Below are 282,984 nucleotides of genomic sequence, written 5' to 3'. Positions count from 1 at the left end.
ATTCCCTCCCAAGTGGCAATCTTTCAATTTTGCCTCAAAATGTTGTGTACCAAGAGAGGAACTCTGTGCAGCAAGCAGCTTCTCCCTTGGGTGGGGAACACCCCCCCCAACATGTCTATCTCACCCTACAATTCCCAGCTGTTTAGGATGGAGAACATTCCAAGATGCAAGGGGCCCCAACAAAGGAGGCTCTGGGGATTTTCCTTCATTCTCATACTCTTATTATTTCATATTGATCAGGGTGAAGATAAACTGGGGTCTCAAGGTTAACTGGTGCCCTGAAATTAAGATTTTAATAGACATCCTCAGACAGGATGCTCTTTGCTGCAGATAGCAAGTCATAGCCAGGGACAACCACAAAGCGCTCCCCAAGTCTCAGAAGGCTTAGTGAGATGCCATCCCGGCCTGCCTGGATCCAAAAAACATATAAGTATAATCTTTGTCTTAGCAACCCAAATACATGGAATAACAGAACCTCTATTTGGAGGTGGTAATGTACTTGGCCAACTACGTCTTCATTTTAACAACAACAACATTACTTTGATGTAATAAAGTGCTTTGCAGCTTACGAAATAACTCCACAAAATTAAAATTTTATTTGACAAGTCTCTCAACAGCCCTGTAAGCTAGCTGGGACAAAAATTATTAAACCTATTTTTCTTGTAAGGAAACTGAGTTCAGAGATTTGCTGCATGTTAATTTGCAAGCCTTGCCTACGTTCGATTAAAAATGTGACTTAACATGGGAGAATCTCATTGATACTTAACTTTCTGGAACATCTCACTTGCATAAAGGAAGCAGGTATATAACATACTCCCTCAGGATAAAAGACCTGCATGATGTTTATATGAGATATTTATGTAAAATTACATGAATAAAACAAGCCTGCAGCACATTAATCAGGTGCTCTCGAGCATTCTGCTGTGTGTGGTGGTGCAGAGTGTGTATGGAATTGGGAGCCGTGATGCTCATCAGCAAAACCCACATGTCAAGGTAGGAACAGCAGGTCTGAATGTCACCCTCTGGGTGACAGGTAACCCCAGCAGTCTCCCTGGTGATTGATGCAGAAGAATGGAATTCTTGGCTTGGCTTGGCAGAACCTCCTTTGGAGTGTTCAGGCTGTGGAAAAACAAATGTGAGCTTTTACCAATTAGCCATGGTTTCCAGGGCCAAGCCGGCAGTCCTGGTAGGGATGTCTCTGCCTGTGGACCAGTGTGCAGCTTAGCCAAGGTGGTGGCAGCAAGATTAATTGGCCCTTTGGTCTCAAAGCCTGCAGGAGGCAGAGGGAGGGAGAAAGAGGGGGCATGGGTGGCGGGGGGGGGGGGGGGAGGGGGGAGGAGGGAGGCAGAGGCCAGAGGGAAGAAGATGGGAAAAAAGGAGCGGAAAGAAAAGAAGAGGGGCTGACGGAGTGCACACTCATCTGTCTGCTATGACCTCACTTTATGTCTTCATGCTGGAGGGCGCTCAGGGGCGCAGGGGGAAATCAGCTGTCTCTGCTGAGAGCGCTGTGAGGCCAGGTGTCCAGGATGGGAGGGAATGAGGCAGAAGGTTGACATCTCAATTAGAGGAGGAGGGAGGTGGGACCAGGAGAGCCACTGCAGTGCCCTTGGCTGCTTGTAAGATTGTTGGGTGTGTTACAGTGGTCACAGAATAGCAGGCAGCCCAGACCTCACAGCCCTGAGCCCCCTGCCTCCATCTCCCCCAGTGCTCCAAGCAGACATGGCCCAGGGCCCAGGAGAGAGGCAGTGTGGTGTGACTGGGAAAAAAAAAAGCAAGAGCTTTTGATGTGAGCTTTCAGTGTCTGCTGGCCTTGGCCTGAATCCTTGTTTTCCCATTTACTTGCTGTGTGACCTTGAGCACATCCTTTAGCTTCTCTGAGCCTCAAATTCTCTGCCCATCAAATGGGCATTTTAGCTAATTTGCATTTTGTTATCAGTTTTACATGACAAAGATGCCAACTCAATAGCACCTGTCCTTTCTACTGAAACAGTTTCCTGGCCACCAAATGATCTTGCTTGCTTGCAGCATAGCACGGACTGCCTCCATGATGATCTTGTTTGTATGTTTGTTTACTTGTTTATTGTTTCTTTTCATCAGATAGACTATAAACCCCCCAAGGACAGGAACTTGCCCACCAGCTTTGTTTCTGTAGCTTAGACCCAGCACAGAGCCTGGCACACAATAGGCCCTCAATAAATATTAGAATAAATAAGAGACAGTCTGGGGGGGCGCCTGGGTGGCTCAGTTGGTTAAGCGACTGCCTTCGGCTCGGGTCATGATCCTGGAGTCCCGGGATCGAGTCCCGCATCGGGCTCCCTGCTCGGCAGGGAGTCTGCTTCTCCCTCTGACCCTCCTCCCTCTCATGCTCTCTGTCTCTCATTCTCTCTCTCTCAAATAAATAAAATCTTAAAAAAAAAAAAAGAGAGACAGTCTGGGGGACAAAGAGCATGAGGGAACTATTCGGGCTGTAAAAAATCTATACCTTGATTGTGGTGATAGTTACAGGACTATAGGCTTGTCAAAATTTATAGAACTGTATCTCTCAAAAGAGTGGATCTTACTATATGTAAATTATACCTCAATATCTGACCTTTGAAGAAGAGGCTATAGGAAGCAATGGATAAACAGAATTCAACTAATAAAGATTCGTGTTTACTGACATTCCTTATGTGTCAGGCTGATAGGGGGCCAGGTGCCTTTGCATTGGTTAACTCAGTAAATCTTTACAACAGCTCTGTCTAATGAAAGTCTGACTTTGTAGAGGGAGAAGTAGAGGCTCAGAATGGTTATGAGATTGGCCAAGATTGCAAAGCATGCTGGCAGCAGAAATAAAATCCAGGTCACATGATTCCAATGCCCAAGTCTCACCCAATGTGGTTCCTTCTGTCTCTCACACCTAAACCCTCATGCTGACATAGAAATAAAGAGCCTGTTTTCCTTATGGCAAAGTAACATATTATGCTGAGGTTGATCTCTTACACTTTAGCATGAATTAGCCAGTCAAAATCTTTTCTCAGTGAAACAGGGTATAGAGAGAATGGGCTTTTTGCTGGAGATCAGGAATGGGGTAGGATGGAGAATAGAGTTAATATAAACAAGTGTGCATTAGGGGATGGAAGTGTCAGATGGGACCAGATAAAAGGGAGCCAAAGGAGAGGGTCCTGAAGAGCAGTGAGAGGACAGGCTCTGGGGTTGGATGATCTAGGTTCAGATTTCAGTTCCACCAGTCACCTGTGCAACCTTGAGCAAGTCAGTTGACTTTTCTGTGCCTCAGGTTCCTGATCTGTAAAATGGGATTAATTATAATTCCCACCTCATAGGGTTGCTATATAGATTAAACCAGATAACATCTGTAAAGCACTTAGAATAGTGGCTGGCATAGTAAGTATTAAATAAGTGATAGCTAGTGCACCTAATCTTAATTAATTAAACATGGGTTTAAACCAAGATGGAAGTTTACTTCACTCTCACTTAACTCTTAATGAAGTTTAAGGGAGCCAGTCCAGGGCTGGTATGGAAGTGTTATGATTACATGGGACCCATGTAAAACTGATAACCATTCTGGGACCCAGAGTCTTTCTGTTTTGTTGTCCCATCATCCTGAGCATGTTGCCTCATGGCCCAGAATGGTTGCTCCTGTCCCAGTCATCATGTCCATATTCCAGCCAGCAAGAAGGAGAAAAAGAGAAAGGGCATACCCCTCTCTTTAAGGACATTTCCTGGAAGTTGCACACAACACCTCCACTTACCTCTCATTAGTCAGAACTTAGTCATGTGGCCACACCTAGCTACAGGTACCTATGCAACCAGTTAAAATTTGTGGGTTGTATTAATAAAGAGGAAAGGGAAAATTAACTTGGGGGCCAAGAGTGGCATCGTTTCTTCTACTATGGAAAAGTTCAGACAGATCAAGTTACCCAGCCCTCAAATCTCAGGACAGAAGCAAGAGTTTTCCTGGTCTCTTTAAGATTCTGGTTCCTCATTGGTCAAATGGGGCTACTACCCCTGCCTTTTCCCACCCTCCCACTGACCTGTGTCTTCCTTTAGGCATTTCTCCTCACAGAAACGGGCCCAGAAAAAGCAGCTCCCACCTGACAGAGCCTTGACCTCAAATGAACATGGGCAGTGAGCACCATAAGCAGCCGTGGTCAGTGTCCCAGGCCATCTGGCCAGCTCAGCAAGCTTGACATCTGGCCCTGGATGCAACAGAAAGGGGAGACAGAAAAGACACACTTTAAATATTTTTTTATTTTATTTTAAAAATATGCTTTTTTAAAATTTAAATTCAATTATTTAATATGTAGCGTATTATTAGTTTCAGAGGTAGAGTTCAGTGATTCATCAGTCTTATATAATTCTTAGTGCTCATTACATCACAGATATTTTTCATTTTGAAAAACCATACGAGTAACACTTTTATATGAAAATTTTAAATTGTAATGAAAAATAAAGCAGAAACCCTTTGATCCTAAACCCAGAGATAATAATCGTTAATATTTTGTATGTGTCTTTCAATCTTCTATTCATTCAGACTTTGTCCTTTTAATTATCAATTTGGGCTCACATCTTCATCCTCTTTTATAACCAGCATTTAAAATTCTGCAATATAAGACAATCCTCCCATGTTGATAAATTCATTTCCCCAGCATCATTTTTTAAAAAGATTTATTTATTTATTTGAGAGAGAGAGAGAGAGAGAGCGGGGAGGGGCAGAGGGAGAGACTCAAGCAGACTCCCAGCTGAGCATGGAGCCTGACACAGGCTTGATCTCATGACCCATGAGATCATGATCTGAGCCGAAAACAAGAGTCACCAAACCAACTGAGCCATCCAGGCGCCCCCAATGTCATTTTTAATGGCCAGCTTGATTGTTTCTCTTACAGAAAGGATACAGTTTACTAAGGATACACCAAAATTTGGCTTTGACCTTAATGTCTGATCAAAATATACCCTTCAGCTTCATCTTCAGCCTTGGTCTTTGAAAGACTGAATAGCTAGTTCAGACTTCATTGTCATTTCTGGGTTCCCTGGACATGTGTATGATCCAGGATTCTGTGACCATGTTACATAATCTTCACATCCAACAAGCATAATAACCTCTGTGATACACACATGGCATGTTATCTGGATTTACTGTTAAGAATCACTTTCAAGGGCGCCTGGGTGGCTCAGTTGGTTAAGCGACTGCCTTCGGCTCAGGTCATGATCCTGGAGTCCCGGGATCGAGTCCCGCATCGGGCTCCCTGCTCGGCGGGGAGTCTGCTTCTCCCTCTGATCCTCCCCCCTCTCATGTGCTCTCTCTCTCTCTCTCTCATTCTCGCTCTCTCAAATGATGAATAAATAAAATCTTAAAAAAAGAAAAAAAAAGAATCACTTTCAAATGTAGATAACCTTCTAAATGTAGCTTGTAATGAATATCTTCTCTCATGCTTTATTTGTTGAAATTCTATCAACCAGTTAAAGCTTAAATGTATATTTATTATTATAAGAGTAAAATGCTATATCACTCAGGATAGTTATAAATATTTTTCCTTTAGTGTACAGAAATAATTAAGAGTTTTCAAGTGTTAAAATATAGAAGGAAACATTGAAAACTAATACAAAATTTTTAAAAGATTTTATTTATTTATTTATTTATTTATTTATTTATTTATTTATTTATTTGTCAGAGAGAGAGAGAGAGAGCGTGTGCACGCATACAAGCAGGGGGAGTGGCAGGCAGAGGGAGAAGCAGGCTTCCTGCTGAGCAGGGAGCCCGATGTGGGGCTCTATCCCAGGACCCTGGGATCATGACCTGAGCCGAAGGCAGATGCTTAACTGACTGAACTACGCAGGTGTCCTGGAAACTAACGCAAATATTGAGAAGCATGTCAGCCAGATACTTTTAGAAAATACTTTTTGAGGCAACAACAATAAAACATTAAAATAATAATATGAAGCAGAATGATAGAAATAAGATTATATCAGAGTTCTGATCTTTGTAGAATTGTTTGGGATGCTAGCATTCAGTAACGCTAAACAAAATAATCTTTAAAAATGTCAGTTTTTTAGTTACTTTATTCTTTTTAGACCATAAGGCTTTAATAAAAAAGCCCAATTGTGAATATCTTTACGATTCATCTTGTAAAGATAAACTGGATGTCAATCAACCTCCCAGTTTCATGAGGAAGAAAATCTCTATCATATGTAACAATATCCATGGTGAATCATATTTGACCCAACATGGAAAAGAATATAAAGAGAAGAAAATATTATCGGAAAAAGTGAGGATCACGCTCCTCCACCATCATCAATCAAAAGGAAGCATTGATTTGTTAACACAAACGTGCATATTATATAGTCCAGGAGCAAGCCAGCCACTGCCGGGGCTAAGAGAGTGTTGTTCCTGTATCTGCCATGTTACATTGCTCAGCACCAACAATGCAATTCATTAACAATGAAATTATCATCAGGAATAATCTCAATTACAATTTTAGATGTATTCCTTTATCAAAAACATTTGCTCCATGAAGGTGATAGTAGACATTGGCCTAGACTTCAGCTGAATACTGATCTTAACACTTGGCCACCTGGCATTCAGCCAAAGTGTATATGAGTGCATCTCTAATTTTAGATTATTTCCAATTTCTCCCTATTATTAGCAACATTGCAATGTCCTAGCACAAACAACTCCGTGGGGCTCTGTGATTATTTCCTTGGCTGAAATCCTAGTAGGAGAGTGGCTGGGTCAAAAAGATTCCTATTGCCAAACTACCCTCCTAAAAGTTTGTACCAGCTTCCCTCCCACGAGAGGAGTGGAGTAGGGAGAGATTGTATCCTGGCTCCTCATCAGCTATGGCACTCACATTTGCAACCTCCCACAATGGTTGGCAGTTGGGTGGTTGAGACTAGCATCCCTCAGAGAGCTCCAAACCCTTCTGGGTCCCATCCTTGTGATTGCAGCTATAATTTGTTTTGTGTTTATCTTCTTTCTGGAATCGCGGTAGACAATTTAGGTACTTCTTGCATTTTAATCCTCACAATGATGATGCAAAGTAAATATTACTGGCCTAAATTTACAGATAAGGAAACTGAAGCTCAAGGGTTGGGTGGCCCTGCTCCAGGCCCTAATGGAAGTTTTCAGAGGCCTGGCCAAGGAATAGCCTGAAAGCCTTCTCTTGCAGGTAAATGAAACCCGTAAGGTCCAATCCCTGTTACTCCCAACTGTTCAACGTGGGGTGAGCTAGAGGGGCCCCCACGTCCTCCTGGGCTGCATCCATTTCCAGCCAGGGCTTGAAGGTGGAAGAAAGGCGAAAGGCAGTGCTTACGGAGCCCTCCTCTGCTTGGGGCTCAGCTCTGTGTTAGGTGCTTTACGTGCATTCGTGTCCATTGCTTCTTGGTCGCTGTTGTCAGAGCCTCTGCCTTCCCAGAGTGAGCTGTCCCTCTGCCTGGTGCACACGTGTGTGTGTGTGTGTGTGTGTGTAATAACAGACTCTAACAGCGCCAGGAGCAGGTCAAGATTGTTGGCCACTGAGTCCTCCATCACCCGCTCATCAGCAGGTGACAGCTGACCACTACGGGGAACGGGGTAAATAGTGATCACATGCCAGGGACTTGATATACGTGATCTCATATAGGTCTCAAACTGCCTGGTGAGATATCGTCCACATCTTACTGGAGCGGAGCCAGAGGCTTAGGAAAATGTTCCAGAGGTCACCGTTAGTAAATGGCGAAGGACCCAAATAGTCCAGGAGAGATGCACACCCAGACAGGAAAACATACTTCAATACATTTCTGTACCCTTATACGAGTCTGAAGCCTTGAGAAAGAAACAAGGAGCCTGCAGAACCCCACAGGATTCTGTGACATGAGCAGGCAGGGGGAGAATGCACTGTGCCTGAGTTGAGGGGGGCACGCGAGGGTAGACGGCCTGGGGAAGGTGCTGGGCACCGACCTTCTAGCCTGGGCTGTGTGGGTGGTGGCCGTGGAGTGTTGTCCTCTCCTGTGAGGACCTGCCCCTCCCTCCTTCTCTTTTCCACATCTGGAACTGGGGAGGTGAGACCTGAATGCCTAGAGCCGGTGAGGAAGGAGCTGGGCTGCTCTTCTCCCTGGCATCCGTCAGCAGAGACACACACAGCTCCTGGGGCATTGCTGCCAGATCCCAGAGTCACACGGATCGGGGTCCAATGTGACTCAGTCACTCTCCAGTTATGTGACCTTGAGCAAGTTACTTAGCCTCTCTGAGCCTCAGCTTAAGCCATAGAGTGTGGGCACAATAATCATTCTTTGTCAGCAGTTTTAAGATTGAGTGAGTAAAGTCTCCGCCCCATTGTCACCTCAGTCAGAAGCCAGCACCCGACTCACTGTCTCCAGTGCCCACCTGTACAGGGAGCCTGCCCTGGGCAGAATCTGGGGACTCCTGGAACTCCAAGTCCCCATCGGGGATGCGCCAGGATTCCCCCAAAGCCTTGTAGGCTACACACTCACTGAGCCTTCAGACCTTTGCACGGGCTGTGGCCCCACCTGGAACACACTTCCTGCCCCTCTGCCCGCCTTACTGTACTCATCCTTCAGGCCTCGCATAGCTGTCACTTTCTCCAGGAAACCTTCCCTAAGCCTCCAAGTCCGATCAACACCTGTCCTTTTACCACCATATCACACCAAGTTTGAACAGCTTGGTTGATTGTCCTCCGTTGGACCGTGAGCTGTGGAAGGGCAGAGACTAGGTACCCACAGTGCCCAGCATGGAAGCTGGCCTAGGGGTATATGTTCAGGACATGTGCATAGACTAGCAGAATAGAAAGGAGTCTGGGTGGAGAACCTGTGGGAGGCAGACCACTATTGATTATTTGAACCAGGGACCCCCAAGCAAGAAAGAAGAGGGCAGAACTTGAACTATCATGGTAGCAGGGACTCCATATTTTTCATTCTCTTGGGCAAGAGAAGATACATCTAGGGCTGCCCTGTGCAGTTGTTCAGGTTCTGCACTTTACAATTCCAGGGCATCGTTTTTCACACTTCGGTCAACATAGATTTGTATGGTTGTTGTGACATTTCTCCAGCAGATGGCAGTAAAGTATCTTAAGTTAAGAGCACTTTTTTTTTCTATTTGTGCAAATGCACTGTTTGGACTATCTGCGGCGCTGGGTGCATCTGTCTGCCAGCCCTCCAGTCTGCTGAGAAGTTGCCTGACACCCTGTTCCAGCCTTGTCCCACCTCCTCTTCAATTCACGGTTTTATAAACCACACCCAAGGCCTTAGTGTTGGCCTGAGAACTTAGGGGAAAGAAACATTAGAGTCAGAAATCCCCACCTGCATCCTCTGCTCCAAAGAAGGTACTGTTTGTGACTGGAAGCCCTGGGTTCAAGTCCCAGCTCCCGCGTCTCCTAGAGAGTGATCTTGGGCCAGTGACCTTGCAGTTCTGGGACCTCGTTTTCTCTTCTACAAAGAGTGCGGTAATATCCCTGCCCTTGAGGTTGTGAGGAACAAAGGCTACCCTGAACATGGCCGGGCCTCACTAGCTGTAAACACCTCTGCCCAGAAGTATCCTGCATTCATAAAATGCAGGACTCTCCCCAATGACCCTGGAAGGATCTGCTGCTCTATTGGGGCAGGGCTGTGCTGTGGACCACAGGCCTCCAGTTTTGTCACACATTCCTCCAGTCACCTTCTCCTCAGGGATCTCTCTCCTGGTCTCCACCACCACTCCATCCCCCTTCAGGGACTTTGGCCACTTCAGTCTCCACTCCAAATTCCTTAGTACAGTACAGTCAGTCAGCCAGTGAACAAATATTTATTGAGCATCTACTATGTGCTGGGCTCTGAGCCAGTCTCTACCTTCTACTCACTTACGGTCTCATGGGGGGCAATAAAATGAGCATAGTTGCCATCTTGTTTCTGAGTCATCAGGCCCTATCCCATTCCTCTGGGCCTCCAAGAAGAAAGAATCCTTGCTCATTCTCTCCCTTTCTAGTTCCTAGGCCACTTCATGACTGGACACTGTAGATATGACTTTGGCCCCAACCACGATAAATGGCCTCCAAGGTCCAGACCAAGAGAGGCTTAGCTGGGTCTTCTCTGCCCTGCTCATACTGGGGCAAGGTTGAGGAAGCAAACAAATTCACTCTGAGTTTCACTTCAATTTGGTTTGGTTGTGAAGAGACAAGAAACCCAAAGTAGCAATAGCTTAAATGAGACATATGCATTGCCCTCACATATGGATGAAGTCTAGAGGCAGGCAGTCCAGAGCTAACACGGTACAGTGTTAGGAAGGACTCAAGCTCTTCCCAGTACCCTGTTCTGTCATCTGTCAGGTGTAGTCCTCATCCTCATGGTGGAGGTGGCATTTTAGGGCTGGCAAAACCCTTTATGATATCAGGCCCCAGGCCCCCTCTATAACCTTTCCCACCATTCTTAGCATGCAGCTTCTACTTCATGGTCCAAAATGCCTTCTCAAGCTCCAGCCATCTAGTCAACATTCCACCAGTGGAAATTAGGAAAGACAACTGCCTAAGAACATTCCCTGGAAGTTATTCATGATATTTCCATTTATCTCCCATTGGTTAGAACTCAGTCACATGATCATATCTAGATGCAAAGAAGGCTAGGAAATGGTCTTTATTTCAGATGTGTCCAATTCCTAAAGGGGGAAAGAAGAAAACGGTTATTGAGAAACCCTAAGAATTCTCTAGCATTTCTTGCCTGTGAAGTACCATCTCCTGCCTACAGGAGGTGCCTCCACCAAGCAATCTCTGTGGCATAAATTAAGCAAGACAATAGCTCAATAACCATAAGATCACAGAGCAAGACTAATGCAAAGACAATAAGGATGTCATTTCCTCCCTGTGTGTAAGGAACCTTTGTATTTCGTTGTAATTATCATTGTTGACAACATTCAGTACTGCAAACCCCCCAGCTCTCAGCGGCTCAGTCCTGTTCCTGCAGGTTCAGCTTTGGCATCCCTTTCCTCACCCCTGAGACAAACCCTCCCAGGCATCCAGCACTGCCCCCTCAATCCCTTTCTAGGGTGGAATCTGGCTGAAGTGAAGGTGTGGGGAGCCATGAGGGGGAGGCCCTGTGACAGCGGCTATGCACAGGCAGGAGCAGTGGTGGTTGCCTTGGTGAGTTGGGCAGAGGTTTCTAGAATGCTGCTAAATGTGTTTTCCTGACCCGCCACCGCATTCTCTCTCTTGCTTAGCAGACACTTCTTTGGGGGCTGAGGCTCCTTGGTCCCACCTTGTTGTCTCCTCCCACCCTTTTGAAATACTCATTTGCCTGTTCATTACCTCTTCCTGTAAGAGGGGATCTCAAGCCCTCAGACACCCCAGGGAGAGGGGTGAGGGATCGGACGTTAACACGGTTTTCCCTGCATCTTCATGCCAGCCCTGCGCCTTAGGCACCTCATCCCCATTTGACAGATCAAACCTCTGAGCCCGAGGGCTGCTGGGCATCAGCACTGGCCAGCCAGCCCGCAGGTGGCAGCCCCGGGCCTGAAACCAGCTCTCTGACTCTCAAGCCACGGCATCTCCATGAGTTATATATCCCAGGTAGGGTTCCGATGGCGGAATTTTAAGCAGGCTGTCAGATGGCGGAGGAGACTGGGGACAAGAGTCCTGACTGTCTCCACCAGCTTTTCAGGGACATGTTTCAAGCAAGGAGAGGAAATACAACCCTGCCAGGAATGTTGGCAGTAAGCCCTGTACCTGGCCTGTGGCGTGGGTGGTCCCCGGACACACATTGCTGTGGTTCACCTCCGCCTTCTCCCTTTGCCCCTCTGGTCCCACTCCCCGGGGCAGCTGCCCCACGCCCTGATCCCTGATCTCCAGGGACATTGGCTCTGCCCGCTCTCCAGTCTCTCCAGGCGCAGAAAAATCCCCCCTCCACTCAGCAAAGGAGGCCACCTACCCCCTGCATTCAGCAACCTGCTCCTCCCCTGGCCTGTCATCCTCCCTCTCTACATCTCAGGCTGCTGGATCAGGGATGTGCCTGGAACTTTCCAGAAGGATCTAAAAAGGAGGGTGCCCTCTCCCCTCTGCCAGAGATATCTCTGCAGAGTCTGGCACCTGGAGGCCTGTCTGAGCAGCCTGTTTCCCTATCCACACAGTTCATGCAGCACCCCGGGGTGGGGGGGAGAGGCAGTGAGGGGGTAAAGGCCATCCCAGCCCACATCCTGGAAGCCAGACTTGGGGACCAGGAGCTGGATGTTCTTTTTTGTTTGTTTGTTTTGTTTGTTTGTTTGCTTTATTTTAAGATTTTATTTTTAAGTAATTTCTACACCCAACATGGGGCCCAAACTCACAACTCTGAGATCGAGTCCCATGCTCCACTGACAGAGCCAGCCCCAAGCCCTGGAAGTTCTGACAGTTTCTCTGCATACCCCTACTCGCACGGACAAACCCTCTCTCACTCATGCACACAAGCATGCATGTACTCAAAGAGTCACAGACACACGGAACACACACACATGCACACACATGCACGCACTATTAGTTTAAATTCCTCTAAGGCAGTACACTCTGAGCTCTGAAGGCAGACAGATACCAAGTTTGCTTTTGCACACTGTGTTGTAGTTTTTAAACAGTGGTTTCTCATCTTCAGGGGCAATCTATGAAATTGGAACCATACATGGGTGCAGTAAGTGAAAGTCTTCTTCCTCCCCACTGCTCCCAAGCTCTTGTTCCCCTCCCCGGGGATGGCGATTGTCACCACATCCCGTGTCTCCTTCCAGAGCTGGTCTGCAGGTGAGAGCCTCTATCTAAGGGTGCACACACACATGCACACGCACACACACGTGCACACGCACGCACACACGCACACGGTGGCCACGGGCACACGGCTGTGTGCTCTGCTTTATTTTCCGCTTGTCCAAGTGCATCACTCGGGCTATCAGCAGGGCTGGGTGCATCTGTCTACCAGCCCTCCAAGCTGCTAAGATGGCCAACACCCTCTCCCAGCCCGGTTGCTGTACCCGGTGATTGTTCATGTTCATGGACACACACAGCACCCCAACCTTTTCATTTTTTATTTTTATTTGTTTTAAAGATTTATTTATTTGAGAGAGAGAGCACCAGCAGGGGGAGGAGCAGAGAGAGAGGGAGAGATGCGGACTCCCGGCTGAGCAAGGAGCCCGTGGGGGCTCCATCCCACTGCTCCAAGATCACTACCCGAGTGGAAACCAAGAGTCAGACGCCCAGCCGACTGAGCCACCCAGGCACCCCTCACCTAGGCTTTGTAATGGGGGCAGGTGCACCATGATTTATCTGATGTGCCCTACTGGGTAAGCACGGATTGTTTTCAGCTGTTACCTACAGGTCTTTGTTTTTTTCTAAATATCGATTTATTTAAGTAATCTCTATACCCAATGTGGGGCTCAAACTCACAACCCTGAGATCAAGAGTCGCACGAGTCGCACGCTCTTCCAACTGAGCCCGCCAGGGGTGCTGTACCCTGTTACCTCCGGGGTACAGTTCTCTGTGAGTGCCTGCCCGCACACTTTAGCCCACGTGGGCGTGTGTGTCCTTCAGAACTGGGTATGAAGGAGGGACCCAGCCTCTTGTACCTCACTTCCTGAATCCATAGGTGACAACAATCAGCACAGCGACCTCACCATGTGGGGATAAAATGAAAATGTGCGTGCTGAGCGTCTAGCATAGCACCCAGCTCAGGGAGCCAAAAACGTTAGCTCCTGGGGGGAAAGCGTAGGAATGGGGTGAGGAGGGGCCGGGTGCCCCGCAGGGGGCTGCCCAGCGCCGCTCCTCAAGGCCACCAAGCTAGATGGCAGGGGCCTCAGCCTGGGAAGTCCCTGCCCTGGTGACTGGGGTCAGGGAGATTCATGCCCTGGGTGCCACAGGGAGGAGAAGCAGGGGGCAGGGAGCCCTGGGTGGGGGCCCAGCAGCTGCACTAGAGCCAGACGGAGGAGCAGGCCTGGCTTTCTTGCTGAGTCATTCCCACTGGAGCTTCGGAGGAGGGGGCAGGCCTGCTGAGAGAGAAAGGGAGAGAGAGAGAAAGACAGGGAGAGAGAGAGCCAGAGCTCTAGCATGGTGCAAGCGCTCAGCGCGCGCACACACACACACACACACACACACACACACACACACCCTCCCAGCTTAAGGAAAAGGAGCCCCTCCCAGCAGAGAGAGGCTTTGTTCCCCACAAGATATAAAAGCCAAGAAGACAAAGGAAAGGCAGCTCCCGAGGCCCCTGTTCCTCAGCTGCCATTTCTCCACCCCTCCCTCTGTCCTCACCCCATTTCCACCAGCCCTCTCCTGCATTCAACCCCGACCCTGCTCCCTAGGGCGACTAACCATCCTGGATGGCCCAGGACAAGGGACAGTCCCAAGGACAAGTTGGTCACCCTACTTGCTCATCACCATTTCCCCTCCTCATCCTGCACCTGCTCCCTGGCCCGTTACCTGTAAATCACGCCCTCACAGAAGATAGAAGCCTTCCTGCCTCTGATGTGGTGTTTTGATGTTAACAGATTTTTATGAGACTTGTCCCACACTGTGGGGGACAGAAATGAATGAAGCTGGAGCCCTGGGTCCAGAGGGGTGCACACAGGTGAGGTGAGGAGGCTAAGGATGGACTCCTTCCCCCAGAGCCGGCTGGGTGCTGGGCCCCTGGGGGGTAGGGGGGCTGCCTGTAAGTAGCAGGGTCTGGCTCAGAGGGCCTGCTTCCATTGAAAGTCATTTTTTGTCTTAGTACAAAAACCTCCAGACCCAACTGTTGTCTAATACCCGGCTCTACACCCTTCCAGACATATTCATGTGGACCTGGTTTCTGGAAAAGCCTGAATCTGACAGGATCCAAACAGGAAATGTGTTTGCTTTGTCTCTAACCACAGCCTTAAACATGCTTTGTCACATCTTTTCTGGCTCTGAACAATATTCCAGTCAGACTCCTAGTTTTCTGATCAGATTTCCTGTTGTTTTTTTATTATTAAAAACCCAGGTTAAAAAAAAAAAAAAAAAAACCCAGGTTAATCCAGTCCAATTTAAGAATTAAACATCATACACAAATCTAGGGTGATTCTTCTCCCCGGACCCCAGTGCCAAGCAAGGCTAACAGTGGGGGCTTCTCTTCCCTCAGAATGCTTTCACCTCCAGGGTTTGAGGTTGGGGTGTGATAAGGGGCTGGTGAGAGCTGGAGGGAGCCAGCCACCGGTCTTGTTTTCTTGGCCAACACTCCCTGGTGATCGGTGCTTCCTGGGGCAGGCTTCCAAGTGGGGTGTAGTAGAGTCCTCTGGGGAGAGCTTCTTCTGCCTAGACTCTTTCCAATATATCCAGTCAACTCTAGCCCCGGAGGCCCACCACTGGAATTCCTCCCCAGCTGCGCCCCCCACAGGAAACTCCTGTACCCTTGCTCGGCCACATGGAGACACGCAGTCCCTCTCCCCTGCCCCCCAGTCTGTCTTGCGTCTCCTACCCAGCTGCGGCTTGGGGTGCCAGTCCTCCACCACAGGCACCCCACTCCGGGAGTAATCTCTAGCAGCCTCCCTGCACTCCCAGAAGGTAGGAGGGAAACCGGAGCACTCCAGCCCTAGCCTGGGGTCATTTGACCAGAGCAGTCCCACAGAGCCCCAGGACCAGAAGCACCCCATGCTTGGCTGAATGCTCGCTGTCTTGAAATTCTTCATAATTTTTGAACCAGGAGCCACTCGTTTTCATTTTTCACTGGTCCTGAAGATTAGGTAGCTGGTCCCACCCGGGACTGAGTGCTCTGACCATCCTCATCCGCTGGTAGAAAGGAGGGAGCAGCAGAGACGCTGGTTGGAGTCGAAGGGCTGGTTCTGGAGCCTGTAGACGCCCCGGGGAGTGCCATACGTGGCAGAGATTTCCACCTCTCTTCCAAGTGAGGGACGCCCCACCACCCCGTTATCCTCCCATCCCCACCTTCAGGCTTCAATCATCATCGCCCAGGCAATAGGATCTGGGGTAATCAACATCCTGTTGGGCATATGAGCATCCTTCCACACTCCCCAGATCAGGAACTGAACAGATTCGGATTAAGTGCCTTTTTTTTTTTTTTTACAACAGTGAAATCATGTTGTATGTATTGTTTTATAACCTGCTTTTTTCACTTAACACCATATTGTAAATATGGAGAAAACATTCATCTACAATCTAAGCATCTGTTTTAAACATTGCTGTGCAACCAACCACCAAAAACCCAGTGGCTTAAATCAACCATGATTTATTGTTTCTCATTATTCTACAGGTTGCCCAGACAGTCCTCCTGACCATCCACAGGAAACACAGTCTAGAGAGAAAAACCAGTCCAGTGTTGGCTGAGCCCCCTTCTGCTTGGGTGACCTTGGCCAAATTACTGAACCTCAGGTTCTTCAGCCATAAATTGTTCTAGATGAGAACAGTAATATCTCCCTTACCTGAGATATTTCAAAGATCAAATGAGAACTATAACAAAAGGATCTACCATGTAGGGTCGTCATGAGGATTAAACAAGTTCACATGGCTCAAGTCTAACAGGTTAGCTACCATCATGTGCCTTGGCTAGGTTCGTGAGGGAATCGCCGGGGCAGGGAGGGAGCTGGTTGGTTCTCCAGCTCATCAGACCGTGAGACACAGAAGAAAGGGAAGATTTCTGGGAGCATCTGAAAGGATGAGGTGAACAGAGCTAAGAGTAGTAAGCATTGCTCAGCCAAAGAGGAAATGAAATCTGAGGGAAAGCATCCTGTGGCTGAAGCATAAAAACACTTGCGTGTTGGCCATATTTTCTTGCACACTAATAATATGCTGGTGATAAAGTCAGGAGTAAAATATACTAGAAAGCAGGTAGTGGCAGCCTCGAGGCACCAGACTCCACAAATGGGCGTCTTCTGCTTCTGTCCCTGCCTCCGTCACAGGAGCCCCTCTAGCTGCTTCAGGAAACAGAGAGTAGAATCAAGGATGCATCTCTGAAGGACAGGAGACGCAGTGCCAGGGAGCCAAAATCTAGACCCGGATCTTCTATGCCCAAATATCTTATTTCAGTGCTTTCATAGATTAAAAAATTATTTTATTTTATTTTACTTTTTTATTTGAGAGAGAGAGCATGAGCGGGAAGGGGAGGGGCAGAGAGAGGGGGAGGGGCAGAGAGAGAGGGAGACGCAGACTCCCTGCTGAACAGGGCACCTGACATGGGGCTCGATTCCAGGACCCCCAGATCATGACCTGAGCTGAAGGCAGACACTTAACCAACTGAGCCACCTAAGCTTCCCCCCAAATTGTACACTTTTTAAAAATTGAAGTAAAGTCGACATATAATGTTATATTCATTGCAGGTGTACAACACAGTGATTCAACAAGTCTATTCGTTATGCTGGGCTCATGACCAGCGTAGCTGCCACCTCTCACCAGACAGACTATCACAGTACTGTTGCCTATATTCCCAATACCTTCTATTCCCATGACTTACTCATTCCATAACTAGAAGCATGTATCTCCCACTCCCCTTTACCCATTTTGCTCATCTCCCCACCCCTCACTCTTCCTTCTGGCAATCATCAGTTTGTTCTATTTATGGGTCTGTTTCTGCTTTTTGTTCATTTGTTTATTCATTTGTTTTATTTTTTAGATTCCACAGATAAGTGAAATCATATACGACTTGTCTTTCCCTGTCTGATTTACTTCACCTAGCAGAATGCCTTCAAGTTTCCTCCAGTTTGTTGCAAATGGCAGGATTTCCTCATTTTTACATCTGAATAATATTCCAATGTGTGTGTGTGTACATGTGTATGTGTGTGAGTGTGAGTGTGTGTGTGCCACGATGTCTTTATCCATTCGTCAATGGACACTTAGGTTGTTTCCATGTCTTAGCTACCATAAACAATGCTGCTATGAACATGGGAGTGCAGATATCTTTTCAAGTTAGTGTTTTCATTTACTTTGGATATATTCCCAGAAGTGGAATTGCTGGATCATATGGTAGCTCTATTTTTAATTTTTTGAGGATCCTCCATACTGTTTTCCACAATGGCTGTACTAGTTTACTATCCTACCGACAATACACAAGGGTTCCCTTTTCTGTTGGAAGTTTTTTGATTACTGATTCAATCTCTTTACTCATTACCAGTCAATTCATGTTTTCTACTTCTTCTTGAGTCAGTTTTGATAGATTGTATGTCTAGGAATTTATCCATTTCATCTAAATTGCCTAGTTTGTTGGCATATATTTGCTCATAATATTCTCTTATCGTCCTTCTTTATTTCTGTAGGGTCAGTAGTAATGTCCCCAATTTTTTTTTATTTTAACAATTTAAGGGGCTCCTGGGTGGCTCAGGAGTTAAGCATCTGCCTTCAGCTCAGGTCATGATCTCAGGGTCCTGGGATCAAGTCACACATCGGGCTCCCTGCTCAGTGGGGAGTCTGCTTCTCCCTCTCCCTCTGCTTGCCGCTCCTCCTGCTTGTTCTCTCTCTCTTTCTCTCTGTCAAATAAATAAAATCTTTTAAAAAAAATGAAGGGGATTTAGAGTATAGAGATGAAGAGATTTTGGAGCGCCTGGGTGGCTCAGTCAGTTAAGCATCTGCCTTAGGCTCAGGTCATGATCCCAGGGTCCTGGGATCGAGCCCCACATCAGGCTCCCTGATCTGCGGAAAGTCTGCTTCTCCCTCTCCTCCCCTTTCATGCTCTCTCTCTCACTATCTCTGTCTCTCTCTCTCTCTCAAACAAATAAATAAGATCTTTAAAAAAATAATTTGAGTCTCCTCTCTCTCCCTCTGTTCAGTCTAGCTAAATAGTTGTCAATTTTGCTGATCTTTTTTAAGTACCAACTTTTGGTTTTGTTGATTCTTTGTTGTTTTTCTACTCTCTATTTCATTTATCTCCACTCCAATCTTTATTGTTTCCGTCTTTCTACTTTCTTTGCATTTAGTTTGCTCTTCTTTTTCTGGTTTCTTAAGTTGGAAGTACAGGTTATTGGTTAGGGATCTTTGTTCTTTTTTAGTGGAGGCATTTACATGTATAAATTTCCCTCTGAGCACTGCTTTCACCACATCAATTGTAGTAGTTGTATTTTCATTTTTATTCATCTCAAAAATATTTTTCAATTTCCCTTAAGATTTCTTATTTGACCCATTGGTTATTTAAGGTTGTATTGTTTAATTTCCATGTTTTTGAGTTTTCCAGATTTCTTTCTGTTATTGATTTCTAATTTTATTCCATTGTGGTCAGAGAGCATATTTTGCATAACTTCAATATTTTTAAACTTATTGAGACTTGTTTTGTGGCCTAACTTATGGTCTATACTGGAGAATGTTGCATGTGAACTTGAGAAGAATGTGCTGTTGTTGGGGGAAGTGTTCCATAGTTGTTTCTTAGGTCCAGTTCATTCACAGTGTTGTTCAAGTCTACTGTATCTTTGCTGATCTGTATCTAGTTGTTGTATCCATTATCAAAATTGGTATTATTGTCAAACTGTTTATTTCCTCCAATCTTGTCAGTTTTGCTTCATATATTTTGGGGACTCTGTTGCTGAGTGCATATATGTTTACAGTTTTTATACCTTCTTGATAGAGTGACCTTTTTATATAATTATTATTATATATTTTTATATATTATTTCTATTTTCATTATTATATAGTGTCATTCTTTGTCTCTTGTAACAATTTTGTCTTAAAGTCTATTTTTTCTGATATTAGTATAGCCACTCCCGCTCTCTTTGGTTACTTGTTTGTGTGGAATGTCTTTTTTCATCCTTTTAATTTGAACGTATTTGTGTTTTGGGATCTAAAGTGCATCTCTTGTGAGCTTATACTTGTATATTTCTTTTTAATTCATTCTTTCAGTCTCTGCCTTTTGATTGGAGAGTTTAATTCACTTATATTTGAAGTAACTGCTGAAAAGATAGGACATATTTCTATCACTTTGCTATTTGTCTTTTATATGCCTTATGCTATTTTTGTTTATTTTATCTATTACCATTTTTTGTGTTAAATAGATACTTATTTTCTAGTGTATCATTTTAATTCCTTTGTCATTTTTATTACTATATATTTTTGAGTTATTTTCAATATTGGTATTCTTGATTGTGTCCTACAGGTCTCTTAGGGTCTATTCATTTTTCTTTATTCTTTTTTTCTTTATTCTACCCAGACTGGATAATCTCAGTTGACCTATCTTTAGGTTTGCTGATTTCTTCTTTTGTCTGCTCAAATCTGCTGTTAAGCCTGTCTGGTGAATTTTTCATTTCAGTTATTGTACTTTTCAACTCCAGAATTCCTATTTGGTTCTTTATTATTATTTCCTTTTTCTCTTTTTTATAATTTCTATTTCTTTATTTGGCAAGACATCATTCTCATGGTTTCCTTTAACTCTTTGAGCATATTTTAACGGTTGACTTAAAATCTTTTTAAGGAAGTCCCACATCTGGGCTTCCTCAGCAACAATTTCTATTAATCACATCTTTTCTTGTCTATGAGCCATACTTTTTTGTTTCTTTTCATGCCTCATATTTTTTGTTGAAAACTAGACGTTTTGAATATTATAATGTGGCAGCCCTGGAAATTATGGTCTTTCTCTCTCCAAGGTTTGTTGTTGTTGCTTGTTGTAGAAATTGTTTGCCTAATGTCTTTTCTGAACTAATTTTGCAAAATCTGTATTTTTTGTTGTATGTGGCCACTGAAGTCTATTCCATTAGATTTGTGGTCAGCTACTGATTTGATAGAGATTTATTTAAACATCTGGAACAACAACAGAAAAAACATCTCCTAGTCTTTGAAGATGGATTGTGTATTTGTGTTGGGGTAATCCTTCAAAACTCAGCCAGGCAGTTTACAACTCTGTGTTACCCTTTACTTTCTGCTTGCATAGAGACAGAATGTCAACCAAAGGTGAGAGTTTAGTGCATACCATTACAGAAATAATAAGGAGTAAACTACAACTGCATGCTAAGACATGGATGGATCTTAAAAATACGTTGAGTAAGAGAAGCCCAATGTAAAGTATATAGAGACTCTGATTCCATTAATGTTCACTTCAAAAAACAGACCAAACCAAACTATACTGATTGCAGATGGTAAAAGTGTAAAGAAAAGGAAGACAAGATTACCATTAAGATCAGGACAGGGTTATCTCTAGATGGCGGTCTGATGAAGGAGGAAGGGGTATGACTGGGAAACAACACAGGGAAATGTCTGCTAATAATGTCCTATTTCTTGACTTGGGTAGTGGTTACAGAACTTTGCTTTATGATTATTCATTATAGTGCTCATTTATATTATGTATATATACATTTTTGTATGGGTATTGTATTTCATGAAATTAATAAAGACTATAAACCAAACAAAAAAAAGGGGCTTATTACTGAAACAGATGCCAATTCCCAGTGGAATGATACAACAGAGTTGATTTCAAGAGCCTGGCAATGGGGGTGCCTGGGTGGCTTAGTTGGTTAAGCATCCGCCTTCCACTCAGGTCATGATCTCAGGGTCCTGAGCCCCGCATCGGGTGCCCTGCTCAGTGGGGGGTCTGCTTCTCCCTCTACCCTTCCCCTCTATTAGTGATCTCTCTCTCTCAAATAAATGAATAAAAAATCTTTTTTTAAAATGTTATTTAAAAAGCCTGGCAATGAAGAGGGGGTCCTCTCTCTGTAGCCCAGAAAAAATCCAATAGGAAAGCCAAATCTCTGCCCTGTGAGGATCCACCTAGGGTGGGGGGGCTTTAGCCTTAATGTAATATCAACATGAAGACTCATGTATTCTTTTTTTTTTTTTAAGATTTTATTTATTTATTTGACAGAGAGAGAGACAGCGAGAGAGGGAACACAAGCAGGAGGAGTGGGAGAGGGAGGAGCAGGCTTCCCGCGGAGCCGGGAGCCCGATGCGGGGCTCGATCCCAGGACCCTGGGATCATGACCTGAGCCGAAGGCAGACGACTTAACGACTGAGCCACCCAGGTGCCCCAAGATTCAAGTACTCTTATCAACGTAACCCTGCAGGTCGTCAGCCAGACTCAAGACAGAATTGAGGTGAAGCTGCACAGGCTTCTAACACTCAGATCTGTCTGGTCATGCTCAAGGTTGTCTCAATTCTGTATGGGAGAACCCTCCCTTTCAAATGCCTTCAGACTTCCAGCACAACAGAGGTGCTTCCTTTGTTTTGTTTTTGTTTTGTTTTTTAAAGATTTTATTTATTAATTTGACAGAGAGAGACACAGCGAGAGAGAGGGAGTACAAGCAGGCGGAGTGGGAGAGGGAGAAGCAGGCTTCCCGCGGAGCAGGGAGCCCGATGTGGGGCTCGGTCCCAGGACCCTGGGATCATGACCTGAGCCGAAGGCAGACGCTTAACGACTGAGCCACCCAGGCGCCCCCAGAGGTGCTTCCTTTGTGATGTCATCAGCATCTGCCTCTGACCTGGCCCACTAGAAGTTTCTAATATTGATAATTGGTAGTGGCTGTTGGTGGTGGATGAAAGTGACCTCCCACCAGTCATGAATTTCCCCTCTTCCCAGAGAGAAGTACTAGTAAAAGAGGCTACTACAAGCTAAAGCATCTACCTGGTAGAGCATTGGTGAGTGGGGCTCTGGCCTGAGGCCAGGGGTAAGGTGGGGCAGGGAGGCCAGGCTGTGCCAGCAGAGGGGAGGCCTAAATTCTCTGCCACGGAGGGCCAAGTAGTTATTGGGCCCTGGCTTCTCCACTCTGGCCCCATCAATGAGGGGAATGCCAGTTTCCAATGAAGGGTCAGTGCTATGTTTCTGGACTTAAGCCTGAAGCCTTGTTCTATCTTGAAATCTACAACCTCATGTCTGGTTAGACGGAAGACACTGGAAAAATAATTTTCCACCCCAAAACATTGCTTCCCTACCTTCTGCACAGGAAATCAAATTCCCTCCAGTTCAGAAAAGCAGATTAGAGTGTGTGATAGAAACCCAAGCTCCAAAAATGGACTCACATTCTTGGAGAGCTTTGATTTGGCTCTTGGGGGGTTAGTGGATACCTTAGAGTATCTGGATTGTCATTTAAAGTATAAATAGTGATGTGGTTCTGCCTTAAAAATACTGTCCCTGTTAGTGGCATGAGTTTACATTCTGGGTCCTATAGCAAAATCTGTGGAGTCTCATACCCATCACCTCTGGTCCCACAGCCACCCTCCCCTGCTCACTCCCTAGCAGTCTTATCCAGCACTCAGCAGTCTTGACCCAGCACCAGGTCTGGGGTGATGGGGACTTTAGTGTAGCTGTCCTACATTGAAGCCTAAAACCAGTTGAGTCTAATGAAAAATAGGCAGTGAGCACATCTAGCTAGCTCTTTCTTGGGTCTCCCACCTTTCCCCTGTCATTTTGAGTTTTCCTGAACATCCCATCTGGGCAGTACAGAAAGGTCATGAACAGTTGTGTAGATTGTGTACAGTTGTGTTTGTTTTTTGCAATTACATTCAGTTCTGCAATGAACATCCTTGTGTATGTAGGTCTTTATGAGCTCAGGGGAATGTTTCTGATGAGATAATTTCTAGACAACAGTGGGGAGGTCCCAGGGCCACTGTGGGCCCATAATACTCTTGTGAGGGCTCTGCCCCTTCACTTGTTCACTAGGATAGTCGAGGACCTCAGGCAATTTCACTGATCGATAATCCAAATCAGTAAGACCTCACTAAGCTCTGGAATCTACCCCCCCCCCAGACACATCAGTGCCATTAAGAAGTATTTATTGAGTTAGGGCACTGTGCTAGATAATAGGAATCAAAAGAAAAAGGAGATACAATCTGACCAATAATCTAGTAGGGGACAAGGTAAATATCAATGAATCAAAATCTTTGCTTTCTGACTCTTGAAGAAAAGTATAATTTTGGATGGCTGAGTTTTCTGGACGCTGAAGCTCTCTACCCTTAAACATATATGTTTTATTTTATGTTAACCATTTTTGATCAGAAATACTTTCTAAATTAACATTGCTTTCATTTTAAAAGAAAACATTTGATCAGAATTAACCTTCTCTTAATGATTCAGCATGTTTCCAACATTACCCTGTAATACACTGACGTCCCCAGGCCTCTTGGAGTCACCCTGAACTAAATGACTCTGACTTTGTTTCATAGTTGTTCTATCTTCTCTTGCTCTTGACTTTTGCTTATTTCACTGTGCTTATTTATGAATCCTTTCTTCTTCCAGTGTGCCCCTGCTCATCTGCTGTGGGTTTGATAATCAGGAAACTAGGTTTATTAGTTAGGCTACTGGTTCAGCTGTTGTCACAGAGACCAAGGTGGTCAGCAGTCCAAGGCTCTTCTCCTCCAGGTCATCAGGTCATCATGAAACTCAGGTTCTCAATGTCTTGTTGATGGGGCAACCCTAGGGTGTTGTCCTTGCTAGCTTCATCAGAGCTGCCCCCACCCCATCCCCATGCCCATGATCCAATCTGCACAAGGGAAAGAGGAAGTGGGGAGTAAGCAGCTTCCTTTTAAGAATGTGGCCCAGTCGGGGCGCCTGGGCGGCTCAGTTGGTTAAGCGACTGCCTTCGGCTCAGGTCATGATCCTGGAGTCCTGGGATCGAGTCCCCCATCAGGCTCCCTGCTCGGCAGGGAGTCTGCTTCTCCCTCTGACCCTCTCATGCTCTCTCTGTTTCATTCTCTCTCTCAAATAAATAAATAAAATCTTTAAAAAAAAAAAAAAAAAAGAATGTGGCCCAGAAGTGAATGAAACACATCACTTTCACTCATATCCTATTGGCTAGAACTTAGTCCTGTAGTTGCTCCTGGCTGCAAGGGAGGCTGGGAAATGTAGTCTCTGGCAAAGTAGCTATGAATCCAGGTTTTAATTTTAGAAGCTCTACTGCTAAAAAGAAATGGGAAGGAAAGATCTAAGGGGACCCTTGACAGTCTCTGCCACACTGGATCTGTTGAAATTGTGTGTAGAGTAAATGTAGGTGGGCTCTCATTGAAGATACAAGGTGCTCTTCTGCAGAAAAATCACCGATTTTGACAGTTTGACAGTTCCATCTGTTTGGATTGCTCAGAGGCCTTTGGTTTCTTTGCAGTTGTTCTGGATTATGTTCCCAGACAAGACAGTGGAGGTTAACAAAACAGCCATAAAGACAACGGCCTAGCAGTCATTGTCTTTCACAGAGCTCCTACCTCAATCCACATAAGAGCAGGAAAAATGTTCTCAGCAGCCACAAGCTGGAAGCACCTTCCTTCAGAAGCCTCCCAAGTCCACAAAGCCTCAGCTATTCATTTCTATGCACCGTTACTGAGCACCTCCTACCAGCTTCACCCTCATCTAGGTGGTTGGTGTTCGGTTGGTTAGGACACTGGTTAGGACTCTGGGGTCATGTCTTCGATTGTATCACTGTAGAGCCCACCTGGCATTTTCATGGGTTCTTGTTCCTCCTCTTCTGTGTCTCCCTTTAGTGTACATCCCTGATGCCTCCTAGGTCTTGCCTCCAGGAGCGGGAGTGGGTTGGATGTTGTCTTATCAGTCTTATCCCTTGCTGCTGCTCAAAAACTTTCCATGGCTCCCTTTGGCCTACCTAGTGAAGTCCAACCTTCAGAGCCTTGTCTTTGAGGCCTTTGAAGACCTGTTTCCAGCTTTCCATTTTGGCCTCAGCTCCCCCCAGAGGGCATGGCCAAGGGTCAGGTTCATCTAGGGAGGCAGGCTGCACAGGGTCTGTGTGGATGGCACCATGGCAAAGGGTTTGGAGAGCTGCTGAAACCAGCTCTTGGTCTGGGCCAGAATACCCACAATGCAGTTTCCTCCCAGGACACTCAGTCGAGGATGCCTGGGAATTTCAGTGTTGGGTCTTCCCTCCACTTTATCTAGGTCTTTCCAGGAAGGGAGAGATTAACAATGACCGGCATCTTCTGTATGTGAAAAACTGAGTTAAGTACCTTCTATGCATTTTATATTCCCAGCCACCCTGTGAGGTAGGTACTATTATCAGACTCCTTTCATTTGCCTCAGGGCACCTGTTTTACAGATGAGGAAGTTAATCTCAGCCTGGGTAAGTGACTTGTACAAGACAAGGTCATACAGCTAGTAAGAGACGAACGTCCAGATCTGAACCAAGGTTCAACTGGGTCTGAAGACCATGTTTTTTCCACTTAACACAGGGCCTTTCTAAAGGAACAGCTATTAGCCCCATTACACAAGACCCTTAGTCCTTCCACCCTGTGGTCAGACACTAGTTCAGTAAGGAGGAAGCAGAGAAAAGAGACGACAAGCTGCTTCTGTTCAGGCTTTTGTCTCTCCCACCAGTACCCAGTACCATGACAATGGCAACAACCACTAATATTCACTGAGCATCTACTTTGTATACAGTATCTCATTTCATCCTCATAGCCATCCTCCAACATTATTATCATTTCCCTCATTTTACATATGCAAAGACTGAAGCTCAGAGAGGTTAAGCCCCATATTTAGAAGGCCCAGCTGGGATTCGAATCCAGGCAGCTGGAGTTCTTAAAGGTTGCTCTTGCATTTATCCCGCTGGGAAGCAACCCATGAAGACATAGCTCCCCTCCCCACAGCATCTCTTACCTTGTATTCAGCTGCTTCCTCTCCGGTCTTCTCATCTGATTGCTAACAACTCCTAATGATCAATATCTTACCCTTATAAAACCATGGACAGTCCCTTTTCAGCTCTCCTTACCCATTAGCTATTGTACTGAAAGTACAGGATGATGTCTATTAAATAAACGTGCCTGGGCCCCTGCCTGGGGAAGTGAGAGCGCGTTCACAGCTACCCCTTACTCTGCATACTGATCTTTGGTGGGGGGGGGTTCAAACACTGGTACCTGCCTCCAGGGCCCAAAGTAGCTGTCTTTAGCAGAATAGCCAGGACTTTGATGAAACTGGAGACATGCAGGGGACTGTGGCCCAGGCAAACTGGAAATGACCCAGCCCACTCCTTTGGGCTTCCCAGGCAGGGCTGTGGCCAATCTGTAGATCTCTTCTCTGCTGGGGAAGAAGGAGGGGGTACCAGCCATTGGGCACCAGGAGCCCATCCCAGGGCGGGGCAGAGCCCTGCTACCTTTGTGTGGTTGTGCATCTTTTCTTGCTTTGGCTGGCACCGGTGGGGAGATTCGGAAGGGGGACAAGCCTCAGAGGAGAGCTTGGGGTAGGGGTGAGGTTGTACGGTGAGCAGAGAACAGCAAGACAGCTGCCGAGGGCCAGGGCATCAGGGGGTGCTGGAGCGATTGCTGCAAGGGACCGGCAGCCTCGTGCGTTTGCGATGGTAATTTGCAGATGGTTCCTGGTAGCGACAGGGTCTCTGAGGCGGAGCCTGGGCCTTTGTATATGATAATCCGGCCCGGGTTCCCCGGTGGGTCAGAGCAGCCTTGGGGCGGAGCCAAGGTTGGCTCCAGCCGGGGAGGAGCCGGGATGCCGCTCCCGCGGTGATGCAGAGGGGAATTTGCTGACAGTCCCTTGCCAGGTGGGGCTGGTTTCACCAGGCCCGCGAGGAGGACCGGCTGGCTGTCTCCTCCCAGGTAAGGAGCGTGTTGCCTGTCACCGTATCCCGGCGGCCGGAGCACCCTGCCTGGGGCTGGGCCGTGACGCCCAGGGCGCAGATGTGGTGAGCACGCGGGTGGTATGAGCCAGGACTGATCAGGCCGGGGGAAGGGGCGCAGAATCCGGGTCCTGGACAGAGGAGGGGGTGGGGAGGGACTGCTGCTCTAGGCTTTCCGGGACCTCGGACTGGGAGGGGTGGGGGTGGGGGAGACTGCGCCACACTCCCTTGCCACGCTGGCTGGCTGGCTGCCGGCCTGGACCCAGGGAAGGGTGGAATGAGCTGCCCGCCAGGGAGGGCCGTGGCTTGGTCGAGCGTCTTCACTGGGTTGGGGGGAGGATGGGCGGGAGGCTCCCCACCCCCACCCCCACCCCCAACCCCACCCCAACCCCCGCCTGCCTGACAGCCAGGTGGGGTTGGCTCTCTGGACCACCCCCACCCAGGGGTTCCTCGGGGCTGTGCCGCCCACTCGCTGGGCTGGGCTGGGAGGGGTGTGCGCTCCCCCCCCCCCCCCGCAGTCTACTTCGCCGTTATGGGTTCTCACAGCGTCACTGCTGCCGGCTGCCGGGTGGGGGGTCTCATTCTGTGCTACTGGGCTGGGCTCCTGGGCCCCCAGGTTTAGAGGATGCCGCCTTTTCTTATATGCTTTCAAAGAAAGGTTCTTGCCTCCATCCCCCCCTTGGCCTTGAGAGAGAAACTTCGGATTTGGGTGATGGACCTGGGGAAACTGAGGCCCAAGCAGGGGTGCTGTGGCTTCACCAAGGTCACTTAGCAGGTCCCACAGAGCTGTCCTCCCAGGCACTGCCTTGACCATCTGATGCTCCCAGGAGAGGCAGGGGCCAATCTTGCTCTCTGGACCTCTGGTCCAATTTGGGGTGGACCACCCCACTGCAGGGCCCCCTTTCCCTATCCCTGAGAATGGAGGTTACAACTTCTGCATGGGCTCTAAGGTGTTATGGGTGTGAACACTGCAAGGATAAGAATTGTCTGGGGACAGGAGAAAATCGCTGGTGAAAAATGCTCATCTGAGCAGAGGGGACTGTGGGCCTCTACTAGCCTTATGGGTTCAGGGAGAGAGGGAGAGTTGGCTTCTGGGAGAGGAAGACCCGAGGGGGCAGCCCAGTTCCGGGCTTCAGTCTCTGATGAAAGCCTTGATGAAAGCCACCTGCAAGTTCCCAGGCCGCTGTGGGAAGGACAGGGGACGAGGAGATGGACTTTCTCCTTTGACAGCCTGTATCTCACTGGAGAAAGGCTGGGGAACCATGTTGGTAAGAAGGCCTTCTCTCGATGCCACCCTCTGTTCTGTGGCATCTCACCCTTGCTCTTTCCCTAACTCCTGTCCCCAGGGGAAATGGACTACTGTTGGGTCTGTGGCTCTTGGAGGTGAACTCTTCCCAAATTCACCTTATCCTCCTGTCTGAAGCAGATGCCTTTCTCTGGAGGGAAACTGAGGTAGGGAGAGAGCTATATTTTATTGGAGAGCTAGAGCCAGCCAGCGCCATGGTGCAGGCGAGGAGACTGAGGCACAGAGGGTATAGTGAGTTGCTCCAGGCCTCTCACCTACACACAGGTCTCTACTCCCTGGCCCACCACAGGGCTGTGGATGAGGCCCCTTCCTCTCTCTTCTCCGTGCACAGCCCCCAACCCTGGTAGGGTGAGGCCTTGAGTGCCTCCTGAAGGGTGGAGGGAGCTGTCAGCGAGAGGGGACAGCTCCAGCATTTTCTCCTTCTTTATGAGATGCTTTCAAGTTAGAAAGAAAGAAGCAGCTAGAAAAGGGGAGCCACATCACTCAGTTATCTTCCCATTGTGCTCCCACAGGGGACGCAGGGTTTCTGTGGGGCTCTCAGGGGCAAGTGCACCTCTCCCTCCTGCCCCTTGGGCCAGCAGTTGTGACCACAGCTGGGAGAGGACCCATGGGGCCAGTGACTTCATTTCCCTCTCTGACAGCATGGCCGGATGGCAGTTCCTGCCCAGCCCAGCCTTATTCTGAGTGAAAGGGAGTTAGCTTTTGCCTGGCGCATGAGGTGGGGCTCTTTGGACACACCCCCTGAACACAGAGACCCTGAAGCCGGACCCTGGTGATTCTGCAGCATGGCTTGGGCTGCCTGGGGATCACTAGTAACCACTGAGGTGACCTGTGGAAAGGGATGGGGTTCCCAGTAAACCAGATCAGAACTAGCTGCCCATGGACTGACAGAACAATGCTGGAGAGAGAGGAAGACCCGTCGTGTACCCAGCTTCTCTGCTGGGATGCCCTGAGGGTCTCCAGGAGGATGGCCACTGCCCCGTGGTTCTGGGAAGCTGGTGGTGTGTCCCTCCTGGCCCAGCAGAGGCGGGGTCAGGCTGCAGAGAGGCTCCTGGCTTGTGGGAGAGGAACCACTCGCGGAGGAGCATGGTTTCTGGTTCTGGACCAGAGCCCCTATTGGCTGGCACCCCTGCCCTTGGTTTTCCTACCTGACAGCTGGGCATGAAAACACCTTCCCCAGCTGGGTCAAAGGGCTTTGGAAACATGTCATACATTTATTACAGATGGGAAGTGTTATTCCTGGAGACTGTGGTGTAGATCGAAGCCTGTCCCCTGTGGCCAGTCTAGGGCACCCCTCGAAGGCTTGGAAGGCAGGCTGTCCCTCCCAACGCACCTCAGGGTGTGTTTTGGCCCTTGAGGGCTTCCATTCCCCTTGGTTGGCCGCCTGTGGTAGTTGCCAGGATTCCCTCCCCCACCCCCCCGCAGTAAAGAGTAAAGTACTGGTGACTGGGGGCACAGTGGACTTTACTGCCGGCCTGTATCCTTCCCACTGACTGTCACAGCCCAGGGACACTCTCTCTCCTCTGGTTCTTCCTGGGAAGCAGCTGGGGGAAGAACTGTGGAGATAATGGGCTAGAAAGTGCTGGGAGCTCTTTGCATACAGTGTCCAGGGCGCAGGAGTCCATGGGGCCTTCGGGGCCTTCAGGGCCTCGGGCAGGCTCACTCTGGGACCGGCTGTAATGAAAATGCTCTGAAGAAGTGAGATCAGCAGCTTGAAGGCTCCGGTTTGCCTGAGGCAGGGCCCCGTGTCCTCTCTGTCCTGGGAGAGCCGGGTTTTCCTGGGTTACTCACCCATCAGCATGGGTGGTGTGGACCGGACTCCCCATTCTTGTTATGACTTGGCTGGTGCAACTCATGCAAAATAGGGCTGCAGGGGGAGCTGGGATGAGAACCCGGGCAGCTCATGAGGCACCGTGGGTCCTTGTCAGAGAGCTGTCTAGACTGCTGTGGGCAAACTGAGACAGCTTTTGAGAAGAGCACCTATGGCCAGAACCCTGTGCCCCGTGTTTCTAGGGCAGGGAACGCAACCAAGCTGCCGTGTTACTTCCCAGCACCCTGCGGCTGCTGAAACATGCAGAAGCAGGGTTGGCGGGGGTGGGGGGAATGCCCGCGGTCACCCCCTGCCTCCTCCTGGTGATCCGGATTGTTCCAGGAGGGAACTGAAGCCTGGACCCGCTTGCAAAACCAGGATCCAAGTGTCCTGGGCTCCCATGGTCTGTCTTTCCCACCCTCCCACCCTGCTGTTCTGCACGAGCACTCTCAAGGCAAGATCAGCTGAGTCTTCTCAGAATTGTGCCCAGCCAGAGGGTCAGTGGCCTCAGGCCACGGGATCCTGTCAGAAGAGAAGGGCATCCTGAGGTCTTTGGAGATACAGATGGGCTAGGTGTGCCTGTGGCCACTTGGCTGAGGATGTGACCGTGTGCTGGGCTCTGATGTGGGGCCTCATCACCTCGGTGTCCGAGAGGCAATGACTGGACCGTAGGCTGGAAATGCTGCAGAAGGCAAATGAGCCCCGTGGGGACACCAGCTGGGCTGTGTTGGGGGGGGCATGGAGCATGAGGGACAAGTCATACACAGACACCTTGTCTGGGCGGCACTTGGGAGCTGAGTTTCCACCTGCTTCATTATCTGCTTCACTTTTATCTACGGGTCTCCTGTTCACAACCTGGTGAACAATCCCCGCTGCAGGGGACCAGCCAGAGGAGGAATGGCGAAGAGCAGAAAGGCGCGCATGCCTGTGTGTGCTTGGAACCGGGAGCCCCCGTCTTTCCACGCGCCCCCCCCTTACCTGCCCAGTGGCAGGCTGTCCAGGGTCTCTGGGCTGGCCGTTCTGGTGGCAGTGGCTGACCAACAGTGCCGATTGCTTCGGGCACTGTTTGAACTGAGCTGTTCCCTCCAAAAGAGCTGGCAGATGGCAAGGTCTTCTCAGAACCAGAGGGGGTGTGTGGGGCGTGGGGGACGGGCGTGGGGGATGTCTGTCCTTCAGTAGGACCAGAGCCCTTTTGGTCTGGGATCTCATGTGCCCAGACCTGCAAACTGGGCCAGGCTTTGGGGAGAGCCGCTCAGGCAGTGGAACTGAGTGACCAGTGCCACTGACTGACCTCACATTCCTTGTGATTCCTTTAATCCAGGGGAGGGGCAGAGCAGGTGGGAGTAGCCCACTTGATAGATGGGAACGCTGAGGCTCAGAGAGGTTTTAACAGGCACAACCACACGCACGCACGTAGGCACCAAAGCGGCCGAACCCAAAGCGGCTCCAGGGCTGTCTGACTCCCGTGGAGTGGGTCCCTTGTCCCCAGAGCACGGCTGACACATCCTCCGCTCACCTATCGCCGCTGCTGATGGTTTTGCTGAAGTGGCTTAAGACAAAAGGACTTGGAAGTGAAGGTCGTGCGTGTCTCCCCTTTCTCTCCACTCTGGGCCGGGTGCCCAGAGCCGGGCTCTGCTGAAGGACAGCAGGGAATATGGAAGGACAGGAGGGAATATGGAAGGACAGGATTCCCACCCCACCCTCACCCCAGGCCCTGGGGCGCACTGCAGGCTTGATCAGAGGGGCTGAGCTAGACAACGGGAGGAAATTCAGTGCAGGGGCCCTGGCTTCATGCTTCCGGGAGGGTCTCCCCAGCACCCTGGCCTGGGCACCTGCCTGGAATAGCTGGGGTGGAGGGGACAGGCAACAATGGCTGGGCTCGCAGCGCCACAAAGTGAAGGACTTGGAGGCGCCCGAGTCCCAGCACTCTCCTGTGGGTCTGGGTCAGAAGTCCAGGCCTGATCTGTCCCCAGAGACAGAGGGAGAGAGGTAGGGAGGGACAGGTTCCCTGACCTACGCCTATTCCAGGACCAGGGTGTCCCCGCGATTTGCCTGCTTATCAGGTGAGTCATCTTTGAGCCCATCTCTGACCTGTCACTTCTCACTGACTCCCAGAGCCTGCCATTGGAGGCTGAGCTTGGATTAAACCCGATTACCTTTTCCAGCCTGTCTTCTTGCTTCCTTCCGCTTCCCACACACTCGCCCTGGCTCAGAGGCTTTTCCTGCTTGCGATAGGGGTTGGATCAGATCACCTTGAAGATTTTACAAAATACACACCCTGGGCTTTTCTACCCTTCCTCCCCGCTCATGCTCACCCCTTAGCTCAGCTAAGAACCACCACTCTGGCACATCAAACGTGCCCAGGCTCTTTGACCCACCCCCTCCTCCCGGCCCAGTCCTTCTGTCATCCCCATCCTCATACGGTCAGATCCTCCCTGCCTTTCAAAGTCCAGCTCACATGTCACCTCCTCCATGGAGCCTTCCCTGGATCCCCACCAGAGGAGGTCTCATAGCCTTTAATGCACTTGTCCCATTAGCATCTGTCTCTTCTGCCAGACAGTGAGCTCATTATTCCATTTGTCAAGCGTTCATTGAGTACCAGTCCCACACATGCCCTCTGGTAACTCGTGAGGAGGGGGCAGGTAGGCAAGTCAACTGATCATGACAACAGCTGCAGAAATGCTAGATTAATGGCGGGACGAAGCACTAGGGGATGTTTTGGCAATGACATTCAAAGCTGAAAATGTACATCCTTTATGACCAACAGTTTCACATTTAGATATATAATTACCTTGAGAAATTCATGCGTGTGCGTGAGCAGACCGTTGCAAGGGTATCTAGGGCAGTAATGCTGGAAGCACAAATGAGGTCTCCACCTCAGTATCACGGTGTCTACAGTGATGGAACAGACAACTAAAAATGTGATCTTATGCAGCAGGTAAAACACATGGAATTGGGGAATTTTATGTTTTGTAGCTTAGACCTCAATAAACACACATGCTATCTGTATTAACATAAATAAATCTCAAACAGTATTGCAAGAATAGGAAATTGCAGAATAATACCATTCACGAACATCTAATTTCAGTGGAAATCACAAACAAAACAAAACTTGGGATTTATGGATACAAACATGTTGCAGTAGCTCCTAGATTCCCACTTGTGGTGGTCTTTGACGAGGGAAAGAAGGAGCTGGTGCTGGTGGATAGATGGAAGGACTTTTGGGGGTGGGGGGGTGGGTTAGCCCAGTGATGGGTATTAAAGAGGGCACGTATTGAATGGAGCACTGGGTGTTATACTCAAACAATGAGTCATGGAACACTACATCAAAAACTAACGATGTAATGTATGGTGATTAACATAACATAATAAAATAAAATTTTTTAAAAAAAGGAAGGCCTTGGGCGCCTGGGTGGCTCAGTTGGTTAAGCGACTGCCTTCGGCTCAGGTCATGATCCTGGAGTCCCTGGATCGAGTCCCGCATCGGGCTCCCTGCTCGGCGGGGAGTCTGCTTCTCCCTCTGATCCTCCTCCCTCTCATGCTCTCTCTCATTCTCTCTGTCTCAAATAAATAAATAAAATCTTAAAAAAAAAAAAAAGGAAGGCCTTTTAATTTGTCAGTAATGCTTCTTTTAACAAAAAAAGATCTGAGGCAAAAATGACAGAATGTTAACACGGGTTAATTCCATTGGTTTTATTCTTTTAATTTTTTTGTATTTAAAATTTTTCAAAATTATGGGGCGCCTGGATGGCTCAGTCGGTTAAGCATCTGCCTTCGGTTCAGCTCATGATCCTGGAGTCCTGGGATGGAGCTGCATCCAGCTTCCTGCTCAGCGGGGAGTCTGCTTCTCTCTCTTTCCCTCTGCCCCTCCCCTTGCTTGTGTGCTCTCTCTCTCAAATAAATAAATAAAATCTTTAAAAAAAGTTTTCAAGATTAGGGGCACCTGGCTGGCTCAGTCTGTGGAGCCTGCAACTCTTGATCTTGGGGTTGTGAGTTTGAGCCCCACATTGGGTGTAGAGATTACTTAAAAATAAAATCTTAAAAAAATTTTTTTTTCAAAATTAAAAAAAAAAAATGTAATCTTGAATGTCAGAGGAAAGGCGTCGACTTTTCCCAGGGAAGCCAGGAAAGATTCCAAGAGGAGGTGACAGCTGGGCGTTGAAGGCAGGGTGGGAGTTGTCGGGTGTTACTGGATGTGGGGGAATTGTGAAAAGGAGATGCAGGATGTTCAAGGCCAGGGCATATGTACTGGGGCTCTCTGCGCTTTTTAAATGTTTTCTGAATGCCCCCCCCTTGTTACCCTCCTCATCCCCGTCCTGATTCTCGCTCCTCTATCTCTGGGCTGTGCACATAGTCAGTAGACTACTGTTTGAACAGCATGTGTTATTGGATGATTTTTTAAGGTCTAAGTAATCTAATGGGGGTTGGGGGAGGAATGAGCCAAATATGTAAAATTGAACATTAAAATAGGGAAATAGCCACTGATACAGAAAAAAGAGAAAGAATTCTTGGAGGATACTGTGCTTGACCACATATAAATTCAGTTGAAAATCATCTGAAACAGATTTCTGAGAAGATATAAATCACCAGTTTGACCCCAGAAGAACTAACTAGAAAGCCTGAATGGACCAACAATCATGAGAGAAACTGAGTTTTCACAAAACTCCACCCCAAAAACCTGAGGTTTAGCCAACTTTGAATTTTTATAAAGCTTCAAGGAAAGGATGATTCTTTGTTTTTAAAAAAATATTTTACTTATTTATTTATTTATTTTAAAAGATTTTATTTATTTATTTGACAGAGAAAGAGAGAGCACAAGTAGGCAGAGTGGTAGGCAGAGGGAGAGAGAGAAGCAGGCTCTCTGCCGAGCTGGGAGCCAGACGCGGGGCTCGATCCCAGGACCCCAGGATCATGACCGAGCCGAAGGCAGCTGCTTAACCAACTGAGCCACCCAGGCGCCCCTTTACTTATTTATTTTGAGACAGAGAGAGCAGGGGAGGGACAGAGAGAGAGAGAGAGAGAGAGAGAATCCCAAGCGGACTCCATGCCCAGCCCTTGATTCGGTGCTCGATCCCATGACCCTGAGATCATGACCTGAGCTGAAATCAAGAGTTGGATGCTTAACTGACTGAGCCATTCAGGCACCTCTAATTACATGATTTTTAAGCTTTACCAACCATACCAGATCATAGAGAAGGAAAGATACCAAATTATTCTGTGAAGCCAGCGCAACACTGACAAAGAGCACCAAAAAAGAGAAGAATTACTGGAAAAGAATCTAATTTATGAATATTGGTGAAAATTCATAAATTAATAGCAGCAAATAGAATCACACAGCATTATGTTTAAAAAACGAATACACCACAAGCAAGTGGGACTATCTTGAGCAAAGTAATAGGTCAAAAGTGAAAAATCACATAAACAGCTCTATAAATGCTAAAAATGGCTTAAAGGCATTTAGTAAAGTTCAACATATGTCCCTGATTGTATCTCCTTTTTTAAAATGTTTTTATCATTTTATTTTATTTTCTTGCATCATGATAAGTATACCTTTTAATCCCCATCCCCTATTTCACCCATTCCCCCCCGCTAACCGTCAGTTTGTTCTCTATAGTTCAGAGTCTGTTTCTTGGTTTGTCTCTCTTTTTCCTTTGCTCGATTGTTTTGTTTCTTAAATTCCACATATGAGTGAGACCATATGGTATTTGTCTTTCTTTGACTTATTTTGCTTAGCATAATACTCTCTTAGCTCCATCCATGTCATTGCAAATGACAAGTTTTCATGCTTTCTTATGGCTGAGTAATATTCTATTGTCTATATACACCACCGCTTCTTTATCCATTCATCTATGGATGACACTTGGGCTGCTTGCATAGTTTGGTTATTGAAAATAATGCTGCTATAAACAACGGGGGGCATGTATCCCTTTGACTTAGTGTTTTTGTTTTTTTGTGGGTAAATAGCCAGTAATGCAATTACTGGGTTGTAGGGTAGTTCTATTGTTAATTTTTTAAAGAAGCTCTTTACTGTTTTCCATAGTGGCTGCACCAGTTTGCATTCCCACCAACAGTGCATGAGTGTTCCTTTTTCTCCACATCCTCGCCAACACTGTGTTGTTGATTTTAGCCATTTTGACAGGTGGGAGGTGATAGCTCATTGTAGTTTTGATTTGCATTTCCCTGATGATGAATGATACTGAGCGTCTTTTCATGTGTCTGTTGACCATCTGGATGTCTTCTTTGGAAAAATGTGTGTTCATGACTTCTCCCCATCCTTTAATTGGATTATTTGGTTTTGGGGTGTTGAGTTTTATAAGTTCTTTATATATTTTGGATACTAACCCTTTATCAGATATGTCGTTTACAAAAATCTTCTCCATTCAGTAGGCTGCCTTTTAGTTTTGTTTCCTTCACTGTGCAAAAACTTTTTATTTTTGATATAGTCGCAATAGTTGATTTTTGCTTTTATTTCCCTTGCCTCAGGAGACATATCTAGAAAAGTGTTGCTACAGCTGATGTCAGAGAAATTATTGCTTGTGCTCTCTTCTAGGATTTTTATGGTTTCAGGTCTCACATTTAGGTCTTTAATCCATTTAGAATTTATTTTTGTGTATGGTATAAGAAAGTGGTCCAGTTTCATTCTTTCACATGTTGTTGTCCAGTTTTCCCAACACCATTTGTTGACGAGACTGTCTTTTTCCCATTGTATATTCATTCCTCCTTTGTCGAAGATTAATTGACCTTATAATTTTGGGTTCATTTCTGGGTTTTCTGTTCTATTCCATTGATCTATGTATCTCTTTTTGTGCCAATACCATACTGTTTTGATTACTACTGCTTTGTGATATAACTTGAAATGATACCTCCAGCTTTGTTTTTCTTTTTCAAGATTGCTTTAACTACTCACGGTCTCAATTTTGACTTTAATAGGAATAGATGGATATTGCATAACATAATTTTATGCATGTTATATGTATGTGTGTGTACAGATACACACATACGAAGGAAAAATGACCACTCTTACCTTAAACAGTCTTTAACACTCCTCTAGAAGTACACTCCAATACAAATTTTGAAAATAGAAGTTATAAAAGGAGGCTAATTTATCCATGAAAGTTGTGGACGATAAGATTAACTACCTGGAGAAAAAAAGAACAAGGTCATCCACTGGAAAACTATGAGAAATAATAAAGGAATATAGGAAGATGACTGCTAATAAATATTAAAATGGTACTTATAACATATAAACTTTAGCCTCTTAGAAAATATAATGGAAGGAAACATTTACAATATCAATAAAGGCGCTAAACATAACTGGAAGTCAGTCTAACCGGAGGTGGCAAGAACTGGTCTCGCTACTGCTGTTCACTTCTGGTTCCCCAGCACTTAGAGGAGGGCCTGACAATGGTGATAAATATTTGTCAAATGGTGAAACTGGCTCACAGATCAAGGGAACAGAAATGTGTATCTATTTTTTTTATTTGATTTATTTATTTGACAGAGAGAGACACAGCGAGAGAGGGAACACAAGCAGGGGGAGTGGGAGAGGGAGAAGCAGGCTTCCCGTTGAGCAGGGAGCCCGATGTGGGGCTCGATCCCAGAACCCTGGGATCATGACCTGAGCCGAAGGCAGACGCTTAACAACTGAGCCCCCCAGGTGCCCCCAGAAACATGTATCTAGACAGAGACCCAAGCACATTTGAGAGGCAGTGGTGATCATAGTAATAGTGTTCCACTGCCCTTGCGTGGGGTGTCCCGCATCTGTGTGTTGGGACCAGTTGGTCTGTAGTGTTGTATATATTCAAGTCCTCTGTGTCCTTATTGATCTTCTGTCTGGGGGTTCTACCCATTATTGAAAGTGGCTTATTAAAACCCCCTCCTCTGTTGAGTTACTATTTCTCCCTTCAATTCTGTCTGCATCATATATTTGGGTGCTCTGCTGTTAGGTACACATATATTTATAATTATTATCTCTTCCTGGAGAATTGACCTTCTAATCGTTATATTCTATTCCATTATATTCTATATCCTTGCAGCAGTTTTGGACTTTGCATCTACTTTGTCTGGGGGCGGTGTGGCCACCCCTGCTCTCTTTTGGCTCTCATTTGCAAACAGTATCTTCTCCCACCCTGTTGCTTGCAGCCTATATGTGTCTTTACAGCTCGCTCGGGCGAGTCTCTTAGAGACAGCCCCTTACCCGAAATAACTCACTTAATCCTCACAATAGATGGTGCTATTGTTATTACCACTTTTAGATGAGGAAACCCAGGCACAGGAAGGTTAGGTAAATTCTCTTAGATCCAGTGAAGCTAGAATTTGAACCAGCACTTGACTTAGAGGTTGTGCTCTTTGTGTCCATCCTAGTACCTAGTTAAATTGAGATTTTGAATTTAGAGGGAGGGTGGTGGGGTGGAGGGAGGGAATAGATTATTCCTACATGACTTTGGGGCAACTCTCTAGCCCCTTGCGGGGAAAATAAAGCTGGGCCCTATTATACTTCTTACACCAAAATATATTCTAGAAAAAAAAGATTAAAACGAAGAAAGAAAACCTGAACAGTACTAGTGGAAAACAAGGGCAAATATTCTTAGGATGCTCTAGTAAGAAATACTTTTGACTACAGAAAAATATGAAATATCTGTAAGGCAAAGATGACATAAATAAAAATAAAAGAGACCTATGACAGTTTGCAATACACACGACAAAAAGTTGATTAATTTCCTTAGTTTAGAAAAACCTCTTAAAAATCAACATCACTTGGCATCAGGGAAATACAAATCAAAACCACAATGAGATACCATCTCACACCAGTCAGAATGGCTAAAATTAACCACTCAGGAAACAACAGATGTTGGTGAGGATGCGGAGAAAGGGGAACCCTCTTACACTGTTGGTGGGAATGCAAACTGGTGCAGCCACTCTGGAAAACTGTATGGAGGTTCCTCAAAAAGTTAAAAATAGAGCTACCCTACGACCCAGCAATTGCACTACTACGTATTTATCCAAAGAATACAAATGCAGTGATTTGAAGGGGCATGTGCACCCCAATGTTTATAGCAGCAATGTCCACAACAGCCAAACTGTGGAAAGAGTCCAGATGTCCACTGACAGGTGAATGGATAAAGAAGATGTGAGATATATATATATATATATAGGACTATTACCCAGCCATCAAAAAAAATGAAATCTTGCCATTTGCAACAACATGGATGGAGCTAGAGGGTATTATGCTAAGTGAAATAAGTCAGAGAAAGACAAATACCATATGATTTCACTCATATGTGGAATTTAAGAAAGAAAACAGATGAATATAGGGGAAGGGAAGGAAAAATAAAATAGGATAAAAACAGAGGGAGCCAAACATAAGAGATGCTGAACTCTAGGAAGCAAACTGAGGGTTGCTGGAGGGGAGAGAGGTAGGGGGGTGGGGTAACTGGGTGATGGGCATTAAGGAGGACACTGGTGTAATGAGCACTGGGTATTATATGCAATTGATGAATCTCTAAATTCTACCCCTGAAACTAATAATACACTGTATGTTAACTAAATTAAATTAAAAAAAAACGAAAACAAAGAAAGTGCTTTCAAAAAAAATCAGTAAGATGGGAAAGGACATAGGCAGTTCACAGAAAAATAAATGCCAAGGCCAATCAATCAATAAACATGAAAATAATGTCTGCCCTTTCTGATAATTACAGAGTCACACATCGAAACAAGATATCATTTTTCAACACTCGTATTGGCAAAGTTTAAAGATCTGATAAGGCACAGTGTTGCCGAGGGTGGAGGTGAGCAGGCACTCTCGTGCATGGCTGGGCAGTTCAAACTGGTTCATCCTCTCTGGAAGACAATTTGGAAACATCTGTCAGAATTTTAGACCCACCTAACCTTCGACTCCTTACTATTTTATCCTACAACTAACCTCACACATAGGCACAAAGATACATAATCAAAGATGGTTTTTTGCAGCCAAAAGGTAGAAACAACCTAAACACCCATCAACAGGAATAGACTCACCTGAATTACAGTGCATCTTTCAATGGAACACATGAGCTGCTACAAAAGTAAAGGGTCTGTGCTGGTAGGCAGAGATGTGTGCTGTGTGTTAACTAATGAAACAGAGTACTGGGAATATGTTCCGGGCTGGGTTTAGAATAAAGATGAAGGCATAGATATGTATTTGTCAATATTTGTGGGAAATTCTTTGAAGAAAAGTCACACAGGAAACGTGGCTGTGTTTGGGAGTGGGACAGAGGTTTGGGGAGCACAAGGGGACTTTTCACTGTGCCTTATTTTGAATGCTTTGATTTTTTTTCCCGATAAACATGTTCTTTTCAGAATTTGAAAAGAATAGTTAAGAAGAAAGCAGTTTGAAAGGGAGAATACTTTTTAAGTGCCTCGCCCTGAACTTTCTTTTTAAATTTCACAGTGGGCTCCCCTCCTCTTACATTTGTAATTTTCAATCTGGAAGGGCCAAAGAGATGTCTCCAGTCTTCATCTTGTCCCCAAGGAAATGAGGCCTAGAGAGGTTTCAGCAGCTGCCGGGGACCCCGGCTAGTCTTTCTGCAGAGACGGGGCTCCTATCACACTGTTTGCAGGAAAGGGACCAATGACCCCTTTATGCATATGATCAAAGCTTTCTCCTTAGTTGTGGCCCTTTTCTGAGACGTAGTCCAGCAAGTCTTATTTCGTATGCACCCACGTGGAGAACCTGTTAAAATGCACATCCCCAGGCACCTTCCTGGAGATTCTGATTCAGTGGGCGAGGGTAGGGCCCCTAAACCTACATTTTAGCAAGCTCTCCCCACCAAATGATGCTGAAGTCCTACTTGAAGTCCCCTTATGGATATGGGCCCCTCTGAGCTCCCCAGCTCAGCCCTGCTGGCAGTGTCTAGGCTGAAGCCCCGCCCCCCCATGTGGAAAATGAGGGCTTCCCAAGTCACCAGGAGGGAAGTGGCAGAGCAGACCTAGGTGCTTGGACTTTTATTTTTTATTTTATTTTATTTTAAGATTTTATTTATTTATTTGTCAAAGAGAGAGCGAGCACAAGCAGGGAGAGCGGGAGGCAGAGGGAGAGGGAGGCTCCCCACTGAGCAGCGAGCCTGATGCGGGACTCAATCCCAGGACCCTGAGATCATACCTGAGCGAGAGGCAGCCACCTAACCAACTGAGCCACCCAGGCACCCCAGTGCTTGGACTTTTAGTGCAGTGCTCCATCCATGGGCTCCCTCCCTTCAGGCTCATGCTCACCTAGGATGAAGGATGGCTCCCCAGCTCACCCACCCCAGGGATGGGCAGTTGGATGCAGAGATAGGGGGCAGACTGGGCGTCATCTGGGGTGCCCTCCCCCCATGAGAACTCCCCTGAGGCAGGCCTCCTGGCAAGATGCTGACAAGCATGTTGGGCTTATGCCGCTTGGCTGGGTGAGGCGCCGCAGGGAGCCTGGGCGATCTGAGAGGGCTTTGTTGTCCCTGTGCCACAGAACCTTGGAGGAGCCAACTTCATGGTCAGGAGCTGAGCAGGGACAAGGCTGGGCCACTCGGAAGCACCTGAGGACTGATCAAGAGGAGGGAGGGCCGTGACCACCCATCTGCCTGAGCCACACCTCACCTGCTGGTCCAGGTAGGTGCTCTTACCACCATCCCACCCAGCAGTGCTAAGACCCTAGCACCAGCTCTTCTGTCAGCCTTAGGAAGTGCGGCCACCCCATCGCCCGGGACCTGGGGCTCTCCAGCCACTGCGTGGTTGTAGGCTCTCCCTAAGCCCTCCTAAACCCACAACCTGATCGGGGGGGGGTGTGTGTGTGTGTGTGCAGGAAAGCCCGGTCCTCTCTCTAAAGGACACTGTCCCAGGTGACCTTGGCTCCCAAAGCCTGGGAAGGGGTCCAGAGACTACTCTGGCTCTGGTCACGGTGTCCCCTGCTCTGCAGAAATGACCCCAGGCTGAGCGGTTAGCTGGGTCCTGCGTGGCTCCTGCTCAGTGGAGCCCAGTCTGGGATCAGCCCAGGACACAGCCAGACAGGTCTCCCAAGAGTGCCCGGCCTCTCGACACTTTTTCTTCAGGAAGGGATCATGACCCATGGTATCTTCATCGACTCTTAGAGCTGGAAGGGATCTTAGTGATATATCCCACCTCAGTCTCTTTTTTACTTCTCAAACTTTACTTATATCAACGGTGCTGTTGACAATGTTGAGGAACCGGGTGTCATTTCATCAAAACAGCCTAGGACACCCTGGGGTCTCAGGCAGCCCTTCCTGGGTTCAGCTGCCTCTTCCCGGCCTGGCCTCAGCCAGTTCCTCCCCCTACCTTGCCTCTCCTTCCATCTACCCAGTGGCTCCTAGCAACTCATCTGCTTTGTGACAGGGACACTGGTAGTGATCAGACATCCCAAACCAGAAGGCGTTAAAGCCCAGTTAGCATCACAGTGAGGCTTTCTCCCCAGTTTAAGTAAGTTAATAAAATCAAGAAAGGATTGGGTAGTCGAGGCAGGCTCTCACAGTGATATCTCCATTTGAGAGTCTCTAAAATCTCTTTGCTGCCAAAGAAGAAGTTATCCTGTGTGGGCTGTTGGCCAAGAACATAGTGATTGTTGCCATTATCAACAAAAGATATAGTACTTTTCTGTGCAGATCAAAGTGCTTGATGTCCACATCTCCCTCCTAATTTCCTGGTCCAGCCTGAGAGATCCCTCCAGGGCAAGGAATCTTAGGCAGAGGCAGGATCTCACGTCCATCCCTCTGGCCATGCCCACTGCCCCCGCCTGAGCCGGACCCTTGGCCATCCCATTTCCATCATGTGAGAGGCAGCATCGAATTGTGCAAAACGCAGGCTCAGGAGCAAGGAGGGTTCAGGTCCCAGCTCCACCACCTACTGGCCTTGCCATCTCTCTGTACGTGTCTTTTCACCTGTAGAATGGGGATAGCAACAGTACCCCAGGGGGGCTGAGAAGATGAAAGCTAATATCTGTAAAGCACTTGGAACAACCTCCAGCACACGTTAGCTCCAGTCATGACAAAAGCCACCCTCTGCTTCCTGAAGCAGGGCAATCCTCTTGCTGCCCTCTCCAAAATCATCTGTGGCTCCCCATTGCCCATTCAGTGACTATGTCTATGAGGTCCTTTAAGGGCCTCAAAAGCAGAAGCTTTATAATTTTCCTTGCACATAATAAGCAAACAATAGCATTTGCTGAGAGAGAGGGTTTTCCATCCTCAAGGTGGGCGAACTGAGTCCCTAAGTAAGGGGCGTGCAGCCACAGACAGCCCCACAGCTGGGGGGCTTGATCCAGGCTCTTCTGCCTCCCCAACTATGCCCTGGATGCCGGGGGCTGGATCTGCCCACGGGGCAGGTTTGGTTTCCCTTGGATCTTCTGGGGCCTCAAAGGCAGGGGGCACCATTCGGACTCCGGCCTTCCAGGTGCACATCAGATTGAGGAGAGGACACCCCGCACAGGCCAGAGCAGGCTGTGGCCGCAGGTCTAACTCCCATTCTTGGATGAGTTCAGGCCTTGTCCTCGCTCATTACCGGGAGGCGGCCAGAACCTCTGCTCCCGAAGCTTGGCTGGGAAGCCCGTGGCCAGCAGAGACCACCCGTGGTCTGGCACCCTGGACAGAGAGCCCGGCCTGCTCCACACCCCGCACCTCCGCTGTTTCCCTAGCAGAAGAGAGGCCAGTGCCACGGAAGAGCAGGCACTGGGTTGGAGTAGGACAGACCCATGTCAAAACCAGGCTCCTCACCGGGCGGGAAGACCTTGGCCATGTCAGTTAGCTTCTCTGAGCCTCTTTTTCCATCTGTAAAATGGGAGAATAAAACCCATTCCATAGGTTGCTGAGAGGCCAGAATGGATCAACATGCCCAGGGCACCTGTCCAGTGCTTGCACAGGGTGGGTGCTCAGTGACTTGTGGTTATTCTGTTCCATCCGTCAGAGGCACTCTTCCAAGCTGCCCGGGGGGGGCAGCTGCCTCAGTCCTGCGAGTCTCTCGCTTTCCTTGGTTGAAAATTTCCTCGCTTGGCCTCCACTTCAAGATGAAGGGAAGTGGTGGTATCTTTGGCAAGGGAGGGGAGGAGGAACAGTCCAAATCTTCGCAGACTCCTGGCAGGGGCACGAGGCTCAGTGGGGAAGAAGCAGAGCTCTGTGAGACTTTCGCGGAGATTTTCCGCTCTGGTGCTGCCAAGCTCAGGAAGCCAGGAGTGGAGAGACAAGGAGGGAACACACCAGACCATGCTGCTTCACGCAGGGTGCTGGGTTCCTCTTTATTCATGCGACAGATGAATGCATTTGTTGGGATTCCAGGCACCAGGCGAAGCACTGGGATATTCGGCGACAAGACAGATGGACGTAGGCCCTGCCCTCGTGGGGCCTTCATTCGCAGGGGGGTGAGGGCAGACAGTGAACAGCATACTCTATGGATAAAATGTGATAGGGGATCAATGCAGGGGGAAAACAGAGAAGGAGAGGGGGACTGGGAGCGCCTGGGGAGTTTCCTTATTAAATAGGGTCATCGGGACAGGCCTCACCAAAAGGTGACATTTGAGACACCAATTGTCTGCTCCCCTCAGGACCCCCTGACAAGCCCATGAACTCAGAATCAGGGCCAGGTGCCTTTCATGAGATCCCCAGATAGGAGCTAAATCTAGAAACCCTTCTAGTCCCAGCCCAGGTAATGTCATGCCCTTCCTCTGAAGCCTTCAGTAGTTCCCTATTGCCTACACAATTAAGTACAAATCATTCATTCTGAGATTCGGGACCTTCCTGTTATCTCACCAGACCCTGCTCATGCCAGCTCTGCAGTCATGCCAGTCTACCTGCCATTTCTGGAATATTCCATTCTCTGCTTCCCTCCATCATTCCTCTGTCCCCTCTGCCCAAACTGCCCCTGTTGCCACTGGTTCCTGTTAGCCTGCCACCTCTCTGAAGCCTTCCCTGCCCCAGAGGAGCTGTGGTCACGGAGCCCCTTTCTCATTCCATGGCCCTTACTCGGCCTTGGGTGTGTGCACTGCTTTCCCTGTGTGATCTTTCCACGTGGCTGAAAGTGCTCTGGGCAGGGCTCAGGGCTTTTTCACCTCCAGCGGGTATAAGGCTCAGCAAACATGGGCTGAATTGAGTGTGGCCAAGCTCAGAGGCCCCCAGCAACACTAGGACAAGCTGGTGGAGCAGGGGTGGCCCACTCACAAAAAGAAGGCAGAAGGGGGAGGCCAGGGGCACCTGGGTGGTTCAGTTGGTTAAGCGTCTGCCTTCAGCTCAGGTCATGATCCCAGCGTCCCTGGGATGGAGCCCCGCATTGGGCTCCCTGCTCGGTGGGGAGTCTGCTTCTCCCTTTCCCTGTTTGCCGCTCCCCCTGCTTGTACTCTCTCTCCATCAAATAAATAAATAAAATCTTAAAAAAAAATAAGTGGGGGGCCACCAGGAAAGGAGAGAGGGAACGAAGACATGGGTGAGACAGGATGGAGGAACTAGAGAAGAAAGGGGACAGAGATCCCCACCGTGTTTTTTCCAGAGAGACAGACCATCAGAGACAGAAGGATGGGTTCTTTTTCCCCAGAAATAGCTATGACTCCCTTCAGCATCCCGGAGCAGTGCTTCCTTGTGTCTACCTAGAATACCTCTTGCTGCAGCTCGCGCTCATTTCCTTCGGTTCTATCCTCTGGACTCAGGGAGCTATATGAGCCCTCATTCAGCATGGATCACAGTGGCTTTCTTGACCCCCCCCCCCCCCCCATCCAAGAGGCAGGTGCAAGGTCCTAATGAGGCTGGCCCCTGGCCTGGGACTTCACACTCTAGTTGAGGAAGCCAGGACCCCTAGAGCTTCCCAGAGATTGTTTGGGGGCCAGAGTATGGGGGCCGCCCCACGTCATGGAGGCTGTGCCTCAGCCACTCTCCAGGGCTACCCTTCACCACAGTCAGATCTGTAACCAGAGAGCCCCCACTACCACAGCGCTGTGATTCTCAGGCCACTCTGCTCTGGGCCCTCTCTGTCCCCCAGGCCCTGTGAAGCCCCACGAGCCGCCCGCGGCCTCTGCCATCTGGTCCCGCCCATCGCTGGAGCTCTGGCCACCCCCCCACCTCTCTCCGACTCCCCTGGAGACAGCCAGCCTGGGGGACAGAGCTGGGTGTCCCTTCCATCTCTGCTGTCCCGAGGGGTGGCGTGGTTCCATCTGGGACCCAGACTCTCTCAGGGGAAAGCCTTTACATAATCCAAGCCCACCTCCCTCTCCTCCGGGAATGTCATGCCCTTGGCCTCCCTGTGGCCACAACTCCCAACTCCCCAACTCCAAGTCGGAAGCCCCATGTGCCCCCAAGCCTCGGTATGCGGCTGCCAATCTCCTCAGTGATGGTAGTTCCCATCTTGGAGCTGTGAGGATGGCAAGAGCTCATGCTGACAGGCTCTCCGCACTGCACCCAACAGTAAGCCCTCGGTCAGGGGGACTCCTGCCCTCCTGCCTTGGCTGACACCATCTCCAGGCAGCCTTTCCAGGTTGTTCAGGGCTCCTCCACTGGGCTCCCAGCACCCCTTCGCCAGGCCTCTGCAGCGCACCTCTGCAGACCTGTCATGGCTCCTTTGGGGGTCTGTGGACCCACTAGAATCTAGTGCTTGGACCATAAGCACCTTGAGTGCAAGGAACTGAGTCTGGCCCATTATTTTGCTGAATGAATGATTTCATGAGTGACAGGTAGGCAGCTGGGAGAGACAGACTGAGAGGATAGGATCGAGCCTGCCAGGGCTGACCTTTCCAGGGCCTGTCCTGAAAGACCAGGATGCCCACACTGAGGCCTGGGGGAGGGGGAGGAGGATGAAGACCACCCCCACCCCCTGTTCCATGGTCTAATGAAGTGATCTTCGAAGCGAGGCCCCATCCAGCAGAGTTGGCCTCACCTGGAACCTTCTGGACTCCAGCCAAGCCATATCAGAAGCCTGGGGAGGGGACAGCATTGGTGGTGGAACAGACCCTCCAAGTGATACTGATGCACTAGAGTTTGAGAACCACTCTCATGTGTCCCAGTGACTCAGATTCATAGGAGGTCAAGTCTCGGGGGTCTCTGCTCTGCAGAAGGCTTCCATGAAAGCTGTCCGGCTAGGACCCCAGGGCATAGCTCCTGCTGGCCTCACACCCCTGAGCTGGAGACCCCTTTGCTGACAGACCAGGTGCCGTGGAGAACACGGTCCCCGTAGTCCTCCCCTTTCCCAAGTGGCCCCAGACCAGAACAGGTGTTGCTCCAACCTGGGCTTGGTGCTAGTCCCTCCCCATGGCCATTGGCCAGCATCCCCTGTGGCAAAATTCAGGGCAGACTTCTGGAATGTTAGGGCTAAGAAAGACCCTGGAGATCATTAGCTGCATACATGTGCACGCACACACACACACACATGCACACACACACACGCAGCCCGGCAGATGATCAGATCTTATGGGAGAAGAGTCCCCGAGGTCAGGGCTGCCCGGTCCTCCTCTCTGGGTCGCGCCCTCCTCCAGCGCTTCTCCCACGGGGCCGCCTTGCAGCTCCGTCTGGCTTTGTTTTGTTTGAATCCATTAGGTATGCACAGTACAAAATTCAAAAAGCAAGAAAGAGAATATAACGAGACTCAGTCTTCCTTCCCCTGCTTCAGCTTCTAGTTTCCCTCCCCGAAGGCAAGCCACTTGTCAAGAGTTTCTCGGGTCTGCTTCCAGACACCAGGCAGGCATGCCAGAGGCAGCATTCTCCGTGCGCCGTCCATATCTCGCTTTCTTCGCTGAATAGAGCATCTGTTGCCCTTTACCCTGACGGCCTGCTTCCCTGCTTCTGGGGCGCTCACCGAGGCCAGGTCCGTCTGCTGTTGACCTCCCCCCCACCCCTCTGCTTCCTGGTCCAGTGCCAGCACTGAGCAGGTGCTCAGTTAGGCTGCTTCCAGCTACACCTTAGCGAACCAGCAGCTGGTGGGGGCTGCGTGGGCTGGGGCGCAGCCTCCTGGCTGCAGAGCCTTGGGTCTGTCTGTCTCGCCAGCACGTGGCTCCGTCCACCAGAGCCCGTCCTGGCAAGCGGAAGGAGCTGAGGGGGATGACACCCAACAGCGTCCTCCAGCCTGTGTGTTCCTGCTGCCGGCCCCTTCATCCCACTTTGACCGGGGCTGACTCAGGGACCGATCCGGCTGTCTCTCCCCTCCCGCACCCTCCCCTCTCGGCCGCTCAGGACTCCTGTGGGGAAATCCAGCCGGGAAGAGGCTGGGGAGAGAGCAGCACTCTGGCCCATGATGATGATGATAAATGACGGGCCCTTCGTCCAATCTTTGCTAGCTGAAGGCTCAGTCTTGCTTGTTACCATGGAGACGAGAATTATGGCAACATCGCAGGGTTGGACTGAAGCCTGCAGCTTTACCTGCTTGTGGTGGGAATGTGTTTGCTCCACGACACTCAGAAAAGAGATGTGCCACTTTTTTTTTTTTTTTTAAATCAAGACCGAACTGGCTGCTCAGCCCGAGATTTCACCATGCCCCCAATCTACTGATTGAGCTGAATTCCAGAGGGAGATGGAGGTGATCGGGGGCTGCCCAGCCCTGTGAGATTGGAAGCCAGGGAAATACTCTGCTTGTCTGTGGGAGGAGGGGCTTACGTTAGAGGGTTTGTAGGCCCCCCCTCCAGCCAAACAATCTAGGATGCAGATCGGGGGACCAAGTGAGGCCCACCACAGCCCACTGCCGGTCATTCCTTCTTTCTGCAAACATTTGTAAAGCACCAAGCTCTAACCAGCACAGCAGAGAAAATATTATGCAAATATAGCCATCACGGAGCATTGTATCCACTGGGGGAGTCAGCCATTTGGTATGTTATCTGGTAAATCAACATCAAATGTAGTAGGTACAAGCAAGGAACATAATAGTTAGCTGTATTGAGCCATTGCTATGTAGTAGGTACTGTTCTAAGTGAATTGGTTCATATAATCCTCACATCTACCCAATAAGATAGATGTTACAGATAAGAAAACTGAGGCACAGGGACACTAAGATACTTGCCCAAAGACATGGAGCTTGTAAATAGCAGAGACAGGATCAGGGTCCCTAGGGACCCATACCTAAATGTCACACTATGTCTGTCTGATAGTCTGAGGCATGGAATGTGGGGGCTTGACCTGGTCTGGAGTTCTTCCCTAAGGAAGCAAAAATCGAGCTGAGATTAACTAGAGGAGGAGTTAACTAGTGGGAGGGAGGAACACTCCAGGTAGAAGGACTAGCATATGTGGCCCTGTGGTGGCAAGAGAGAAGGTGGCATGCATGCTCCAGGCATTGAGGGAAAGATGGAGTCTAGGGGAGGAAAGAAGGGGAGAGCTGAGTAAGATGGAGCTGGAGTGATAGGCAGCCTTGCTGGCCAAGTTAAGAAGAGTGACAGCCCTTCCAGCTGATTCCCTCACAACCTGCAGGGCCACGCAGTCTCACCCTCTCCAGGAAGGTTCGCTGGACGCTCCAGACGGGGCTCGGTGCCCCTTTCATCTGAGTCTTGCTGCAGCAACAGAGCCTCTCACACACTGTGTTGTTTGCCTCTTAGCCACGGCCTTTCTTACTCCCTTCTAGATGGAGGTTTAAGGGAGAGACACATCTCATTCTCCCTAGCAGCCACTCCCCAGGAGAGAGCTCAGGAAAGGGTAATGGAGGGCTATGGGGATTGAGGGGAGGAAGGGGCTGCTGCTGATGGGGTGCTGGGGGAAGGCTGCCTGGAGGAAGCAGAGTTGAGCTGGGCCTGGCAGTGGAGGAAGCATTCTTCCTAGGGGAGGATCGGGAGGCCTTTCCACAAAGGAGAGGAATGGAGGAAGCAGAGAAAGCCAAGGCCTTTGAGGGGCCGAGGGGCCACCCATTTGCTGGGGCTGAGGCTTCTTGTCGGGACATGGGGGAGGGGTAAGACTGGAGGGGTCCCTGCGGCCAAGAGGGCCTCCCCCTGGAGCGGGCCAGGAGCCAGGAGCTCAGGTGTCAGAAGGAGCAGAGCCATGTGAAAGCCCAAACTAGACTCCTGGAGCCCTGAGTTCAAGTTCCTCCACCTGCAAGCCGGGGAATGGGGGCCCCCTGCAGCCTTTGGCATGATTGCCTCTCCCCACCCCCACCCCTACCACCCCCAGGCCAGCGAGGGGACATCAGTCCTCTGCCGAGAACTCCTTCCTCTCTTCAACATTGCTGGTGGGCAGAACACAGTCCGAGCCCGGGAGGATGCCGCCTCCTCCTTTCCACCTTATAAATCTAGGTGCAGTGCATTTCACTGGTGGAACCTGACTTGTAGTCAGAACCCCAGCTGCAAGGGAGTGCTGGACACGTCGTGTCTCGCTTTCTAGCTTGTAGAAGGCACGTCCGCTAGAACGAGGTGGAATGGATGCTGAAGGCCATCGACCACACCTAACAGACGATCTGATAGATTTGTTAACCCAGATGATGCGTTAAGAAACCTGGCGTGGTGCCCGGCACATAGAACTCTCTCAGAAGATGTTAGCTCTTCTCATCGGGCCGGGCCACTGGCGAGCGCGGCCTGCCCCTGCCCACAGGGAGAGCAGGGCAGAAGTGCATTACCCTGTGTAGTGCTGTGCACGGTGCTGAGGGTCCAGATGCTGCTCCCAGCTGCTGGCTGCCTTAGTGTGTTAGGGGACCTGATGGCAAGGTAGAACCCCAACCCACTCACCCCGTGCTAGGGCTTCAGGGGTGGCTGTGGGGGAAGACTGACCTCAGTGCTAGGAACAGGAATGCAAAGTCAACAAGCGACATTCATGGAGCTCACGGTTTCTACCAGAGTGTGCCTGTACTCTCTCCTTTGACTGTCAGAGCCGCCTTGGGGTAGGCAAAACAGACATGATTACGTCCATTTTTTTTAGTATTTTATTAAAGATTTTATTTATTAGAGAGAGAGAGCATGAGCAGCAGGGAGGGGCAGAGGCAGAGGGAGAACCGGACTCCACACTGAGCAGGGAACCCGATGCAGGACTCGATTCCAGGACCCTGGGGTCATGGCCTGAGCTGAAGGCCGACGCTTAACCAATTGAGCCACCCAGGCGCCCCTGATTATGTCCATTTTATGGAAGAGAAAACTGAGTAGGAGTGGGTTAAATTGCAGTTAATAGAGCCAGATCACAGCCATTTTCCTGACCCCAAATCATACATTCCCTCTACTCCATGCTGTGACTTGGGGAACAAGACCTGGTAACCCACAATGTGCTGGCGGGGCCGGGGGGGGGGCAGGGGGGGGCAAAATGAGTGACTCGTGCTATGCAAACATATGCAAATCACATTTTATTATTTCCTGCCCCCGAGTATGGCCCTGGGGGGCAGGACCATCTGTCTTTCACTGAGGCCTCCCGAATGCTGGTCATTGTGGGAGAACCACAAGGGGGGGGGGTTGCTGGCTGCCCTCAGGGGGACTTGTGGAGTTGTCAGGAGAACTGGCTGCTGGCGTCCATGGAAAAGCGCCAGACTACCAGGCAGTGATAGCAAGGGCGGCTGTATAAAGAGGTTGGGGACAGGGTGCAGACCAGGGGGCTCACTGGAGGCTTAGGAGGCTTTGGGAGTGGGATTTGAACTGGACCCCCGGGCTGTAAAGGCCCCAGCCAGCCCTGGGGTGGGGGAAGTGGCACAGCTCAGGGAGACACGGGGACAGGACAGACGGCAGGCGTACTGTCCCATGGAGTGGCCAGGCCAGTGACCTCAGGCACAGGGAGAACACAGGAGTTTGAGGATTCACGTGAAGAGGCCGTGTGGCCTCTGCAGGCCTCTAGCCCACCTTCCCCGGATTCCTACCAAGCCCAGGGGGAGGGGAGATCTCCTGAGAGCAGAATGCAAGGACCCGCGTCCTGAGCTGCCCTGAGCTGCCCCCTGCGGCGGGATTTAAGGGGCACTGAGCTACTGCCCTGTATGGCCACATCTCGTCATCCTCCTTCCTTTCAGGGGGAGTCAGAAAACCTTTTAGATCTGCAAGAATGCCTTATCTAGATGCAGATAATCCTGGGAACCCTAAGCCGGTGTCTCTCTATCTTGGCTGCACCTAAAAATGGACTGGACGTTCTCATTCTTAAAGTCTGGAGTGGGGCGTGAGTATCTGGACCTACGAAACACCTTCCCGGGAATTCTGGTGTCTCCCACGCCCTAGCCCCAGGCTGCGGAATCATCCATCCAAGCCTGAGAGCGCTGAATGGGGAGCCAGGAAACCCAGTTCTGAGGCCTGCTCCACCACTTTCCCCAGCCTTAGGCAATCTCTTAGCCTGCTGGCGACCATTTCTTCACGTGTAATGTTGGGCAAAAGCCCTTTCACTGTGACGATATGAGGAGACTGAGATTCAGGGCAGTTCAGGGCGAGGAAGACTCATGGCCCAGTGGCATGGCGGCTGGGGAGGGACATTACCCAGAACCCCCACTGCAGTGACCCCACTTCCCTCCTCCCTCTCCTCCGGGGCTGCCAAGGGGACCCTGGAAAGGGTGATGCAGATCTGAGAGCAGAGGGTGCGGAAGGGACATGAGGAGAGACCCAGAGAAGAAGGAGAGGTGGGGGGTGCCCATGGCCAGGGGCTCCAGTTCATTTAAGGTCCAAGACGATGGGAAATCATCTCTCCTGTTGTTACCAGAAAGGTGAAGAATAATTGAAGGCAGTGAGGAGGCCAGATGGTGGGGGTGGGAAGCAGGTGCTGTGCTTTGTGCACTCTAGGGGGACAGGATTAGGAGAGGAGGGGGCGGCCTCCCCACCCAGCTTCTTTCCCTAGGACATGGCTTTGGCCTACAGTGACTTGCTTGTCGAACCAAGTTGCAGGCCCTCTGGATCAGTTCCTGAGAACCCATGGGGATGGTGGCTTTGGGCGGTGCCAGGAAGCACAGGCTGTGTCTCGGAGACATCTGGAATCCTTGGTCCAGCCTGGCCCTTGGAGAATTCCCACAGAAACCCTTCATCTTATAGGCAGGGGGCCCAGAGAAGAGAAGGCACCTGCCCAAGGCCACACAGGTGACCCGGACCCCAGCTCTCGGGGGGCTCCCTCAGTCCATGGCCCTTTACACTGCACCATCCTGAAAGGCTGGGCAAGTTTCCATCCCTGGACTAGGGCTTGAGCGACATCACCCCCTTCCTCTGCCCCCTGCCCAGCACTGCCAGCCCAGCAGAGGTCCAGAGGGTCTGGGAGGTAGAGAGCAGAGGGCTACAAACTGCCCAGGTTCAAGGGCCAGCCCTGCCACTTACTAGCACCATGACTTTAGCCAAGTTATTTAACATGTCTGGGCCTTAATTTTCTCTTGCTTCTAGGGATGATTTTAGTATCCTATGGTACTTATGAGAATTAATGAGCTATACTTAAATGGGAAGAATTTCTCCTATAGTAAGTGCTCGATAAATGTTCGCTATTAATAAGATTGTTCTCCTCCGTCCCCCCTCCCCAATCCCCAGGGCTTCCTGACCACCCTCGCTCTGGGATTTGGGGGATTTAGGCTCCTCACACAGAGGACTTGGCCTTAAGATAAGGAGAGGGGAGCAAAGTGCTGGCCTGGCTACTTAGGACAGCAGTAGCTGAAACCAGGCCAGGTCTGGAAGGAAGGGGGTGAGCGATGGGCCAGGGAACTAATAAAGACGGAGCTAGTTCTTTTCGAAGCTTTTTGCCCATGTGCCAAAGTAAAGCTTGTCCAGGCCTGGGACTGCTAAGCCTCCAGCTTTTGGCACTGGAGGCCGGGCTGGGGGAGAAATGGGAAGGGAGGAAGGCCACACACTTCCCCATCAGATAGGATGTGCAGCTGAGGAGGGCCTGAGAATCCTGACTCACCAGCCAGCATTGCCACCATCTTTCCCTGCCCCTCGTTGGCCCAAAAAGCAAGGCTGACGTTTGTCTCTCCTGCACAGGAAGAACAGAGGCAACAACCCCTACAGGCTGCAGTTTATGGGGCATTGGACAGTCCTTCCCATATTCCAGATCTCTCCCCTGGCCTGTTCCAGAACAGAGTAGGAGGACGGAAACCAGTGATGACGGCACTAAGAGTGAGCACTCTTTCTCGAGCGCTCTGCAAAGGCTTTGTGCAAGTTCACTTATTTCGTGTTGACAATAACTTTGTGAGGCAATGCTTCTTTTTTTTTTTTTTTTAGATTTTTTTATTTTTTTATTTATTTGAGAGAGAGAGAATGAGAGACAGAGAGCACGAGAGGGAGGAGGGTCAGAGGGAGAAGCAGACTCCCTGCCGAGCAGGGAGCCCGATGTGGGACTCGATCCCGGGACTCCAGGATCATGACCTGAGCCAAAGGCAGTCGCTTAACCAACTGAGCCACCCAGGCGCCCTGTGAGGCAATGCTTCTATTATCCCCACTTTCCAGAAGTGGGAACTAAGGGTCACAGAGGTAAGGTTGCTGTCATGGCCACCCAGCTAGCAAGGGTAGCCCTGGGATTTCCGCCCCGTCTGGCTGCAGATAGTCCACTTCTTCCCACTGCCCTGGTCACCTCCCTGTGCTCTGCTGTGAAATTCGTGCCGGAGGAGGAGTCCCCTGCCGCCCCCTGCCCCAGCCAGCTGGGTGCCCCCACTCTGTGTTCCTTTCTATCCCTCAGATTTCAAGTTCCGTTCTTTCCAGTGCGGATACTTTGGTCTCCAGAAAGCTCTCTACCCCTGTTCTTCACACCCAAGAGCTAGAAAGAAGGAAGGAGGAAAGCACTCCAGAAAGGAGGGTCCAGGCACAGTTTAGGGCTGAGGACAAAAGGCAGGGCGATGCTCTGGGTTTCCACAATAGCCTCCCTCATCCCACCTCTGCCTGCCACTGAGGACGCTGGGGAGGGTGCTGAGGTGGGGGCGAGGCTCTCTTCTCTCTTGTCCCTCCTCACCTCCTTCCCTCATCCACGTCCCTCACCTGCCTCACCTTCAGGCACGCTGCACCTGCCTGGCCCTGACCATGGGTTACACCCCTCTCCAAACTTAGAGGCTTACACCTTGTTTCTGGAGACCTCCCGGGCCGAATGGCTGCCTGGGCCACACCTCTCCCAACGGCAATCCTCTCGCCAAATCCCAAAGGCTGGGAACACCCAGAGTAGCTCTGCCACGGATTCTCGTGGAATGAATACATGAGCAAACAAAAGCACGAACTAGCGATCCACCCTGCACGCCAGCCATGACTATTCGTTTGCACGTTTCCAAAACGCCATGCTTTGTCCCCCCTCTGGGTCTTGGCCAACATGGTTCCCTCCGTCCACGCTTCCCACCACCCTGTGCCAATGCCGCCTCCTCACGTCTCACCTGGAGGTGACTTCCTCGCAGAAGCCTTCTCTGACCACTCGAGGTGGGCCCGCCCCGTGGCCCCCTTTCCCCGGGCTATCAAAGTGTGCTGGAGTGTGTGGTGCCATGCCTACATGTCTCCCTGGTGAGGCTGGGAGCCTCCTATGGATGGGAACCAGGTCTGCCAGGCCCCCAGAGCCTGGCAGGATGCCTGGCACATGGTAGGGACTCAGCCCTTCTTTGTTGAAGGAAGGAAGGAAGGAGGAGGGAGGGAGGAGAGGGGGTGCTTTTGGAAGGAGAGAGAATGAGTGTGTGGGAGCTGAGTGGAAAAGAGCAGCATCCAGGACGCAAACCTCCTTAGAGCCAGATGGAAGCTAGAGCTCTTCCCAGCCCGGGACTGCCCCCTCCCCTCACCATGCACGGTATTATCCAAATAACAAGTCACACGTCCCTGTGGCTGGCTGCAGGTCACCAAGCGCTTTCACATCCCTGGCCTGGCTCCAGTCCCCAGACAGCCCTGACCCAGGCTTCCCAGCTCTTCCCCTCAGTTTAAAGATGAGAATCCAACAAAGGGTGCTGGGCAGCTGGATAGCCACGTGCCAAAAGATGAACTTAGACCCTTACCTCACCTCCTGTGCCAACTTTAACTCTAAGTGCATCCTAGATTTTAGTGTCAGAGCTAAAACAAGATGACTTTTTATTTTATTTTATTTTTAAAAAGATTTTATTTATTTATTTGAGAGAGAGAGAATGAGAAAGAGAGCACATGAGAGGGGGGAGGGTCCGAGGGAGAAGCAGACTCCCCGCCGAGCAGGGAGCCCGATGCGGGACTCGATCCCGGGACTCCAGGATCATGACCTGAGCCGAAGGCAGGCGCTTAACCAACTGAGCCACCCAGGCGCCCACAAGATGACTTTTTAGAAGAAAACAGGAGAACATCTGTAAGCCTTTGGTGTAGGCAAAGATTTCGTAGACACCATACCAAAAAAGCCTGGTCCATAAAAGAAAATTTGTTGAATTGGACTTTGTCAGAATCCAAAACTGTGGTGCTTCCAAGATACCATGAAGAAAACGAAGAGAGAAGCAGCAGACTAGGAAAAACCATTTGCAAGACACGCGTGTGATAAAGGCCGAGTATCCTGAGCATGAAGACGAGGAAAGGCGCCCTGAGAGATGACACCGCCCGTGAACACGGCCTGGGTCCCTAGGTCGTGTGGTCTCTCCACTGCCTTTGTTCTTTTGCAGGGGCCCCGTAGCTGAGCCGAGACCCCAGGCCTGACTCGGCCCCGCCCTGGAGGACTGACTCAGGTAAGGACCGGCCCTCCGAGGCTTTCAGATCGCGCCTGCGCCTCCCTGCCGTTCCCCAGCGGCTTCCTTAGCGCGGGCTCCCCCGGGTGGCCACTAGCAGAACTGCAGCTTCCTTCCGCGGCTGCCCGATACTCGCTACTCCGCTCCCTGGCAGAAGGCTTGCAGTGTAAAGGTACTGTGGTCAGTGTAAACCGTTTTAAGTTTACGTTCAGCCAAGCATGCTTGTGTCAATGAGTCAAACAGTGACCTAGGGTAATAAAACCATGGGCAGCCTAGGGCAGAAAGAGAAGGAGCAGAAAAAGATGGGCAGGAGGCTCCCTGCTCCCGTTAGATGCTAATCCGGCTGGAAGGAGGGTGGGTTCTGGTATTCTCCTATTTCTGTGAGTTAGCACAGGGAGCCCCAGACCCCCAGACCACTTCCCGTATCCTGCACACCAGCCCCTTCACCTTTATTCCCTCCTCCATCCCCCTCCGCCCAGCTTTCCCAACTCCGGCCAGCATCCCACTGTGCCCCCTGGAGCCATGCATCCACTTTTCATTTGACAAGTGTCTATGGGATACTTCTGTGTTGCAGGCATTGCTCTCCATGACTGACGAAAGTGGGTACTAGTTACTAACACCACGCCCCTTTTACAGATGAGCAAATGAGGCAGGGAGACCATGAGTAGCTTGCTCGAGGTGGCTCGTGAGTGTTGGAACTGAGATTCAGTGCCACAGAGCCCACGATGCCCAGAAAGATCCCCAGCTCCTGCAGCGCCTCACCTGCCCACTGGGACCTGAAACCACAGTCTCCCCAGGACAGGACTTCTCTTAACCTCCACCACCCCCAGGCCAGGGGACGGGAGACACATCTTCCTTGCTCCTCTTTGCAACTTCCAGACTCTTCCTTCCTCCCTGCTGAAGGCTCCGTCTTGGACCCAACGTGTCAACCTAGGTATCTCGCTCCCCATCTTTGGTACAAGCACTAACTACCCCGCACCCTCCCCCCCCCCCCCCAGGTCACTCCCCTCCTTCCCGGAAGAGTTCACTTCCTGCCTCACGGTCACGCCAGTGCTGTTCTGGTCTTCATTCTTACTGATTTCCTCAAAGGACACTCCAGCCTCTCAGTTCCTTGACACCATTCCCCTGCTCACGTCATGGCCATGCCCTAGATCTTCTCACTACCCATAACTAATCCCTTCTCAGTCTGTGTCACACAGCTCATTTTCCTATCTGTCAGCTCACGGTCTGTGGTACTCGACAGTTCTCCCTCCCTGGACCTCTGGCACCTGTCCCCAGCCCTTGCCCATCTCGCATCTCCTTTCCCTTCCTTACCTGACCAGTCATTAACACTACTCCCTCATATACAGTTCCAACCCTCTAATTCTCATACTTGGGAAAACCTCTAGCCTGGTTAGGTCGAGCTGTGCGCCTCTTCCCCACCTGCATCCACACAGATGAGTACAGCTGGGGGAAAGGCCAGTGAGGCCGGCTGCTCTTGTTGTCCATTTAAGACCATGAACTTCACTGGACTCTTAGTGCTGCCCGGCCGTCCTCCACATTCCCATCGTGCATTCACTCCATCACTCCTCTAGGTTTCTATTTCTGCCTTTTTTCCTGTCCTCAGACATCCCACATCTGCCCCCCACCACCAGCATTGCAGTCACCTTGAGACCTTGTTCCCTCTGAGGCTGAGAAATAGAAGCTGTGGAAGGGCGCGCCCGCCAGCTCCACCAGCACCCCTTCCTCCCTCCTGCTGCCGTGGGTCAGTATCCAGCTCTGGGCCAAGGCCAACTTCACTTGTGCACCAGTTCCCAGCCCTTCCCATGTCCTCACATTGCTCCAGCGATGCCCTGTCTCTCCCACATCACCAGCTTTTAATTTTCTACTGGACTGTTCCCACTGGCATACCATGTTCTGCTACTTCTCCCATCCTAATCACTTCCAAACTCTGGTTCCTTTCCAAAGGAATCGTTCACGCCCACTAGCTCCAAATCCGCCGGCATCCTTCTTCCTCGCACCTGTTCTGGTCTGGCCACCCACTAAACCTCCTTGTTGCTTTAACTGTGGCTAATCCTCAGTTGTCATCTTACTCGGTCCCTCCCTTCTCCTGGAGACACTTCCTTAGCTTCCAGGACACCACCCTCTCCTGCTGGTCTTCTTTCCTCGCTGGCTGCTCTTCTAGTCCCTTTCCTGTGTCCTCCTCACCTGCCCCAGCTGTCTGCGCTGGAGCATCCCGAGGCTCAGACCTTGAGCCTCACTCTGTGCTCACTCCTTCGGTGATCCAGTCCTACCCCCCTTGGAGTCCTCTGTCTGCTGGTGATGCTCACATCTATGTCTCCTGACTCTCCTCTGAGCTGCAGACTCATATCCAGCCACCCACCTGGCATGTCCACTTAGCATGTCCCGCACCGGGCTCCTGACCACCCCCACCCTGCACTTCTTTGCTGTCGCACCTCATAACGGCACCTCCCCTCTTCCAGTTGCTGGGCCCGGAAACTTCAGAGTCACCCTCGACTCCTCTCTTTTACACCCTACCCCCCACCATCCATTCTATCAGCAAATCTTGGCTTCACCTTCAAAATACTTCCAAAATCTGAGCACTTCTCACCACCTCCTCTGTTTCCATCCCAGTCCTGGCTGTGGTTACCTCTTGCCTGGATTGCTACAATTTCCTCCTAACTGACCTGTCCGATTTTACTTCTCTGCTTGGCCCACCCCCATTTATTCTCAAACCAAGGATCAGAGTGATCCCTTTAATACGTTCAGCGATGCATCCACCAGCATCGGTCTGGTGCATTTAGTAATACTTGTTGGATGAAGGAAGGAAGGAAGGAAAGAATGAGCCTGCTTTTCTTGAATGGGAGTGAAGAGCTCCTAGGGTGATATGAGGTCTGGAGCCAAAACGAATGATCTTAAAAACCAGAACAACTTTGCAGATAACTTCAAGCAGCTACAAGTCACTTCCCGTTTTCATCGGGGCTTCTCACTCTTCTCCAAGTCTGGAGAATACTGAAGCCCATGACCGTGAGCCCTCACTGGATTGGCTCAGGCCCCTGGGCAGATGCCGATCTCCCTGGCTCAAGTTCGACATTAAGACAGTGACATTTACTGAGTCACTGCTCTGTGCCAGGCGCCCTCCTGCTTTACCTCATTTAGTCTTAGGAACCTTCCTTTCCTGGGAACTGGATCGGAGAATCATAGGATGTTGACCCTGTCTGCACGGGCATCCCATGAATGCAGTTCTGTTCTCCAGACTGAATACTCTCACTCTGGGGTCCTACCCACCTTTGTGAAGTTTGTTCATTTCTATGCAAGAAAAGCTTCACAGAGGTATGAATAAGAAGATCCATTTGGAGATGTATTTGAGGACTCTTTCAGTAAAGGGAGCAAACGGGGATCTGGGCTCTTCTGCCATCGTGGCTCTGGGTTTGGGGAAGCTGCTGTCTTATGGGATAAGGCTGTGTGCCATCTCAGGGCTGAGCCTCCCACCCTGACCTGTTACTGGCTGGCAATGGACACGCAGTGCGCCCCGCCCCATCTCCCCGGCAGGCTTCTGCGATTACAGAGTGAGAGGGTCTCTTTTGTCTGACCTGAGCATTCCTTTGTCACCAGGGAGCTCCCAGGATGGCCGTCCCGCCGCGCAGCCTGAGCGTGATGGAAGAGACTCGGAACATGACAACGAACGAATGCTTCCAATCCCAGAACACCGTCCTGCAGGGGCAGCCCTTTGGGGGCATCCCCACCGTGCTATTCATCAACATCTTCTTGTGGGTGGTAAGTCCTGGGCTCCGCGCTGGGCAGTGAGCCTTGGAGGGGCGCAAGTGATGCAGCAGGGGCCTCGGCTCTCCAAACGCATGCCAGCCGTAGTGGTGGGGACTCCCCGAATGTCAGTCGTGTCCAGGGCAGCCCGGGAAGAGGGGACTGCAGGAATAGGCAGAATTCCTAAGACTCCTTTCCCCGTGCCTTTGTCCAGAAGCCCACCTGGCCGGAGCCCTTGAGCCTCCCTTCTCTCTCCCCTTGCTGATTTCTTCAAGGAATGTTCTTTTTTTTCTTTTTCTTTTTCTTTCTTTTTTTTTTAATATTTATTTATTTGAGAGAGAGAGCAAAAGCAGGGGGAGGGGCAGAGGGAAAGAGAGAAGCAGACTCCCCACTGAGCAGGGAGCCTGATGTGGGGCTCCATCCCAAGACACTGAGATCATGACCTGAGCCAAAGGCAGATGCTTAACTGACAGATCCGCCCAGGCGCCCCTTCAAGGAATGTTCTTGTCGGATAGTTCCAAGCATGACACCAGTGCCTTTATTCAGCAAATTCTGAGAATCCACTCTGTGCCAGGAAGCTGCTGGGCACTGGGCATCCAGAGTTGAAAAAGGCATGGCCTTTACCCTAACAGAGCTAGCCACCTTGTTGGGGAACCCAGGGAGCCCCTGGGAACCTGAGGGACAGGGTCTCCCCCACGGGGATGCAGGGGCCAGCCAAGCAGAAGACATATCCCCACATCCCCTTCCCTGGCCTGTAGGTCATCATTTTGGTTTACTCCTTCCTCCGGAAAGCTGCGTGGGACTACGGGCGCCTGGCTCTGCTGATACACAATGACAGGTGAGGGGGGGCTGGGGGTCAGGAGGAGCAAGTGGCTTGCCTCCTCGGGGGATGTGCCGCCATAACCGGGACCCAACAGGTGTCCTCTCGGCACCCACTCCGGCCCCTGCGCTGGCCCTCATCCCAGAAAGAGAACTTGGTGGGGAAGGGCAGTCATCTCTGGGCACAAGGCCACTTTTTTCTCGGATCTCAGACTTTCTGGATCCCGTGACTCCCAAGATACATTGGGCACCTGGCAACAGGGGTGATTACTGTCTGTCCCCAGAGCTGTGTGCTCAGGTCCTGGACAGGAGGGTGTCTGGTCCTGGACAGGAGGGTACTGCAGCTCTCCGCCTGGGAGCCAGAGGGACAGCAAGCCTGAGGCCTTTTCTCTCCTTTTCTGCCTCCCTGCTCACTGCTTTTCCTGGCTGCAGCTTGACCTCACTGATCTATGGGGAGCAGAGTGAGAAGACATCTCCCTCGGATATTTCTCTGGAGATGGAGCACAAGGACAAGGTGAGTGCTTGGGTGGGCCTGGGCCCAAAGGGTTCCTGGCCTGGAGCCCAGCCGTGTGCCGAAAGGAGCATGCTCACACTCAGGGGCTTTGCAGCCAGCGACACCCGGCCTGGCCATGTGACCTTGGACAAATTCCTCAGCCTTGCCACGCCTCCGTTTCCCCATTGGAAAGTTGGAGCTATTCACCATTCCTACCTCCAAGTAAGAGTTAGTTAATTCTATTATTTTAGAGGGATTTTTAAAACTAATTTTCCTGCTCTTCTCAAATCCTCAACCCTCGTTACAGCCCGCGTCCTGCCCAAGCCCCACTCTGAGCCAAGGACTCACCTCCTACTTCACATAGGAGATTCCTCACATGAGGCAGGGATTCCCTCAGCCTCCTCCATCCTGCTCCATGGAGCCCGGTCTTCTCTTCCTTCTCATCCCTGTCGGATGCCAGTAGTCCACCCAAGCTTGGTCATTTGCTCAGCCAGTTGCCCTGGTGCACCTGCTGAGGGCCACTGCTGGTCTGGGGACTGGACAGTGAACAAAATGGACCAAGTCCTGCTTCATGGGACTTTCTCCCTGTCTGAGAGACACCCAGACAGATGCACACAGGACGGTGGTCAGTGCATGAATTCCAAAAGGGGCAAAGAAGGCAGGCCACAGTAATGGGATGGAGCTGGAGTGTTGCAGAGGGTATCAGGGACGGTTGTGGGCCCCGACACAGCCCACAGCTGCCTGTGTCCCTCTGCCCCATCACAGCGAAACTGGAAGAGCCGTGTGCACCTGCGCTCTCCACTTTCCCCCTCACTCCTCAACCCCTGTAATGTGGCTTCCGTCCCTCCATCCCACCCAGACAGCTCATCAGTTGTCCCACGCCATGACATCCGATGGACTTTCCTGAATTCTCATCTCATCTGATCTCTCAGAAACATCTGGCCTTATAGACCATCTTCCCCTCCTGAACAGGCCCTTCCAGTTGCTTCTGTGACACCACACTCTCTGGGCTTCCCTTCTGCCACTCCATCTGTTCCTCTCTGTCCCCTCTGCAGGCTCCTCCTCCACAGCTGGAGTTTCCCTCAGTGGGTCCCAGACCTCCTCCTCATGCTCCTGGGCAGTGTCACCCACACTCACGACCTCAACTGCCACCTCTCCACAGACCCTTCCTAAATTTCCGTCTCCAACTAAACTTCCCTCTGGGCTCCAGGCACATTTATCCAATGGCCTTCAGAATATCTCCCCGTGGATATTGTAAAGGCATTTGGGATTCAATATGTCCGTAACATGCCACGCTGTCCGTCCACCCACCTGTTCCTCAATCCCTGGTCTCAGACTCTGCCCACCACCCACCCAGGTGCACCCCCTTGGTGTGGCCCAGGCCCCCAGGCACAGCCAGTCCATTACCGAGTTATATTGCTGTCACCTTCCCAGTCTTGTTCCTCTCCCCCCACCCCCCAGTCCAGGCCCCCGCTGGTCTCTTGTTGGTTGACCAGGGTGGCCTCTAACGAATCTCTATGTCCACACTTATGTCCTGCCCCACCCATTTCCTACCTGCATTCGGAGCGATCCCCATGAGCGGGGACACACATTCCCCTGTGTAAACCTTCCCTGGCTTCCTAGTGCTCTTGGAATAAAGTGCAGATGCCTTGCGTGGCCTCGTGCTTGGTCTCCCGCCAACCTGTCCAGTTTGTCCTTCTCCTCCCAAGTCCCCATCCCTGGCCACATCGGCCACCTTTTAGATCCTCAAAAGTGCCACCTCCTTTCCTCCACAGGGCCTTTCACCTGCTCTTCCCTGTCTCCCTTTGCAGTGGCCCCCGCTCAGGGCTAACACACTGACCGTTCGTTCAGATTTCAGCCCCCGCACCACTGCCCCGGGAGCCCCATCCACCCCATGCGGGACCGGATCTTTTGTCCTCTGCGCACGGAAAGTGTATTCCTTTTCTTCAGGGCTCTTAACCCAGTGGGTAACAATCCCTCATCTACCCAGTCGGTCCCGTGCGTCTGACCAGGTCTTGCCCGCCACTGTCCCCGCACCCAGGCCAGCCTGCCGTGTAATTAGCATCTGATAGGTATTTGTTGGAGGCAATGAGTGAGTAGAACCATTTTCCTTCCCCTATCATCCTTCCAAGAGACCTGGTCCCGCTACCTGCCATGATCTGCCCCAAGCTGTGTGGTGAGTCGCAGACCAGTTTGTGTCTCAGAGTTTCTCCGTAGAATAAGGACAGTCACACCTGCCTTACGAGGTGGTCCTCAGCTTTATTTTCAGAAACATTACTTTGGTTGGGGTTTTTTTGTACAATGGCACAAAGATCATTTATTTTAAAAAGATCTGAGATATCATGAGGGTGGCAGTGGGCAGTCACCCTGCAGAGCTGGAAATGAGGCAGGCAGGGAGAGTGGGAGGCGGGGAGTGGCCCCTGGAGCGCCCCAGCCGCAATCCCGGGACCTCAGCCAGCCCGAGGGGCCCGGGGACAGCAGAGGGGTCATTACCCGCCGTGGTGGGAATGAGGAGGGTGGGGCCACCAAGAGAGGTGCAATGAACTGACCACTGTCACAGGCCTTGTGCCCCAAGCTAGCCCCTGGTTACTTGTGGCCGTTGCCTGCAGGGGTGAGGCAAGAGGGCACGTGGCATCCCTTCTCGGGCCTGCTATTCAGCTGCTAAGTTTGCTGAATGGTTTATGCCTTTCGTAGCTGTGATGTACATGCGGCGGGGGGAGCCTTGGGGGGTCTGTTGTCTGTGAGCCCAGAGAGAGGTAGTCCACACGGGCTCGCGGCACATCTGAGTCTGTGCAGTTGTCATGGTATGGAGGCCACACTCTGCCCTTTGACGGACAGTCCTGTCCTGTGGGAATTCCAGGACGCATGCTTGCCCTGTGTGTTATCCCCCTTGGCACCTGCCGTAGAGGGGGTGGAAGGGGTTCCCAGGAAGGTGTGTCCTCCACTGTGCACGACCACTAGGGACTGTCAGCAAACCTACTTGCTCCTTAAATAAATCACACCCATTTGCCCAAAGGTAGGTGGTGGAGAAAGCCCCTCCCTGGCAGGGAAGGGTGGTCAGACTCTGCCCAACTCTTACTTAGCAATTCACTCCTTCCCTGGGGACATTCCCAGTCAGTGCCACCAGCAAGTTATTCTCCTTCTTTGCTTTGACTCATACCTGGACATCTGTCCTGATTTTATTTATTATTTTTGGGGGGGGGAGCAGAGGGAGAGGGAGAGAGAGAGAACCCTAAGCAGGCTCCGTGCCCAGCGCAGAGCCCGACATGGGGCTCAATCTGACGACCCCAAGATCATGACCTGAGCCAAAATCAAGAGTCTGACGCTTAACTGACCGAGCCACTCCCCCCTACCCTTTTTTAGAGAGTGTCTTTATCTTAGTTCCCCAGGACAGAACTGGGGAAATGGTCCCCCCCTGAGGTGGACATCTGACTTATTAGGCAACCCCAATCCAGGGAAGGAAGCAAAGAACTTCCTTCTGTTTCTTGCTTGCCTGACTCCCCATCGCTTCCTTTTGGGCAATACCCCTTCCCCAATCAGTGTGGTGCCAGGGAATGTCAGCCAGGTGGGCCTGCCTGTTTCACTGATGTGCTTGTGATCAAATGGGGTCAATCAAGAATTGCAGCCTTTTCCCAGATTTTGCTAAATCCTGCAGAATCCCAGGAGGAAGCACACACCAGGGCAATTTAACCAGCTACCAGATCTGGCAGCTTTTAGGGCCATGGGCCCCAGCCTATCCTCATGCACACTCTTCCCAAGCACACGACCTCTCTAGGCCTCCCACCCCTCCACCACTGAGGCTGCCCTTCCCTACCACCCAGAAACCAGACAGCAAGACCCTGAGAGAAAGACATAATCGGCAGAACTCTCAGATGTAAGAGAAGAAACCCAGGGCGCCTGGGTGGCTCAGTTGGTTGGGCGACTGCCTTCGGCTCAGGTCATGATCCTGGAGTCCCGGGATTGAGTCCCGCATCGGGCTCCCTGCTCAGCAGGGAGTCTGCTTCTCCTTCTGACCCTCCCCCCTCTCATGCTCTCTCTCTATCTCATTCTCTCTCTCAAATAAATAAATAAAATCTTTAAAAAAAAAAAAAAAGAGAAGAAACCCAGCTCAAACTAGGTAATATGTGGCTTGAGTCAGGGGAAATTAAAGAGAAGTGGCTGCCTTGGGTACAGGGAGATCCAGGGAGTCCAGAGATAACACCAGGATCCCCCCTCCAGCCCTCTGTCCTCTGAGCAGGCTATTTTTCTCAGACAAGCGCCTGCCTGTGGCATCGAAGATGCCACCAAGCCCCTGCAGGCTCCATGGTGTTCACCAAGGTGCAGGAGCTCAGGTGGAGAGAGACTCCCTCTCCCGAGATCCCCATCAATCCCCCTAAGAGAATTTTGATTGGCCCCACTTGGGTCATGCTCCCATTGACCAACTGACCACTGGTGGCAGACCCCTACTTCATGGACAGCCCACCAGGCCATATGCATGGGGTGGGGGGCATTTCCAGAAGGAAGCAACGAGGGACAGACAGAAAAGCAGCCGATGTCCACCGCACAAAAAGGATCCCTTCTCTCCCTCTGGTCCAAGGCCCACAAAGCCCCCATTTCCTGTAACAGGATGCCACATGGCAGGAATGTGAACTCACAGAAGAAGTCTGGGGAGACTTCTTCCTGGACAGTCACCACAGATTCCAGTTGGAACCCACTTCCTTCCAGAATCTGAGCTCTTTCTCGCTGCCATCTCTTGCCAGGAAGGAGACCCCTATGGACGCTGCCTGGGTTCACTCAGCTGGAGGGCAGGTCTGGGGCTGGATTTTCTCACATGTTCTCTCCTTTCTCCCCAGGGCTTCTATTCCTGGTTCTTCAACACAGTCACCATGAAGTAAGTGCCTGAACTTTCTTTTTTTTTTTCAACTTTTTTTTTTAAGATTTTATTTCTTCTTTGTCAGAGAGAGAACACGAGCAAGAGCAGGGGCAGGGGCAGGGGGAGTGGCAGCAGGGAGCCCGATGCGGAGCTCGAGCTTGATCCCAGGCCCCCAGGATCATGACCTGAGCAGAAGGCAGACACTTAAACTGACTGAGCCACTATGCAGGCGCCCCTTTGTGCCTGAACTTTCTGAGCTTGTGCTGGCAGCTGCCTTACTTGGGGGAAGATGGGGGTGGAGCCTGCTGCCCCGCAGGTCTGGGGCTGGACCTGAGTTCTGTGCCCCACCCCCCACTCCCCCTGACCACTTCAGCCCTGCCCAGGCAGAGCAGGCCCTCTGGGGTTCCGGGGGGGAGGGGGAGATGGGAACTGGACATAGCCCACAGCCCTCAGGAAGGCACCACTTAGTCACGCGTACAAAAACACTTTTATGAACTCCACCCTAGGAAAAAAGTTCTTCCTGCAGTGCTCTCTGCTTTATTTCTGTGAGCATCCTTCATCATACTGAAATGGGAAAGAACACAGTGGGCAGAAGGGCTCAGCCTTGATAACAGAGGGACAGCCCCTTGCCTCCCCCACCTCCTGGATCTCTTTAGGGCCGGACCCCAGTTGGCAGGGAGACAGACCCCAGGTCACCTGTTTCTCCTGATTCCCCCACACTTCAGCATTCTGACTTCCCGCTCCTGATTCCGCCCCGCTTCAGTTGGGCACCTTCCAGGGCTCTTCCAGCTCTCCGTGCCCCCACGGTGTGCACACGGCTCTGCCGCCACCTCATAGCCCTGCACATTCCTGGGCACTCCCTAAATATCCCCCATCTGTCCTGCCCTGCCCATCTTCCAAGCCCCTCCTCCAGGGCCCTTTCTTGCCTGGTGCCTGCCTTAGGATGCAGCCTCGTGGCCCATCCGAGGCCACCTGCAGCAAGGGGCTGGACTGGGCCTGCTAACTTGCTTTCTTGGCAGAGCCTCCTAGAACTTCCTCCTGCACGCCCACCAGTCAAGGTCCTGGCTGGGAGCCTTCCTCCATTTTCCCAAGACCCCACCTCACCCCCAGGTGAGGGCGCCTCTCTTTCTCCAGACCTGCTGAGGGGGGCAAGGGCACTGTGCCTGGGCCCTGGGAACCCTGAGCTGGGCTTAGGACCATGAGCCTCTGGTGTCTGAGCTGCAACCCTGCTGATGGGGGAGTCCCTGTGGCCTTGCCCCCACCCCCTACCCCCCACCCCAGTCTACCTTCATCATTCATCAGGGTCCACCGGAAGTGATACAGCTAGTTTGTGTGTGGTCCGGGGATCTTAGCCACACGCAGGGGAAGTGGAGGGGAAATGGTTTATCTCTTGGCACCTTCTCTGGTTTTGCTTTGGTAATTTTTAAGACATGCACAAGCTCACATTAAATATGTTTTCATTCAGAGAAACATGAAAGTCCACCTCCAGCCCTCCTCCGGAGACGCGATCCCTGTCAACAGTGTTAGGGAATCTTACTTTTTTTTCCCTTTAAACAAGCATTTACTGAAAAAAAAAAAAAAGTGGGTTTGTTTTTTTTTTTAAATGACCACTAGGGTGTATGATCATTTGGAGCTGGTGGCCTCAGGAGGCTGTCCGGGCTGGCTCTAGGTTCCTAGGTTTAGCAAAGTCATGAATGCTGGGCAGGGGCAGAGTGGCACGTTAGCCAGCCCTTTGCAGGGGTGAGAGGGAAGGAATCCCAGGGCGCCTGCGCCTGTCTGAGCTGACCATATCCTCAGTCCTGAGTAGCTTGAGGCTGACTTTCTGGATCTTCTCTGCCATCTGCTGACACGTTGATGGGTGTATTCAGGGTGGGGAAGAATGTGTCCGTGTTGCAGGAGAGAAGCGTAAGACTTCGGGTGGTAGGTGACTCTGTGGTGTGCGTGCAAATATGAAATAAAAGAGGCACATCGCTACATTGGTGCAAATCCGCGTGCAGCTGTTCAGGTGTGCGTGCCCGGACCTGCAGGTCAGGGGAGGTCAGTGTGCGCAGTGTGTGTGTCTGGGTGAGGATCCTCTTCCCCCTACCTGACTCCACCCAGAGGCTCCTCCATTGGGAGCACATCATCCGGGAAGGGAGGATGGCTGGCCGTTGCACGGTGCATCCTGCATCCTTTAGGAGCAGGGTCTAGAAGACAGCCTCACGCCGCTGAGACAGCTCAGTCCCTGAGCAGGGACAGGGACGCCAGAGTCCCCGGGCACAATGCCCAAGCAGTCTAGTTGGAGAGGCAAAGGTTAACAAGACTCACTCATAATAGGGAAGTTTTATTGCCGGACAAAGGGCATTTGGGGGAACAAGAAATTAATTCCAGCTAGAGGGTTCAGGGGAAGCAAGTTTTGAGCTAGGCCTTGAAAGATGGGAAGAATTTCCACACTAGGCCCAGTGGAGGGCCCATCACAAAGAAAGGACTGCATGAGTGAAGATTTGGGACAGAGATGGGCCGAAGCATCCAGAAATGGTCAGTCTGGTGTGGCTAGAAACAAGGATACATCTCAAGAGAGAGGCTAAAAGATTGGGCTAGAAGAATCAGCTAGGATCTTGACTGCCATGCTAAGAAACCTGGGCTTTGATCTAGAGGCAGTAAAGAGCTAATTCCTAATTTTGAGCAGGATACTCAGGGTGAGAATCTGTTTGTAGGCAGGAGTATGGGGGGGGACTGGCAGTTGAGCAAGTCCAGAGGCAAGGTGAGCACCTAAGGAGGGTTTTCCAGTGTCCAGGTGAGAGGGGGTGCTGACCAAGGGAGGAGGCAGATGGCCTCCCATCTGGTCTCCAACTGGTTAAGAAAAGGAGTGATCCAAGTCTGGTTTCTGGGGAAGATGGTGACGCCACTAGTTGGATGCTGATGAGATACGAGGAGTTGGGGGAATGATGAATTATGGCTAGGGCAAACCCGCGAGTTGACCAGCAAGCTATTGAAAAACAGGGTTCGTTAAAGCTTTGGAGAAAGGCCGAGCAGGAGGGCGCGGCCTGGGAGATGGGTGCACAAGGTCATAGTTGAAATTGTGGGAGCAGATCGGTCACCCCAAATGGGAAGCAAGATCAAAAAAGAGTGTCGCAGGGGCAGGAGGAAGAGGCGGCGATCTTTAGGGCTGGCCTCCCTGAAGGCCTCGAGGGTGTGGCGGGCAGCCTGTGAGCTCTGAACTCCTGGTTGAGTGCAACGAGAGCACGAAGAGGGCGTGCACATCAGTGGACGTCAGTGATTTGGGTCTCCGTTGGGGGAACGGTTCCTGGGTAAGGTGTCTGTGAAGTTGAGGCAGAGGAAGAGGTGGGCGGGAGGAGGGAGGTGACGATATTGGCTGGAACTTGAGGGGAAGCAGGTCAGGGAATGGAGGCTTGAGGAGTTTCTTGTATTTCAGAGTAGCCAGTGTGCCCTTGAGCCCAGTGGTAGTTCCAAGATGTGGAGAGAGGTGGCTGTGAATTCGAAGATGAGAGAGGACAATGGATACAGTGGGTCTCCAGAAAGAGGAAACAGGAGGGAAGCGACTAGAGCCAAGAGGAGAATTAGTTGTGAGGAGGAGGGTGGTGGCTGGAACTTCCGGGCAGGGGGTCGGTGTCTCGGCTCCCTCCTGAGACTGGAGGCTCTCTCAGCCCCACCCTGTCAGAGGCTCACTCCTGTCAGGTGACCAGGTCTTGGCACCCAAGCCTGCAGCAGGACTCTCCCTTCGTTCCTGCTCCCCAGCACCCCGCCTTCTCACCAGTTCCCACCCACCCCATTCTTGGGATTTAATTCTCAAGTCCAGGGCAGGAAGTATTTTAACGGCTTGCAGTTAAAAAAAAAAAAAAAAAAATTGAGAGCTCTAAATAATTCCCTAAATGGGGATTATTGAAACGCCTTGAAGATATGCTCTTTATAGTATTGTTTAAAAATAAATCTGAATCCTGGACTGGATGCTAGAAGTTGCATACTCCCTACAAGCCTGACCGGAGCGCAGGGGTGAGTAAACCCTGGGACGTCCACCAGCCGAGTGGGGAGGCCACCTTGGTGCTGGGTATGAACCAGCGCCCTGGAAATGGAGGCCACTATAACTGTTACCACTGTGCAGCCATGAAAACGTTTACACAAAACGTGAGACAGTCAGAAAAGGCTTCAGATGAAAACCTAAGCAACACAACAATACCTCCAATGCTGTTTATATTATAGTCACGAAATTCAACTGGCACAACGACAAAAAACTAAAGGCAATGGACCAAAGTGCTTCATGGTCATTATCTTAGGTTGGATGAGATTCTAGGGGAATGATTTTCTTCTCCTTTGTATTTCCCCAAAATCCTATAATAAGCGTGTGTTGCTTTTAAATTTCTTTTTGAAGTATAACACACATATGGACAAGCGCACAAAAATCAAGGTCCAGCTCAGTTGTAGCAAAGCAGATCAAGGATTAGAACTGCCAGCACTCCAGGAGCCCCCCTCCTGCTCCCTCCCAACCCCCTGTCACTTCCCCCTACCTCCCCCTCTCCAAAGACAACCCGTATCCTGACTTCTCTCTCCATAGTTCAGTATCGCCTATTTTTGAACTTTGTGTATGGAAACATTTGTATGTATTGTTTGTGCCTAGAGCTTTCACCCAACATTGTGTTTGTGAAGTTCAGCTGTGGTCTTTCATTTTTATCTCTGTACAGTATTTCTTTCTTTTTTTTTTTTTTAAAGATTTTATTTATTTATTTGACAGAGAAAGACACAGCGAGAGAGGGAACACAAACGGGGAGTGGGAGAGGGAGAAGCAGACTCCCTGCCGAGCAGGGAGCCCGATGTGGACTCGATCCCGGGACTCCAGGATCATGACCTGAGCCGAAGGCAGTCGCTTAACCAACTGAGCCACCCAGGCGCCCTCTGTACAGTATTTCATTCTATACCTATATCATTACATATAGATCTCACATATATACATATACATATGTATCTCACACTCTTTTTTTTAAAGTAGACTCTGTGCCCAATGTGTGGCCTCAGCTCACACCCCCAGGATCTAGAGTCGCACGCTCCACTGACTGAGCCAGCCGGGCGCCCCTGTATCTCACAATTCTTGTGTCCGTTTCCACCTTTGGTAGACATTTAGGTTGTTTGGGGCTGTTAGAAATAATGCATCTGAGATTCTTACACGTGTCTCTTGATATACATGTGCATGTGCTTCCACTGGGAATAAAACGAGGCGCGGAGTTGCTGGGTCACAGGCTGTGCATGTAGTCAGTGTCCTTAGATAATACCAACTGTTGGCCAAAGCAGCGGTGCCAGAGTATGTACCCGTGCGTGGGGGAGAGCGCCCAGTGCCCCCGGACACTCGCCGGCACTTGCTCTTGTCTTTCTAACTTTGGCCAATCTGGCCGTGTGGAGTGATATGTCATTGTGACCTTAAGAATTCTCTTTTAGGGGGCGCCTGGGTGGCTCAGTTGGTTAAGCGACTGCCTTTGGCTCAGGTCATGATCCTGGAGTCCCTGGATCGAGTCCCGCATTGGGCTCCCTGCTCAGCAAGGAGCTTGCTTCTCCCTCTAACCCTCCCCCCATCATGTACTCTCTCTCTCTCTCATTCTCACTCTCTCAAATAAATACATCTTAAAAAAAAAAAAAGAATTCTCTTTTAGGGCGCCTGGGTGGCTCAGTCGGTTAAGCAGCTGCCTTCGGCTCAGGTCACGATCCTGGAGCCCCAGGATCGAGTCCCACATCGGGTTCCCTGCTCAGCGGGGAGTCTGCTTCTCCCTCTGACCTTCCCCCCTCTCATGCTCTCTCTCTCTCTCTCATTCTCTCTCTTTCAATAAATTAAAAAAAAAAGAATTCCCTTTTAATTAACAAATTAAAAGAAACAACTTAAAAAAAAATCGGATGCCTCTCCATATCACTACTGGTTGGTCTGGTGCACGCCCCATAGAAAGCACTCAACACGAAGCAAGGAAAGATGGAATGACTGCATGATTTCTAAAGTGCCTCTGGATTCCCAAGCGTGTGTGTGTAACAGCTTCGACTTTGGATATGCCCGTGAAATTCAGTGAAATACATTTCAGGCATGATAGAGGCTTTAAGACAAAGGGTGATCATTCTAAAAAAAAATTAAAAATAAAAACTTGGGGGTAGGGTGACAATCTTCTCTTCCTTGCCCTCCTTCCAGTATACCTGTGGCCTCACAGGCTCCTGAGGAATGTCCTTGTCTGTGTGTCTCTTCCAGGAACGAGGATCTGATCAGCAAGTGTGGAGATGATGCCCGCATCTACATCATGTTCCAGTATCACCTCATCATCTTTGTGCTCATCCTCTGCATCCCCTCCTTGGGTATCATCTTGCCTGTCAACTACACCGGAACCGTTCTGGGTAGGCGGAGCTCAGTGTGCCCAGGGCCCTGGGCCCCCAGAGCAGAGGGGCAGCCCGGGAGACAGGACAGAGCGTGGGTCTCGAGTCTAGAAATCCAAAATTGAATTCCACTTCTCAAAATTAGTGATGTGAGCTGAGTCCACCCAAACTTCAGTTCTCCCACGTGGAGACTGGAGAGGAGACGTCCGTCGTCACGAGGTTGGCTCAGGACCTTGGTACAGCAGGCGTGCGATAGTAATTCAGCCTGGAACTGAAGGTTTATCGGCAGCCCCGCGCTACACCTGGCCAGGTGCTTGCGAGGCCTTTTTATGGCATGTGACCTACGGCAGAGATCCCTGAACTTGATCTCTCCCCACCTGCACGATGACCAGACACAGCCCTAGAAGTGCAAAATTGGTCTCCTAGGAAGTCTCGCTATGCTTGTTATAAAAGGGCAAGTCCTTTGGACAGACTGACATTGTGGGCTTGGGCTTCGAAGACAGAAAAATCTTGGTTCCCCAACTTTGACCCACATCTGCTTCCGAGAAAACACCTTCGCCCAATCTCGCAAATTATTTCATCTTATCTGCAGCAGATCACTCTCCCCGGGCGTCGGGTCCTCAACTGTCATGGGGATTGGGAGAGAATGCATGCCTGGTGCCCGGCTCGTAGTGAGCGCTCAGTGAATAACAGCCGGTATTTCACTTAGCAACGTGAGGAGGGGCAGGGCTGGAGGCTGTGTAGCTAGGTGGGGTCGTGTAGCGCCCACCATGCCCGGGTGGCAGCCAGTGGTACCCTGCTTCCTCACAGGGCTGTTTCTCCTCAGCCAGAGGTAGACTTCAGTTAATTCAAGGTAGCATGTGATGTCTGCGCCACCAAATACTGTCACCAGAGTCAGCAACTTCTATCTTTCCAAATTCTCTTCCTAAGAGCTAGTGTGTTGGTGATGATATATTGTATATAATGTATATGTTATATTAATACAGGATTTCTGGACACGTTTCATAACATTCAGAGGTGTCTACACCGACAAACTAATGCACTTTGCCAGAAGGATTTATTCTGTCCCAATGAGGCAACGTGACATTCTTGTGATTGTTGCCAGTGGTAACAGCCTTGCTGATTTCATCCCTCCACTCATGGCGGAGCCCTGGGCTCCTTCAGTAAGTGCTTACTGGTGGTGTCTGCCACGCTCCAGTTGGGCACTGGGGATGCCACACCAAGACTTGGTCTCACGTCACAGCCGTAGAGCCTCAACCAGTAGTCCCAGGGAGAAGAAGAGGCCTCTGCTGGCTTTCTTGGGAGTTGGAGGCAAGTTCTGGGGAACGAGAAGGAAGGGCAGGACATGGGCAAACATCTCCAGACCCCAGGCATGCATTCAGGAACCTTGAATTCAAGCAGCCCCCTCGACTCACTCAATCAAGGAACCAGCCTTGAGGACCTCCACTTTCTTCTCTTCCAGATTGGAATAGCCACTTTGGTCGGACCACCATCGTCAATGTCTCCATAGAGTAGGTACCTGATCCTCTTACCTCCCGTTCTACTGGCTGGGCATTAGTGGGGAGAGAAGGTCCAGCGTGTGGGTCGAAAATGTGGGCACTGCTTCGCTGCTAAGGCCTGGTTTCCTTGGGACCCATGTACTGAGCAGGAGGCCAGAAGTTGCATTCTCTTGGTGCCTCAGTGTCCCCATATCTGTAATAGGTAGAACCACCCAAACTGGCCACTCCAAAGACCTGGAAAGACAGTCCTGTTGGTTTATTACATCCAGCGCCCAAGTGGCAAAGACCCTGTAGCAAGCAGAGGCTTGAGCTATTCTTTCCTGCCCAAAAATAGTGCATGTCAACCCTCATCTAATGACTAATGCATAGACCCAATTCCCATACCCCCAGGGGGAGGTGGGGGGCTGAGGACCCATGTAACCCGGCTTCATGCCCCACCTCTGCTGTTAGCTGGCCCTGGGTCCGGGGCAGTGCCCTCCCACCCCGAGCTGCATTCCTAGTCTGGGGGGAAGCAGGGGAGGAACAAACGTTGGACGTGATTCGTGGATTTCAGCAGCAGCCAACACAACTGGTGGCTCAGTCAATGTGTACTTAGCCACATGTGGCCCTGCCGGTCCACGCTGAGAAAATAGGCCTGCTGGGGATCTTGGCCACATGTGGCCGACTTCCTGACAAAGCTGAAGGGGCAGGTCCAGCAGGTGTGAGTGGGGGTTCACCCATCCCTGCCCCACTTCCCCCTGCACCCTGCAATCCATCAAGCTCCCAAATCAGCAGGATGGGGCTATGGCATCCTTTTACCTCTCCTTCCAGGTGGCCCCTCCCCTGGTGCTGCCAACTCCGGAGCTCACCAGGTTCTCCCAGGCCAGCCACTGGTGTAAGGTGCCTACGCCTTCCCGACAAGATGTTAGTTTTAATAGGGCAGGAAAGACCTTCAACATCCATAAGTCCATACTGGCAGAGAGCTGGAGTGTTCCTCAGAGTCCAGAGAAACTTGCCCCCTCCGAGGACACCTAGCTGGATAGGGAATATTCGGTGAAATGTCAGGCACTGGGGCAAGTGTTGAGGAGAGATTTTGAAGCAAGGCAGCTTTCTCTTCTCAAACAACACCAAATAAGGTGGGTCCTATTTCTGAACAGTCCTCTTGGCCGGATGCCTTGGGACAGCATCGTACGAGCCCAAAGCCCTGGTGCCACCACTCTTCCTGTCCCAGGAGAGGTAGAGCGAATCCGCTGGGCCCTCCTCCCTCGGGGCCCGAGTAGGACCCCCCCATCCCTCGGCACTGAGGGCTGATGGCCCCCCCCACTTGGGCTGCCTGGCGGCTGTGGGAGCATGAGCTGGAGCCTCCAGCAGCCCGATATGGTGGTGAGGAGTCCCTGGGCGTCCTCTGCCCCAGGCTCACCTCCCAGTGCTGCCACGGCCGGGAGTGACCTCTGCCTCTGGCCCTCATTTCCCTATGGATAAAATGAAGATAGCCACAGTAGCACCCTCATAGGGTGTGAGAATCTGGTGAGAAAAGGTACAGAAAGCATCTAGTCCCACCCTGGGTCTGGCGTATAGTAAGCACTCAGTAAATGCTGGCCTGCGGTAGCTGGTGTGCCCCCCCGCCCTTCTTACCATGGCCATCCCCTTCCAAGGTGGCCAAGTGTCTGGAAGTACCAGAGGGCAGCAGGGGGAGACTGCCTGGGGTGGGAGAGGGTGGTCTCACCCCTCCTGTGTCTGGTTTCTGGCAGGAGTAAGGTCCTGTGGCTGCATAGCTGCTTCTCCTTCCTCTACTTCCTCATCAACCTCGTCTTTATGGCTCATCACTGTTTAGGGTTTGTGCCCAAGAAGAGCTACAAGGTGAGTAAGTGAAAAGAACTCCCGAGCTGCTCCCTCCCAGCCAGAGCCGGCCCCCGCTGGACCATTGCACTCCCGACCCTCAGAGGCATCCCAGTTCGCACATTCTGCACACCTGTGGGGGGCAGTCTCACCGGAGCAGGGCAAGCCTCCTCCCCTTGGCCCGGTGAGTCATTACCTGGCACCTCGCACAGCTGTCCTGCTTGGTAAGCCACTGGAACGCTTCCACACCGGTTGGTAAACAGCTGCTCCCAGGGGCCTCCTACCCCTTGCCCTGCTGCCCGGCCCCTCTCTGAAGACCCCTGAGCCCCAGCCATCCACAAACTAAAAGGTTAACAAACCCCTGGACCGGCAGGCACTTCCATCCTAAGTGCTCAGTGTCCCCTGCTGGGGAGTGCCCGAGGTCCTTGCCCTTCCACAGTCTCTGAGGTCAGAGAGCCCAGGGCCCGGCCCAGGTAGCCCCACTGTCCTGGTTTGGGTCACCCCACCTCCCAAGCGGCCCTAAGATAAGAGTCTGCACAGCATTCACTTATTTTGAAGGTGATCCTAGGAAAAACCACTAGAGGGTGGGGAAGTGGGATGGAAAAGAAAATGCAGGTAAGAGGGAGAGGTTAAGGAGCGACTCTCACTACCCTGGGAGTTGGGTAGAACAAGCACCCTAGATTTACCCTGCCTAGGGGAGCAGTCTGCACATTCCCACCAGCTCCCTGGCCATCACTGGTTGAGGCTGCATTCGAGGCTTTAACTCTTTACACCTTGCTGGCTAACATTGGCAGTCCAGGGTTTAATATGCACAGCTGCCCTTGGGGTGTAGAGATGAGGCTGAGGGGCTGCAGGTGGGCCTGGCAGTGCTGCCCACCCAAGCTAACACCCACACCCACACCTGCACCAGCACCCACATAGCCCCAGCCCCAGCCCCAGCTCCAGCCCAGCTCCAGCCCCAGCCCCAGCCCCAGCGCCAGCTCCAGCCCCAGCCCCAGCCCCAGCCTCAGCCCCAGCCCCAGCCCCAGCCCCAGCCCCAGCACCTGCAAGTGAGGGAGCATGCCGGCTGTCCTGGCTCTGGTGGGGAAGGAAAACAGTGACAACTAACATCCTTGGCTCTGTCCTCAGCCATTCAGAGCTTTAGTGGAGTAGGATCAGCTCCCTCGATGCCATCCGTCCTAACGGACTGATTCAGTCTACCCTACCCCAGAACGCAAATCCACATACCCCTGAAAGGTTACCCCAAATGCGTTTGGCCTGCAGGCACAGAGGCTTGGGCACCCTTGACCAGTCTGGACTCAGCTACTTCAGCTTTCCTTCTTGTCCCCAGAAGCTTCTGCTGAGACTCCTGTCTCTTGAAGCTCGGTTTACCAGATTGTCACCCTGAGGGGATGACTCAGGACGACGTTTCCCACTCACAGAACAAAATGTGAAGTTTGAGGGGCTTCCTCATCCCCTCCCCAGAGTCTCCTCACCTCCTAACTCCCTAACTCTCCTCACCTCCTATCTCCTCACCTCCTAACTCCCTAACTCCACCTCCCCTGCCCAGTCTCATGTTAGGGACGGCCCTACTTCACTGACGACAGCGCGGCCAGAATGATGGCGGGGATAGTCAGCACAAGAGCATGAGCACCGTCTGTCGGTCCTGGAGCTCTGGACCTCCTCCCTGGCTGGCCCTGTCTGCAGCTCCTGGCTCTTTCTCCCTTGACCTCAGCTGTCTGGCAGGGGGCCTGCAGCAGGCCCCAGAGAATAACAGAGATGTGGCTTGCCTGCCTGTAGCTGCCCACTGCCCACAGCCCACAGCCGTGCTGAAGTCAGGGATGCAGGCCAGGGAAGCGAGGGGGCAGCCTGTTGAGTAGTGGGCCTACTCCAGACAGTTCTGGGCCACCGAAGACCCAGACATCCGGGAGTCCTGTATAATCAGTCTTCTTTCTCCATTTGCCCTCCCCACCTAGGTCACAAGGACACTAATGATCACCTATGTCCCCACGGACATCCAAGACCCAGAAATCATCATTAAGCATTTTCAGTAAGTGGGTCAGAGTAGGCTGAAGCATGGATTGCCTCCTCCCGGTAACCCTGCCTACATCTTCATGTCGGTAGTAAGTTGGCATAGGATGGCAGAGCGAGAGACACCCCAGGTGGTAGCCCATCCTGGACTTGGCTCAGGAGTAGCCTTCCAGAATGGCAGAGGCTCTGGGGCCAGAGCAGGGTTTCTGAAGTCAAGGGCTTTCCTGCATGGTGAGGGGTATAATTTTCTTTCTTTCCCTCATTGCTCCAACCACAGAGCCCGGCGAGCTCCTGGACCACAGTTATCCAGAGCAGGTCATGTTGGGGCATCTTTTGTGACCCAAGTTCCTAGCCCAGGAGCTAATTATCTCTCATGGGCAGGAATTTCCAGTTCTGCCTGCTGGCCCTATTCTGGATCATCCGGGAAGGATGTGGCAAATCTCTGATTACCAGGGATCAACTCTGAAACTTGACCTTAGGAACGAGGAATAGAGTCTCCCATCCAAGAACCAGGGACCACAGGCAGCTGAGCTACCCGGCCCTGTGGGCTGTAGTTCTGGGTGGGGGTCGGGGTAGTATGGCCCATCCCCAGCACCACAGGCTGGTTCAGCCTCTGTGTCTGTGGCTACAGTGAGGCTTATCCGGGGTGCGTGGTGACCAGAGTCCACTTCTGCTATGACGTCAGGATGCTGATCGAGCTGGATGATCAGAGGTGAGTCGGCAGCAGGGCCTGTCTGGATCTGTGCTGGGGGGTGCAAGGGGAGGGTGTGGCGCTGCTGGCCCCCCGGACCACAAGATGCTTCCTCTCATGGCCCGCCCGTCGACAGGCGCCACGCGATGCGGGGCCGGCTCTACTACACTGCCAAGGCCAAGAAGAGCGGGAAGGTGATGATCAAGACCCACCCCTGCTCCCGCCTGTGCTTCTGCAAGTGCTGGACCTGCTTCAAGGAGGTACCTGGCCCGGGGAATCAAGGGACACGGCAGAGGAGGGGCTGGGGCACAGGGTCTCCAGCTCTGTCCGGGGCTCGGTACCCTCGGGCCCCATTCAGATCTGCTCTGGTGCTGTGACTCCTGGCTCCTCCCTCCCTTTCTGCCATGCCCTGCATCCCTGTGGAGAGTGTAGAGGAGCTGAAGCCTTTCTTGGATCCCCTCTGGAGCGATCCAGGGAGGCTTGCTCTTGCCCACTTCCAGTCTTGGGTGGGAGGACCAGAGAGAACATGGCAGACTGCTGTAGGCTGCCATGCCTCAGGCTTTCAAAGGGCGAGGACAGGAACATTTGAAGGCACTGGGCTCCATCTTCTCACCCAACCACTGTGGCTGGGAGGAGGCCACAGGGCAGGACTGAACTCTAGCCAGTCCAGAAAAAGAATCATCTCCATTTCCTGAAAATGCTGGAGACGCATTCTATCACTCCTCTGGAGTCCTGTCCAAGTCCAGAAGCATCCCCTAGCCCCCAGCTGTGCCTCATGTTCCCCTGATCTAAGAGCAGGGAGCTAATTTCAGAGTCATAGCCTTCTCCTGTTCTTGAGCTGGGATCTGGGAGCCCACTGGGATCCTGAGCTCTTTGCCAGGCTTCGAAGGGAGTTGGGAATGGAACCAAGGCCTCAGGCCCACCACCTGAGTGGAGAGAGGCCTTATGTCTCGGCGCAGCCTTCCTAGCACCCTGGCTTCTCCAGCTCTGAGGGCCAAATCTCACCCCAGGTAGATGCAGAGCAATATTACAGTGAGCTGGAGGAGCAGCTGACTGACGAGTTCAACGCTGAGCTCAACCGCGTTCGGCTGAAGCGTCTGGACCTGATCTTTGTCACCTTCCAGGACGCCAGGATGACGAAGCAGTGAGTGCCGGGGCCAGCGGCTTGCTGTGCCCAGCCCAGCCCTGAGAATGGGCTTCTGCTTCTCTGAAACCATCTTCTTTCACCCCCATTCCAGCCAAGGGGAGATGAAAGAGAACCTCCCTCCAGTTTGCCATATTCTGACCACCCCTCAACCCCTCCATGCTCCTCACAGGCAGCCGCCATCTTGCTTTTCAGAGCATGTCTGCATCCATTTCCCCACAGCTGCCAGACTCAGCTTGTCTCCAGAGATACCCAGGCCCTTGGGCTCCCCATCCCCATATGTCCTTGCTTCAGCATGAAGGTGGTCAGAGTAGACATCTTGGTTCCTCTTCTAGGCCTTGACAAGAATGAATCCATTTTTTCCCCATTACACATCACCCCTTTCCTCACCACAAATGACAGAGTTAGGGTAGAGAAGCTCTCCTTGCTATTTCTGCTCTCCTGCTGCAGGCCTCCCCTAATTCATAGCCTTACAGCCTCCTCCCTCCTCTGCCTCTGCCTCTGGCAGCTCTCCTTTGGTAGGCAGTGGATTAGATGCAATCGGGTATGTTCTGGAAGGATCCTTAGGATAGGATCAAATAGATGAGAACCCTGGCATCAGTCCCTTGAGGATTGTGGGGGCCCTCCTCTCTCTGAGGGAGCCTGATCATACACACCACTTTGTCCTCACCCACCCACACCCTACAGGTAGAACAGCCTAGAATTTAGTCAAATGCGATTGTGTGCAATTCGCAAGTCCCTTATACTCTCAAATTTTTTATCTGTCAAATTGGTTCGCTTAAAACTTCCCTGTCCACCTCCCAGAGGGTTAAGAAGGGATATGTGATCTATTTAGTATATATGTGCTATAAAACAGTATACCAATGTAAGACAATACTGCTTCTTTTCTTTTCTTTTTTTTTTAAAGATTTTATTAATTTGTCAGAGAGAAAGAGAGCACAAGCAGGGGGAGTGGCAGGCAGAGGGAGAAGCAGGCTCCTCACCAAGCAAGGAGCCCGATGTGGGGCTTGATCCCACACCTGGGGATCATGACCTCAGCTGAAAGCAGATGCTTAACCGACTGAGCCACCCAGGTGCCCCAGTACTGTTTCTTTTCTGAGACACTGTCACCCAGCAGAAAGGATCTGAGGTTTAATTACAGCAGAAATGTGAATAAGACCAAAGACTTCAGTGCCGGCACTTGCCCCTCTTTGGTTATGTCTTCAGGCATCCCAATTTAGTAATCTGTTCGACTGGGATTTCTATTCATTGCCAATCAGCACAGTGTCAGGCACACAAAAAGAACTCAGTTGGTAGCTATTAATACTAAGATGAGGCTGAAGTTAGTGCCTCCCCCGTCAACCTCGAGGAAAGAGCATGTCTTTGTGCTGTCCCTGCTGTCAAGGGGAAAAGACTTTAACTGAGAACCATGTGGTCCCCTCCCTTCCCAGGTAGTCCCTCCCACTGCTGCCCCTTTCCTCCAGGGACTAGGCTTTAGGAGCGACCTAACTGTAAGATCCTGGGAGGCATTCCCAAGGCTTCGAGAATCCCCAGGAAGTGGGGCCATCTGTAGGACCCTGGTGTGAGACCCCCTCCTAAGCCTGTTGTCCTCAGCCCGAGACCTCTGTCTCCTCCCCGCATCTCCGCAGCATCCGGGAAGATTATAAATACATCCAGTGCGGCGTGCACCCCCAGCAGTCCTCCGTGAGCACCATCGTCAAATCCTACTGCTGGAGGGTCGCCCTGGCCCCACACCCACAAGACATCATTTGGTAAGCCCCCTGTGCTCCTCCTCTCTCCCTTTAGCTCCTCTGAGACTGAAGAAGGCAACAGGGTGGGAAAGGAATAGGGGCCTGTTCCCCTACTCTGTTGCCCACGGGGCTGGGCCCTGTCCTCTTCTGAGCACCACAGCCCCAGCCTACCCCCAAACCCAGCCCACCACCAGGGCCTTGACAAAGGACATGACTGAGGGGCAGATCCAGGGCCCGGTGCGTGCAGGTCTGGGCCCCGGGGACTCAATTAGACCAGGGCAGCCTGGGTCTCCAGTTGGCATGCAGGAATCTGGATGTGGGCCCCATCTAAGGGCTGGGACCCGAGCTCCTTCCTAAATACGTCTTCCTCCTCCATCCTCCCCAGGAAACACCTGTCTGTCCGCCGCTTCCATTGGTGGGCCCGCTTTATCGCAATCAACACCTTCCTCTTCTTCTTCTTCTTCTTCCTCACCACGCCCGCCATCATCATCAACACCATCGACATGTACAACGTCACCCGCCCCATTGAGAAGCTGCAGGTGCTACCTCTGCTCGGGCCAGACGTGGGGGCCCCTGGGAAATGAGGGAAGGATGGGATGGGGGGCCCCTGGAACATGGCTCCCGTGCACCTGCCAACATGTGGCCAGTGTGACAGCTCTGTTCTCCCCACTTTCAAGAGCTAGGGGTCCCTCGTTTGAGGGAGACGGCTGAGGGTGGCGAAGAGTGAGGTCAGTTCCAATGCAGCCATCCAGGAGAACGGGGACCTCCACCTCCCTCACTCCAGGCTGGGAGTGCCAGGGCTTGGGGGGCCATCCCTGAACGTAGAGGCTGCTTCGTCCTGACAGGGGACTGCAGAGGAACTGGACTGGCCCCTCCCATTTCCAAATCCTGTAGCCTCCAGGCTGTCGTAACGGGCCTGGAAGGCCTCCTCTTCCATATGACCTCCACCCCTATCCAGCGACACACGCATGCCCATGCACGCATGCACACACGCACACATACGCACATGCACGTGCACAATACACATGCACGCACGTGCACACGCGCACGCACGCACACGCACACACACGCACAGCCAAGCCGCACCACTTCTGCTGCTTGCTTCTGACCCCCCTTGTCAGCTTCACAGTAGGCCCCAGGGGCACCACAGCTCCCCTAGGGATTCTTCCTTCACACCTGCCCCCTTCTCTAGCACCTTTCACATGACATCACGTGAAAGGGAGTGTCTTCTCTCTGAGCTGAGAGAGGTCAGTGACAGCAGCTGGCTCTGGCCCGAGGGCGAAGTCCCCAGGGACAGCCCAGGCTGCCCCTCCAGGGACCTCAGCATAGAAGACCATGCCCCTTGAGGCACCACTTGACCTTGGCGTGTCAGCCTCTGCCTGCCCCAGCCAGGCAGACTGCTAGCCAGCAAGGCTGACCAGGAAGGCCAGGTCCACTGCACAGCCTCGGAAACCAAACCTGCTCTGGGACTAAGTGGGGGGAGAAGAGGCCAGAGGTGTGGGAGAGGCAGGGGTGGCCTGAGAGGGGCAGGGGCGCTGCTTATACTGATGTCTCTCCACCCTTCCCCGCTCTACCCCCACAGAACCCAGTCATAACCCAGTTCTTCCCCTCCCTGATGCTGTGGGCATTTACAGTGATCATGCCTCTGATTGTCTACCTCTCCGCCTTCTTAGAGGCCCACTGGACCAGGTGAGAAGGGGGCCTCCTCCCCCAGCCCTGCTCTTTGCCCCGGCCCCGGCCCCTTCCCGTGCCCACTGCCCCACAAGCCTGGTGCTTGGGGCCTCCCATCCAGCCTGGGGAATAGAATTGACATGGGTTTTGATAACCAAAACCATCCCAAAAGACTAAGATATATACATATATATATATATATATATTTTTTTTTTTTTTTTTTTTTTTGAAAGAGGGGACTGAGTTGTCTCTGGGCCTCTGGCCTCAGGAATACTGAGATGGGGCTACCATCTCAGGCACATTCAGGCCCAAACCAAGCGCTCCTTGGGCTGCTCTGTCAGCCTCCAGCCATGCACTGAGGCTCAGGATCCCTGCTTTTGCCTGAAGGCTGTGTGGGTCTCAAAAGTGATTTCCTGCACCAGAAGTTCCTACCATCTGACCAGGCAGTAAGCCAAGAGGTTTGTCCTAACAGAAACCCTTACTGGTCTTTTCTCTGGCCAAGAACATGGCTTATGTAGATTACTGAAACTCTGCAGGGATCCTGAGCCTCGTTGGTAATGTCCCTCTAACAAAGATACCAAGCACACAGCACCTGTGTGCCCTTCCCCCCATCCTGTGCCCCAAGCTGACGCGGCTGGCCGAGGCTGCCGCCCCTGCCCTCCCAGCGACCACACAGCTCCCAGTGCTCTGTGTGGGGGGCGCTGGTAGGCACTGGCCAACCCTTTTCTAGGCCAGGTCGCTGTCTCTGTTTTCCATCCATTCTGTAGTTAGGCCTCTGGTTCTTATCACATGTTTGTTTGTTCTCTTCTAGATCAAGCCAGAATCTGATCATCGTGAACAAGTGTTACATCTTTCTGGTGTTCATGGTGATTATTCTGCCCTCAATGGGACTGACCAGGTACCTCCCCTCCAAGTATCCCTCTCTCAGACAGGCTCACCCTAGAGTTGGAACCTCCTCTTTCAGATACTGTAGGCCTACTGTGGTCGCTACAAATCCATTCCTCAAATGACAGTCCAGTGCCGGTCATGAGCCTAGCATGAGCCAGGTATCCTGTGAACCCTAAGGGGTCAGCCATGAACTCTGCCTTCAAAGAGCTTATCATCCAGCTGGGGCAAGAAGCCATGTCTATCAGCTAACTGACAGCCCCAGGTGGGAAAAACGCAGCCAATGTGCAGTGGAAATTCAGAAGAGGGAGAGAGCCCTGTGGGAAAAATGGCTGGCAAAGATTTGCTAGAAGAGGCGGCCTTGAGATGAGAGGCCAAAGTGTTCGGGGCAGGGGTGGCCCAGCATTAAGAAGGCAGAGAGGCAGTATGGACTGACCAGCTGGAATACTAGAATGCCAGAGTCTCTAGGGATTGAGCCGGGGAGGACAGAGGGAGGCAAGCCAGGCCCAAGAGGGACTGAACCCCAAGCCTCCGCTCATAGATTCATTAACTAAAGGGCGTACCGTGTTCTTGCTTCTAGTTTGGATGTCTTTTTCCGGTGGCTCTTTGACATCTACTACTTGGAGCAGGCGTCCATCAGGTTCCAGTGAGTACTAGAGCATGTGCCCCAGGAGTGCCCCCGTGTACGCTGGGGCTCCCAGGGGTCCCTGCCAGGTAGACACATGTCGTCTTCATTAGCTCACACAGGTAGAGATGAATGCCTGCAAAGACTCTCATTAAGCAGACTCTTAACCTTTCCCGGGCCCGGGGCCCATTTGGCAATCTGGTAAAGCCCAGGGATCCCTTCTCTGAATGAAGTTTTGAAAATAATTGTACATTTACAGGAAATTGCCCCCACACTGTCCTGTGTACCCTTCATCCAGTTCCCCCTCTGGTAACATCTTGCACAACTATAATGCCGAATCCCAACCAGGAGACTGACATTATACAATCCACAGAGCTTATTCAGATTCTGCCAGTTTTATATACACTCTGAATAGATGTCTTTAAATGCACGAAATACCTGGATTACAAAGAAAACCAATTATACTGAAATATTGCTATCAAAATATTGTAAAAAGTACATTTGTAATAAAATCTTTATTTGCACGTTTAATAAGAGGACAATGCATTTTAAATACAAGCAAGCTAAAGTTACATTTTATTGTTTTAGACGCATCAGTGTGAACCCTGAGGCTACTGAGCCAGCAGAACATTCAGCTGGGGGGCGCGGAGGGATCTTTGACGAAGCAACACGCGCGTCATGTTGGGCATCCAGCCAATTTTGATTTTGTTTTGGTATTAGGTTACAAATGTTAAAAAATCCCAATTTTCAAAGATGTAATGTTGCATATGACGTGCAAGCTTTCAAGCTTGCTTTATAGGGCAAGGACCAGAATTCTCTAAGGTTTCTGCAATTGAACTATACTTGTGCTAAGTTGGATTCTTTTATTCTAAGATGAATGAGTTCATCTTTGGTTAGGTCAGTATCTTCGATACAGTTTATGTATGAGAGAGAAGAGAGTTGTAGGTCCATGCCTCAATGTTGATGCCTTCAAGAAAGAATAGTTTTTGAAGGAGTTTTGAAATATATCCAGGGAGCTCACAGATTTCTCCTTTCAAAGTTGACAGAATTGTGTAGATGGGGACATGACGGGCAACAGAGATGCCTGGGTCACCAACGTGAGGACAGGCAGTGTGGCCATTCGTTCAGCTGGCTGAACGACTCCTAGCTGAAGTTGGTCAGCTAGGTCAAGCACACACGTGCGGACAGGAACATTTCATTCACGTTAAGTTAGCGCATCTAATTTAGCTGCATGTTTAATAACTACCATCATTTTGAAGTGATGGTAAGTGCAAAGGTATTGTCAGATATCACCACTAACTGCAGTGGGCTATGAAAATACCTTTAAGATTTTATTTATTTATTTGAGAGAGAGAGCTAGCGAGAGAGAGAGCAGGAGCAGTGGGGAGCCTGTGGAGCAGGGAGCCTGATGTGGGGCTCGATCCCAGGACCCTGGGATCATGATCTGAGCCGAAGGCAGAAGCTTAACCAACTGAGCCACCCAGGCGCCCCAAGAAAATATCTGATTGCAACTGGTGACTGGGTCATAGCCAGAGCTGATGTTGCTGTGATTTGTTGCCCACGTTCTTAACGGAAAGAAGTGGTACATTGCAGTTAGAAGCTCATGAATGTCAAGACACGTGTCTCCTTCATTTGCTCACATTCAAGGTCACAGACCCCCAAGCTTCTCCCCATGGACTCTCTGGGGTCTGTGGGTCCTGCTCAAGCACCCCTGCTTTAGATCAAGCCAGAGAGTGTATTTCCCAACACACCCACACTTGATGTAGACCAGCCCCATCCCTGCTCAGAAGGGTGTGCATTAACCTAAATTGGGCTGGGGGCACATGTGTATATGAAGCTTACTCTTCCCATCTCCACCCCCACCCTCCACCCCCCGATCTCCACGCCCACCCTCCACCCCTCTCCCCATCTCCACCCCCCCACCTCCCCACCCCCCCTCCCGTCTCCATCCCCATCTCCACACCCCTCCCAACGTTCCGGCCCTTTCCTTCTCCCTCTGGCTTCTGTGCTGTCTCCCACTGTCCGCACGGCCAGGTGCGTGTTCCTGCCGGACAATGGCGCCTTCTTCGTCAACTATGTGATCACAGCGGCTTTGCTGGGCACGGGCATGGAGCTGTTGCGCCTGGGGTCCCTCTTCCTGTACAGCACCCGCCTCTTCTTCTCCAGGTCGGAGCCAGAGAGAGTCCACATCAGAAAGGTGGGGGCCGGGCCCTTCCCTGCGCACAGCTCTTCCCTTGGGGGAGGGTGTCAGGAAGGGAGCCTGCTAGGGGCATGAGGAAGCCGAGGTGAGACGCGAGGTGGGCTGGGGGTGGCAGGGAGCCCGCCTCCAGGCCTGAGGCAAGGGGACCAGGCCACCTCAAGTGACCCCCACCTTCCGCCCCAGAGCCAGGCCATGGACTTCCAATATGGGCGTGAGTATGCGTGGATGATGAATGTCTTCAGCGTGGTGGTGGCATACAGCATCACCTGCCCTATCATCGTCCCTTTCGGTGAGGCTTCCCTCGGGCACCCCCAGGGCTGCGCACCCTCAGGCCGGGAGGAGGGGTTGAGCCCCCCACCCTCAGAGTATGAGGAGGCCGGGCGGGGACAGACTGTCAGCAGAGCAGGCAGGGGCCGGGGCAGGTCAGGGGAGGTTGGATGGCTGTTCACGCAGGACGTTTGTTGAAGGAATGACCCTTCACCCAACTGGCAGAACAGACTCTGGGGGCTCAAGGGAAACTGGGGTCCCGGAAGTCAGCGCCACAGGGCTCCCAAGGCCCGACCTTGGCCCTTGCTGCCCGGAAAGACCTGGATCTGGCTTCTGCGGCCGGGGGGACCTGGCTGTGGACGCAGCCCCTGAGTGTGCGCCCCCTGCCCCGGCCCCGCAGGGCTACTCTACCTGTGCATGAAGCACATCACGGACCGCTACAACATGTACTACTCCTACGCGCCCACCAAGCTCAACGAGCAGATCCACATGGCCGCGGTCTACCAGGCCATTTTCGCACCGCTCCTGGGTCTGTTCTGGATGCTCTTCTTCTCCATCCTGCGATTAGGTGGGTCCCAGGCCTGCCTGGCCTTCCTGCCCCTGCCTGCTCCCCACTGCTGCCTAAAGCCCTCAGCAGCACCTCTGCTCTGTGCAAGCAGAGAAGGCCCTGGGGGAGCGAGGGTTGCTCACGGATTGCAGCAACCCAGGTGGCTTCTTGAGGCCTGTTAGGGCTCGCGCCAGAGTCCCAGCAGACCCCTGAGGCTAAGGGGAGGGCTTGGACCAACACGGTACGGTATGCACTTTGGTTTACGACCCTCAGAGCAAGAAACGCCACACTCCTTCATTCTAACTCAGGGCTGGCAGGAATGAAATATTAGCTCTTGGGCTCAATTCCCGTGACATCCCCCTTGGGATCCTAGGGATGCCTGGTCTTCCAGATTGCCTAAAAACTGGAGGAGGCTTCGGGGCCTGCCCCAGGGGCCAGCTTTTCCCCTGCTCTTGGCTACACAGAGCTGCTGTCCCTGTCCCTGTGGACCACATGCGAGCCATGCCCTCTGAGGCAGGAAGCTCCCACTGACCTGCGCATCCTCTCTGCCACCAGATGGCTTCCTGCCTTCTCCCCACACTGGTCTTCCCTCAGGGACCCTGGACCTTCATCATCTCAGCGGACTGGAGAAAGGAAACTGTATTTTCTTACTGTCTTGTCCCGGCGGCCGCTGGAAACAGCTCCGCTCCCAGTTACTTCTGTGCATCACCCATCTATCAGCCGTCTCCCCGTTTCTTATCCCCCCGCCTTTCCCTGCCACCTAGCGGACTTCATTTATTAAAAATAATTTTTCTCCGAAGTATAAAAGACTATACATTTATTATCAAGATCTGAATGCCCTGTCCTCTCCCCTGGAGCCTGTCTTTTGCGCTCAGACCTCATTCTGTGTGCACAGTCTGGGGGAGACGGCAGAGCAGGAGGGGCTTTTTGGTTTATTCTTGCTTTTCAAAATCATGATTTCCATTTCATAACATTCAGTCCCGTATCCTGAGTTTTTTCACTCAACATAGCATTCTGAGCAATTTCCTGTGTTACTGAAATTCTGTTTGAGCACGGGCCTTTGAATTAATTCTACCCATTTCCGTCAGTTCTCCATGGCTGGATACCGAAGCTGTTGGCCATTTTTGCTTTTATAGGAACACAATGACCAGCATCATTGTGGGTTAGCCTCTGACTGTAAAGATTGATTTTTTTTTTAAAGATTTTATTTATTTATTTGAATGAGAGAGATCACGAGCAAGGGGGGAAGGGTAGAGGGAGAAGCAGACTCCCTGCGGAGCAGGGAGCCCGACGTGGGGCTCGATCCCAGGACCCTGGGATCATGACCTGAGCTGAAGGCAGATGCTTAACCGACTGAGCCACCCAGGCGCCCTGTAAAGATTGATTTTTAATCTTTACCTCAGAAGAAAACTGGTGTCATAAAAAAGTTACCAAATATCCCCGAGCGAAATGTACCTGACCTGAATTCTGGCTCGCTCTCCAGGGCCGTCAGCACAGGTGAGGGCCGGTGCGGGAGCTTGCAGGGACAGGCGTGGGTCAGAGACTGTATTTGGGGGCTATAGTTGGGGCCACTGCATGAGTGAGTCACCTGGAGCTACTGCCCCGGGACTGTGATGTGGGACGGAAACTGACGGGTGGAGAAGGACATGTCTCATGGGCACTTGAGTGGATACTTAAGGCAATTAAATTTTTGCATATCCATAAGATGCCAAATTCCAAACTGGTCCCATAGCACTGAGGGATGATGTCATGGGCCAGGTGCGTTGACTCCAGTTGCTAGAGGGAGAACTGGGGCAGGGGACTCTCTGCCTTGGACTCGAAGCGTCCACAGAGGTGCTGAGGGGGACCCCAAGGACCCCACATCTCGGCTGGCAGACTACTGCCCACAGCTCCAGTCCTCAAGCACCAAACCCCACGGCCTGTTCTTCTCCTTGGCAGGTACGCTCCACACCATCACCTTCTTCTCCCTTTCCACGCTCATCATTTCCATGGTCATCGCCTTCGTTAGCACTCTTCTGGGGAAGCTCCAGGGGGTATCTGACTATGAGGTGAGTTACCCTTCCTTTCCTCCGTTCGTTCTCACTGGCCCCCGGGCCACGGCTCTAGGCTACCTCTCAACCTGCATACCCACGGTGCCACAGAGATGAAAGGTTCTTGCCTTTCCGATGATGGGGTGTGCAAACTCAGGGTGCATGTGTGTGTGCCCTTGCGTGGCCCAGGCACCGGCCCCCTTGAGTGGTGGGGAGATTTAAAAGACAGCTGTCCCCTCCTCCTCTCCCCTCTGGCACCTCCTTCAAACAGCGGGCTGCTGGCCCATCCCTCCCTCCTACAGTGCGAGCCTGTCCAGCCACCGAGCTGTGAGTACCAGTCCAAGGAAGGAGGCTTGAGAGAGAGAGGATGAAGGGCGGAAGGGTGGGTGCGGAGAAGGACGATGCCCTGGGGGAGGGGGTTAGTTATCATACTTCTTAGCAATCCCAGTCTGTTGAACTTGAGGCGAGGCTCTCTGGGCCCTGTGACCCCTTGGGCTCTTTGCCAGTCGTTAGAGAAGGGAGCCAGTCCCTGCCTGCCGAGACCCAGGCCAACAATGCTGTGTGCCCTCCGTGGGCATCTCCCAAAGTGGCACATCTGTGCGGACATGCTAGAATGATTTCTGGGGACTAAAACATTTTTTTTAATTTTTCATGGTTACCCATTTTTCTATTGGTTCACATTCATTTATATTTCTGCTTATGCCAACGAATGCAGGTTTTCTGTCTATAATAGTAAATTTAAATGACTGTATATAAAGAAAAGGAAGGAAGTTAATTTAAAGTTCTGGTATCCTGCTGAGTGAAAGGAGGGAGCCTCTTGGAAGAGGATCCTTTTACTTTTAGTGGCCCTGCATCTGGGGGCCCTGGGCTTAGGCCCCCACTGCACTCTCTGCCTGGCCCCTCCTCCATCCCTGGCTCGAGTGCCATGAGGAACCAAAGTGGACAATGCCTCTGGCTCTGTCTTCCCAATCCAACAATGCCATGCGACCTGGTGGCCCAGGTGTCCACTCTAGAGAAGGGAAATGGCAGGGGATCTAAACCATGATGTCGGACTGGTCTCAGAAGGAGAACCCCCAGGAGGAAAGAAGAGACAATTGAAGTCAAGCCTTTACGAGAGTCCGAGCAAGCTCATATTTGAATCCCAATGCCAACTCTCCTTACTTTCCCCCCATTATGGTTCTTGGGGATGGAATATTCAGAAGGGCAACCAGCATCCCGGTCCTCTTTCTGTCCCCCCAGGCTGCAGCCCAGGGCTGCAGTTCTGGGAAAACAGAAGATGGCATTGAGCACCAAGTGCAGATTTGGGGAGGGAGGGAGCAGAGGGTGGACACCCCCATTCTGTGACCCTCTACATCTCTGCCCACTGCTGCAGCCCGAGGAGGAGATGGAGACGGTGTTTGACATGGAGCCCAGCAGCACCTCCTCCACGCCCACCTCCCTTGTGAGTCACTGCCTTCACCCCGGGGGACAGGTCAGGAGGGGGGTACCTGCAGGGGTGGGCTTCTCCAGCAGCAGTGTGGGGGGGCACCGGCATGTAGTGCCCACCTCGGGGGTTGGGGAGGAGACGGGCGCCCCTGGGCTCCCTCCCCTGACACAGCAGGACTTGGCCCAGGTCAAATTGCTGCCGTGGCCGTGGCTGAAGAGTTGGGAAGATGGAAGAGGCAAGACATACTCTAAAAGGAACTCAAAGAGGAAGAGAAAGGTCAGGGCGGGCCCAGCCACAGCGAGATCAGTCGTGTAGACACAGGGACGTGCTGGGGCTCGGCCTCCGAGGGCACAGATGCCAGGCAGAGAGGCGCGCAGAGCTGCAGGGAGCTATTGGAGGCCTGCGCCGAGTGAGCCCACCAGTTCGTGGAGAGACAAGGCCAAGGCAGAATGCAGGGGCCCAGCAGGCTGGGCGTTGGCTCCCTCACCGTGGCTCAGCCTGGAGGGGCCCGAGTGCTCACCCACATCCCTGCCACCAGTGTGGATGCAGGGCCACCGATGCCTGCTCTGAGCTGGGTGCCCCGATGCCAGGGCGCCTTGGAGGAGCACTGAAGAAGGGCACCAGCCAGCCTGGGCACTCAGGGAAGGCTTCCCGGAGGAGGGATCATCTAATTCGACTCTAGGAATGGGAGTAGGAGTTGCTAGGTGGAATAGGATGTGGGGGAAGAGCATTCAAGGAAGAGGATCAGCCTGTGCAAAGGCCCAGAAGAGAGAATCTGGAGCGTTTGGGCACTGGAAGACAGCTCTCGACGTGGTGGAAATGCAGAGTGGGCAGCAGAGCCCTGGGGGGGGAGGGGGGAAGGAGGGGCTCTTTGGTCGCCGCAGAGTTGGGGAAAAGTGCACAGACACAACGATGGGGGACATGCCCACCCCAGTGCACAGAGCTGCAGGTCCTCCTCACCTTGGGAAAAAACCCTACAGAGAGGGGCAGATTTCCTCTGGGAAGTGGTGGGGAGAAGGGACGTTGGTGTTGGAGAGTCTACAAAGCTTTCAAAGCAGGGGCCTCTTTTCACATAGCACATCTCTCTGGGGGCCCCAAGACGACCCCTCTGGGATCCTCTTAGGAACCTGACACTTTGCCATTCTCGCTCCTAATCTTTATGATATGATACACCCACACAGTAAGGGGTCTTTATCCTTATTTTACAAATAGGGAAACTGAGGCTCAAAACGGTCAATTAATTTAGGCCCCAGGGCATTACTGAGCAAGGCAGTGGACGAACAAAGTTTGAACCAGGTCTGTCGAATTCTGAAGCCTGAGCTTAAAAAAAAAAAATCACTGGAATTGATTTTCTTAATCTTTGATGATAACCACAGTAGTATATGAACATTGCAGATAATTATGGGGAAAAAACAGAGAAGCAAAAACAAGAAAATAAAAAGTTCATATTCCCACGACCCAGAGAAGACTACTAATAACTTAGTGTCTATTCTCCCAGGCATATATATAATTTTTGCTAAAATGAAATGATACTGTTCATACTGTTTTATAATCTGCATTTTTAGTTAACAATCTCCACCTTTCCATGTACATAAATTTCTATGTCTTCAAATACTCAGCCCATACTCAAGTTGTCCTAAGTGTTCCAGAAATATCTTTCACAAAGCATATCCAAGCCAAGATCCAGCCCAGGCTCTGTGCTAGATGAATCCGGTCCCGGCATGTGTCTCTTGTAGTTTCTCACAGTCTCTTCTTTATGGCCTGTCAGAGAGACCCAGCCAGTGGTCCTGCAGAATTTCCCACCTTCTGGGTTTTTCTGGCTATTTCTTCATGATGTCTTGCAGCAGGTTCCACTATCTCCTTCCCTGAAAACTAGAAGTTCAGTCCAAAGGCTGGAGAGATTCCGATTCAGCCCTAGGGGCTAAAACGCATCCCAGGCAGTGCCCTGCATACACCAGGAGACACAGACTACCCCATTTTTTTCCCACTAAGGATGCTGGTTACTCCCAGATGAGGGGGATGACAGCAGCCTCTTCTGTTGTTCATTTACCATTTTGCCCCTTAGGACCAGAAGGTTTATATGGGGTTTACTTTGGAATGCTACAAATATCTAGATTCTTCTGCAGGAAAAGTGTTCCCTCATCAACCAGGGCTCTTTAGTTTCACTGACATGAATTCCTACAGGAAAGATTTAATGCTATTCCATAATTACCTATTTTCAAAATAAGGAGTTGGTTTAAAAGCCATTCAAATGATGACAAACAGCTCTGTCCCTCGTACTTCCTGTTTTTCTATTCCGCAGCCCTCCCAGGCATTCCCAGGACCATTCCTGCATTTGACAGGTCACATGGCCAGGACCTCAGGAGCAATCTCCGTTTCAAATCCTGATTCACAGGCCAGCCGATGTCATACCCCAGGGGAGGTGTGGATGCACCTCTTACGCTGTATTAAGAGGTGCACTAGCTTAGGGATGGGGGTCTCTCCAGACCCCAGCGTAGGGGAGCCTCGCGTCGTCTCCCCGCCAGGTTCAGCCTGACCTGGCACCAAGAATGAATGGAACCTTAGTGAAGGAGCAGTGGGCTAGGGGCTAGGAGGCCTGCGCTGACCCACCCTCGGAGTCCGAGTTGCTCTTTGAATGATCGGCAGCACCTCAGCAGGTGGTCCGGCCAGGCCCTGGGCTGCTGGGGGAGAAGGAAGGATCCGTGGCTCGAGAGGGGCAGAGGCTCCGGGGGTAGGGCGTGAGTGCGAGGGTGTGCCCAGGGCCCAGCCCCAGGTGTGACCTCACCCCTGTCTCCCCTCTCTGTCCCAGATGTACGTGGCCACTGTGCTGCAGGAGCCGGAGATGAACCTGTCCCCCGCCTCCTCCCCCGCTCGGCACACCTACGGCACCATGAACAGACAGCCGGAGGAGGGAGAAGAGGAGAATGGCGTGAGGGCCTTTGCACAGGAGCTGGGCTCCGCCCAGTTCCAGGAAGGGCTGGAACTGGACGGCCAGAGCCAGTACCACTGACCAGGACCCGAGGCCTCCACCTGGCGACTCCACGGGACCGGCGGCCAGGGGAGGGCCCAGCAGGGGGAGGCGGGAGGGCCATCCGGACCTCCCCACGGCCTCCTGCAGACTTTGGGAAGGCCCCAACGGAGACATCTGCGCCCGGCTGTTGGCCACACGGAGGCCCCGCCCTGCTGACCAGTTCGAGTGGGAGGTGCTGGGCAGCGCAGAGGGACCCGGGATGGGAGAGTGCTCCTGAGGCTGCAGGCGGGCACCACATCTCGGGAAAGGTAGCTGAAGCCCTGGGCACAGAGACTGCAGGCGGAGGGACCTTCGGGTCAGAGTGGAGATGTGCGTAAAGGAGGGGGCGGAAAGACGCCCACTGAAGACTCTCCAGGGTCTCTGCCACCCTTTTACCAGCTGCCCTGCCAAGGAGCTTCCACGGCTGCCCCGACCCCGGCCCCCAGCCTGACTCTGATCCCGCCCCTGTGGTCTGAGGAAGCACAGGTGTGTGTGCTGGGCCTGATCAAGCACATCCCCTGCGAAGGGATCACCCGGAGCAAGGGGCAGCTGAGACCCTTCCTAGTCCTCTTGCCCCTCGGCGGACATCCCCGGGAGCAGCAGGGTAGAGACCTTCTCCTTCCTATTCTTGCGAGGGCAGCTGGGACATGATCCCTCGGGGCTCATTAAACGGGACCTGTGTGCATTTTGATGAAGGCAACCTTGGCTGGTTACTACCAGGTGGGAGGGGCAGAGGCAGAATTCATGGAGAGGGGTCTTCTCCCCAGATGCTGGGGGATGGGAAACCAGATACAGCTCCCCAAGCCCCAGGCCTTAATGAGAGGACCCTCAAGGTCAAGGATGTGGCCACTGAAAGTTGTTGCTGCCTCACACCCACCTGAGTGCCTGGGCCCCCAGCATAACGAAGGTGGGCAGCAGCTTAGGGTAAGAAGCCGAAGGCACGGGCCATTCCCTGGCCTCCCGAGCAGGACCCTTCCTGTCTTGGGGCCACCTGCACCCTGGACTGAAGGCCACTCAAGTGGCCTCCAGTATGGTCCTGGCCCAGACACTGCAGACACCCTGCCGGGCATGGGGTGGGGGTGGGAGCTGTGTCTTCCACAGAGAAGCCTTTTCTGGTAGAGTAAGGCCACCTTCCCAGGGCGGCCACCACTCAAGACCTGCAGGAACCGAATCCTGAGTAGGAACCCCGCTGGTGACACCCAGCACCTTTGCCATGGTCAGAAGGGTGCAGACCTTTGCCTCTGAGGACAGGTGCCCATCAGGACCACCCGGCTGCACAGCAGGGGAGGACACAGAAAAGGGCTGGCTGAGGCCTCAGTGGACCAGAAGGAGCCAAGTCAAAAGGGGTCTGCGTGCTCTAGAGCTCTCCTGAGCTCCCTCCTCCAAGGGTCTGGGTCCCTGCAGCCCACCTGCCGGAGGTCGGCCCCAGGCTCACCTCACCTGAGCCTTTCCCACCAGGTCCCAGGCACATGGGTGCCCCCGAACTCAGACCACCTGGGGCTCACCCCTGCTCCACCTGTGCCCACATCTCAGCTGCAGAAGCTCCAGGCTTCACTTCAAAATAGCACCCGAGAGGCAAACATTGCCATACTCCCAGGGCTTGGCCCAGACCTTGCTGTGAGGGATCTTTCCAGAGAGCTTGAGTCAGCTCAGGAGGTGGCAGTCTCTCCCACTCCTTGTCCAGCTAGGAAGGAAATTATGCCCAGCCAGTCCCTCATGATCCCAGGCCCCTCCTAGCATTTCACCAGCCAACAAAGAGAAGGGTCCTTTCCAGAGCAGTGGTCCGGGCCCCAACAGGGAGCTCTGCCCTTGCCATGGGGAGGTGGCCGGCTCCGGGCCCTCCCCGGCCCCCGGGGGGTATGTTTGGTGTGCGTGTGGCTTTCCTGCCAGAAGTTGGCCTGCAGACTCTCCTTCACTGGGCACTACTTGCCTGGCGCCTGCCCCCCATCCCCGCAGCCCCTGCTGGACTATTCGTGCCACTTCTGCCACTGTCCGTCCTCTGTCCCCTGCCCACCCAGCAGCCTCTGGATGCTGCATGTGGAAAGGGCCCCAGCAGATTACATGGCAGCATGGCTGGGGGCTTGCCCCTCTGCATTTGGGCCAAGTGCAGTTGGTTCTGAGAGAAGACTGTGCGAATGTTGGGAAAGTTCTAGAATCCTTTCACTTCTCAACTCTTTCTGGAGACGCCCTCCCCCGCTCCCAGCTGCTCAACCTTCATGGTCACTGTGAAGGCAGGGTGGGCATGCTTTGGCTCCTTTCGTACCACATCCAGGCGCCCTCTCCCGGCACCTCCCCTCAGGCCTGCCCTCTCAGCCCACACTTGTCTCACCCACTGGCCTCCGCCCACCACCGTCTGAGCCCATCCCCCAGCCCACCTCCCAGCTGTCCTTCCCCAGCCTTCCACTGAAGCACAGCCTCTCAGACTTGATTCTTTCTGGAGGGGGCTGCCTCTGAGGGAACCCAGGATTGCCTAGAGCCTCTAAGAAGCGCCCCCACTGGGTCAAGAGTACCTCCATGCCTGCCTGCCTCTTCCTCAGATGCTTCTGGAAGCAAAGTGCCTATCAGCAGCATTGCATCTTCTGGGGCCCCCCAGTGTGGGGTGTGGACTTCCCTTGGCCACCACTACTAAAGGAATGTGCCAGAATGCCGAACCTTCTTGTTATTAATGCTATGACCGTGCCTTGAATAAACAAGTCCTCCCAACCTCTGCTGGCTTGTGCCTCTGCGTCTGGACTGGCCCAGCAGGGTCTCCCGCCCCTCCTGGAAGGAGCCAGAGCTGCTAAGGGATGAACCTCCCTGAGGTTGCCAGGCTGGAGCATCAGACCTTGCTTCATGCCTTCAGTCCCCAAGGCCTTCCCAGGCCCCTGTCCTTGCAGGGGAAGACCCGACAAGCGCTGCCCGGTCTGCTGGAGGGACGGGGGGATCTGCCTCACTCATTCTGCTGCGGGTGCTCCTGGGCGGGAGTAGAGGACTCCCCAGTCGGGGAGCCAACCATGGAGCCGCCGAGCAGCCTCCCCGGGCAGCAGAAGCTCCAGGGTGAGTGCTGGCCCCCCTGAGTGGGCCGTTGGCTAGACGAGCTGCTGGGCCTGAAAAGATGAAGATTTCAGGGGGAGGCCACCAGAACAAGTGGCAGACAGGGCTCAGGTCTGCGCCGGCCTTGGGAGGCAGCACGAGGCAGGGGGAAGTGGGGGAGAGGCTGGGCCTTGGGGCGGTGGGGCTGCCAGGTCAGGCCTGAATGGGATACGAAACACCCTCTCGCAAAGACTAGTTAGGTCTGCGGTTGTACTCGAAGTTGGGGGAAAATTCCCTGCTTGTAGGTGGGGAGGTGTCCTGGCCTAGGAGATCAAAGTTCTGGCCTTCCTGGAGCAGCTCCAGGCCCCTAGGACGGTCCTGAAATCAGGGGAAGGAGGACAGCTGCTCTGCTTTACTACTGAGTGGAGCAGACTCAGCCGGGGGGACAGAGGGAGCGGGGCCGCAGGGGGAGGCCTCCTCCCTCACCTTTCCCTGGGAAGACAGGACAGTCTCGGGGTGGGCTGATGGCTGCTGTCGGGCCAGGGACCTTTTCCTGGGATCTTCAAAGCCTTGCCACAACAGCTGCCTCTCAGGCTCTCCTCGACAGCCTCCAGGGTCCCCAGATCACAGGCCCTGGGCCATTCCTTGGTTCAGCGGACACTTCAGGGGCTTTGCTCAGGGAAAGACAGACAAAGAAGCTGCAGAGGCCGGGCTATAGCCCCAGCCACATCAAGTCCGAAAAGGAGGGTGGGTTGGTCCTTCTGCTCTGTATCAGTGGGCCAACAGGACTGGAGGCCTAGAAGGTCCTTAGAGCGGGGCTGGGAGGAGGACTGTGGCACAGGCCAAGAGGGAGGCCCAGGCCCCGGATCGGACAGGGCTGTGCCCACCGGGGCCCCAGAGCCCCTGACTGCACTCCGGGCCGTGCTTCGCAGGGTTGCGGAGGAAGCAGGAGGGCACTGGGCTCTGGAAGCCTCTGCCTGGAGGCCAAACTTTGGGGTGGTTTTGGGCTCCTCCACGGCTGGCTCCCCACCACCTAATCCCGTCGTCGTCATGCTGGGAGCTCAGGTCTGTCCCGAACACTCTGAGCTGGCCAGAGCTGGGTTTCTGAGTCGGCTCTGGGGCAGGCCCTGGGGGAGCTGGGGAAGCTGGTTTACAGGACAGCCCCTGGGCCCGGACAGTCCGGCAGATCTCCAGCCACAAATGCTGTGGTTCTCCATCCTGGCTGCAGGTGAGAGTCTCCTGGGAGATTTTAAACAATCCCATCCTCCACGCCCCATCCCCAAACAACCCAAAATTTCTGGGATGGGGCCCAGTCACCCATATTTTACAAAAGCCCCCCAGGTGACTCTATTGTCCGGGAGGGTTGAGAGGGCAAGGCGCCTGTGGACAAGGAAAACAATCACAGCCTGACACCCCCCAGAAGAGGGGGAGCTGGTCTTGGCACCTCACGCTGTGTCTCGCCTTGGGGAGTGTGGGCCTGCAGCCCGTACCTAAGTGCAAAGCCACAGGCTGGCAAGGCCTCCAGGGAGCTCAAATGTCAGGTGCGGGCAGGTCATCAGCAGGCTCAAACGTTTGTCTTCTGTCTCTAAAGCGATTAATACCTAGCACCAGCGCAACTTCCATTATAATCATCTTACTTTATAATGAGGACTGCTGTTTGGGCTGGAGAGAGGCACACGGGCCCTCAAGGATCACTTCTGGCTACCATGTCCCCATCAGCAAGCCTGAAGAATCACCGCTGCTCTCCCCTCTAAACACAGAGCCCAAAGTGGCTTTCACGGCAGCCTTCTCACTGGGGTTGCAAGAGATTGTAAGTGCAATAAGCCAACGTACATGGCAGATGTCAGCAGGGTCAAGTGCTTTGAAGAAGGGTGGGGAATGACTGCAGATGGGGAGGATCTGGAAGGAGCTGTTCTGTGGATGAGACATGGGGGCGCGCATGGGCTGCATGGAGGGGGTGCAGGGCAGATCTAGAGGGATCCCGGGCAGGGGGTGGCCGGAGCGTGCAGCAGTGGGAGGCCGTCTGGGAGGGCAGAAGGACCCTGGGCTTTACTCCAGCGACGTGGAGGCTACTGGAGGATTCCGAATGGGGGAGAGTTGTGATCACCTTAGGCCCCGAGGCAAGGTGGAGGAGAAATCCCGTCGGGGCTCTGCTGGGGGCATCCAGTGAGAGGCCATGGTAGCTCAGACAAGAATGGGGCAGGGAATGAGGAGAGAGATGGAGAAGTTCAGAACAGGTCTGAGGACTCATGGACGGATTAGATGGGGGATCTGAGAGAAAGCAAGGAAGTGTGGATGGCTCCCAGTCCTTCTGCCTGAATAGCTGGGTAAACCGGTTTACCAAGGCAGAGGTTGCTGGAAGGAGCAGTTCGGGGAAGATACCAGGCTCTACTTTGGTGGTGTTACACTTGAAATGCCTAGTAAGGATGTTGGGCAGGGGGCTAGATACGAGTCTAGAGCAGGGGGCGTTAGGCTGGAGATGAGACCTGGAGTCATCAGCATCTGGGGTGTTTAAATCACAGGACCAGCCGGGACCTGCGCAGGAGGCCAGAGGAGGTCCAGGGAAGATGGGAGGGGAATCTGCAGGGAGAACGAGGAACGAGCACTGAGGAAGGAGGAAAACCAGGAGTCCCTGGCATCTGGAATCCAAGGGAAAAAAAAGACCCAGAAAGCAAGCAGGGAGCTCCCAGCGCTAACCACACTTGACAGTGATAACGGGGCACAGCTCAAAGATGCCCCGAGAAAGCATCAGCCAAGTCAGAACGCTGGAGATGCCACTGGACAAGTGAGCTGGTTTCTCCCACAAATCAAAAGCCTGGGACAGGGGCGGGCTGAGAATGAGAAGGTTAAGAGACCCAGCCAGAAGCAATGTGTGGTCCTTGACTGAACAAACCACCTGCAAAAGACATTGGGGGAACCTGGAAGAAGCCCGGGCATTAGGCGATGCTGAGAGATCCTGCTCATCTTGGCAGGTATGTTGATGGCGTGGATTAGGGTGGAAAAGGTATCAGCCACACATGCCCATGGAAGACTTTACGGTGAAAGAGCACGAAGTCTTAGATTCAGCAGGGGCGCCTGGCTGGCTCGGTTGGTTAACCGTCTGCCTTTGGCTCGGGTCATGATCCCGGGGTCCTGGAGCCTGCTTCTCCCTCTCCCTCTGCCTCTCCCCCAAAACGAGGCTCCAGCTGGGAGCTAGGGAGGCCCTGGTGGCACCAGCAATATCGGTCTTGGCTAAGAAAACTGAAGGCTCAGGGCAAGGGCAGGGGGCCGGGTGCAACCATTCACAGCCCGGCTCCAGGGCCCCACAAGCCTGTTCACACAAGGCCCACTCTTGATGCTGCTGCCCATCCCCCTGTCCCTGGCTGGGTCCCTACCCTCATCTGCCCCATCCTCCTGACCACACACACACTCACACACACTCACACATGCTCATACTTGCTCTTCAACTCCAGTGTACACCCCAGGTAAACCCATTTAATCTCCTTAAAAAAGCCCACTCTGGGATTGGCACCTGCCCATCCAGGGAGGTTCTAGAAGCTTTCCTCAGAGACCTATGACTCTTTGGTGCCTTTTCCTGCTGTCCTGGCACCTGGCCCACTCCTCTCCCTGGCCTCACCTTGTCCCCCAGGAGGTGGGCTCCCAGACTCCTGACCAGTGAACTGCTTCAGCCCGTGGATTAGTGTGGTGTGTGTTGTAACAAAACAACCCCACATGTATAATGACACAAACACAACAGAAGTTTGTGTCTCTTTCCTATAAAATTCAAAATGGGTGAGTCCTCGTTCCACAGGATGGAGAAGTTCCTGGGTCCTACCAGGCACTTCTGATTAGTGGGTGCTCTCCTCCAAGCGGCAATTCATGGACCCAGGCTCCTTCTACCTTGTGGCTCTGCCACCTTCAACACACAGCCCTCAAGGTCACTGTAAGATCTGCATCAGGCTGGTGGAGGGATGACAGAGCACAGAGGAGCATGCAGGAGTTTTAGGGGGTCAGGTCTAGAAGTGGTGCACATGTCCACACATTCCATTGGCCAGAACTCGGTCACATGCCCCACTAATTGCAAAGGAGGCTGGGAAATGTAGTCTGGCTGTGTGCCCAAGACGACGAACTGAGTTTGGTGCCCTGCCAGCCAGTTTCCATCACAGACCCCTAGCTCCATCTCCGCCACCGGCTTCTGGCCTTCCCCGAGCCTCCCCTTTCTTTTATACCCACCCTGGCCTTGGCCCTCCTGACCCCATCCTCCCACCCTGCCCTAAGTCCCCTGCCCTGCAGCTTCATCTGGCCACAAGCCAACACCCAAGAAAGGACCAGTCCCGACAGGTCAGAGAGGCACACAGAACAGGTTTATTCCTCATGAGTTTATACAACCACGGCACGGAGCAGAAGGTAAAAGTGCAGACAGCTCGGGGCGAGGGCAGAGGGCCTCCCCTGTCACACTCTCTTCTATCCAGCAGCCTACATCCAGGCACATACCAGGTATTGAACGTGGGGAGCTGTGGGACCCACAGTCCACATGAGCAGCGGCAGAAAGGAGGCTGGGGGGAGATAAGCCCCAGCCCTGCTGGAGGGGGGGGTGAGGAACAGCCACCAGAACTCAGGCCTCTCTGGAATGAAATCACCCCTCCTTCCTTGCACTCCCCCCCGCCGCCGCGCCCCCCGCCCCCGGCTGGCTAGCTGGTTCCTGCAGAGAGTGGTCCTAGTGGTACTAAAGGAGCTCCCAGCGGCAGCCTAAATGGGGAACAGGAACAGGACACAGCAAAAGAAAAAGTACATGGCAGGGGCATCTGAGACCCAGATGAGGTCAGCTCTCCCGTCCTCAGCGGCTCCCTTGATTACCTGCTCCCACTACCTGGGATTCCACCCTGAAGGCTAACAAAGTCCCTCCTCTTTACTTGTGAAAGGCAGATGCCCCTGGGAGAGAAAAGCATGGAAGGCAGGCGAAATGGGAAGGGGCCCGAAGCTCTGCCTCCCACTCCCCTGCTTGGCCCGGGCCCACCTGACGAGGGTGGGTGACAAGCACCCATGCTCTCCGAGCTCTCCACCTTCCCAGCGCCATGCCACCTCTGTGGCCAAACACTGCCCCTCTCCTAGCAGAGGCGGGATGCCAGAGGGAAAAGAAGGAAGGCAGGGAAGAGGCTCCTAGGGGTCGGGGAAATCCAGAAGCCCCTTCCTAAAGGAAAAGCCACCCTCATCTCACTTGGAGGTGAGGGGGACGGAGACCCAGTCCTGCTCTATCACCTCTCCCAGACGGCCAAGGGGACAAGGACCAAGATGAGGGGGGCCTAAGGGAGCCTGGGCTACCACAGACACAGAGCAACAGACACACAGACCGATGGGGGCCGCCAGCTGGAGGCTGCCGGGCAGGGGCCGCCTCTTACTCGCCATCCCAGCCTCGACTCATGGCCTGTACCACGGCCGCGTAGAGCTGGCTCCAGGCGGCCCGCACGGCTGGTGTGAACGCGGGGCCCAGGCACTTCTCCAGCATGTAGAGCAGGGACTCACCCACCGTCTGTAGAGGCAAGTGGCACCTTGTCATTCCCGAAGGCGGGAAGGCATCGCTCCATTCCACAGGTGAGGAAACTGAGGCCCGGACCTTTCTTCTCTCCTGCACAGGGTCCATGTTTCCCGAGCAGGATTCTGCCCCAATCCTTGGGTACCACATGGGACCCAACTTTCCCCTTCAATGTGAGGCTTCATAGTGAACGAAGCATTTCACTCTACTCCCAGCCTTGCAGTCACCCCATGACTGGGGCCAAGGCCTTGCCTGGGAACCCCAGCTCAGAGCAAGCAAAGTCATTGCCCCCAGGCCTCCGTTTCCTCCTCTCCAAGGCAACACTCACGGTGTTAAGAGCCCACACTCTGCAACTAGACACACCTGAGTTCACTTGCTGATTCCGCCATTTATGAGCTGTGGGGCCTTGAGCAGGTTTTGTGACCTCTCTGAGCCTCAGTGGCTTCATCAGTAAAACGGGGAAGGTAAAAGTTCCAACTCGTCAGATTGCTGGGACAAGCAAATGAGATCAACCCAGAAAGCTCTTAGCACAGCATCTGTACACAGTAAGCCTTCAAGAATAATAATGGCTCTCATTTGTTATTGTCAGAACAAAATATGGTTTACTTATTCCACAAATAATTACCGGACATCCACTAAAGACTAGGCACCGTACGGTGCTCGAGATAGAGAGGACAAGACTAACTTGGTCCCTTCCTCGGGGCGCTTACCATCTGGCAAGGTGAGTGGACTCGGGTAGACTTGTCACGTCAGCGGCCCCCAGTGAGCCACACCTCGAGGATTCACGCCCCCTGAGTGGGGTCCCTCCTCCCTGAGCCGTCACCAGGAGGGATGCAAGCAGGGGCCGGGGCTCTGCCCTCTGGGGACTCAGCTGCCACTCTGCAGAGGAGCTCAGCGAGGCCCCCCGCATAATGAGACACCACAGGGAAAGAGACCCTGAAGGATGACGGGCCGCCTTGGATGCAGCAGCCCCAGGTGAGCTCCCGGCTGAGTGCCTCCCGCCCCACCACAGGCAACGAAACCGCTGTCCACACTGAACCCAGAGAAATGAGAAACCGTTTGCTTGGGATGGTTTTACACACAGCGATAGGAAACTGAGCAGACTGGCTAATCCCAGAGGCTCTTTAACTTTCCATGGTTCTAAGAGAAGCCACGCCAGGGAAGAAAAATTGGAGGCTCAGAGAGGTCAAGGCACTGCCAGGGCTCACACAGCACGGCAGTAAAGGCTGCAGACCCCCAGCCCCAGTCATCTGAGGGTATGGGAATGGGGAGAAAGAACAGATGGACAGGGAGGACCGGGAGAGTGGTGGCCTAGAGTCAGGAAGCGCCCCTTTACCCACCGAGAAGGAGCTGAGCTTCACACCCACTGCACGGTGCTTCTTGCCCAGGCCAGCAAGGTACTCCTCCAGCGAGGACAGGTCCTCTACATTGGTCACTGCAGTGTCAATCACGAGCATCACCTGCCAAGGCCAAGGTAGCAGTGAACCCGAGAGGCCAGAGCAATCCCACCTACTCACAACTACAGTCCAGAACCGGGGGGGTCCCAGCCAGGAGTAAGAGAGGTCAAGCAGGACCCTCAGTTTTCCAGGATCAGAAATGCAAGGCCACGGGGCTCAGCTGGTGGAGTGTGCGACTCTTGTTCTCAGGGTTGTAAGTTCCAGCCCCACGCTGGGCGCAGAGATTACTTTAAAAAATAAAAGAAAATCTGAAAAAAAAAAAAAGAAAAGAAATGCAAGGCAATCCGTGTCTACATACAGTAGGCACTCAACATGTGGCCAAACTGCCATTGTTATACTGTGAAGGCAGCTCCTCTCCTCTGAGGGTCCCAAAGCCCTAAACATGGCAGCGGGACGGTGCTGTCTGCCCCGGACAAGGAGAAACTGAGGCACTGCGAGAGTCACTAGCCTCTAAGGGAACCCCAGCTTGGTTGTCATAGGCAGATGGCGCCTGGTGGATCAGGGCCAACAGCACCCTCAGGAGCTGGGGACGGCGCTGAGGGCAAGGGTGGAGCAGGGACCAGCTGGCTGAGGCTCCGCCCGGCTCAGCACAGAGGGCAAGGAGCAGACACCTCTGGCATGGGGGGCAGCAGAAGGGGAATGAGAGCAGGCCAGGGCGGAAGTAACTTCCCCTAGCCGAGCCTCCCGTTCTCTGCCAGGAGGGCGTCCTGCTGGATCTCCGGGCCGCTTCACCTCCGCCTCACCTTCCTGATGTGGTCCAGGAACTCGGGGGACGACAGGCAGTCCTTGGGGCTGGAGAACTGGCGACAGTTGTACTGGAAGAGCGGCAGCAGGTCGGGCTCCAGGTCAAACAGCCTGCGGCGGGGAGGCCCAGGCGTCAGCCCTGCGGTCCCTGCACGCCCCAGCCGCCCCATGACCCCTGGCGGCCCAGCGGCCGTGCGGTGGGGGCGGGGGTGGGGAGGCAGGGAGGCAGCTGGAAGCCGGGACACACCCTCCCGCCTGCCATTGGCCCCTCTCCCGCCGGCTTCAAGGGGCACCCTGAAAAGAGCAACGAGTCCCGAGGCCTCTCACAGGGCCGGGCATAGAGCAGACCCTCCATAAACGGTTCAGAGGGCTGCGACAGGGAGGGGTCCTCCACTAGGAAAGCCTTTCTCTCTCTTTTCTCTTCTCTGTCTCTGTCTCTGTCTCTGTCTCTCCCTTCCACTCTTGGGTCAGAACCTCCTAGTCTCATCATGTCTGTAGGGACTTGGGCCAGTGATGATAACGGTACTATTAAGAACTCCTTACACTTACTGGACACTGAGCACTTTACATGTGGTTCACTTACGTATCCCTCACAATCCTAAGCAGTAGATAGAACTGTTATCCCAGTCTTATTGAGGAGGAAACACAAGCCCAGAGAGTTTAAGTAACCTACCTACGGTCACACAGCTTGGAAGTAGCAGAACCACAGAGGGTCACTAAGCCCACAGAGAAAACAGTGGCACAAGCAGAAGCTCTCAGTCCCTCCTGAGAAGGGCTCGTTGGGCTTTTGTGTAGCCCTACAAATGTATTCCCCCTTTGTCTGAGGAGGAGGTTTTGCAAAATCCTCCTCAGAAGTTCTGGGCTGGCTTTGGGAGCTGAAGCTCCTGAGAAACCATGGTGACAGAGCGCTGCCTCTGGGGATGGCAGAGGGGTTACCTAGAGGCCCTCAAGGTAAGCTTGGAGACTGGCCTCCCTTCCCCTTGGGGTCTGCGCACCGCCTCACACCTCTCTCCAGCGGGGAGACATGGGGGTCTGTCATCCCTTCGCTGGTGGTTGTCTGGTCCTAGCCCGGTCCTTTCCTCGGAAAGGTTTATCCTTCTGTTGGCTTGCTGGCAGTGTGCACCCCCAGGGCCTGGACCGTGCCCTCCCTCCCGGAGCCCCGGAGCCCCGGCACAGCCTCCCCGCACGAGCCCTCGGGGCATCCCCTTCAGGCACCACCCAAGGACCCAACACTCAGGAGCAGAGCCAGGGAGGGGGCGCAGCGCGGGGACCAGCGCCTGCTGGCCAGAGTGTAAGGAGATCCGCCGGGGAGGACCCCCGCCCACCCCCGGGGAGTCGCCGCAAGACGCGCCCACCGCCGGTGGAAGGCGGGGGGAAGCGCAGAAGGGGCTGCGCCACCCGTCGCCGCGCCCGCTCCTCTGGCGCACATCTGGAGGCGCCCCGGCGCCCGGGCAGCGGGCCAACCTTCCCTCCCCTGGCGCGGGCCCAGCCGCCGGGAACCCATTCCGGGCGAGGCACCCCGCCACCCGCACCCCCGGGGCGCTCGGGGAGCCCTCACCTGGCGAACAGCACGGTGCCGTGCTCCAGCGGGCTGCGGCTCACCGCCCGCCAGCTCTGCCGGATCAGCTCGGGCTCCGGGAGCTCCATGCCGGCCCGGGGACGCGCGGGGCGCGAGGCTGGGACCCTCGGGGCGCGGGCACCGTCACCGCACGTGCCGCGCCATCTCCGCGGCGACGCGGGCCACTCTGCACCCCCTACGGCCCCCCGCCCCCTCCCCACCCCAGGTGGAGGCGCCCCGCCGTGCCCGCCCGGCTGGCGCTTCCGGGGACCCCGCTCCGGCCGCTGCGCCCTGCGCCCCGCCGCTCCGACAGCGCCCCGCCCCGCGCCGCCCGGCCCCGGGCGCTTTAAAGCAACCGCGGCCCCCGCCCCCCTCCGCCCGTCAAGGCGCTCATCTCTGGGCAACTGGCTGTGCCAGGGACGACCTGGTGGCCGGGGAAACGGCTGGGCTTCAGAGCCTCACAGAAATCGTCGAGCCTCTCTGGGCCTCAGGTTTTTCATCCCGAAACTGGTGAGGATTTCGCCACTTGCTGGTTAGGGCACCAACCGAACTTGATCGCCTTAGGTAGGCTCTGCATGTGCCACCTCTCCGCAAGCTTCCCTCACCTGCTACTGGAGGCATTAGAGTTTGCCACCCCCTTGGCACAGGTTCTCCTTCCTCCCGCCCCGACGTGGGACCAGGGGATGCGAGCACCTGCCTGTGGGACCAGGCTGGGCTGGAGAGGCCCTCTGCCCTACTCTGGGTCTGACTGAAGCATCCCCCACCCCCGTCCCTGCACATTGGGGGCCACCAGAGGTCTCAACCTTAGGGACAGGGCCAGGACCACGGCCATTTCCAGCCAGGCCTGGGGGTTCTCGAGACAGCATCTTAACAATCTGTGAGCTCCAGTTCTGGCCCCAGCTCTGCTTGGCCGGGGCCAGGTCTAGGGTGCAGCAGCTCTGACCGCTGCAGTGCCTGGCCATCGAGGGAGTTAGGGTTCAGCATTCTATTCCACGATTTTCAATAGACTTCTAAAATTTTTAAATAGAAGTACTATTTTGTTCTTTAAATTGAAGTTCAGGTAGTAGAGTCTCATTCAGGGTATGAAGTTGACCACCTGTCAGGCCTAAGCCTATTTCTCTCTCTCTCTCTCTCACTTTTTTAAGGGGGTGGAGGAGGGGCAGAGGGAGAGAAGCCGACTCCCCGCTGAGCAAGGAGCCCCACACCCGGCTAGAGCCCAGGACTCTGAGATCATGACCTGAGCCAAAAATCAAGTTGGAGGCTTAACCTACTGAGCCCCCCAGGTGCCCCAAAGCCTTTCTCTTTCAAGCATGAAAGTTCCTCCGGCCCCAGCCCAGTGCTAGTGCCCCAGGCTTTGGAGAGCCAAACCTTCATTTAACCTTCATTATTTCCAGTCTCTGAGCCTAGCTCCTCTCAGCCTCCCTCCTCTCTTTCAGTGTCCTTAGTAAAGGGGTCAGGTAGTGGGGTCTTTAGGGGCCTTTCAGCCCACCTCCTTTGGTTCCTTGGATACAAGACGGTATTCAGGCCAGTGTTCATGAACAGGCTGAGGTTCCATGCCCAGGAGTTTGGAGTACACCTTATTCCTTTCTTCCCCATCTCCCCACACATCTCTGGGGTCTCTGGGCTGAGCAGGAGAGCAAGGGTAAGGCAGCCTGCCTTGTGTCTGAAAAGTCCAAGATCCCCAAGTAAGAGCACAAAGGAACTGGGGGCAAAAGGGAGAGGAAAGCTAGGTTACTTGGGGACTAGATTTCTCATTCGGTATCCATGGCCCTGCAGCCAGGTCAGCAGGTCACAGGGCGAAGGCCACATGGGTCTCTGGGTGACTTTCACCTTTCAGTGCCCAGATGCCCTGTGTAGGCCACCTGGCTTATCTAAGGCTTCCCACCCCACCAGTGTGCACTTCCTGGCAAGAGTCTACACTGTGGGGGTGCCTGGGTGGCTCAGTCATTGAGCGTCTGCCTTCGGCTCGGGTCATGATCCCAGATTCCTGGGATCGAGCCCCGCATCGGGCTCCCTGCTCAGCGGGATGCCTGTTTCTCCCTCTCCCACTCCTCCTGCTTGTGTTCCCTCTCTCGCTGTCTCTGTCAAATAAATAAAATCTTAAAAAAAAAAAAAAAAAGAGTCTACACTGGGGACCTTCTTGCTTCCTTTCTCCTTTTGACAGGGTCTGGGTCTGATAAGTTAATGGCAGTTAATGGCTTTAGCTGGTGAGTGGTGGAGTCAGCACTCACTTGGTCTCAAGCCAGGGGGAGGGGGCTGAGTGTGCTGTAATCTCTACTTCCCTGGAAAAAAAGGCCTGAGAACCTGGCTGGGCCTATGCAGGACCAGCGGGAAGGGAGGGTGTTCCAACCAGGAGACGGAGGGTCTGAGTCCATATTTGAGGGCTGAAGAAGTCACAGGATCTCCCCTCGTTGCCTGGCATCTGCCCAGGACTTGGGCAGCAGGTTCTAGAGGAGGAGAGTTGAATGCTGTTCTAGAGCCCGTGGTGTCACTGAGGTGGAGTTGTCGACAATAACAGAGCCAGCATCCACTGAGCACTCCTGTCCTGACTCTTTACAAGGATCTTTACATCATTCACTCTTCATCCTCACAAGACCTCTATCAAGTAGGTACCATTTGTTATAATCTGGTTACACTGTTGAGGAAACAGAAGCCCAGGGGTTTGGTCACGCGCCCCAGATCACATAGTTGTAAGCGGTGGGGCCACGATTTGCCCTCAAGTCTGACTCCAGCCCATTCTCTAGGCCTCTGTGCTCCACGGCCTCCTTCACTTTGATGGACTGTGACCAAGAGCTATAGTTGAGACCAAGCCAAGGTCACTGGGTCTAGGTCAGGGGTGTCCTGGAGCTGGCTCTTCGGTGGCTTCAGAGAGCCAGCTGGGCACATCTATCTTTCCAAATTCTCGTGTAGTGACATCAGGACGGTAGCCCGAAATGGGCCATAGTGGGAGTATTTACACTGTGGAAATTGGCAAGTGCTATCAGGGCTTGTTTTCCTCCCCGAAGACCACTGGGCTGGGTGCAGCAGCAAATGCCAGCCCCCGGATGAGCTGTGGATGCATTAAGCAGCACGTACAAAGGAACATGCTAAATCTGGACACCTCTGAGCTACGTCCAGGCCTTCTCCCAAGGGATCCAGGGTTGCCAGGTTGTTCTGGGAAGGTGCTTCTAGCCCCAGGACCAAGCTGGAGCAGCAGAAAAGCCCAACTTGGTGCCCAGGCCTGGCCCTGCTGTGGACTAATCACAGGAGTTTAGGCAAATAACGTAATCTCTCATGGGTAGAATGGAGACAAACCAGCACCGACTTCACTGTGCCTTCATGAGGATTAGGTGTTACAGAGGTGTGGGCGCTTGGTAAGCTGTGTCAGTCAAGAAGTGTTTGGTCCTTTTCTAACTTGCCTAGACACGGCATTTTCCATCCCTGCAGATCTCCATAATCCCCTCCCCATCCCCTCCAGCCACTCTGGTCCCAAGGCGGGGTGGGGGGGGCTGGGGGGGCAGGCCGCCCCCACTTCACAGAGCAGTGCTACTCCTCTCCTCCCCTGCTTACCGCCAACACACATCAGCTCTCGCGTCCTTTGGACCCTTAACATCACTCCCGATGACGGAAGACCCCTGCCAGGATGGGGCCTCTGGTGAGCACAATGGAAGCTGCTACAAGGCTGGGCCACACAGCTGCCTCAGTGGCGGACAACTGCTACTCCCTCACGCTCCTTGCCCTACTGTGTGGCGGGTTACAAGAGAAAAAAGGTCCAGCTTCCTACTTATTTTGGAATAAGTTAAAATAAATTAAAAGAACAACCAACATTACTCAAGTAAGCTTGTAAGTGGGAGGCCCAAATGCCCCTTGGGGTAACGAGGCTCACCTGCCCAGCCAGAAGCCCAGGGCTTCTCCTCGAATTAGAATGGCCTCAGACACTGAGACACAGTGGAATGGTTCTTGCGCTCAAAACATCCCTTCTTTCTGGGAACCCAAGGGAAAGTCAGATTCAATTAAGGACAAGAAGAACACCATGGCATTCAAAATAAGAGCTATTTATTACAAAAGTAAATGGCCTCTGATTATCTGTGGAAACTTTTTATATATATAAAATTGTGGCCCAAAAAGCTGGCTGGAGGTTGGGCTAACAAACATCTTCTTCCTCCACCAGCAAGTTTGTGGGGCATGTCACATTTCCGCCAATTCCTGGGCACTGGAGCCCACATTCAGAGCCCCACCTTGATCGCCCCTCTCCTCAGTGTCTTCCACTGACCAAACCTGAGCACTGGAAGCTGCATCAACCCATATGGCCTTGTCCTCAGAGAAGTGTCTGCTAGTCTGGGCTAAGAGGAAGAGGAGGGAGTGAGCCAACAATTCTTCTCTCATCCTTGGAACGCAGTATTAAGAGAGGAACCCTTTGTCCCCAGTGTGGCCAAATTAGGAGGGAGCCATGGGCAGGAAGCTGGCTGGGCTTTCTCCTTCCTCACGCTCACTCAGAGTGGCTGCCTCTCTGCTCCTTGGGAGTGCCTCCCTTCCAACAAGTCCCTAGTAGGAAATAAGAAGGTGCAAGGGGACACCAGTCACCTCCCAGTTGTCACGGGGTCATGGTTCTTGGCTGAGGGGCAAGCACAGACTCTTCATTCTCCCTCCAGAAAAACCCACCCAGATGGCTACCCCCAACCAGCTTAGAAGAAACCAACTCCATCTTTGGGGAGGACAGACTGGTGCGGTAGAAGGGGTGAGCAGAAGTTCTCTATCCCTGCTCTCCTTCCCTTCCAGAAACGCAATTAAGCCCATAGCCCAGACTCAGCACACAGGCAGCACTTCCTGCCAGGGGAAGTCAAAAGGGGTTGCAGCCCTGGGAGAGGGAGGTCATCATACCCCAGATCTAATTAACAAACCTGCCTTGCTTTTGACATTGCTGCATTTCCTCTATTAACATTAATGATGGCTGGTCTGAACGGCTAAGGATGGCCAGAAGCTTCCCTCCCCACTGCCCAGTAGGTAGCACAGCCTGTCCCTGGGCCCAATTTCCAGTCTCCGTGGCAACCGCCTCTCAAAGATGCTCTAAAGAGCTCTGACCCTGTCAGAAGTGGTGGGGGCTACAGAGGAGGGAAGATGAAGTGTGGCAGAGCCTCATCATTAAACCTGGAAGCATCACAGTCCTCTGAGACAAAATATTCTGTCATGCACCGGCAGGAGGGAGGCAGCCTGAAGAGCAGGCCTGGGGCTGGTTAGGTTCTGACCCAAGGGTTTTCTTAATCTCTTCCATTTGGGAAGGAAGTGAAAGGAACAGCTCTGAGCTTCTTGCTTGGGCTTTAAAGTGGTAGAGAATAGAAGCTTTGCTGCATTTCTAGGTGCTCTAGGTCTTTGGGAGAAAGAGATCGGTGGAACAGTGACACAGAGAAAGGGAAATGAAATGCATCCAGGGCAGCAGGGAAGACTAGAGAAGTAAAAGTGGGAAACACCTCCTGAGTGACAGGAACATCAACCCAGACAGGCCCACTGGGACCCCAGCCCGGCACCACAGGTCCCTGCCCTGCTGCCCACCAGCCTCAGCAGCTAAGGGGCCCCAAAGGTTCCCCCAACCATGGGGAGAATGCATCTGTCCCACCTCGTAGCCAGGTTGGATGCAGACGGAAAAGGACATAGCAAGAAACCACCTCTGGCACGCAGGGCCTGGGAACAGAGCAGCCAGGGATAGGACGCCATTCCTCCCACCAGTCATCATGTGGTGTTCTCAGAGAGCAAGGAACCAAGGGCTGGTGAGTGCTCGGCTGCCTCACTCCAGAGCCCAGTCTTCTGTGCACACTGCAGGGAGTGCAGCCACCTGCTGCCCCAGAGACCTCCCAGCAGCTGCCCTCCTCCCCACACTGGGAAGCAGCTGGGAGGCCCTCCAGCTCAGGGGCGCTCAGCTCTATTTGTTTGTGGGGAGAAGGCCGGCACAGCTTTGATGGCCCCATCTGCTCCGCCCTTGGTGATATCCCAAAGTGGGGCCAGTGAGCTCAGCCTTGTTGGAGGTCAGAGAATTTTTGATGGCTCTTGCTTTCAAGCCAAATCCAGTGTGAAAGAAATACCAGAAAAACTACTATAGCCCTGGACTATTTCTTACAGTTTATGACACTCAGCTGTCCACAGTCACGGTCTGTATTCCACAGGTGTATGGAAAAACGAACCCTCCCACTCCCACACACTCACGCCCATTCTCTCACACACTCATCCTTATGTTGCACACTCGGGGAAACGGGCCTGAGAGATGTCCGCTGTTGCTGAGCCATTCCCAGCGGTGGGATCTCTGCAGATAGCGCTGCAGCTCTCCCTAGTGCTGGGCTAAATTCCAGGTATGCTCCCAGAGCTTGGTCCTGGCAGGCAGCAGAATTCCTCAGGCTCCTCGGGCAGCTTTGCCCACAGCTGGGAGGGTCTGGCTGCACAGCTGGCTGTCCCCAGAAAGTTCCTGGATTCTGGCTGGAGTAGCAGTAGCCTCAAAAGTCCCATGATTCAAGCCACCTTAGTCCTGCCATGGGACTTCGGGGGTCCTGGGCTAGGGGACCGACCATCCCATAAGCCAGAGGGTGGAAGAGGTAGAAGCTGTGAGAGAAAATCCAGAGGGAGGCGGTTGGCACCCAGCGCTTCAGCAGGGGCAAGGAGCCCCATGGATCTTTGAAAATTTAGTAGCCCCTACTGGAGCTTAGCAGCTCTTCTCCACCTATAAGACCCACCCCTTGTCACAATGTCTGTGTTCACCATGTGGGCACACTGTAGTCCGAGAGCTTAGCAGATGGCGGCTTAATGAGAAAGAAGGAAAGGGCTCCTCCCAGGAGGCCCGGGAGAGAGACCAGTCCCGGGGTCTGGCCGTGGCTGTTTGGCTCAGAGTATTTGTTAAAATGTGCGTGTGCCCTTAGATCATAGGCCCACCATTTCCTGTTCACACTTTAATGCTGCCTCCCTGGCCCCTAAAGGCCAGTGACTCTCAATAGGGGATCTGTGAGACTGGCAAGGAGGGGGGGTTGGTGAGGCTTGCCAAACAACACCCTCCTTCCAGTTATTCTGAGCCACACCCCACACCCCTCTCCCCACCCTCTCCCTCACTCCAACCCCTCCAGGGCTGTCCAGTGGGGGGGCCAAGGTGACTAAAGAGAGGCAGCCGGTGTGCTGGGGTGATACAAAAGCTGGGACCTACTGGCAAAAAAAAAAAGAATGCACAGTTAGCCGCAGGTTTCTCCTATCTGGGTCCACATTGGGGTCACCTGGGGAGCACAGAAAACCGGCTCAATTGAGTGGGAGCCTCCGAGGATGGGGCCCGGGGCGTGCTTTAAAAGCACCCCAGGGGATTCTAAGATGCATCAAAGGCAGAGGCAGGGAGCAGCAATGCAAGGGGTAGGGGCTACTCACCTGTAGGCAGTTCCCAGGAGCAGGCTCAGGAGTCCCACCGCATATATGCCCCTGGCCAGGGAAGAGGAGGGCAGACTCCAGGCACAGAGCCGCAGGAGAGTATCCCACAGAATCCCTAGGAGAAAGAAGAAAGACAGACCTAGTCTGTCAGAGGATGACTTCCTGGGATGCAGCAGAGAGGAGCTACCCAGGTCAGGAAGCAGCGAGACTCCCCCTCGGTGCTTATCCCCCACCCTTCTCACCCAAGTCCAGGTAGGCGGTGCTGACCTGTCAACATGCTGGAGAAGAGCATGGCTGGGAAGTAGTGGTGGAAGTAGAGGATCCGGCCCATCAGGAAGAATGGGAAGTAATGGAGCATCCAGCCGAGCAGGAGCTGACCACCTCCTTGCAGCAGGACCTGGGACAGCCCTGGGCCCCAAGCAGCACAGCTTGGTCAGCAGCCAGGGAGGGGGCAGAGACCCCTGGCTCTCAACCAGCTCTGCCCCTTCCTTGCTGGGTGACTAGACTAAGCCACGTGCCCTTACTGGGCCTGCCTCCCTCATCTGGAGGCCACTAAGCAAGGTGCTAAGCAAGCCTCTGGCAGCTGGACAAGATGAGCAGCTGGCCCTTGAGAGCCTTGCTCACCGCCTGCTTGGAGAGGCCTCAGCACCCACGCAGCAGGAGGCAGCCCAGCCTCTAAAGAAACCAAGATGCAGCACGGCCCCCAGACAGCTGCCCCCACCCCACGGCCTTTGCTGCCGCCCAGATCTTTGCAGTGGCAGACAGGGCAGAGGTGAAGTCAGAGATGAGAATGGAGGGCAGAGAGGGGGTCTAGGGCCATGGCTGTTCACAAGGGAGCTGCACATGGCAAAAAGAGCCTGCAAGACCATCTCAGGGGCTGTGGTCCCTACTCCGCTAGAGGACAGGGCCATGGAACAGAGAGCGACAGAGGAGAAAAGGTGGGCAGTTCTATACAGAGCATAGAGGTTCAAGTGAGGGCTCTAAAGTCAGACCACTTGGGTCTGAACCTCAGCTCTACATTTACTAGTATATGTCCTGGATAAGTCTCTTCTCTTTGTGCCTTTGCTTCCTAAGCCATAAAATGGGGCTAAGAATGTTCTACTCTACAGGGCTGCTGGGAGCATGGAGTGTTTAACATAGTACTGGGCATTTGGTGACTGAGCTTTAAAAAGCAAAGGAGAAGGGAAAGAGGGGGGTGAGGGCAGAACGGCCCATCGGCAGTGCAGGCTCCGGCCAGCTGCTAGGTCAGGGGAGGGAGAGCCCAAGGGACCGACCTTCAATCTCTGCAGGCAGGCGTGCCCCTCTCTGCACAGCTACAGCCATGATGCTCCCCAAGAGGAGGTAGAGGGCAATGCTCAACAGATTCAGCCACCAAACCACCTGCATGGGAAGGAGGATGGGCGGGTGAGAGGAGAGCCACAGGCCCCCAAGGATCCAGGCTGAGGGCCCACACAGGGAATGTGCTAGGCACTCACCGGGTTGCCGAGCAGATACACGCGGAAGTCTGTGTCATTGATCCCTGAGAAGCGCAGGCCCTGCGGGGCAGAGGACACCCTGCTGATCCAGGGCCCAGTGCATCCCAGCCACACGTGCTCCGGCGGGGAGGAAGACCAGTTACCTTCCACAGACAGGGAGCCTGGGCAGGAGGCCGATTCTATGTGAGCTCGCTGGGAAGGCCGGGTCAGAATCAGGACAGAAAACAGAGCCCTGTCTCTGGCCACCTCATGCCAGGTAAGGCCTTGCCCAGTTGCCCCACCCCACCCTCACCAAGTCTCAATGGTCTCTTCTTTGGCTCCATTTCCTGGGAGCGGCTCTAGCCTTGAGCCCTACCTGATAGTTGACAGGCCAGTGCCAGGGCTTGGATGTGAACTCATTGTCCTTGGGTTTGAGGCCATTGTTCCCCTGCAGGAAAATGGCAAAAAAGAAGCTAGTCAAGGCAGAGATCTAGAGAGCTGACAGAAATGTGAGGAATGGGCATCTCTGACAGATAGCCAACTGTCAAGAGAAACCTCCCCCGTCTCCCTCCGTTGTGGGGAAGAATCTGGTGCTTGTTCTCAGTCACTGTCCACCTGTTTATGACTGCCTTACTTCTACCAACACACAAGCTTCCACTGCCACCAGGGACAGTCCATTCAGACCCACTATGCTTGAGAGAAAAAAGGACTTGTTTCCTGTGAGCACAAAACATCCATCCATCTTCCAGACCAAGTAGAAGTGTCAAGAGGGCTAGTGGGAGATACAAAATCAGGCTGGCTTACCTGTTCCCTCTGGAGGCCAATTTCAAACACAAAACCAAAACCAAACACTCTGATGGGTTCCTGAACTTGGAAAAAGTTACTTTAGTCCAGTATTTCTCAACTTTTTTTTTTTTGATTCTTGCCCCTCCTGGGACTTTTTAGACTTTTTTTTCCTAAATGCCTCCCATCACATTTTAATACCACAGCTATACTGTAAATGTGTTTACATATTGGTTGACTACCTACATTAAAAAGTTACGGGTTTTTTGCCCTCCAAGAATACATTTTATCCACTGGGAGTGATATTAACCCTGTTCAGAGTGCACACTCTCGCCTGAAGGACCCTGACTCAGCCCCTTTAATCCAGCAGCCAAGACTGTCCAACACCTTGTCTCTACGCGCCAAAATTAGGGCTTTTCAAAAACAAAGAAAAGATCAGGACCCTGGATACTAAGCACCAGGACTGGTGTCAGCCTCATTATCAGAACAAATTGAGAAGGTACTTCCCAAGAAGAGGAGTGAGGTGTTACGAGTTAGGTCAGGATCTCTCCACTGAAGGGCCTCAGAATGAAGAATGGATCATCCTGGGCCCCAGAGGAGCTGCTAAGAGAAATTGATTTCTCCAAACCACTGCAGTTCAGTCCCAGACTCGGGGACTCCAGCCAGAGCTATAACCAACCAGGGGCATCCTATTCACTTTGTTAATCTCAGAAATACAGCTCCTTTACTAATCCAAGAAATGGAAGGAAGGAAAAGTCTGTAACCATTACAGGCCTATGCATTTATACATCGTTCTCTATGCTTAAAATCCAGAGTGGGCTCATTCCTTCTGACCTCAGCAGGCAAGGCAGCCTTCTCTGTACAGGACTCAGACCCTCCACTCAGTGGGCAGAAAAGCCCTCTCCCATGCAGTTTCTGTCGTCTGGACTATTTTGACCACTCTCCCCACCCTCACTCTATTTCGGTTGAATAAGAACGTTCCCTGATGCCCTTTTATTCTTTGGCTCTACCTCTTAGATAATGAAAGAAGAAACGAGACTATTTAGACTTAGTCTTAAAATTCTACCCAGACATAGAATGATATTTTGACTGACAGGCACGTATTCAAAAGAGCTATGTCATCAGGCCACAGTGACAGCTACAAGCAGGGAGTCGGGGAAGAAATGACCCGGAGATCACTTAATGTCAAGTCATCACCTCCCAATGTGCAGAAATGACAAAATTTGAATTTTTTTATCTAATCTGGTGAAATAAGTCAACTATATTTACTGAGTACTGCTTACATAATCACTTCCAGGAAAGTCCACTTGACAACTGCTCAGCAGGGGACAAATAACAGGCACTACACCTCTCTGCACCCCTGTGGGTGGAGTGATCATCCCATACTGGCTGAAGATACAGTGATTCCTAAACACCTTTCCTGCAGGACACTGGCTTTCCATAAACCAGAGGAAAGGCGTCCCCCCTACACATCAACACTGCAGCAGGCTTTCTGTACAGCACAGGGGAGAAGTTAAGCTAGTGGGTAGAACTTTCTCAATTTAAAGATCTCCTCTGTCAATTGTTCTTAAACCACTGAGGTTAGGACTGCTGTCAGATACTAATGATGGGGAATACCAACAATGAGTCTTACAAAACCTTCAAAAGACTCAACCACGCCCCTAAACAGTCCCCGTGTCTGGGAACATGCGTGGGCTCATGGTGGGAATTTTATGCTGCAGATAAACAACTTTTGATCAGATCAGCTATTCATCCTAATTCATTCTAATTTCATATGATGGAATGAACTATTACTGTCTCAAGGACTTCAACCAAGAACACTCTAGTTTTCCAGGGCTCTGCCATTGGAACGGATCTGAGAATCACTTAGAAGCAGAAGAGTGTGGCGGTAGGCAGCACTGACTCTGCGAGCCTGCCAGCCCGGCTTTGAAGGCTGGAGCCACCTCTTCCATTTCGTTCTGGGACCCTGGGCAAGTTGTTTAACCTCTCTGTGCCTCGATTCCCTCATCTGTAAAGTGGGGACCATATCCCCGCAGGACTGTGATAACTACAGAATAAGTTAGTGCAGCACCGTGCATAGAGTGGCGCCGGGCACGTAAGAGCTACGTAAGTGTGCACTGATGTCTGTTGTCCTCACCATCATCATCACCGTCATCATTCTGTGATAAGGGAAATGCCTTCGAAGACCAAGTAAACCAGAAGCGAAGACCCTTTCAAAGTCCTCCACCAGGGGACAGTGGATCTATACCATAGCTACTGATCTGTGATGCAAGTTTGTGGACGGCCAAGAGTTCATAGAGAAGCCTTCCAGTGAGAGGGGGCCACAGTACCCAGATCATCACCATGTGGGACTCCAGCAAGATCTCAGGAAAAGTGGGCTGCAGCACGTCCAGGCTGATGTTTGGCACTAGACAAAGAAAGGACAGAGAAGAAAACCTTGGTCACACACACATTCTCACAGCCGTCCAGGGTACTAACACCATGCCTGGAATCCGAGTGTAGCTTTCCTGACACGCTGGCTAACAAGTAAGTTAGAGTGTTGAAGAGACAGAAGGAAGCTTGGCCCAATTCTTGATCATCCCTTCAGCTTGTGCAAAGCCCTCATGAGGCATCTGGAGAAATACAAAGGCAACAGGCGACGGGGCCTGTCCCCAGCGTTGCCACTGCTCTCGGCACCATCACCCTTTGTTATGGTCCAGGCTCGAATGCTAGGCCGGTCTGTGAGGACAGGGACCAAGTCCACCTCATTCACCCCAGGGGCCCCTAGGCTTCCCACTGTACTCACTAAAGAGTTGTTTAATTAGTTAATTAATTAGCTGGGTGGCTAAATTAGGTAGTAAGAATGAAATGGAAAACACAGAGAGGGGAAATGAAGCAGAAGCTTAAAAGGGGTGGTTGAGGAGGACAAATGATGGATCCAAAGACGACTGAGTTGAAGATGATACTGATGTGGAAACATCAAATTGGAGCCTGGGAGTACAGATATGAGGGCTCAGATCCAGGGCTGTGGCCACCGCTTTCTATAAAAGTGTTGGCTGGCTATGGGGAGGGGCGGAGCACTACACAGGGGCATAAAGGGAAAGCACCAGCCTGCTCTAAGCCTTGAGGGTGGGAGATACCCATGGTGCAGGGGACAGAAAAGCCCAGGAGGAGACCAGACAGGTGGATCCACATTGCAGGCGGCAAGGAGAAGTGTCAGATCCAGCAAGAAGCAAAGAAAATGGGACAAGGAAACTAGCTCTGGCCCACCGCAAGGTCACTGGTCACTTTTGGGGAAGTTTAAGGAGGATGGGAAGTTGACATGGTTGGGAAGAAAAAGGAGCTACCTGTCGAGACAACTCGTATGAAGAGACTAGGTTCAAAAAAGGCAGGAAATGACAAGGAGATACAGTGGCAGCAGAATCTATGAAGGTTGATTTTTCTAACGTTAAGAGTTACTTATAAATGTTTCCAGGAAGTAATCTCACTCACATTTGGGATTGATATGGTCTTCCACATTCCAGATAGAGTTGAGGGTTTCCTTTAGGTATGGGGTGCAAGTAACTTCCAACTGTTCCCAGCCCCTGTGAAAAGCAGTCACAGAGGTCTCTCAGAAGACGTGAAACTCACCAGAGAGTTGCGCGGTCGAATCTTTAAATTTATAGAACCCTGCTCTTTTCAACCCAGTGGCCACGCTTTTTGCAACCTCACTCTTTTATATCCCATGACTATCCTAGGAGGAGTCCAGCATAGAGTATTCCACTTCAGAAAGGCCCAGAGCATTTACAAGGTCCAAGACAGATGAACAACTATTCTGTTCAACTCTCAGAACACATAAAATACCAAAAGAACTCTGGAGTCCTGTGCTCTGTAACACACGTGATGCCTTTTCTCCCTCCACCTACCACTAAAATAAGAAAACATGAGGTGAACATTGACAACTGGGAAACAGAAACTTCTGGTATACTCTTTGTAGTGTGAAAGGAGAAGCATGAGCCTCAATTGGGACATCAAAACCCCAGAGACTCACCACTTGGGCAAGACCTTTCCCGAGGAGCCCAGGACACAACCTGTGACCAGATGGATGAGGCGAATGCGACTTCTCAGCACTTTGATCCGGTTTCCAAATTTTCTGTTTACAACCTCAATCCGCCAGAAATCATTTGAATCTCCTGTCCCATTCTGCCATGTAAATCAAGGAAAAAATACAAAGAAAGTAAGATGACTTTAGAGAAGACATGTCAGGAAAGGGAGATGGCCACCCTTCCGATGACACCATGTTACAAAGGTCAAAGACAAAACAGGCCTCAGTGGATGAGGTGGGAAGGGGAACAAGGGGGCCGGAGAAACACCCCAAGTGATGGACAATTCCCCCAGCGCTCACTAACACAACTAAGAAAAAGTAGTGTTAACTCCTACAGCCTGCAGTCCAATTCTTCACTTCAAAGGACTAGAGTTTAAATTCTAAACATATGTCTTTGCTCTTAAACCAAACTCGACATCAACCTGAGCCAACAGAAATAGATTTGGGCCATTTGTACCCATTACTTGGCCATCTGGACACTCACTCATCTAAGCCAGAAAGATTTAGCCTGCAGATTATATTTTGGAAATTAAGACACTTGTGTCTAATTCTCCTCAGGAGATGCGCACAAGAAAAAGACAAGCAATGGCTCTGGTACTGTGGGATGAGCAAACAGAAGGAGGTTTGGGAAGTCCACCTTAAGGAACCCAGGATCTTTACTGATGCACCAAAGCCCCTGCAAGGGAACATAAGATAGTCCTAAGTCTAGCTGCCCTGTGTAGTTGTTTTGTTTCCAAATCACTCCCCAAGCCATAAGTACCCATAGAGCTGCTTCTTCTATTAACTGCATCACCCACGCTACTAAAAAATCCAAAAGCAATGTGGTTAACATCCCCCTGCAGAACAGGGAAGTAATCCTTAAAAATAAAGCCAATGAGGATTTGGGATCTGGCAAAGAATAAACATATATTCACCTAGGATCACATTGTGGGTCCATGGCTTCTATGTCCAATGTGATTTAAAAAGGGACCCAAATAGTATTCATATGTGACATTTATTAAGTGTCAGAACATAAAAATGGCATGGTTATTATGGGAGAAGAGAGATGGAGACAAATAGACTCCCAGGCTGCTTTTCCCACAGCAAGCCTAGCCAAAAAGTTCCCAGTGTTAATAGAGTCCCTGGGTAGCCCGTCATCCTTAGGAACATTCCAGAATTCCAGGGAGGAGTGTTCTGTCACATGGCCCTGAACCAGGCCCCACAACTTTTTACAGCCTGCTCACACTCCAGTTGCTCACTTACTATGCCATAGCCAGTGACCTGATAGTGCTTCCGGGTCAGGGGGGCCTCATGATAGTGACTGTGCAGGTTCCGAGAAGTCCTAGAAGTTAAGCGAGAGAAACACCATTATCCTGGAGCAAAGAGACATGCAATGTCTCCTCTTTTACTAAGAATATTCAGAGTCCTCTGTTAGTGCAAAAAAAAATTAGAATCTGAACTATGAAATCCAACATATCAGGAACATCTTGCCTATTTACTCACAAGAAACATCCAGAGAGTCAGAGAATTGTCCAAACCAGCATGGACAGATGGTAGGAGTCCTGGACTCCATGCCAAGAAAGGGGTTAACTTCAGCAGTGGGGGGAATGACTTACCACATTTGGTGGCTTTGAAGCACTTAGCTTGCCTGACTCATGAGGCAGCTTTGGGGAGAAGAAATTAAAATTTGTAATCTACGCACGCCTAAGCCAGGTAAGCCTCCTCCCTCCCATTTACTCTTCCTGCCCTCATCACCAGTTTTATAATGTGGGGATCTGTGGGGGAAGGGAGGGATTAATTTGGCTTTTATTTACTTTGTGCCTTTTATAGTAATTCTTACTTTTATCCACAATAATAAGTGTTCTTTATAAAAATTCTGGAAATTTCCAAAAATAAAACTTAATAAATAATAAATAACTTTTGTCAATAAAACAAAATGAAATTTATTAAATAAGTAGTAAAGAATAAAAAGTAAAAAGTATCCATGATTATACTAGAAAAAAACACTGCTTATAGCTTTTCTCTATATATAATCCCTGATTTTTAAAAAATTCCACACCTGATGATTCCACTATACAAAATTTTTGCAGAGCTGCTTCTGATATTGTTCCTGTTCACTCTTGCACATGGTGCCCTATTTCCTTGTGTGCTTAGTTATTTTTTACTATGTACTATTCACTGTCACTGAAAAACTATTTATGGGAATGGATGGCAATCTCTTTCCCAAAAAAGGATTTACATCTGCTTTTAGCCAGGCACTTAGGAAATATTACCAGTCTAGGATTATGTTCATTTAAATTCATGGCCTAAAGATTTTGAGACCATCCAGATGAAATTAATTTGGGCCACAAATCCATGTGAGGATCAATCGGTAGTTATAACTTTTCAGGAACCAGAAATAGCCCCTCCTCACCCCCACTCCCCCTTCTCAAGCCCTTTGGGGTTTCAAGTTTGGGGAAGGATCACTTAATAAATTTACCACTTTGGGTGAGCCTAGAGCTTTGAATTTACAACTCTTTCTCTCAAGGGGCAGTCAAAACCAAAGATCGAAACTCAAGATTGTGGGATCAAGGCAGAAGTGGCTGCAGCATCCCACTTATTTCTCTGTATTTCCCCTCACCCCCCAGTTTTACTTAGATTTTTGGCCTGCTAACTCACTACTGCCTTGTCAGCTCTTTGATGCTTTAAGATGTTTTCATATTATTCCAGCATTTGTAGTCATTTTCAGTGAGAACATTGCTTAAATAAACCAGCTTGCCATATTCTCAGAAACACACTTCTATATCTTCCTAAAGGCAGCCACTTGAGAAGAAGCGTCGGGTAACTCAAAGATTTTTTTTCCTCTGGAAAAAGGGAAATTGAACAGTACCTTCAAAGTTCAAAGCTCCCCAAAGCCAAAACAGGCAAACAAAAGTGGCTTGCTTATTTCACAAGACTTCATAAAATTGCCTTCCCATTCTAGCACAGCAGTCTTGCTCCATTTACTAGAGCCGCATCCAAATCTGAGTTCTGTTTATTTCCAGTTTAGAAGAACTCCTTACCTTTGGTGCCCATACCACTCACTTATCCAAATACTTATCCAAGCAAATTTACTTACTCTTTGTGTTCTAGCCGAATGATGTCTCCATGTCTTACAAACTCTACTGGGAATGAAGGGTCCAGGGGATCTGCTAAGAAGAAACAAGCATTGATATCTGAAATCATTCACTCATTAGGCTAGTATGAATCGAGGGTCTACAGGTAAAGAGTTACAGTATAATACGGTAGGTGCTAGAGGTACAGACAGAGTGCTGGGAGGACAAAGAGAAAGGGCCCCTCACTGTCTCAAGGAAGGGTGTCTCAGAGATATGCTTGAAAAGACCCTACAAAGAGGGGAGAATTTTGTCAGGTCAACAAGTGGGGCCAGATGTATGAAAGAACAAAACGCATTTGACCGATAGCAAATGGTTTCATATGAGAGGGTAGGGTGTGGTGGGGAGGGGAACGGGAAAGACTGTGGGAATAGATGAGTGTGTGAACAAGTAGGGCCAGACGGTGCATGCCAGGCTAGGAAAGGTGGTCTTTATCTGACAGGCCCCGAAGGCTCCACAGAAGGGTTTTTAAGCTGGGAAGTCAAATAATAAGATTTTCCTTTCTAGTAAAAACATAGTCTTCCAAAAACTAATGCCATGTAAATGACCATATGCGCTCTCCTCAGAGTCCAGTGTTAAACCCTCAAGTTTTGCCAGTCATTATCTTGTCTCTGGCAACACACATGCTAAGTGTGAGGCGAAGAAAATGATGACGTGACAAAAGAAAGGGACCACATCATCTGGAAACCAAGTCAGATCAGGTCTAGCAAGGCAATGACAATGGAAAAGGAGCTGGCAGTAATCAGCAACACAAAAAGATCCTAGCAAACTTCTTCCCATTGAGACATTAACACTCAAGGTCAGGAAAGAGAAATGTGCCAGAACAAATCACTAGTTTTTAAGAGAATTAGAGAACTCAAGTGTAGACATGCCCATTCCTATGTGGACCTTAAGGTCTCTGAAAAAGATTAATCAGCGAAGGTGACAAATCAAGTAAGTCGATGGGAGGGAAGTTTCATTTTACATGGATGTGACGGGGAGGGGCGTTTTTAGCCATCAAGAACACAAAGACCTAAATAAATAAAATCACAAATGAGAGAGGAGAAGTAACAACCAACACCACAGAAATATAATCAATCATAAGAGAATATTATGAAAAACTATATGCCAACAAATTGGACAACCTAGAAGAAATGGATAAATTCCTAGAAACATACAAACAAAGACCTTAGTCTGTATGGCTCCCACTTCCCAAAGTGTTTATAGCTCTCCGTCTTCACACAGAGCCTTAGTTCCTTGGGTGAAATGCAACCACCTTAACCTAGAAGCCACATCGAATAACAGATCAGAGATGTTCAAAGATTTGGTCCATGCCCACATAACCTTAGAAGTAAAGCAGTGTTAGGACACCTAGGTGGCTCAGTCAGTTAAGCATCTGCCTTCGGCTCAGGTCATGATCCCAGGGTCCTGGGATCGAGTCCCGCATCGGGCTCCCTGCTCAGCAGGGAGACTGCTTCTCCCTCCGCCTGCTCTGCCTGCCGCTCTCCCTGCTTGTGCTCTCTCTCTCTGACAAATAAATAAAATCTTTAAAAAAAATTTTTTTTAATTAAAAAAAAAAGAAGTAAAGCAGTCTTGCCTCATAACCCCTCATTGTGATGGGCCACTTATGTTTGTCCTATTGGATGTAAACAATCAATACCGGTATTATAAAGGTATTGAAACAGACTCTGACAAATGGTGTCCTAACGTATATTACTGAGGCAAAGACAGTGGTTGCGTACACCACATTTCTAGTCTCAAGACCGCAGCAAGAAGAGGTGGGGAAAGGAACAAAGAAGGTGGATTTAGGTGAGCAGCCACCCACTGCCACACAAAAGCTCGGGAGCAGCTGACTCAAGAAAGGCGGAGAGCCAGGTGGGGTTTACAGGAGTCCCAGAGAATGCCTGTGACATAGGACAGTCAGCAGGGGCTCAGAGGTGAGCGGAAGATGCCCTCTGTTCTCTTCTCAGCTAGAGCAGAAGGCACGGCCTGCAGGTAGCCAGCTCCCTGACCAAAGAAAGACCTGGATAGAACCCATGTCATAAAGCCGCAAGAGCCCACCAGGTGTAGAGCAGCTTTGCCCAGGCCAACCAGGGCGCTGGCCAGCAGCTGTTGAGCGAGGGCCCAAGCACCAGGCCAGAAAAGCCCAGCTACAAGCTCTGAGATCTACAACTGACTGGTGCAGTCCAGGGGTGACCAGTGGGCAGCAATACTCTGTCACAGCAAGACAACTTGAGCTTCACCATATGCTGGGGTCTGAAAGGCTTAGTGTGCTCTCCTTAGAAACGAGAGTAGTCACCGTTTGCCCTCAGCTGGGGCCACTCAGCCAGCCCCTGGCAGCATGTCCAGGTAACCAGTCTGAATTAAGTCTGAGCCCTGGCCAGGCCCTCTGGCTTCAACATGACAGCTATTAGGAGTGAGATCTTATCTGTCTTGCTCACTGCTTACCTCCTGTGTTGACAACAGTGCTTGGAACATGGTAGGTGCTCAATAAATAGCTGTTGAAAGACTAACTGAGACCAGTAAAGGTATTGCCAAACCATGCTCAGGAATGCCCATCTCTGTACCATTTGAAGGCATGAGGAATGTTAAAAATGGCTCAGAGTAAGCCATAATGCAAGAAACATCAGTTCCCTACCACATTACCTGCATTTGTGTTATGTTTCTTGATAATCCACAGGTTGTTGTAGTCCTTGTGCAGATAGGTGGTGACCTGGGTGGGGGAGGAGTTGGGAGGGAGAATACCATCAATATCAGCATAGCCACAGGACAATCCACAGCAAACCAACATTGCTTAAGCCTCTTTCAGAATCCTCAGCCACCAACCCGAGGGGCCATGCTGCCAAGGGGGGTTCAGAAGTAGCACTGGTGAGATTCTCTCCTTCCATCTGCATTTATAGGTTTCTCCCACAAGAGCCTTTTTGATTGGTCTCAATATCTTTCTGCATCTTTTTTTTTTTTTAAGATTTTATTTATTTATTTGACAGAGAGAGACACAGCAATAGAGGGAACACAAACAGGGGGAGTGGGAGAGGGAGAAGCAAGCTTCCCGCCCAGCACAAAGCCCGATGCGGGGCTCGATGCAGGGCTCGATCCCAGGACCCTGGGATCATGACCCAAGCCTAAGGCAGACGCTTAACGACTGAGCCACCCAGGTGCCCCTCTTTCTGCATCTTCTCTTTAAAGTTTCAGCCTCCTAGAGGAGGAACCATGATACCTTGCGCAACATAGTCTCCAGCACACAAAGAGGATTTAGTGCATTTTAAAAAATTTTTATATATTGGGGCGCCTGGGTGGCTCAGTCTTTAAGCGTCTGCCTTCGGCTTGGGTCATGATCCCAGGGTCCTGGGATCGAGCCCCGCATTGGGCTCCCTGCTCAGCAGGAAGCCTGCTTCTCCCTCTCTCACTCCCCCTACTTGTGTTCCCTCTCTCACTCTCTCTCTGTCAAATGAATAAATAAAATCTTAAAAAAAATTTTTTTTAATTAATTAATTTATTTATTTAAGAGAGAGACAGAGAGCGCGAGCTGGGGGAGGGGCACAGGGAGAAGGAGAGAGAGGATGAATCCCAAGTAGGCTTTACGCTCGGTTGTGGAGCCTGATGTGGGGCTCGATCTCAGAAACCTGAGATCATGACCTGAGCCGAAACCAAGAATCAGACTCTTAACCAACTGAGCCACCAGGCACCCCGATTTAGTGTATTTTACAAAGTAATTAAGACCATGCCTCAAATTTTCTAAGTGAAAAATTCATGCCTTATTCTCTAGAATGTGGCCAAATGAAATTAAATAGCTCCATAAATATCTCGTCCTAGAAACTTGAGGTTTTAGCCCATAGCCATTTCATAGACACTGATTTTTAAAAAATTAAATGTGTGTGTGTGTATGCATGTGAACATGCATGTCATGCTGTGATGAATCTAATAGCAAAAATTTAGAAACAGAATAAACGTCCAATAATAAAGGAACAGCTCACATGATGATATGTCCACAGGACAGAATATTACACAGCCACAGAAAATGTTTCTGAGCATTTTTTACCAGCATAGGAAAAGGCTTATAAAATGCTGATGCTGAAAATGGCTGCCATTTATCACCAGGTACTGTTCTAAGCACTGGGGAAGACTTCTCTCTCTGCTGTAGGTACTATGGTTGTCCCCACCTTACTTACAAGGAAACTAAGGTTGAGTAATTTGCTCAAAGTCACCACAGCCTATCAGTGGAGAGACAGGATTCAAACCAAGGCAGCTAACTCCAATGCTCCCAGGATAGAGACTATACACATACAATTATGCCAATTATATAAACAAGAACACAAATACCCGGAAACAATAAAAATACATACAAAGTGAGTTTTTATGACTCCAATTGGACAAAACATGACTGATTTACTTGCAAAGAGATTTGGAATCAACATTTAGGGAAAAAATTATGTATGTATTATGGCTCCTTTGTTTCAGTGGCTTTTACTTTCTCAGAAAAAAATCAGGAATGATGGTATTAAGAATATACAAGGAACTGGGACACCTGGGTGGCTCAGTCGGTTAAGTGTCAAACTCTTGATCTCTGCTCAGGTCTCAATCTCAGGGTCATGAGTTCAAGCCCCACACTGGAGCCCAGCTCCAAGCCCAGCTTTTTTGCCAAGTAAAAATACTGGTCATTTTGCCAGAAGAGAAACATCACTCCAAGTCTCTCAGCACAATAGCCTGCCCTGCAGCCTGCACGCCTCCCCTCTCCTCTCCTCCCTGGCACAGCAGCTGAGACCTGGGGCCTCACCACTCCTCAGAAGCAATCCCTTTTAGCGACGAGGCCCCCTTTACTGTCGTTTAAAGGCCTCTTTCTTAAAGGCCCCCACCTTTTCTGAGGCTTTTGCAGCACCTGAACTGCTGAGCACCATCCTCCTGGGGATGCTGTCTGCCCTGTGCTCTCCTCCCACCTCCCTGTTCATGCCCTCCTTCTCAGCCTCTTCTACCAGTGCCCCTGGGAGCATCTTCGCCACTGCCTAAGTGCTGCTGCCCCCCAGGGCTCCTTCACTGGCTCTCCTCCCTCTGCACACCCTTCCTGGGCAATGCCACCCATCCCACTGTGTCATTGACACCCATATGCTACACACTCAGATCTCCTTCCTGATACAAGCCCCAAATCTACAATACACAAAGGAAACTCTCTCATCTCCAGAGCTACTCTTCCTCCTGCATTTCTGACTATGGTGGAATAGCATTATCACACATACACCTCGATCTCCAACCTACAGACCTAGATATAGCTAGGCCCTGACAGCCACCAGTGATGGGGCCCTGACACTGACCTGTGAAGTGTTTCCTGAATCAATTCCCACCCTATTCATGGTCTTTGCCTCTATTCACCATCCTCTGTCATGATTATTGCCTCCCAACTCATTTCTTGACTCCAATCTGCCCCTCCTTTCAATCTATCACTATTTCTTTCTAACCTAAAAATCTAATCACATCTTATCATGCCTTCATAAATCTCAACGCCTCACCAATGCCCATAGAACAAAGTCAAATCTACTGTAACATGGAAGGCCTCTGCACAGCCTGGCCTCCCCAACCTCTCCAACCTCTCCAACATCCTGCTTCTCCCTCTCAGGCATTGTCCGCCACAGCCACACCCGACACTCGTGGACACGGACACAGACACAGTGTCGCTCACTCATTCAGGGAATACTCATGGCTAATCCCCCAGGGTGCACGTCACATGTATCGCTTCATACTTTTAATCTGCAACTACCCTATGGTGGAGAAGGGCACTATTTATTTTCCCTAATTTAAAGATGAAGATACTGAAGCAGAGAAAGGTCAAGTAACTTGTTCAAAGTCATACTCTGGTGGAACCAGGATTCAGACCCAGATAACACAGTCTGGTTTCCAGGTCTGTGTTTACAGCCACAACACTTGACCATCATCCATGTCAAGCCAAGCACTGTGCCGGGCACTTGAGCCTTCCAAGAGCTAGCAATCAAGTAGCAAAGAGACAGGAGGAAGGAAGCACTCACAATTCAATGTGAAAAGGGTAACTGCAGAGGCTTACAAATCGTGCCAGGCAAGCCCCTCATGAGAGAGGCACGTACCCGGTATTGAGTAGAGAGGTGGGTCACGGTAATCAGAGGGAACACTTGCACTGAAGCCTAAAGAAGCTGGAGTCACCCAGAGGAAAGAGAAGCAGGGTGCAGGAGTAAGACCGTTTCAAGCAGGGAGGACAGCGCAGGTAAAGGGCGGGAGCAAGAAAGAGAAGCGTGGGTTCCGGCCCGGCCGACAGCTTGGTGTTGCCGCAGTACAGAAAGTACAAGAAGCTCGCTGACCTGCTGCTGGCGGGCGCCGACGCCCTCGGGGTAGAGGTGCCTGTGGGAGTGGAGATAGCCGATGGCCATCCGCAGGTTCTTCACGGTGATCACAGAGCCATAGGCCAGATCTGGGAGGAAGGAACGGTGGAGGGTGTGAGTTGGCCCGTGACTAGGAGGGGCCTCTGAAGTCACAGGACTCACTAAGCCTCTAACAGATGGCACTGGGCCCAGCACCGCCTAAAGCGAGACGCACAGGTACCTTCTCACTCCCACGGCGTCAGCTCAAGTGGGAGTTCACTACAGGGTCTCACTGGTGCCCTCACCTCCCTTCCCTCCTCAGGACTTCAGAAGAAGCACTGGTATTAACAGTGGCATTATCAAAGCACTATTTGTAATAGCAAAAGATTAGAAACTGCCCATCCTTCAAAGTCTATACATACATTAAACACAATAAAGAAAGAAAGAAGCATTTCATGTCTTACCTAGAATATTCTTTTTTTTTTTTTGCATATAAAGTGCTTTAATTGGAACAGAACACTGCATCTTTCCAACAAATTTGTAAGGCAGAAACCAGATTACAGGTGAGGATACTGAGGCCCAGAGGTCCCTTAGAGTCTTGTCAGTGAAGGCCGCTGCTAAGTGGCAGTTGATCTCAGCTCCAGAGACCAACCTGCTAAGCCCTGGCCTCTGTGGGCTGTCATTGGCTTCTGGGCCAGCCTCTGCTTCTGCAAGTCAGAGCTTTCTTCACCTTAGAATATTCTTCAAGATAGATATAATGTTATGATAGACTGTTAAGATAATTTACATTTTTGTGAAATCCTTTTGAGCCTTTTGAATCTAATACTATATAAAGTAGTTGTTCAGTGGTGGTTGGGTTTGTTTAATTCTGAATTTAAAAAAAAAAGAGTAAACCGTTTACCCAAGAACATCCCCTCTGCCTGCAGGCCCTGGGTAACTGAGAAGCCTCTTTCTTCCTTACTGTCCTTCTTCTCAGTCCCCTGTAATCTGGCTGCCCTGCCATTCTCGAGTCCACTGAAACCTGTCTCGCTCCATCATGGATAGGCTACTCCGGTCTTCCTTTGTTTGTTCATTTGGTCAACAGATCGTACCAATTACACAGTGGATCCAAAGCTGGAGGGGGCCTGGATGTGGCCCTGGGAGAGCCCAGTCTTAAGGAAGATGGCTGCACACACCGATGAGCACAGGACAGTGGGCAAATGCACCAGCAAAGGTGTGACAACGTGTGACATGGTGGGAGCCCAGTGCAGAGTAGGATGAATTCTCATGCAAAGAGTAAGAAGAGGCTGGCTTGACGGAAGAGATCACAGTGAGCTAGGCCTTTTAAATAACAAGTAGGCATTTGCAAAACCCCACAGCTCCTCTTCTACGTTCTCACGCAGGCCAACATATGCAGCCCCTCACACTGCTGACCACCTTTGCTTCTGGAAATGCTTTGTTCCCCCTTCTCAACCCACACTCCCTCATGGACTGTCCTCTGCAGCCTCCTTCCCTAACCCCCTCCCTCCTGCACTCCCAAGTGACCTGACTTCAGCCAGCCCAGTTCTCATTCTCTCTCTCCAGGTTCCTTACAGGTCACAGCCACCGCCATGGTACCGCTTCCCCCTTTAGCTGGCTGACTGATTCATCCTCTGAAAACATCAGCTGCCCCGTTGCATGGATTTCCCCAAGCATCTCAAAGTCAACCTCTCTACAGTGGAACCAGTATCTGCCTTTTTAAACCAACTTTTTAACCTGCTTTCCTATTTCTCATTCTATGCACAGTCTTGGCGGGCCCCCTGTGTCCTACACACTGTGCAAGGCACTGGAGAGACTAGAAGGCATCATTGTGCCTCCCAGAAACAATTACCTGGGCTCAAGTCCTCAGTGACATCTTTCCTCTTCTCTTTCCATGTCTAATCTCGCTTGTCCCTGCCCATCTGCACCACCCCTGTGGCTGCTACCATGATGCCCAGCTCAAGTACCCAGAAGAGCTTTCCAGAGGGGAGCCCCTGCCTCCAGTCCCACCCCCTCCCTAGCCGTCCTGCGCTTTGCCATCAGTGTCGCCTCCCTACGGCCCCAGCCTTCCTGTCCTCCTTCCTGCTCAGAGGCCTCCGCTGGGTCTCCACTGCCTGTTTAATGAAGTCAAACACCTCACCCAAACATTTCAAACCCTCATAATCCGGGCCCAACCTATCCTTTCAGCCTTATCTTCTAGTACTTTTCTGGGGATAATTTGTACCTTACGTTGTGCCCTGTTCTTGGCCTTGATCTTGCTGTCCCCTCTGCCCTATATGCCCTCTCCTCCCTCTCCATCTGTTCGAATCTACCCATTCTTCCAGGGCTAGACTCCACGGCATCTCACTCTGTGTACCTCTGATGCCCTCCAACTCCCTAGCAGAAGTGATCTCCTGCACCCTTTGATCCCAGAGCTCTGTGTTTCCTCTTTATACACTTAACACACACGGTCACCAGATCCTCTACTCTGGAAGGGATCCACTTACAGTCTTCAATATGGCTAACATGCGCTCCATTATGATCTGTGAATAAGGACGGGATGTGAGTCACAGAATATGATGGTGGAAACTGACCATTAGCACCAGAGGGCCTTGTCCTTTCACCAGATTTCCTCTGGTTGCCTTCCCATGGAGCTGACTTAGATGCTTCCACAGCACAAGGGAGAAGTTATTCTTTACAGTCAAAGAGACTGCTGCTCAGGGCTGCACGTCCTGTGTCCCAAGTCACTCTTTTGAGGGCTCATACCAGGTCTAACTGGATGTTTCTCCCAGTTTGCCATCTACAGGCTATCATATTTTTCTTTTCCAATTCACCCACCCAGACAGGCTTCTGCCCTTCTACCTTCATAAAGGCCAGGAGATACTCACGTTCGGGGATGGAAGCATTGTGAAGGTTGTTGCCTGAAAGCCGGGCCTGGAAGGCAGAACTGAAGAAGCCATCGCCAGGACCACTGTGGGGAAAGGAGCAGAAGACAGACAAGGTACTGGAGAGAAACTCTAATTTCCTGGGAACTCTAGGAAGAGCCTTGTGCAACTAGTTTAAAAGAAGACAACCAGAGGGGCAGTGTGGTATCATGGGACAGACACAGGTGATGGAGTTGGAGAAACAGGGGTCCAAATCTCAACTCGGCCACTTACTAGCTAGGTGGTGACCTTCAGAAGTACCTAACTTTGCTTAGCCTCAGTTCTCATTTATAAATTGGGGATTTAAAAAAAATCAAAAGAACTCGAAAACAATCATGATGAAAACGAGATAATATGTACAAAATGCTGACACTTGGTCGCTACTCGTTAAATGTGAGCCTCGGCTAGTGTTGCTGCGATTGTCACCCTCCTCCAACTGCACACCTTATTCTGCCCATCCCTGTGAAGCACAGGGACTCTGCTTAGGGATAAGGGGCAGTTTGGCTATTAGGAAGTTCTCCTCTTCCTTCAGGCCAGGGTGCTGGCTTTTCTGAGCTCTTTGGATATCCAAAAGACAACACAGGAGGAAACGAACAGATAAAACCCACCAGGTCCCTCGAACATCCCAACCACAGACCCAGGAAATCACACACCCCACCTACAGGCTGAGAGGCAAGAGGAAGATGGGAAGCAAGAGGCTGGAAAGGCTCTGCTGTACCTTTTGTTCAACACCATGAAGTGAACAGCATAAGTGGCCATGTAGAGAGTCAGCGGCAACACTATGAGGCACAGGATGCGAGCGGTCAGGTGTTTCCCCACAGTCACCTGCAAACAGAGCCAGTTCGGGGTGCTGGGCATATGGGGCTTTATTCTACCTTATACCTTCTATGCGCGTTACATGTAACTTTTTATGCATAAGTCAAAATCACAAAAAATTGAAAAACTAAGAGCCAACAAGAAAAAATACATGGAAACCCTAGCCTTTCCATGACACCCCACCACCCCAGCGCTGCAGGGTGGTGAACATGGGCCAGCCCTCTGCTGCCTGTGCAGGTCCTCACCCAGGACCCCAGACCATCCCTGCATCTTCAGCCTCATCACTCATCAGTCCCTTCTATATTCCAGTCACACTGAGCTCCGCGCATGGTCCCCACGCTTCCTGTACTGTGCCAGCCCCATCCATCACACGCATAAGTGTTCCTGATCTGCATCTCAGGCCTCGGCTCCACGCCCCCCCCGAAACCTTCCTGGACCACTTGACCTGGGCTCGTGCCCTCCACTGTGCCCTCACAGCACTTTTTGGCTGGACTGTAATCACCTGTTTACTTATTTCTCTCTCTCCACTGTCTCTGGAGGGCAGGAATCCTTGTTTTTTTCATCTGCATATTCCATGTTTCAGACTGAAAGGGTAGTCTGTCTATATTTTCTGAGCGAATAAATGAACTTATCGAGACTTTGGTTCAGAGGTGATGGTGAAGCCTTGTGGCAAAGTAGTTCAGGTCTGGAGTCAGCCTCCTCTAAGTCTGAATCCTACATCTACCTTTTACTTGTATGGTCTGGGACACATTATTACCTCTCTGGGTCTGGACTTCCGCATTTGTAAAGAGAAGGTAATTAACTACCTACCTCACAGGACTGTTAGGAGAGGTAAATGAGCCAGTGAAGGTGAAGCACTTTGCAAAGTGCCTAGCACAGAATCAGCTCTTAGTAAATAACACTTTAATAAACTCTAAAGGCCTTTCCTGGCCTCCAAATCTGGAGATCCTGGGTCAGAGAAGGAAAATGGTGAGTTCAGAAAGTCACCCTACCCATTTTACTGAAGATCCCATGCAGCTAGTGTCGGCCATATATTTGGCATTGAGCCCAGCTGGACAGACTACGTGACTGGGTAGTTTGTAGAACATTTAAAAAACATCGCAGAAACAAATGCCAAAAGAAAATGCCAAGGATGTTAGTTCATCCTCTCCCTTTAAACCTCTCTAGCCTCCAAGCATGGCCTCCTTCCTGTTGTCATGCTGCCTACAGACAGGGGCCGGAGCCAGCCCACCTCAGGCCAGAATACAGCCACGCCACCACCTGCCGCAGAGGCGGAGAAAGGCCACTGGCTCTGCTGAGCAATACCAAGGAGCAAAGACATTTCTACAAGCACTTGGGTTCTCACCACTGAAAGACTGAGGTCTCCAAACAGGTGCCAAAGGTCTGAAATGGTGTTCCACCCCACTTGCAGGATGATAAAGAGGCCAACAAACTTGACCCCTAAAGCACCAGCCAGATTAATGCCAGTCAGGCTGAGCCAGAACCACCAGGGGGCAGAGAAGGGCCTGAAAACCAACAAGACACAGAGTTCAGTTTGGCAGTGGAACCAAACTCAAAAACGAGAGCAGCAGTGGGGAAGGGCAGAGGTTCTGTGACCCTGAGAGGCCATGGCCTGCCCTCTTTCTTGAGGGCTCCTAACCTCAGGAGACCATGGCGTGGCTCCAGGGAGCATGTGGTTATGGAACTCCCAAAACCGCAGGAAGCAGCGTGAGAGTGAGTAGGACATTTTTCTGGGAGAGGGGCCATAGCTTTCCTGGCTAAGTACAGGGCTCAAATTAAGCAAGAGGCTTACTGTTCAGGTGGAAGGAAAAGGCAAATCCAGAGCAGCCTACCGGATTAAGTCAGCCCTCTCTCTCCTGGGGGTCGCCTGTGGCCCTTGGGAAGCCGGCAATTATTGAGTGCTTACTACGTGTCAGGCGCTGTTCCGAGCACTTGATTTGTATAAACGCTTTAACCTTCACTACAACTCCACAGAGGTAGGTCCTACTATTATCCCCTTCTCCCACAGGAGGAAATCGAGGTACAGAGAGGGCAAGCAGTACAGCTAGCATGCGGGAGAGCATAGTCCTAACTCTGGCAGTCGGTTCCGAGGTTTGCTCCCCTTACAGCACCCAGTGCTCAGTGCTGCAATTTCCCCATTAGCTGGCTGCCTCCTCTGGAGGAGTGAAGGCCCCTGAACTGCGAGACTTACGTACCTCCATGCCTCCAGCTCCTAGCACAGGACCTGGCACATAGTATGTATTCAAGAAATGGCAGGTGGAGGTGGGCGTGGTAGGGGGAGCTGACCACCCAAAGTCAGGGAGAGATGGTAGTCACTGGATCCGGCTTTATTGGCATAATGTAATTTAATGAGCCTGGCCATGGTGAAACCAAGCTGACTCCTAGAAAAGCCTAGGCAGAGCCAGCTCTTTTGGTTTGAATAGAATGAATGACCTACTCTACTCTCTCAGAGGCAAAAGGAGGATCTGCAAAAGACCATTCTGGAAGAAGACCAGGCCCTCCAGAACAGCTTTAGAACTGACCCGGGCCTGCAGAGATCCTCTTGACTGGCATGGACTGCTTAAGCCAACCTTTTATATAAATTATTCCCGTCAATAGGTCAGGAGTGGATGCAACCACTGAGGGCAGGGAGACAAATAGCTCCCAGGCAGTTTCTGTCCTGGTTCCCTCCCCTCTAGGACAGAGAATGTGAAGGATAAAGTTATCCTGGGATCCCTAACCAGCGCTGGTGCCAAGGGGTAGCTTAGAAGATGGTGGGCTGGGAAGGCATGAGGACTCTTCCATAATATCCACAAACCCCTACCCAAATCCACCCATTAGAATATTCTTTAAAAAGATCATTGATATTTTTTTAGTCTTACGCAAAACAAAAAAAAGTATGTCTAGAAAACATATTAAAATCTATTTTTATGATCTAAAATGGACAATCTAAGTTTAAAAAAAAAAGTATGCTTGCCTTAAGTGCAGCTTCCAAACAAGTCCTATAGGCACCCACCCTGTCCCTGGCTACAGAAATTCCAGAGTTGCCATAGCTTCTGACCCCCAACGCCCAGCCCGCAGAGATGGTGTTTCTGACCTGTCAGCACAGGAGTTGTACTTGACCATGCTCAGCATGGCAGCCATGATGAAGAACATCAAGATGGGGTCAAGGAGGATATACTGGGACAGAGTAAGGCATCCTGTATCTGAAAAACATGAGTTCAGCAGTCAAAAAGGGAATCAGAGATGGGCCCCCTGAGAACCAAACACCCCAACAATAAGAAATAGTGCCCCTTATACTCAATTGCATGTAAGCATTTATACAGTCAAGACCAGATGAGCCACTGAGTCATCAGGGAGGTGGAAGGCCATAGCTTTGGGGTACATCAAAGCTCAGGGATAGGAAACTATATCTCACACTCCTTTCAGGCCAGTGACCCAAGGAACAACCATATCATTCAATCAGATAGAGCAGTCCTGAGACGAGGGCTCTTCCTCATTTCCACCACCAAAATGGGAGTTCTGCCACCTGCTTATATAGCCAGACTACCCATACCTAGGATAGAGTCTTAGCATTTTACGTGAAGTCTCTGTTGGAAGCGGATTCTCCGCAAAGGCACCCAAGTGATTGTTCTTCAAACAAAATTTGATTACATCAAGCCACTGCTTGTGAAGCTTCCAATGTCTTGCCATCTCACTCAGACTAACCAAGTCCTAATGACGACTGCCAAAGCCGGCATGGTGTCCCTCCCCAAACAACCTCCTCCACCAACACCCTCTGCCTCACTCACTCCACTCTGGCGACACTTGGCCTCCTTGCTGTTCCCTGAATCCACCAAATGCTGCCTTGCACCAGGACCACTGCAGATGCTGTTCCCTCTGCCTGAACACGCTTCACTCAGATCTCTGCATGGCTTAATCTTCTGCTTCACTCAGGCCACCCTACCCACAAGAGAATCCCTCCCCGTTACTCTCTCCCTTACTCTACTCTATTTTCTACATTGCACTATGGCTTATGTTGTTACATTTCAGACTTACAATCTACTTGCTTATTTATCATCCGCCGTACTAGCATATAAGCTCCATGACAGCACGGTGTCTCATCAGCATATCCTCTGAGGCCCAGAAAAGTGGCCTGGCACAGAGGAGATGCTTGAAAAACAGTTGTGGAATAAAAAAAAGAATAAATGAAGAGGATTAATAACTGAAAAGGGAAATTAAAGACACAAGGAAAAAGCCACCAATCGTCTACAGAGAGGCCCTATAATCTTGCAACATATTTGTCAAAACAAAGCCAGAATTACACCTGAAATACCCACCTAACTTGGCCTGGACTTCTTTAAATGTTAAGTTCTATGAGGTCATGAATTCACTTTAATAAAAATCAGAATAGCACAGAATCAAATTCTACAGATCAACTCTCATTTATCCAGCGGGGAATTACCCACAGAAAATAAAGTTCCCATTTTGCTATTTCCTGCCACCCAGCTACTTCTGAGACATCTGCCCTTCCATTCAGCTGAAATCAGTTTAAGGAGTGCAAACTTATAGTAACCTGAGAGACCTTGATAGTAGCCTGAGAGAAGCAGAATTAGAATCACAAGCCTCCTTCAAATATACACATGCACACACACAAATTTATCTTCTTATTCACACCAAACTCAAATGTGGATAACCTGGAGATAATCTATTCTTTGGGATTATATACGTGAGCACTACCCTCTAATAATATAAAGGTTTGCTACACACAACTATTTTTATATGTAATATCACTGGTGAAGAAAATAAGATTTGTAATACATTTACCCAATCCTAAAGTTACTTAACCACTGGGCCCATGGATAGGATCCTTAAATGTATTGATTTCCAACTACACTCATAATGTAGCAATTTCCTAAGAAACATGGGTATAAGACAACTTACCAAAAGTGAGGAGGGCAGCGGTGAGCAGTGCTGCGGGGAGGGACTTGGACAGCTCCAATACAGTGAGGTAGGCAAAGGGAACCAGCAAGGAACCGAGGAAAGCACAGAACTATGGAAGGAAAAGAGAAGCAGTCAAACAGCCAGCTAAGCTAAGCATCAGAGACCTACTTGACTTGGCACAAACTAATGTTTAAAATGGAGGACCCTTGGTGCAGGCATGACTTGGTGACCTGAAATCACCTAGAATATCTATAAACAAGAAAGGGATGGTGTGACAGTGAATCACCAAATCAAGCAACATATATGTGCCCATTGAGCATCACCTCGAACACGGACACGAAATCAGCAAAATTCAGTCAAGGAGGTGTGTGCAGGATGGCAGATGGTTTCAGGTAGGGGACTCTGAGGTTGGACTGCCCCATCAACTGCTAGCTGTGACTAAAACAGTACATCTCTGAATCTCAGCCTCCCCGTCTGTGTCATATGAAAAATTAGAGTTCCTGCCTCAGAGAGTTTTCTCTGGAGATTAAATGGGCTAGTTTTATTAGCACACACAGAGTACTCAATAAACATTAGCTTCTACTACAAAACTGTGGGTACAAGTAGAGAAAGACCTCTCTATGGTGTTTTAATATTCTAGAGAATTCTATTATTATTTCTGTTATTTCTCCCTTGGCTCTTTCCTTCAATCACAGCAGAAATCACTCTTTAATCTACAGGTTGCATTTTAATTCTGGAAAAAAAAAATTATCTGACTCTTCAGTATCTGGAGAGTTGTTTTTTGTTTTGTTTTGTTTGGAACCACCAGCTCTCTCTCTACCTCCCTACCCTGTCCATCACAAGTAAATAGACAAGCCCAGGGAAATGGAAATTCTCACATTTGGGTTGTCACTTTTTGTCAATTGAAAGCAATGTGTCCTCAATGGACTCTGAGAAACAAACTGAGGGTTCTAGAGGGGAGGGGGTTGGGGGGATGGGTTAGCCTGGTGATGGGTATTAAAGAGGGCACGTTCTGCATGGAGCACTGGGTGTTATATGCAAACAATGAATCATGGAACACTACATCAAAAACTAATGATGTAATGTATGGTGATTAACATAACATAATAATAATAATAAAAAAAGAAAGCAATGTATCCTAGTGTGAAAGAGAACACGGCTGTTATATTTGACCTTGTCGATTTCCACAGCAAGCCCACAGTGAGTCAGGCCTCTATCCAATTACATATGCTATGTGTTGTTCAAAAGTCATTAGGAAGACACAGAACCACTTTAGAATATGAACTTGAGGGTTGGGGTAATCCTTATTTAATACAGTATAATATGACCATGCAAATTACCCAATGATTAGCTCAAATAAGCACACAGCATTTATCTAAAGTGCTTTGAGCCCCTTAAGGAAAGGAGCTTATAAATAAATGCAACCTGCTCTGAGAGCTCCATGTCCAAAGTCAGATTTTGCAGGTTTCATTTAGCTACAGATAAGGGGTCCCCACAGAGTTGGGTACTTAGGCCTGGCGATGCTCTATCAAGGCTGGTGCTGCAACTCGGGGCAAACATATATAGCCTCCTCTACAAGACTGGAAAATCCCTTTTGGGTGCCTGAAACCTTCATGGGGAAAGAAGCAGGGACCTGGTGTCAGGAGTATGGGATGCTGAGATCTTAAGGGCCCTCAGAGGTAGGCAATCCTCCAGCAGTTGTGGCCATGGAGAGGAATGACGTGTGGCCTGCCAATGTGCCGAGGCCAACGTCAGGGGGATACAGGAGCCTCCTGGCTGCCCGGGTCCTAGGCTGCTCTCCAACCTGAAGTCTGAAGCCTCACGTGGGCTGGGCAATAGGTGACAGTGTGTGCTTGCTCCTACCCATGAGATCTCTGTATTATCTGTGGCCTCCCCTCCCCTTCTTACCTACCGCAGTTCTGAATCTCTACACCTAAATCTCTACTACAGGATGTGGGTCCAATCATCCTCCCCTCCCACTGCCACCCAAAGTCCCTTTGTCTACACCTGCCACCACTCCAGGGCTTCCAATTATAACTTCTGACTGAGTGTGGCCCCAGGGTTCAGTCTAGAGTAAGTCAGGAAGCCTTACTCCTCTCATTCCCATGTAGTTGTGATGTTCATATTTGTCCCCAGGCTTCTGGAACAAAAAAGTCCCGTCATACCCACTCAGGTAGCCAGCAAGACCTATCAGCATCTGAGGAGAGAAGGAGAACAAACAAAAAGATGATGAGAGACCTTTAAGATTCCTCTGTCCCCTAAACTTCCTTCCAGCTGCACCCAGACTTTGGCTTCCCTTGATAACTGTCCATAGGAGTTGCCAATGTGACATTTTCTCCTGCAGCTGTTGCAGAGCAAAGAATCTTTTGTCTACAGAGCTCTTTGCTTGAAACAAATCCTCTCTTGTGTTAACGCCAAGTTCTTGGGAATAGTGCAGACTGAATACTTAGGAAGAAAATATCCCACAATTTGAAGGGCTCTCTCATTCAACCTTCTTTCATTTGCTATGAAATAAAACATGACAGCCCATGGGGGAGGCCATGGGCAGGGGCTGATTCCTGGGAGACTGACCTCTGAAAGGAAGATGAGGTTCCAAGTCAGAATGAGGAGGGGGAAAAATGGCCAAGGAGTTCCACACCAGCAATAGGCAGAAGGGAAGAAGTGGGGGAGGGGGGGAGGATGCTAAGACAGACACATTTCCCCAGAGGAGAAAAGTCCCAGGGGAAAATACACCAAAAGGCCAGAGACCAGTTTCTCCTATTTCCAATATTTCAAAGGAGGGCAGCCTTGGCACATTCCAAACCAGAACAAATCAACTATTACACTAAGACTGAGATTTGTGAATCCTTCAAAACGTTCAAGATCAGCTTCTTCATTTCTATCTTTTCATCTTTCAACAGTGTAAAAGTCTCTTTTCCACACAAGCAATCAGAAGCTGCTAAGCCATAAAAACTGTCAGCAAATACCAAGCATTTTTAACAGCCCCAGGCTGCCCTGCCCAGACTCCTGTGCTCCAGTTAAGTTGTGTGGAGGGACAGAATATACTGGCTGTATTAAGAAAGCCCCTCCCTGCAACACTGCTTGTGGGGCTTGGGTTTGGACCACGAACCAGCTCACTTTTTACTATAAGTAGCTCTAACCAAAGTCACTCTTTATAGTTCCACGTCAAGGAACAGAGGTCAAAATTCAACAGTAAATGATTATAAAGCCTTGTTAAAAAAAAAAAAATCCTAGGGATCAGAAGTTAATGTAACTAATTTAACATAAAGTAAGAGAAGGTATTGAAAAGACAGGGCCATCCAAATACCTAGATTAACAAAAACTGACAGGTGACAAACAAATGCACGCCCCTTCCCACCCGGGATCTCAGAGAACAAATTTGCCTGGTGCTGGTATAAATTCCCAGACTGCTTGGCTGGTCCGGTAGAGTGAAAAAATGCACTGATGGTTTGCATCTCAGCTCTCTGATTGCCGGCAATACTTATTAATGTCTGAGCTACAAGTAATAAAATCTCCCTTGCGGTGGCGGGGGAGGGCTGTGAGGATCAGAGACAGTACAATAGGTTAAACACCTGGCACTATGCCAAGCCCTTACCAGGCACTTGAAATTCAGTTCCCTCTCCGTTCTCTTAAGATTAAAAGTAGCCCTGAGCCCTAATTTTCTAACTAATTGATCAAATCAATAAGAAAAGGAACTTACTAGAATAGGCAAATTCATAGAAAACAAAATAATGACTAATAAACATATGAAAAAATGTTCAACCCAACTCATAAAGACATGCAAATGAAAACAGTGACACACCATTTTTATTCTCAAATTGGCAAAGTTTTGAAAAGTATTATCACACCAGTGCTGCCAATGGTGTGGGGGAAGCAAGAACCCTCATACACTGTCGGTGGGAATATATATTATTACAATATTTTTGCAGAAAAACATAGCAATATCTACCACAAATCTAAATGTGTATATCCTTAGATTCTTTAGTTTGGCTGCTAAGAACCTTTTAGATACACCTGCACAACTATGAAAAGATAAATGTGCAAGGATGTTCATTGCAAAATCTTTTGTAATGGCTGAAAATTGAAATTAACATAAATGTCTACCAATTAAAGATGGGTAAAATAATTTATGGCACATCTGTATAATGGAATAATATATAGCCATTAAAATGCATGGAGCACAACAGTCATAAAAAAGGCTGAGATCATGCCATCTGAGACAGCATGGATGGACCTAGAGGGTATTATGCTAAGCTAGACTGAGAAGGCAAACACCGTATGATTCCACTCATAAATGGAATCTTTAAAAAAATGAATAAGCAAACAAAAACAGAATCAGAACGATAAATATTGAGTACAAACTGTAGTCACTAGAGGGAAAGGGGTGGGGGATGGGCAGCATGGGTGAAGGGGAGTAGGAGATACAGGCTTCCATTTATGGAATGAGTAAGTCACGGAAATAGAAAGCACAGCATAAGGACTGCAGTCAGTGACGTCGGAGCAGCGATGGAACAGGACAGATGGCAGCTACACTTGCGGCGAGCACAGCATAACATAGAAACTTGCCCAATCACCATGGTGTACACCTGAAACTAATGTAACATCGTGTGTCAACAATACGCAAATTAAAAAAGTAATAAATAAAATAAATTTTTTAAAAATGGAGTACATTTGGAGGCGCCTGGGTGGCTCAGTTGGTTAAGCGGCTGCCTTCGGCTCAGGTCATGATCCTGGAGTCCCGGGATCGAGTCCCACATCGGGCTCCCTGCTCGGCAGGGAGTCTGCTTCTCCCTCTGACCCTCCCCCTCTCATGTGCTCTCTCTCTCTCTTTCTCTCTCTCTCAAATAAATAAATAAAATCTTTAAAAAAAAATGGAGTACATTTTTACGTGCTAATGTGGAAAGAAGTTAAGATATATCATGTTTAAAATATAAGCTGCTGAACAATTTTAGTCTGGTCCTATTTGTATATATAAGTTGTTCATGTGCATGTCTATAAATATACTCACATATCTGTATAAAGAATTTCTTTTTTTTTTAAGATTTTATTTATTTATTTGTCAGAGAGAGAGAGAGCACAGAGAAAGAGAAAGAGAGAGAGAGAGAGAGAGAGAGAGAGCACGAGCGGGGGGAGGGGCAGAGGAAGAAGCAGGCTCCGTGCTGAGCAAAGAGCCCCATGTGGTACTCGATCCCAGGACCCTGGGATCACGACCTGAGCCAAAGGCAGATGCTTAACCGACTAGCCACCCAGGCGCCCTGTAGAGAGAATTTTTTTTTTTTTAAGATTTAATTTATTCATTTGACAGAGAGAGAGATAGAGAGCAAGCACGAGTACAAGCAGGCAGAGTGGCCGGCAGATGGAGAAGCAGGCTCCCCGCTGAGCAGGGAGCCCGACACGGGCTCGATCCCAGGACCCTGGGATCATGACCTGAGCCAAAGGCAGACACTTAACCGACTGAGCTACCCAGGCACCCTGTATAAAGAATTTCTCTTCTTTTCCAACCAGGGCCCAGCAGAATGGCTCACACGAAGAAGGGTGGTGAGAAGAAGGGCCGTTCTGCCATCAACAAGGTAGTGACCAGAGAATACACCATCAACACTCACAAGCGCATCCACGGAGTGGGTGTCAAGAAGCGTGCCCCTCGGGCACTCAGAGAGATCTGGAAATTTGCCACGAAGGAGATGGGAACTCCAGGTGTGCGCATTGACACCAGGCTCAAGAAAGCTGTCTGGGCCAAAGGAATAAGGAATGTTCCATACCATATCCGTGTGCGGTTGTCCAGAAAACGTAACGAGGATGAAGATTCACCAAACAAGCTCTACACACTGGTTACCTATGTACCTGTCACCACCTTCAAAAATCTACAGACAGTTAATGTGGATGAGAACTAATCGCTGATTGTCAAATAAAGGTATAAAACTGAAAAAAAAAAGAATTTCTAAGAAAACATATATAAGAAACTAATAGAAATGTGGGGAGAGGTAGCTCTTGACCTTTGACTTCCTTCTGTGCTGATCAAAGGAAGCGGGGGGAGGGGCAGAGGAAGGTCATGCCATCTGAGTATTATCCTCGTTTCACTCTGCGCAGGCATTCTATTTCCTCCAGGATTGGGGGCCGGTGCGGAATGACAGCTAGAAGCCTCAGTACTGCAGGAGAAAACTCCCATTCACAACTTCAAGGGGCTTTCTGATTCTTTGACTGGCTTGGCCTTAGAACCTATGAAAGCTACTGTGTTCATCACTCTCTTTCAATCAGGTAAAGCACAGGACCATCAGGAGATAAATTAGGGGGGCAGACGGACCGAACTCCCCAGGGGCAGCCTTAGAAAGAAGCCTCACATTTTTCCCTGCCCAGAGGGACCAGATATGAGCCAGGGGAGGCGTAAGTAAAAACACATCAGCCAGTGTTCCACATGCATGTCTTCACTGTGCTGAGCACTAGGGGACTCCAAACATCGACAGGCAGTCCCCAGCTGAAAGACTGGGCTGGTTTTCCTAGGAAAAAAAAAATCTCCTCCACCAGGGGTCCTGGTTCCCGGGGTTGGTTAGTGCAAACATTCAACACATTCTATTGCTTATTCCTACGGTGGTTAACAGATATCATCCAAGTCGGGGGGCAAGGCAAGTATCATGAGGCAGTGTGATATAAGGGGTAAGAGAGTAGACGTTAAACCAGCCTGCACCTTGACTCTGCCATTTACTAGCTTTCTTCCCTATGGCAAACTTCTTTTCCTCTCTGTGCCCCAGTTTCCCCACTGGCAAATGGGGATACAACAGTACCTACTTCACAGGTTATTCTGAGGATTACATAAGATAATATGCCAAAAGTGACAAGAACAGACTAAGTTTTCAATTGCTCTGATTTTTATTGCTGTTATCTTATAAAGGAGACCAGAGAGGCATAATATTTTCTACTCCAGCTCTGGGCTCAGAGCTAATTTTGAAATAGGTCACTATCCCACCTCCCTCTGCACCCCTCTCTGGTCCCTATCTAATGCTCTCGTGCCCCCAAGCCCACCTGTCACAGACCACCACCCCTGTCTCCCATCACCTCTGCCTTCATCCCCAACTACTCCATGCTCCAGGATCACACCTCCACTTCCTAACGGACCAATTCTTGTCCCTTTGGTGCCAAAGATCTCAGCCTCCATTAGGAAGATAGGGCTGATCCATTAGCCTTCTCAGAGGTCGTTGTTTTCAGAGAAGTAAAATGAATTCTCACTGTGGGATTTCTAATTGTAAAACATGTGAGAGGTACAGGTCAAAGAATGTACCTGCTGGGAGTGGGAAGGGGGAAAAGGAGTTTTGCTCCCCTATAGACAATCAGCTCCTCTCAGCAATCTCTGCTTTGTGCAACATATTCCTTCTCTCCACTGTTTACTTTTTTGAATTGAGATAAAATTCATATACATAAGATTCACCATTTTAAAGTGTACAATTCAGTGGTTTTTAGTATATTCACAAGGTTGTGCCACCATCACCTCTACCTAATTCCAGAACATTTCATCACCCCAAGACAAATTCCCTACCTATTTGCAATCACTCCCCGATCCTCCTTCCCCACCAGACCCTGGCTACTACTAATCTAGTTTCTGTTTCTATGGATTTGCCTATTCTGGACATTCCATATAAATGGAATCATACACTATTGTGGCCTATTGTGTCTGACATCTTTCACTTTGCATAATGTTTACAAGACTCATCCATGTTGTAGCATGTATCAACACTTCATTCCTTTTTTATGGCTGAATAATATTCCATCATATAGATATACCATATTTTGTATATCCATCCATTGGTTGATGGACTCCCTTTCCATTTCTGGGCCCAGAGAACTCCTCAAAACATCAAAGATTTTCCACATAAGCAGCTGGCCTGGAATGTCAGGGTTTCTTTCCACAAGCCCAAGATTTAAATCCAAAATTGAGACTTTGCTCCAACCCTTTAAAGAGAGCTGTCAGTCACCACATTGCTCACCTTTCCCAGAGGTGGGTGCACATCGAAGAAAAAGGTGCGGTTGATATAATAGCTTCCCATTTTTCCAAAGTGAGTCTCATCCCAACTAAAGGAAAAACAGAAAGAGAAATGAGAATTTTTAAATTATCATACAGTCTGGGGTGGCTGGGTGGCTCAGTCCATTAAGCGTCTGCCTTCGGCGCACGTCATGATCCCAGGGTCCTGAGATCGAGCCCCACATCGGACTCCCTGCTAGAGTCTGCTTATTCCTCCCCCTCTGCCCTTTGCCCCGCTTGTGCTCTCTCTCTCTCATTGTCTCAAATAAATAAAGTCTTAAAAATATATAAATAATCATACAATCCAAATAGCCATAATAAAGCATGGTTAAAATTACAGTTAAAGCCAAAGACTATGGGGCACCTGGGTGGCTCGGTAGGTTAAGTGTCTGCCTTTAGCTCAGGTCATGATCTCAGAGTCCTGGGATCCAGCGCTGGGTCAGGGTCTGTGCTCAGTGGGGAGTTTGTTTCTCTGTCTCCCTCTGCCCCTCCCCCTGCTTGTGCTCTCTCTCAAATAAACAAATAAAATCATTATTTTATTTATTTATTATTATTTTTTTAAAGATTTTATTTTATTTATTTGACAGAGACACAGCGAAAGAGGGAACACAAGCAGAGGGAGTGGGAGAGGGAGAAACAGGCTTCCCACAGAGCAGGGAGCCCAATGCGGGGCTCGATCCCAGGACCCTGGGATCATGACCCGAGCCGAAGGCAGACGCCTAATGACTGAGCCACCCAGGCGCCCCTAAAATCATTATTTTAAAAAACCCAAAGACTATAAGTTTCAAGCAATTAATGAGAAAATTTGGATTAAAAAATCATTGACAAATTGGGGCATCTGGCTGGCTCAGTTGGTAGATTATGCAACTCTTGATCCTGGGTCGTGAGGTTTGTTTGTTTTTTTTTTAAGATTTTATTTATTTGTTTGAGAGAGAGAGCACACATGTATGCACTCGAGCTGGGGGAGGGACAGAAGAAGAGGCAGAGGGAGAGAGAGAATCCTCAAGCAGACTCCCACTGAGCGTGGAACCCCACATGTGGCTCGATTTCATGACTCTGACATCACAAAACCAAGAGTCCCACGCTTGACCAACTGAGCCACCCGAGGCGCCATGAGTTTGAGCCTACACTGGGGGTAGAGTTTACTTAAAAAAAAAATTTTTTTTTTTACACAAGTGATTTGAGGAAGCAAGACATCAGGCTGATTGTTTTTTATTTTATTTATTTATTTATTTATTTATTTTTAAAGCATGGGTTTTTTGATTTTATTTATTTATTTATTTATTTGACAGAGAGAGAGTGAGAGGGAGAGAGAGCACAAGCAGGGGGAGTGGCAGGGAGAGGAAGAAGCAGGCTCCCCGCTGAGCAAAGAGCCTGATGCGGAACTTGATCCCAGGACTCTGGGATCACGACCTGAGCTGAAGGCACCCAGGTGCCCCCATCAGGCTGATTGTTAACCTTCATTTAGATAGATGAGAAAGGTTAGCAAATATTTGCCAACCAGTTGTATATTTAAGTGAAATCTATACTTATTCTGTAGCTTGAGCTGCTATTTATTTTAAAAGAGCAGAGTTTTTCTATAATATAGAAAGGTTTGTAGTAAGAGTTCTCTTCCAAGTTTGTTACCTTCTGACCCTGAGACTACTTTTGCTACTAGAAAGTAGACTACTAATGCTATTATCAACTACACCATGGGCTACTGATCAGTAAGAGCCTACAAACTACAGTTGTCACAGGGGTCTAATTTTGCTCATTAACCTTGTGATAATTAACCTGCTGACTATGAGCTTATTATAATGAACTAACCAGTATATAAAAATTTAGTTAAGAGCCTATCTAGAAGCTATCCTCATTGCACAAATTGTTTTGCAATTAAATAAGTGATTCTAATAAAAGCTATTTATTTATTTGAGACAGAGAGAATGAGAGACAGAGAGCATGAGAGGGAGGAGGGTCAGAGGGAGAAGCAGACTCCCCGCCGAGCAGGGAACCCGATGCGGGACTCGATCCCGGGACTCCAGGATCATGACCTGAGCCGAAGGCAGTCGCTTAACCGACTGAGCCACCCAGGCGCCCTAATACATTAGCTTTTAAACACAATGTAAAAGTCTTGTTCTTCCATACAACCCCATAAACCTTTTCACATCCTACACAAAGACTTGATGGCAGCAGCCTAGTTATCTAGCACAGCCTGGCCATTTTTGTGTGTCAGTCCCTCCCTGCAGCTCAGAAGAGCAGTTGCTTTCTAGGGACCAGCCATCCCCAAGGCCAGCTTCATAAGCAATTATTACCAACCTGCAATGTAAGGGGCTAAACATGTGTTTCCCAAAAATGTAGGGTTCTTTTTTTTTTTCCTTTAACTCAGTGCGTCCAATAGATAAGCAGAAAAGTAAATCTACTTCTGCGTCTGCTATTTGCTAAACACTCTGCTTGACACGAAGTGAGGACAGTGGTATGGTGATGTCAAAGAGAGAAATAACTTCGAAGCAGTGTGACAAAACAGACTTGCAGAAAGAAGAGAGATCAGTCTCAGCTCCACCACTTCCTAATGAAGGCACAACCTGGCAAAGTCACTCTCCCTGGATCTCTGTTCTTGTCTACACAATGAAAACAACAAAAATATCTGCCATGTGCCCCACACAGGGAAGCATTAGGACTCAATTCAAAAAACATATGTAAAGAACTCTGTAGACTATAAAGTCCCACACATATGTGGGATGCCCACTGGGCATTATTTTAAACTGTCCCAACACTTGTGGTTAGTTCTGATGTCTGTTTGGAAACATGAGATTTTTACTTCAAAAATCCCAAGTAAAACTAGTAGTAACATTCATATTTCTTCTCAGCTTCTATTGTGTTTGTGTTGGGAGAGACAATCCTCCCTGGCTCTCTCTTGTTCCTACAGACCTTGCAGGGTATGCCAACAATGCAAGGTCCTGGCCACTCTTTACTCAGGCCCTTTCTCAGGGTTATGTTTCCAGAAAACAACCTTGAGGGAAGAGTTAGCATCTCTCTCTGGGAAAGAGAGCACTCTTGTTGACTGCTTATTATAAAACAGTGGATTCCCCAAGCTCAGTATCCCTCAGCTATGATACTACCTTCTGCATGTGCAGGCATTCATTCAGACCCACGGCATCACATGGGACTTCGGGGGCAAGAGGAACTGATGCCAGCATGCTGATGCTCATCCTGCTTGCTGTGATATGAGAAATAAAGTCCTTTGTCTCTGACTCAGTACTTTGTCGTCTGCCAGCATCCATAAAACAATGACAGGCTAACTTACTAGTTTGCAAGTTGGGTAAAATAAAATCCCAGACCCTGACAGTTTGTGGTCACAAGCATAGGATGCTGAGACGCTGAGACATACCTTTCTGTAAGAGAAAGGACAATGAGCTGGGGATGGAATCTGGTGGGCAAGGAAGGTAGCGAGAGTCTCCCACTATCCTACCTATTAATGAGGCTGAATGGAGAAAGAAACAGTTTGAATGTTGCCTTGGTTACTGCTCACTCTCTTCTGGGCAAAATAAGAAAGAGATGTAATCATGATAATGGGGCAGCAAGCCTAGCAGCCCCAGCCAAAAGGCAATATGGATGTGGCTGCTAAATCAAGGAGTCTCCAAAGTTTATATAAATGGTGCCAGTAGTAAGGACCTTGCTATTCAATACAGAACTTTGGGCAAAATGCAAACATTGAAAAGTCCTGGGGTAAGCTGTGTGCTCAAGACAAAAGTAAATGTGCCTTGCTCAGTCGCTCATAGCCACTCTCTCCCTCTGTGTCCCATGATCCCTCCCCCTCTACGACAATCTCAGCTGCGTTAAAAGGAGTAAGATGATTAAAGGTGGGGCCAAGGTTTCCCTGTCCCTAAATGGGATTGAAGGCCACACACAAGCTAGTATGCTGGGGAACTCCAGAGAAAAGAGGGACTCAAACTCAGGGCAGGGGCCCACATCAGCTCACTCAATCCCATGGCGGGGAGCAGGGACAATCTGCTAGGCACAGGGGTTACCAGAGGTGCAGTGTGTACAGCGATGGAAAGAAAAGGGCCCTTAAGCCCAGGGGCTCACCACGGAAGTACACTGACACACGGAAGTATACTGGAAAGAAGGGGTGCCAAGCCTATGGAGGGGCTAAAGAAAAGAAAAAAGCTTCCTCCCACCCCTTGCATCCAGCACTCCACACTCTCCACTGGGGAATGGCATAATCTCTGGCTGGCTGCCACTGTAGTTACTGATGCAGGCCTATTAGACTCATAAGTTCAAGGGGGGTAAGCGCCCAAATTCAACTGACAGGTTTGAGCCAAGCTCCCAGTGGGGAAGGAAAGGTAAAATGACCTTGTGGGTAGGGCCCTGTACTACTGTTGTGGCTCCCAGTGTGAAATGTATACTGGCAAAGAGGATTATCCATTCAGGGACTGCCATGTGCTCCAGGAGAAATAATATAAATTCCAAGAAGAGAAAGGGAAATCACAGCCTTGAAGACATAATGGCAGCAGGAGCCAAGAGAGGCCATTCTCCAGAATAACAGCGCCATCTGCTGGACGCAGGTACCAAGCACACACTTTTTTAAAAGGGCAGCTATCAACCTACTACTAAGCTTTTATTGAAATTGAGTGCCTGACAGATGAAGGCCTTGGGACTCTTCGGCTTGATATACCACTTTGAGGTGAGTCAACTTGGAATATAAGGCTAACAAAAAGGCTCAACAGGCTTGCTCGTCAAATGGAAGTGATATAGCTGGCCTGGCCCTAGAGGCATCTTGACTTTATAAGAGGAGGTGGGAGCATCCACTTTGGGAGGAACTATCTTCCACTCTGCCACCCAGAGCAAAACCACTGGCTCAGTGGAGGCTTGATTCACAGAGGTTCCTCTCAAGGTTTTTGCCTGGTTTACTGATAGCATCCACTGGGCAGCAGCAATCATCCAGTCCCAGTGACAACTCTGGAAGGCCAACTGCAATAAGGGTTCATGGGCACAATGGGCTGAATTGAAAGTCATCACCCTTGCCTTACACCATATTCCTGAGAAACAGACAAATTCTCTTTTTATTGGCTCTTGGGCTTTTGCCATTAGCCTAGCTTCTGGTGTGCCACCTAGAGGACTCTATACTGAGAAATTTAAATCACCCCTCTTCAGAGCCAAGAACTGTGGCAAAAAAATCATGGCTGCCTGTCAATGGGACAATCTGGATCACACATACAGATGTCCACAGTAAGGGCCAGTATTCTGATAAGACTGACTGAAATCAAGCTGCAGATCAAGCTTGTACCAAACAGGCTACTGCCAATGCCACCAGCATTCATCAGTGCTCCACACGTGGAAACACATCTACCATCATGGACTGGGCACAAAGTAAAGGACTCTACGTTTCTGAAGCATAAGCCATTACTACATTGTGGTGACTTGTGACTCCTGCCAAAAGTTGGCCAATTTGTCCTGCCATAAAGGAGGCCACACGGGGGCACTGGCCCTGCCGGCTCCAAGGAAACTGACTGTAGTAGGATTTGTTCCCCCCTCCAGGCTATCACTGGTACCTCACTGCTACTGACACTTTTTCAGGTTAAAGTGTTGATGATGCTGTTCCAGTCCAATCATCTGACCCCACATATGTCATTGCAGCACTTGACACTAAACTATGTCATTCCAAACCATCTACAGTCTGACGATAGCGCACCTTTTTTTTTTGCAATGGCCACATAATAATGAGCCAACAGTCTAGGTATCTGATGACATTCCACACTCCCTACGCCCCAAAGGCATTTGATACTGTTGAGCACAGAACAATTTTCTCAAAATGGTTTCTGACTCTACTTCCCTCACCTCCTCCTGGTTCACACACCTTGGTAAAGCAGTTTGGTCACCTAATGCAGTCATCACCAGAAACGGTTCATCTCCTCTTGGCCACCAACTGGGTAATGATCAGGACAAAAAGAGGTGGAGGGTTATATAAACCCATATTTTGAAAATTTTAGATTCTTCCTGGACTGTTCCTGGACATGATTTGTCTTTCCTTCCCCCTAACAACTCCACATCAGTGGGGTGGGGGAGGGAGGGGAGATTCAAACTTATTCCAGTATACTGATATTCATCCTGCTTCCTGCCCTGTGAGTAATGAGTCCTTTGTCTCTGACCCAGAAGTCTCATGTCTTCTGCCAGCACGCATGAAACAATAACAAGCTAATTTATTCACTTCCAAGTAGGATAGCCCAGTTTGTTAGCTGGCTTGCTTTTTGGTCAAGGAGTTCCATTTTTAACATCCCCTACACTAACTTTCTGGTCAGGGATACTGACAAAACATGTTATCACTTGTTGGCTAAACAAATTAACCATTTTCAGATTGTGCAAAACTTCTCCTTCAAGCTGGAGGCTTTTTACGCTTATCTCGTGAAATCTGAGTCCTACAAAATAAAACCTTTAAGAAAACAAGTCTCTCTTCACCAGATGACCCCAGACCTGCTTCCTGAGACCCCTGTCACCTTCTCTGGACACACAAATTGTCCCTGCTCCCAAGGATGATTTTCACCTCCCCTGATGCCTGGAAATCCTACAGATTAGGAACTCAGGCCTTAGGAAATTCTGTACTAAGAATTTCCAAATCTCCTTGGAAGGTCAAGGCCATAATCTGAGAGACTGCTTCCTCCGATGCTAAGGAACCCCACTGCCACCCAACGGAGCAAAAATGACTCCTCTCACAGAAACCGCACCTGGCCAAAAGCTGCCCCTAGCAACTCTTTCCCCTCCAGCGCAGTCCCGCTCCTCCTCGGTGATTCCCGCCCCGCTCCGTGCCCCCGGGCCAATCAGAGAGCGCATCACTCCCACTCGGTTGCCATGGGACCCGCCGAGTCCCTCCTGTCACTCACCAGATGTGTGGCGGCTCGTCCAGACGGTGGAAGCGGGTGGCGAAGGACAGCAGCGTCACCAGGGCCAGCGGGGCCCACCGGCCGGCTGCCTCGAAGCGCCGCGAGCCCCGAGCAGGCCGTTTGGGGCTCCGCGCTGTAGGCTCGGGGGCCACGTCCGGGCCCACGGCCCTAGTAAGCTGGGGCCCACAGCGGCCCCGCCGGGGGCGCAGCTCGGGCCCTGCCGGGCCTCTGCCCACCGCCGGCGGCATCCTGCCCCTCCTCAGGATCGCCCTCCGCCCCGCCGACACGCTCGATCTTGCGAGCCGCCCCGCCAAGAAGTCACCCAGGGGCAGCTCGGGGTGCCCTGGGAAATGTAGTTCCCTTCGCCGGCAGCGGGCCCCGGGGCCCTGGCCTCTGGGCTGGGCGGGGAGCGCGGTCGCCGTCCGGGCCGCTAGGAGGCGGCTGGTGGCGCAGAGCATGACGGATCGCCCGGGCCCGGCGGGCCCGCCGGGGAGAAAACGGGCTCAAAGAACTGCAACTCCCAGCAGCTTCGGGAGGGGGGGCGTGGCGGCAGGGCGGGGCGAGCCAGACGAGACCTTAAAGATCATTCTAGTCCAACCCCTCGCTTTACCACGACGGAAGCGCTGGTTCTGACGTATTGGGCCTCACTGGGCCTCAGCCCGCGACGAGTCGGAGAGTCCCAGGCGCGAAGTCTCCGGCCCTGGAAGAGGGGTGGCCGGAGGTGCGAGATGCAAGTGGGTAAGGTCTGTGCCACACATCCGGCGAGGGGGCGCTACTGAGAAACACTGAGAAACCCGGGGGGCGGGGGTCAAAGGTGCGCCGCTCGCCCCGGGGCCTCCCGTGGCTTCCACAACGCACAACTCCCGGAATGCAGAGCGCCTCGCGGACTCCGCTCTGCGCCTGCGCGCTGCCCGCTGCCCGCTGGGGCTTGTAGTTCGCGGAGGTTTGGGCCGCAGGCGGCTCGCGCTCGTGGGGTGTGCAGGGCGCTGTGGAGTCGCTGTACCCTCGCGCCTCACCTGTCATTCACAGTCCTTTCTGCTAGGCTTTCCAGACGTCCCTTGCCTCCCTCTTCCGTACAGCCCCACATGCTCTTTCCCGGCCAGTCGGCCCGACGGCTCCTGTTAGCGTAGGGCCTTCCCAGGTGGTTTGCACTTTGAGAGCTCCTGGGGCGAGGGGAGCCATTAGCACTTTAAGTCATCACCATCACCAGGGGAGCTTCCCGGGTTCAGTCTGCACTCCCCGGCCCGGCCCAGAGCCCCGGGGTCATCTGTGGGGGAAGGGACCCAAGAATCTGCATGCTTAATAAGCGCCCCGTGAGCCTTTTAAGGTCTTATTCAAGTTTTGAGAACCACCGAGGAAGGTGTCAGGCACATCGGGTGGAATATAGCATCACCTTAATACTGTATAGCCCTCCCCCTCCCAAATGGCATTTTAGGAGTCTTTCAAAACGATTCGTGAGAAATGGTTTTAAAATAAAATCTGCTAGAGTGGTCAGAATCCATATTTGAATTGGAAACAGTTCCTCCAGGAGTGGTGATGAGATGAATACTTTATTTGGGCTTAAAACTTGGCTCTATAAGAGCAAAAAGGAGCACGGGGTAGTTTACGTAGTTATCACTGGTAGGAGGAAGAGCAGGGACTGCTCTGTTATTTTTCCTGATGGCCCATAAGTGGGACACTGGAGAACAGTGGCATTCACAGTGACTCTGGTCACCCTTAGTATAGGTCAAGATGGAACATATAGTAATTCGGTAAGGCATTTCTCCAGGGATTCTAAGCTAATGTCTGAGGCTCTCTAGTGGTCCCATCCCTCACCAGCAGTACCTGCCTGACGGCCCTGACCTGGTAAGGACAGGGATGTACCTCTGAATAGGGCATATCTAATTTTGGCCTCCTAACTCCTCCCCTTCCAAAGACACCTGCTGTCCATCACCTGCCCTCCGTACCTGGACCATCTTTACTTTCCCCACAAGAGGTGCCTTCAGTACAGGCTGGAACTGACAGGCCTGGAAACCAACCTGGGAGGGCCTAGGTTCCACTGTGCCTTTGCCCACCTAGAAGACAGAATTGGTAGTTCAGGGATGGTGAAGGCAGGGTCACAGAGCAGTTTGGTGTGCTGAGGGGTGCAGAAGGCAGAGGGCACTTGTGTGAAATGTCTGTAGTCAGAGGGATGGTAGACTGGGATGATCTAGAAATTCTGTTGTGTTCTCTCTCCCTAATCATATGGATACATATATGTCTTCCCAAAGATTCATGAGAGCTAATTACTGACAACTCCATCCTGGGCCCTGCTTTGAAATGCTGATCACTCAAGAAGCACGGGGGAGGTTAACTTTGAGTGTCTTAAACTTTAGATTAGAGGTCACACACTCAGCCTCCTTCAGTGCCTCAATAACAGAGATGAGAGAAGAGGGCCGGGTAGGGCACATGGAAGATCAGAGGGTGCGCCCTGACTGAAGGGGGCTGTTAATTGTCTCCTATCAGTTGTTCCTACTCAGGAACCCAAGACTACTGTCTCTAGATCTTTTTAAGAAAAAACAGACAATAGGATTTGTATATGAAACATCCTGATTTTTTAATGTTGGCAACCAATTGAAACATTTTTAAGTACAAGTAGACCAAAACAGAACACTGTGGGCTGTCCTCTTGTGACCTCAGCTTTGGAGTCAATATCCAAAGCTGGCATATCCCCCAGCTATTTTTATGAGACCAGCTGAGAACCTGGAGGACTGGTGGGTGGTGGGCTGAAAGAGATGGGCACCAAAGCATCGAAAAACTAGAATTCCTGGTCTTTCTGTCACTGCTGGGAGGAATTCAGCTATCATTTTAAGGCAATCCTTTGTTTTACAGATGAGGGAGAAAAGACTAGAGAATAGAGAAGGCAGGGATCTGCCCAAGGTCATGCAGAGCTGGTTCCTGCCCTGGGACCAGACCCCAGGTATGCCAGCTCTCAGGCCACTGAACCACGTGAACTACGGCTTCAAAACCAGGACACCAAACCTGGCTCCACCAGAACAGAAAAGGCTTCCCCCAAGTTGGAAAAAGATGCCCTTTCTGACCAGAGTCAAAGTTTCCCTGAAGCTTGTCTCGCCCAGCTTCCTCATTGGCTCATGGGATCCACCCTCTTCAGGGATCCTCCCCCTACTCTGCAAGTTCTGGGAGAGGGGACATTCCCTGAGAGGACAAGGGTCACACAACACCATGACTGAGTCTGGCAAGGTAAGGAGGGCACTTGCAGGCTGGCTGCCCCTTTGGGGGCCCCTTGGACCTCAGGAATGCGTGACGGCACAGTTTGGAGCTGAGGGACCCCACATAACTCCCAAGGCCTCTGACCCAGAGAGCTCTGAGTCGGCCTGAGGTACGGAAGGAGGCCTGGCAGAATGGGAAGCCCCCTGGCTGAGGCCAGTGGGCTCCAGGGGCAGAGAACCCCACGAGCATGGGTTAACGGGCATCCTTATCCTGTCTCTCCTCAGCCCATCCTCTACTCCTATTTCCGGAGCTCCTGCTCATGGAGAGTTCGAATCGGTAAGAGCTGGGCCTCCACCAAGAGCCTCGGTGGGAGGGGATGGGGGTAGAAAGAGCCCTGAGTGACAAGCTGGCCAGGGACGCAGGGATCTTCTGTCAGATGGGGCACCTCCACCGAGGAAGTCCAACAAGGGCGGGGGGTGGCAGGAAGGTCTCCCCCACTGCTCTCCAAAGCCACTTGGCAACCACACGGAAAGCAGGCTCACAAAACCCAGAGGTGCTTGGTAACTGGCAGGGAACAGCTGGCCTTGCGCAGTTCTGATCTTATTTCATCCGGCACATTAAACAGAACTGGCCCGAGTCAACCCCAAAGGCTTCGAGGAAGCAGAATGTGGGGCCCTCCGGTGTAGCCCCAGCTTGACACAGTGCTTGGCAAAGATCATAGGCGTCGCTCATACTGAGGGAAAACCATGCTGAGTGTTTTTATGTACATCATTCCACTGAAACCTCGGCAACCTAGGAGGGAGGGATCATTATTGTCCCCATTGTACAAGTGAGGAAATTGAGGCACGGGGACATTAAATGACTTGCCCAAGTCTGTGGAGCTAGCAAGAGGCCGAGATGGAATTCGAACAGCTAGTCTGACTCGAGAGTCCATGTTCTTTTTTTTTTTTTAAAGATTTTATTTATTTATTTGAGACAGAGAGAATGAGAGAGACAGAGAGCACATGAGAGGGGGGAGGGTCAGAGGGAGAAGCAGACTCCCTGCCGAGCAGGGAGCCCAATGCGGGACTCGATCCCGGGACTCCAGGATCATGACCTGAGCCGAAGGCAGTCGCTTAACCAACTGAGCCACCCAGGCACCCCAGAGTCCATGTTCTTAACTACTGCGCTATGCTGCCTGTCAGATGAGGAGACTGAGGCACAGGGGCTCATTAATTCATTAAGCTCCTTGCCCAAGGCCGCACAGCTAGCAAATGTGATGGACTCTGAACCCAAACAGTCTGCCTCCGGGAGTCTGGCCCTCACCGGGAAGCCATCCGCCGTGACCCTCCCCCACCCCACCATCACTTGGTATTTGCTGGAATCAGTAGGCAAGCGCACTGGGGTGCCAGAGGACACATTTCTCCAAGAAGACACCCTCCCCTGGGCCCAGGGCCTCTGCCCTAGCTGGCCAGACGGGAGCCACAGGAGTGCTGTCTCTGCAGGGCCCGTGTGGGCCCGGCCACTTGTCCACAGTGGGGCTGACCAGTGCTGAGGAAGGGCCCCGTATCTCCCAGGCTCTCTTCAGCCTGCAACACGTCTCCTCCTCCTCCCCTCACTCCTTTGCCTTCACCCGAGGTCAAGTTGGACGTGGGCCATCCCCACGTTTCAGTGCCTGTCTGCATGCATACACACAGAGTCTTACTCGGTTGACCAGGGAAAATGATCGAAGGGCACAGAGAGGAAATCTGGTCACTGGGAGTGACAGCAGATGCTGTGAGACCACCAAAGAGCCCTGATGCTCTGCTTGGAATCGGTAGTCAACAACTCTGAGGACAGAGAAAACAGATGAGAATGGGATCCTTCTCTAGCAGGTGTCACCTGCTTGTGTGTGCACTTTGTGGTCACCTGAGCACCTTTCCTTGGCCCCTGGACACCTTCATGAGGGAATAATTGCAAGTCTCCAACAAATAAGCCCTGCTCGCCACTGTTTACGGCCCTGGAGGGGGCAGAGGTAATCAGGACACTTCCCTGCTGCCCTCCCGGGCACACGCCTGGACAGCACTGCCCAGGGGCGCGGGGACCCGAGGGGGTGTGGAGAGTAAGGCTCTGAGAGTTCAAGGGCAAGAGAGGCGGAGTGTCAGAGACCTGAGGTGGGGGAATGAGTGGTGACCCGGGAAGCTGGAGAGATGGGGACAGGGCCAGGCTGGGCCTTGATCACCTAGCAGCGTGGAGAAAGAAGCCTCCCTTGGCAGCCTCATGTGGAGCCAGATGCTGTCCCCTGACACTGCTGTCTCTCACAGCTCTGGCCTTGAAAAGCATCGACTATGAGACCGTACCTATCAACCTCATAAAGGATGGGGGACAGCAGGTAAGGAGGCCGCCCGTGGGCCACAATATGGGAGTTGGAAGTCTTGGAGAGGGACCCAGCAGAGGGTGCAGATTTCTGCCCCCCCAAAAGGTGAACCTGCCGGCCCTCCCACTGGGAGTAAGGGGACAGGCTGTGCAGCACGAGGAGCCATGGGAAGGGCCCAGGTTCCAGGCCCCATGCCACAACCTGGTCTCTCGGTGCCTGACCCTAGGAGAGTGGGCAGCGAGTGGGTCCTTGCCTCATGCTGGGCCCTCTGGACGTGCCTTAATGGCCACAGTGTGAGGTACAGGGAAAAACACATAGCCAGGCCATTGGGGTGAATCCTGGAGCTCAGCAGCCACTGGATTTGGGGATATGGCATGGATCCCCTAGGCATCTCTCTGGAGCCAGGGCCTTCCCCAGGGGAGGGAGGTGCAGGTGGGCCACAGGCCTGGGGTCTTCCTGCTGGCTTGGTTCTGCTCTAGCCAACTTGGGCCAGGCTACCTCGCTCATCAGGTCCTTGTCTCCACAGTTCTCTGAAGAATTCCAGGCACTCAATCCAATGCAGCAGGTGCCGGCCCTGAAGATCGACGGAATCACCATTGGCCAGTCAGTGAGTGCAGGGTCTGGGAGGCCCCTGGTGAGAGCGGTGCCCTGAACGAGAGGACCTCACAGCCCTTATTTGGGTGGCCAAGCGCCTGGCCCTTAGTAGGGACGTGCTAAGTTCTTGCCAGATGGAGGAAGTTTGCCAGGTGGTTTGGGGAAGTGAGGGGAGACTCTAGCCTCTGGGGAACCAAGTTCTGCAGGATGGGGGTCCAAGAAGAGCTCCTCCCTGGGGGAGTTTTGGCTTCATGGGCTCCAGCTGAGGAGGGCGAGGAGGAGCTTGCTGGCCCTGTCACTCTGGCCCAGGGGTCCACATGCCCTCCCCATGCCTCACTGCTCCCCTCCAAACAGCTGGCCATCATTGAGTACCTGGAGGAAACTCGGCCCACTCCGCGCCTCCTGCCGCAGGACCCGAAGAGGAGGGCCCAGGTGCGCATGATTTCCGATGTCATTGCCAGTGGCATCCAGCCCCTACAGGTGTGGCTCTGGACTTTCACCCCTGCACACCTCTCGCATGCCTCCCCCCACGCGCTCTTACCTTCAGACACACGGGGAATGTGAGGTGCCACAGTGGGGCACCCAGCTTGGGAGTGGGGGTGGGGGGAGCACAGGAGGGATTCTCAGTGGCTTAGACCTAGACCATGTGGCAGAGGGGTAAGGGATCCCAGAAAGTATCTGCCCTGCTGGGTCCCCAGCCGCATTCTGAGAAGCCCCAGGTTTTCCAAGGACTCGTCCAGAAGTGCTTGGGGAGGGGTGGGGCCCGGTGGCGGGGGGAGGCGGAACAGCAGAGGCCCAGGCCCACCACCGCCTTTAACCAGAACAGCTTCCCTCTCATTTCTTCTGTGTTCTAGATTGGGAGTCTCAAAAGATTGTATTTTTTAAAGTTTTTACTGGTAAAATAATAATAATAAGTATTCAAGCAGTTCATCTGTGTTAACCCCTGACTTTGCAAATGAGGAAATCACCCCACAAAGGTGGAGGGACTTTGCAGAGTCATTCCCCTAAGTATGGCAGAGTAAGTACCAGAGCCCGGGCTCCCCGACTGTGCACTGGGCCCCCGTCCCCGAGTTACCTTGTCCTGTTTAACAAAGGAGATTGGAGCAGACGGACAGCCCCATTTTACAGATGAGGAAGCCGAAGCTCAGAAGTGAAATGGCTCCCGGGTTGTAAGGATAGAATCAGAGTCCTGATCTCCTGAAACCCAGTCCTATGCTCCTCCTCCATCCAAGCCCCAGCCCTGTGCTGTGCACGTGCACACGCACACACACACCCGCTCTCCTCACGAGGAGCCATGTAAGGGAGACGCATTGGATGCAGGGGAGATGGGCCTCAGGTCATGGCCACACACCTTAAAGCCACAGCAGCGCCCTGTGCCCCGACCCTTGCACATCTCTGCCAGGCCACAAGGTTCCAGACCACAGGGACCACTCAAGCAACCTGAGAAGGTGGCTGCTGGGATCACTCACCCCCTCCCAGTGCCCTGATGGGGAGAGGGGGCTCATGGAGGCCAGGAAAGGACAGATGGACAGCCAGGGGTGGGTGGGAACTGAGCTGCCCTGAGGGGGCTTGGCTGGGGGTCAGGCCCAGCCTGGCTCCCAAAGCCAGTCACAGCTTATCCTTGGTTGCATAGAACCTGTCTGTCCTGAAGCAAGTGGGACAGGAGAACCAGCTGACCTGGGCCCAGAAGGTCATCCGCTCTGGCTTCAACGGTGAGTCCTTCCCCCTGCAGGCCGCCCCGTGACCACTCAGAGAAATGGCCCTTGTGCCTAGGGCCCTGGGCATCTGACTCAGCCTCCCAGGCTCTTTGCTCCTGACAGTGGCATGGATGAGGGTAGGGGTGCAGGGCTGAGGAGGTAGTAGGGCTGGATGGCATCCAGACCTGGCCTCAACCTCGGGCACTTCTGGGAACCTCAGCCCCCGAGGCCCACAACCCTTTGGAGCGGGATGGTCTACCCTTGGCCTCACTGCCCACCCCAGCCAGGAACCGAAGACCAGTAACATCTGTGGGAGAGCTGCTGCCTTGGCCAGTGGCCGGCTTTGTTCCTTCTCGGGGAGGGAAGGACAGCTGGACTTGAGGAGCCCAGGGAAACATCATCTGTCCCCACACCCCCATGAACTCTCTCCAGATGTGGTTGGCACATTCCCTGGAGCCCACATGCTGCAGCTAGTCACTCAGATAGCTGCCCATTTCAGAACGATGGGGGCCAAGGTCCATTCTGTGCCCAGAGTAAGATGATTCTCGTGGCCTTCCCACAGCTCTGGAGCAGATCCTGCAGAGCACGGCAGGGAAGTACTGTGTGGGAGACGAGGTAAGCCCTCCCCAGGCCTTCCCACAGGAGCCTTCTCCCTCCACCCCCAGGGCAGGGGCAGGTCAGAGAGCTTCTGGAGGAGGCATGGGGGTGGGGAGAGGGGCCAAGGTCATAATTCTGGTTCCAGGGCCCCCCTACCTCATCCTGAGGTGTCTCCTCCCTGCTGGGAGCCCTCAGTAAGTGCCTATGATGGTGGTTAACAAGCATGATAAGATCCACTGAGACAGTCCAGCCTTCTCTGGCCACCCACAGACTTGGTTGTCAGGACAGCTGGAACCTGGCCTGGGAGAAGCACAGACAGGCCCAGGGGGCGGGAAGAGGAGAGAGGTGGGGTGGGGGGGATGGGGTGGGGGAGCCAGAAGTAGACAGGAATGCCAGGGGCTGGCGCCCCAGTGGACACAGCGAGGCCAGCCTGTGAGTCCGGGGTGCGCATCCTGAGGCAGACCCCCCAACCCTGTCTCAGGTGTCCGTGGCCGACCTCTGCTTAGTGCCTCAGGTGGCAAATGCTGAAAGGTAAGACAGCCCCACCACCCTCCCTCCTCCGCCTGGTTCCTCCCCTCAGAAGGCCCAGCCTCCTCCCACAGTCGGGCCCTAACTTCAGCTACTGGGGAAGCCCCTCACGCAGAGGCTCTCCCAGACTGGCCAAGGAGCCCCCCTGGGCCAGGCCTCCCCGGCTCCTGTGGCCTGGAAGAGCCAGTGGGGGACCTCAGTGGAACGCCCCCTACTGTGCCCATCACAGTCCGTCTGACACTGTCTAGCATCTGCCCCTAAGAGGCGGTGGCTTGCCCAGTGGACACCCCTAGAAGAAACCACCCCAAGAGCCTGCTCCCCCCGATGGGCTGTGCCCGTGCCTGGCAGGGAGCTCTCCTCTGCGGTCCTCCATCAGCCCTTCAGTGAGGCATGAGAGAGTACCTCTCTGGAAGGCATCACACCAGGCACCGTTGGGACACGGAGATGTTATGACACATTCGCTGCCCCTGAGAAGCTTATGACATGGGTGGAGAGATTATCTGTGTATGTAAATGGCGAGCGCTGTGTCTTACGCGGAGTAGGTTCTTGATGAATCGCCATCACTTGGAATACGAGCAGTAGCAACAGAGATGCTAGGCCGTCTTGCATGAGACCTGCCCATCCCCAAGGCCGCCTGTGAATCGGGCCCCCACGTGGCTGGACAACTTCCTGGCCCTTCCCTGGCCAGCCCCCGGGGCCTCATCCAGCCCGCCTCTGTGTGGCCCTCACCGCCCCCAGGGCAGTCTCCCTGTGCCCCAGCAGACCTGGTGTTGAGATGGTGTTAGACAGGTGTTTCTCTGCCACAGGTTCAAGGTGGATCTCACTCCCTACCCTACCATCAGCCACATCAACAAGACGCTGCTGGCCTTGGAGGCTTTCCAAGTGTCTCACCCCTGCCGGCAGCCAGACACACCGCCTGAGCTGCGGGCCTAGCTCCCCAGCTGTGCCCCATGGGTGAGGGGGCAGGGAGAGGGTGCAGGAGCAGAAGCTGGGGGGAGGGGGTGCTGAACAGGCCTGGCAACAAGCAGGCCCTACTGGAGAAGCAGGAGACCTGAACTCCTTGAACTTGGACTCAAGCCCTGGATCCGCCTTCCCACTGAAAATCCTTGTGCCTCAGTCCCCTCATCTGTCCAGTGCGGGTAGTGTGGGGGAGAGGATGCTGGGAGGGAGGGAGGCAGGAACATCACCGGTCATCTGTGTCGTGGGGCAGTCGTGAAGATGAGGTGAGAATGTAGCCTAAAACGCTTGGTGGGTTCGGCAAGGAGACGTAAGGGAGCCTGCGCGCTCTTCCCATGCCCGCAGCTGTACCTGACTCCAGAGAAGGCCCACACTGAAATTTGATCATTAAACTGAAGCCCAGGCCTCCAGGTTGTTCAGTTAAGGCTGAGCCGCGTTCCAGAAGATGAACACTCTTCCTAGCTGGAATCCCCCTGCATCTGGGCCAGGAGAGAAAAACGTCTGAAAGCCTGCCAGAGAGAAGCAGACCAGATCCAGAAGAGAATAGATAGAAACGGCAGGAAAGAAAGCATTTTGTGACCAGCTGAGTTTCCAGGGCTAGAAGGGTACCAGGAAGTGGCCCACTGGAGCACGGAGGGGGAAGTTGGCCCTCTCAAGCCAGAACAGTCCTAGGAGTAGGCACTTGGAATAAATCCAGTCATGAAGGGCCCTGGGAACCGGAGGCAGGCTCCTCCATGGGCAGCATGACCCGCCACTGCCCAGGCTGGTTCCGGACCCCACGCAGCTAGCAGCTTGCCTTGAGATCCCTTCTGGGGGTGGAACAAGATGACTTTTATGTCCTGTACCTGAGATTTCATTTCCCCTGCATGGCTAAGGCTTCAACAGTGAGTTCAGGTAGATGTGTCTGGTTCACATGGAAGCCACCACTCTCAGCGGACATGAGTCCCTTTTCTTCAGCCCCGACCCCAGGGCACCTAGTTCTCCCATCCTCCCGGGCTCCTTTGTGTCCTCTCCTTCCTGAACTTGGGTTCCAGGCTTTAGAATGACCAAAAGGGGCCACTCTTGTTCCTGAGACACACTGGTCCTGGCAGAGCCAGAAAAAAGCACAGGGCATTCCGTGAGACACAGCAGTGTTGAGGGAGACTCGGTGGTTCCTCCTGCCCTGCCTCCATCTTTCCGTCCGCTTACTCCAGGCTTGCCCGGCTGCGTAAAACTTGCCCCTGGGCTCTCTCCAGGAAACCTTGACTCAAGAGACTGATCTCCTCAGCCCAGGGATCAGGACTCGCACCTGATTTGGACATTTGGAGTTGAAGGTGATTAAAGTCCCTGTAGATTTTAAAGATACCAGCTTGCAGTGAGCCTTCCCCGGTGACTTCCCCACCTGGGAGCTGGAACGTGTGGCCTTGTGACTGGGAGTGTGGCAGACATGGCCCTTGCTCTTGAACTCCTGTCCCTCACTTACCCTGGGAAGTTCCCTTGGCCACTTGGAACTCTCCCACTCAGCGTGGTTAGTCTGTTACCTACCTGCTTGTCTGTCTGATCCAAAATGACTTCTAAGAGTTGCCGTATTTCGGCTCAGGTCTTCTCCTGGATACTGTCAGAGTATTAACTCATTTAACCTGGGACTCTATCAGCCATCCTAAAACTGGTGGCAAAAGCCTAATGGATTGTAAGGAAATCTAAATTAGGTAAAGAGGTGATACAGCCTGTTGTCAAAACATTCTAGAAACCATCCCTCATCTGTTGCACAAAACTAACTTCACATACTTTTCTCCATAGTTCCGGTCCTCTAGTTCAACAGGACTTTTCTGGTATATGTCAGATGTAAATTGAAAATCAGCTGTGGGTGGATGGGAGGAGAGAGAACACATGTTGGGGGGTTTCCTCTGGGCTCAGCAGAGATCCTTGGAGTCCCATTTCTGAGGCTCTCCTTTCTAGCTGACTTCCCCAGACTCCACCCCACCCCCAAACTCAGACAAACCTGACCTTGCCCCACAAAAACAGAAATGTGTCCAAGCCAGAGAAACTCATCCCGGGCTCCTCTGAGGTGACTCACCTGGAACGTGCTGGGTTCCTGCAAGGATCCCACATCGATTATCTGCACCACTCAGGAAGTGACTAAACCTTTGTGGCTCTCGGCTGCACTGGCTTTAGGAGGACAGTGGTCCATCCATCTTACCTCATGATGTTTTTGTAAAGGAGATTTTTGTATTTTTTTTTTTTTTTTGAGACCGAGAGAATGAGAGACAGAGCATGAGAGGGAGGAGGGTCAGAGGGAGAAGCAGACTCCCTGCCGAGGAAGATTTTTGTATTTTAAAGCTAGAACTTAAACCTCGGGAGCTCTCCACACAGCTGGCAGCACCACAAGCTGGTCTCAGGACCAGGGCTGGGGACCACCCTTGCCACCTTCTTCACCCAGACCTGAGGAAGAGTGCCTGGGCTCTCCAGGGCCTACGACGACTCTGGGTGTCTCCCGCGGCCTTCGGCGGACCAGGCCTGTGAGGAAGTGATGGAACGGGGGGGCTGCAAGGCAGGCCCGGGGAGCCACCAGCCCAGGGTAAACTGAGGGGTGGAAAAGGCATGGGTGGAGAGGGGCGTTGGATGTGCAGAGGACCAGAGTTTATGAGAAAGGAGAGTGGTCTGATTTCGGGGCTTGCAGTTTTGAGTCAGAGTGAGGCTGTCACTCTGTGTTCCAGCCCTGGGCCCTCCGTGGAGTCCGGGTCACCAGCATGCTTAGCTGACCTGCTCTTGAGGGGTGTGGAGACCCAAGACTTTGCTAGCTTCAGCCGTCCGCATTGGGAACCCTCCTCTAGGGACCTGTGGCTGGATACATGGGAGACAGGAGAACCCCCTTTATTCCTAGAGGAACTCAGCTGCGCTCTAGGGAGTAAGAGAACGCATTTCGAAACCATCTTCCCTGCATGAGAGCAGAGTTCCCTCGAGCGCCTCTAGGGCTGCACTCCCGACCCCCGTTCCCCCCGTGCCATTCAAGGGGACTAGCCTTGCTCCTTAAGCGCTTGTTAGATAGAAACCCATCCCTGTACAGCCATGGCTGGCGCCCCCCCCCCTCCTGGAATGTCTCTCCTCTTTGGGGGCCCTAGAAGATCACGAAGGAGCAAATATTTCCCTAAGTGCTGAAACTGGTCAGACCGAATGGCTCCGAGGCTTAGCAATAATTAGGCTTCTCTAAAGGGCTTTGAAAACTACCTCTTCTGTGACTTCCTTACGTCTGCAACTAAGTTCCTGTTTTCAGGGGTCAGAGGTATCTCTCAGTTCAAAACCATCACCTATTTCGGGGACATTTTCCAGTAGGGGCTTCTCTCTACAGGCTGAGTGGGCGGTAAGAGTCAAGTCCTTCATTCCCACCTGTTGTCAGATCCCTGACTCTGTCGGAGGCCACAGGGAGACCTGATCTGCAGCCACGGGGGGAGTGGCCACAGGGGTGACAGGCAGATGCTGCAGTGGCCTGATACTGCTAATTAGGTGCAAAGGGTCTTTCACCGCTATAGAGGTAGGAAGTCCTGGCAAATACTTTAGAAGGATGAAAACAGCAAAGAGAAGCTGCCAGGAAATACTTGAGGACAAAGCAAAACATACAGGATTTTGTTCCAAAGCAAAATACATACCCATTAGGGGCGCCTGGGTGGCTCAGATGGTTGAGCGTCTGCTTTCCGCTCAGGTCGTGATCTCGGGGTCCTGGGATCGAGCCCCACGTCAGGCTCCCTGCTCAGCGGGGAACCTGCTTCTCCCTCTCCCTCTGCCTCTCCCCCTTCTCATGCTCTGTGTGTCTCAAATGAATAAATAAAATCTTAAAAAATTACATATCCATTAAGGAAAGTAGTAAGCTTACTGAACATGCCAGTGGATTCACATACTCATAACGACTCATTGTATCGGCTCCTCCTAACTTTTAAACATAACTTATTTAGTTCTTGATTCCAAAGTCACCAGCAGGCATCATTCCACTTTGGGAGAATATGTGAACTAACATGGCTGTTGAGTTTAGCCAGAACCTCGTAGGTTAAAGCACATCAGACTGAATGTAATCCCGAGCTATGTCAGGGTCAATGAAATGACAGGAGTGCCCCCCCCTTTTTTTTTAAGATTTTATTTAATTGAGAGAGAGAGAGAACAGGGGGAGGGGCAGAGGGAAAGGGAGAGGCAGAGAATCTCAAACAGCCTCTGGGCCCAGCATGGAGCCTGACGCTCACGACCCTGAGATCATGACCTGAGCCAAAATCAAGAGTCGGACACTTAACCAACTGAGCCACCCAGGCGCCCTGAGAGTAGTACCTTTAAAAGTTAAAAAATAATCTTCAATATGGGGCACCTGGCTGGCTCAGTCAGTGGAGTGTGCAACTCTTGATCTTGGGTTTGTGAGTTCAAGCCCCACATTGGATACAGAGAAATTCTTTTTTTTTTTTTAAGATTTTATTTATTTATTTGACAGAGAGATAGCGAGAGAGGGAACACAAGCAGGGAAGAGGGAGAAGCAGGCTTCCCGCGGAGCAGGGAGCCCGACGCAGGACTCGATCCCAGCACCCTAGGATCATGACCCGAGCCGAAGGCAGACGCTTAACGACTGAGCCACCCAGGTGCCTTGAGGGTACTTAAATTCTTTAAAAATAAATAAAGTGACTTTCAATATGTTAAGTGTTAGCGGTGACATACTACATTCAGCATACCCAAACATAACTCATTAAAGACCCCCAGCTCCATGTAGTCTGCCTGGGCTCTTTACTGGTTGTGCTGTAGTTTGGTGGGCAGATTATATTTATTTAACTCACAATTACTTCCAACCCCTTCCTCTTTTATACAACAGCCTCTAAACTACGTTGCAAAGGAAGGCAGAGGAAGATCCAGCAGGCTTGTAGAACCACAGATATCTGAAGAAAAGATTTTAATGGTACCCTTCCTGCTCAGATTAGGAGTCTTTCTCATTTTGTAATAAATGCCAGCGATGTGCACAGGCATCATTTTAAGATATGTCTAAGACATCTTAGGGTGTCATTTTTGAAATGGAAATAGACTGAATTAATATCACCCAGACTGTGTACATGATTACCCTGGTGTCCACTGTACCAGTTCCAAATTTGAACACAGGAAGTTCACTGGAAAATGAACATCACTGGAAACTAGATACTGATTAAACTCTATAATGTTCTATTTAGTGATCATCGCTCTAAACCCACTTTTTCTGCCCTTGGGCCAAACCCAGTTCCCAGTTCGTAATACTCTGCCATGAATTTAAACACAGTTGAAAGATCTGTCATTAATCTGTCTCAATTTTTTTCTTAATTGTTAATTTTTCTTCAATTTTTATAATCAATAGATTACAGAATAATTCATATAGATTGACAGCATACCTTTCCTCTAGGAGGAATGCAGAGATGAATAAAAAATATAAAATGTAAATCAGGTTCATTAAGATAGAACTCACATTTCAGGTGCATAGTGAAAAAGTTTATTTAGGACAGATTTCAAAACCTGGAAGAGAAGACAAAGAAATGCACAAAAGCATCACAAAACTTACATAAGAGAAAAACACAAGAACTGAGCTATTTCAAGAGCCATAGCTCAGGAATCATCCGGGTATCAGAGCAACACAATCACACACACCACAGGGCGGTAGGAGAAGGTATTTTAAAAGAAAAACCACTCAGCAGGACAAAATGACTGAATGACAATTTGGTACAGAGCTCTTAGAAATCATAGGAAATGTTGACAGCATTTCTCAGGGGACACGTAACACAAGACGACTGCAATAAATGACTTGTTGGGCTATTTCTGTACTTTAAAGAAAAGACAGTGAGACGGTTTCCCTTCCAAATCCCTTTCTGTAACATCAGCGCCAATGCATGATAGAGAACAATAAGGAAAGAATGCCTTTGTGGTTGCCAATTGCTTAGATATTTGCCAAGAAAGCATAATCATCTTTCAATCAACTGATAGATCTCAGTGCATGGCAGCAAAGCAGGCCTTTCAGAAATACAAGCTAAATGGCATGAAGTAGTTTAGGAAATCTGCAAGCACCTCCCTCTATTCCAAGTATCCTTACCCAAAGTCTGGCTTTCTCATAATCCATCACTTTCATTACAAAGCAACTTTCTTCTGAGAATCTCAAAACGCTTCCCATCACTAAGGGAAAATGGGTATGCCAGAGTGATGGGTTACAGGATTGCTTTCTCTAGACTTTACTTGCTCTTGAACATGGCTAAATGGAAATAATTCAACTTGATTAAATAAAAACAACTTCACCTATGGGACAATAATCTCAGATATGGATGTCAGTAGAGTTTTTAATATGGAATTTCTTAGTAAAATGTACTAATTAGGACATGAGAGAAGGAATTAAGATAATGTTTTCCACACGATACTTGGCCTGAACCTAAAAATCAACAACAACAACAAGGAACGTTTTAGACAGAGAGATATCAAACCTGAGTGAAGAAGTGAGTTCAGGAAGAGAACTCCTAAAGCTGACTGTTAGCTAAGGGCTCTTCTGGAACCCTATATGCTAGAATATTCCAAACCTAAACTCTAGACTTGTTCATGACCCTATATCAGAACTTTTAGAAAATGCACTTTGTCCCCTGAAAGTCATTTCACATATATTATTTGACCCTTAGATAAGTACTTAAAAGGAGAGAAAACTATGGAATTTAATAAAGCCTGTATATCTAGATTTCTGGGCCACCTTCTCCTCAAGTCTCAGGGTAAAGAAGAGCCATGAAATTAACTCTGGTCCACATGCCTGGGGCCTAAAAGAAATCAAAGTTCATATAATGGTAATCAGATCATGGGTTCAAACCAGTGACCAGGACCACAAATAATTTCAAAGCCAGCATCTTACTTACTTTTGGACTTAGTTTTTGAGGGAATGACTATTTGTAAATGAACCCCATCACAAGGCTTTGGGCATCTGGGTTTTCTCAGCTTAATGACAAGAGATTCAAACAGCAGGGGCTTTGTGTGGCCTTCTGCTTCAGGCAGGGGTAATGCAACACTTCAGAGGGAGCAGTGATTTCTGAAATCTGGCCACACGATACTTAGCAAAGTTTCTTACACCCTTTGGTGTGAGTCCCAGATCCTACCCTCAGAATCTAGTAACTGGGTAGATGTCAAAGGAGTGCTCACAGGTACTGGATGGGTTAGACAGAGCAAAGGGGTGACAGTGACCATGACCAGGTACCCACTGAGCCAAAGCATTTTTGGGGGGGGTACCTCCCCTTTTCCCAGAAAGCGGCCACCAAGAACCAACTTCCAGGTGGTTCTTCTACTTCTGAGAACACTGAGGAGCTGCAAACTCACATTATAATTGCCTTTATAGCCTGTGAGAGACTATCGTTCCCATAGATGGAGGGCTTGCTCTATTTACTACTCAACTCATAATAATTTGCTGTCTTCATCAGTATCTCACTGACATATCCTCTTAATTCACTTGGTAAGGTTCACAAGAGTTCCAACTGATGACTGGACAGTCCTACACAAGTCACCCAGCTATCCCAATATGGGACTATAGGTCACAATCCCTCCCCAGTCCTACTTCCAACCGAAGCTGATTGCCTTATCCTCTCAATAAACACTGTTATTTAATTCTGATTAATCAGGTAAAGAGGCCTTAGATACCATGCTGCCAGTGCTAAACAATATGGTAAATAATCAAGACATCAGAGAGAAATGGGAGGGAGCCTAGTCCCTCTTTATCTCTCAGTTGTATGGGAATGAGGGCCCAGGGACAGGATTCCGTGTGCACGAAGACTGGGACTTTGGCCATAAAGATACTCACCACAGACAGGGTTGCACCCGGCTTGTGACTGGTTTTAGACACCCATTCCCTACTTACTTCCCAAAGAATCATGCATCATGGCTCCCTAAGCACAATCCAACACACAATGAATACGACGACTTGCTCTCTAAAGAGCATAAATCCCCGAAAGTGCTACCGCTCACAATAAAAGAAATGACCTTCCTTCAGACAGAAACTCACCTTCCAACTCTTTTCAACCACTGAGATTCTATAGGGATGGTGCTCTTCCCTTTTCCAGCAAATTCAGGTTTCCAGGAATTCTACACTTTTAGCCAGGTGGAAAGAGACTAAAAGAGGTTGATGTGGACCCTTTAGGCTCAGGAGAAATTCTAAATGGAAACTCTTAAAAGGGAGAACAAACTATTCCATTTACTGCTGTGTATATGACCATCCCACAAAGATGACAGAAGATGGTGAGTCCTACACCTCACAGGGAGGTCAGCCTAGAGGGGCACAGCTTGCGGCTTGAGGTCCTTCTGTGATTTTGGTAAAAATTAACTGATTTCATCCCTTTCTTGGCCCCAGTCAAAACCAACTGGGGCTGCAGGACCACAGCTGCACCCCCTCCCAGCCTCGTGCTAGCCTGACCACCCTTTTGCACGGCACTAGACTCTAAGCCCCAGAATACAGAGGTGAAATGCAGCCTCGGGTCAGGGGATTACACTTAGTAGAGGAGACCTACTCAAAAAGATTCCTGAAGTCGCTCCTTTTGGAAGAGACAGCAAAGGGGGTTGGGTTTCTCCAAGAAGCACAATGAGAACCAGCAAGGCTTCTGGCTTAAAGAAGAATTCCAACTAATGAAATACAGACCAAAGAACTAAACAAAATTGGGATATGAGCAAAATTCCGGACACATTTGACAGCTTATCTCTCTTCCCCTCATTTTATTGTTTTTTTTTTTTTCCTTACTATCAATTTTAAAAGACAGTCCTCAAACTGCACAAACTATTTCATTCCTGCCCCTCTCTCACCCTCCACTAAAACAATACTCCTTTATGTAAATGGTAGGGTCACTCAACTCCATACCTTAGAATGACATACTTTGGGGTTAAAAGGCAGCTTTTTACAGAAAAATGGTCTTAAAAAATAAATATAAAGACACAGACTTTAGGATTTGGGTTTCACCCAATTCTTTCAAAGAGGAACTGGGTAGGGCTCATCAAAAACATCTAAACTCAGGGGCGCCTGGGTGGCTCAGTCGTTGAGTGTCTGCCTTCGGCTCAGGTCATGATCCCAGGGTCCTGGGATCGGGGCCCCGCATCGGGCTCCCTGCTCCTCCCACTCCCACTCCCCCTGCTTGTGTTCCCTCTCTCGCTGTCTCTGTGTCAAATAAATAAAATCTTAAAAAAAAAAAAAATCTAAACTCAGATATTTTCTATAACTGGTTTTACAATAATATCTAATCCCACTGGTTAATATAAGACAGAGAACTCTCAGATTTAACACTTTCATATACATATCAGGGGCAATATGTACTTTTAAAAAGTCTGAGATTTCCTTTCTTAAATAATAAAAATCTTTTTAAAGTGCATGAATTATTAAAAAAGAAGAAGAAGAAGAAGAATGGCCTTATTTCAAGTTGTTACCTACTTCCATTATCAAACTATTCATTGTCTGAGGATCGAGTTTTAACTCCAGAGGCCTGAGGCCCTGTTGTAAAGCAACAGATTGAAGTCCTTCCAGTGCAGCCTCATGGTTCCCCACCCTCCACCGTGCCAGTCAGAGATGAGAAGAGTGCAGCTCTGGCCTGAGGGAAGGGGAAATACAGCATGAGTTTTTGAAAGCTATAGATCTAGAAACATTTTTTTTTTTTTTTTAAATGAGGGAGGACCACCTCCCAAGTAACTCATGCTGAAGGACACAAATCTGCTAAAAAACCAGGGGCCCTGTGACACAGGAGAGCTGATGTCTGTGCAGGGAACACATTTTAATTGGACACTTGTCAAAAGGAACAGAATGGGAGAATCATCTTTGTTTTAATTAGCAATTTATAATTTTAAAACCTATATGGTGGGTATACCTAAGGGTGTTTACTATCTACTTCTTTTAGGTTCTCTGTTTGCTGGACATTTTTCATGATAAAATGTTAGAAAAAATTAACACTTTAAATAGTCTTCCTTTCTAAAAGCCCCAACACAGTGCCTAAGCTAAACAAACTGAAGAACTTTAAGAAGCCAGCCGCTCTGTGTAGAGAATTTCAATCTCTCTCCCACTACAAAGCACTCTCTTCCGACTGTTGGTTAGTATTTATTTGTGCTCTGGAGAACAGGGTGAGACAGATGATTTTGATTTCATTGTTTGGTTCTATACACTTGGATAGGGAGAGATTAAGGAAGGGACTACCTCTGAGGATTTGCTGGGCTGTGAACTTCTCACTAATTACGTGTGCTTCCACAAGTAATATCTGGTCCCTCAAGTGTGATGATTTCAGAAATTTAATAGGAGAAGAGGGAATGAATCAGATATTGACAATATCTTCTTTTAGCCATTTTGTGCTAATGGGACAAAGACACGCCAGTGCAGGATGAAATGTAACCACGTCCAGGACTTCAAAAGTGCCCAGACAGTAAGAGGCACACAGAGGTGACGGGAATAGGCCCCTTTGACTTCCCCAATGCACCAGAATCAGGATGCCAAAGAAAATAAGTACAGAGCATCTCATGGCAAAAATAAACAAAGAGTGTTGTCCCAGGGAGCTTGCTAGGGCCTGACAGCTCCCTTTTAAGAGAAAGTCAGAAGTTAATAATAAACAGGAACAATAAACAAGGCTTGAGCTGACTAGAGAACAGCTCAGTAGAAAATTATCTTATAAGGATTATCCTCACTTAGCTAAGGCGTGATTCAACTTCGGTGCCAAAAGAGTGCTCACTCAGCTTATCTGATGATGACATCATGCACAGTGAGTTTGCTTGTCGCAGTCCAGACAGACAGTCACCAGAATAATTTCTAATTTCTTACAAGGTAGATGCATTTTGGCCAGTGTAATCCTCTACAAAATGCACTGAAATATAGAATAATGGAGGTAAGATGCGGCTCAGTCCACAGCATCCTATCCTACTTGGGGCTCTGCTCCCAGGGGAACAGAAAATGCAGGCTGTCTGGCCCTTTGCTCTGGGACAGCGATGGTACAGAACTACCGTGAGGGGCCCTGGTCTTCGAGTTCCTGCCCCTGTAGTGGGGAGAAGCTTGGCGTGAGACACCTGGACAAGGAAGGAATGAGCCAAAGGAACCGTCATGAAGATGACTCCTCAGAGTAGGACTCTGAAATCCTGGGATCATATCATATCCCTGATCGGGAAGTCAGTCCCTCCGTACTCCATTCTGGGTGACTGGGCCGGGTCCCTCACAGCCTAGAATTCGCCACAAAGAGTGCTGGGGTAAGATGGCATCATCCGTCTCAGAAGGGCAGATTCCTCCCCAAAGCATCCCAGGACTGACCCATGAAGGGAACATTGTCACTTCCCAACTTTTCCTAAAATCGTCATCATCTGACTCCGCAGGAGAGGTGGTCTTAATGGCTCAGAGCAGACAGAAGCCTTCTAAGAAACAGATGGAAGCTGTTTCAAGGGCAAAATGAAATGTGCTACAAAAATAAATAAAGTAATAAATAAATCGAATTATTCCTCAAAATTCTAAGGCAGTAACAGACTCAACACAGGGAATAAGAAACAAGGAGGCACAGACAACCACAGAGGTCCCTGCTCTGCCCGAGGCCCTGGCCTGCTTCTCTGGCGACCACCGATTACAGCCCCCCATCCCTGGCACTCCGGGCCTCAGGGCTAATACAGTGGGAAAGGCAGTCAGGGGGAAATGCCGGCTTTGGCCTGCTAAAGAACAGCTCCAATCAGCAGCCACAGTGAAGCTTCATTTCCTTTTCTAAGAAACTTTGAACTCCAAAAGCTTTAAGCTCTCAATGCAAGAAATCTAAATCCAGAAACTGGAAATCTGATTGGTTCTGAAGCCAAATTTCTACATAACACTCCTACCCTAAAGATAGAAAAGAGTGGTGGGGAATCGGGAGTGTTGTATTTTTTTAAGCTTCTCGCTCAGATTATACCTTCTTCTTTGATTATACAAAAGAAGTACTGCAGTAACACTTGACTGTCAACGATATGCTGAGATCAATCCAGTACCTACTTCCCACCCTTTCCACTGCACCCACCAGCACCCTGGCTACGGGCTGCGACCTCCTGAAGCAGGAAATGATGGAGGCGCTTATCCCCCCAGACGGTAGACTACGTGATCACCACTTTAGACAGCATGGACGTTCTTGCTGTAAGGGCCCAGACACAGATGTGGGGAAAGGCAAGAGGAGGGCAACAGGCAGAGTCGAACAATCGGGACTACTGCCACCCCTCCAAAGGCAGTGAGGGCTCCCGGCCTGCACTACAGACCACGAAGAACCAGCAGGCGGGAAGATGGCAGTGGTGAGAGGCTGGACAGAGCTTTCTCCATCCAAGAGGCTGGCTCCTTCACGGACAACGCGCTTTTCCTCCTCCAGCACTTTCAAAAGGTGAAGAGTGGGTACCGCTGAACACATCTGCAATAAAGGCTCGGCGAGAGGAGAGAGCAGCAACTGCAATAATCCCTTGGACCCAAACAGACCTAATTTTACAATTTAACACCCAACCTTCCTCTAGGCTTTTGCCTGACGGGCTCCTTCAGAGGGACTTTGGCTGGAGTCTGACGCGAGAGGAGTGTGAGTCAGGGACCACAGACAGGGGCACTACACCACCACCTGCGGAAGCCAAGGAGGGGGAAAAGCTACGTGGGGTCAACAGTCAGGCATGCCAGGCAGGACGTGAGCATCAGGAGCCTCACGCTCAACTTTTAGCTCTTGCCTATCCAGAACAAGAGACGCCAGCCAGCAGCCTGCCCCAGCCAGCGAGCGCGCGCCCGCCTTCTGTCCCCGCGGGCCTTCAGCTAGTGTAGTAGATGTGGAAGTAGAGAGTCTTGTTGCGGAGCAGGGAGTAGGAGTTGTCAAACTTGAGCAGGTAGATGCCCTCACCGGGGTAGTCGTGGCTGCCAGCCTGCACGTCTCGGTGGCTGTCCCGCCGGTACACAGGCATGACCTCCCCATAACGACCTCGCAGGGAGCTCCGGGAGCCTCTCTCTACGTCACCAACTGGGACAGGGTCTGTGTGAGCAAAATGGCACGCTGTTTGGATAGGACTTCAGAGAAAGAATAAGTCCGACCTCAGGGTAAAAGAATGGACCAGGTGACCTAGGGGCTTTTAGCCAAGGAGACGCTCTTGCCCTCCTACAGGAGCTTGGAAACGTCTGCTGGCCTTTTGACCATCACAGCAACTAGTGGGTGATATTGGCATTTGGTGCCCAAGTGTCCAGGAGCACTTAACATCAGGATAGTACCTGCCCAGCAAAGAAGCATTCCACCCCAAAGGCCGGTAAAGTCTCCACTGAGAAACAGTGACTTAGCCTTAGTTACACTTACCTAGTTCCAGAAGTGTCTGGACATTTCCAAGGGGGAGAAAAGATCGTTATTTTATTATTTATTTTAGATTTGTTTTTAAATTTATTTATTTGAAAGAGAGAGAGAGAAAGCAGAAGGAGAGAGAGCACACAAAGGGGGGGGGGGGGGGCAGAAGCAGACTCCCTGCTGAGCAGGAAGCCTGATGTGGGGCTCAATCCCAGGACCCCAGGGCAGACACTTAACCAGTAGATTGAGCCACCCAGGCACCCCTACTTTATTTTTTAAAGATTTTATTTATTTATTTCAGAGAGAGAGGGAGAGAGTGTGAGCAGCTGGGGAGGAGCAGAGGGGGAGGGAGAGGGAGGGAAAAAATCCCAAGCAGACTCCCCGCTGACTATGGACCCTGAGATCATCACCTGAGCTGAAATCAAGAGTCTGACACTTAACCAATTAAGCCACCCAGGCACCCTAAGAAAAGATATTTAAAAGGGAAGATTCTGACATCTTTTCATTCAGCAGGAAAAAGAAATAGCTAACAGAGGTAGGAAATACAAACACGCTATACAGAGTGACCTAGAACTTCTACTTGGCCACCTGCAGAATAGCAAATTAAGACATGAGGTTCTCCTCCTGCCTAAATACCTGAAGATTTCCCTGCAGACTTGCTCTTCCACAAAGAAGCAAGGGCCTGATTTTAAGATTATATAGAAAAATCAAGATGCTTGGAACTTAATTAGGACCTACTCTTAATATTACAAAACAAAACAAAAACAAAAAAAAGCCTCAGGGTCATCCTGAGTAGGCACTACAAATAACTGGAATGGAGCATAGAAACAACTTTTAAAACTACTCTGGGCATGTGCTGTGCTCTGGGCATATTTTGCAATATATACAAATATTAAATCATTATATTGTACACGTCAAACTAATATGTTATATGTCAACTATATCTCAATAAAATTTTTTTTAATTAAAAAAAACTGGGAGTACCTCAGTGGCTCAGTCAGTTGAGTGTCTGCCTTCAGCTCAGGTCATAATCTCTGGGTCCTGGGATCAAACCTTGTGTCGGGGCTCCCTGTTCAACAGGGAGCCTGCTTCTCCTTCTCCCTCTGCCCCTCCCCCAGCTCATGCTCTCTCTCTAATAAATAAACTCTTAAAAAAAAAAGAGCTTTAAAAAGAAAACAGCTCTGGGCGCCTGGGTGGCTCAGTGGGTTAAGCGTCTGCCTTCAGCTCAGGTCATGATCCCGGGGTCCTGGGATCGAGCCCCGCATCGGGCTCCCTGCTCAGCGGGAGGCCTGCTTCTCCCTCTCCCACTCCCCCTGCTTGTGTTCCCCTCTCTCGCTCTCTCTCTGTCAAGTAAATAAATAAAATCTTTAAAAAAAAAAAAAGAAAAAGAAAACAGCTCTGGGCATGAAGAAAGAAGTAAACAGTAGTCGGCCAACTGTGACAGTTTGAAGGGGAGCACAGTTAACAAAGTGTAATCATCCGGTATGGTTCCAGACTAAAAATGGTAAATATCCCAAACTATGAGGGAAATACAAAATAATCTCAGGTTTATACATGATCTATATACTGCAGCACTGACCCACCCCTTTCCCTGCCCGCCCCATCCCTGTCCCCAAGGAGATGCTGGGGAAATAGCTAGGTACTGATTAAAAAGCAAAAGAAGCTTTCCACCAAGGCACCAATACCATCCCCACCATAATGTTCTTTGAGGGTCTAACTTTGGCCTGCTTCACTCAATTTAGCTTACAATGCTGAAAGGGATCCCTCACTTGCATTCTAAGGAAGAGAAGGACTGGTATAACACAGGAAGTGGTCACTAGAAATTGGGTTGAGCCAGAAAAAGCAATTTGCAAATTATGCTAAAATTAAATTTACCTTCAATCTCTTCCTCCTCTTCCTCGTCTTCATCCTCATCCTCACTGGAATCACTGACCTGCACAGTTATGTCAGTGCTGGTTACAGGGGTCCAGTCAAAATAAACTCCAAAGCCAATGTCATAGTCGTCAGTCGCAAATTCCCAGCAAACACGCTTCCCCTCTGGATGGGTAGGTACCCGGATGGTCACCACCTCACCCCGCTTCACCACCAGACGGCTGTTCTTCTCTTTGCCCAGCTTGCTTTTGAATTCCTTCATCTTGGCAAAGGTCCAGATGCACGGAGGAGCCATCAGAGGCGGGGACACTGAAAGGACAGGCAGCTCACTACTGAGAAACCAAGAGGAAATGCAAAGACACCTGGCATTTGGTTTAGGGAGGGTGTCACAGTCAAAGACCTTCCTTCGACTTCCTGGCTTCTTTGATTGCCTTTCACAAGTTACCTTCTCACTTTCCTTCCATCAGTTGGCCTGCCTTTTTTTTTTAAGATTTTATTTATTTGAGAGAGAAAGAGAGAGCACACAAGCCAGGGGGCGCAGGGCAGAGGCAGAGGGAGAAGCAGGCTGCCCACTGAGCAGGGAGCCTGACACAGGGCTCCATCCCAGGACCCTGGGATCATGACCTGAGCCAAAGGCAGACGCGCAACCAACTGAGCCACCCAGGCGCCCCCTGCCTGCCGTTCTTTAAGCACCCATTGGGAACAAAGAAATCACCTTCCATACCCCCAGAGGTCTCACCTTTCCTATGATCCCCCAGGAGATCTGCAGATTCCAAATCAGCTGAAAGGATATCTATAGCTCCTGTGTGCTCAGACTGGATCATAACGATGTCCCCAGACCTTTGTGGAACGTGGTGCTTGGCCATCTGCACAACGGAACTCTGATTAGAGTGCTTACTAGAGGCACAGATTCCAATCCGCCTCCTTCCCGAAGGCGCCGGCCACCCCTGCCCTATTGCCTCCACCCTCCCAGCTCGAAGCCTGCCGGCCACGTGCCCTCCTCCCTTTTGCCACTCTCCCACTCCAGACTCTTCAGAAAATCTTTGTCCGTGAACACCCTCCATGCTCGCTACTGACTTCTGCACCAACAGCGTTTCTGCCGCGCCTTGATCTGGCCTCAGGCGGCACAGCACCTTCCGGTGGCCCCTCTCGTGGCAGCACTTTGTCTCCAGGGTTTAGCCTGACTCCCCTTCTGCCACACAGCCTCCTGCTACAATTCCCACTCACAGGGTACCTCCTGAGCCCTGTCCACCGAGTCACCAGAGCACTGAAGACAGAGGCTCTGTCTTATATTCTCCCTGTCTCTGGCTCTTCCGTGGCACACCCGGGCTGTCCCATGCCACCGGCTGTCACATCCACTAACAGTGTTCTGTATATAATCGCCATTTCACCTGTGTCGATGTATTTAACAGTATATTTGCTGCCAGACATCTAACCTGCATGGAGAATACAAGCATCACTTGAAACTCAAAGCCTTCGCTAGCCCGTAGCGGGAGGCTTCGATCTCTCTCTTGTGCATTTCACGTCAGGCCACTCGGATCAGTGTTCCTGTTTCTTGCTTTTATGCCATAATTTCCTGCTCCTTCTCCAAGCAGTCGGCAGGCAACTCATGACATGTATACCCACTGCCCACATGGGACAGCACACCAGTGAGATTTACGAGAAAGAAAGAAAGAAATTTTGAATTACTCCCAGGCTATATTCTCATAATATCTCTTTCTGGAGAGTAAGTCCTTTACCTGCATTGCTTAATGAGGTAAATGAGACTTTGGCTAGCCCACTTAAGGGAGTCTTTCCTTTTCCAGAAGGCTAAACAAAGGATTTAGTTTGCAACATATTAGCAGCGCAGCATTAGTAAAGTCACTGATAGGTCTTCCCTTCAGGTTCCTCATCTGTAAAATGGGAACATAATGGTACCTGCCTCACAGGTGTGCTCTCAGGAGTAAATGAAGTATTGTGGATAAAAATGCTTTGTCAACTACAAAGCAATATGCAAATGTAATTATAATGTTTGACAGTCTTTATTGGCACTAATACCATTTGTTATTATAATAGATGTGTTAATAATGATACAAACAACCCATCCTCCATGGCAGGGAGGCTGCTATCTATACCACTTCTAAGGAAACTTGATCGTAAATGCTGAACAGATATACCACAAGAAAACTGAAGCTAAAACACAATCCCATGGATCAAGGCCCCTGACATCCAGAGGATTTTAGACAACACGTGAGCATTCATTCCAACATTTCATTTTTTGGAAGAGTTGCCAGTTCAGTGATGGGCCCTGAGGGTGATACATACAAAGGACCATTCTCCAAATAATTAAAACTTAGATGCCCCAGTGCTTTCTAGTTCCAAGCCATCCATATGCATCTAAACTCTGGTACTACCAACTGCTCCTCCCGAAGAGACGGAAGAGACGGCGCCAATGTCCTCCCTACCTTGTTGAGGACCTGGACCTGGTCTGCAGGCAGCAATTCCTGTTCCACCAAGGCCTGCGCCTCCAACGCACCAGCTGGCTTCTGCAGATCTTCTGGGGCATCCTCGCTCACCGGAGATACCGTCTGTGGCCTCTCAGAGGAAGAGAGCATGTCAATTCAAGGACTCTTAAAAGACACAGTCGTCTTAGGGAAACTTAGGAACAGAACATCCTTCAAGGGATACCTCCCAACCTCTGCTTTCCTCTGGCCTTTAGGACTACTGCCCCTTAGGCCTCGCCTAAGCCAGAAATTCATCACTAAAACAAAGGCAGTGCACGTGGATTCGCAAAGCAGTCCCCCTCCAGTCATCCTGGTCACCGCGGGAGCAGCCTCTCAGGGTCTCCACTTCATACCATCCCCAACACCACACCCAGGTCACTGGGTAATAAAAGGTCAACGCTTTCTTCCCTTTTTAAAGCACACTAATCTATTATCCCAATGACTTAAAACGCAAGCATTTGAATAGTTACTGTTTTTAAAATTAATATATAATGTATTACTTGTTTCAGAGGTACAGGTCTGTGATTCATCAGTCTTACACAATTCACAGCGCTCACCATAGCACATACCCTCCCCAATGTCCATCACCCAGCCCCCCCCATTCCTCCCACCCCCACCACTCCAGCAACCCTCAGTTTATTTCCCGAGATTAAGAGTCTCTCATTGCTTGTCTCTCTCTCTGGTTTTGTCTTGTTTCATTTTTCCCTCCCTTCCCCTAAGATCCTCTGTCTTGTTTCTCAAATTCCTCATACCAGTGAGATCATATAATTGTCTTTCTCTGATTGACTTATTTTGCTTAGCATAATACCCTCTAGTTCCATCCACCTCCTTGCAAATGGCAAGATTTATTTTTTTGATGGCTGCATAATATTCTATTGTATATAGTTACTTTTAAGAAAGCAAGGGAATCCTTGCTGCTCTCGTTCCTCTCCCCTGGCTTCTGGAGAGACCAGCAAGTGGAGTGAGGAGCCAGGGTGGTAGCTCCATACCCCAGGCCTCTTGGAAATCTGTTGCCAACAACAGGTGGCATGGATTCTTTAGAGTAGAAGTTATCAGAGTATGATGCAGGGACCGCTGGGGCTCTTAAGACTTTTGTGTAATAATGCTAAAATATGATCGCCTTTTTTCATTTTCATCTTCTCAAGAGTCCACATTAGAGTTTTCCAGTACATGACGTGTGATCTCACAACAGAATGAACACAGAAGCAGATGTGAGAATCTGTTTTGTGAAGCCAGACATGAAAGAGAGTTACAACACCTGTCTCCTCACTAAATTATTTCTGCTTTGGAAAATAGTTGCTTTCCATTAAAAACATATTATTTACATTAACATGCCATGAATTCATTATTTTCATTTTTAAATTAATCAACAACTATTTTTTAATTTTTCAGTTTTAATTTCTAATATAGTAAACATTGATAGATACAACCCACAGAAAAAATTCTTTGGGGTCCTCAATAACTTTGAATTGTGTAAAGGTTTGAGAATCACTGCTTTCAAGCATTGCTTCCCCAGGAAAGCTGAGTAAATGACAAGAAAACAGTACTATAGACAACATGCGGTAACAGAGGACTTCTTTTGGTATTTATTAGCTTCTTTCTCTCTTTCTTTTTTTACCATAAACAAGAAAAATCACTCCTAGCTTACAAATTACCTCTTTTTCAGATAAAATAAAGCCACCTTTTGGGCTATCCAAGTCACTCCAACCTCCCTCAGAACAAACAAGAGGCAGTCACTATAAAAATCAGAGGTGTGGGATGCTGTTGATTTTTATGCGTTTGCTCGGGTAATCCTGTGTAAAATGTAAATTAGTCTAGGCTATAAGCCTATTTATTCTCTTAGGCCCAGAAATTACAGTCCACTTTTGTTTCTTGACACCATTTATTCTGATCTGTCTCCTCTATTAGAAGATGAGCCTGATGGCAGCGACGGGTCTCACTCCCAGTATGCACAGCATCTACGCCAGGCCTGTCACATGGAACCCTCATCCCCTAGAATGATGTCATGTCATCTTGCCTGTCTGCTGCAGTCACAATGGCCTCTTGAACCTCTGAGAATCCTCGAACACCTCAAGCCCTCTCCCACTCAAGGGTTTTGCACCTGCTGTCACCTCAGCCTAACATTCTTCCATCAGTTACCTGAGGGCTTCCTACCTTTAGGCTTGTGCTCAGCCGTCACTTCTAGAGAGGCTCCCCAGAGGTCGGTAAGTGAAATCGCTCACCCCACCCTAGCCCCATCAGTCTTTACACCCTTACCCTGTTCACTCGTCTTCACTGCACTCACCACTGCCCAACATATTATGTACCATATTTTGTTGATTTCAAGATGTAGATTTGTTTTCAGATTTTATTTTATTTTATTTATTTTTTTTTTTAAAGATTTTATTTATTTGCGAGAGAGAGAATGAGAGACAGAGAACATGAGAGGGAGGAGGGTCAGAGGGAGAAGCAGACTCCCTGCTGAGCAGGGAGCCCGATGTGGGACTCGATCCCGGGACTCCAGGATCATGACCCGAGCCGAAGGCAGTCGCTAAACCAACTGAGCCACCCAGGTGCCCATGTTTTCAGATTTTAATACAAACAAAATGGAGGATGTCCTAAAAATTAGTAGTGTCTTACAACTGCCTAGGGCCTGGACTGACACGAAGTCCTTCTCCAGATCTGCGTTTGCTCCTGCCAGTGCTCACGAGGGCTTCCAACTGAGATGACCCGAAATAAGTTCTGTGTGAGGGTTTTGTTTAGATCACACTGGCAGAGTGAATTTAGACCACAAACTGGTATCTACAGACTCGTGGTTCATATTCTCAGGGGAGATATTTTTTCCACCTCTTACACAGTGCCAAGGTGGAGACATTAAAGGTTCCTTGCAATCCTTCTGTGTGGAGGGACTTTTTCTTATCTTTTTACTGAAGGTTTAGGCTTTTGATATCCTAGCCCCATGGTGTGTGTGTGCGGGGGGGTGTCTCTTATTAGACTCTCTACCTTGGGCGTTTTCCCTTTCTTGGTAGTTCATAAAATAACAGTACCTCTTAGAGTTCATGGCAACTTAAGAGTCTATGAAATATGATGTATACTTGCTTTCTGTCTGCCCTCCCACTAGAATGTAAACTCCATGAGACCGGGAACTTGGATTGCTTGTTCATTTGTAGTATCTTCATTGCCTAGAACACCGCCAGGTAAGTAGCAAGCAGGCGCTCAACAAATAACTGTTGAATGAATAAACAGGAGATGGCCTCCAGATATTTGTTGAATAAACAAATGAGTAAGTTCATTTTCGTTTGGGAGCAAAAGAGCAGTCCTGGCATGTGAGACTACAACAGTGAATCTGATCATTAGCCTGACCTTACTGTGTATGCATCTAAAGGCTCTTCTTTGCCTTTGTGCATGCTACTTTGCACAAATATGGTTCTGCTTATTAAAAAACAATTCTAAACAGGACACGCCACAGCCACATAAATTTAATATTCACATTAGCATTGTACGCTCTGAAGAATCAATGAAGGGTGTTCTGGGAAAGACAAATTGCAAACCACTTGATGCCAGTGATAAACCACGAAAAGGAAAAACTCCCACTGTAAGCCTTCTGGTGTGTGCTGACCCAGGGTAGGGAGGGCATCCCAAGGGAGGGGAGAGCCTGGCCAGCCAGGCTAGCCTCACTGGCGAAGAGAGAGAGTTGTGCCCTTCCAGTTCTAATATATACAAAACATAAACACTACACTTCAGGTGTCATCTGGGCTGGATTTCTTTCTTCACACACTAGATTTTAGAAACAAAGCTTTAACATTAGATCTCCTTTTTTCTAAGAATGTTGTACATTCTTCGCTCAAAAACTTTATTTACTCTTAGGAGGAAAAATCAGTTCTGTGCCAAAAGCCATCTCCCAAATATCCTTCAAATCACCATGTACAGAAAAAGGGTGAGGGCAGGAAGACGGAAAGGAGCTCCTCTCCTGGGATTTGATGAGGATAAGAATTGTCTCAAATCATCAAAGCCTTGGGGAGGCTTTGTCTTCTAAAAGGACTGTTATATAAATAACCTAGTAAGTCTAAGCATGGAACTCAAAACCCTTCCAATGTGACTCATGGGAACAAGCTTTAAAGTAGAACAAACCTAAAGCTCCATAAACTTAGGAAATTTTTCAATTCACTCTTTTGTTTTCCTCATCATAAAAAAAAAAACCTATTTCAGTAGGGCTGTTAGGAGGATTACATGATATAATACATTTTAACACCTAGTACAGTATTGAGCAAATAGAAATATTCTGTAAAAAGCTAACTATTTTATTATCATTATTACGGAGAAAAATTCAATAAAGTATGGCTATATATCACCAACTGTATTATTATTACATTAATCATTATCTTCCATCATCTGAATTCTGGGGGAAAAAAGTTTTATTCCATATATAAAGGTAAGAAGAAAGAACTTCTACTGAAGAAATAACAGATTGGGGGCAACTGGCTGGCTGTCAGTAGTGCATGCGACTCTTCATCTCAGTGTCGTGAGTTCAAGCCCCACATTGGGCATAGAATTTAAAATAAAATTTAAAAAAAATTTTTTAAAAGAAATAACATATTGTTTAAATATCTTGACATTCCTCTCTTCCCCCAGCCACCAACTTTGTGTGAGGCATGGAGACCACACTGGTTCTACTGGACAATATTGTGCCATAAGATCAGTTGGACTATAATATCTATTAACTCCATTATTATCTATTACTGCAAAATATGGGTTTTTGTTAATTATTCCATTAATGTTTCATGTTTCCACTTATTCCAGAGCTCAGTACAACTCTTCCCTTTCTGCTATACACTATGGTATCAATGACAGTAGGTAGATGAAGTGGATGGAGCAGAAAATTAAGAATAACAATCTGAAGGTCATCATAATGGTTTAATCTAAAAATTAGACTTAAAAAAAAAAAAACCCTCCAAAAGTGTGTTTGTGTGTGTGTATGTGCATCTTATGGGTAAAAAGCAAATAGACATTCTCTTCAAAGTCCACCTGGGATCCATCCATGTCTAATGTTTTAACATTTCAACCTGGGCTTCAGAAGAAGACACTACACTATTTGTTACAGTTTTGTTCTCTGAGAGAAAAGAAAATTTCATCACCTGAAAGAGATCTCACACTGCCCCTAAGCACACTTAAGGGCTATCATCTATATCTACCAAATCATCTATACTCTTTACTCCAACTTGTCCACCCCCTTAAAGTCGCTGTCCACGCCTTTCATCAATTCCTTATCTCAGAAGATAAGCGTCTAGGAGCCAACCAGTTGCTGCCCCTACCTGTAAGGTGAGGAATGGGGTTCTGGATCAGAGGCCGAAGCCACTGCAGAGGTGACGTTGGTGTTTTCTAGATCTTCATTCTCTAGAAAATCATGGAAAGAAAAATTCAGTATTTGAGAGGCAACACAATCATAATTATCTTGTATCTTGAAAAAAAACAATCTGGCAGTTTCAACCAACTTTCTCTTTCCAAAAATATTCTGGGCATCCACTTCTGAGAGGTCTAGTGCATTAATTATTCAAGTCCTCACACCCAAGTATTCTCAGACCAGCATACCCCATTCATGAAAAAAATACGTTCCTTTCCAAAACAAGCCCCTACAAAATTCATTCTAATTCAAGGATCACATTTCTCAGGAAGCATATGGTTAAATTAAGCAAAACATAGAAGGCCGAGTGAGATTTAGGATGAAATGCACTGGAATTCAGCATCACAGGATGGAGTGTCGCCTCTACATTCAGTAAGCTCACGTCACTGTAGCTAGGGGAAAGGATTTTTGTAATTTCTTTCACTCACTCATTCACCAGTGACTTATTGGAGAACTGGTAGGTAGCTTCACAGAGTATAAAGGTGAAATGCATAATGAAGGCCATGTTCCCAAGCTCACAACAAGCCTATGGCTGGTATTTTTGCCATTTGGCAGGTAAAGACACTAAGGCACAGAAGCAGGATTCAAACCCAGGCAGTCATGCTCCTAACCCTCAGGTGCTACTAAGTTTTATGGTTTATTGATATAGCCTTTCCTTGAGCATTCAGAAAAGCATATGGTTTAGTGTATTTAGACAGGCCCTGGCTTAACCTCCTCTAGTTAAGACCACAAGAAACTGAAGCCCAAAGTCCACTTCTCAGTACGAAATACAATTTAAATGAAGTAAACCGCAAATACTGCAAATGTCAGAGTTTGGTAGCAACATAAAAGTGCAAATGATGGGCAAATATTCGTGATCCAACTTAAATCTAGTCTCACTTTTTTTATATGTGAAAAGATTATTTTTTATCAACTCACACTCTCATAAGTAGAAAGACCTTAGAGCTTATGCTACCCAATTTTCCTCTTGTGACATAATAGAAAATATATAGTCTCTGCCCCCAGTTCCTGGCACAGAATTCTGAAAATCCTGATGATTTCCTAAGTGAAAAGAGCACTATGAGCACGTTTTATTCTTTGACTCTGGTTCCTGACACAGAGTTCCTAAGTCCCTTGGATCTTCTCTGGTGATAGAAGTGTCTTTTGTTCCAAAGAGGTGACTCTGAGTGGGCTCCTGGATGGGGGCTGCTCACCAGAAAGACCAAGCCATGATCAGAGGCTTGGAATTGTTAGCCCCAACCCCCATTCTCCAGAGAGGGGAGGGGGGCTGGAAATGAAGTTAATGATTGATCACACCGATGTGATAAAACCTCCATAAAAATCCCCAAAGTACAGGGTTTGGAGAGCTTCTAGGTTGGTGAACACATCCATATACTGGGAGAGGGATGTACCCCAACTCCAAGGGGACAGAAACTCCGGCACTTTAGGACCCTCCCAGACCTTTCCCTCTGTGTCTTTTCATCTGACTATTCATCTGTATCCTTTCTCATATCCTTTAATAAACTGGTAAATGTTAAGTATTTCCCTGAGTTCTCTGAGCTGCTCTAGCAAATCATCAAATCCAAGGAAGGGGGAGGTCATGGGAAACTTCAATTCATAGTCAAGTCAGACAGCAGTTGTGGGTAATCCGGGACCTACTACTTGAGACTGGCATCTGAAGTTGGGGGGGGTTGACAGTCTCATGGGATGAAGCCCTTAACCTGTGGGGTCTGACACTATCTCCATAATTCAGTTAAATTGTAGGACACCCAGGCGGTGTCACAGAATTGCTTGGTGGAGAAACCCAGATCTGCTGTCAGAAGTGCTGTGAGTGGGAGTCGTGTGAGAGTGAAGGAGAAACTCAGGAGGACTAAGCTTTCTTTACACCTCCCAACAAAGGAACTGAGTCTCAGACAATTGTCAGATGTTCCCCCAGTCTCTGCTACTTGGTGAAGAGGCCCTTTCACCAAGAGATAATGAAGATACGAAGTTCTTCCCTATGTTGACCTAAGTAGAATCTGCTTCCTAATAACCTCTGCTCTTCAATCCCTCCCCACAATATCCTTTCAAATATTTATAGCCTGCTATCAACTTTCCTGCAAGTTCCTCCACAGGCTGACCATCTCCAGTTCTCTCAATCATCCCTCAGGTGACCTCTGACCTCTGGCCTCCTTTTGTTGTCCCTCTTTGTTCCATTTGAAGTAAGGAGCTAAAATGGACAACTTCTTCAGATGTGTTCTAATCCACACAGAGTACATGAGACTATAAACTCTTAATAAGGACACAGTATTTCTTGATATAATACTCTGAGCACTAGATTTTGTGTTTGTTTCCTTATATTTCCTTTTTTCTTAAGTTTTTATTTAAATTCTAGTTAGTTAACATACAATGTAATATTAGTTTCAGGTGTACAATATAGTGATTCAACACTTCCACAAATCACCCAGTGCTCATCACAAGCGCACTCCTTAATCCCCATCACCTATTTAACCCATCCCCTACCCACCCACCTCCCCTCTGGTAACCATCAGTTTGTTCTCTATAGTTAAGAGACTGTTTCTTGGTTTCTTGGTTTGGCACTAGATTTTTTTTAACTGCAGATTTACCCTGTTAGCCTAAATAAGTCAATCAAGATCTCCAGGGCATATAAAAATAAACTTACTCTAAGCCCAGTCTCACCTGTGCTCTATTTTTGAAACATTTTTGGAAAATAATTGACTTTTTAACTTTAATGCAGGGCTTTGCACATCTATATTATTTATTTCAAATTAACTTTTTAAAATTACTCATGCTTTACTCATTGTAAAACAAATTAAATACAGATAAGAAAACATTTACGTTTACCCTTCCAGACTTTAATATACAAATAATCCATTATTCAATGTAGAAAAATGAGCAAAAAGAAACAAAAAACAATATAACCAACCACAATCCCATTAGCCAAAGATAATCTTTGTTAACATTTTGGTGCATATCCTTTCAGAAATATATTTATATTTTATAAATATACACATACATACATATGTGTGTATATATATATAGAGAGAGAGAGAGAGAGAGAGAGACAGAGGGAGACAGATGTATATACATCTATATGTTTATATATTTTGCCCCCTATCTCCATTCATTAATTTTGTGTGGGGCATGAAGACCATAGGTTCTACTGGAAAATACTGTAACATGAGTTGACCAGTTGGGACTATAATACCCACTAGCTCAAGGTTCTCTAACATATAGCTTTTCATTAATTATTCCATTAATGTTTCAGAGTTTCCACTCATTCTAGGGCTCAAATCTTATACACACACAAACACACACATATATATTTCTTTTTTTTAATGAAGATTTTATTTATTTATTTGACAGAGAGAGACATAGCGAGAGAGGGAACACAAGCGGGAGAGTAGGAGAGGGAGAAGCAGACTTCCCGCGGAGCAGGGAGCCCGATGCGGGGCTTGAACCCAGGACCCTGGGATCATGACCTGAGCCGAAGGCAGACGCTTAACGACTGAGCCATCCAGGAGTCCCCATATATATATATTTTGTGTTTATATTTCTGAAAGGACATGCACGAAATGTTACTGAACATTATTCATTTTTCAGAGTCAATAGAAATGGTACTATATCATAATTTTAAATGACTGTATATTATCCAATAATCCATATTAAAATTTCTTTAACCAATCCTCAAGTCTCTATTGTTAGAGCTGGAGTTTGTTTCAAATCTTTCACTGTCAGAGATGATGATATTATATTAGAGATGTCTACACCCTTTCTTTTTTTTATTAACATATAATGTATTATTTGTTTCAGAGGCACAGGTCTGTGATTCAACAGTCTTACACAATTCACAGCACTCACCATAGCACATACCCTCCCCAATGTCTATCACACAACCACCCCATCCTTCCCACCCCCCACCACTCCAGCAACCCTCAGTTTGTTTCCTGAGATAAAGAATCTCTTATGGCTTTTCTTCCTCTCTGGTTTCATCATGTTTCATTTTTTCCTCTCTTCCTCTGAATTTGTTTCTCAAGTTCTGCATATCAGTGAGATCATATGATAATTGTCTTTCTCTGATTGACTTATTTTGCTTAGCATAATACCCTCTAGCTCTATCCACGTCCTTGCAAATGGCAAGATTTCATTTTTTTGATGGCTGCATGATATTCCATTGTGTGTGTATATATATATATGTACCACATCTTCTTTATCCATTCATCTGTCAATGGACATCTAGGCTCTTTCCATAGTTTGGCTTTTGTGGACATTGCTGCTATAAACATTGGGGTGCACATGTCCCTTCGGATCACTACATTTGTTATCTTTGGGGTAAATACCCAGTAGTGCAACTGCTGGGTCATACAGTAACTCTATTTTCAACTTTTTGAGGAACCTCCATACTATTTTCCAGAGTGGCTACACCAGCTCGCATTCCCATCAACAGTGTAAGAGGGTTCCCCATTCTCTGCATCTTCGCCAACATCCGTTGTTTCCAGACTTGTTAATTTTAGCCATTCTGACTGGTGTGAGGTGGTATCTCATTGTGGTTTTGATTTGTATTTCCCTGATCTATAACCCTTTCTTAAGAACCTCCCCTGTCCACAGCCTTGAAGGGGCTGTCCCTGTGACCAATGTCTACTATGCTAGCCATGCTTATTGGTTTTGGGTGAACATATGCCCAAAAGTCAGTCCAATTCTCTTCCCCAAAATCTGGGGTTGGTACCACAGGCCAAAACAGACTGTGAAGAGCCTCAGGTAAGGGACAGAAATGCCATTTGGGAAAAACCTTCACAGGCCAAGTAGAAGCAGATGACTAAGCATTGAAGACAACTGTTAGAGACAGGAAAATGATCATTCATGAAAGAGAAGTAGAAACAAGGGACTTTGGGGTCCAAGAGGAAAAGAGACACAGAAAATCTACCTGACCACTTTCTAACTCCCATAATGTCCGTGCTTCCTGCAATTGGATTCTGTAAGATTTATGTCCTAACAGTAAGCTTTCTTTCTACTTTTTATTGTAAAATATATCATACATACAAAAGATGGCATGAAAAGGAGACACAAAGCTAAAAATGTTAATACCAATCCCTACTTAGTCAGTAATGAGGTAAGTATTCATACATTAGAAGTCCTCTGTCTAATGCCCCTTCCCAATCATATCTCCCCATATTCTGAATTCTGAGTAAATTATTCCCTTGTCATTCTTTATATATTTTAGGTATATTAATTACTGCTTTGTAAAAACTTCTCTATTTTCTTTTTCAAATTTTTATTTGAATTCTAGTTAGTTAAAACTTCTTTATTTTAGAAAAATTTAAATACGCACAAAATTAGAGAACAGTGGAACAGAGATTCATGTACTCATTATCTTCTCAACAACATTTTACATCTTGTTTCTTTTGTCCCCTACCTTCCTGCCCCACTACCACACACACAGTGGATTATTTAAAGCAAAGCGAAGACATCATTATATTCATTTAGAACACATCTCTAAAGAAAAAGACTTTCAATGTAGGTATGGTACCATTATCGTTCCTACAAAATCGGCAATTCCTTAATATCATTTAATACACAATCCACATTCAAATGCCTCCAATTGTCTCAGATTTTTTTTCTAACAGCCAATTTGTTTGAAATCAGGATCCAAATAAGGTTCACACACTAGATTTAGTTTATGTGTGTCTTAGGTCTCTTAATCTATATCATTCCTCACCCCATTGTTTTTCATAAAATATATTTGTTGAAATGAAAAGTCATATGACCTGCAGACTTTCCCACATTCTGAATTTGGCTGACTGAATTTTCATGATTTCATGATTCTTCTACTCACTGTAATTACCTGTAAATTGATCTTAGATCTAGAGCTGTGCTGTCTAATACAGTAGCCATTAGCCTGTAGCTCAATTTAAATTAATTAAAATTAAATAAAAATTAAAATTCAGTCTCCTAGTCTTATTAGCCACATTTCAAGTACGCAATAGCCACAGGTTGCTAGTGGGTACTGGATAGCACAGAAACATTTTCATCATCAAAGAAAATTATTTTGGATGGTGTTGACCTAGAGATTTAGATTCAGGTTCAGTTTTGATCTCACAGGACTACTCCAGACATGGCACATTAAGTTCCCATTGCATCACATCAGGAAGCACAAAATATATGCTTGTCACAACTTTAATGACATAAAGATTGGTGAGTGGGTTCATGTTCTCAGCCTTTATTTCACCTAATGGCTTTAGTAGCCATTCATGATCACTGTCTAAAATAGATCCATCATTTCATTAGAGACTAGAAAATGATTTTCATAATTCTAGCACCTTCTACATTTATGAGTTAGAATTCTTCTATTAAAAAAAAAAATCTCCTTCCCATCAACCATTTGGTTACTCTGAAGTATTACTCATAAAAGAAAGGCAGGATAAAAAAATTGAGTCTTCCGGGGCACCTGGGTGGCTCAGTCATTAAGCGTCTGCCTTCGGCTCAGGTCATGATCCCAGGGTCCTGGGATCGAGCCCTGCATCGGGCTCCCCACTCCGCGGGAAGCCTGCTTCTCCCTCTCCCACTCCCCCTGCTTGTGTTCCCTCTCTCGCTGTGTCTCTCTCTGTCAAATAAATAAATAAAATTTAAAAAAAAAATTGAGTCTTCCCTAATTGTCAGAATACTAAGTTAGAATCATAGCAATCTCCATATAATGATTTGGAGGTTTTGTAAAGTATTGTTAGAAACAAGCAGTTTTTAACATATTTTATGTGTTTCAAGTTTTCCTAGTTTTGGCCATTGGGAGCTCTTCAGAGTTGGCTCCTGTGTCCGTGTAGTCTGGCTTATAGCAAAAGTTCCAGGCTCATCTTATAAATGCTCTGCCCCAGCCATTTCTCTAAGGAGTCCTGGTTCTTTCTGATGAGAAAAGGTATACACAGCAACCACATGAATAAGGGAACCCTGAGAGGTGCCTGGGTGGCTCAGTGGGTTAAGTGTCTACCTTCGGCTCAGGTCATGATCTCAGGGTCCTGAGACTGAGCTCCACATCAGGCATCCTGCTTAAACAGGGAATCTGCTTCTCATTCTCCCTCCGCCCCTCCCACTCCATGCTCGTTCTCTCTCTCTCTCAAATAAATTACATTAAACTAAATTTTAAAACGGGAACCATGAGTTAATGGCTTTGCCTAATACATTCAACAGACCTTTACTAGGTCCCTGCTACATGCCAAGCACCATATTCCATCCTGGGAATACAGTTAAATTAGACATGACTTGTGCCCTTAAAGAGCTCAATCTACAGAGAAAGAGAAACTCATAAACAGACAATTGTAATACAAATGTGTTATTATTTAGAACAGAATTATGCCCTTGATATCACAGGAACATAGGGGGTATTTAATTTAGGGAAGAAAGGTGATCAAAGGACTTTTCCTGAAAGATATGGCAATTATGCTATCTTAAAGAACAAGGAGGACTTGCCCACAGGCAAGGGCATTGAAAAAGGGCATTGCAGGTAGAGAGGATTCAATGAGCAAAAGAACACACACCAAAAAACACCATGGCATAACTACAGAACAATGATGAAAAAATTAATGAAGACACAAAAAAATGGAATGACATCCCATGTTCATAGACTGGAGCTTCAGACTGTTAAAATGTCCATATTAGGGGTGCCTGGGTGGCTCAATCGGTTAAGTGTCTGCCTTCAGCTCAGGTCATGATCTCAGGGTCCTGGAATTGAGCTCCATGTGGGCTCTCTGCTCAGCGGGGAGTCTGCTTCTCTCTCTGCACCCCCCCCCACTTGTGCTCTCTCCCTCTCCCTCTCTCTCAAATAAATAAAATCTTTAAAAAAAAAAAAAAAAAAAGGAAAGAAAGATAAACAAAACTGGAGATATCATACCTCCTGGTTTCAAAATATATTACAAAGTTACAAAAATTAAAAGAGTATGGCATAAAGACAGACCTATAGACCAATGAAACAGAGTAAGAGTCTAGAAATCTATCTGTACATATATGATCAATTGATCTTCAAAAAGGGTACCAACAATACACAATGGGGAAAGGATAGTCTCTTCAACAAACTGTGTTGGAAAAACTGGATATCCACATGCAAAAGAATGAAATTGGACCCTTATTTCACACCATACAAAAATAAACTCAAAATGGATTAAAAACATGAGACTTAAACTATAAAGCTCCTAGAAGAAAACGTAGGGGAAAAGCTTCATGACATTGGTCTCACAACAAAGCTTCACGATTTTATGGATATGACACCAAAAGCACATGTAACAAAAACAAAAATAGACAAGTGGGACTACATCAAACAGAAAAGCTTCTGCATAGCAAAGGAAACAATCAACAGAGGAAAAGACAACCTATGAAGTGAGAAAAAATATTTGCCAACCATTTATCTGAAAAGAGGTTAATTTCCAAAATAAATTTAAATCTCCTATAACTCAATAGCAAAACAATCCAATAACCCGATTTAAAAATGGGCTTAAGACTGGAATATACATTTCTCCAAAGAAGACATCCAAATGGCCAAGAAGTATACGAAAATATGTTCAACATTACTAGTCATCAGGAAATGCAAATCAAAACCACAAAAATGAGATATCATCTTACACTGTTAGGATGGCTATTATCAAAACAACAACAACAACAACAGACAAGTATTGCAGAGGATGTGTAGAAATTGGAACCCTTGCACCTACATGAGAATGCAAAATGGTGTAGCCACTATGGAAAACGGTATAAAGATTCCTCAAAAAATTAAAAATAGAATTACCATATCATCTACCAATCCCATTTCCAGGTATTAATCCAAAAGAATTTAAATCAGGATCTCAAAGAGATATTAGCACTCCAATATTTCAGTGTGGCACTAGTCACAATAGCCAAGATGTGATAACAACCTAACTGTCCACTGACAGATGAATGGATAAAGAAAATGTGGTAGATACATACAATGGAATATTATATTTTTTAAGAGAAGGAAATCCTGCAACATGTGGTAACATGGATGAACCTTGAGAACATTATTTCAAGTGAAATAAGCCAGTCACAGAAGGACAAATATTGTACAATTCCACTTATACAGGTATCTAAAATAGCCAAACCCATAAAATCAGAGAATAGAATGATGTTTGTCAGGGCCTACAGGGAGAGGAAAATGTGGAGTTGCTAATCAATGGGTATAAAATCTAAATTATATAGGATGAGTAAGTTCTAGAGATGTGCCGTACAATATTGTGCCAATAATTAACAATACTGTATTGTACACAAAAAAATTTAAAGGAAATATTTAGAAGCACTTCACAGAAATAAAAAGAATAAACATTAGTAAAATAAACAAAACACCACGGCTGTTCAGTGTGTATAGCAAGTTCAGTGTGTGCAGAGACCTGAGCCAAGAGACACAAATCCCATCGATTCAACTCAATACTTCACGAATCCCTAACAAGTGCCTGGCTCCACACTAGATCCTGGAGATGATGCACTAAAGCAGACACAGTTCTGGCCCTCATGAAGCTTTCAGTCCAGCAGGGAAGACTGAGAAGGACCTCTATCCCACAGATGATCAAAAATTTTAAGCTTAAGTTTAAGCTAGGAAATGACATGGTCAAATTTGTATTTTGGGGTAGGATTCTATAGCAGCTGATGGTAAGATGGATCTTACCGGATCAGATAGGAGACCTTGGCAAAGTTCACATGAGAGATAATGAGGACCTAGTAGTGATATCTGAGACAGAGTAGAGAGGACTCGATTAGAAAATCATTAGGTGGTCAAATTTGTTTTTAGGATGCCCATGCTGGCCGCGCTTATTTCCTTACTAAATGTTCACAAACCATTTGTGACATATTCTAGAACTTTGCTGAGAAGCTGCTTCAAGTTTAATGGTCTACAGATTCTGGATTCTAATCTCTTTTCCCCTTTGGAAATTGATACAGAGGTTCATTTCTAGTCCCTGACAGTCCTCAAAGATAGCACACAATTATAATTGCAGGTTCTTTCAGGACCCTGGATGTAGTAGTCACCTGTGGATCTTTTGGCTTTCAAATACTCAACCTTCTCCTGGAGGGGACTGACTTTGTAAACAGTACACAAGAAGTCAGAATGGAAGACCCTTCTTTTTCCAAATACAGGAAGTTAGGGACCAGGCACATGACCTAAAATATCCCCACCAAGAACTGGAAATAGCAGTGGCACAAAGGAGGGAGAGAATGCATCTAGTGGCAGCCAAACAGCCCTCACCAAATTGTTCTTGCTGCTTAGCCTCTGGACCAGCCTACTCTTCGGCTTTCCAACAATGTGGTGAGCCTCCTATATTCTTCCAATAATCCATTTTCTGCTTAAGGCAGCCAAAACTAATTTCTATTGCTTGTAATCAAGAACTCTGACCAAAAGACCTGGATAGCATTTGCTTGGATCCAAAAATCTGAACTTAAAATAGTTAGATATCCTATCTTCGTTCTGATCATCTTTATTATTACAGCCAAGACCCAGTGTTCCTTAGTGATCCTTACTGTACATGTCAATTACTTTCTAAGCATTTTGTAGGCATCATCTTTTTGATTCCTCACTGAGGTTGATACTACCATTACTTTTTTATCATTCAAGAAATTGAAGCTCAGCAAAATCAAGTAACTTGCCCAAGATGGCCAACAAACAGGCAGTCCAAGTCCAAAGTTAGCTCTCTTAATAACTATATTACACACTGACTCTTCAAATCTTTATTGTGAAATATAACACAAAGAAAAGTACACAAAAATGTGCAGCTCAATAAATTATCACAAAGCAAACACCTATATAAACTACTACCTAGGCCAAGAAACAGATCATTCCCAGCACTTTATAAGCCCCATTAATGACCCTCCCAATCATTACTTGTTCCCTTCCTCCATAACCATTGTCCTAACTTAGGGAATCATTTTCTTGCTTTTCTTTATACTTGGGCCACCTAAATATGCATTCCTAAATAGTGTTGCTTTATTCTGCCTGAATTCTATATAAAGAGAAATAATGCAGAATATTTTAAGACTAGCTTCTTTCACTCAACATTATGTTTGAAAGACTCAACTATGTTGTTGCAGGTAAGCTTATTCGTTTTCATTGCTATATAATATTCCATGAATATACCATAATTTATCAATATACCACTGATGAAATTTGGGTTCTTTCTAGTTTTTGGCTATTATGAATGATGCTGCTATGAGTATTTTTGTTCATGTCTCTTGGTACACATGTGCACGCATTTATTTTGTATATAAACCTAGGAATGGAATGGTTGAGTCATAGAAATGATAAACATTGGTAGACAATGCCAAACTATTTTCCAAAGGGGTTGTACCAAATATGCACTCCTGCTGGTATTGAGGAACATTCCTATTACTCTGTACCCTTTCCAATACTTGGTCATATTAGTTTTTATTTGGGCCATTCTGATTGGTGTATGCTTTTAGTTTGCATATCACTGATGACTTATGTTTCTTGACCATTTGGAAATCCTCTTTTATAAAATGCCTGTTCAAGTCTCTTGCCTATTTTACGGTTGGAGTGTCTTTTTTTTTTTTTTTTTTTTAATCAAATGATCCTTTATTGAAGTATTTTCCTTTGTAGCCCTCAATAGCTGGGCATTCCACTGTACCACTGTTGATGTCATCTATGATGTCATGAGGGTGGCAGCCTTCAACATCACAGCCCACAGTATTGCAGTCCCTAGGGTCTCTCTTTTTTTTTTTGGCTGGGTACAGTATACTTTATAGATGGCACATGACAAGGTAGGGCTCCCCAAGCCCCTCCCCTTCTTCAGGGGATCTGGGATGGAAATGGTGGAGGTCGGGAGATTTTCAGTGTTTTGGGGGATAAGTTGGGGCAGGGACTCCCCAGCAGCTGAGGGCCTCTCTTCCTCTTGCTCTCCCTGGGGCTGGTGGTCCAGGGGGCTCTTACTCCTTGGAGGCCATGTGGACCATAAGGTCCACCACCCGGTTGCTGTAGCCGAATTCATTGTCATACCAGGAAATGAGCTTGACAAAGTGGTCGTTGAGAGCAATGCCAGCCCCGGCATGGAAGGTGGAGGAGTGGGTGTCACTGTTAAAGTTGCAGGAGACAACCTGGTCTTCAGTGTACCCCAGGATGCCCTTGAGGGGGCCCTCTGATGCCTGCTTCACCACCTTCTTGATGTTGTATTTGGCAGCTTTCTCCAGGCGGCAGGTCAGATCCACGATGGACACATTGGGGGTGGGGACACGGAAGGCCATGCCAGTGAGCTTCCCATTCAGCTCAGGGATGACCTTGCCCACAGCCTTGGCAGTGCCAGTGGAAGCAGGGATGATGTTCTGGGCAGCCCCTCAGCCGTCGTGCCACAGCTTCCCAGAGGGGTTGTCCACGGTCTTCTGGGTGGCAATGATGGCATGGACGGTAGTCATGAGTCCCTCCACGATGCCGAAGTTGTCATGGATGACCTTGGCCAGAGGAGCCAAGCAGTTGGTGGTACAGGAGGCATTGCTGACAATCTTGAGAGAGTTGTCATACTTCTCATGGTTCACACCTATCACGAACATGGGGGTATTGGCAGAGGGAGCAGAGATCATGACCCTCTTGGCCCCGCCCTTCAAGTGAGCCCCAGCCTTCTCCATGGTGGTGAAGACCCCAGTGGACTCCACAACATACTCAGCACCAGCATCACCCCATTCGATGTTGGCGGGATCTCGCTCCTGGAAGATGGAGATGGACTTTCCATTGATGACAAGCTTCCCGTTCTCAGCCTTGACTGTGCCGTGGAATTTGCCATGGGTGGAATCATACTGGAACATGTAGACCATGTAGTTGAGGTCAATGAAGGGGTCATTGATGGTGACAATATCCACTTTGCCAGAGTTAAAAGCAGCCCTGGTAACCAGGTGCCCAATACGGCCAAATCCGTTCACTCCAACCTTCACCATCGTGTCTCGGGGATGCAGCTGGCACTGCACCAGAAGATGCGGCTGTCTGTCGAACGGGGAGGAGCAGAGAGCCAGTCCCTAGGGTCTCTTTAACGGTTCCAGAGAGTTCTCTAACTAAAGATGGGTGTCCCATCTGTCCAGCAATGTCAACAATCTCATCAAAACTGGTATTTCCATTGTACTTAATATTTTTCTGCTTCTTTCTATACCTTGGCAGTTCCTTGAGGGCTTTGATAATGAGGGCAGAGGCAGAAAGTACTACCTCAATTTGGACCTGTCTGTCCTGAATGGCCATCTTCACTGTAATCCTCAGACCCTTTCCAATCACCAGTTGCTTGGCTAGGTCACCATTACCCTTTTTGGAAGAAAGACTCAAGAGGCCAATCTTGGGGGCCTGGACAGACAGAGCACCAACTTCCCCACTGGTACACTTCAGGTAAATGATTTTTATTTCACTGGGGTTGAATTTAGGCACCACGGTGCAGGCAGCTGATGTCAGATGAACCCGGTTAAGGACAGCCAAAGAAAGTTGCACCTTGGCCACCTCTGAGCCAAAAGCTGCAAGCTGGATTGTATTTTTATTACTTATAGCAGTTCTAAATACAAACCTTTTGTTAATTACATGTGTTACAAATACCTGCTTCTACTCTGTGATTTACCTTTTCACTCTTTTTTTTTTTAAATTTTTTATTTATTTATTTGAGAGAGAGAGAGAGAGAGAGAAACAGCATGAGAGGGGATAGGGTCAGAGGGAGAAGCAGGCTCCCCGCTGAGCCGGGAGCCCGATGTGGGACTCAATCCCAGGACTCCGGGATCATGACCTGAGCCGAAGGCAGTCGCTTAACCAACTGAGCCACCCAGGCGCCCTACCTTTTCACTCTTTTAATGGTGTCCTTTGGTGATGCAAAGTTCTTCATTTTAATTTGTCAAAATTTATCACTTTTCCTTTTTAGCCATTTGTATGTCCTATTTGAGATGTCTTCCCCTACACTGAGGTCAATATATTCTCCTAGATTATCTTTTAGGAGCTTATTGTATTGTCTTTAACATGTTGGTATGCAATCCAACTAGAATTGATTTTTTGTGTGTATGGTGTGTGAGGTAAGGATCAAGTTTCTTTTCTTTCCCTTCTTTCCTTTCTCTTGGGCTATTCAGTAGTCCCAGCAATATTTACCATTCTTTCCTCACTGCTCTACAGTACAATCTTTATTGCAAATCAAAGATTTTGTTTCTAGGATTGTATTCTATTCCTAGGACCTATTAGACTATTCCATAAAAGCTTTAGACTAAATCTTGACACCTAATAGAGCAAATGTTTCCAACTTGTTTTTATTCACTCAAGTATTTTTATATATGCTATTTATGGCCTTTCATTCCTCTACATATTTTTTAGAACCAGTTTGTCAAATTTCCTTGCAAAAACTCCGGCAAAACCCTGCTGGGATTTTTACTGGGATTATTTTATTTATATATCAAGTTGGGGAGAACTGACACTTTACAATATTGAGTCTTTCAATCTAAGAATATATCTTTCCATTTATTTATTCTTTCATTTCTTTCAATAACTATAGGATTTTGGCCACAGAAACAAGATGACAAAGGGGACAGCATCATCTGGAAAGTGTTGCAGTAAGACGTGCACATTGTGCCACCACCGTGGTTCTAAGGCCTATCACCTTTGGAAGTCGACCTGTGGCAAATGTGCTATCCTGCCAAGAGGAAGAGAAAGTATAACTGGAGTGCCAAGGCTAAAAGACAAAATACCACTGGGGCTGGTCAAATGAGGAAGCTAAAAATTGTACACCCCAGATTCAGGCGTGGATTCCATGAAGGAACATCACCTAAACCCAAGAGGGCAGCTGTTCAGCACCCAGTTCTTCCTAAGGATTTCAACAATTAATCACACAATAAATGTTCTGGTTTTTAAAAATAATAATAATGTATTATAATCTTCTGCACAAAGACTTTGCATATATTTTGTGGGATTTATTCCTAGGTATTTGAACTTTCTTTACTCTATGGTAAATAATATTTTCATATATTTTTTAACTTCATTGCTGGTATAGGCCCACTACATTTTATTGTGCTTCACTCTATTGCACTTTGCAGGTATTGCATTTTTGACAAATTGAAGGTTTGTGGCAACCCTGTGTCAAGCAAGTCTAACAGCACCATTTTTCCAACAGCATTTGCTCACTTCATGTCTGTGTCACACTTGATAATTCTTGCAATATTTCAAACTTTTTCATTATTATTATTTGTTATAGTGATCTGTCATCAGTGAATACACCTCTGCTGAAAGCCCAGATGACGGTTAACATTTTTTAGCAGTATTTTTTAAGGTATTATACTTTTTTTAGACATACTGCCATTGCACATTTAAAAGACTACAATATAGTATAAACATCACTTTTATATGCACTGAGAAACCAAAGAATTTCACTTCACTTGCTTTATTGCAATATTTGCTTTATTGTAGTGGTCTAGAACTGAACCTGCAATCTCTCTGAGATAAGTTTGTATATATAAACATAATGAAATTTTGCATATTGGCTCTGTACCCAGCAATGTGGCCAAACTTATTAGTTCTAATAACTGATCTATAGATTCTTCTGGATTTTCCATGTATATAGTCATCATCGGCAAACAATAGATTTAACAGGATTCTTTTCTAATTTTCATATATTCTCTTTCTTGCCTGACTGTATTAGCTAGAATATCCAATAAAATGATGAATATTAAGTGAGGAGAGTGGGCTCCCTTGTCTTTTTCCCGATCTCAAGAAGAAAACTTTCTTTTTTTTTAATAAAGATTTTATTTATTTATTCATGAGAGACAGAGAGAGAGAGAGAGAGAGGCAGAGGGAGAAGCAGGCTCCCAAGGAGCAGGGAGCCCGATGTGGGACTCGATCCCAGGACCCTGGGATCATGACCTCAGCCGAAGGCAGACGCTTAACCATCTGAGCCACCCAGGCGCCCTCAAGAAGAAAACTTTCAAATCTCACCATTAAGTTTGATGCTGGTTATAGGTTTTTTGTAGATATGCTTTTTCTAATTAAGGAAGTTTTCTTTTATTCGTACTTTGCTATGAGTTTTGAATCATAAATGGAGGTTGAATTTTATCAAGCACTTTCTCTGCATCTATTAAACTGATCATTTTTATCCACTAGTATATATATATTTTTAAAGATTTTATTTATTTATTTATTTGAGAGAGAGAGAATGAGAGACAGAGAGCATGAGAGGGAGGAGGGTCAGAGGGAGAAGCAGACTCCCTGCCGAGCAGGGAGCCCGATGCGGGACTCGATCCCGGGACTCCAGGATCATGACCTGAGCCAAAGGCAGTCGCTTAACCAACTGAGCCACCGAGGCGCCCTATCCACTAGTATATTAAAATGGTGATTTACATGGACTTTTAAAGAATGTCAAAGCCACCTTGCATTCCTGAAAAAACCCAACTTGGTCATATATATTCCTGGATTTAGTCTGCTAACATTCTGTTCATGACTTTTTGCATCTATGTTAATGAGTGAGATGAAACTGTGATTTTCCTTTCATCTGAGATCATTTTGATTCTACCTGAAGAATTTATTCCTTAAGTGCCAGTGTTCAGGTGACAAATCCTGTTTTTGACTGTCTGAAAATATCTTTATTTAACCTTCATTCTTAAAGACTGTTTTCCTGAAAAAAGAATTCTATATTGGTATTTCTTTCAGTATTCTAAAGACGATCTCGCTTGTACTGCTCTGTGCAGAAGTGAGCTGTCAGTCCAATTACTATTTCTCTGAAGGCAAACTGTAATTTTTCTCTGGCTACTTTTCTCTTTACTTTGCTTTTATAGCAATTTTTAAAAAAAGATTTTATTTATTTATGTGACAGAGACACAGCGAGAGAGGGAACACAAGCAGGGGGAGTGGGAGAGGAGAAGCAGGCTTCCTATGGAGCAGGGAGCCTGATGTGGGGCTCGATCCCAGGACCCTGGGATCATGCCCTGAGCCAAAGGCAGACGCTTAATGAATGAGCCACCCAGGCGCCCCTATAGCAATTTTAAAAAAAAAATTTTTTTTTTGAAAGAGACAGAGACAAAGCACATGAGTGAGAGCTGGGGGAGGGGCAGAGGAAGAGCGAGACAGTCTCAAGCAGACTCCCTGCTGAGTGCAGAGCCTGACATGACTGGGCTCCACCTCACAACCCATGAGATCGTGACCTGAGTAGAAACCATGAGTCAGACGCCTAACTTACTGACTCACCCATGCACCCCAGTTTTATAGCAGTTTTAACTTAATGTGAATCTACTGTAGATTTCACTGTACTTATCCTGCTTGGGATACATAGGGCTTCTTAAATCTGTGCATTCCATTAGCTTTGGAAAATTCACAGCTATTATCTCATCAAGCATTGCTTCTGTCCATTCTTGCTCTCCTCACCTTCTAGGACTCCAATTATATAAATGTTAGACCTTTTCACCATATCTTCTCTGTGTCTTACCTCTTTCCTGAATTTCCCATTGTTGCATTTTTAAATATTTTCTTCTGGATATTTTCTTCTGACTTTTCTTCTGACCAGGTCACTATTCTCTCTTCAGACATAGTAACTTTTTGCTAAGCCTATCAACTGAGTTCTAAATTTTCATCTGTTTAACTACAGAATTTCTATTTGGTTCTATTTTTTTTTTTAAGATTGTATTTATTTGACAGAGAGAGAGAGCACAAGTAGGCAGAGCGGCAGGCAGAAGCAGAGGGACATGCAGACTCCCTGCCGAGCAGAGGGAGCCCGATACAGGACTCAATGCCAGGAGCCCAGGATCACAACCTAAGATAGTCGCTTAACCAACTGAGCCATCCAGGCACCCTATTTGGTTCTATTTTTATAAATTTCAATTCTTTGCCAAATTTATCAAACTTGTCTTTTATCTTGAACATAATAAATATAATTATGTTTCAGTCTGTTGCCCCTTTGGATCCATTCATTCTATTGTTTGATTTTTGTTCATGTTCTCTTCCAGGAATCTGGTTATTAATCAAATGTACCAGAAACTGTTCTCATAAAATTGTTTGTAGAAACAATCTGAAGCCTAATCTAAATAAACCTCCAGAGGTTTGCCCTTGCTTCTTCCACATACCTGGGGACTCTAGCAGCCTGGGAGCACCTTAACCCAATTTCATGAACTTAGATTTTTCTGAAACTGAGCTGCACTCCCTACAATGGCCTATTTCTAATTTACCCTTACTTCCAGAACATGGCCTTTCATAGTTCCAACCCAGAGAAAAGGGAGTTCACCAGGGTTCCCCCTATTTGACTGGTTCTGAACATTCCTTGTTGCTTTAGTCCAGAGAGGCACATTCACAGCCTTGACAAGCTTCCTCACTCAAGAATCCAGCATATGCCATCAGAGGAGAAAGGAGCCCTCAAAATGGACTCTCATCGCTGGACTTCTATCTTTATACTTCGACCCTCACATTGATTATAGCCTGGTAATTCTTCATTATCTGGCTAGCTCTCCAGGATCTTCAAGCAAATATTCATATGTTGAAAATTATTTTCTAATTGTCCCCAGTGGGAGAACTGATCCGATTACCTAGGCTGCCATTACTCAAAACAGAAACCAACACCGCCGCTTTACCTTTTTCAGTTTGAAAATACCTTACTGAATAAAATGGAAACAAAATAGAACTTTTAAAAGTCTGCCTTCTCAGAGCACCTGGGTGGCTCAGTCTTTAAGCGTCTGCTTAAGATCAAGTCCCGCATCAGACTCCCTGCTCAGAGGGAAGACTGCTTCCCCCTCTCCCTCTGCCTGTTGCTTGTGTTCCCTCTCTCGCTGTCTCTCTCTGCCAAATAAATAAATAAAATCTTAAAAAAAAAAAAAAAGTCTGCCTTCCTTCTGTCACTGGCTAACAGTATCAGTTCATCTAAGTGGTGGTTCTATCCCCCTTTGATTTATCTTTAGACAGAAATGAAATTAGCACAAAAATAATGAAAAACCGTAGTGGATTTAAAGAATAACATAAAATTGATCCCTAAAGAGATTTACAACCTATACTTCATAAAAAAAATTTCATCTGAGAGAAAAAAGCCCAGAAAGGGTCAGTTCCTGATGAGCAGAAAGGCAAAAGAGATGTATAGAATGTCTCTTACAATATAAGCATAGAGAAGAATCTCATGATACATCTGTGTGTTTTTTTTTTTTCTGAACAGATAATATATCCATATTATTCAAGATTTTTTTTTTATTTATTTATTTGAGAGAGAGGATGAGAGGAGAGAGAGAGAGCACATGAGAGGGGGGAGGGTCAGAGGGAGAAGCAGACTCCCCGCCGAGCAGGGAGCCTGATGCGGGACTTGATCCAGGGACTCCAGGATCATGACCTGAGCTGAAGGCAGTTGCTTAACCAACTGAGCCACCCAGGCGCCCTATCCATATTATTCAAAATTCAAGAAGTATAAGAGTATACAGTGATGGGCGCCTGGGTGGCTCAGTTGGTTAAGCGACTGCCTTCGGCTCAGGTCATGATCCTGGAGTCCCGGGATCGAGTCTCACGTCAGGCTCCCTGCTCAGCAGGGAGTCTGCTTCTCCCCCTGACCCTCCCCACTCTCATGCTCTCTCTATCTCATTCTCTCTCTCAAATAAATAAATAAAATCTTTAAAAAAAAAAAAAGAGTATACAGTGAAAACTTCCACCCACCTCAGTCCCCACCACCAAAAGCAACCAATGTTATTCGGTTTTGTAGTCTCCCAGAGTTACTTTATGAACATAAGTGTGTGTGTGTGCATATATATTCTTTTTTATACAAATAATAAGCATATTAAACACACTTTTTCCCCATTTATATCTCAGAGATCTTTCCATAACTATATATGAAAAGTTTTGTCTTTTTTTTTCTACAGCTGATTAATATTTCATTGGCTGGATATTCCATAATTTATTTAACCAGTTCCCTATTGATGGATATTTATGTCCTTCCTAATCTTTTACCATTATAAACCATGCTATAAAAACTTTGCGTCTAAATAGGCCTGGGTGTCTCAGATGGTTAAGCGTCTGCCCTCGGCTCAGGTTATGATCCCAGGGTCCTGGGATTGAGCCCCATATCGGGCTCCTGGCCCAGCAGGGAGCCTGCTTCTCCCTCTGCCTCGCCCCGGCTCATGCTCTCTCTCTCTCTCTGTGTCTCAAATGAATAAATATTTTTTAAAAAATAAATAAATAAATAGGCACAAGAATAAATCTAGAGGATAAATTCCTAGAAGGAATGATCAATGAGAGCATATACTGTAATTGTGATGGATATTGACAAATTGCCCTCCACAGCATTTGTATTAATTTACACTCCTAAAAGCAATGCATGGAAGTGCTTGTTCCTGCACACCCCTACCAACATAGTGAGAGATCAAACTGCCCAGCGTATGTATCATTTCCATGTCCCTTAACAAATATTAGGTTGAGCATTTTTCATATGCTAGGAGCCACTTTTCCTAAAACCTTAACAGCTTAATATAGGAGGAAAAGAGTGAAAAGAGATAGTGCTCTTGATTTTTAGGGTTAAAGGTATATGCTAAATTATGTAAGAACTACTGGTAAAACAACTTGTAACAGGATTCAGAGAGGCAGGAAGTAAGAAAAGGAGAAAGAAATACTTAAGTTTATTTCCAGCAGTATCAAGTGTGGAAGATGCAGTCCTCTTGTAGAGAGAGAAAACCATTACAAACAGCTTGTTCGGTTCCCTAAATTTATTTAGTGACATTTAGACCACTATAAAGAAGAAAAAGCCAATTTTTCTATAGAGAGCTTTTAATATGTCAGCCAAATATAGACCAATTCTACAAGTATTCTGAGAAGAGACCAGAGAAACCAGGACTAGTTTTGCAAATTTAGATGGTATATGGGAAAATGTTTTTTTTTTATTTTAATGGGTATGTATTTAACATATATTAGGAAAAGTTGATACATCAAAATAGTAATAGCACAGATATCATTTAGAATGAAACAAAATTTTAAATGTCAATTTAAAGAAAAAATAGTAACCAAATAATTTTGGAATGTATTCTCTAACGTGGCAAAAACCATGACATGCTACCTGCATGGCCAAAGTCTTAGAAACAATGAACAGAGAAAGGAAAATGGAAGCTCAAGAATAACTAAATTTATAGATTATAGCCTCTAAAGCAAGGTGAAGAGGAAACAAACTTTCCTATAATGATTTATTTTATATTTGACAATATTTAAAATATTAGTTTTCTTTCTATGTTACCAGCATTCTGATCATGCTACAGATTTAAATTTATTGTGTACTTTGTACTTTCTCTACAAAGAGAACCAAAAAACAGGTTTTTTCTAAAGCATTTGAATATCAGGTCAGAGTTCTTTAGAACAGGTCTCATAGGACCTCCCCTTCACTAAACAGGCTGCGGAGATAATTAGCCTGGGCTTTTAGATTTAAGGGCAGAGGAACCAAAAGCAGGTTATGTGGTTATAGACTCAAGAGGCTTAAACAAAAAGAAACTGGCTGAGTTTATATTCCAACCAAATCCCAAAACCACATGATCCAATTTCTCATCAGTCCTTCTGAGTGAAACCAGCTCTTCAGTGGTCATTCAGACTACAAACCTTGCGTTATAATGTCATGGAATGAATAATGACAGGACTAACTGGCTATCTCAACACCACAAAAACACAACCACTATCAGAAAAAAAAAAAAAAATTACCACAGGCAGACAAATTTATACCATTTTGATATAAAACTACAATAGAAAAGCAAAAAACCATAAGGGCTCGTTGGCATAAATTCCCACGCTTTTGCTCCATCCACTATGATAGCCACCAATTTTTAAATTTCAATTTAAATTGAAATAGCTACAATATGCAACATTCCCATCACTGCAGAAAGACTAACCACACTGCTCTAAGACCTACATAAGAATCACAAGTTAACCTGACTTGTTTCCAATCCTTAGCGTCTAAGTGCCTTGATAACTCTCACAGTCATTCATACCAAACTAATTTCTAATGCTAACTTCAAGGTCATAACAGACTTTGCCCTTTATTTTCCACAAAGCTCCCTAAACTTAAAAAAAAAAAAAAAAAAAAGTCTGTTCTTAAGTGATGCAACATGTATGCCTAAGAGAGTTTCACTATATAAAGAGTGACATCTCTCTCCTCTTGGGGACTGAAGGACCCAGGTGCCCCAAATAAGAGACTATTAGAAACAATTACAGTTCACAAAACAATAAGAGCACTGTGGTCACCGTAAAGCTGAGTTCAGAAGAACATAAAGAAGTTTCCTTACTTCATCACTGAAACTTCAGCTAACAAACATGAAGACACTCAAAAGGTACTCTCTGCAGAGAATATTGTTAAAAAAAAAACAAGTTATGATGTCTGGATAATTATAAATTCCTGCTTTGAAGGAATAAGATACACTGAAAGATCAAAACCTTTTATTTTAATCAAAACCTTCAATTCAATAACAACAGAATGTCCAAACTCATTTCTTTTTTTTTTTTTTTTAAGATTTTATTTATTTATTTGACAGAGAGCAAGAGCGAGAGCAGGAACACAAGCAGGGGGGGTGGGAGAGGGAGAAGCAGGCTTCCCGCAGAGCAGGGAGCCCGATGTGGGGCTCAATTCCAGGACCTTGGGATCATGACCTGAGCCGAAGGCAGACGCTTAACAACTGAGCCACCCAGGCGCCCCCAAACTCATTTCTTATTGCTGTTTTCCCTCTAGGAGAGGAATGGCAGAAACCTCCTTCAATTTCATTCTATCTCAGGCCTCTATTGTTTACTTACTGGATCATTTTCTAGAGGAAGGTGGCAGAAGAATCCAATCAGACTCCTAATTTGAAGCAGTTTTTTAAGTTTATTCCCCAGGTTATAAAAATCAAGCCAGATGCATGATTTTGCACTGCTTTGGAAATCCAGCTTCATGCTAACCCCACATTTCTCAACAGCAGCACTGCTGACACTTGGGGCCAGAACATTCTTCGTGGTGGGGGCTGCCCTGAGCATTGCAGGGCATTGAGCGGCATCCCTGACCTCTACCCACTACATACCACTGACAGCCCTCCCCCACCTCCCCAGCCCCAGCAGCGACAACCAAACCATCCCCTGAGCATCCCCAGGCAAAATCGCTCCTGCTTGAGAACCACTGCTTTAACCCAAGGAACATTCTTAATTATCTCAACCCTAATTCTTCATATGCACTTGGTGCTCCTCCAAATCTCTGTGTTGAGACTTCGTCTCTCAATCCAGCAAATATTTATAGGACCTCCAGGACACAACATTAAGGGCTCTAGGAGATAAACAGAGGAGACAGATTCTGTCCCTCCCCTCAAGCAGATTTCTTGAGGGTAAGTACATAAAGAACTGTAATAACAGATACTCAATTATATAATGTTTTGAGTTGCTGATGTTTGTTCCTGGGGTACTCTCATCTTACCACACTAGAAACACCTTGAGGGCAAAGACCATAACCTGCCCTGGAATACCAATACTGGATCAATAGCCAATAAAAACAAACGACTGTAAGCTTCATGACAACAAGGTGACAGTTTCATACAGATAGCAAAATCACCACACTAACTTGGGCAGATAAGTTAACCTCTCTCAGCTGTAGTTTGTTCTTCTATAAAATGGGGGGAAAGGGGCACCTGGATGGCTCAGTCAGTTAATCTGCCTTCGACTCAGGTTGTGATCTCGGGGGTCCTGGGGTCCAGCTCTGCCTCACGTAGGGCTCAGTGGGGAGTCTGCTTCTCCCTCTCCCTCCGCCCCCCTCCCAACCGCTCGTGCTCTCTCTCAAATAAAATCTTTAAAAACAAAATAAAATGGGGAGAAAATGACTGTTGACAGGATTAAGTCATATAACACAAGTAAATCTTTGTCCACTTTCTGGGACAAAGAAGCATTCAATTAATGTAAGTCATCATTACTATTATTTTATTAGCAACAAATCCTACCTCAAGGGGAAGAGTGTGCTCTGGGCTACAGTAACAAGCCCCTACATGACAGAAAAAGAAACCAACAGTCACCCTAAGGGCAAGAGGAAGAAGGTAACCAGAAGTATTTTTATCAATGTCCTGGGAAGAAAAAAGTGAATGCAGGACCCAATTAAAAGGGGGGGGGGGAGGGGAGGAATTCAAACTCTCAGAGACAAACCCACCATCCTCCAATATATTTGACTATTCTTAGTCAAAATTTAAAATGTTTGGGTTTGTTTGCCATAAGCACACAAGGAGCTTAAGGGGAAGTAAAAACAAAACAAAACAAAACACAACAAACACTCATAAATACTGACATATGCAAGGGACAGATGTTTATGAGACTCTTGAGTGTTCGTTTGCTGAATCTTTTTAGAAATTATGCTTAAAATTTCTATTGCTGTAATGTTAAATACATGCCATCAATTCTGAACATACTATAAAGCATAAAAGTTCATACAAAGGAAAAAAGGACAAAATTTGTCATATGTTTTAAAGTAAGAGAACATAAAATCACGGGGGAAAGCTGGGTGATTCAAAGGGGTGTGTGTGTGTGTGAGAGAGAGGTATTTGTGTGTGTGTGTGTGTGTGTGTGTGTGTCTGAAGCAGCATTAGAGGATGGGAGATATTTGGGATAGAAGTAAAAGATGAGAAGAATCACCACCATGCAGGAAGACACACATCCAGGAACACCTCTGAGAGCACAGAGTTGAGGTGAGCCAAAACAGATCTTATTCTCAGAACAATGAATAACACCACCAGTTATAGTGTGTCCCGGGGGGCTAGGCACTGAAACTTCAGACAGTGGCTCATGTAACCCTCCCGGCAATCTTATTAGGCGGGTACTGTTAGTACCCACATTTTTACAGATGAGGAAACTGAGACAGGGAGATGTGACTGGCCCAAGGTCACTTCATCAGTACGCTGAAGATGCAGACTCCAACCCAGGCGCCCCGCACCACCTCTACCACTATAGCTGATGGTGTCTATTTTCATTTCAGACTTGGAAAATTAATTTCTACTTGCCACTTAGTGAAACCAGTTCTCTCCCCCTACCCTTTGAATCTCCATGTGTGGTGAGCATAAGGAGGCCCGAGAGGTCACAGTGCGATGGATGCACCCTTCGCCTCTGGCTGCTGAAGTAACCCCCGCGCAGGAACTCGCGCGGGTAGAAACAAATGAGGGAGGGTCGCCAAAGTCCCTATTTCAGCCCCTAGGTCCTGCCTTTGCTCCGGCCACGATGCTCACTCATAAGACCCCAGAACCTCCCGGCTCCCGCTCTGCTTCTTGTCTCCCCCACTCTGAGCGACCGAGAGGCGGCGGCGAGGCGCGGGGGCCTGGGTGCTGGGGCGGGGTGCAGGGCCAAGCGGGGCTCAGGCCAGCGGCAGGCGAGGCTGCCCTGCCGGACCCGGGCAGAGAGCGCGCGGAAAGCCTGGGCCAGGACAGAGGTGGGCAGCGGGGTGCGGAGCCACGAGCAGGGAGCAGCGCGGCCAAGGAGAGACCCGCGGGCGAGCTGAGGCTCAAGAGGCGCCGGGGGCACTGCCATCCGGGCCGATCGGAGAAAGGAAGCGGGGCAGGAACCACGGCATTTCGAAACAGGAGTAGCGAGCAAGCTCTAGCGCAGTCCCGGGCCGGCGGGGGAGGCGGGGGCCGAGGGCCCGGGCGCGGCCCGGAGGAGCGAAGGCGTAGGCTCTGCGCGCGAAAGGGATGCCCGGGTGGGTCCGCTCCGCCGACGGGCGCGGGGCAGAGCGGGACAGGGCGCGGCCGAGCCTCGCGCGACGAGCGGGGCCCCGAGGCCGGGCGGACTCACCCGCCGGCCCCCGGCTTGCGTACCTGAGGCGGCCGCCTGGCTCCCCTCCACTCCCGGGCCGTCCCCGCCGCGGCCCGCCGGCCCCCCGGCCGCCTGCCGCTCCGACATCTGCAGCCCGCTCCGCTCGCGCCTCGGCGGCCTACAGCGAGAGGCTCCGGAAACAGCCGAAGGCCGAGCGAGCACAGCGGCGGCGGCGGCGGCGGCGCGCCGGGAGGAGCCGAGCGGGGCCCGCGGGCCGGAAGAGGCGGTGCGCCGGCCCCAGAGCGGCCGTAGGGGCTTGGGGCAGCCGAGGCTGGCGACGCGGACGCGGGGAGGGTGACTGCGTGCTTTTGATGGCAGGTTTTTAGTCAGGGTTTGACAGAACAAACAAAACCTGGGGAAGATTCAGGAAGACTCGGCCGGAACTCATGGTATCCATAGCGACGCTATCGGAAGTTGGGGTTGCTAGGAGGCCTGGGCGCGTCGGCTAACGCGTGTCATGGCTGAAGTCCCAGAGTATTACGATTCCGGCCCAGTTGAAGGAGAAGATCTGGAGTATGAGGTAGTCTACCTACCAACGTCTCTTAAAGTGGCTCAAGGTGCCGAAGCTGACACCATGGCAGAGGTAGGCCCGGAGCTACCTGTAGAGATTGACCAGGAACCCCAGCCAGAGACGGAGGAAAAAGACCTCGAAGAAGTGGGGGCGCCAGAGAATGTACACCTACACGTAAAACCAACCGGCACGTCCAAGGAGGAGATTCCCAAGGAGTCTGAGAGAGACCTTCCAAGCGAGACTGATCGAGGGATGCCGCAGAAGGCAAAGTCGGAGACATTGCGAGAGATGGGAGGAGAGCTTTTCAAGGATTTGGAGGTCCTTACGGATGATGAGCCAGATTTAGAGCCACCGGAGGAGGCCAAATTAGATGTTACAGAGGATGTACTCGTAGAGTCAGATAAGGAAACAGATCCGGAGCTACCAGAGGAGACAGAGACTGAAGCTTCAGGGGCCTCAATCAGTGAGACAAGATTAGAGTTGCTAGAACAGACCATACTGGAGGTTCTGGAGGATTCATTGAAAGAGCAATATGAAGAAACAGGTCCAGAACCTCCGGAGCAGACCAAACCTGAATTTCCAAGTGAGAAACCAAGAAAATCAATTGAAGAGGCAGATCTACAGCTGCCAGAGATGACCATTCCAAAGGAAGCACAAAGAAAATCACCTGAGGAGAAAGGGACGGAGCCATCCGAGCAGGCCAAAGCAGAGTTTCCAGAAGGGAAACCAAGAGAAACTGAAGAGGCAGGTCTGGAACCTCCAGAAGAAACTAAACCAGAGGTTCCACAGGAGATACAAAGAAAATCAACTGAGGAGAAAGAGACAGAGCCACCTGAACAGACTAAACCAGAGTTTCCAAAGGAGAAACAAAGTAAGTCTACTGAGGAGGCAGGTGTAGAACCACCAGAAGAGACTAAACCAGAGAATCCAGAGGAGGACCAAAGAAAATCAACTGAGAAGAAAGAGACAGAGCCACCTCAGCAGACCAAATCAGAGTTTCCAGACCAGAAACCAACTAAGTCTAGTGAAGAGACAGGAAGAAAGTCAACTGAGGAGAAAGTTCCAGAGCCACTTGAAGAAACCAAATCAGAATTTCCTGAGGAAAAATCAAGAAAATCAATTGAGGAAACAGGTCTAGAGCCATCAGAAAAGACCAAACCAGAAGTTGAAGAGGAGACCCACAAAGAGTCAACTGTGAAGAAAGTTTTAGAACCACTAGAGGACACTCGATCATCAGAGCAAAAAGATAAGCAAAGAAAATCAACTGAGGAGACAGGACTGGCACCACCACAGAAGTCCAAATCAGAGGAGACAGTAAGAGACTCAACAGAAGAGAAAGGTCTAGAGCCAAAGTTTCCAAAGAAAGAACCAAGAAAAACAACTGAGTTTGAAACAGGTCAAATGCCACCACAGAAAACCAAACCAGAGGTCCAAGAGAAGACACAAACAGAGGAAACTAAAGAGAAAGATCTAGAATTACCAGATAAAGCCCAACTACCACTAAGAATAGTGTCACATACAGAATTTTTCAAGGAAGATAGGCCAAAACCAGTCAAATTTAAGTATTCCCTAGACAAGGATGAGCTAGAACACTCTGACTATCAAACGAGAAAGTGGTCAGTAAAAGAAACCAAGAAAGCTAAAAGAGAGTCTATGTTCGGGTCTCTCACAATAACTGAACTAGATTCAGTGAGTGTAAGTTATGAGTTTCCTAAGGATTTTAAAGGACTGTTTGAGGTTACCGATATCAATGATGATTTATACCCTTACCTCTCAGACTCTCAGAGGGATTTGAGAGAGTCTTTTAGTGAAAAAGTTGTAGATTTTTCCCCAGAGTTGAAACAGGTACACAAAGATGAGGAAACCCAGCCAAAAGAAAGTGCTGAGCTACAATTTGAGTATCTTAAATGGAGCCCAGAGAAAGTTGCAGAGTGGATTAGTGAGCTAGGCTTCCCTCAATACAAGGTATACAAAAGTTAACATTTTTAAAAATCACATTCTGTTATTCTATCTCTTAATCTTCTTACCCTTACCTGAGCTCTTGCCTCTTCTTCACTACAAGGAGTATAGGAAAGTCCTGGACTATGATAGAGGTAACTTGGATTTAAAGTTTGTCCTTTCCACTGATGTATTTTGTGTTTTGATAGAGGAAGGGAGGGTCACAGTTGTTTGTTTTCACTATTTATCACAATGAGTATACTTCTCTGCAATTCTTGAGTAAAGACTAAAAAATTTATATAGGCCTCTTTTCACAGGAAACTTTTTTTTTTTTTAACAGATTATGACCAAGGTAGACTTTCTGGTACTTTGTCAAGTTGTTTTAGTGGCAGCTGCCTTAACTTGTACTATTAATTAATTGTCTGCCCCAAATATGTCATGTGTATCATGAGCACCTAACAGTATTAATTTATTTTATTTTTTTTTAAGATTTTATTTATTTATTTGAGACAGAGAGAATGAGAGACAGAGAGCATGAGAGGGAGGAGGGTCAGAGGGAGAAGCAGACTCCCTGCCGAGCAGGGAGCCCGATGTGGGACTCGATCCCGGGACTCCAGGATCATGACCTGAGCCGAAGGCAGTCGCTTAACCAACTGAGCCACCCAGGCGCCCTAACAGTATTAATTTAAATAGCCAACTCACCAAGAGTAGTTTTATTAAAAAGATAGAGTGAGGGGCGCCTGGGTGGCTCAGTTGTTGGCTGTCTGCCTTTGGCTCAGGTCCTGATCCCAGGGTCCTGGGATCGAGCTCCGCATTGGGCTCCCTGCTCCGCGGGAAGCCTGCTTCTCCCTCTCCCACTCCCTCTGCTTGTGTTCCTGCTCTTGCTGTGTCTCTCTCTGTCAAATAAATAATTTTTTTTAAGTTTTTTAAAAATAAAAAAAAAGGTAGAGTGAATGTCAACTATATGTCCATAAAAAAATATTTTAAAAAATTAAAAAAGAGGAAACCGAAAAAAAAGATAGGGTGAATCCTCTTATTTCATTGATGCCAACTATGTTCTTAGGCTACCACAAAAAAAACACAAGGTCTGAAATCTTTTGTACTACTTAAAAATGTAATTGAGGCATGAAAGGAGCACTAGGTGTATCATGCCAGAAAAAAAAAAATATTAAGGAACAGTATGAAATTTATTGGAAAGCTTAGATGGAAAATATGTGGGATTATTAGGATTACTTTAAATTTGAATTTAATTTAAAACTGAATTAAAAACTTTTCCCTATACAGAACCAGAAACAAACCTGATTTATCTCTCCCTCCCTGCTCTTCCCCCAACCCTTTGTTCTCCTTCCCTCCATCCCTCCTTTCTTCCTTTCTTTTCTTTCTTTTCTTCCTTCTATTTACCATAATCATTTGAGTGATATTCTTGTTGTTCTAACAGGAATGTTTTACCACAAACTTCATCTGTGGTCGAAAGCTCATTTACGTAAACTGTTCAAACCTCCCTCAGATGGGGATAACTGATTTTGAGGATATGAAGGTGAGTTGTGTTTAATGTTTCCGTACAGAGCACTGTCTCAGACCAACCTCCTTTTCTTTCAACCTGGCCTCCTATTTCTGTCAGTGATGTGACCATAATCCCAGTCCCATCCCCCCATCCCCACCCTCCCACACACAGTGGTTTTTTCCTCTGTCTCCTTTGATCCCCACAAAGATCCCAAGAACTGTCAGTTCCCTATATAGCATCTGGTTTTTTCCATTCTCATTTGTTCAGACCTCTCTTGCCTCATTCCTAGAATATTCCAGTAGCCTCCTGCTTTTAGTCTCTGTCCATAGGCCCTTTGGATCCAAAGCCCAGCTATTAGACTTTCACCCTCCAAGTATTTAGACTAGTCAGAAACCTTTGGATCCCCTGTGCTTGCAAGAGAGTTTCAGTTCTTTAGCTTAGGACTTGAGGCACTCCACAAGCTTTCTCCAGCCACCACTCTTTCCCCTACGTCTCTACAGGAGTTTCCTGCTCAATCTCACGCGGTCTGACTCACACCCTTGAACTCCTGCCTTGTACATTCCTCCCTCTGCATCTCTGCTCAGTCCCCCTCCCCCTGTATGACTAACATGAGCCTTAATCCTCCTTCGCGACCCAGCTCAGTTCTCATCTCCCCATGAAATCTTTCCTGACCTCCCCAACCCCAATAAGCTCTCCCCCCAAGCTCTCAGATATTGTATGTCTCTAACACCCATTTGGTACTTTTATAACGCCATATGTGTTTGGCTGCTTTGCTGCCTAACTTTGCAGCAAGTTACATTAACCTCACTGGACCTCAATTTCCTAAGATCTCTCCAGCACCAGCAGTCTATGATTATGCTTCTTTGTATAACACTACCCTTCATTTATAGTGCTTTATAGTTGACAAAGCTTCACACACATAATCACATTTATAACCTTGTCTTTAATACCCCCCACTCCAACATATCAGTGTTCCTTCAGTACACTCTTGAACATAAGCTCTGCCTCAGTGGTTCTCAAACTTGAATAGTCTTCGGAATCAGATGGGATTTTTTTTTTTAATTCCTAGGATTCGTGCTCCAGAGATTTTGATTCATTAGGTCTGGGGTAGGCCCTGGAATTTGCTCCCTACGTGACTCTTGATCAGGCATTAAAACCATGTAATTCCATAAGTCATATGACTTAGAAAATAAAGTTATACTTGATAATACCTAAGTCCTTTTCCTGGCAACAAGATATAAAGAAATCCTTTAAATTATTAAACGTAGTCCTAAGTGAATATTTAATCTTTTGAACTCTACTATAGCCATCTTCTGAGTGCTTACCATGTGTTGGGCACCATACATACATTATTTCACTTAATCCCCATTTTATAGAAGAGAAAACTGAGGCCCAGAAAGATGAAGCAACTTACACAAGATTATTCAGAGAGTAAGTTTAAGAGCCAGAATTCAGATCCATCCTGTATGACTTCCATGCTCTATTTAAACCACTGTACTTATTGCCTCTCTAAATGAACAATTTTGTAACCATGAACCACTACATACGTAATGTGGAAAAGGACCACTCATTACAAATTGGTATTTCCAACCATACCTTCACATAGCTACCAAGTACCACCAGATAAAATATCTTAACTCTTTTTATGTTCAAAGATGATATGACTGTGTTTATGAGCTCTAATTTCTACTTATGTTTATAGTGTTTTGGATTTTCTAAATAAAAATAAGGAATAGAATTAGCAAAATAGTAACCTGTAATACAAATTCCTGAAATGTTTTAAGTACCAACAATTTTAGCTGCTTATGAGAAAGCATTTTTCAGAGTCTGCCAATTCATTTTGTTTCTTTGACATTCTAATTCTAAAAATACAATATCAACAATGCAAGAAGAAAAATTGTAATTATGCCTTTTCAGGCCTTGCAAGAAATAAGAGGTCTTAAAACTCTTCTGAAATCCTCATGAGTAAATGATGTATCCAGTGGTCTATCCTTATACCCCAAGAACTTTGAATAAGCAAACTTGGGAATACTTATCAAAGTCACCAGACAAATGTGGCCTCTCCTTGAAGTCACTAGAGTAATAAAGATCAAGACATTTAAAGGTATCTTAGAAAAGTTTGCTTGACACTTAGGTCCACATAAGAAAGCTAATTATACACTGTGACAGAGGTAACTTTTTAGAGATCATACATGAGCTTAATGTCGGTTCCCAGTCCTCTTGGGAGCTTTCCTTGTGTAGTCTGAAACTGGCCCCTGTGCTCAGAGGGCAGGGAGAGACTGAAGAAAGAGGCAGGCCACTCCAGGTTGGTAGGTGGCAGTTTTAATAATAACAAAAGGAATTTACATACAAGGTTTGTCTTGGACGGCAGCAAGATGAATGGATCTCCACACCTGGCCTTTAAATCTCAAAAGTTTATAAAGAGGCTCTAACTGGTTCAGTAACATATACTGTGCAAGTGTTTTCAACACCATATCACCCTCTCAAGGCCATGTCCTTAAAGCAGCCTCTGGGAATGGGAAAGGCAAGTGGAACCCACATTCCAAGGACAGAGGAGGGGGTGAGGAACCTCTGAGTGCCTGGGTCCAGCTCATGGGTCAATCGGCAGTCATATCTTTTTTATCACATTCCCCAACACTTGAGTATGCTGTAGTTCCCTTTCTTACTGATATATAAGCATTTTTAATCCCACCATTGTAATTACAGCAACTAGTATATCCACAATTTATCCCATAACAACACTTACACAGTGTAGTACTCTTTTTCATGCTAACTCTCCCACATCATCTGGGATGCCTGGGTGCCTCAGTCAAGTGTCCAACTCTTGGTTTCGGCTCAGGTCATCATCTCATGGGTCATGATCTCATGGGTCGTGAGATCAAGCCCCACATTGGGCTCTGTGCTCAGAGGGGAGTCTGCTTTAAGATTCTCTCCCTCTGCCCCTCCCCTCACTTGCTCACTCACTCGCTCTATCAAATAAATAAATCTTAAAAAAACAAAACCAAAAACCTCTCCTGCATCATCATTCATGGGCTTTGGCAGAGTGGCAGGACTGGGGAAAGAGCAGGTGGCTTGAGAGTTCAGAATTCCAGGCATGCTGCTAAGAAACTGAACCACATTTGGACTGCGCATCCCATTTACAAGCTTTGCAGTTAATGTATGGCCAGTTTCTGTTCCTTTCAGCTTCCTTTTACTTCCTTAATTTTGCAATTATCCATGCTTACCCTGCAGAAAGAACTTACTATTTCCTGTGCCCTTCCTCCAACATACTGAGAAGACAAGAGAAGAGCTAACTGTGTGGGTGAGACTGATGGGGAGTATAGAAGGAAAGAAACACTAATTCTTTGAACCTGGCCAAGGGAGCTCTTGAAGCTACTACCCTGTTATTCCAATTTGTAGAGATGCATTAGCGTGGTAAAAAGGGGAGAGGAAGTCAATCTTAGTTATTCTAGGGACAAGCCAGACAAAATAGCATTATACCTGCTTCAGCTTTGTCTCTTAGAAAATAATTCTTAAAATATTTTTAACTGTTAACTCCATCAAGTGAAGAAAAGAATTCTGTGATAAATATTTGAAGAATAATATAGGTGAATTGCTTATTCCTTTTGTATGCATGATTTTCTATTACAAAATATAGCCTCATAAGCTTTATATCCCAGCAATTTTACTACACTTGCCTTGATGCAAACTATTTGAATAGCACAGATTCATAACGTGAGCAAATTATCACTAGACAAAAATATTTTTCTTTTTTCAACTTGAAATTTCCGAATTATTTTAGTTTTACAGAAGAGTTACAAAGATAGTACAAAGTTCCTATATACTCTTAACCCAGCATCCCCTAATGTTAACATCTTATGTAACCATGGGACATTTACCAAAACAAAGAAATTGGGGTGCCTGGGTGGCTCAGTCAGTTAAGCGTGTGACTCTTCATTTTGGTTCAGGTCTTGATCTCAGGGTCGTGAGATTGAGCACCACCTCAGGCTCTGCACTGGGCATGGTCTGATTAAGATTCTCTCTCTCCTCTCCCTCTGCCCCTCCACCCCTCTCTCCTGCCCTTAAAAAAAACAAAATTATCATTGGTACAATACTATTAAGCAAATTACAGACTTTATTCAGATTTCTGCAATTTTTCAACTGATGTCCTTTTTTTATTCCAGAATCCAGTCAGGGATACTACTTTGCCTTTAGCTGTCATTGTTTTCTTGGTCTCCTCCAATATGTGACAGTTTCCTGATCTTTGTCTTTCATGACACTTTGAAAAGCAGTAGTCAAGTTTTTTTGAAGATTTCCCTCAATTTTAGTTTGTCTCACGTTTCCCATGAAGATACGCATTTTGGGGGAGACTATCACAGAGGTGATGAGCCCTTTTCATCTCATCTCATCAGGGAGTTCATGATATCAACGTGATTTTTTACTGGAGATGTGAACCTTGATCGATCACCTGTTTAAAGTGGTGTCTGCCAGGTTTCTTCATTATAAAGTTACTATGTTCCCTTTTCAGATTCTGTTTATTAGAAGTGAGTTAGTAGGTCCAGCCCACACTCAGAGAGAGGGGAATTAAGATCCACCTCCTGGAGGGAGGAGTACCAGAGTTTATGGACATATAGTAAAACTATCACAGTAATAAATATACTGGAGAAGAGAGTTTGAGGCTATGCAAATATCCAGTTTCTCCTTAAAATTTGGCCTACTAATTTTAGCATCCATCAGTGGACCTTGCCTGCAGCAGTTATTACTGTGGTGTTCTAATGGGGATTTTCTATTTTCCTCATTTCTTCCATGTTTCATTGGAACCCTTTGTAAGGATTCTGTGTTTAATTGTCCCTTCTCCATCATTTGGGAACACTTTCAGTTTGGCCCCTGTGTCCTCCTAACATGCTCCCCTTATTTTTTTCTAGTACTAGTACTCCAGCCAGAGCATTACATGTTACTTCAGACCATCTCCAAGGAGCCCTGGTTGCTTCTATCAGATTCTTAGAAACCAAGGTGTGGCACTGATTGTGCTTGTTGCTGTGGGGGTGTCATGGCTTCTAGGCACTCTGAGCAGAAAGATGTAGGAAATATATGTATATATACAAATCCCATATATACACAGATTTCTTCTTTCTGTTAGCATGAGTTCATATTGTTATCTCTGCCTCTAGCCCAGCACTGGCTTCATTCTAGCCTTCCCATCCTTCCTATTCCCTACCCCACCTGGCTTCTTGATAATTTCCTTCTCTGACAGGAGAAACCTGGCTCTCCTTATCTATAAATATGTATGCCTATGAGAAACAAATTTACCAACAGAGTATAGTGTTTGTCTACAGTTCTTTTTGTCTTCAGGCTTACACTACCTAGGCAAAACACTGTTTTTCAAAGTTAGTTATTTAGGTCAGCTCCTTTCTTCCCTACCCCTTCAGTGAGATTATGTCTTACTTTGTAATACAATTAGATTCATTGTCCACAGTCTATATTCTATCATGGGTTCCTGAGACATCCTGGCTTTTTAAAAATTTGCATACAGTAAAGTCACTCTTTGCAGTGGACAGTTCTGTGAGTTTTGGCAGACGCACAGGATCAGGTATCCACCACACAGAACCATACAGAACAATTCTGTCACCCTAAAATTTTCCTTGTGTCCCCTTGGTAGTCAGCCTATCACTCCACCCCAAGCCCTGACAACCACTCATCTGTTTCTTGTCGCTTTAGTTTTGCCTTTTCCAGAATGTCACATAAATGGAATCAAATAATATGTAGCCTTTGAGTCAGGCTTCTTTCCCTTAGCAAAATGCATTTAAGATTAATCCACATTGCTATATGAATTGACAGGCAGATTTTAAGGAAACTATACATCTGCTTTAATAATGGTGGTGTAGATGATTCATATTTGAACCATAACAAGATATCTTTAGGTTTAATTAAATTATAGCTTCCAATTATGCAAATGTGCATAATTACATACTATAAGGTAACCAAACAGTATAACTAAATCGGTAATGATGAAGCAAAACCATCAGTAGCTTACAAATAAAAGAATAGCAGCCTTTGGGGGCGCCTGGTTGGCTCACTCAGTTAAGCATCCAATTCTTGATCTCAGTTTAGGTCTTGATCTCAGGGCCCTGAGTTCAAGCCCCATACTGGGCTCCACACTGGGTGTGGAGCCAACTTAAAAAAAAAAAAAAGAATAGCAGCCTTTAAAAACCTTAATCAACACAAGATACAATGATGATATAGTAATAATAGAATCCTCTTGAAAGCTATAGGCGTTAAAATATCTGCTTAAGACCATGTGAAGTAGGTGCTCTGCAGTGATGTCAGGCATTGAGCATGGGCCACCATCTTAGAATGTGGAATTAAGAATCCTTAGGAGGGGCACCTGGGTGGCTCAGATGGTTAAGCGTCTGCCTTCGGCTCAGGTCATGATCTCAGGGTCCTGGGATCGAGTCCCACATCGGGTTCCCTGCTCAGTGCAGAGCCTGCTTCTCCCACTCCCTCTGCTTGTGCTCTTCTGTCTATCTCTCTGTCAAATAAATAAATAAAATCTTAAAAAAAAAAAAAAAAAAAGAATCCTTAGGAAATCCTAATAGTCTTCATGAATACCTGTATTTAATAATCCTTACTAACTCAAGTTACTAGTAAGTTGCTCTAAGTCTTAGGCAAAAATAAAATCTGTTGCTTGTTATTCATCAGAACTAAAGAAAGAACTCACAGTTTTAGATTAATTTATAGCCCATCAAAGGACCCTCCTAGTCCTTTGCAAGAGATGGTCAGATTATATTTCCTGATTCCACATGTAACCAGTAGCTTTGTAACACTTTTAATTTCTGCATTAGAATATTAAACAGTACTGGACTTTCTCAGCCTACAGTAGGCACATAGCTCTTTTAGTTAATAGTGAATACATTTGTTTATGACTACAGGGTCCCTCCCGGGGACACCATCTGTAAACCTCAGTGAATTTGTGAAATAATCTGCTCTGGTAAGGGGCATTCAGGGTGAGTTGCTGACCAAAGAAGGTGCTCAGTGTAGCAGCCTCAATTACAAATGAGAATGCTTAAGGGGTGGTAATTTGGATCTAAAAGTTCAATTGTATTCCCACTGGGTACAAGGCAACTGTGTAGACTCTCTTACCCACAAATCATCTCTAGACTCTAAATAAAACCAATTCAAGTAAGATTTGAGAAAAAGGTATCTTGTCTACCTATGTTTTTTTTTTTTATTTTTTAATCAGAGAGAAAGAGAGAGTGAGCACAAGCAGGAGGAGTGGCAGGCAGAGAGAGAAGTAGGCTCCTTGCTGAGCATGGAGCCCAATGCAGGACTTGATTCCGGGACCTTAGAATCCATGACCTGAGCCGAAGTCAGCCACTTAACTGGCTGAGCCCCCCAGGTATCCCTTGTCTATTTTTTTTATTTTTTAATTTTTTTTAAAGATTGTATTTATTTATTTGACAGAGAGAGACACAGCGAGAGAGGGAACACAAGCAGGGGGAGTGGGAGAGGGAGAAGCAGGCTTCCCATTGAGCAGGGAGTCCGATGCTGGGCTCCATCCCAGGACCCTGGGATCATGACCTGAACTGAAGGCAGACGCTTAACGGCTGAGCCACCCAGGCGCCCCTATCTATTTTTTTAAATAGTTTTGTTTTTTTGTTTTTTTAGAGAGAGAACGCGCACACTCACGAGCAGGGAGGGGGCAGAGGGAGAGAGAGAGAGAATCTTAAATCTTAAGCAGGCTCCACACTCAGCATGGAGCCCAACACAGGGCTCGATCTCACTACCACAAGGTCATGACCCAAGCCAAAACCAAGAGTTGGACACTTAACCAACTGAGCCACCCAGGTGCCCTGTATCTTAGCTATCTAAAATGCATTACTAATGGGCAGTTTTGCATCAGGTTAAGAACTGTAGCATGAATGCATTTTACAACCTTGTAACTATGGCCAGTAGTTTTAAACTAAACTAAAAAAAAGAAAAGAAAAGAAAAAAACTCCACTCACCCTTTTGGTGGTGTTCTAGCAGAAATTTCATGCACTACATTCTCATCCAGATGCAGAATATGAATTCAGATAGCAGTGTTATAGCAGGCCTATGACTAAAGCTAGAATTTGAAAACGCAATGACAGTTTAATCTAGGATATCAAGTGACATGGTGCTCAATGAATACAAAATATGTTTTAGAGACACTGAACACTGTGGCAAAGAATATTGTAAAGAATATACCCATATAGGTACTAGTAAAACAGCTGGAACTTTAATATCTGCTTTTTAGTCTTTGAGATTTGTTTTTAGTCAAACAAATTGAATAACCATTTGAGTAATGACCTTTTTCTCTTAATTGCAAGTTATCAGAGCCCCTTATAGACCAGTTATTTATTAACCTTCCCAGAGATAGTCATGGCTCTTAATCTAAACATGTTATCTGCTCATATGGTTGATCAGATTGCTCAGCCCAAAGAAAGAAATGAACCCATCTGTGGCAAGCTGATGCAAGGGCCTAGAAACATCTTTAAATGGAACTTATAAAAAGATAATAAATTACTTGGTGTTTTTCTTTAGAACCTTATTTTGGTAAGGACCTGGCTACTAAGACTTTCCATGTGTTATTTCATTATTTTATTTTCCCGTAGAAATAAGAGGTTAGCATTCAAGAGACCTAGGAAAATACTTTGATTTAGTTATATTTTCAGTAAATTTTCCATTAAAAAATTATCCTTGTATTGCAGGCAATTTCTCGGCATACACGGGTGCTCCTGGGAATTGAAGAGCCATTGTTCAGTCGCACCATCGCCCTGCCCTACAGGGACAATATTGGCTTATTTTTAGAGCAAAAAGGTCATAGTGGGGTAAAATCTGATTCCTTGACCTTCTCTGAATTTGTGCAAGCGGCAGGATTACAGGATTATGCTCCAAAAACAACCACCCCTGAAGAGAATGAAGCATTGCATTACACTGAACCATAGGGAAAAGCTGTTTCACTTACCTTGAAAGATCAAACTAAACTACTTGGGGGAAAGAAGTGTGTTCTTTTGGGTTCTCTTCTTCTCTTCTTCATTAAGGATTGGAATTAGAACTGCTGGCTCCACTCCTAGTTCTATCACCACCTCTAAGCATCTTCCCTTCATTTGTGTTGCAGTTCAGCCCCGTGTTTAAACAGAGCAATAGTTCTCTTTCTGGGTAACTGTAAGGATTCCTGATAAATTCTAGTAATGCATCTGGTAGTAGGAACATGTTAAGGAAATGGAATTAAAAGTAAAATCTCCTGCCAACCCAAATGAGGTTCTCCACAAATGCAGAAAAAGAAACAGTTGTATTATTGAATCAGCACTAAATCAGACAGTGATGGACATCACAGGCAAGCTGCTAAAGAAGATTACGAAGTCAAGGAAATCCCACCCTTTTAGATAGCTAGGCAGATAGAACCCATTACTTACATGTTAACTGTCTGTATCCAAAGGAAAAATGAAACTTCTCATATCTTTATGATAAACAGGAAGTTACTATGTGGAGCCGGGCACTTAGGCCAGGGAGATAGGGTGCCATCCTCCTCATTGCTCCCATTTCAAACAGTCTTGGGATGTAAAACTGGCAGGTGACTTCTTCAACTTGTTAGAGGATTTACATACATTTCAAAAACAGAAAAAGGATTTAAATTACATGTTTTCTAAAGGAAATGTTTTAAGAAAAGGGAGGAGGGGAGTTCTTTTTTTACATCAGAGAAAAAAATTTATTTTTTTTAAAGATTTTATTTATTTGACAGAGAGAGACACAGCGAGAGAGGGAACACAAGCAGGGGGAGTGGAGAGGGAGAAGCAGGCTTCCCGCTGAGCAGGGAGCCTGATGCGGGGCTTGATCCCAGGACCCTGGGATCATGACCTGAGCCAAAGGCAGACGCTTAACGACTGAGCCACCCAGGCGCCCCCCCAAAAAAATTGTAGTATTTTTAAAAATTTATATTTATCCTTACAAACAATGTGGCTTATAGAAGTGCCACTGACTATGGAATAGAGACTGGGGTTTGTTTACATGACTCTTTTATGTGGTACCTTCCAGACCTTTATAAAATGAAATTCAGGGGGTGCCTGGCTGGCTCTGTCAGTAGAGAATGCGCTCTTGATCTTGGGGTTGTGAGTTTGAGCCCCACATTGGGAGTAGGGTTTACAAGGGAAGGGAGGAAGGGAGTGAGAGAGGGAGGAAAGAAGGAAGAAAGAAAGAAATTTAGGGTAGAGTCTACCCATGACTGGACTGCTCACAAGAAATGACAAAATACTTCTTGCTTGAATGACTCCAGTTCCTCTCTAGTTTTATAGACTTAACTGCTCTTTCTCTTCCCAGCCTCACTTCTTAACCCTAAGAGCCACTAAAGGACTACCATAATCCAGAAGGACAATGATGTACCCTGCCCAGTTCCCTACACCAAATGAATAGTCAAAGGAATCCCAATTCTTTTTTTTTTTCTGAGAAAAGGAACAGTACCTCAAATTAGCATTCATACCAAATGTTAGTATCTGATGATGAACCTACTTTTTTCCCAAATTGGACCAATGAAATTTCATCTCAGACCATTCTACACCATACCATTGAGTTTGCCTGGCTCACAATTATGCAAAAAAGAAAAATGTAAATGATTAACCTAACACCATGGTGGTTTACATGTATAGTGAATGGTTTTGTTCAAAAGCACTTCGCATTTAGCAAACATTTAGTGCAATGACAGAGCATAGTCAGTGTCCTCCTCCTCAACCTGATGGTCTCTTCCCTTCTGTTGTTTTCTACTCTATATCACTGACATAAAGTATTTGCAAAACATAAAGGAAATAACTTTGCAGTGTAGGAAGATCCATATTTTGCAAAATTATTTGTAGCCATTTAATATAGATGCCAGCTATTTGTAAAAATGGTTTTATGGTTTAAAATGGTTTAAATGGGGGCGCCTGGGTGGCTCAGTCGTTAAGCATCTGCCTTCGGCTCAGGTCATGATCCCAGGGTCCTGGGATCGAGCCCCGCATCGGGCTCCCTGCTCCGCGGGAAGTCTGCTTCTCCCTCTCCCACTCCTCCTGCTTGTGTTCCCTCTCTCGCTGTGTCTCTCTCTGTCAAATAACTAAAATCTTAAAATAAAATAAAATAAAATGGTTTAAATGGGTGAGGGGCAGCTGGGTACCACTGGGAAGCATTTCTATGTAAATTGCCTAAAGAGACCTCAGAAGAAAGGATCCTGACTCTCCAAGTGTCCAACAATTTGAGATGAGCTATTTTTTTCTTTGTCAAGAAATACTTTTTTACCTATTTAAAATAAAAATAAAAATGGTTTAAATGGGAACAGCTTTAAATAAGATAGTTCCAGGACAATCATATATAGCTGAAATAAACATGAAATGAGTCATAATTAATTGTTTACATTTTATTTCTTTATCCAAAATGGTAGGAAAATCAAGCTGTATCATTTGTCAGCTACACACTGCTATAGGAAAACAAGCTGCAGTATGTACTGTCTAATAATGACATAACTTCTTGAATTTAGCTTTTAGAAGAAAGATAATTTATATTAACATGGCTTTCCTCGGGAAGCAGCTTACTTAAGTGTGTCAGGTTATACAGTTTCATTTGGCTATTTCCAAAAAGCCAGACATACCCAAATACACTGATGTAAAAGACCTCTTGTTTTATTCTATATGTTAAAGACATTAGTACAATTTTCTAATTCCTTAATGCCCAAACATGTGGCAAACACAGTACACTCACATGATACCCAGTGTCAATTGTGATAATCAGGGTACAAGCATTGTGGAGGGAAAAAAATCCGGATTCCTGAGGTCTCTTCTCTTATTGAGAGGCAGAGCCTGTGGAAACCCCTGGCTGCTGTTCTTGGGGTAGGGAGATACCAAATGAATCACAGTATCGATAGGTAAGGTGGTCCTGGAGAGCAGTACTGGCTGAGAGATGCTGACTAAAGGGTGTTTTCTTGAGTTGCACAGCAGTCAGATCAAACCAGGGGAAAGGCCTGGGGTGGGGGAAAAAAAATTCTGTTACTTTTTTATGTCTGTTTAATACATCTGATTTGGCTGTTAAACATTTCCTTTAAAGAAAGTTTTCCAACACTTGGAAATAAGGGTATTTTCTATATCAAACTAATTAAAATTCATCAACATTCAGCTACAACTATTCACTATCAGATTTAATTGTACTTGTGATGCGTTTTGCACAAATGTGCATTTTTCTAAGTGCATTTGGGAGGGAATTCATAATTAAAGAATGATTATAATAATGACATTGACATCGTTGTCAGTATATTTCCCTTGAATTTAGAAATAGAATACATAAGGGGCACCTGGATGGCTCAGCAGGTTAAGCAATGGACTCTTGATTTCGGCTCAGGTCATGATCTAAGGGTCATGAGCTCAAGCCCTGTGTCGGGCACTGTGCTGGGTGTGGAGCCCGCTTAAGATTCTTTCTCTCCCTCTGCCCCTCCCCCCTGCTTGTGTGCAGACTCTCTCTCTTTAAAAAAAAAAAGAAAGAAAATAGCATACATAAGAGGATCATGGACATTAGGAATAGAAAAGATCTGGAAAGCCTGAGTGGCGCAGTCAGTTAAGTGTCTGACTCTTGGTTTCCGCTCAGGTTGTGATCTCAGGGTCATGAGATTGAGCCCTATATCGGGCTCCATGCCCAGTGGGGAGTCTGATTGGGATTTTCTTCCTCTCCCTCTGCCCCTCCCCCAGTGCGTGCTCTCTCTCTAAAATAAATAAATCTTTAAAAAAAAAAAAAAAGATCTGGGGCTCCTGGGTGGCTCAGTCATTAAGCTTCTGCCTTTGGCTCAGGTCATGATCCCAGAACCCTGGGATTGAGCCCCACATTGAGCTCCCTGCTCAGTGGGAAGCCTGCTTCTCCCTTTCCCACTCCCCCTGCTTGTGTTCCTGCTCTCTCTCTCTCTCTCTCTCTGTCAAATAAATAAAACTTAAGAAAAAATAGGAAAGATCTCATTTCTTTTAAGATATCCTCTTCAGTTGTATAGGGCAAGAAGTAGAAGTTAATATGCAAATAAAAACAGAGCAATGTTAAGTATTACTCAAGTCGATTCAAGTTAAAAAGTATTAAGACATAGGATTGTTACAGTGTTAAAAAGATCAGAGTAAAAGCAAGGATATCTGTTCTCACCTTCCTTATTTAACATAGTCCTGGAAGTTGTAGACAATGCAATAATGCAAGAAAGGGGAATAAAAGCATACAGATTGGAAAGACAAAATGAATCTGTCCCTATTTATAAATGACATGATTGTTTATAAAGAAAATCCCAAGGAATCTACAAAAAGAATGTCCCAGAACTAATAAATGAGTTCAGCAAAGTCACAGGAAACAATACAAAAACCAATATATATGTATAGGCAATGAACTCTTGGGCACTAAAATTAAAAATGCAATTCCATTCACACACATACAAAAGGAATACTTGGATGTAAATCTAACAAAACATGTATAAGACTTGCATACTGGGGCACCTGGGTGGCACAGTTGGTTAAGTGGCCAACTCTTGGTTTTGGCTCAGGTCATGACCTGGGGGTCGTGATATTGAGCCTGGCATCCAGCTCTGTGCTCAAGACAGAGTCTGCTTGAGATTCTCTCTCCCTTCCCCTTACCCCTCCAGCTCATGCTCATGCTCTCTTTCTCAAATAAATAAATGAACCTTTACCACACACAAAAAAAGACTTATATACTGAAAACTACAAAATGCTGATGAAATAAAGAAGATCTAAATAAATGGAGAGACATACTGTGTTCATGGATGGGAAAACTCAACATAATAACGATGTCAATTCTCCACAAATTGATCTACAGATGTAATGGTAAGATAAAAATTAATTACAACACCAAATGCTGGTGAGGATGCAAAGAAACTGGATTATACATTGCTAGTGATAATGTATAACAGTACAACCACTCTGAAAAACACTTTGTCAATGTCTTAAAAAAACAAAACAAAACAAAAAGCATACAACTACCAAATGACCTAGGAATTATAATCATGAGCATTTGTCCCAGAGAAATGAAAATTTATGTTCACAAAAAACCTGTACATGAATGTTCATAGCACCCTGTTCATAATAGCCAAAAACTGAAAAACAAAAACAAAAACAAAACAGCCAAAAACTGGAAACCACTCAGGAGTCCTTCAACAGATGAATAATTAAAGTATGGTACATCCATGCTACGAATACTACTCAGCAATAAGAAGGGATAAACTATTAATATACACAGCAACTTGGATGAATCTCCAGAAAATTATGCTGAATGAAAAAAGCTAATCCCAAAAGGTTACATACTCTGTAATTCCATTTATATAACATTCTGGAAATGACAAAATATGGAAATGGAAAACAGATTAACAATTGCCAAGTTGAGGAGATGGCCAATATGAAGGATCACTCAGTGATAGATCCGTTCTAGATCTTGACTATATCAGTGGCATTATCCTGGTTGTAGTATTCTATTATAGTTTTATCATATCCATGTAGAGATATTTGTACTAAAATTTGTACCATTGGGGGAAAGTAGATAAATGGGTACATGGAATTTCTTTGTATTATTTTTAAAAACTGCATGTGAATGATTTCACTCATATGTGGAATTTAAGAAACAAAACAAATGAATATAGGGAAAGCGAAAAATAAAATAAGATGAAAATTGAGAGGGAGGCAAACCATAAGAGACAATAAACTCTAGGAAACAAACAGGATTGCTGGAGGGGTGGTGGGTGGGGGGAAGGGATAATTAGGTGATGGGCATTAAGGAGGGCACTTGATGTAATGAGCACTGGGTGTTATATGCAACTGATGAATCACTAAATTCTACCTCTTAAACTAATAAAAAAAACTGCATATGAATCTACAATTATCTCAAAATAAAAGTTTTTTGGGGAGTGCCTGGATGGCTCAGTCAGTTGAGCAGCCGACTCTTGCTTTCTGCTCAGGTCATGATTTCTGGGTCCGGGGATGGAGCCCTGAGTCGGGCTCTGCATTCAGTGCAGAGTCTGCATGAGGATTCTCTCTCTCCCTCTCCCTCTGCCCCTTCCCCTGCTCTCTAAAATAAATGAATAAATCTTTTACTTATTTATTTTTTAAAGATTTTATTTGTTTGTTTGTTTGTTTGACAGAGAGAGCCAGAGAGCACAAGCAGGAGGAACAGCAGAGAGAGAGGGAGAAGCAGACTCCCTGCTGAGCAGGGAACCCAATGCAGGGCTCAATCCCAGGACCCTGGGATCTGAAGGCAGAGGCTTAACTGGCTGAACTACCCAGGCACCGCAATAAATAAATCTTTTTTTAAAAGTTGTTTTTTTAAAAGAGTGGGGATGGGGCTGATGATATGGCTTCAAACTTTGCAAAGATTAATAAAAATATAAAGAGAATGTGAGAAACTACAATCAGAGTGGAAATACTAATATGTCATGCCTCTCACTCTAACAAATGATCTGATGAAAAAGAATGTAGAACAGCACTTTTCCAACTTTAATGTGGTTATCACTTGGGCTTTTGTAAAAATGCAGATTCTGATTCCATATAACTGCGGTGAGAGAGCATGCATACACAAGTGGGGGAGTGGGGGGAGAGGCAGAGGAAGAAGCAGACTCTCTGCTGAGCAGGAAGCCCAATGCGGGGCTAGATCCAAGGACCCTGAGACCATGACCTGAGCGAAAGGCAGACGCTTAACCAACTGAGCCACCCAGGCACCTGGTTAATGTGACTTTTAAGTCTTTTTTTTTTTTTTTTTAAGATTTTATTTATTTATTTGACAGAGAGAGACACAGCGAGAGAGGGAACACAAGCAGGGGGAGTGGGAGAGGGAGAAGCAGGCTTCCTACCAAGCAGGGAGCCCAATGTGGGGCTCAATCCCAGGACCCTGGGATCATGACCTGAGCCGAAGGCAGACGCTTAAAGACTGAGCCACCCAGGCTCCCCTTAAGTCTTTTTTTTAATCTGTAAATTCCCCTTCCTCTTTTTTTTTCTCTTGCAGTTTATTTGTTGAAGAAATTGCGTTGTTTATCCTCTAAACTTTCCCATATTCTGGATTTTGCTGATTATATCTCATGGCCATTTAACACTTTCCTGTCTCCTGAATTTATATCTATAGATTTGATCAAATTCAGGTTTGACTTTTTTTTTTATAGGAATATCTCATCTGTTTCTATTTTTTTTAATTTGTGTCTGTTTTTATCCAGAAACACATTGTCTCTCCTTCTTCAGTGTTAAGACTGATTAATAGATTCAGTCTGATCTATTCAACTTTTCACCTAATGTTGCCTAGATTCATTATTGCATTAGAGGTCACAAAATGATGATATTCTATCACTCCTTCTTCATTTTCAACTTGATAAATAGCGCCAGAAGCCAAGAGCAAACATCCTACTCAGTGGTATAACATTAAAAACATAGCCTAAAAAAAAAAAATAGCCTATTTTCAAGTTCATTTGTCACAGCATATATTAATAGTAGTTACCTCTGGAGAAGGGGATTTGAGGGCAGTACCTTCACTTTCTGTTTGGTACATTTTAGTTGATACCCTATTTACTACAAACACTTGTTACTTTTCTAATTTTTCAGGTCATTTTTAAAAATTCACATGAAGGGGGCAGCTGGGTGACTCAGTCAGTTCGGCTCAGGTCATGATCTTGGGGTCCTGGGATCCAGCCCCGAGTCAGGCTCCATGCTCAGTGGGGAGTCTGCTTGTCCCTCTCCCTCTGCCCCTCCCCCTCATGCTCTGTTTCTCAAATAAATAAATAAAATCTTTTTTAAAAAATTCACATGAAGAATAAATGTGTAAGAATGATTAAGATTTGGAAAATAATATTAAAGAGGACTTGGTCTACCAGATACCAAAATATAGATACACATTATAGTAATTAATCATAGTATGGGAATAGAAAAATAGGTCCACAGTTCAGAATACAGTCCAAAAATATACCCATGAATATCTTGCAGTTTAGCAAATGATAAAAATCTTATTTCAAATTGGTAGGAAAAGAAATGGCTACTCTATAAATAATGTTAGGACAACTGGCTTTCCAAAATGAATAGAAGATATAATTAAATTATATCTTTTAAAATTAAAAATTTAAATTTTTAATTAAATTTAATTAAATAAAAAACAATTAAAAATCCCAAACTGATTAAAGATTTCAATATTTAAAAAATAAATTACTAGAAGAAAATACAGAATATCTTAAGATGAAGAGGTTCTTTTTTTTTTTTTTTTAAATCTTATTTTTATTTATTTGACAGAGAGAGACACAGCAAGAGAGGGAACACAAGCAGGGGGAGTAGGAGAGGGAGAAGCAGGCTTCCTGGAGCCCGATGCAGGGCTCGATGCAGGGCTCGATGCGGGGCTAGATCCCAGGTGCCACCCAGGCACCCCAGATGAAGAGGTTCTTAATAAGTATGACTTGAAACCCTAAAGCCATAGAGAAGTAATTTGACAATTTTGACTACAAAAATTAGAATCCCTGAACAGCAAAAGTTATCAAAAAGAGAAATAAACATTATTTCCAATATACATAACATATTCATACTAAAAACTTTTTTTTTTTTTTAAAGATTTTATTTATTTGACAGAAAGAGACACAGCGAGAGAGGGAACACAAGCAGGGGGAGTGGGAGAGGGAGAAGCAGGCTTCCCCACGGAGCGGGGAGCCTGATGTGGGGCTCGATCCCAGAACCCCGGGATCAGGACCTGAGCCGAAGGCAGATGCTTAACGACTGAGCCACCCAGGTGCCCCTAAAAACCTTTTATAAAACAATAAATAAAAGCAAACAATCCAGAAGAAAAATAGGCAAATAATTTAAAATGAGAATAAGAGAGAACACATGAGCAACAAGTTGGAAGCTGGAAAAAATATGGACAAATGATAACACTGAGCTGAATCTGAAGTCAGCAATAGGGAAAACCAAGACACAGTCCATTTACATCATAGAACCTGCAAAAGACTCAGGAAGCACATCAGGAAGTGGAAGCGTGATGGGACTAAAAATAGGATGATGGGTTGAAAATCTTAAAAGGGAGAGAGACCCTCACAGCACCCTACCCAATGCTGTACAGTCAGGAGACTGTCCCTCCTCCCCCCCATTTATTTATTCTCTGGAAGGGTTAAATAGGGGGTCTCTGGACAGGGGAATAGGCACTGTTGAAGGAAAGGATTTGCTGAATAGAGGGGGAAGAAAGTAAAAAACAAAACAAAACAAAACAAAAAACCCTAGTGATAAGACCCACCCCTCTTCTTACATACATACACAGCTTTCTTTCCCCAAGTTGTGTCCCAAAGACTTAAAGATATCAGTATTCAAGGTTTTCCAAGGAAACAGCCAATCAAATCCCTCTGTAGTGAAGACCACAGTAGCGCAGAGTTTCCAAAAGGGGGTATACCTCAGGCAGAGAACATTTAACTGCAGAGTTTCCAAGCAACTTTCTAGTACTGGGATCTTAAATATGAGCAAAATTCTCCATATACTTGAATAAAGCTTCTCAAATGAATGATAGAGACCAAAACAAATGACCAGAAAACAACCTGAAGGAAACAGACTTCTCAAAGAAGAAAAAAAATTCTCTCATTTACATTCTCAAAGGGATAAGAGATGGTATTGCATAATGAAATGACAACAGGATGCTACATAAAAAAGGAATATTTGGAGATTCTTAAAAAATCTTTGAAAATATTCAAAATAGGGGCCCCTGGGTGGCTCAGTCCAGTAAAGACTTAAGCGTCTGCCTTCGGCTCAGGTCATGATCTCAGGGTCCTAGAGCCCGGAATCTGGCGCTCAGCGGCAAGTTGGTTTCTCCCTCTTCCACTGTGACCTCTCACACTTTTGCTCTCTCTCAAATAAATAAATAAAATCTTTGAAAAGAAAATATTCAAAATAGGGGCACCTGGGTGGCTCAGTCAGTTGGGCATCTGACTCTTGGTTTCAGCTTGGGTCATAGTCTTGGGATTGTGGGATTGAGCCCTGTGTTGGCTCCCTGCTCAGTGGGGAGTTTGCTTCTCCCTCTCCCTTTGCCCCTCCCCATCGCTTGTGCTCTCTCTCTCAAATAAATAAAACCTTTTTTTAAAAAGTAGGAAAGATAAAGAAAATCAGAGTACCAGTCCAGGAGGTCCAACACTGGACTAATAAAATATTTAGAAAAAGAAGAAAGAAAACAGGCAAGGAGACAAAATTATCAAAGACATAATTGGAGAAAATTGGAGAACTTGACATTCAGATTAAAAAGGACTACTGAATGTTCTGTTTCTTTTATGGATATCAGTTACATGGGTATTTCCTTTACAATAGTTTATTAAACTGGATATTTATAATAATGGGATATGTACTTTTCTGTGTATGTGTTATATTTCACAAAATTTTTTAAATTAAGGGCGGGGGGGGAGGAAAGGCTCACCCTGTGCCCAACACAGTGAGTTAAAACAGACCCACATGAAAAATAAGTAAAATAATATAAAATAAAATAAAATAGATACACATCATGACACATCATAAAATTTTGACTAAGGTCAAACGATCCTATAAGCTTCCAGAGAGAAAAGAAACAGATTTCAGGGGTGCCTGTGTGGCTCAGGTGTTAAGCATCTGCCTTCGGCTCGGGTCATGATCCCAGGGTCCTGGGATCAAGCCCCGCATTGGGCTCCCTGCTCCGCAGGGGGGCCTGCTTCTCCCTCTCCCACTCCCCCCTGCTTGTGTTCCCTCTTTCGCTGTGTCTCTCTCTGTCAAATAAATAAATAAAATCTTAAAAAAAAAAAAAAAAGAAACAGATTTCAAAGGATGAATTCAAGAGTTAGAATGGCACTGTACCTCTCAATAGCAACTCTGTCTGTAAGACAATGAAGCAATGCCTTTAAAATTCTGAGGGAAAATCACTTCTAACCTAGAATTCTATACCTGGCTGTGTTCTCAATAAAATATTAGGTTAAAATAAAAACATTTTCAGACATAGTCTCTTTAAGTTACTTCCTACGCATCCTTTCCTAAGGAAGCTACCGGAGGAGGATATGATCCACCAGTATGAAAGAAAAAACCATGCCAGAGGAAGAGGGAGCCAGGAAAAAGAGATCCAACATTCGAGAGAGAAAGGAATCGCAGGCTAAGGGGGAAGGAAAATCCCCAAACAGCAAGTGCTTCAAAGGCCATTGGTGATTAATTAGAATACAAAAGGTAAGAGAGAATCAAGGATTACTTCCCTAGTTCTGGCTTGACAACTTGGCAGAAGAGCATGTAATTAGGTCAGAAACACCAGCAGAGCAGGTAGGAGAGCAGGTATGCTTCTGGACTGGTTGAGTTTGAGGGGAGATGGTGACCACAACTTCCCTGGGTTTCAAGCTGACATCTGGACTAGAGATACAGAGTCATGCACTGTTGGTGTAATGATAGCAACCGAAGTCCCCGAAGTGGAAAAGCACAGCCGTGAGCACAGTGTAGGGCGGCAAGCAAAGAAGGCCTAGGACAGAGCCCTGAAAACTCCCAGACATCGGATGAGGCAAAGAAAAGCTGCTGGCAAAGGAGGGGCTAGAGAGACAGGAATAAAATGAGGAGAATGTGAGAGTATCAGGAAAGTCAAGAGAAGAGATTGCTTCAAGAAGGATGGAATGTTCAATAGCCAAGGAAGAAAAGGATTAAAAAGTATCCGGTGGGGGCACCTGGGGGGCTCTGTCAGTTGAATGTCCAACTCTTGATTTCAGCTCAGGTCACGATCCCAGGGTCCTGAGATTGAGCCCCACATCGGGCTCCGCACTCAGCGGGGAGTCTGCTTGGGATTCTCTCTGTCCCTGTCCCTCTGCTCCTTCCCTCACTGGTGCGCGCTCTCTCAAAATAAAATAAAATAAAATCTTAAAATAAATAGAATAAAATAAAATAAAATGTGTCCAGTGAATTTTGTGGCATGGAAATCACCGGTAACATGGTAACAAGGGCAACAATTTGTCCCTATTAGATCACCAAAGGTTAAAAAGATTGATCAAGTAATCAAGCTATATTTAAAACAAAAACAAAAACAAAAACAAAAACAAGTAATCAAGCTATAGAGAAATGATGCGCTCATGCACTACTGGTGGAAATGTAAATGAGCACCACGTTTTCAATAAGCAATTTGGGGATACCTATCAAACATAAAATATATATAACCCCTGACCCAGAAATATTCTTCTAGAATATTCTTCTAGATGTTCATCCGACAGAAATATCGGTACAGGTGTGCAAAGTAAGTACGAGAATGTTCGGTTGCAGCCCCGTATTCAGAATTTGGGGCATGGGAGAACTACATCACCATCAAGAAGAAATAAGATGGATAAATTTAATGAAATAATGAATGTATCCAACAGATACCTATGCAGTTGCTCATAAATGAAGTAGATATGAATGTACTGACTTAGAACGGTGTCTATAACATAGTAAGTGAAAAATCAGTATACATAGTCTGCATGTTTCTAAAATGTATAGGTATAGATATGCATACACATTACATACCATAACTATATAAATATATGTTTGCAAATGCATAGATAAAAAGATAAAATATAAAAACCATATGAAATGGTGTTTGGGGGACAAAGGAGGGCTTTCACTTTTCCACTAGTTGGATTTTTTACAAGAATGTGTTATTTGGGGGGCACCTGGGTGGCTCAGTTGGTTAAGCAACTGCCTTTGGCTCAGGTCATGATCTCAGGGTCCTAGGATGAGCCCCACATCGGGTTCCCTGCTCTGCGGGGAGCCTGCTTCTCCCTCTCCCTCTGCCCTCCCCGCTGCTCATGCGCACTCTCTCTCTCTCTCCCCCTCTCGCTCTCTTTCTCCCTCAAATCAATAAAATCTTTTTAAAAAACCAAGAATGTAGGGCACCTGGGTGGTTCAGTCATTAGGCGTCTGCCTTCGGCTCAGGTCATGATCCCAGGGTCCTGGGATCAAGCCCTGCGTCAAGGCTCCCTACTTTGCGGGAAGCCTGCTTCTCGCTCTCCTGCTCTCCCTGCTTGTGTTCCCTCTCTCGCTATGTCTCTCTCTGTCAAAGAAATAAATAAAATCTTTAAAAAAAAACCCCAAGAATGTATTATTTTTATAAAATTTTAAGATTACATGAAAGGAAAAAAAGAGAGAAAAAGCACCTGCTAAAACAACAGTGTGGGAGAAATTAGAATAGCCAGCTGTCTGATGCCTTACCTTTGCTGAGATAGGTTCTTGCTATAGATTTGGCTGACAAAATCATGTAACTGAAATTTGGGGCAAGATGCTCCATCTTTCTCACAGTCTTCAAAGTGCACAGAGAGTAACAGTTCATTCAGAAGCTGCAGCGCTTGTAAGTGAGGCATGTCCCTTGCGGTGCAGATGTTTAGGACCGCGTATAACACTCCCTCCAACCACTTGATATTGAGGATTATTCCCCCTACACATTAATGGGGAGGGAAATACCAGTTAGCACCACCAAAAGGGTTTGCCTAGAATATAGGACAAACCCCAGACAGTGAACAGCCACCTTTTTTCCAAGATAGGTTGGTCGTAAGAACCTGAAGATAAACAAACACTCCTCTTCGTAAGCCAAGAGCCCTAATTGTGCCCTTTATAACAAATTGTGTGTTACCCTACCCTAGAAGGACAGGTATGACTAATGTAGACATTGCTAATGGCAAAAGCATCCTAAAAATCTCTAGAATGATCCTTCCAATAAGGAGAAGAGACTAGGGAAAAATATAAGATTAGAGCAGGGAAACGCCATGTAGTGCGAGATATCACATCCTCCTGTTTAAATAGGCTCTTACCTCTGGCTGTTTCTAGTTCAGCCTTAACAGGTCTGAGTGCTCAGACTTCTCTGCTTTCCCTAAAGAAGGCTGGCTTTTTGCCACCAAAACTGCTCCCATTCAAAACCTAAATAGCTAGGGGTGCCTGGGTGACTCAGTTGGTTGAGTGTCTGCCTTTGGCTCAGGTCATGATCCCGGGGTCCTGGGATCAAACGCCCACTCTGGTTCCCTGCTGGGTAGGGAGCCTGCTTCTCCCTCTCCCTCTGCTGCTCCCCCTGCTTGTGTGTGCGCTCTCTCTCTTAAATAAATAAATAAGATCTTTAAAAACAAAACAAAAAACCTAAATAGCTGAGAGTGTGTCTAGCCTGTACGCCCCCTACACACATACCCAAGACACAACACACACACACACACACACACACACAGGGATTATAAAATAGCACCAGGCCAAGAGGGAAGTAACTTTCAAAAGAGTGCCAAAAACATGGCAAGCCATTACCAGCAGGACTGTAGGGGCAGGTAGCCTGAAGAATCACAGGATCTTGGAGGGCAGCTGTGATGTCCTTGTTGGCCCCCCAGATGTTGACAAAATCTTCAACACACTGATACTGAGGCCGCAAGATATTGGTGTGGTTCAGTAGGAGTTTCAACCTGAAAGGAAAGCCCCCAAGACAGGGAGTGCAGAGTCAGTACTCCCATAAACCAACCCATGACCCACTGTGTTGGATCGCATCCAACCCCCACCCCCACCCCCGACTTCCTGCCCTGCACAGCGCCGCTCAGAGGCAACCAGGGTGCAGGCAGCACTGGGGCACTACTTATCCGCTGGATTGTTCAGCAGTCTACCTGACGCTTAGTGAATGTGGTCTCTTGCCAGGCACTAGGCTAGACAGCAGGGGTACAAAAATAATATTTGACACATGCTGTCAATCACTTTTCATGGTGTTGACTGACAGTTTCCCTTCCCACTGATGCACAAGGGGAACACGAGTCAGGTTCAAGCGGTGGGAAGCAATGCTCCATTGCAGTTCTAACCATTTGCCCACCAAAGGAAACAGTCCACCCACAAGGGCTGTTTATGGAGAAGTGGGGAAGACACAATTAGAAAGGCTGGCTGGGTGTTGCAGATGAAGCTGCTCTTCTTATTACTGGGAATGACCTACCCCAAGGGGGAAGCAGGGGGCTGGGGTGGAGGTGGGGGGAGGAGCCAGATAGGAGCAGATAGAGCAGTTCTGCCAGCTTCCCGCTCACCCTAACAGGCTACCTGGCTATTGGGACGGCAGCCACGAAGCTGTACACGATGCAACCTTTCTCTAGGCGGGTTTGAATTTCTAGGCAGATATTAGGCAGCTGAGAGGGCAGGCAGCAGAGGAACAGCACGTTGGCCCAGTCCACCAGATAAGGGTTATGGTAAAAACACTGGATTCCCAGTTTCTGGAACTCATCTGGGAGGGATAAAGGAAGAAAGACAGATCACATCACAAAGGAGTTTGACCTAAACATCAGCTGTGGGGAGAGGATGACAATGACTTTTTCTCAAGTCCTCTCTCCCTGTGAATCAGAGAGACCCCCTCCACACGTCTTCTAAAAGACATGGGCCATGCCCCAACCCCATCATCAAAAAAGCTAGTGTCACTGCAGCCGTGCTGGAGATTTAATTCATCCTCTCTTACTTTTAGACCAAATGCTAGAATTTTTCAGGTTGGTTGGTTGGTTGGTTAGGAAGAAAAAAATCTGGAAGAAGCCTCCTTGCTCTAATTTAATGACGATTCATCATGTGCCAGGTAGCGTACAAAGTACTCTACATACATTATCTAAGTCAGTCCCCACAGGACCTCCTGAGACTAGTATTATTCCTATATTATAGATGAGGAAACTGAGGTTTTGAGAAATCATTTGGCTTGAGCTGGTGGGAAAGGCTAAGAGAGTGGAAGAACATAGGGCAGAGGCTGGGAGGAGTTTGGAAAAATATACTTACAGTTTCAGTAAAGTATATGCAACTTACTGTTGTTTTAACAAGATAGTTTTAAACATTGAGAGAAATGTGATGACTCATGTATTTGCATTCAGTCACCGGCAGTTAATCATTTGTACTTATTTGATATGGATTTCAAAAGTAAAAATGTAAACTCACATAAGGTAGTATGTTTTAAGGGTTGTTGGAAAACAGAATATTACAGACATTGGAGAAGTGAGTTCTTATTTTAACCACCAAGGGTATATGATAACATTTGACGCTGATGTTATCTGGGCACTCATAAACCTGGAAGATGGATGGGACAAAGAGGAAGTTTAGAAAACATGCACGTCCATACTTCTTTCACAGGTTGTTCTCAAAAGTGTACAGAATCTGATGCTAAGGGACGCCTAGGTGCTCAGTCGGTTAAGCCTCTGCCTTTGGCTCTGGTCATGATCCCTGCTTTGGGCTCCCTGCTGACTAGGCAATCTGCTTCTCCCTCTCCCTCCCCCACCCCAGCTCATGCTCTCTTCTCTCTCTGTCTGTCAAATAAATAAACAAAATCTTAAAAAAAAAAAAAAAATCTGATGCTAAGCATTTTGAATTCTTTCTTCCTTACACAACATGCAGGGATGTTCTAAAACTGTAATTTTATTATTAATAAATACAGTGCTTTCCAAAGAATATATGCACCTTATTGAAACATATATACTAGTCCTATTGATGAAATCAGAGAAATTTGTTTTACATGGTAAGATTTTTTTTTTTTAAGATTTTATTTATTTATTTGACAGAGAGAGACACAGTGAGAGAGGGAACACAAGCACGGGGAGTGGGAGAGGGAGAAGCAGGCTTCCTGTGGAGCAGGGAGCCCGATGAGGGGCTCAATCCCATGACCCCGGGACCATGACCTGAGCCAAAGGCAGACGCCTAACGACTAAGCCACCCAGGTGCCCCACATGGTAAGATTTTTTTTTAAGTTTAATATAGAAAGAATGCTTGCAAATTAATAAGAAAAATTCAGTCAGGCACTCCAACTGAAAAACTGGACAAAAAGAACTCAAAAAAAGGAACTAGTAATAAAGCTATAAAACATATTCAGTTCTTCTAGTGATCAGTAAAGAATATATTAAAACAAGAAAAATTTAAAAGTTATATTAAAATGGTGATTAAGGGGCACCTGGGTGGCTCAGTAGGTTGAGCGTCTTGACTCTTGATTTTGGCTCAGGTCATGATCTCCGGATTAGGAGATGGAGCCCTGCTTCAGGCTCCGTGCTCAGCGGGAAGTCTGCCTGAGATTCTCTCTCTCTCCCTTGCCCTCTGCCTCTCCCCAGCTCGCACACACGTGATCTCTCTCAAATAAATAAATAAATAAATAAATAAATAAATAAATAAATAAATAAATAAATAAATAAATCTTTAAACACACACATAAACCTCTTTCTAGCTTCCTTCAGGGCTAGCAAGCAGAGAACTAAGTATGCTGCGTGCAGGGATTCCTTATTCAAGAGACGCTTTCAAAATGGCCTCGTCAACACCCAAGTCCCTCTCGGCCACACACTGTTCCTCACCCAGGGCCTCTGGCCTCCGAGTGGAGATCCTCAGGTTCTCAGCAGGGATGGGGACAAGTTGAAGCAGTACACGAGCCAGCTGCTTCCCAAGGTGGCCACCTCCAATGATGCCCACCTTTAACTCATCATCATCGGGAATGCCAGTAAGCAATCCAGTCAAGGGACAGCTGGAAGTCTGCTTCTCATGGAATGATTCTCTGGAGAATGAACACACAGACACATAAATAAATACACATGAACCCTGTAGCTCTTCTTGTCAACCTCCGATGTTCTCTGCTCTAGCTTCCTCATGCGGCAGCCTGGTGGCCCCTGAAGTACTCCAGAGATAAGGCATTCCAATTAGGTGCCACTTACCCAGCATTGCTGGGGAATGAAATGTTCCCCCTGAGCAAATTTTCCACAAAGTAAAGCATCCCACTTCAAGGGACCGAAACTTGTTTAAAACATTTTTAAATGAACATATTTTGTTGTTGTTACATGTACCATGAATTTCCCTGCCTTCTTAAACACAAGGTCTGAATATTTAACTGTTTGACTCAGAACTATCATTGTGAACTGCTCTTTATGCAGCATCCTGGAACACTGTCGGCCAGTTCCTTCATTGCTTCCTGTGTAGACAGTTGTCCGTTTTCATTGCCATCATGATAAGCCATCCCTCTCCTACCACATACCTACTCTTTCTGCTTTGCTATTTTAGTTTTGCATACATCTGGGTAACCAGGTAACTTAGCTTTTTTCAAACATATGATTTATAAAAATAAGTGGTATATAGGGGAAAACAAACCTGAGAAATTGAGGATCAAAGGATTGAGGCCACTCTTTCCAGAGGCTCACTTAACTGTTGGTTCTGGATGTGTTTCCTTGGCCCAAGGTGAACAAAGTCTGACCTCTGAATACCTGAGGCGTTGTTTTCTGTTGTTATATGACAATCTTATATTTGTTCTCTATTTCTGTTAAAATTAGACTTAAGCTCTGGAGTTTCCATATAAACATCACAAGCCACATTCTATTTAAGGCTTCTCTCTGGGTTGAAAGGAAAGCATTTACTCTGTGCCTGATCCTCCCAAATATAAAATGCCTCCCAGAAATTTCACATTTTGGTTTCTCACCACTCATCTGGGATGCAACCAGAAGGTTTATGTACTCTTATCAGTCAACCAATCAGCAGACTCATAAAGCAGCCTGCCTCTTTGTGTATCTGCTATATCTGTAACATGTTCAATTCAGATCTGGTCTCACCATCCAGCAGTTGATCTAATTTCAGAAAAAAGTAGTCTGGGGGCGGAGGGCACTACCAATGTTCCAGGAGTAGCTTATAGAATCCAGGAGCCTGGGCTTAGGTACCTGGCTCTCACACACTACCTGTTTAAGTGTCCAAAGCCATATTGTACAAAGACACCAGAGGTCAGGACTAGACTGAGCTTCTTTGCAAATCAGTATCCTTGGGTTTCACGCAAGTCACCTGACCAAAAGGACCCCCCGAGTTTCAGGAGGATTCCATTATTAGCTTAGCCCAGAAAGGAAGAACCAACCTCATTTTCAGCCAACAGCCACAGGATAGCTAGTCATTGGTAGCTGTGGAAGACAAGCTGGTGGTTCCAGTGAGTGACTGAATGGGTGAATGAATGATCATTTAATCAATCCACCAAAAGGAAATCACCACAAGCTGTGCTTTGTTATGTAACCACAGCCAACGGACTCTGGTATGCATTTCCCAGTGCCTTCAGACCACAGTGACTGACTGTGGGTTGGAAAAGGTAGGAAGACACTCCCCCTGCCAAAGGTATCCTCCAATATAAAAAGTTTAAGTCATTTGGATACTCCACAGTGAGATTCTTCTCCATCTGGCCTACCTTGGAGACCTAGCTTACCTCAAATTACAGAGTAGCTTGCAGAAGAAGGTTGCATGGGCACAGGCCTTGATCATCAGCCCTCGAGAACGGCCCTGCAAATACAGCCAGCTGCGATCTTCCTCTTGAATCCCATACTCAAACTGCAGGGATTCAAGGTCCCCTAGCATGTCCATTTCCAAGCCACCATCTCCTGCAGTGACAGATGCCAATCAGTTTGGCTCCCTGTCTTGGAAGACAGGGAGTGTGTGCCCAAGTCACAGGCGGTTGTGATGGTGGGCTTCAGCACCTCTCTCCTCCCATATTCTATACTTGCAGTGTGAGTCCTGGAGGATTCCTATGCACTGACTGCCCACGGATCAGGAATACCTGGATTCACAAAAAACCTGAACAAAAATCCAAAGTAACGCTCCTCCACATAGGCTACATGCACTTTTTTCAAGAGATGCATTTACATTAGCAGTGGGTTTCGCAGATGCTCATGAGCCAGGACCTTCTCCCTTCCACTCCCTCCTAGGCCTTAGAAATAGGACTGGCCATGTACACCACACTTCAGAGGAATTCTTTTCACTAAACTCTGTGTTCCTCAAAGGATAGGAAAGAGCCCAAAATAACTAACATGGTCCCCTGCCTAGGGCAAGGACATTTGGATTTTAGAAAATGAAGCCAGAGATACATAAGCCCGTGTACATATATCTCTCACCAACCAAAGTGAGGAGAAGGTGGCACTACTCCTCAGTACTTCTGGTCCTGGAGAGTAAGAATACATTTCCAGGGAGAATTACCCAAGAAAGTTGTCATTATGACTCCTTAGCTACCAGATTACTTCATTCTCTGAGCCTTAAAGGGGCCAGCCCCACAAAGAAGTTTTCAGACCCGCCTCATGAGGACAGGAATTCTTTCCACTAGTTTTTTTATTTTCACCGAGGATTTATTTGAGGGGGGAGGATCAGAGGGAGAGGGGGAGAGTCTCAAGCAGATTCCCTGCTGAGTGCGGAGCCCAACACAGGGCTTGATCTCACGACCCTGAGATCATGACCTGAGCCAAAATCAACAGTCAGACACTCAACCAACTGAGCCACCCACGCGCCCCTTTCCACTACTTCTAGGAGCACTAGAAACAGGGAGGTATGGGATCCTCCTTTTCCTAACAGAAGGTTCTAGACTTCTAGATTTTTCCCAGACTGTAATATCATACAGATCTCAGCACTAGTCAAGGAGTTATTTTTCAAACTCCTTCTTTTGTATTCAAGATACCGATGAATAAGATGAGTAAGTTCTGGGGATCTAATGTACACCATAATGACTATAGTTAATTATACTTGAAATTTGCTAAGAGTAGATCTTAAATGTACTCACCACATACATAAAAGGTAATTATATGAGATGACAGATGTGTTGATTAACTGAACTGTGGTAATCATTTCACAACATATATCAAATCATCATGTTGTATGCCTTAAATATATACAATTTTTATTTTATTTTTTATTTTATACAATTATACTTCAATAAAGCCAGGGAAAGAAATCAGTGATATTCAGAACTCTATTTTATTACAGCAATGGCAAAACTGAGATCAGAAATCAAAACTAGCTCAAATCTCTAATCCACTTTTTTGAAAGTAATCTCTACATTCCATGTGGGGCTCGAACTCACGACCCCGAGATCAAGAGTCACACCTTCTACAGACTAAGCCAGCGAGGCACCACTCTAATCCACTTTCTAAATTAAAAAAAAAAAATTGAGGTGAAACTCACATAACATAGATAGCCACTTAGAAGTGAACAATCCAGTACATTCACAATACACTCATACCCACTACCTCTAGTTCCAAAACATTTCCCGATGAAAGGAAACCCTATACCCATTAAGCACCTGCCTTCGGGTCGGGTCATGATCCCAGGGTCCTGGGATTGAGCCCTGCATCGGGCTCCCTGCTCGGCGGGAAGCCTGCTTCTCCCTCGCCCACTCCCCCTGCTTGTGTTACTGCTCTCGCTATCTCTCTCTGTCAAATAAATAAATAAAATCTTAAAAAAGAAAATAAGAGTAATTTAGTGTATATATACACACACTGTATATGTGTACACACACACATACAAAGATGGGTATATCTATACCCATACAAATGGGTAAATACAAATACATATATACCCATCTTCTTTTTCTATTCCATCAGTTGATGGACATTTGGGCTCTTTCCATAATTACGCTATTGTTGATAATGCTGCTATAAACATTGGGGTGCATGTGCCCCCTTTGAATCAGCATTTTTGTATTTTGTATCCTTTGGATAAATACCTAGTAGTGCAATTGCTGGGCCATAGGGTAGTCTTATTTTTAACTTTTTGAGGAACCTCCATACTGTTTTCCAGAGTGGCTGTACCACTTTGCATTCCCACCGACAGTGCACAAAGGTTCCCCTTTCTTCACAGCCTTACCAACACCTGTTATTTCCTCAGTTGTTAATTTTAGCCATTCTGACAGGCTTGAAGTGGTATCTCATTGTGGTTTGATTTGTATTTCCCTGATGATGAGTGACGTTGAGCACCTTTTCATGCATCCGTTAGCCATCCAGATGTCTTCTTTGGAAAAGTGTCTATTCATGTCTTCTGCCCATTTCTTAACTGGATTATTTGTTTTTTGGGTGTTGAGTTTGATAAGTTCTTCATAGATTTAGGATACTAACCCTTTATCCAATATATCATTTGCAAATATCTTCTCCCATTCCATTGGTTGCCTTTTGATTTTGTTGTTTCCTTTGCTATGCAGAAGCTTATTATCTTGATGAGCTCCCTATAGTTCACTTTTGCTTTTGTTTCCCTTGCCTCTGGAGGTACGGGGTACGTTAAGTAAGAAGTTGCTGCGGCCAAGGTCAAAGAGGTTGCTGCCTGTTTTCTCCTCTAGGATTTTGATGGTTTCCTGTCTTACATTTAGGTCTTTCATCCATTTCAAGTTTGTTTTTGTGTATTGTGTAAGAAAGTGGTCCAGTTTCATTCTTCTCCATGTCACTGTCCGGTTTTCCCAATACCATTTATTAAAGAGACTTTCTTTTTCCCCACTGGATATTCTTTCCTGCTTTCTCAAAGATTAGTAGACTATCATTCGAGAGCTCTTATGTCAATCCCAATCTTAGCACTTGAAGTGAAGAGTATGGAAGCTCTTATCAAGTTTGAGAAAATACTTCCTTTGATCACAACACTGAGTAGGTAGGTAATCCTAACGTTGCATGTGATGTTATTGTTCTGAAGGAGAAAGTTCAGGATCTCCCCACTCAGCATGACCATGAACCTGTACAGCTGTGGACTCTAGGCCCATCCTTCGCTAACACATTCTCAGAAATATGGATCCAGCGGTTGTGGCTTTGTAATGTGTCAAGTTGGCTAGGCTAAACTACATTTCCCAGAATTCCCTTCCCTGAATATTTCTGGTTAGCCACAAGAGACTTTTGTGCAAGATCTGGAAGGCTGAGTTGAAGCAACGGCGAGTTTGTGTTGATGCTTGCAAGGTCAGGGCAGGTACTTTGTCTGCTAGCAACCCTGCTGGTGGGGGGCAGCAGTTGGACCCACAATTGCTACAGTTTCCCCTGGATCCTCCTACAGCTTCTCACACTCCTGAGCCAGGTTTGTGTTCAGCTGTGCGACAAAGGCCACCAGCTGCAGGACACCCACTTCCTCAACATTAGAGGCAGTGAGAATTGACACGGGTTCCTGTCCATCCTCACGGGCTCCATCTTGTCCTTGCTTTCCCTCACATTTTATCCACCTTCCCTTCCCCACTGCCTGCCCTGTGGACATCCAGCTCTACCACCAGGTATGAAGACAACCTTCCAGAGACTGTTTAACCAAAGCCATACTGGAGTAAAGTCCAATCCCTGTAATGAATCCTACATATAGACAGACTACATACTAATGATTCTGTTTCTCTAAATGAATCCGGGTATACTAAGTAATAAAGCCACCATGGTTCGTTGGACGATCAGGCAATAACTTCAGCACAATTTAGCAAATTAAACTCCTGTTTCTTCAGTAGCAAGAGGGATGATTAGAAAAGGAACTATGAAATTACCTGGAATTGCAAAGTGAAGGAGCAAGAGCCGGAGTCTGATAACCTTAAAGCAGGTTCGCATTACTGACATTCTGGGCGGCTGTCCTACGTTGTAGGACGTTTCGCAGCGTTCTTGCTTCTACGCACTAGACGCCAGTAGCGCCCACTTGTAGCAACAAAGCATCTCCAGATTTTGACACGGGTCTCCTGAGGGAAAAATTGTCCCCAGTTGAGAACCACATGCCTTAAAGCCTGCTGGGTTTTTTTTTTTTTTTAAGATTTTATTTATTTGGGTGAAAGAGAGAGAACAAGCAGTGGGGAGGGGCAGAGGGAGAGAGAAGCAGACTCCTCACTGAGGAGGGAGCCCTACGCGATGCCGATGCCTGGCTCTATCCCAGGACCAGGAAATCATGACTTGAGCCGAAGACAGACTTTTAACCAATTGAGCCACCCCGGCGCCCCCTGCTGTGTGCTTCTATACATCTCCTTTTCCTCTAAAACTTCACCCACTCCACAGGGGCATATAATTCTACAAGCTCTGAGAGAAACACACCATCCTATGACAGGTTAAGATAGTGAGTCCAGAGAGAAAGGGATTCACTCAACACCACACAGCTTATCAGTGGTAGAACTGAGACAAGAGGCCAGGTCTTTTGTCTCCCAGCTTGGTGCTCCATTAACCACACAGCCATACTTTGCCATAAACACCGTTACTCCATGACTTAGGTTGACAGATACTGAATGCGGTCACTGAGGCAGGTTTCTAGTGGTCCCAAGAGACAGGGCAATTATTTCATTGTTCTGCACAAAACAACTAGGAGGGAAAGAGAAGGCACCAAGGAGGAAAAAGCTTTATTAATAGAGTCTAGGCATGTCGGGGAAACCCAGTTCAGTCACAAAGAAGAGAGGCTAATATTGGTACAGGGCAGGAGGCTAGTACTACAGAATATCCTGTTGAAAACCACGTGTGAAACTCAAACCTCCCTCTTAATATCCTAACCGTCTGAAATGCTGCTGAGTTTAGCCCTGGTGAACCTTCTGGAAGCTCCTAGTGAAATAATGAGATATGTGCATAAGGGAAGAGCACTACAGCAGTGCTGAATCTGAGCTCCATAAAAGGTTATGGGTTTAGGGTGGGAGAAGTAGAGGAAAAGATAACGGGGATGTCCTTATCTCCCACACAAGGCCATCTTGGTGTGCAGGTGAGAGAAGAACCACAAGTCTCGGACAGAGGCTAGACTGGGGCAGCAGAGGGCACTGGTTGAAGAAACACGACATCTGGGCAATCTCTGTCATTATGTGGAGAACTCTGTGCAGTCTGGTGTGAAGGCACCTCCAATAGTTCGTGGCTATTACTGGCACCCCTTCCTGAGGTCCCTTGGGAGAAAGCCATTTTGGTTCTTTTCTGACTTCATTCAGAGCAGAACTGCCAATGTCCAGCACCAAGTCCAGGGTCATAATTAGCTGAGAGGAATGGAGTGGCCACTCTATGACACCTGACCTCTTAGTCTAGATGACTTCTTTTCTAGAGCAGTCATTTTTCCCAGACCAAGAGAGATCTTGCCCAATATGGGCCCAATCTAGAAATTACTCCCACCTTCATGTGAGCACCAGGTGGAGAGAATCTTCCTCATGAGTCAAAGCTTTAGATCTTGGCCCTTGGACGATGATCCTTGGACAGAAGATCAGTCTGAAGCTGTCTGTGCCCAGACGCTGGTTTCTGTCCTCAGAGTAGCAGGCACTGCCTGTTGATGATGGGTCCAAGCGATGTGTTGAAGAGCACACTCTACTTTCACAGGCAGGAAAAGAAGAAATGAGGCAGGTTTCAGGGTAGCCAATGCCACTTAATTCTTCCATCGAATTTGCTGTAAAAAGAACAAACAATATCTGTTTCCACTGACCCCTAGAGAGAGGTAGCGGAATACAATAAAACAAGGCTAACAGCTAGATAAAGTAAGAATAAGAATGGAGAATGAAATTGAGAATTGTTTTTCTAAGATGTGGGGGAGTTTGCTTATTCAAAGATGAATCAAACACCCATCCTGTGTATCATAAATTTCATTTAGGGCATTTGTTCTGGTTCTGCCCTACGCAGGACCAAGACTCACTAGCTTTAGATAACCCAAGGATAGGTCCCAAAATATCTAACAGGGAGCTAAGCTCCATATTAACAAAAAGCTCAGCAATTTCCTGCTATGAGAGATGAGCCCGCTGTTGCCCAAATAGCTAATATCTGTTTTACCCACTTATTTCCAACAGGTAGGTCACACCTGGCCCAGGAAACTACCATCTGGATGTTCTGAATCCGTAGCAGTTGTTTCCATACTCCCTGGACTAGTACCTCCTACCCACTATGTTTAATGATTACCAGGGTGCTATGTGAAGTCTCAGCCCCAGGTCCCCAGATTACCACTGGGTCATCCCACATCTCAGGAGTAATTTCTGCTATTCAAAGCAGTGCTTCAGATCCTGAGGCCCGGAAGAGATCCTTGTATCCATGATACTCAGCAAACTGTGACCCCATCCAGGCCTTGGGGATATATATTTGATGGTACTATTGAGGACCGTCTCCTGGGACTGCTGGAGAGTATGCTTTAGCTGCTCACCGAGCTATTCAGAATGGCATCAATCTTCTCCTCCTCTGCAGATCCTTTATCCACCTTACTCCTGTATGCTAGCAACTGTTGACGATCCTTCAGGTCCCGGCAAGTCTATACACCAACAGACACAATAAAACCTCCAATCAGCCTTCTCTACGAGGGCCTTTTTCTTTCTGCCACTCTCAACATGGGGCCAAGGTTCAAGGAGAGGCTGACGGCCTATAGTGGGATGACAGTGGGGTCAAACACCTACAGAACTTCTTACTGAAGAGAAATCTACAGAGCTTATGTGGCTGGATTCAGTTCTGTGAATTCCATAAGTGCAACAAATTTATAAAAGCAGAGAGGTTATCAAAGGGCTGGGGAAATAATACAGGAGAACTCGTTCCAAACTAATTCTTGCCAGATCATTTTGTCTGTTAAGTCGAAATTGAAAGCACCTCAGGATCTAAGACAGAGAATATCATAATCCCCCATTCTCCAGTAAGGGTCTAACTCACGGTTCTCATTTCTTAGGACTCACATCAATGACGACATCATGGCACTTGAACTTGGTGGCTAAGTTCAACTTTGTGTCCACATCTTCCACCAAATTAACATACTCTTGTAGTATCTATGGGAAAAGGTACTTCTGATTAATGACTCCCAGACCCATAAAACAAAGAGCTCTAAAAGGAAGACAACAAAATTCCTGAGAAAGGCAAGAGTTCCATATCTGATGTCTACCATTCCCATGATCAACCAGAGAACTAGCTCTGCAATGGGGAATGAGGTGACTGTATGCAGTACTTCCGTGCTTGCCCAGGGCAGATGGGAAGAGCACATTCTGCCTTACCCTACAGCTAGATACCCAGGCCAGCAAGAGGTGTGCTCTAGATCTGAGCTGGTGCTATGCTCATTGCTCCTTGATGTCCTTTCTCACTGAGCTCTCCTTTTGTATCATTTGAATATGTCAGTGCTCCACATGGGCACAGTAGATGCTCCTCAAAGAGGGGCAGTCTGGGATTACTTCTAAAGGGGAGAGGAGAACTTCCCTCCTTCGCCTTTTCTATCTCAAGGTCCACTACCACCATTATGTTATCTTTAAGATAAGACCAGAGCAGGTCTCAAGTCTCCCATCACTGACCAGTAAGAGGCTAAAAGTTAGGTCTCCTAGAGGATCCTGTACCCAACACTCTTTGGGGGCCGTTACCTGGACAGGGGCACTATTCTTGTGCAAAATTTCCACAACCCGATGGAAGCCAATGGGTGCTCTCTTCTTAGTGTAGCCCAGCCAGTTCTGAAAAGGGAAGACAGGGCAGCAGTAGCTAGGCAAGACAGACTCAACACATTTTGTGACCATTCATTTTATGTTTAGACTAGAATAACATGGTGGTGAGTATGGATGGATGGGAGGTGGGAGATAGAGAAGTGAAGAGAGAGGAGTTTTTCAGAAAAGTCAAGGAATTTAAGAGGGTGGAAAAAGAGCCAAAGAGGGGCACCTGGGTGGCTGAGTCGTTAGGCGTCTGCCTTCAGCTCAGGTCATGATCCCAGGGACCTGGGATTGAGCCCCGCATCGGGCTCCCTGCTCAGCAGGAAGCCTGCTTCTCCCTCTCCCACTCCCCCTGCTTGTGTTCCCTCTCTCGCTGTGTCTCTCTCTGTCAAATAAATAAATAAATAATCTTAAAAAAAAAAAAAAAAAAAGCCAAAGCTATGAAATAAGTTCTTAGATCTACAGGCAGAAAAAAGTCTGTGAAATATGGCTAAATGAAATAAGCAATTTACTTTATAATACTTGTAGTATGAACTTATCTGGGTAGAAAAAATCCTATCCTCTGTGTTTATATTCATATAAGGGTATTTGTAAATTCATGAGGGAAAGTCTGGAAAACTACCCATCAAACTTTTAAGATTATTTGCCTTGCAGAAGGGACTGAGACAGGAGCAGGTAGACAATGGACGAGGAATTTCACATAATTTGACTGTCTGTGCTCTCATATAGTGTTTGATTTTGACACAGACATGTATTGCTTTGGTAGTCAATGTAACTTATTAAATAACTAACAACAATAACCACCACCAAAAGGGGGGGCACCTGGTGGGCTCAGTAGGTGGGACATGAAACTCTTGATCTCAGGGTCGTGGGTTTGAGCCCCACATTGGGTGTGTGGAGATTACTTAAGAATAAAATCTTAAAAAAACAAAAACCCAAACAACAAGAAAACAACAACAAAAACCTAACAGATGGGAAAACAAGAAAATTCTCAAATCCATTATAGAAAAAAGGATATTAAAAAATAAACAGAGACATGACAACCAAAGTAATGCAAGATCCTTACTGGATCCTGACAGCAAACAAACACAAAAAGAAACAAAAAGCTCTAAAGAGCGGATTTGAATACAGACTATAGATATGATATCATAATATTAATGTTAAATATCCTGAAAATGATAATAATACTATGGTTATAAATGAAATAAATGCTTAAGTATTCAAAGGAGAAGTGTCATGTTGTCTGCAACTTACTTTCAAATGGTTCAGCGAAAGAAAAAAGAGAAAGCAAATATGGCAAAAATGTTGATAAATTAGTGAAGTAAGACTTTTAGTTGTTTATTATACTATTCTCTCAACTTTTCTTTCAGTTTGACATTTTGGAAAATAAAAAGTTGGAGGAAAAATGTAAACCAATAACTAGAATGGGAGACCCCCACGAGGCCTGGGGTAACACGATGGTATGTCCAAGGCTTCAGCAGCACCAGACAGTCTCCAGGCACCCACCTTTGTGGTAAAGAGGGCATCGACATCATGCCAGGCTCGAAGCTTGGCACGGGCAGCCAGGGCCGTCAGCACATACTGTTTGTCTGGGATCTAAAAAGCAGAGACCAGGGGAATTAAGGGGGAGGAGAAATGCATCAGGGGAGAATTCTGGAAAAGATAGGCAAAAATATTCCCTGATGTTGATTCTGTCCCTTAAAATGCACAAATCTCTCAAGTCATCAAGAACCTCTTCATTCCCAAGCCCCAGCACTGCTGCAGGCCATTCCGTTTAAGTCTTCCCTCACTTCTCACACACTCACTCCTTTCTACCTTTAACCATGACCATCAAGGGACTTCCTGTATAGGGTGACCAAGCAACATCCATTCCATGCAGTCACCCTGATACTACTTTACCAAACACTGACCAATTTATATCTACCTTAAATGTCTTCTTCAGGTTGACTGGACTGCTGAACGTCCCCTAGGATGAAAGTGGAGAAGGAATTTTTTTTTTTTTTTAAGATTTTATTTATTTATTTGACAGACAGAAAGTGAGACAGCAAGAGAGGGAACACAAGCAGGGGGAGTGGGAGAGGGAGAAGCAGGCTTCCCGCAGAGCAGGGAGCCCGATGCGGGGCTCCATCCCAGGACCCCGGCATCATGACCCAAGCAGAAGGCAGACGCTTAACAACTGAGCCACCCAGGAGCCCCATGGAGAAGGAATTTTACTGTTACTGACTTTCCCAAAAACCACCCAATCTAACATTTTCTTTCCACTACGTAGACACTGTACATTTCTCTCTGTAGCCATTTAAACCCAGAAGTTAATTTAAGAGAAAAACTCCACCAGGTCTAACTGGATATCATAACTTGGTTAAACAAGACTGGATTAATAGGTATGGTGTATTTCTCAATTTTATGCCAATCTTGTGATCATTAAGATCATTCCCACCTATGATCATTAAACTCGAACCTCTTCAAAAAAACATTTTTTTTTTAAGTACCCACAAATACAAACACCCTGCTGCTCTTCTTTATACCATGTGAATCCACTTGCAATTATGGACCTTTGAGCAGGGACCAGCACTGGTGAGACTGAATGTCCCATGCTAGCATGCCAGCTCCTGGAAGCCACACAAGTCCTTTCAAACCTCTTTTTCCCCCTTGGCTCACCCCTTCTGAGGGCCAGGGAAGCTTCCGGATGGACCTCCCCAAGAACTACACACACCCACTGTTAAGAGCACACTGAAATAATTGGCTTAAAATTATCTTCTCTTGTGTGGTGAGAGAGTGTGGGGTCTTTCACACTTTGCCTGTACCTCAGCCTCCGTGTAATGGTAGAAGCACGAGTAGAAAAGCGTGGTCACTAATGGCATGTTGAGGATAGAAGCTTTGCGGGGGTGCTTCCGAAAGATCTCAGTCTGTCCTGCTGATTCTAGATGTCGATCATTTGCCTGTGGTGGAGTGAACCAAGTGAAAAAACAACAATATCTGCAGAGTAGAGGCAGGAGAGAAACATTAAATACTAAAGCCGTTGTGCTTCCTATCCTAGGAAGGAGGCAAAGAAGAGAGAAAGAAAGAAACTGCCCAGGATAACGCAGGGGAGTTTAAAATCCATAAAATGATGATAGATCCATGTTGAATGGAGGACGACTGGAGAAGTAAGGATGAAATGGGAGTTCTGGGAGAGAAAACACTTCCAGGTTAACAGCAAGAAAAAGGATGCCTGAGAACAATGAAGGGGAAAGGGCTACCATGGAAAGAGGAAATGAAAGGCTCTTAGAGGATATAACAGGAAATGACACATACAGCAGAGCATAGAGGTCTCCTAGATGCTGAATGGCACTGAGCACTAGCATTGAAGCAGAAAATGTAGAGACAAGGAGTCTAACCTCAATAATGATCTGGCGTTCCAGGAGGGTGTAATGGTCTTGAATATGTGCAGAATCTTCTGCTGAAAATGGCAAACTGGTAAAGAGCCAGAAGGTTAGTACCTCTTTCTCTACTGAAACAAGAAACAAACCCAACTAAATCAAATCACTACCGTAAGCAGAAGAGGCTCACGGCACTTCACAAATCTGATCTCAGTGCACCTTTAGAGCAACCCTGAAAGGCAGAGAGAGAGAAAGCAGAAAACAGAATAGACCTTTGGTGGGGATTCTGTATTTTAGGTTTTGCCAATTCAAGAGGGATCCTGAGGGGCGCCTGGCTGGCTCAGTCGGTAGTGTATGCAACTCTTGATCTCAGGGTTGTCAGTTCCAGCCCTCTGTTGGGTGCAGAGATTACTTTAAAAAACATAAAATCTTAAAAAAAAAAAAGAGGGATCCTGAAAGTCCACAAAATATATAGTCATCAGCGGTTTTGCTGAGGAATGAGTTAGAAACCTCTCACTGTGGGAGCTGGAATGTTTGGCGAATGAGTCACTTAGTGAATGAGTGAGCCTAGGCGACTGCCCATCATCCACAACCCAGTGAAGCCCTGTGGCTCCTGTCCTGCCTTAATGTCAATGCTTAACTCTCCTTAAGGGGTGCTTACAATTGTTAGCCATTTCCTATTGCAGAGGAATAAGGTAAAATTAAATTACCAGGCACGCTGGTACGTGTATAGGCTGATAAAGATCGCAGACATCTACACAGATATCAAGGGTCCCATCTTCAACACTATATTTTACACGTGAAAAAGTTGAGGGACAAGGAGAATCTTGCCTGAAAGTCATACATGGTAAACCAAGATGTAAGGCAGGAACAGAAGCCAGATTTTAAGCTTCCAGTTCACAGATCTCTCCTTTAGAAAGTGCTGCCTTAGTCCCATACTCCACTCACTCCCGGAAGAATTCTGAAACTCAGTTACACTATCCCAGGTAAGTGTGAGCCACAGCCAATTTTTAGAAGAGATAAAGGGAGACAGCACTAGGTTTCAGTTACTTCACTATTCTAACTCTTCTCTTTGTTCACCAGAGGCCACTATGACATAGCTCAGTATCTGGTAACATTAAAATTAAGGATTGTACAGACAAAGACAAATTTCTAAATGTGAATCCTGGAATTCCTATCCCATGAGGAATGACCAAAGCAACTGTGAATACTGAACCTGGATTAAGACCTACTGTGTAGACTCTATGCCCGTCTTGAAAGAGAAGGAAGCAAGTTTCAGCTCAATAAGTATTTAACGATAATGAAAGTTGTCCAACAACAGAATAAGCTACTTTCTTCCAATTTTAGTATATGTGCTGCCGAAGCGAGCACTAGAATAAGCTACTTCCAAGAGCAGTGAGTGTTCATCACTGGAAGAGTAGTATGTGGGGCTGGTTTTTATAGGGACTTATATCCTGGATGAACTCCTATACTGAATCAGTGGTTCTTGTGCCCTGAGGTGTCGGGGACCAGTTAACACTGAAAATAATATGGAAGGTAGTGCTGCCAACCTTTTTATTGTAATATATAAAGTCATAAAAAAAATTACATCCCATTTTACCCCCAAAAAGGGAGGGAGAGGAGGAAAAAATAATCCCAGAATAAAAGGCAGTCTTTCAAATTAGATAAATTTAACTGTAGAAAAAAACTCTTTACATTTTCTTTATTTTTCTCAATTTACTACCCATCAGTGAAAACTCTACTGGGGAATTAATGTCTGGAAGCACTGAATGAGACCAGCTTTAATGATGCTTGTACAACCCACTGTTAGCCTTTCCCTTCAAGTACCTATCCACTCCACCCTCATTTAGTCTCTTCAGTTCTCTGTATAAGAATATTTATACTTTAAAACATTTCTCCCCAATACTTACCCAATGCAGGTCTTAAGAAATTCTTTTCGTTTCTCAGGGTCCTGAATGTTCAAGTGCTCACGATAATGAGACAGCTACAAAAAAATAAACAAATAAAAGAAAGAAAGGCTTTGAACCATTTTGTCTACTTTGTCTCCTTTGAAGGGTGAAGTGGCTATGTAAGTAGCCTTTCCATCCTTAAAAAACTAAATTCTTCATTATCAGAGATTCCTCTGAGTGGGGACAGGTATGCAGGTAGGGAGAGGGTAGAGAGTAATTCAAAATTGCTCTTTGGGGACACCTGGCTGGCTCAGTAAGCAGAGCGTGGGACTCTTGATCTCGGGATTGTAAGTTCAAGCCCCACACTGGGTGTAGAGATTACTTTAAAAAAGAAAATCTTCAAAATCACTCTTTGGTTTATCTATAACTGCAATATCCAACACTGTAACCACTACCCCCATTTGGTTTACATTTACATTTAAATTAATTAAGTTAAACAATTCAGATCCTTAGTTATATTAGTCATTTTACCATGTGACTAGTGGCTACCATATCCAACAGCACAGATGGAGAATACTGCCATCATCGTAGGAAGCTCTATTGGACAGTACTAGCCTATAATGAAGCACTGAGTAGTTAAGTACCTAGCTTTACTCCAAAGTTTGGCTTCAGCCTCACTATTTAACTAAAACCAGCTTTTGCTTCAGCTTTAGCCTTTGAAAGGCCAAAGAACTAAATGCTTACTCCAACGTTATTTTCAGCACCCTTGACCTTGTACATGATCAATGGTAGCATGATCCTATAAGTAGCTAATAATTAACAACATCAGTAACATGAATAAGCCATGTCCTCTGATTCACTGCTGACACCTACTGAAGATGCACATTCAAATACTACAGGTTCTACATACAACTCTGAAAGAAAATCTCCTTATGTGCTTTCTATTTTGGAATTCTAAAAAAAGAACTGAAGCTTAAATCCCTATTTATTATTACGAGAACTAATTGATGCAATAATTAATGATGATTATAAAAGTTGCGATTTTATGTACAATTATTAAAACTTTCCAAGAACCAGGGAGCCTGGATGGCTCAGTTGGTTAAACATCTGACTCTCGGTTTTGGCTCAGTTCATAATCTCAGGGTCCTGAGATCGAGCCCTACATTGGGCTCCATGTTCAGCGCAGAGTCTCCTTGTCCCTCTCCCTCTGCTCTTCCTCCTTCTCTCTCATAAATAAAATCTTTAAAAAAAAAAAAAAAACCTTCCAAGGATTAAAAAATAGATTGACAGTTAATATCAATATTAAGAGAATGAACTGACTTCAGGAAGGACAGTATATCCTTTTAGAAACAAGTGTATAAAAATGAAAATGAATAGAGATTATATAATAATCTAATCTTCATAAAATATCTAGAATATAATCATTCTTAGTATCAAAGAAAGTAATCTTTAAGAGCTATAGTTAATTTTTATTGTTCAATTCCATTTTGGCCTTAAGTCTTTAATTTAAACAAAGTCCTTCAATTCAAAAATAATAGAGAAAGGAAGAAAATAAGAATGCTTTAGAGGAAAATGAGCTACCCAAAACACATTTATTTTCACTAATCAAACTTCAAAAAACAAACTTTATAAGAATGCTGTATGAAGAAAATTCCTTACAGTTTCAAATCTATGGAGATTAAAAATGTAAACAAAAAGCATTTCCAAATGATTGCTACAGACTGCCAGTCATTTTCAGTAGATTATGATAAAGGATTTCTGAGATTTTCCCACGCCTTGAATATTAAGTACAAGTTCCTTTTACAAAACGGTACTGAAAAACATTTTCCTGAATTACATTCTGCTGGGCAAAGGTTAGCAAGGTTATTAGACGTGCCAGCTGAATGTGAGCCCTGATCTCACCACAAACGTGTGCTACAGTGAGGCAGTGACTGAAGGAACGAAACGGCAGTGACTGCCATTGATGGTGCTGAGGAATTCTAACCCTTGCACTATAAGGGCAAACTTTCAAAAAGTGGATCACTACAGTTTTAATAATATAATGAAATTTTTGGTACAATTTCAGCTTTATTCTTGTATTCCAGGAGTTTATTCTGTAATGGTGAAAATCTGCCAAAAATCAGTTATAACACTCAGTCATTGAGCTCTCAGCCAAAATGTGTATTGGGTGCACCACCAGCTTGACCTATCTTCCTTCTTGACCTATATCTGGTTTCTTATCCCTCTTTTTTTTTTTTTATTATGTTATGTTAATCACCATACATTACATCATTAGTTTTTGATGTAGTGTTCCATGATCTTATCCCTCTTAACTTACAACATTTTCTAGTATTGGAAGCCAAAACCCAAAAGCTCCTATAAACCAGGATCTGAAAACAACTAGAAACTAAAAAACAAATTACAAATTGACCAGGCCAGTTTTTATTCATTCTTCAAAAAAATATTCATAAGCCCAATCAAAAGAGCATATAAAAAGAAATAATACATCACTTGGATTAAGTTTTCAGGCTTCCCAGATGCCTTTCTCTTTTGGATGCAATCAATACCAAAGGAAAGGAACTGTTAACTACTCTGGGATCTCGGAGACTGGGTTTTGGCTTACATTTCTGTTAAACAGGTCCCCAACTGAAACAAAGGCCACACTTACCGCAAGCTCTTCTGTTCTATCTAGGAACCTGGGAAGAAGCAGAAGGGAGCAGGGCATTTTTATCTATTGATGTGTGGCAATGTAACCTCACAAAATAGGATGGCTGCTCTAGGAGAAACATAATTCAAAATTCATTTGCCTCTATACATGAGTAAGCCCTCCTCTTCTTAAACTTTCTACCACCAGCAACCTCTTGAAAACACATGGTGGATCAAATATTATTGTTCCCCCTGATCGCTCTCGCTGAAAAAGCAAGGACAAGAAGGCACTGCAGGACACTAATAACTTTGTAATGTTAACAGGTCTGATAGAAAGGCTCAGAGCCTCCACAAAACCTTAGTTCACAGTAATCTTACAGGGATTTTTGGAAAAACTAAAGCACTCTTCTCTGTCAGTACAATCTTGGAAACAGATTTTCTATATTGTTCTGTTGTTTTCACGTACAGTGTAGAAAGAGCTTTGTCTCTCTCAATGGTGTAAGGTCTTGCAGAACAAGGACTTTGTCTTCTGATTCCTTCCTATTCTCAATGGACCACTATAATCAAATCACTGCTTTGACCTAGAGGCGATGCTTAATAAAGCCTTGTTGATGGGGCGCCTGGGTGGCTCAGTCGTTAAGCGTCTGCCTTTGGCTCAGGTCATGATCCCAGGGTCCTGGGATCGAGCCCTGCATCGGGCTCCCTGCTCAGCGGGAAGCCTTCTTCTCCCTCTCCCACTCCTCCTGCTTGTGTTCCCTCTCTCGCTGTCTCTCTCTCTGTCAAATAAATAAAATCTTTAAAAAAATAAAAAATAAAAATAAAAAAAATAAAGCCTTGTTGATTGGGAAGGGAGCGAATTAAGGAAGGGAACAGCCTGCCTAAATGAACACGTCTTCTGCAAATTCCTGGCTAACCATCTCTAATCTTGGCCCTGACCAAGTGATCTGCTTTCCCACCTTTGTCTTTGGGACAGCTCATCACTGTGCTAGAGTCACTGGGTAATTGGAGTTTCCTTGGGCCACGTATCACCCTAAAAAGAGGTTCCAACCCCTTCCCTGGCATTGAAGAAAGGACATAATAGATACACATTTTAATCTACTGGCAGGAAAGTCTCTACTGATTAGAATGAGATAAGTAAGGAAGGAAAACATGGTAGAAGACACTCCCCTGCCCTGGGCCTCCAGTAGCTATGCCCACCTCTTGCCTCTCCACCTATCAGATTCCTATCTAGTCTCAATTCCTAACCTCTTCCATAAGGCTTTCTTTGGGTATCCTGGCTGAAACTTATATTTGCTTCTTCTACTCTTCCATTGTACTTCCCACTGGCATCACTGGGGACCAAGTAGTAAGAGATACCTTAAAATGCTTAAAAATATTAATAATACAGACTAGGCATTACACTAAGTGCTTTTCCCACACTAACTCTTAATCTTCATCACTTGTGGGGTAGGAATCATCATTTCCATTGTATCGTTGTGGAACTGATGCTAGGAGAGGTTAGGGAACTTGCTCAAGGTCACTTCATGAACTAAGTGGTGGTGCCTGTATTCAATGCAGGTTATGTTGGACTCCAGGGTCTGGTTCTTAACCACCTGCTACACTATCATTTTATCACTGGCTGAGGTACATTATTAGTTATCCCATCATGTTTCAGTATCTCACCTAACAACAAAAAAGGACAGTGTCTTCTCTCTTTGTATCCTCCAGAGAGCTTTGAATAAAGTACTTTGTAAACTTTATAGACAAGATGATCAGTTCTTACCTGAAGAGGTCCAAAAGCAGCTTTTGATCCCCTATTTCTTTAAGGAAGTGAATGAGATGTCTCAGGGCAACCTGTCGCACCTCCAGCTCTCGGAAGAGGATCTCTGGTAGGCAGGAAGGAGTTAGGTGGAGAAAGATTAAAGCCTATTATTCAAGCCTGAAATTGGTCTCCCTCCTCATACATTCCAAACATCTCCTCAAAGCCAATCACAAGCGAGGAACAGCTTTTTGTGGCACCAATTCCTCTGGATCAACCCACCACCAGCACACTCCATGGTCCAGGGCAACTCTTGGCCATTCAATCAGCCCTCAGTTCTCACCAACCCAACCAGCAGGCACCTAGCATAGACTCTGAGGTCCTCAAACCAACAGAGCCATCTGTCTGTCTAGTAAATAGGGAGGCTTTGGAGTTAATGTATTTACCACCCTACAGGATGAACAACCACCCTCAGAGATGAGAAGAATACTCTGAAGTCTTAGGCCACCCCAGCTGTCTTTGAAGCAGAGCTGATGATGGTGAATTCTGATAATGGAAGCCACAATGCCATTCTCCCTTCAAATGTAGCAGGCATCTTGTCATCTGAAGATTTCTCTCAGTTCATGCTCACCTTTGCTCAGTGTCCTTTTCAGGAAGATCAGAACCTAGAGGAAAAGAGAACAAAGAATAAGTTACCCTGTGTAACCTACAAACACAAAGCCCTGCCCTGAGCTCCTGATGTGTAGGAATGAGGTGACTCCTTAGGAATCTTGGCACATTCAGACAACAGATTTCTCTTTGGGATGGAAGGACAGGTGATAGACATGTGGAATTGAGCTGTGTCTCAGAGACATTCCCATACTGGCAAGAGACACCTCCCTCTGGGAGAGACTGCTCTCATGCCTCTCCTGCCTCACATTACTTTTTTATTGTTGTTTTTATTTTTTTAAAGATTTATTTATTTGAGAGAGAGCGCATGCGAATGTGCACTTACACGCGTGCACACAGCAGCGAGAGAAGCAGAGAGAGAATCTCAAGCAGACTCCCTGCTGAGCTCAGAGCCCCATGCAGGGCTCGATCTCACGACCCTGAGATTATGACCTGAACTGAAATCAAGAGTGGGTCACTCAACCGACTAAGCCACCCATGCGCCCCTCAGATTACTTTTTTTTTTTTTTAAAGATTTTATTTATTTATTTAACAGAGAGATAGAGAGAGAGAACAAGCAGGCAGAGAGGCAGGCAGAGGGAGAGGGAGAAGTCGGCTGCCCGCCGAGCAGGGAGCCCGATGCGGAGCTCGATCCCAGGATCCTGGGATCATGACCTGAGCCGAAGGCAGCTGCTTAACTGACTGAGCCACCCAGGCGCCCCCCTCAGATTACTTTTTAGAACAGAGTAGCCAACCTGCTGCTTCTTGATTATAATCAAGAGTTCCACATCCGATGCATTTCCTGCCAGCCGAGCCTCAGAGCAGGTATTACTGAGGATCCTACACTTCAGGAGGAATCCAGGATCTCTACTAGACATTTAACCTAAAATGTTAAACTCCTATTCTGATCAGGCTTCGAGAAACTAATGAGAACAACAATTAAGCAAAAGACAAAGCCCACTACTTACTGCAGTAATGACGTTTCCGTCGTGCACGCTGACTGCTTCTTCCAGGAGTCGTAGCTTGTCCTGTAAGGAGCGGAATCGTTCTAGAGAGCAGACCTGGCAGTACAAGAGCAGAGTTAGTGTGCAAGGAAGTCCACATGTCTTCATGGAGTCCTGCTGCAGCCAAAGGCTGGAGATCACTCATTCTCTTTTAAATGACGTATAATTGACATACAGTAAAATCTACTCAAGCATAGAGTTCAGCGAGTTTGACAAGTACGTATAAAATTCCATCTAACTGTTACCACCATCAAGATACAGAACAACTCCATCATGCCAAAATGTTCCCTTGTGGGCTGATGTCAATGCCCTCCTTCCATCCCTAACTCCTGGCAGCCACTCATCTTTCAGTCACTGAAGTTTTCTCTTTTCCTAAATTTCACAAATAGAATCATACAATATGTACTCTTTTACATCTGACTTCTTTCACTCAATATCACATTTCTCAGAGGAATCTATATGTTGTGATGAGTACCACTAGTTTGTTCCTATTCACTGGTAAGTAGTTTTCATTGTATGGACAGATCACCATTTATCCATTTATCTACTGAAGGATATTTGGGTTATTTCCATTTTGGGGGCTATTATGAATAAAGCTGTTGTGAAAATCTGTGTTGTCTTTTTTTTTAAGATTTTATTTGAGAGAGAGAAAGCACGCACACGAGAAAGTGGGCACATGGGGGGTGGGGCGTGGGGCGCAGAGGGGGAAGGACAAGGAGACTCTGCACAGAGCGCGAGCCCAACATAGGGCTCAATCCCAGGACACTGAGATTATGATCTGAGCTAAAACCAAAAGTCAGACACTCAGCCTACTGAGCCACCCAGGTGCCCCCGTGTATAAGTCTTTGAGCATATTTCAATTATCTTGGATTGTAAATGTCTAGCAATAAAATTAAGTATATGTTTAACTTTGTAAGAAGCTGCCAGACCATTTTCCAGAGTAGTTTTAACATTTCACTTTCTTGCCCCCACTGTATGAGAGAGCTCTAGCTCCTTCACAGCCTCCCAGTGCTTGGTATGATCAGTATTTTTAAATTTAGCCACTCTAGTGGCTGTACAGTAGTATCTCACAGTTTTAATTCACATTTTCTTGATAACTGTTGATGTGGAAGATCTTCTCAAGTGCTCTTTGGCCATTCATGTACCTTTTTTCTGATATAACTGAAATCTTGTGCCAAGTTTCTTACTGGGTTGTTTATCTTCTTATGAAAGATAATCATTGTCCTTTATATAGTCTGGATAAAAATCCTTTACAATATATGTATTTTGCAAATATTTTTTCTCAGCCATGATGGTTTTTCCCCCACAAGAACTCTCTCTCCAGTGACCTCACCTTGCCCTTCCGGAGGCGCCACACTGTGTCACTGGGGCTCCAGTCATTGCTGTAATCCTGGAATGTTAACAACACATGAATCTCAGGAAGTTAAGGGATCAGAATTATCAGTGTGCCAGCTCCTCACCTGAAACTCATCTTTATTCCCCGATAGGGAAATATTTTATGGGAGGAGGAAATGAATGGAAAAAAAAAAAATGAAGAACAGGGATAGTCTTGTTCTGAGTTTCTGAAGGAATTAGAATAGGGACAATGAAGGCAAGAAGAGATGGATCAAAGAGGGAAAGAACCGACTGACAAAACCCTATGCCTAGTGGCTCAGGATTTCATTCACCAGATATAATCAGTCACGTTTTGGGATTCTAATGAATGACTCTGCAGACAGAAGGAAAGAGGGAGACATGTTCCTCTTCTGGACCTTATAATAGTTTCTTCCTTATGAATGAATTTGCTTTGTTATGTGCTTCTTGGGAATATGAGCTCCACCAAGCTTCCAGACCACAGCAATGATCAAAAGTTTCAAAGTACAGCCTCCAAAAGGCAGTATAATGGGTAAAGAAAGTGTACTAAGAATCAGAAAACAGATTGTGAGTCCCAGTTCCACCACTTAATAGCTATGAGACCCAAGGCAAACCCTGATGTTTAAATACCCAGTTTTCTTATCTACAAAAAAGTTAAAATAATAGCTGCTCAAAAAGTTGGAAATATCAAGCAAGATAATGTACATCAAAGCGCTTGGAACTTGTAAAGTGTCACACCAGTGTAAGCTATAACTCACCCTGTATTCCCCCTTGGGTCTGCCCAGCTCTGGAGCATAGCTTTTGGCAGGTACGTCCGACAGAGCTGAAAAAGAACAGGCAGCTGGTTCAGAAGGACACCATCTTCAGGTCAACCCTTTCCTCTATTGCTTCCTTCTCACGCACATTTTTTTGACTTGTGAGTTCCCAAGGCATCTGAGACATCTTTATGGCCCAAAGTAGATCTTAGCTCCTCCCCAAAGACAGCATCCCTAGAAGTCACCCCTTGCTCCTATAGCCAGCATGATCTTGACCTCCTTATTCAGTAACAGAAAATTTCTCTAACAATGGTGGTAGATTCAGAAGAAATTTCATCTAATTACCACCTTTCCCCATGACTCCCCAGACTGTATCTCATATCAGTAACATCTCCCACAGCAATCAAGAGCAGAGGGTCAATGCTTACCATCAGAAAGGGACTGGAAACTTCCAGGTCTAGTTCTCCCTGAAGGTAAAGAATATGTAAGGGAAGAGATCAATAGTTCAAGTCGGAACCATTTCATACTTGGTTAAGAATGCAGTATGTAGGGCGCCTGGGTGGCTCAGTTGGTTAAGCAACTGCCTTCAGCTCAGGTCATGATCCTGGAGTCACAGGATCGAGTCCCGCATCGGGCTCCCTGCTCAGCAGGGAGTCTGCTTCTCCCTCTGACCCTCCTCCCTCTCATGCTCTCTGTCTCTCATTCTCTCTCTCTCAAATAAATAAAATATTTAAAAAAAAAAAAAAAGAATGCAGTATGTATAGAACCTTTTTATGCAATATGGGAACTCAGGCTTAAAAAAACCTCCATTCAACTTCAGAAATTTGAGGTGCCAAGAAAAACACAGGGTGGAAAATTTTTTAAATTCTGGTAAAATATACGTGATGTAAACCTGAGCATTTTCTACCATTCTTAAATGTACAGTTCAGTGGCACTGAGTATATTCACACTGTATAACTATCACCACTACCCATATCCAGAACTTTCTCATCATCCCAAACTGAGACTCTCTACCCATTAAACAGTAACTCCCCATGCTTCCTTATACCTCCAGGCCCTGGTAACCACTATTTTACTGTCTTTCTGAACCTGACTATACTAGGTATCTTACAGAAATGGGATCATACAGTATCTTTCCTTGTATGTCCGGCTGACTTTTTTTTAAGGAACTGCCATACTGTGCTCCACAGCGGCTGCACCATTTTACATCCCCACTGGCAGTGCACTAGGGCTCCCAACAGCAATGCATAGGGGTAGGCAGGAATGCTGACCACAGCAAATTTCTTCAGTACTTGCCACAGAGCTAATGTCAGTTTTGTTCATCGTGTTCCTGAAACCCAGTCTCATCCCTCTGAATTTCTCTCATTTCTCCCACTTCTAATCCCTAACTGCCAGCTCCAAAGATAATTCTTTATCCTTCAATAGTTTTTTTCTTCCAGAGTAAATGATAATTATAGCCTGAGTGGTTTTTTGAAAAGAGAAAAGGAGGGCCCTCTGTCCCTTTAACCATCACTCTTTACCTCTAAAAAAGCTGCTCAGGGAGTAGGTAGAAGCAGGTTTGGGTAGTTGTGCGTAGGTGGAGAAGCTGTTCCGGCTCTTTAGCTGTTCACGCCCCTCCTGGCTCGACCCACTATTACCAGCAGTCTCTTTGATGGACCATGAGATACCTGTGAGATAGTAAGAACTAAATCAGTGATTCTCATCCAAGATAAACCTTGAAATCCAGCATTCTGATAAACACTGAAAGTTTTTCACCAGAGGCCCTGGTCCCTTATTAACATGGACTTAAAAAATTGGGGCAGGGAGAAAGGATAAAATCAGATAGACTAATCAACAGAAAGAGGAGCAAAGGAAATTAATAAATGGATCACAGAAAAGGAAATTCAAGTGGCTACTAAACATATGAAAAAGGGGCGCCTGGGTGGTTCACTCCTTAAGCGTCTGCCTTCAGCTTAGGTCATGATCCCAGGGTCCTGGGATCAAGCCCCGCATTGGGCTGCCCCCTCAGCGGGAGCCTGCTTCTCCCTCTCCCACTCCCCCTGCTTGTGTTCCCTCTCTTGCTGTGTCTCTGTCAAATAAATAAATAAAATCTTAAAAAAAAAAAAAATATGAAAAGATGCTCAACCTCACACTTAATAAGAGAATTACACAAAGTATACTGAGATACCTCTGGCCCCTCTAAGACTGGCAAAGATCCAAAGTCTGATAATACTCTGTTGGCAAGGCTGTGGGGAAAGAGGAACACTTGAACATTGCTGGTGGGAGTACACTGGTGCAACCCCTGTGGAGAACAATCTGGCAACGTGTACCCCATACAGATGCAAATACCCTCTGCCAGTGATTCCACTCTAAAAATTGATCTTTCATGTATTCATATTGGGCAGGAAATAAGGTTATTGATAGCAATATAAACAAGGAAAGATTGGAAATTATCTGAAGTTCATCAAAAGTGGACTGGTTAGGGGCACCTGGGTGGCTCAGTTGGTTAAGTGTCTGCCTTTGGCTCAGGTCATGATCCCGGAGTCCTGGGATCAAGCCCCACATTGGGCTCCCTGCTCAGGCGGGGAGCCTGCTTCTCCCTCTGCCTCTGCTGTTCCCCCTGCTTGTGCTCTCTCTGTCAAAGGAATAAATAAAATCTTAAAAAAAAAAAAAAAAAAGTGGACGGGTTAAATAAGTTATGGAAAATCCATACAGTGTAATCCTATGCTGCTGTTTTCAGAGAGAGTGAGAAACTTCTTTATGTACTGATATAGAAAGATCTCCAAGCTATATTGCCAAGTGAAAAGAATAGGGTATATAAAGTATGCTACCATTGGTATAAAAAAGGGAATAAGAATATATATTCCTATATGCATTTCCAAATGTAGAAAGAATCTTTAGTTGAACACACAAGAAGCAAACAACAGCAGTGTCTTGGGACAGAAGGAACTGAGAATAGTAGATGCATGATAGTGTGGGAGGGAAACTTTACATTGTATGCCTAAAATACTTGATTTTCAAATCCTGATGGTATTTCCTATATTAAGAAAAAATTTTTAAATATTCTTAAAAATCAGATGGACTGGGCAAAGGTGTTAAGTGGTATTATAAAACAGCTAGACAGTGGGCCTGGTGGCTAAGGAAGTCAGTCCTGCCAGCCAGTTATGAGCAATTAAGCCAGCAGTTCCAAATATGACTGAATATTAGAAGCACCTGCAGTACCCATTATAAATTAAGACTTCCCACCCCCACCCCTGAGACCTACTTAATCAGTTTCTGGAGTAAAGCCTAGGAACCTAACTTTAATAAGCACCCCAAAGGAGTCTGAAATAGCCAGCCAAGCATTAGCCCCAGGATGGCAGACCTAGAGAGCCATATGGGAACCACCACTGTTATTTCCTCAAGTTTCTTCTGGGGTTAAATTTCCAAATGTATGCTCATCTAAAAATAGTCTACCTTCATTCCCCTTCCTAACAAGCACTGAGGAGACAAGCAAGCGGAGCCTTCATTAGTGACAAGAACCCTGAATATCAATCCCTTCCTACAGCCTCCTCTACTTACTTCCCACAGGTTCCCCACTCCAGCTGACTCTTTCCAGGTCATCGTCATCCTCATCATCCACGAAGTCGCGAAGACTATTCACTGCTCTCTTGGATTCCTTTAACTGCAGAGGGACATAACGCAGGGCACTCAGGTAATCACTACTTCCACCTCTCTCTTTGACAACCAAGAAGGCTGAGCAATTGGGACTTAACATGGCCAAAACTTTCACTCTCTGCAATAGAAAGCCTAGCCTGCTAGATATTTGCCAAGAGAACAAATTGCTTTTTAGCCAACACTGAAGTCCAGTGGCAAGAATTAGAAGGAATTAAAGCTGCTTTTAAGTTCTAATCATATACCTGGCAATGACTTGCTGTGTAAACCTGGGTGAGTTTATCCATCTCTCCAAAAATAAATCCATTTCCCCATTTGTAAAACAGATGCAAAAAGACAACATCCAATCCAGTTCATCATTCAAAAATAACAAATTACATCACATGATAAAAGACTTGGGATTCTGAGGGAAAAAAAAGAAACTGAAATCACCTTAAGAATAAAAGTAAGAAGGGCAGAGAATTGGTTTTTACAATCCTTCTGGCTCTTTTTTGAGGGCTCTTCTCTATGAAGATTTTTCTAAAGATCTAACCCAAAACATTTCTGAGCCTAATGGAGACACAGTCAAAAGCCAGGTTACCAAGGATGTGAGAGGAAGAAATTTTAGAATGGCAATGTGGAGGAGGTGTGACCTGCAGCAATTGTTCATGAAGACCTACCTGTGAGAGCTCATCATCTTCATCATCAAAGGTGAAAGCCTTGAACTTGGAGCTGTTCCAATATTCCTCCTCATCACCCTTTGTCCGATTCATCTGGAATAAGAGTAAGACAGATATATGTCCCTCCCTGGATTGCTTCCAAAAGAGCGCCAAAAGCTTTAGATTCCTTCACTGCAAACTCTCCCTCCCACCCCACCCTGCAGTTATTGGAGATGTTTAAAAGAATTTGAGAAAGGAAATACTGAATCTGTCACGTCAAATCAGATCATTAGGTCTCCAACTGATCAAACCATACTTCTGATCCATTATCCGTTAATTACCCACAAGTAGTCATTCATTCCTAGAACAACTACTTTGTTCAAGGCACTCTCTCAGGTGTTGAGGGGATATTTACAAAGTGCAAGACACAGTCCCTCTTCTGAAGAACCCTACAACAGAACTGGGTATTCAGCATTGATACATATAAAGGTAACAGTACAAGACAGGCAAGAGTTATAAAAATGCATCACAAATTTTGCTGAATACACAAGATCAAAGTATCAACAAAACAGATAAGAACTGCATTCATGTATTGTTCAACATATATCTATTATTGAGTGCCATCTTTGAGGCACTGTTCTAGGCTCTGTGAATACTACAGTGAATAAAACTGGCAAATATCTTGCTCTCATATATGCTTGCTAAATGCCAGAAGAAAGAAAGCAAAGATTAAATGAAACAGAATTATCCTGCCTGTATCTTCAAATTATGAGTAACTGACCAAAAAGTATTGGCCAAAATTTAGGAACTGAGGGTGTGGCTAAGAAAAGTATAATAAGAATCAGTCAAAACACTACAAGTCCCTCTCATAATTCTAAAATTAGATTTCAGGACAACCCTCTCAGGTCCCCTCCCTCTTTGGGAGCTTTGTACTATCACTCAATAAACTTTACTATAAAAAAAAATTAGATTTCACTCTGAAAAAAATGTTTTGCCCTAGAATTACAAACTTAATTATCAATGCCAACTGGATAGAGTGAAAACTGATTTAAACGAAGAACTAGTTACCAAAACTCCCAAAGCAACAAAAATAACTCCAAAGGCTACACATCAAATTCTGAAGAATCAATTTGCTTTTCGTTTTATTTCAATAGTACCTTCACAACAGAAGCTTCAGATAGACTCATCATGGCAGCCCTGTTGAAGCTTCTTTTTTAATTGTGTTTTTTCCCCTTAGGATTGAATTGTAAGAATTCTTTTTAAAAAAAAAGATTTTAGACGAGATCGGCGCGCTCACGGTGGGTTGGCTTATTTTAAAAGAGAGAGAGTGCGCGTGCGCGAAAGAGCATGCGTAGGGGGAAGGGGAGAGGAAATCTCAAGCAGACTCTGCACTGAGCGTGGAGTCTAATGTGGGACTTGATCTCATGATCCTGAAATCATGACCAGAACCAAAATTATGAGTCAGTCGCTTAATCAACTGAGCCACCAGGTGCCCCTGTTGAAGCTTCTGATGGCCCTTAACATACTCTACAGACATTCCTCGACTTACAATGGGGTTAACATCTGGATATACCCAATGTAAGTCGAAAATATTGTAAGTTGAAAATGCTAAACAGCACAGCTTATCCTAGCCTACCTTAAATGTGCTCAGAACACTTATACTAGCCTCAGTTGGGCAAAATCATCTAACACAACGCCTATTTTATAAAAAGTGTTGAATATCTCATGTAATTTATTGACTGCTGTACTGAAAGTGAAAAACAATGACTGTGTGGGTGCAGAATAGTTTAAATATATCGGTTGTTCACCCTTGTGATCATGTGGCTGACCAGGAGCTGGGGCTCACTGCCACTGCCAAGCATCAAAAGACTATCGTGCTGTATATCGCCAGCCCAGGAAAAGATCCAAATTCAAAATTCAAACTACGGTTTCTACTGAATGTATATCACTTTTGGGATACCTGGGTGGCTTAATCGGTTAAGGGTCCAACTCTTGATCTTAATTCAGGTCTCGATCTCAGGGTCATGAGTTCAGGCCCCGTGCTGGGCTCCACACTGGGTGTGTAGCCCACTTCAAAAAAAAAAAAAAAAGAATATATATATTCTTTTTTTTTTTTTAATATATATAAGATATATATATATATATATATGAATGTGTATCACTTTCACACCATCATAAAGTTGAAAAATTTTAAGTTGCACCACTGTAAGCCAGGGAATCATCTGTGCTCTCACTTCCTGATTCTTGTGTTTTCAGGGGATACAGGAATTGCAAAGGTACGGTGGGAATTTTCTACTATCTGATCCCTTCCCATGGCGGACATCACTAATTGATTTCTACTGAACCCAGATGTAACTTAAAAATCCTTCTGTGTATTTAAAGCCAAATAAAGCTGGCAGATACAATGAAATCATCCCTCATGGTGGTACAAGCACAAGCTTTATAGTAGGCAGCTTTGAATTCAAATCTTGGTTTCCCAATTCTGAGCAAACTGGTTAAATAAATTTTACGTCTAGGCCTTGGTGAAAATGATACCCTACCTCACAGGATTGCAGTGAAGAAATAGGACTCAGGAAACACCTAGCAGGAAGTACATACAAAGGTCAATTCTTTTAGTACAGGATATTTTACTGATACCTTTCCATCTTGGTTTCCTTATCTCTAAAATGGGCATAACAATAGACACCTAACTTACAAAATTGTTGTGAGCTTTAAACTAGTTAATACTTGCAGAGCACTGGGGCACCTGGGTGGCTCAGTCGCTGAGCGTCTGCCTTCAGCTCAGGTCATGATCCCAGAGTCCTGGGATCGAGCCCGCATCGTGCTCCCTGCTCAGCAGGAAGCCTGCTTCTCCCTCTCCCACTCCCCCTGCTTGTGTTCCCTCTCTCGCTGTCTCTCTCTGTCAAATAAATAAAATCTTTAAAAAAAAAAAAAAAAGCTAGAAAGAAAATATTTTTTAAGCAATCCTAAAGATTTAAAACAACTAACTTGACACAAAAATGCTGAGAATGGCTCTCACAAACACGGAAGACTTTGTAGAGCATGTAAATGTCCCTGGCACAGGGACAACTTACAGAGCGCTCTGTCATCCTCACAACAGCTCTATAAGGTAGGCCTAGTAGATTTCATCTCTATTTCACTGATGAGGAAGATGAGGCACAAAAGGATTAGGTACCAAAACCACTTTGCTAATTGCTCCTATAATCCAGGTTTTCAGGCTCCTGGATCCTTTCCACTCTGACATGCAAGGTCCTTCTCTGTTTCACTCTAGGGAAAACCAGGGCAGGTCCTTACTTCCCTGCAGTAAATAAATTTCAAGCATAGCATATGTCCAACAAGCCCAGTAATCCACCAGTGGATTTCTGGAATCTTTTTTAACCATGCAACCGCAGTGGATACTTGACACCAATTTGTGCTTTTAAAGCCAAATCAGAGCCTAGATTTACTTGCCAAGGAAAGAGATAAAGTTAATTTAACGTCTCTAGAAGTTACACCAACCAGGTACGATTTTAAAAGTGACGGGAAAAGGTGCTTCAACATGATTTCATATACAGCAGAGGCTTGTTCCTATCGTCACCTGTTCACTTAAAGCCCACAAGACAGGGCAGCAAATCCAAGGAACATTAACAAAGGAAAGGAAAACAGGCATCAGGAAAAAAATACACAACCAACACGCCCCCTGCTTCAGGACGCTTCACAAACCAGCTACCGAGAAGTTAGATTCAGATTCAATTACGATCTTCGGAGCCAGGCTTATTACAGGTGAAGCTAAGAACTAAGACCAGGGAATGTGGGTTAACCGAAGACGACTCTACGGGCGAACGTCCAGGAAGCCATGGATCTACTGCAGTCGCCAGAGCCCGGCGGATCGCTGGCAGAGTAAATGCTCCTTAAAAATCAAATGTCGAGGTTCACTAACAGCCCCAATCCCGAGCGTACTCGGGCTCCCGGCGTACTCGGTCGCTCCGACTGCCAGAGTCGGGCCTGGGGGGGTCTAGGGACGCCTCAGAGAATACGGGAAAAGGATGTTTGCGGAGAGGCTGGAATCAGCCACACACGCGGCCCACACGGCTTGGGACACCCTCACCTCTTCCACACCGAGCCCACCCTTTCAGGACAGCGTCAGACTCTTCCGCCGCTGGACCACCCTTTCTAGTCAGGCTAGGCGGCGTAGAAAATGGGCGGAAGCTTATTCGAGGAGTGGGGCGGTGGGAGGGAATGTGAGTCAAGAGGGGAGCCGCAGGGCATGCTGGATATTGTAGCCTTTTCCCCTCCGCCGTCAAGCGTGTTCTGGACGGGACACAGAACTCTTTGACTACAGCTCCCAGAACTCCCAGCTCACCGCGCCTACGTCGTTTCCTTTACTTTTAGCGCGACCTTCCGAGGTTATCCAGCGGGTTACTCAACAAGACTACAATTCCCATGAGGCTCAGCAGGGCCAATTCAGAGGCTAGGGAAACAATGAGACGTATTGTTTGTGGCCTTACGGGTGATGAATGCTTGTATGAGCGGTTGCATTTCGGGCCCCTTTAGGGATAACCCGAGGGAGCCTGAAGGAACTCTAGAAGAGGCATAAGCTAAGGTCCGATGAGGTGGAACGGAAGTACCTGGTGAGAGTGAGGAGGAGCCGGAAGTTAAGGCGGGGAGGGGCGGGGGGTGGAGGGAAAAGCAAGCCAGGAGATTCTGCAGCCGCTTCTAGTAGTTTCCAGGCGCTGCCGGGCGGCTGGGACCAGGCGGTCCTGAGGCTGTGGCTGTGGCTGCTCGGGAGCTGGTGGCGGTGCGACAGGAGAGCCGATGGCCAAGTGGGGTGAGGGCGACCCACGCTGGATCGTGGAGGAGCGGGCGGACGCCACCAACGTCAACAACTGGCACTGGTGAGGGCCAGCGGGCCAGGCCGCGGGGAGCGCTCCGGCCCGGCCAGGGTTGCGGGTCCCTGGAACCTTGGTCGGAACAAAGCTAGGGCCCGGGGCAGCCGTGCCCGGAGAAGGGGGTGGGTTCTCACTCTGGCAGGGGTCCGTAGTCCCGGGTCCCTCCACGCACCACCACCTGCCTGTGTTTCAGTGTTTGGAGGGCAAGGGGGCGACGGGGAGGGCTGCACCCAGAGGAGGGGTTCCAGAGATACGAGAACATAACCCCCTAGCCGATGCATCCAGCCTGAGCGGGGACATGCTTCCCACACGTGGCCGGAGGAGTCAGTGAGACCCACACCGCCGTGGATTGTGTTGGGAGACTGCCGGGTTAAGCTCGAGGCTGCCGGGCTGGAATTAATTGCTATTTTGCGGCTTACCGGTGAGATTCAGAGTCAGTCCTAAGAGACCGCTGCCTAAGTCTAGAGGGCAAAGGTTTGGAACGTGTCCTGCAGGTGCTGAGAGCTCAGTGATGCTGAAGATGCCATGGCCTCTCACCCGGAACTACTCATTTGGTTGTGTAGTAACTCCCGGGACTGCCCCTGGTTGCTGGGCAATCATAGTTTTGTAACATAACCACTTTTAAAAAGCCTCCTCTCCTTTATGAAATTAAAAGTATTTCCTTATCTTTTCACTCCGCTGAACTCGGTTCACACTGTCTTTTTACTTTGTTGCAGTTCTTTTCCTGCTGGTTTTTCTACTGTTTGGTACATTGGGAGGCAGAGAGTCATTTTTCTTCTCTGTGTCTCAGCCTGCCTGCTCTCCTCTTAACATACAAAATGTTTGATCTAATTTTTGTTTGTTTTGAAGCCCTGACTTACATTGTTTTCATGGCCATCTAGAGGACACTGTGTGTAGGGGATTTCTAGCACCGCCTGAATTTGACAGGTCAGAACACTGTGCTGATGAGGTCAAGATTATCAGTGTATTACTTCCTGGACTTGATAGCTAGATACTGCATTCTGCGGCCCACTCTTGTACTCCTGACCTCAGCAAGATGGTCACAGTTTTCCATTTGGTCAAACGGGGGCGCCGTATTTAAGTGTCAGATACTGACCCTAGCACCATCATGCTGAGAAAGGAAAGCATAATTTTCCATTTGACTTGTAACCATTCCATGCAGCCATTGTCTTTATTGACAGTATGGGATTCCTTGTCTTCCTAAAAGAGGATAACGCGTGTGTGGATGTACTGGAGTGGGACTGATCTTTTCAAACTCTTTGTCAGGCCTCTTTTAGCCTTGGATTCCCTTGAAAGCAGTCTGTCTTTCATTTGGCTGCTGGTCCATAGTGTTGTTTCTGTTTTGCAGGACAGAGAGGGATGCTTCAAACTGGTCCACGGATAAGCTGAAAACACTGTTCCTGGCAGTGCGAGTGCAAAATGAGGAAGGCAAATGCGAGGTGACAGAAGTGAACAAGCTTGATGGAGAGGCATCCATTAACAACCGCAAAGGCAAACTTATCTTCTTTTATGAGTGGAGCATCAAACTAAACTGGACAGGTAAGTCTGTGCCAGGCTGTTAGGATAAACGTTAATCGCATTTTGATTGACCTGTTAAGGAGCCGCGGAGAGCAGTTTGGGCAAAGTTAGGAATTCTTCCAGGGAGACAGTGCTGCTTTGGAGTTCCATAGCAATCAGTATTGGGTGCCAAAATTTCTCTGCTGTTTTGGGACACTAAATGCATCTCCTCGGGGGGGGGGGGGGGGGGGGGGGGTCGTCTCACAAGTCCCCACCAGTGAAGCAGTTGGGTCACTGAATCTTTGGGCCACATAATATGTTAGGACATTTTATATGAGGTAATATTTCTCAGACTAGCTAACTTTTATCTCTTGGGTGATTGATTTAAAGGTGGAAAGGGGGATTTTTTTTTTGTCGTGATCTTTTTTTACTTTCTCCAGTGTGAATCTACCAGTTTTGACGATTATGCTAATGAAGTTTGTATGTGACTATAGTTTGGGGCAGTTTTATTCTCTAGTTTATGTCCCTTCTGTGATGGTGTTGGCAAAGAATTAGAGCCATGTATATGCCCCGCCCAGATGGTCCTAATAGTTGGGAGGCTAAATTTTAAAAGGCACTAAAGCTAAAGGAAGTACATGTAGGGGGCAAAGCATAAAGTAGATTTATGCTTCAATGAGCATTTCTCAAGTAAATGGTAATGAAGAAGGGAAAAGTAAATCTATCTGTTCATGACTTAAAAAAAAAAAAACTAAAGTACAGTGGTGTGAAAGGACCCTTAGGTGTCCTCTTGCCCAGCCCTCTTTTTATAGATTGAGAAGCTGAGGTCGAGAGAAGTGAAGATAAATGTCTTGTTGGTTAATTTTGAAATATAGTCAGTTCTGCTATAACGTCACCCGTGTGTTCTAAAAATCACCATACTGTGCGAAATTGCTCAACCAAAACCACAGGGTTTATAGGGAAGACAGGGTTAGGGACAGGACAGAACACCCAAAACCTTCATCGGTGACATGTTTTCTAAATGTAGAAATGTAAAAATTGATAGCACAGTTCTACACATGTTAGATGGGAAGATATACATTAAAAATACAGTAAACGTGCCGCTTTACCTTGAAAAAGACCCAAAGTTCACTTGTGAAAGTGGGCATCAGAAGGGTTGCAGCATGCAGGTTATTGTGAGTTGGCGGAAGGAGGGTCAGCTGAAATCAGAGGGAACGTTATAACACCAGTGTGGGTGGCTCGTAACACGGGGAACTGAGGTTGCTAGTAGATAAATGTTTGGGAAGTGTGTGTCTGTGTATTCCTGTGCAGCTCCTTTCAGCTGGGTGCAGTTTTGTGTGTGTTCACCTAGTGTTTCTCATGGAAGAAATCCCGTATTAGCAAGCGTGACATTCATGCTGTGATCAGATAGTCCCCTAATATGTCAGTCACACTGGAACAAACTTCATTTTCAGAACAAGCATCTTAGCAGAGCTGACTGCCTTGATTATCAACCCAAATTCTCCCTGGCAGAATTCACGCTAGTGCCACATCCACGTAGCTCTTAGTCCGCTACAGTAATAACACAGCTGGTCTCAGCAAATTTAATGAGGAAAGACGTTTCTTCTGGGGAAGGGGGGGAGGGCTGATTGCATCTGGCATTCTCTCAGAATAAAGAGGGTCGGTTCAGTATTTCAAAAGAAGTATAAGCAGAGGAGTAGGTAGGACTCCAGAGCAGACTTTGCCTGCAGGAGAGACTAATGACATTGCGTTGTTTTTGACAGGTACCTCTAAGTCTGGAGTGCAGTACAAGGGACATGTGGAGATCCCCAATTTATCTGATGAAAACAGTGTGGATGAAGTAGAGGTTTGTGCTTCCTAATTCCTCATCTGAGTCTTCCACATCCTCTATTCTCAGATGAGAAAAATGACCTATCGTTCAAGATGAAAGCCCAGGCTGGGTTCCAGCCTTCAGAACCTCAGTCTGCAGATGATTTTCTAGGTCTGTGATGCCACTGGGAGCTTCCAGCACAGCTGGTGCTTATTTAATTACTCTGTTTTAGCTAGTAAATTGGGTTCTAACGTTAGCCACCATGGCTTTGGCAGAGAGAACTCGAGAAGGAGCACTTATAGGGATTGGAAAAATACCCCAACCCTCACGCATTTCCTTTGGAAATGTCAGCGGTTATCTGATTGCGCAGCACCCATATTCCACATTGTGGGTGCCCCTCAAGTTATTTACCACCTACTTCTGATCTTTCACTCAGATTAGTGTGAGCCTTGCCAAAGATGAGCCTGACACAAATCTCGTGGCCTTAATGAAGGAAGAAGGGGTGAAACTTCTAAGAGAAGCAATGGGAATTTACATCAGCACCCTCAAAACAGGTATCCCTTGAGTAGTTATGTATGCCTTGAGGAAGTAGTCCCCCCGCCAACCCCCGGCCATCAGACTGCTGAGTAAGGGGCCTGACAGACCTTTCTTTGCCAAATGAATAAAGATTTTGCGGGAGGGGGCTTATTTCATCTCCAAGTCAGTCTATAAACTCAGTAAGGGAAAGATCTAGAGATGGGTTGTCTGATATATTGACTATTGAGCTCTTGAAATGTGGCTTAGTCCAAATTGAGTTGTGCCATGAGTATAAAATACAGTGGGTTTTGAAAACTTGGTACAAAAAAAAAGAATGTGAATGATGAGTAGCTTTTTTATGTTGATAACCGTGAAATGATAGTTTGGAAATACTGCATTCAATATATTATTAAAGTTAATTTCACTTGTTTGTTTTAACGCTGTAATGTGGCTAATGTAAAATTCTGTGTGAGGCTGACCCTGTATTTCTGTTGGACAGTGCTGATCTAAAGACTTGGCATCGCCTAGACTCACTGAGCACAGTCCTGGCCTATCTTTGATGCGCATTCGCCAGGGACACTTCGGGGGTCGTTAGGTAGCAGTTAGCTGAGCTCTCCCCTTAGAATTCCAGTTCGGCCCGTGTGTTCTGATCTTGGTGTTGGAGTACATAGCAGGGCTGTCGGGGGACCAGCGTAGAAGGGCCACCTCTCCTGGTGGGAGCACTTGCTCTGGTACCGTTAACTAACTGTGGTTGCTCTGTAGAGGTGAGGCAGAGTGGGGAAGGGGCTACGTCTGCATCTGTGGGCGTCTCGCCCTCTTGAAGTCATTGCAAATGCCACTGCCATCACTCGCTCCCATCCAAAGTAGGTCTCATGTACATTTGACAAGTTGTAATGCTTCTAATGGAGTCGGGTTCAAGACAATCCAAGTTAACACTCTGTCCTGCAGCATACGCTCAGATACCTGTCTGGCATAGACCAAAAGTAGATAGACTCTTTCTCTGTTGTTACCTCATTCTGGGGCAAGATGGCCATGTTTGTCAAACTCTAAAGAAGCCCCAAATCTCAACTTCTGAGAAATAACTTCCAGGAGCGGCGATTTTATCTTTTCAGAGTTCACGCAGGGCATGATCTTGCCTACGATGAACGGAGAGGCCGTAGACCCAACCGGGCAGCCAGCACTGAAAACTGAGGAGTGCAAGGTAAATAAATGCTGTTTCCATGTGCTTTTCCCTCTGACCTTAATCTCCAAGCCAGAGCGGCATGTGATCTGCCCGTGGTGCTTTTCGCAGTCCGCAGTATGTGGTTGGTTGTCCCTTTTCAACCTGGTTTTTATTCATTTAGAGCAGACCCCTAGAGCAGATGGAAGCTTTCGGGGCTTCCGAGTTTGACTATTGATTGCATTTAACACCAGTTAGGAGGTTATGAGCACAGGATAGGGCTCATATATGGTCTCGATATTCCTTCTGACTGGGGTGTTGCTATTTCCGACTTTGATACTGGACGTCTCCTGAAGGTATTAGGCTTAGGTCACTACATTGACCTGTCAGAAAATTGATTGACTTCACCACATTTGCAGGTCCAGCAAATATTCTTTGTGGCGATGGAACGTGTGTGGTTCAGGCTCAGCACTTGGTCTGCTGCCCTGTTGCCCTTTTGTCAGCACAGCAAAGGGAGTCCCGGGGGGGGAGGTGGCTGCTTCCAGCTATTTAAGCACAGACTTTTTCTTTGAGAATTAACACTGAGTGCCTCAGAAATACCTCATGATTTGCCACGTTCTTTGGTCAGTGGGGTTTTCAGTGAGTATCTCCTTCACAACAACCCGGAGTGTTGTTTTCAGTGGGAATTGAGGATATTCTGGGCAAGTCCCCCTCCTGACTGAAACATCCATACACGTCCCTCGAAGCCCCTGGGACAGTTATCGCTAGAGGCAGAGACGTTTGTGAGGATGAATAACAGGCCTGTCCTGGAAGCCATGTTAGTGCAGGTTTCCCCATCCCTCTAAACCTTTTTCACTGCCGCCTCCACAGGCTAAGTCTGCTCCTTCAAAAACCCAGGCCAGACCTGTTGGTGTCAAAATCCCCACTTGTAAGATCACCCTTAGAGAAACCTTCCTGACCTCACCAGAGGAGCTCTATAGAGTCTTTACCACCCAAGAGGTAAGTGTAATCCTGTCCTTCAGGCCTCAGGGCATCTGCTGTTCTGGGTGACTTGGGTTGTGGGCATATCCCCCGTGTGTGCAGAGCAGGTACTGAAAAGCAGATGTTGTGAGGTTTTCCTCCTACAGGCAGAGGCAAAGGGAAAGCCCTTCTGTTCAACCTACGCAGCAAAGTGGACATGCGTTCTTTTTCCTCCCGTATACTAGTTTTGGGTGGTGTGAGTGGGCACCACTAGAAGCATTCTTGTTAGAAAAGGGAATGGAGGGGCGCCTGGGTGGCTCCGTCGTTAAGCGTCTGCCTTCGGCTCAGGTCATGATCCCAGGGTCCTGGGATCTGAGCCCCACATCGGGCTCCCTGCTCAGCGGGAAGCCTGCTTCTCCCTCTCCCGCTCCCCCTGCTTGTGTTCCCTCTCTCTCAGTGTCTCTGTCAAATAAATAAAAATCTTTAAAAAAAGAAAAAAGGGAATGGATCTGAAGGAATGGCACCCTGGATTCACAAAGCATTACTGAAGTCAAAGCCTTTAGTAGCTGTTCCTTTGTAGTGGCACAGAGTTTATCCTGGTCGTTGGGCAAAGGGGTGCCTTTGGAAATGAGAGCTGAGGTGTGCGAGGATCAGCGGGTCCCACTGAGAGGGACGTCTTCTTCCTACCTCCTTTTTTCCCCACAGCTCGTTCAGGCCTTTACCCACGCTCCCGCAATGTTAGAAGCAGACAAAGGTGGGAAGTTTCACCTGGTAGATGGCAACGTCTCCGGGGAATTCACTGATCTGGTGAGTGCCCGCTAGCCCCAGACCCAGGATGTAGTCTCTGCTCAGAAGAATATATTGTTCCTTCTTTTTTCGGCTCTGTAGACAAAATGGAATCTGTCCAGTTAGTAAAAGCTCATTTTTGATTTTCAAAAGAACATTGCAGTTAAATTCTCTTGCTTTCCTCGGATTTTTTTCCTTAGTGGAATAAAATTAGTTCTTCCTGAAGAGATCCTTTGTGGAAGAGGGGTCATATATATGGGTGGGTGGTGGCTTTCCATTGGCAGCACTGAAATGTCCCCTGGGCACAGCTGACCCAACCCAGCTTTGGCGTAAGGGGAGAAGTGGGGCTGGGGTTGGTGCAGAAGCCACCAGTATGTGGTCCGTGGTCGTCCGCTTTGTGCCCCTCAGTGGTAGAGCCGCACAGATGGTAGACTCCGTCCGAAAGGCAGATGGCTGCTCCCGGTCAGCATCGGGGACGTGGGGCTCCACACAGCACAGACTGATCTCCCTGATTACTTTAGGTCCCTGAGAAACTGATCGTGATGAAGTGGAGGTTTAAATCTTGGCCAGAAGGTAAGTACACGGATTTGCCCGTGGCTATTAGCCTCAGAACTCGTTCTTTTCCCCTCATCTCAAATCCTGATGGAAACCCTGGATCTGACCGCTCCCTCCTGTCTTGCCTGTCCCCAGGGCACTTTGCCACCATCACCCTGACCTTCCTGGACAAGAACGGAGAGACGGAGCTGTGCATGGAAGGCAGAGGCATCCCGGCCCCCGAGGAGGAGCGAACGCGGCAGGGCTGGCAGCGGTACTACTTCGAGGGCATCAAACAGACCTTTGGCTACGGCGCTCGCTTATTTTAGGGCTGGCAGCAGTGGGCGGCCCACTCCCTCAGGCCAGCCCTCTCCTGACCGGGGCTTGGGACTCCCAGGATGGCACCATCCCAACCACTAACTTGGGGCTGGGGCCCCTTCCCTCCACGTATACCTGGGGTTTGTGCATGTTTTCTGCTGGGTGGGATCAGAGGGCGATTTCTCTTTTATGTGTACATACGCTAAATAAACGTAATTTAAAAAACGTGCACAGCTGGAAGCCTGTATCGATGGGGTGGCTGGTGTTCATGAGTTCCCTTGAAGATACTGATTTAAAGGGGAAAAAACAAGCCCCAGGTTTTGTTTACATTCTGGCCGAGGGCAGAGAAATGAGGGAAGCCGGCTTCTCACCAGCATTCCTGCGGACTGCAGACTGGTACAAAGCCGCTGCCTGCCCTCACGGACGGAAGACGGGCTGGGGGGTGCTCTGGGGTAAAGCGTGCCAAGAAACCTTCCTGCTGGCGGAGGTGGCATCCTGGGCTCTCCTCTCTGTGTGGCCTCGGAACTCCTCCTGCAGGAACAGGTGAGCACCAGGTGCTGCTGTGAGCTGTGGCAGAGGGGAACTGTGGGCCTCAGGGTCACGGCTCCGGCTTCCTGAGCAGTTACCAGGTACCGGACACCAAGTAGCCCCCTAGCATTAGCTCATGTGATCTCCATAATAGCCTTGGGGAAAAGATACTACCAGCAT

At 47.7% G+C, this 282,984-nt stretch overlaps 10 protein-coding genes and 2 pseudogenes across 22 annotated transcripts; 6 read left to right on the top strand and 6 right to left on the bottom strand.

Annotated features, from left to right (window-relative positions):
- The first annotated feature begins 60,600 nt into the window (after positions 1–60,600).
- Positions 60,601–94,791, top strand: TMEM63C (transmembrane protein 63C). The gene is made up of 22 exons (XM_034992384.1): positions 60,601–60,750; positions 61,494–61,573; positions 61,987–62,068; positions 66,880–66,917; positions 73,117–73,259; positions 74,701–74,749; positions 76,468–76,576; positions 78,511–78,584; positions 79,197–79,277; positions 79,393–79,516; positions 80,267–80,400; positions 82,029–82,151; positions 82,516–82,669; positions 83,713–83,819; positions 84,613–84,699; positions 85,267–85,332; positions 87,346–87,508; positions 87,695–87,800; positions 88,179–88,346; positions 90,264–90,373; positions 91,728–91,796; positions 94,591–94,791. The coding sequence occupies exons 1-22, from the start codon at positions 60,601–60,603 to the stop codon at positions 94,789–94,791; spliced, it is 2,418 nt and encodes an 805-aa protein (XP_034848275.1).
- A 7,333-nt stretch (positions 94,792–102,124) lies between these two features.
- NGB (neuroglobin) lies at positions 102,125–107,188 on the bottom strand. Its single transcript, XM_034992289.1, has 4 exons — positions 107,075–107,188; positions 105,516–105,627; positions 104,656–104,775; positions 102,125–103,312 (listed from the first exon to the last, which is right to left on the bottom strand). The coding sequence occupies exons 1-4, from the start codon at positions 107,161–107,163 to the stop codon at positions 103,178–103,180; spliced, it is 456 nt and encodes a 151-aa protein (XP_034848180.1). The 5' UTR covers positions 107,164–107,188; the 3' UTR covers positions 102,125–103,177.
- Positions 107,189–113,154: 5,966 nt separating this feature from the next.
- POMT2 (protein O-mannosyltransferase 2) lies at positions 113,155–154,243 on the bottom strand. Of its 5 annotated transcripts, none has more exons than XM_034992995.1 (21): positions 153,641–154,243; positions 146,749–146,833; positions 140,865–140,969; positions 138,773–138,881; positions 136,947–137,055; positions 135,216–135,375; positions 133,773–133,879; positions 133,019–133,101; positions 130,155–130,264; positions 126,481–126,547; positions 123,822–123,894; positions 121,988–122,066; positions 120,692–120,843; positions 120,154–120,245; positions 119,013–119,089; positions 116,276–116,347; positions 115,921–116,112; positions 115,720–115,825; positions 114,713–114,853; positions 114,446–114,560; positions 113,155–113,641 (listed from the first exon to the last, which is right to left on the bottom strand). In XM_034992995.1, the coding sequence occupies exons 1-21, from the start codon at positions 154,096–154,098 to the stop codon at positions 113,536–113,538; spliced, it is 2,598 nt and encodes an 865-aa protein (XP_034848886.1). In that variant the 5' UTR covers positions 154,099–154,243; the 3' UTR covers positions 113,155–113,535. The 5 variants fall into 5 exon arrangements, with proteins under 5 accessions (XP_034848886.1, XP_034848888.1, XP_034848887.1 ...); XM_034992997.1 differs by having other exon boundaries at positions 115,921–115,980; XM_034992996.1 differs by having other exon boundaries at positions 123,822–123,891.
- Positions 144,289–144,704, top strand: LOC118002496 (60S ribosomal protein L31-like). The gene has a single exon (XM_034993005.1). The coding sequence runs from the start codon at positions 144,289–144,291 to the stop codon at positions 144,661–144,663; it is 375 nt and encodes a 124-aa protein (XP_034848896.1). The 3' UTR covers positions 144,664–144,704.
- A 34-nt stretch (positions 154,244–154,277) lies between the features above and the next one.
- On the top strand, positions 154,278–163,956 carry GSTZ1 (glutathione S-transferase zeta 1). 5 transcript variants are annotated; one of them, XM_034993004.1, is made up of 9 exons: positions 154,278–154,374; positions 157,114–157,165; positions 159,112–159,179; positions 159,691–159,771; positions 160,113–160,238; positions 161,392–161,470; positions 162,018–162,070; positions 162,534–162,583; positions 163,387–163,947. In XM_034993004.1, exons 1-9 carry the CDS (start codon positions 154,369–154,371, stop codon positions 163,511–163,513), a joined length of 642 nt encoding a protein of 213 aa, XP_034848895.1. In that variant the 5' UTR covers positions 154,278–154,368; the 3' UTR covers positions 163,514–163,947. The 5 variants fall into 5 exon arrangements, with proteins under 5 accessions (XP_034848895.1, XP_034848894.1, XP_034848892.1 ...); XM_034993003.1 differs by having other exon boundaries at positions 154,301–154,383; XM_034993001.1 differs by lacking the exon at positions 154,278–154,374 and adding an exon at positions 155,956–156,859 and having other exon boundaries at positions 160,113–160,190; positions 163,387–163,956.
- A 9,209-nt stretch (positions 163,957–173,165) lies between these two features.
- On the bottom strand, positions 173,166–212,431 carry TMED8 (transmembrane p24 trafficking protein family member 8). Its single transcript, XM_034992950.1, has 6 exons — positions 212,227–212,431; positions 186,431–186,512; positions 181,101–181,230; positions 179,396–179,522; positions 178,660–178,965; positions 173,166–176,484 (listed from the first exon to the last, which is right to left on the bottom strand). The coding sequence occupies exons 1-6, from the start codon at positions 212,309–212,311 to the stop codon at positions 176,267–176,269; spliced, it is 948 nt and encodes a 315-aa protein (XP_034848841.1). The 5' UTR covers positions 212,312–212,431; the 3' UTR covers positions 173,166–176,266.
- Positions 198,368–199,642, bottom strand: LOC118002437 (annotated as a pseudogene). The gene has a single exon (XR_004677052.1). The product of XR_004677052.1 is annotated as a glyceraldehyde-3-phosphate dehydrogenase-like (transcript).
- Positions 199,826–201,322, top strand: LOC118002456 (annotated as a pseudogene).
- Positions 212,432–212,478: 47 nt separating the features above from the next.
- On the top strand, positions 212,479–225,853 carry SAMD15 (sterile alpha motif domain containing 15). The gene is made up of 3 exons (XM_034992949.1): positions 212,479–214,700; positions 216,112–216,210; positions 224,886–225,853. The coding sequence occupies exons 1-3, from the start codon at positions 212,682–212,684 to the stop codon at positions 225,120–225,122; spliced, it is 2,355 nt and encodes a 784-aa protein (XP_034848840.1). The 5' UTR covers positions 212,479–212,681; the 3' UTR covers positions 225,123–225,853.
- A 1,454-nt stretch (positions 225,854–227,307) lies between these two features.
- NOXRED1 (NADP dependent oxidoreductase domain containing 1) lies at positions 227,308–245,221 on the bottom strand. 3 transcript variants are annotated; one of them, XM_034992561.1, is made up of 6 exons: positions 244,312–245,221; positions 242,441–242,637; positions 240,177–240,357; positions 239,412–239,563; positions 238,338–238,560; positions 227,308–228,160 (listed from the first exon to the last, which is right to left on the bottom strand). In XM_034992561.1, exons 1-6 carry the CDS (start codon positions 244,464–244,466, stop codon positions 227,983–227,985), a joined length of 1,086 nt encoding a protein of 361 aa, XP_034848452.1. In that variant the 5' UTR covers positions 244,467–245,221; the 3' UTR covers positions 227,308–227,982. The 3 variants fall into 3 exon arrangements, 1 of the variants encoding a protein (XP_034848452.1); XR_004676995.1 differs by having other exon boundaries at positions 240,177–241,175; positions 242,441–245,221; XR_004676996.1 differs by lacking the exon at positions 238,338–238,560 and having other exon boundaries at positions 227,969–228,160; positions 240,177–241,175; positions 242,441–245,221.
- Positions 245,222–249,159: 3,938 nt separating this feature from the next.
- On the bottom strand, positions 249,160–274,031 carry VIPAS39 (VPS33B interacting protein, apical-basolateral polarity regulator, spe-39 homolog). Of its 2 annotated transcripts, none has more exons than XM_034993246.1 (20): positions 273,919–274,031; positions 269,853–269,945; positions 269,101–269,203; positions 267,081–267,227; positions 265,989–266,027; positions 265,564–265,628; positions 264,786–264,842; positions 263,417–263,509; positions 262,432–262,465; positions 261,825–261,927; positions 260,085–260,112; positions 257,459–257,532; positions 255,567–255,642; positions 254,994–255,128; positions 254,114–254,155; positions 253,696–253,785; positions 252,130–252,216; positions 251,461–251,550; positions 250,944–251,048; positions 249,160–250,202 (listed from the first exon to the last, which is right to left on the bottom strand). In XM_034993246.1, exons 2-20 carry the CDS (start codon positions 269,943–269,945, stop codon positions 250,182–250,184), a joined length of 1,482 nt encoding a protein of 493 aa, XP_034849137.1. In that variant the 5' UTR covers positions 273,919–274,031; the 3' UTR covers positions 249,160–250,181. The 2 variants fall into 2 exon arrangements, with proteins under 2 accessions (XP_034849137.1, XP_034849139.1); XM_034993248.1 differs by lacking the exon at positions 273,919–274,031 and adding an exon at positions 269,439–269,596 and having other exon boundaries at positions 269,853–269,944.
- Positions 274,032–274,462: 431 nt separating this feature from the next.
- AHSA1 (activator of HSP90 ATPase activity 1) lies at positions 274,463–282,505 on the top strand. Its single transcript, XM_034993249.1, has 9 exons — positions 274,463–274,705; positions 276,048–276,238; positions 277,957–278,039; positions 278,440–278,557; positions 279,632–279,720; positions 280,549–280,677; positions 281,344–281,445; positions 281,946–281,997; positions 282,115–282,505. The coding sequence occupies exons 1-9, from the start codon at positions 274,626–274,628 to the stop codon at positions 282,285–282,287; spliced, it is 1,017 nt and encodes a 338-aa protein (XP_034849140.1). The 5' UTR covers positions 274,463–274,625; the 3' UTR covers positions 282,288–282,505.
- Positions 282,506–282,984: the final 479 nt, after the last annotated feature.

Source organism: Mirounga leonina, unplaced genomic scaffold (assembly GCF_011800145.1).
Source record: "Mirounga leonina isolate KUSES-001 unplaced genomic scaffold, KU_Mleo_1.0 Mir_82, whole genome shotgun sequence".
NCBI classification, from domain to species: Eukaryota; Metazoa; Chordata; class Mammalia; order Carnivora; family Phocidae; genus Mirounga; species Mirounga leonina.
This window is presented reverse-complemented; position numbering and strand designations above follow the sequence as displayed.

Coding starts and splice junctions, on each gene's coding strand:
- AHSA1 (XM_034993249.1), top strand. CDS start 274,626: ATGGCCAAGTGGGGTGAGGGCGACCCACGCTGGATCGTGGAGGAGCGG. Junction 276,239..277,956: donor CATCAAACTAAACTGGACAG/GTAAGTCTGTGC, acceptor TGTTTTTGACAG/GTACCTCTAAGTCTGGAGTG. Junction 281,446..281,945: donor CCGGGGAATTCACTGATCTG/GTGAGTGCCCGC, acceptor TGATTACTTTAG/GTCCCTGAGAAACTGATCGT.
- NGB (XM_034992289.1), bottom strand. CDS start 107,163: ATGGAGCTCCCGGAGCCCGAGCTGATCCGGCAGAGCTGGCGGGCGGTG. Junction 105,628..107,074: donor GGCACCGTGCTGTTCGCCAG/GTGAGGGCTCCC, acceptor TCCCCGCCGCAG/GCTGTTTGACCTGGAGCCCG. Junction 103,313..104,655: donor TGAAGCTCAGCTCCTTCTCG/GTGGGTAAAGGG, acceptor TTGCCTCTACAG/ACGGTGGGTGAGTCCCTGCT.
- POMT2 (XM_034992995.1), bottom strand. CDS start 154,098: ATGCTCTGCGCCACCAGCCGCCTCCTAGCGGCCCGGACGGCGACCGCG. Junction 140,970..146,748: donor TGCACCCACCTCTGGGAAAG/GTGAGCAATGTG, acceptor TTCTCTCCTCAG/ATGCTGATAGGTCTTGCTGG. Junction 114,854..115,719: donor CCTGCCTGCAGAGATTGAAG/GTCGGTCCCTTG, acceptor CTTGGGGCCCAG/GGCTGTCCCAGGTCCTGCTG.
- VIPAS39 (XM_034993246.1), bottom strand. CDS start 269,945: ATGAATCGGACAAAGGGTGATGAGGAGGAATATTGGAACAGCTCCAAG. Junction 269,204..269,852: donor AAGATGATGAGCTCTCACAG/GTAGGTCTTCAT, acceptor GTCCCTCTGCAG/TTAAAGGAATCCAAGAGAGC. Junction 267,228..269,100: donor GAGTGGGGAACCTGTGGGAA/GTAAGTAGAGGA, acceptor ACTATCTCACAG/GTATCTCATGGTCCATCAAA.
- GSTZ1 (XM_034993000.1), top strand. CDS start 156,491: ATGAGGGAGAAAAGACTAGAGAATAGAGAAGGCAGGGATCTGCCCAAG. Junction 160,239..161,391: donor GTGGCATCCAGCCCCTACAG/GTGTGGCTCTGG, acceptor TTGGTTGCATAG/AACCTGTCTGTCCTGAAGCA. Junction 162,584..163,386: donor CAGGTGGCAAATGCTGAAAG/GTAAGACAGCCC, acceptor TCTCTGCCACAG/GTTCAAGGTGGATCTCACTC.
- LOC118002496 (XM_034993005.1), top strand. CDS start 144,289: ATGGCTCACACGAAGAAGGGTGGTGAGAAGAAGGGCCGTTCTGCCATC.
- TMEM63C (XM_034992384.1), top strand. CDS start 60,601: ATGGCCGTCCCGCCGCGCAGCCTGAGCGTGATGGAAGAGACTCGGAAC. Junction 80,401..82,028: donor GACGCCAGGATGACGAAGCA/GTGAGTGCCGGG, acceptor GCATCTCCGCAG/CATCCGGGAAGATTATAAAT. Junction 87,801..88,178: donor CCCTATCATCGTCCCTTTCG/GTGAGGCTTCCC, acceptor CCGGCCCCGCAG/GGCTACTCTACCTGTGCATG.
- TMED8 (XM_034992950.1), bottom strand. CDS start 212,311: ATGTCGGAGCGGCAGGCGGCCGGGGGGCCGGCGGGCCGCGGCGGGGAC. Junction 181,231..186,430: donor CCCCATTCCTCACCTTACAG/GTAGGGGCAGCA, acceptor TTCCTCTGAGAG/GCCACAGACGGTATCTCCGG. Junction 178,966..179,395: donor CCTGGGGGATCATAGGAAAG/GTGAGACCTCTG, acceptor CTGTCCTTTCAG/TGTCCCCGCCTCTGATGGCT.
- NOXRED1 (XM_034992561.1), bottom strand. CDS start 244,466: ATGGACATGCTAGGGGACCTTGAATCCCTGCAGTTTGAGTATGGGATT. Junction 238,561..239,411: donor CTGCCCCTACAGTCCTGCTG/GTAATGGCTTGC, acceptor ATTAATGTGTAG/GGGGAATAATCCTCAATATC. Junction 228,161..238,337: donor AAGAACCTATCTCAGCAAAG/GTAAGGCATCAG, acceptor CCCCCACCCCAG/GCCTTTCCCCTGGTTTGATC.
- SAMD15 (XM_034992949.1), top strand. CDS start 212,682: ATGGCTGAAGTCCCAGAGTATTACGATTCCGGCCCAGTTGAAGGAGAA. Junction 214,701..216,111: donor TAGGCTTCCCTCAATACAAG/GTATACAAAAGT, acceptor TTGTTCTAACAG/GAATGTTTTACCACAAACTT. Junction 216,211..224,885: donor CTGATTTTGAGGATATGAAG/GTGAGTTGTGTT, acceptor CTTGTATTGCAG/GCAATTTCTCGGCATACACG.